The sequence below is a fragment of the Phytophthora cinnamomi genome (genome assembly GCF_018691715.1).
Source record: "Phytophthora cinnamomi strain GKB4 chromosome Unknown Contig111, whole genome shotgun sequence".
Taxonomy (NCBI): domain Eukaryota; phylum Oomycota; class Peronosporomycetes; order Peronosporales; family Peronosporaceae; genus Phytophthora; species Phytophthora cinnamomi.
Genome location: NW_027151044.1, coordinates 111,849 through 388,657, shown reverse-complemented (window position 1 = coordinate 388,657; position 276,809 = coordinate 111,849). Strand labels below are relative to the sequence as shown.

Here is a 276,809-nt window from a genome sequence, read left to right as displayed (position 1 = left end):
TGTTCACTACATTCCGGCTGGGTGCACAAGGAAACGCATAAGCTTCGGACGTGGAAATGATGGCACCGCTTAAGAAGAAAGTGAAGTCGAGATGCGCGGAAGCTGCGCGGCTGAACAGGCTTCCTGAAAACTCGGTCGAGCGTCGACGATACATGTTCGATCAAGCAATACGCGCACTTGCGGCAATTACACCTGATACGGTAAGGCACGGGTAAGGTCAACCTGGTACGAATTATAAGTGTGTGATCTGATTGGTTGAATATATGCCGATTTTGTTCAAGTCAAATTTTATACTAAGGGAATCTGCCACTTTAGTGCACTAGAAGCATATTAGTGCACTAATAGAAACGACCAATCACGCCAAAACCCTACGAGCTCTGGTATATTACTGGATGAAATATTTGAAACCGTAAAACCTGCCATTATGTATACAGCTCCTGTTGGCTAACTCTCGACCACCCGATTTGTCTCGTCTGCTTTTGCAGTTAGTACTAGTGGCATGAGCTTAACTATTTGACTATCACTACCAAATTGACCTCGCCCCGAGAATCATGACCAAGAAGCGCGGAGACTACACCAAAAGCAAGCTAAACTCTACCGCAAGCTAATTAAGTGGGTAGGCAAGCGCAAGAAAGACGAATCGATGGAGTCTCAGTGACGTGGCCCTCAACCACGCCTGACAGCTGAGGCAGAGCAACACCTTTGTGAGTGGATAATGGGGCGACAGCTTATCGGGAAGCCGGCCAAACGTGGGGAAATCATTGCCAAGGCCAGCACGATAGCTGAGATGACTACGGGCACTGGCGCTGGTAGCGGCTGGTACAGGCGCTTTATGAAGCGGCGCCGGCGTCGATTAAGCAAGCCGCTTGGCTTCACGTGAAGAAAACCGTCCAACAACAGCTTCTCGTCCTCCCACCACCACGCACGAAAGACAGGAAGCGGAAGACAGCGACAGTTGGTGGGCGATTGCTAACCCGTGAACTACTAGAGAACCTACAAGCAAAACCTCGAAAGGCACGGCAAAAAGGTTCCCGACTGACACCGGTTCATACGGAGGTTGAAAATGCTCCAGGCGCACCCGAGCAATCGCTGTTTGAAGTTTAGTCAAGAGATAAGACAGACAGGCAAATCAATGTTAGTTACTGTAAGTCAATTGCACACACAGATGAGCAGATAATCATACCTTTATAACAGTGCGGAGAATTAACGTGTCCGAGGGGACTCGAACCCGCGACAACCATGCTCCCCGTAGGGCCCTCATTAAGCCAGCGGCGTTAACCGACTGAGCTGTCAGCACTGTCGAAATGACAAATTATTTCCAAGATACATATCCTTTCAAAACTGATGTGTTTGCATTTTTATCGTGTATTATAGGTTACCTAACCACTGAACGAAAGAAACACTGTCCCAGTTTGAGAAATGCTGGTTTATACAAATACTAAGATAAAAAGGAGCACTAAACTGGCAATCAGCAGGAAATAGGCCATTCACTACAGTCCATCCAAACTACCCAATAAGAGCCTCTCCATACCAGAATTAATCTGTGAAAGAGAGTAAACAAACACCTGTCTGGGCATGCATATTGCACACTGAAACTCACAGTAGACTTTCGGCTATCGCGCCTTGACTGATGCCCTTTGAAAAGTGCACTAAATTGGCAAATTCCCTTAGTAGAGAAAATTTGACTTGTCGCTCTAAATGTAGAGAGTGGCTACATCTTTCAGATGGTGGGATCTTTCCGAATATGTTGGTACTAACGTTTAGTATTCGAAAAAATCCGTTAGAGTGTTTTCAACGTAGCTCACAGGCGATTACCAAATGCCTTGGACCGATTGCAATCCGCGTCGAGGAACGGGCTATGCAAATTTAGTCAAGATTTCACAGTGTACACTGTACTAAGTACATCTCTCGACATCATTGGCTTCGACAAAATGTTACATCCCACCATTCAAACAACGCGATAAGATCATTGTTCCCAATGATGTATTGATTAATATATAGTCATTCACGTCGTGATCAGACCAGGAAAGCGACAAACCGTCTCTCACGAGGTTACACCCTGCGTACGGGCGGTGTGGGTTCTGGTGCGTCGGTATCGTTCAATGACAATTTAACGTTCACGATGGCTGAAACCGTGTTGGCGCTGACGAGAGCTGCAACAACCAGGAGGAGAGTATAGCGGAGAAGCTGCATGGCTTATCTTGAAGGCGGCGGTGTCGTCGGAAGGGTAGACTTGAGCGCTTGGGTGCAAATTGTGGAATGAAGGCTTATGTCAATACTGCTTTCAGAGGATCGTCGTAAGGCGCCTGCCAGTGTTCAGGGACGGTTACGCTCAAACTGAATAATCACAAGGGACACAACCCCCTGGCTGGCTCATATAACGCAACCAGTGACAGCAAGTGGAGCGATTCCGCAACGTTTTGGACGAATCAAGTCGGACCAAACGTTAGTTGACGGTCGCCCCGTAAACTTCACCTTTGAAGCCGTCTCGTAAGCCGTCTCGTAAGCCGTCCCGTAAGTCGTCCCGTTATTACGTGTTGTAAATTACCACGTAATTATAAATTACATAAACAGTAATGTAAATGTATATAGCGCAATGCGTTACAACTACACACTACATCTTAAGGGCCGTTCTTAACGGAGCGGGTGTGCGGTAGGCTCGGTAGGCCGGGGTAGGCTGCGCACCGGCTCTGTGCAGCAATCGGGACTACCTCGAGGGAATTTTCGATCACGGATCGGTATGCTCCCTACGCCCTACACGAGGGGGGGGGGTGCGCTGTCCGTGGTAGGCTGCCCAGATTCAGACTCTCCATCCAAATGGAACGCCCTCGAGGGTTGCTGCGCACCATTGTCCAGCCCAGCGCGAGCTCCTCTGACTTGCTCTCGGGTCCCAGCGCTGACGACGTGTCTACCTCCGACACCCAGGACACGAGCATCGCATGCACCTTCCGTCCTCTCGCTCAAGCAGACGAGTTGTCTGGCTGTAGTGGCGGCAGTCATTCTCCCCGCATAGCGCAGTATGCGAGCAGCGAATCCACGCTCCCCCCACCAGCGCGACACGAGTATCACCAGGCAGAGGAGGAGAAGTGTGAAGATATCGTCGAAAGCAGTGAACGCGCTGATGCCCTGCTCGCTGGCCATGATTTTGTTCGCGCGTCGGCTTCCGCTGATGCTGCTTCTCTATACCCTGAACTCTCGCTGCAGCGACACACACGACAATGTCATTCATCTCTTCATCACTGGACGAACTGCTCAATTCCTCGTCGTCCGCATCGACTAGCTGAGGGAACATACGTAGTATCTGCCACAGGGGGTTCGGGGCGTTTTGCGAATGAGACAATTTCTCGGACACAGGTACAGTCTGGTACAGCGGCCTACCGCCCTACACTCCGTCATTCTTAACGACGACGCGCAGAGTGGTACTCTCTACGCCCCACCGCCCTCCCAGCCTACCGCTCCGTTAAGAACGGCCCTAAAGGGTTTGAGCTTACTTCCTGGTAAGAGCCAGTGGACGCCTACCAAAAAAATGGAAATCGCCCAACATATTGTACCGGCCAGTAAAGTTTGTACCGGGATTTGTAACATGAGCGGTTTCTGGGTCATAACTTTATCAATATTTGTCGACCGAAACCACTACCGCCCACAAAATGACCCCACGGTTCTTGTCGTTCTAGCATACTACATTTCATCGGAAACACGTTTGTCGAGCGATGTATAGTTCCCGGACAATATTGCCAGCAAATCCAGCCTTCAATGCATCACCAACAAAACGGTACCATAATTGAAGCTAGAAGATAAGTCTAAAAAGAAATAGCAACGCAGCATGAAACTACAGCGTTTCAGCTTCGTAATGAGCGCACGTAGGCTGAAGTTGGGCGAGTATTGGCACCAGGAGAGCTTCTAGCCTGCAAAGACTTCGCGTCGGAGTCTTGTTATCGATAGGAGCCGTTAACACTGTAAGATGTTATGTTCGAAACATGGGTACAGGATGGGGAACTACGAAATTAACAAAATAACCTGTGAGATGTTATACTGGGGATTTGAATTTGTCCTGATCTGTTAAAATAGTCAAACCTGACCATCGACGTCAACGTGATTGCCTGTCCCATGCATCCAGATGTTTTGCCGTATGATTCACGGATTGAGCCAATGGTGTGTTCGTATTTTGATCGATGATAGGCTAACCCTACTGGAGCCCTTTCCCCAAACTTTTGGCCAGCTGAGAGCGTTTTTTCTAGCGGCTATATCTCGATAACGACGCCGAATTCGTCAAATCTGAGCCCAAAACCGGAATCTACGGGCGAAAATTACCCTTATATCTAACTATCGTATATGGAAAGTCGCCATCTTCCATGTGTAAAATGACCTCTCTCTGCGATACAAACTTTATTGGCTGGTACAATAGATGCAGCAGATATGACAGGACATAACGAGACATAAACCTCGTGAGACGTAAAAATCGTCTCGATAAACAGCCCTATCCCTATGTTTATTTAGTGTAGCCATCTTAAAAGTTATTGTTGAAATTTGTATAGAATATGTAGACATCACTCTGCAGATGTCGCTGCCATATATCATCGACATAACTCATTTCGTGCGCACCAGCTTCAACCTCTCACTTTCGAAAAATCGCGGCCAAGTGACAAGTGCTCGGCAGCGCTGCGTGCAGCAACAAAGAAGACGTACGTAATATCTTGACTAGCGAGCAAGTCGAGTCTATTCTTTTCTAACGTGCACAGCAACCATGGTTCATCTCGTCCACTCCGCCGTGCACCGGAGCTCGCGCTGTATCGTGGACACGTCGAGCGGCGACGAGCACGTGTCGCCCAAATTGCAACGAGGAGGCGTCCAAGCGACGGCTAAGATCGCCAAGTCTTCTTCGCCCGCCAGCTCCACGGGGACCACGACGCCGCCGTGGATGTCGCCGCAGCACGGTCTTCGCGTGCCGAGGGAGATGTCGAATCCTCCGCCGACGAATCCTTCGAAGGCTGGTGCGGCAGCGCCCACGCTGACCATGACGGATCCTCTCCCGCCTGCAACCCCGCCGACCAGGTGGAACCCACGCAGTCCGACTACGTCGTCTCCCGTCCTGCTCGAAGACCCGCCTGCTTCACGCCCACGATCTCCGTCGCCGGTCCTGCCTGAAGCAGCGACTGCTCGACGTTCACGAACTCCGTCTCCACCATCTCGTCGGCCGCTTCGCGAGCGCCAGAGTTCGCGGAGGGAGCGTCGAGCGGTCGTCGCTCCATATCAACGTCGTCCTGGCCAGCATCAAGAGGCCACGTTGCCGACGGTGTCCCCCAATGCTGTCATGCGTGCAACCCGTGGGTCGCGTGTTCGTGTCAGGCTACGTGCTGCCCGACCTCATGCTCTTCACCGCCAGCAGCAAGGTCGCTTCGTTCCTGCGCGGTGGTCATTTGAGGTGGCGCACCTTCGCGAACAGTTTAACCCGACAGGGGTAATCTTTCCTGCGGTTCCTCATTTTGGTTGGTGAGACTGTGTGGACCCGTGCCGAGTTGGGCGCTGCCGCAACTCGCTGATGCAGCTATACTGCAATATTAATTGCTGCCCGTACGGCGGCAACTGTGGCAGCAGCCTGGTCGAGTCGTCGAAGGTCGCGTTGGCGAGGAACGCGGCGACCCGCGGATTGGCCGTGGTGGCGCAGGAGTTCATTGATGCGGGTGAGGTACTGGGTGAATACTTGGGAGAGATCGACCACATGAGCGTCTCTCACGCGACTCGGTCGCGCAACGAGGGCTACCGCCTGATCGTGACGCAACGCCCCGAGAGGCCCAGCCACCCAGTCCGCGTTGCCATCAACGCTCGGCAGATGGGTGGCTTGATGCGCTTCGTCAACCACTCGTGCGCGCCGGTGGCTCAGTTCCTGGAAGTGGCGAATGGACGCCGGACGACGTGTACGAGGTCGACGAGATCACCGTCGACTACGGGCCCGACCTTTGGTTCGTGTGTCGCTGTGGTCACCGCAATTGCCGCCATCGCGACATCCAAGATCAACAGGACCCGTAGGCGTGACGCGCACGTCGAGGACAGGTTGCAGTCATGAGAAAGATAGTGGGAGCTTTGCTGCATTGGTAAGCATGGAATTTGTATGCTGTATTCACGTTCATATGATCCTGCTGCTGAAGCTAACTGCGTTGAAGTTGCCTCGAGAGTTATTGCTTTGCCAGCTATGTTGACGTGTCAGCGGAGATTGCCGCTACGTTGGCGCCAAAATGAACAAGCCTCTGCAAACTCTATTCGAATCTACTGCAATTTGCGCGCGAACTCGGCCTGCAGGTTAGACCTCACGACCATCAGTTCCGAGGCGAAAACTTCAAGCTAGCTGAGTTGTGCTGGCCTCGTTCAAACCTCGCCCGACCGAGCGGATGCCAAGCTCTACTAACTTTCATTCTTGCTTTTACCAAGCCGTCACAGGTCACCTCCTCTGTAACGGGGTTACACGTACAAGTGGCTACAAGCCACTTGTGAATTTAACAGATGGGATATCTGTTAAAAGTTTTAGATACTTCCTCACCTTGGTGTAAGTCACACCAATGGATACATTGAAGTGGGCCACCACAATGAGTGGTCCACACCTACCCAAAGATCCTATTGGTAGAAAGCAGCATCTTTCTACCAATTAGAGACGTGCATATTAGCGGTGCTCTGACAGCCAGCCGCTGTCAATCCCTTTCATAGATGCTAAACGGTTTTTAGCAGATTTAGGAGGAAGATCAATTTACAAACAATACAGTTCTCATTTTACCTTAAACTAGCTACTTGGAGTCTTATCTGATTTAAATTATATTTGTGTATTCAAATATGATTCACCTAAGTAATTACGAAGTACTTACGCTTCCTCATACACGTTGCGCAACGTGTAAGCTAAAGTAGTGAGTCAAGTTAGACCCACTACACCTGGTAGCACTTTGTCGTCCGTCCAACGACCGACTGCTTGACGTTCGTACGAGGTGTACGAACGCGGAGCCGAGAACCCCATGAGCACGGAGGTGCCCATGGAGAGCTCCAACACGCCTGCAACGCATGTTGCACGCGCTGACTGCCCCCACCTGTCTGACCCAGAGTGGGAAGCCCTCCAACGACTGTCAACAGTCATTGGAGAAGCGGCGATAGCTACGATGCTGCGTACGCTATCGCCGACGGAGCAACATGGTGTTGCTCTGGGGTTCATCATGAAGGAGCAGCGTGATGCTGCTTCCTCAGTGACGCCGTCGTCAGGGACGACACCGCGTGCTCAACCATTAAAGTTGAGCGTAAGGAATTACGTGGGAAGAGAGGGCGAGCCTCTCCTCCGATGGCTTGTCGAGCTCGACACAGTCATAGCGGCTCGACGCATCGTCGACCCGCTGTCGAAGGTCGCGTTCGCCATGTCCTGCCTTGGCGGACGCGCAAGGAGTTGGGCGTATGGACGCCGACTCTCCGATCCTACGTGCTTCAGCACGTACGAAGTGCTCAAAGAGGAGCTCAAACAAGCGTTTGAGCCCCCGCAAAACGAGTTCCGGTCGAGGGCGGAGTTCCTCGACCTTCAGCAGGGTAAGCATGACGTCCATGCTTACGCGCAGCGCGCACGATATTTGGTATCAAGTATCGTGACTAACCCGATTGACGAGGCGACCAAGGTCGTCACGTTCATGAAGGGGCTTAGAGATGGGCCTGTGAAGACCTATCTCTTCCGAGAGTACCCGAGTACTCTCGAAGCTGCGATTACTCTTGCCATGCAAGAAGAGTTTAGCCTGCGGCAGGCTAAACTGCATGTGAATGTGCCGAGGCCGCAACCGCGCCCGGTAGTGAGGACGGGAGGTCCAGAACCAATGGACCTCTCGAACGCAACAACTGCTGGTTACCAGCAGCACGGAGGCAACGTGCGATGCTTCCGTTGCGGAAGGATCGGTCACTTTGCACGGGAGTGCACAGCTCCATGCCCCCTGGAAGTGGCCGTCGTGGCGATGCTAGGCATCGCCGCGGACCAACAAAAAACGCGAACATCCAGTAGGCGCGGGGCGCCCTACTGGTAATGCAGTCGCGCGTGCCGACATCGGGCACGCGACACTGAGGACTGCAGCCCCCAGTGAGATTATCTCTCGCTGCAAGAAACAAGATGACAGGCCGAACCTAGTCATCTTGAAGGTTTACTCGAGGAGAGCAAGTGACTCTCTTCGAGCTTTGGTAGATTCAGGCGCGTCGAGCACCTTTGTTCGACTACGAAGCCTGCCGAGACTTGACTTCGAGGAGGTAAATGTACCTCGAAGGCTTCTGGAGGTACGACTGGCAACAGGTGCCATCGTGAAGACCGAGAAGCGCGTCGTGAACGTGCGCTTCTCGTACAAACAATGAGTGTTTGTCGAACACTTTATCGTCCTGGACCTGGGCTATAAGTTCGACGTGGTAATGGGCATGCCGTGGCTTGCACGGCATGATCCGGTGATAGACTGGAAGAAGCGCACGCTCGTGCGCTTCGGCCGCGACAGCGGAACATAGAGCGATGTCCCTGTTACCACAGCGCACGCACCAGCAGGTGCGCGCGGCTCACCAGTCGAGACAGCGCTTAAAGCTGCTGTCCCGGAGCACCCAAGAAGTGCGCGAGGGCGCGCACAAGTGAAACCAACGTCGGCAATGCTGCCGACGTCAGAAGAAAAATATGTACTGGTTCCGGGAACCAATACCCACGTTCAAGCGTGTAAGGGACAGTCCCTGACCCGAAGAGGTCAGGTCGACAAGGACGCGTCGGCTCCGGGAGCCGACGCACCCTCGGTCATGAAGGGCTCCGCCAATGAATGGCGTCAAGGTGACGACGGCGTGTCAACTCCGGGAGCTGACGCTGCAAACAGTGCGGACGGTTGCAAACGTACCGCACTGACGCAATTTGCATGCTGTCGTGCAGCCGGGCTGCACGACGAAGCGCCATGCGGTCAAGCCGGGCTTGATACCGCGCGCCCGCGGACAGGGTCCGCCGGCGAACAACTGTCCACGGCCGGGCCTGGACCAGAAGAACAACTGTGCGGAGCCGGGCTCCGCACAACAAGAAGACGGCGCATGCAGAGAACGCTGCGCAAGTCTCGGTCCGGGACCGAGACGCAACAAGAACAGTCTGCTGGGCAGACTGAGGCGGTGACGCCGGATGTCGAGACGCTAAGCGTCTTGACGCACACCGATACTGGATTCCAGTATCGTGAGATGGAACTCGTTAGTCCTCCGACGACGGCGTCGGAGTTGACTTCGCTTCCAGCCATGAGCTGGAAGCGCTTCACGCGCGACTTGCACGATGGACGCATCGAGCAAGTCTGCGTTCTTTCGGACAGCGAAAGAACGGAGAGCGAGAACGAAGAGCTGAGGCAGCTCTTCATGGGAAGTACCACTGAGAGTGAAGACACTCTCAGTGCGAAGGCGAAGTGAGAGCGCTTCGAGGAACAAGGTTGGGACTCGCTGAAGTCGAGTCCCTATTACGAATTGTTGAGGGAGTACAAAGACGTACTCCCGGAAGAGATTCCTGCGGAGCTTCCGCAGGATAAGGGCATTCAGCACGAGATTGATCTCGTGCCGGGCACGAAGTACTGTGTCACGCGGCAGTGGCCACTGCCGCGAGAGCAAGTGAAAGCGATCGACGACTTCTTTGAAAGTCGTCGTAAAGCAGGACAAGTGCGGGAATCAAAGTCCCCGCACAGTGCTCCGACGTTCTGTGTCAAAAAGCCACAGGGCGGATGGCGCATCGTTCATGCGTATAACAAGCTGAACGATGCGACGGTACCGGCGCAGACGCCGATACCGCGAAAAGATGTTATCATCGATTCGATGGCCGGGAGCACCGTTTACAGTGCTCTCGACTTGCGAGATGGATTCTACCAAATCCTAATGCGTGAGAGGGATATCCCTCTCACGGCAGTGAGCACGCCAAGCGGCATGCTCTGGGAATGGCTAGTAATGCCACAGGGGCTTAAGAACGCCCCTGCTACTTTCAACAGGTGCGTAACGCACTTGTTGCGCTCGGTGCGCGATTTCGCACCGAGCTACTTCGATGATGTGTTCATCCACAGCCAGGCTGTGGACGGGAAGACCGACGTAGAGATGCACAGGGTGCATCTCCGGAAGCTACTTGAGCTTATGCGAAAACATAAGCTCTACGCGAACCTGAAGAAGTGCATTTTCGGGGCATGCGAGATACCCGTCCTCGGGTGTCTCGTAGGAAAGAATGGTGTTCGCCCTGACCCGGAAAAGGTCAGAGTGGTTAACGAATGGCCAACGCCTTCAAGTGTCAAGGAACTGAGGCAGTTCCTTGGCTTGGCCACGTACTTGTGCAAGCACGTGGAGGATTATGCGGGCAAGATCCGCCCGCTGTCACAGCTTCTCAAGAAGGAAGCTGTGTGGAATTGGACAACCGATTGCCAAAAGGCATTCGATGCAGTCAAGCAGGGCCTGACTGAGGCGCCGATCTTGGCAGTGGCTGACCAAGATCGCCCATTTCACGTAGTGTGCGACGCATCCGACTTCGCGATCGGATGCGCGTTGATGCAGCACGATCACGAGGGCCGTGATCGTGTCGTCTACTACCAATCGCGTCAGCTGAAGCCAACTGAGCGCAATTATCCGGTGCATGACGAGGAACTCCTTGCCATGAAATACGCACTCGCAAAGTTCCGAGTGTATTTGCTTGGGAGTAGACCATTTGTGGTCTACACCGATCATGCATCACTGCGCACCGCAGTGAAGTCCCACACATATCACAAAGAATGGCGAGATGGCTCTCATTCTTTGCGGAGTATAACTTCCGGGTCGAATACAAACCCGGAAGATTGAATGTAGTGGCCGACGCGTTATCACGTCGGGCGGACTACGCAGAAGCTGCTGACGTCAATGCAATTGACGTCATGCGATCGAGCAAACCCACATCGTCCCTGTTGGATGATGTGAAGGCCGCGTACGCGCACGACGCGGACGCGAAACTCTTGTTGGCCTATGGCACAGCGCCTTCTGACAAGTCCCGTCAGAAGCTGCCCAAGCACCTTCGAGCGCGTGCACACCGCTTTCGTGTGCACGACGGACTACTGCTTTACAATGCAGTCGACGACAACGCGGATCGCGTTGTCGTGCCAAATGACCATGACCTGCGACTCAGGATCATGTACGAATATCATGATGCCCCGACTGCGGGACATCTCGGACGTGAGAAGACATACGTCCTTCTCACGCGCGACTTCTACTGGCACCACCAGTACAAGTGGGTGCGCAAGTACACCCGTTCTTGCGAGGTATACCAACGCGTAAAGCCTGCGCCATTCGCGCAGGCTCCGTTACAATCACTACCGACCCCGTCGGAGTGTTGGAAGTCCATGTCTTTGGACTTCATCTTTGGTCTTCCCCCGGACAGCGGAGGGAATACCGGTGTTGTGGTCTTCGTCGACCGCTTCAGCAAGATGTACCATCTTGCTGCGGTGCCGGCAGAGGTGACCGCGAAGCAGACGGCCCGTCTGCTCGTCGACATGGTGTTCAAACACCATGGCATGACGTCCGACATCGTGTCGGACAGAGACCCGCGCTTCACAGCGCACCTGTAGCAAGAAGTGTTTACACTTCTTGGGAGCCAGCTTTCAATGTCGACTGCGGACCATCCGCAGACGGACGGCCAAACTGAGCGCGTGAATCGCGTGCTCGTCGATATGTTGAAGAGCTACGCTCACTCGTTCCAATACTGGAGCGAGTGCTTATCGATGGCAGAGTTTGCCATCAATAACTCAGTGCATGCCTCGACCGAGCATACACCGTTCTACGTGAATGCCATGCGGCATCCACGTCTACCGAGTTTACTCGGAGTGATGTCTCCCACTTTAAGTGGGGGAGGATCTACGACTGCAATACAGCAGCCGCAGAAAACCGCTGACACTTGCACAGTGCCAGCTGCAACAACGAACAAACCACATGAGTCTGCGCAGGGCGCAGACCCCCCCCAACAACAAGGACAAAGACCACGGGTCTGCGCAGGGCGCAGACACCGCAAAGAACCACGCAGAGGCCGGGCCTCTAGTGGAGAGTGAGCTGAATGACTTCAGCTCGGATGCAATCCATTTCATCACCAAAAGACAAGCCGTAATTCGGTTTGTCCAAGACGCAATAGCAGCTTCTGTTGACCAACACAAGCTGAACGCAGACAATGTGGGCAGAGGCAACACAAATGAATTCAAGGTTAGCTCATTGGTTTTGCTAGCTACGCAAAACCTGCCTAAACATGCAGTTTCGGATTTCGGAGCAAGCAAGCTTGCTCCGCGCTTCATCAGACCGTTCACTGTGTTGGCACGCCACGGCAACGCATACACGCTAGACATACCGTCTAGCATGCGCCTCCATCCGACCTTTTACGTCGGACGGCTGAAGCCATACCGGCAGCACGAGCCATCTAGCTCGGCTGACCCGAAGCCTCGGCAGGAGCCGAGGCAGAAGCGGAAGCCTTGGCCTCGGCGACGAGCAGCCTCTCCTCCAGCGCGTGGATGCGCTGGAGCAACCCCTTCATCTGCGTCCCCAATTCGGCCTGGATATTCGAGGCGGTCTGCGAGACCGCCGCGACTTGGGCCTTCTGGTTCGCCAGCTCCTGTTTCAGGGCGGCGAACTCAGCGCCCTGAAGACGCTCCACGGCGGTCACCCAGTCGTGGAGCGGCGCATACTGATCAGCCCGGGGCTGATCATACCCGGGGCGTGTTCCCACCCCCGCCACCGCCGATCCGTGACGCCCGCGGCTCAACCCGCTGGATTGTTGAGCGGATTGTTGACCATAGTATCCCGAAAACGAACCCTCAAGGGGCCCGCTTTCGTATTCGTTGGAGAGGATTTCCTCCCCATCAAGATACATGGGAGCCGCGGAACGTCTTGCTGGACGACGTTCCGGAAATGGTGAGGGCGTACGAGGAGCAGTACGCGCTGGCGCAGCGGAAGTAGTGCGAGCGGTGCGGTCATCACCAGCGCCCGAACCCTCATGTGCTAAGAACTTAGCACGGAGCTCTTTGAGACTCTCGGGCACACGGAACGACGTGTACCCGTTCAGGTCGCGGTCGCTCAAGCGGACCGCGCCTGGAAAGCACTTCGTGCACTGAAAGCCCTCGGGCACAGCGCACGGCACATTAGCCTCCTCCGCAGCAACGTGGAGGTGCTCCAACTTTCCACGCTTCGAGTACGTCTCGAAGCGATCACGCGCTTGCTTAATCCGATCACGGTAAGCATTCGGCTTCTTGTTGAAGTTCTCAACAAAAGCATTCCAACTTTGACAAAGTGCCTGCCAATCGGGCACTTTGCTGCGAGAAGACATCTTCTTGCTTTAAACCCATCGGAGCTCATGGAAGAGTCCGATGTAATAATCGCGCCTTTGATGCGTCTCCGCATCAAAGTGCAGCTCGGCAGCCACGGCGTCATCTTTGATGGCGCTGTATACGTATAGCGGCACCTCATTCGGAGGTACCGAGTTCCCATACCGATCCGAGATCTCGGACACGGACGGCATCCACGGATCGCGCGCTGCAGGCGCAGCGCGCGGAGAGCCTTGAGCTTTTGGATCACGCGCTGCAGTTGTAGCACGCGGAGAACTGAGAGCCCCAGGGAAGCGAGTGGGGTATCACTCTCAGTTCGGGAACGCTTCGAACTCGAAGCGTCCGATTCGTCCCCTTCGCGCGGGCGAATGTTCTTGGCATGAGGGTCGAGCGATTCGCTCGACACTGAGTCTTTGCGCTTTGAGGGCGAGTCCTCCTCGCCCTCCATATCTTCATCGTCGTCGTCTTCGACGACGACGTCGCCGTACTTCGCCTTCTGGCGTTCGGAGTAGTCGTCGATGTAGAGATGACTCCCCACCGACTTTGAAGTCTTCTTCTCTTGAGGCGCGCTCATCGTTGAATGAGAGCGGATTTCTTCTCCAAACGCGGAGAATTGACGAGTGATCAATCCCGAAGATTGACGTGCGGAGACCCCGCGCGTCTAACCTTAAGGGGGGGGGGGGGATGGTGTAACGGGGTTACACGTACAAGTGGCTACAAGCCACTTGTGAATTTAACAGATGGGATATCTGTTAAAAGTTTTAGATACTTCCTCACCTTGGTGTAAGTCACACCAATGGATACATTGAAGTGGGCCACCACAATGAGTGGTCCACACCTACCCAAAGATCCTATTGGTAGAAAGCAGCATCTTTCTACCAATTAGAGACGTGCATATTAGCGGTGCTCTGACAGCCAGCCGCTGTCAATCCCTTTCATAGATGCTAAACAGTTTTTAGCAGATTTAGGAGGAAGATCAATTTACAAACAATACAGTTCTCATTTTACCTTAAACTAGCTACTTGGAGTCTTATCTGATTTAAATTATATTTGTGTATTCAAATATGATTCACCTAAGTAATTACGAAGTACTTACGCTTCCTCATACACGTTGCGCAACGTGTAAGCTAAAGTAGTGAGTCAAGTTAGACCCACTACAGCCCGAGTGCGGCGGGACCGGCGGTCTCTGCTGCGTTCACAGCAACCGCCGACTCTGCTAGTGCGTCCCAACCAGCCTCGTCTGGACGTCCACAAGACAAGAAACCACCGACGGAGAAGCGCTACGCGACTTCCTCCAACAGGCCTGGAGGCATCAACTTGGCTGAGTTCAGCGATACCGTGGGACGCAAGCGTGCTGCGGACGAAGACGAAGAGCTGGCTGAGGCTAGCTATGCTAAACCAAAGCGCGTGAAGGCTATGAGGGCGACCGCAGAGCTCAAGAAGCGCTTGTCTGACCTGGAGAGCAGCTCCAGCAACATGGTGGGCACCATGTTCGAATTGCTGCTCATGTTGCGCGAGGAAAACGAGCGCAATGCGGAACTTCGCCGCGCTGACGAAGATCAGCGTCGTCGAGACGAGCTAGCGGCACGCGAGGCACGCTATCTAGCGGACAAGGTGGAGGCAGAAGAGCGATGCCGTCACGAGAAACAGGAGGCGGAGGAGCGGCGCCGTCAGGAGAAGCAGGAGGCGGAGCAGCGCGCCCGTCGTGACAAGGAAGACGCTCGTGTACGCACTCAAGAACCGTTGCTCATCATGGGAGCTCTAACAAAGAAAGAATGAGCTGTGAATGCTCTAGTGTGGTGAAGATAACAACACGGAAGATACAAAGAGGGAGGAAGTGTATTTAGTAGCGTAACATCTCAAACAGCCCTTAGTAATGACGATCACAGCAACACAGTCCATTTACATAGCTTCGAGTGCGAACCCTGTTCTGTAGTTCTGTATTGGTTAGTAGCTGTGCCGATGCATCCAGCGGTAGCGCTGCTGTACGAAAACTAAGGAAATCAACTACGAAACTTTGAATTCAACCATCTTTACACCAACGCAATCATAGAGCTTCAAATACGCCTTGCTTCGGCAACTCCATCACGCCCGCGAACGTGGTCTTGATCTCGGAGATGCCGACCGTGCGAACTCTGTAGTTCGCCATCCTGAATAGGTCGTTGAGGCGCATGCCTCGTAGGTCCGGGTCGTAGGGCAGCGACAGATTCAGGCGGCTGTAAACTTTCTGGACACTGCCCATTCCCCACTCGGCAGCCTGCCGAATGGAGGTGATCGCATTGTGCAGTGTGCGTGCGGCACTGCGAAGACAAGGCTCAATCCGTTCGATGTCTCCGTCCTTCAAGGGGGTCAGAATCCTCCCCGTCATGACCGTAGAACAAGGAAATGCAGAGTCAGACACTACATTCATGAGCTCATCGGGGCACAACTGGTCCGTCAGCTTGTTGCGGAACTCCAAGGACGTGCCCGAGTCGTCCCATGACCCCAGGCAGTTGTGCTTCGACCAAATGATGCAGCCGTTGGCCGCAAAACAAATCGTGCCGGTCACGAAGACCGAGTGCAGCCAGCCATTGTACATGACGTTTCGAAGGTCGGCGTTAAAGGGCTGCTGGACCTGTACAGTACCCACGTCACATCCATCTAAAGTTAGTAGATATAGACTAAAAGCAGCTAATATCATTCACATGTACAGTACACGCACGCGTAAGTTTTTACCGTCGATAAGTCCGAACGTGTAGGTCAGCAAAGACTCGCGTTTGTTGACCATGCGTGCAAGCTCCACCTGACGCGAGGGCGAGGGTCAAGAGATGCGTGCAGGTGCGTAACCAGTCAGCGCTAGCGACAGCGCTTCTTCGGCCTTGCGCAGCATTCATGATAGAGTGCTTGGCGGCACCCCGAACGTGATGCACAGCGAGCTCTGTTCCATAGAGCCCACGTAGAAACTTAGTACGAGCCCCAGCACTTGGTGTAGGTAGCGCAGCTTTGGGGGCCGACCTCGTGACGACGGGGGCGGGAGGTCGTAGAAGCTAGCGAACCTACCCAGCAACTGATGGGATGCACCCCTATATACATGTACATGGAGGAAGTGTTAGCGTAGGAATAGAGTCATAGATGCTAGTTGCAGCTTACCTGGTTAGACTCGTTGCATCCAGAAAATTCAGGTCAGAGCCGTGCTTGTAGAGAGTCATCCATGCGGACTCACACGGTGTATCGAGGCACCGAATAGTCACGTAGTGACGCGCGCGCATGGCGATGCGCCATTCCTCCTCCAGCATCAGCTGGTGGACGTCGCGTCGAGCTTCACACGCGCGCTCGTTGTGCGTCCTAAATGCCTCGCACAAGAGCAGGAGCATGCCGACATCTTCCTCGAACATCGCGCTCGCAGGAAGCTCGCAGGAGGGATCTCGAAGGGAAATGGCGACCTTCAAGCCAAACTTCAGGAAGAACTGGATAGATTTGGCTGTACAAGTGTCCCGTTCGAACTGTCCTATGTAGTGCAAACTGAAACGATATCTTTCTAATATGAGACCGTTTGAATCGACCAGAGATTGGTCGTTAAGATATTTGTGTTGGATGATTTCCCTATTTTTGGGAGGCGTCCAGTCATTCATGAATTCAAGAACCTTCACACCAAACTGATATCAACGCGTCCCGCTGTCTTTCACGCCAGATCGTGCTACCTTTCGTCGCGATCATGAGCTTCGTTAGCGCCAGTAACATTGCTCAGACCGCCAACAACCCTGCCACTACATGTACACTATCAGCGGGAGCCAGAAACATGTTGTCGAAGAAAGACTAACAGTTCCTGTCGGTACAATCTGGTATGCTGTTACTCGAGCGAGGAGGAAATACGAGAAATTCGTGGGCAATCGACATAAGGGAAAAAACGACAATTATATTTAGATATTTATTTAGCGAAATGCTAAAAATAGATATAAATAAATATATACCTAATGCAACATCAGAAAAACGTGAAATGAATTATTTTGGTAGGATATTGTAAAATTTGAATCGGTTGTCATGCAAAACGCAAAAAATGTGTAATGCAAGAAAATAAATAACGTGATGACAATCAATTGACACGACAAATAAATTACCAACACGACAAATAAAATATATGCTCAATAAATATATTTTCGGTTTCCCTGATTCTGGATGCGGCCTTGAGGTCAGGCAAGTGGTAACTCCTGTGATATAATGGACGAGTGTTATATACGCAGAAGGCCCTACTGCTTTCTATTGCGGACCGCAAGCCCAATAATGAATTTTGCCGGCAGGTCTAGAGCTACCCTTCAACCTTTAATACCTAAGTTTTTGTTTTGCAAAGTTTGGTTTATCTTGACACCACATAGTACCGAGGCAAAGTAGAATTACAGTAAGAGAGTAGTAATGCCACTATCCATAGGCGACCCAGGGCGATGCTCCGGGAGAGTACACAGGTCGTCGAAAGTGGAGTAAGTATGCATTATATTCGTGATCGAATGGTGAGCTGTATAGCAATCACCATTGTATGCAAGCTGGTGCATGTAAATCTAATTAGCAATTGGCGGTTTAATTAGAGCTCCATTCTTGTCTACAAGTCATGCGTAGCTGATCGACCGTCGTCTCTATTTGTTCGTGTACAGTCAAACCTGTTTATATGAGGCCCCGTTGGTGGCCATCTACAACAATGACTCATATAAAATGGACTCAGTTAAAAAAAATTATGTGGTGCACGTAAAGAAATCGCGCATAATTCGCTGCCGCTTTGCCTTCACCGTAGTCTCCCGAACCAAAGCGGTCACGGTCTGTAAAGATCTTCGTTCTCTATCAGTCTGCTCTCCGCATTGAAGCAGAAATGCAGACAGCTCCATGCAGTGTCTCAGAGCGATGGCAGGTTGAATTGTGTGTTCCTCCTCCTCCTCCTCCTCCTGCGAAACTGCATCACTTCCTGCTGCTTCGTCCACTATCACATCTGGCTCGTCCGCAGGCACGTCCTCGTCCACTGCCAGATACTCACTAGTGCTCACAGCGCCCTCCCACTTCGATAAAATCGCTGTCAACTCCTCCATCTCATTGCCGGATACCGCCTCAATGTAATTCGCGTCAGCGCGGACCCTTCCCAGCATCGTTCCACCCAAAATGCGAGTTTTAACCCAGCAATTTGTAATCGTCGTTGGCGTCACACCAGCCCAAGCATCTATAGAGAATTGGACAGCTTCAAGTACGTTGAGCTTGCGTGTAATGTTAGCTTCAAGCGCATCCAAACACCACCGCACAAAATACTTTCGGTACCGAGCCTTGAACGACCAGATGATACCTAAATAAAAAAAAATGTAAAAGAGTTGGTTAGTTTTGGCCTTACCACAATACTGATGAAATATTTACCTGCATCTAGCGGTTGGACAGCGGATGTCATGCTAGGAGGGAGAAAGTGGACGGTCACATGAGTCAGGTTTCGTATAATCTTGTGGCATGAAGCGTTGTCGACTAGAAGTAGGACTTTGCGATTGGATGCCGCCATTCTCATGTTGAAGTGGTGCAGCCATTCGTCAAAAATGACGGATGTCATCCAGGCGTTCTTGGAGGACTTGTACAGTATAGGTTTACCTTTAATTGCCGCTCCCTTTTTAAAGCACCTCGGGTTTTTGGCCGTACCAATGACAATTGGGTTGAGCTTGTCGGAACCAGTGGCGTTGCAGCAGATGGACAAAGTCAAACGTTGCTTTTCCTTTATCTTGCCCTTGCGGATAGTCGTTGCTAACGGTCGGTTAGGTGCCAGGCGATAGAAAAGCGCCGTTTCATCGAAGTTGAACACATCATCGGGTGCAAACTGTGCTACCAGCTCTTGTAGCTCTAGCCTGGCATCACGCACTGCATCACCTTCTGCAGCTCCACCTTCTCCGTGTAGCACATGGGAGCGGATACCATTGCGCTTCTTAAAGCTTTGGAGCCAGCCGTTGCTAAACCTGAGTTGCGTGGAATCGATGCCTAAGCGCTCCGCCAGCTCATGCGCCTTCAGCAGGAGCACGTCGTCCGCCGTTGCCGTTTTAGCTTCGTTCTGAAAGAAAAATTCCCTCAGTTCCCGCTCGAACTGTGGGAATTTCACTCGGCGCCGCTTGGTTGCACTCAGGTCGACGTGGCTGAAGTAGGAAGAAGGCAGGTTGTGCAGTCGGGCAAGTGTGGCACGGCTGACCCGGGCCTTGAACGTCGCGTAGATCCACTCAGCGAGCATGGTTGTTCATGCCAGGATTCTGCTTGAGCTTTAGGTGCACTTGGAGCTTTTGTTCTAGCGTCAGACAGGTGCGAGGAGACATTGCGAGGGAAGGGGGCTTGCGTTGGGCGTTGGGCGTTGAGCAGTGGGGGCTTTGAAGAGTGTGTGGTCGTGAACAGTGTGAATCAAATAAGCAGGTTAGACCTAATTTGGTCCTCCAAAATGTGACTCATATACCTTGTATACGTATAAACAGCGGTTATACAAAAACTAAGTAAAATATTTGGTAGCAACAAAGCTTGCATCAAATAAATGGCAAGGCTCAAATAGGGAGGATCATATAAACAGGTTTGACTGTACTAGCTTGTCATTCTTCTAGACTGATAATGCACTGATGCAGTGCACAAAACATGGAAAGCAGCAACAATTGCGATTCGACATGCATTAAAAAATCTATCCGCAAGTATTGCTCGAAAAATGCTAGACACCACCAATAGAAATAAAACATTTTAATTACAGCGAGCAAGGGTATTGCAATCAGGGATTGGTAGTAATATCGATTTCAACTCTAAAGTAATATTAATATTCCGGCATTTACTACCAATATAAATATTACTATGTTGGTACGTGGAAAATGTAATATTACTAAATGAGTTACTAATAGTAAAATCAAACTACTGAAAAAAACTTACCACGTACCGCTCGCATTTCCTCATTCGCTCAATTCTGATAAAGAACTAGCTGCCCCTGACCGCGCTCATTGCTCGTACGTGTGCGAAGATAGTTCATTACAAACGAACCTGTCCAAAAGACTTTCTTGAAAAGCTGGTGAGGAGCAACGCCCCCCAGCCAAACTCGAGCGAGCAGTGCTACTGTCGGAAAGGTCTGTTCACCAGTGTCAACGACAAACGTCGATGAACTGGCACAGACGCTCCGCGTTTCAGACTCGATTGCCACTAGGGAGAGCTATTGACAACTTACCAAGCACTGCCCTACGCTCTTCGGCATCGGTTTACTGGTTTTCGCAACCTCAGCCCAATCCACTCGATGGGCGAGCCATTTTTGTCCATCACCTCATCAGCTTGTGTGTGTAGGGTAGATTCTGCCAGCGTTTGCTCTATTTGTTCAGAAATCTCCCCCTTCCCCCCACGAAGAATTTTAAGCTCGGATTCTGAGGCGTCGAGAACTTCATCGTGATGAACAGGATGACCCCAGGTGCAACACGGCGCCGTTTCCATCACATCAAGCAAACAGCAATCGGCCTTGAGGCACCTCATCGGACCCGGCTGCGATCTACAGGGAGGAAAATGAAAGTGAGCGGGAGAATACGACAGAGCAGCTCGGCAACCACCCGATTGCCACCCATTGCGCGCGTATGTTAGTACTAACGACTATACTTGGAACGCTGCCGGCCTTAGACCGCAGCCCCATGGTCCCGCGGCTCCAGCCCATCATGCTTGATGCGCCGTCTTCCAGTGTCTTCGGTGCGGATCGAGTGTCGAGGTCGGGCGGGTGTGTGCGCCACACAACCCTCGTTAATTTTTACAGGCCCTGTAAAAAGAGGTCATGAAAGAACGCAGGGAATGTGTCCCTACAGGCCCTGATGAATTCGCATCATCATATATTGGAGGGTAAATTTTGGACCGGAAGAGAGCGATTCTGATAAAATCGGACCAAATCCCAAATTTATTTAGAAATGTGCCAGAAAAGGGTCACCCATCAGTCTGCTGGCAGTGCGATTTGCATACACTTCACAGTACTTCGAAGTATTTAGCAAATCAGGGATCATAAATATTAACAAACCACTATGCAACAAAAATCCTCGAGTGCACGTATTTGGTAGTCATCTATTTAACGAGCAATGTACAACCCCTAATTATATCCGATAGTATCCAAAACGACTACCCATTCTCAACAGAAATGGAGATAATTGTCTGGGGTCTACTTCGACCAACATCTATGTATTTTTTTTAAGCAACACAACAAACTTGGATACGATTTACAGCATGCCAGTAGCACCGCGCTACCCGCACGCATCACTATCTATGTCTTGAACACTGCCCTCCGACGCATCAGCTTTGAACGGACAGTTCACTCGCTCACTCCCTCGCTACCTTCGAATCAGTAGCGAGTGCTGCACAACGAAACCATTTACACCGTGTACAGAACACTACACGACTTAGAGCTGACCGACGCCAAAGTTCTGGCTGGTGGAGCCGAACTTCTTCGCGGACGTGGGCTTGTAGTAGCTGGCCACCTTCTTCGTGTTGGACAGCGCCGCCGACTCGCGGTAACCCGTCAGCGAACCGCAGTTGGACACCACGTTCTCCGCGCAGTTGCGTCCCAGCGTGGACTTGCACGCCGACTGCATGGACGAGGACGGCGCGATGATGGCGCCCACGGTCTCGGCGTCGTGCTTGTTCGGGATGGCCGTGTTCTCGAAGTAGGTGCCCTCCAGCAGCACGTTGCCGTTCTGGAGGACGTCGAACGAGAAGCCCGTGTTGTTGGCCCAGTAGTTGTTGACGGCGTGGACGACGGAGTTCTCGGCGACCTTTGGCGAGCGGCCCGACGTATTGTGCACGTAGTTGTTGACGAGAGTCACCTGCGTCTGCGTGCCCAGGAAGAGGAAGGTCCAGTAGTGGTTGCCGTCGCACGTGGCCGAGTACTGCGTCCGGCCGTCGAACTCGCAGTTGCTGATGGTCATGCTCTTGACGCTGGCTGAGCCGGTGGCGATCATCTGACGGCCGAGGTTGGAGATCTTGACGTGGTCGATCCAGATACGCTCCATGGGCGTCTTGCCGCCGTTGAGGCCCTGGATGTAGATGGCGTCGCCGCCCCAGATGAGGTGCGGGTTGAGCTGCGTGATGTGGATGTTCTGGATGATGATGTTGTTGCCGTTGAGCCACAGACCCTTGCCCTTGATCACTCCGCTCGTGCCGAGGCCGCGGAGGGTCTTGTTGCTCGAGACCACGAGCGGGTTTTTGGTGGCCGCGACGTCGTACGTGATCTTGACGGAGGTGCCTTGCACACAACCACCAGTGTTAGCAAAGCCACCGCTCTGCAGGATGACGTCCTGGCCCTTGTAGCCGTTGTTCTTGGCAAGGCAGTCGCGGTTGCTCTTGGGACGACAACCGGTCTCGGTGCGCGAGCCTTCCGAACCGCGGAAGTCGAAGGTCTTGGTGAGGACAATGACGCGCGGCTGCGAGTCCTTGAGGTAGTTCCTTAGGTCGTCGAGCGAGGCCGGGTACACGGGGGCGATGTTGCCGCCGCCGGTGGTGCCTGCAGCGAGGCCGGATGCCGAGCCGGTGGAGATAGAAGCCTTGGTCGTCGTGCCCTGCTTCGGGGACGATTGTTCGACCGAGTAATCGCTAGAACCGGCCTGTGAGCCTTGGACGGCGAAGGCAGCGACAGCGACGATGACGAGGCGGAGGATCTGCATGGCGATTGCTGGTCGCTGGAGGCGTGTGCAGTGCGAGGCCAAATCGACAATGACCAGCGAGTGGCATCCCTATCGTAGCAAGCGCGCCTGCCTCACGTGAGTTGGGGACGTGCGGATTGTGTGCGTGGATGGTGTGGACAATCAGAGAGCTTTCTGTCAACGGCGGGTCAACGACGCAGGAGTCCTGCATCAGGACCAAGTGGTTGCGGGGAAGTGTTACCCTATGTGGTCGTACCTGCTGGGATCGTTGCAATGTGTCAGCAAGCGTCCGAGCCCACCAGCTGAGTTAGACACCATATACCACCTTCACACACGGACAGTAAAGTTATCAGTTGACTTTTGGATTGAAGTGACGCATGCCTAGATGCCCCTTTAAAACTTGACGCTCAACTTCTGGGCCCAAGCCGTGCATCTGTAGTGACCGCGACGTGAACGTTCGAGTGACGGCAGCGCTTTAAACAGTTTTACAAAATCTCTGGTAGTAACTGGTAGTGAAAGGATTAAAAATGCTGTATGACACGTCTGCAACACAACACAGTACATGCATTTCCACGCACACTACGTGCGTCGGAATCGATCCGACCATAAATCGCGGTCCTCCATAACGCATACTGTACCACATTGCCTCCACACAGAGCGAGTCCAATCCTTAGCGACGTGGCGAGATGAAGAAGGTGTCATTCGAATGGCCCTCTCAAGCCCACCATACAAAAACCCATTGCAGCCGCAATACACCTGTGATCGTCGGCGCGAAACGATGACAGCAGAAAATTCACAAAACGCAAAATGCGATAGTCGCAGGATTCCGGCAGATTTGATGGCGTCGCAACTTGTTAATAGCTTTGACAGTGTATTCCATGCGAGATTTCACGCTTCATGTATACTTCCACACTCCCTGGGGCCCCATTTGCTTCGGGCGCCATAGCTCATTTGATGGTCACGGTACGGTGAAAGGATCCACAGCGCGTTCGCCTTGGACAAGTTGCAAATCCGTAAATTCGCATCTCGTCGCGTCGTGACACAGGTAGATGTACATAGGGTAATACATGTATTAAAATACAACCAGCCTTATTGTTGCAGCGAACCCGGCGGCTGGTACATGTAGGTAGAACGAGCTCCCTTCCCAGCGAGATCGTTCACCCGCACATTCGCCGTCCCAGAAACCAAATGGACAAAAAAATCCATCGCTGGGCCTGCTTTTCGTAGTTACATGTGCGCTGCACGCTGCTGAGCACTGTGTCCTAAATGAGCACGAGTTTTCGTTAAAGCTGCTTGGTGATCCTCCTACAGTACTGTACACGTTCAAGGCAGTGACGTTAATTTCCACACCTGGGATTGTCTGCGGTTGTTGCCAAGAAACCTTGGGCTCGTTCTGAAGCACTTCCAAGTAAGTTTTTGTTGTTGCTGCTGTTATTGCAGTCTGGTGGCTCATGTATAGGCTGTCCAGAGCACTTTCTCCAGGGGATTACAAAGGTCGTCAACAACAGTGAAAATAGTGAATTTAACTACAGAAAAGAAAAAAATGACAGGGAGTACTGTATAAATGCACAAGTGCTACGGAAAGAACACTCGTGAGTGGTCGGTTAGGCCATTACCATATCAGTTCAGAATTTGAACTACATAGTCTTGTCATATTAGTTAGTCTGAGCTTATTAAATAAGCTCATATTAACTAATGTTACAAGACCATTAAATAAGCTCAGATTAACTAATGTTACAAGACTAAATCTAGCAAATTAATCAGATACGTGTACAGCAAACAATTCGTAGCTTTTAGTGGAAATCCGAGAATTTACACAAGTACCCTATTTCGGAAAGCGAATAAAACTGAGATCTAATACCCAGTAAGGTACCCGGTTTCAGTGAGTTACAGTAAAGGCCCGGCCAAGAATACTGGTGTACCCTCAGTACACGTACACACCATGGGAAATCACCACTCGGCACAGTCTGTGTTAGATTATCTACCAGTAACACAGAGTTCGAGGATCACCGTAAAGGACACATCGGTCAGCAGCATGGATCGGATATGTACTGTAATTAACGTTAATTACAAAACACAGCTTCAGCGGTGGATCTCTGGTTTCTCGGACAGCAAGCGTAGGTCTTTGTGCAAGGCGAGCACTCTAGGTGACGAGGTTTGTTGAAGTGGGCTTTTTCCACCAGATCGCGAGGTTCGCTGCAACCATAAGGATCGTTGTACATCTATGTCACGATGGGAACGACAGATTTGCGGATTGTGCCGATTCGTCACAGATGCGCTGTCAAACCTTTCGAGTGAGCTGACTTACCTATTCAAATGCGCTTCAGCTCGTGAAGCAAACTGCTGAGCTGCGAGGCGGCGAGGAATGTGGAAGCGCTCACAGAGTACATGTCAGCATAAGCTCAACTGAAGTAATCTACAGGAAAACTATTAATTAGTCGTGACGCCATCAAATCTGCCGGAATCCTGCGACTATCGCATTTTGCGTTTTGTGAATTTTCTGCTGTCATCGTTTCGCGCCGACGATCACATGTGTATTGCGGCTGCAATGGGTTTTTGTATGGTGGGCTTGAGAGGGCCATTCGAATGGCACCTTCTTCATCTCGCCACGTCGCTAAGGATAGGACGCGCTCTGTGTGGAGGCAATGTGGTACAGTATGCGTTATGGAGGACCGCGATTTATGGTCGGATCGATTCCGACGCACGTAGTGTGCGTGGAAATGCATGTACTGTGTTGTGTTGCAGACGTGTCATACAGCATTTTTAATCCTTTCACTACCAGTTACTACCAGAGATTTTGTAAAACTGTTTAAAGCGCTGCCGTCACTCGAACGTTCACGTCGCGGTCACTACAGATGCACGGCTTGGGCCCAGAAGTTGAGCGTCAAGTTTTAAAGGGGCATCTAGGCATGCGTCACTTCAATCCAAAAGTCAACTGATAACTTTACTGTCCGTGTGTGAAGGTGGTATATGGTGTCTAACTCAGCTGGTGGGCTCGGACGCTTGCTGACACATTGCAACGATCCCAGCAGGTACGACCACATAGGGTAACACTTCCCCGCAACCACTTGGTCCTGATGCAGGACTCCTGCGTCGTTGACCCGCCGTTGACAGAAAGCTCTCTGATTGTCCACACCATCCACGCACACAATCTGCACGTCCCCAACTCACGTGAGGCAGGCGCGCTTGCTACGATAGGGATGCCACTCGCTGGTCATTGTCGATTTGGCCTCGCACTGCACACGCCTCCAGCGACCAGCAATAGCCATGCAGATCCTCCGCCTCGTCATCGTCGCCGTCGCTGCCTTCGCCGTCCAAGGTTCACAGGCCGGTTCTAGCGATTACTCGGTCGAACAATCGTCCCCGAAGCAGGGCACGACGACCAAGGCTTCTATCTCCACCGGCTCGGCATCCGGCCTCGCTGCAGGCACCACCGGCGGCGGCAACATCGCCCCCGTGTACCCGGCCTCGCTCGACGACCTGAGGAACTACCTCAAGGACTCGCAGCCGCGTGTCATCGTCCTCACCAAGACCTTCGACTTCCGCGGATCGGAAGGCTCGCGCACCGAGACCGGTTGTCGTCCCAAGAGCAATCGCGACTGCCTTGCCAAGAACAACGGCTACAAGGGCCAGGACGTCATCCTGCAGAGCGGTGGCTTTGCTAACACTGGTGGTTGTGTGCAAGGCACCTCCGTCAAGATCACGTACGACGTCGCGGCCACCAAAAACCCGCTCGTGGTCTCGAGCAACAAGACCCTCCGCGGCCTCGGCACGAGCGGAGTGATCAAGGGCAAGGGTCTGTGGCTCAACGGCAACAACATCATCATCCAGAACATCCACATCACGCAGCTGAACCCGCACCTCATCTGGGGCGGCGACGCCATCTACATCCAGGGCCTCAACGGCGGCAAGACGCCCATGGAGCGTATCTGGATCGACCACGTCAAGATCTCCAACCTCGGCCGTCAGATGATCGCCACCGGCTCAGCCAGCGTCAAGAGCATGACCATCAGCAACTGCGAGTTCGACGGCCGGACGCAGTACTCGGCCACGTGCGACGGCAACCACTACTGGACCTTCCTCTTCCTGGGCACGCAGACGCAGGTGACTCTCGTCAACAACTACGTGCACAACACGTCGGGCCGCTCGCCCAAGGTCGCCGAGAACTCCGTCGTTCACGCCGTCAACAACTACTGGGCCAACAACACGGGCTTCTCGTTCGATGTCCTCCAGAACGGCAACGTGCTGCTGGAGGGCACCTACTTCGAGAACACGGCCATCCCGAACAAGCACGACGCCGAGACCGTGGGTGCCATCATCGCGCCGTCCTCGTCCATGCAGTCGGCGTGCAAATCCACGCTGGGACGCAACTGCGTGGAGAACGTGGTGTCCAACTGCGGTTCGCTGACGGGTTACCGCGAGTCGGCGGCGCTGTCCAACACGAAGAAGGTGGCCAGCTACTACAAGCCCACGTCCGCGAAGAAGTTCGGCTCCACCAGCCAGAACTTCGGCGTCGGTCAGCTCTAAGTCGTGTAGTGCAGTGTTCTGTACACGGTGTAAATGGTTTCGTTGTGCAGCACTCGCTACTGACTCGAAGGTAGCGAGGGAGTGAGCGAGTGAACTGTCCGTTCAAAGCTGATGCGTCGGAGGGCAGTGTTCAAGACATAGATAGTGATGCGTGCGGGTAGCGCGGTGCTACTGGCATGCTGTAAATCGTATCCAAGTTTGTTGTGTTGCTTAAAAAAAATACATAGATGTTGGTCGAAGTAGACCCCAGACAATTATCTCCATTTCTGTTGAGAATGGGTAGTCGTTTTGGATACTATCGGATATAATTAGGGGTTGTGCATTGCTCGTTAAATAGATGACTACCAAATACATGCACTCGAGTATTTTTGTTGCATAGTGGTTTGTTAATATTTATGATCCCTGATTTGCTAAATACTTCGAAGTACTTCGAAGTGTATGCAAATCGCACTGCCAGCAGACTGATGGGTGACCCTTTTCTGGCACATTTCTAAATAAATTTGGGATTTGGTCCGATTTTATCAGAATCGCTCTCTTCCGGTCCAAAATTTACCCTCCAATATATGATGATGCGAATTCATCAGGGCCTATAGGGACACATTCCCTGCGTTCTTTCATGACCGCTTTTTACAGGGCCTGTAAAAATTAGCGAGGGTTGTGTGGAGCACACACCCGCCCGACCTCGACACTCGATCCGTTCCGAAGACACTGGAAGACGGCGCATCAAGCATGATGGGCTGGAGCCGCGTCGCCGCGCGGGGGCTGCGCGCCGCCTGGGCCGCCCCCGCCGCCGCGGCGCCTCGCGGGGCCATGTGGCTGCGCTCCAAGGCCGGCGGCGTGCAGCCTCCGCTCGCAGCGGCGGCAGCCAGGAGCGCCGCGATGCCGCTCGCGTCGCCTGGCTCTGCGTCGGGATCGGCTGCAGCGGCGCTCAAGAGCAAGCGCGGCCGCGTGGGGAAGCCTCGCTCGGGCGCGTACGTGCTGCTAGGGCGGTACCAGGTGGACCGGCTGCTGAGGCTCAAGGAGAGCAACGGTGGGGGCGCTGCAGCGTCGGCGGATGGTGCAATGGCGGAGGACTCACTGGGATCTTGTCGTGCTGCAGCTGTGAAGGCGGCCAAGAAGGCGGCGGAAGCGGAGGCAAAAGAGGCAGTCGCGGCCGCAGAGGCCGACGCCAACCACCGACTGCGTAACTCGCTGGTGAGGCGGCGTGATGACGAAGCGAAGCTGTTGCGGTGCTGCAGTGTTGACGTGTTTGTGTCTGTCGCGGTCTGGGGACGGTAGGTGCTGCGCTTCAGCAACGAGAACTCGTACCTGAACTGGGCGAGAAACGGCGTGTTGTCCTCGGCCGTCGGGGTGGCAATGTACGCGCAGGAGCACCATCGCGGAGCTCAGTTGAGCGGCGCGGGTGAGTCTGCCGCATATCGTCTTGCAAAGCGCAAATGACGGCTAATTGGGATGCTGACGTAAAGCCGTTTGGTGCATTGTGCAGGCCTGCTGCTCCTGGGCTTCGGATACATCGGCGTGGGCACGGCAAAGTATATTTATTACATTTTCCGCTTCCGCCACGTCATGGAGCTGTCCTGGGCAAGCGTCTTCGGAACGATTTCCCATGCGGCGTGGGGGCTGGCGATTTGGCTGACTGCTATCGCCTCCTTCCTGGTGCGTAGGCCCGTGATGTTGAAGTTCACTGGACAAAGGTCGGTGGACTTCCTGTTTAGGACTCCTGTTACTAATCTATTCGCTGTTCGTGCCAACAGGAGAGTGTGCCTCTTGAGCTGGATGCGATGCTGCTGACTGAGCCCATCGCTAGTTACCTGCCATTCCGGATTCGACAGGGTCTGATCGAGACGTACAGCCTCCACCTGGACGACCTCGAGCACCACATCGACGAGCAAGAGCGCGTGATGCGTGCAATTCGTGGCGACCGGGACCGCCCCGAGCTGGCTCGGATCGACGAGGGCGAGGAGCTGCCTCCTCAACTGGAAGCGCAGCTGATCGAACAGCACCTCCACTCAGCTCCAGGGCCAACCGTGGTTGGTTCCGTGCCTCCCTCGTCCTAAACCGTTTTCTTCCTTCCCTGTTCTGCACTGCGCTGCCATGCTGACTGTCCTGGCGCACCCGTAGACAGGTGTGGTGTGCTAAATTGAAACGCGGTGTCCATCTGACAAGATGCCTTCAAGTAGCCGGGCATCTCTACATACTGTTTCATGCTTTTGTTTTCATTTTCCACAATTGAGGTGCTGCGCCCCTGGTGCACCTAACTTCCGAGTCTCCGCTGCGCGCCGTCTTCCGTCGCTCTGTCTACGGCTTGAGCGCCTCCTCCAGCGGGATGTCGAAGTCCGGGTTGCGGCGCAGCGTCTTGCCGTCCCACGTGAGGTTGATGGGCTCGTAGGCGCTCTCGCCCTTGGCGGCCTCGATGATGGGCGCGGCCAGGAGGACGTCGCTCTCGGGCGACTTGGGCAGCGTGAGCCCGTGGTCCACGAGGCCCTTGAGCACGGCCAGGACCTCCTTGTCGCTCTTGCCGGGCACGGGTACCTTCTTCTCCACGCCCCAGTCGAACCGCGCGTACACAAACGGCTCCATCTCCTCCGCCTCGCGGTACACGAAGGGCGTGGTCGGGTTCAGCATCTTGAGCTCGCCGTAGTTCTTACGGAAGAACGAGCTGCACAGAGAGAGACACACACAACGACAACCACCGGAACGACGTCAGTCTCAAGTGCAGCGCGCAGGGCATTTAGAGCAAGGTGGCAGGCGGAAGGAGCACGGGACGCACCGCAGGCCCGCGCTGCTCTGCGAGGTGTCGCAGGCCACGAAGCGCAGCTCCTGGATGCTGCGGGAGATCTGCGCGCGCCAGCTCATGTCTGCGTCCTAAGTGTCGGTCTCGTCGCCGGAGTGTTCGGAGCCGCACAAATTCAGGTGATACGATGTACCAAACGGGTGGTACACTTGGTGCCTCCCATTTCGTACTTCCTTTTAAGTACGAAAGTACAGCGTTCAACAACACACAACATAACGGTGAGAAAACGTTATAATCACACGTTGGAATCTGACCAACACAACAAAAGCATCACACAAAAACACATTGCCGGTGCAACCACACGCCCATTCTGCCTCGCTGCTCGTCCACCTACCCCGCACCTAGCCCACATTCACGACGCAGGAGGCGTCCAGCTAGAGGTCCTCCGAAGGTGATCTGAATGTGACGGTATGGTGCGAGGATGACGGTGTGGCACACACTCCGGCGGCGTCGCAAGCCAGATCAACCCCCCTCCTGACCTGCAAGCGCACTCACCTCTCTCCGCGCGTCCAGAAGCAGCAGCAACCTCATGGCTCCACTCCGCGCCTCACAGCTCACCCCAGAGACGCTTCATGCTGGCGACGTACTCGCGTATTACTCAATGACTTTCGTCTGTGGAGATCCTCGTGGCTATAAGGAGGCCATCGTGCTGTGCATCGAAGGCACGGACGACGGGGAGCATCCAGTAAGTGTAGACACTGGTGAGATCATCGAGCTTACGATGATGGTTAAGCGGATCAAGGACCGCTTCGGAAATCCCGTCGGAGATGACGAAGGGCACTGGCGCAAGGTGCGAACGCTGACGTTGGTGCCGGGGCTCTTCAACGCCCCACAGCGCTCGAGCAAGTTCTGCAATTGGCTGCAGTCGGCAGTGCAGGAGGCAATTGCTGCAGCTGCTGATGCTGCACGTGACGAAACCAAGGCATTGGGCGCGATGACCGGGTTGACGCTACACAGTGCACGTCCAAACGCTTCGCCCGCGTCCAGCGTTGTAGGATCGCCCCGTATGCTAAGTCCCAGTGCCAACGCGGATACAGTGACGGATGATGAAGGCGAGAGAAACGAGGATTTGTCGTCAAGCCCCTCGGCAGGCGAACAAGTATCCACACAGGTGGTACAGTATGATACCGGTGCTGTGATAATGTCCAGCCCGGCGTTTGTCGACACTTCGACCCCGACGTCTAGCGAGCCAGTCCAGATGGCGACACAGCATGCCGGTGAAACCGAGGATATTCCTTCTACCGCCTGTGCAGAGCCCCAGAATGCTGGCGCGGGCATAAGCTTGCAGTTGTCGGAAGCCATCGAGTATGTAAAGACGATCCCTACGCGGTGGCAGCGAGCAAAAATCCGTCACCAGCCTACGAAACGACCTGCGGACTGGCACGTGCCGCGCTCGCGAAAGCGCCGCCACCAGAAGCGGTGCGCTATTACCAGAAGTGGCACACCAATTTACCATGCCTGGACTATCAAAGCAAAGCGTAGTAAGGAGTTCATGCAGATTTCCGGTATGAAACAGCGGCTTCGGGCTTTGCACCTGCGTCGACCTGAGTTCGTGGAGCCCAGCAGCGATGGATTTACGATTATGGCGGAGGTCAAGTGGCCTGCGTCGGTGAAATTCATTGAGAAGTCCGAAGTGCCTGCGGGAATAAAGTCTGCCGATATAGGCGACGGAGAAAAATGCCGATGTTCTGGTGACTGCTTTATTGACAGCTGTACCAACGCACAGCTGGCGATTCTCTGCACCTCCGATTGCTGCGGCTTGGGCGCTGCCTGCAGCAACGCGCCGCGAACGCTTTACTCATTGCGAACGCCTTCTGCATTGAGGATCTACGACACAGGTCGGGTGAGATTGGGTGTCTTCACTACGGCCTACCTCGAGGTCGGCGACGTGGTCGGGGAATACGCGGGCAGGCTATGTAAGTACGACGCGATTGTGGAGGGCCAACCTGCCCGAACAGTGAAAGAAAATAGCGGGTACACTGTGTTGTTACACGCAAGGTCAGTGAGAGGTAAGTACGTGTGTGTATAGGCGCTGGAATGCGGGTCTATCATGCGTTTCATGAGCCACGCATGCGACCCCAACGTGGAGTTCGTTGCGGTGCAGAACAGCACTACTGTAAAAGTCATGGCTAGGATGCTAAAGACCGTGAAGCCCGGGGCAAAGCTCACAGTGAATTACGGAGACCAAACATGGCTCACATGCGCGTGCGATGAGTGTTGGGTCGAGCAGGCGTAGAGCGGCAAGTAGTGGGCACGTCCAAGCGTTTAGCGTTACATGTAAGGCATCAGATCCACAACTAAAGTAAACGCTTAGCGCAAAAAATGAAATGCATTGGTGCCAATTCTCTCGCTTAACCGCGCTTGAACGTTCGAGCAGTGATGTATCTGAAGCGCTTTGACAAAATATAACACCCGTACGAGCGCTTCCTAAACTTCTGGGCGATTTTGAGTTAAACTCTCGCTTGCATTAGTCCCTACACACCTCCTGTATGTTAGATACATACCGGAATCATGTGAATTTGAGCTTGCCGAAGCCCTGGATAGTCAAAAGGTCAGTGCTGGTCCCACTAATAAGGGCCTTCCTCCTGGGTTACTCGAGTCGTTGCCACCACCTCCAGTCCCCCGTTTCCTCCTTTTCCGGCTCACAAGGATTTCTCGGCCAGCGCTATTGATATAATCCAGCAGGCGTGTTGCATAGAGTACGTGCACACACACTCCAAACGCGAAGCAGCAATTGCACCCACACCACTGACGTCCTACATCCACCTGCCATCCCCCCACGGCTGGCCTTCTACCTCCATCCGGGCGTAATTAGCCCCCATTTGAGCTGTCACCGCGATGTCTTCTTCCGAACGATTGTTCGGTGCAACTAAGAACCGCTTTGCTAGTGTCGAAACTACTCGAACCTGTCCAGCACCCTCAATACCCACAACAGCATCGTTCCACGTCTCCAGTAGGTTCTCCCGCATCATCTCAGACACACGGCGCGTGAGGGTTGGCGACGGAACGACGTCAAAGCGGAACGGCCGGTCGCTAGAGGACTTGTCCTCGCAGCAGTTGCTCAACCCTTGCAGTAGTGCCCCCATACGCAGTCGGCGCCGGAGGGCAGAGTCTCTCTTCAATACCACATTAAAGGTCTCGACCGGATTGTTAGTAGAGGCAAATCCACTCGGTGTAGAATAGATCTGCCACGCACTGTAACGTCCAAACAGCCACTGGGCACACATGTACTGTACAAACCCCGCCAAAACCGGTTGCTCCATCCACTTCCTTATGATGCCGTCACGCATGCGGAAAAAGTCGTTCTCGCTTCGCGCGAAGTGAAGATCATACATGTCGTGCACTATCCCAGCCGCTACAACCGAGGGAAATCCCTTAATAGCATTATGAACCTTCTGCATGACATGGAAAAAGCACGTCATGCATCGAAACTGAGGCGACCCCCCCCGAAGACAGCATTGAGCGCATTGTGCTGGGCCTGGTCGGCGTCGGCCATAGCGTAGTGAACAACCAATTCCCGACTTGTGATCCAAAAGTACAGACGCCGCAGCGCCATGAGTGCAGGCTGGACGACCGCTTGGGTCTCCTGGGAAACTATATACAGAGCCACCAGATGAAATCCACGCGAGCGATCCGACACGCCGACGACAAGCACTGGGTACTCGCGATAGTTTCGCTTGTAGGTTGCATCTACGTGTAAAATGAAACTTTCGGGGGGAAGCATCAGTCGTGTAACGAGCGCTTTCGTTGTGAGCCTAATTACGAAAGGCCGCTGATCCGAGCCATTGCCCACCACCGGCTTGCCGTCTTGGTCTAGATCCCATCCAAACGAAAAGGACTGCGTCATTGCCTCGCCTCCAGAAAACGCTCTCGCGTGAATCCATTTCCTCAGGTCGTCGACACGGTCGTTACGGCTAAGGGTCGTTCGGGTGTAGTGGTTCACGAAGTTCTGGACGGCGCCGAGTTCTGGAAGGTCCTGCAGCAGCATGCCAAACTTCTTCGACAGCCGGTTTCGAATGCGCATGGGCTTGAGGTGGTGATCGGCCAGCTCGCGGCAAAATGCCTTCTGTGTCGACGTCAACTTCTTCTTTTTAGGCGACGACACCGCTGTAGCATGATCTCTCGCAGTGTAGATCGAGACTAGCTCGTATTCTAGGCAGGACAGCGTCTTCCCCCGCCAGGAGCACGCCAGTGGACCCGAGGACAAGCACGCTTCGCAAGCCTGGGACGTGATCTCCTGGAGACGGTAGCGCATCTTGTGCGGCGGCTCGTCGTCGTTGCATATAGTGCATGCCATGGCGTTACTCTTCGTTATTTCGAATGACTTCAAGTCGCTCAGGACCTCCTCTGCGTCGGCAGCAGCGGCGCCGATCGCGACGTCCTGCCAGGGAATGCGCTTGGCATGGTCGCTCACTTTCACGGCGTTGAGGGAGAGCTTCGCGTCGCGTAGCGAGCTGCGACACCCTGATCTACAGCGCGCTGGTTGGCTGTAAATGGGCCACTGAGGCCTACCTCCGTCCTATTTGTGCGTCGCCTCAGAAAACGGCCAGCGCGCGCAGACCCTGCAATCTTTTTGGGTTGCCACCACAGCGTGTTGTGTCCACACACGTTTCGTGTGCTGACGCAGTTTTGTTGTTGGAAGGCGGCACTGTAGTGTGCAAGTCACTGGTTCTCCATAACGGTCTACCACAAAGAACATGTGATTTCACATAAACGCGATACCCTACACACTATTAATAATTTCGAGGAATTTCCATAAATCAGTGATTTTCACGGAGATGCACAGGAAAGGTTGTGAAAAGCCATCAACGTTCACTGATATCACTTGAATTAAGAGTGATACTTCTGCAAACATAATAAGTCATACTCGAAAATCAAAGTACTACTTTCGAAAGAGATTAGAAGACACGAGTGCTGTCGCGGAACATATTTTTATCGCATACAACCAAAGTTCGCTAGCTTCTACGTCTTATGGATTCAATAACTATACTTTAATAATAAGATCAACAGACCCGCTTTCTTATCTTCTATTGGACGCGTTCACAATTAATACCATTCTTCAATTTTCTGCCCTCTAGCATCAACCAGTCTAGATAACACCGACATGCGTACGACCAAGACCGTATGGAGGCGAGAGATTTCGGGAGGATGATTTTGACCTCTCGATGGCCGTGTCTATGGAGTTGCTGCGGTGTACAACAAACGGACCCAAGTCTGGACAACTATGGTGTCGCTTGCGACCGTCGGGATAACATTGGATCCGAGTATCATGCCGCCCAGAAGGCAATTGAGACCAGGTGCAAGGCATTTGCGCAAGTCATCGGCTTTCAGCTAAGGGTTGAGAGTTTTAGTAGCTAGCGCGACGGCGTCGAAAACGCCAAGTACGTGTGCAAGAAGCTTAATGGGCAGCAATTCTTCGACAAAGAGACAATCTGTGAGGACATTGTCTGCCCATTTTCAATTAATGTTTCAGGCACCGAGGGTTTCTGGAAAGTCACGCGAGTCAACTTCAGCCACAACCACATTAAGCACTCGGGTTTTTCGAGCCGTCCCGTAGCTGAAGGAACCACCCCTCGTTATCTGAAGGATAAGAAAAACACTACGCCCAGTTCTTTGGAGCTAACTCATCTGGTAGAATCTGAAATGCTCCCTCACTACTAAGGCAAGACCGACAAGGTGACAAGACCGGCAATTTTGGATTTTTTCGTTTCCAAGGGGTTTAAAGTGAGTCTCTCAGCGATTTCACGGATCGAACGCGTAGTCACAGAAGCCAAAGTGTCGAGCGACGTATCAGCTACCAGAATCTGGAGAGTTATCTGAAGTTAATGGCAGACAAAAACCCAGGGTCGTTGTGGAAGTTTGAAAAAGGTGGTGATGGGACATTTAAAAGACCCTGCTTTATTCCGCAACATTGGCATCCGTGTAGCTACAATGGCGAGGCGTCTATTTGGTGCAGATATGGTGACGTAGTTCTCAAGAATTTGGAAATGTGAGAATGAGGGATCCGGACCACGTCATAAAACCGCAGACTGAAGACTGACAGAGCTGGGTCCAGATCCAAGGGGTGACAGCAGATTATTACAAGGCGTGGATCTGGGCTATGGAAAACGCACAGAAGTACATGAAGTGTGTGGATATGATATTCAAGGACCTCTGAAGGTAACGCAGGGCATGGGAAGGCTAGATCCAAATGTCGGATGAATTTGGATCCAGGCCCATTCTGGATCCAGAATCAGATGGATCTGATCTGATTCCTGGATCAATCCTGGATCTGGAATCATGCGGTGGATTTACGACTGTGGCATGGCGGGGGTAAGCAAGGGACACGCAAGGAAGGTAGACAGGCCATGTAGAGTCAGAAGACAATGATGGGAAGATAGGATCCATAGGGATGATAGGACTTTGGGATTGGACCGAGCTTAACGGTAATCAGACCTGAATTTGCTTTGAACATCGCGAGGCCTCCCTCCCTCGCCTGGATCCGGGAACTACATTGGCACGGCACGGCGTAGAGAGGTTAGCGGTAGGAAAGCTAGCGTTTGTTATTAATTCTGGATAATATATTGGCCAGATCCAACCTCCTAGAAATCCATCCTAAGCCTAGATCCAAGATCCACCGGATTTATCTACTTGACCGGTGGATCCCTTCAGCTCTCGCAACCCAAGATCCCATCATAGGAGACGGCAAGTACGACAAAGGAAGACCTGCGAAGGCAAGGAAAGGCGCCACAACACACCCAAGGCAACCCTTCGGCCGGATCCAGACCCAGGCCGCCAGATCCAAGTGCACGGGTATTGGAACTGGAGAATATACCGCGAGCAGAGTGACGATTTCCGCACTGCTCCACCTGGATCACCGCGTCTCGCCAAGACATTCCTTCTCCACCGCTTGGACTCTTCGGAAGACACCAGAGCAGCTCAGATCCAGCCCTACCGACGGGTACACAAGGTGAGTAGTTCATCACAGATCACGGATCATCGGGGGACCCCCTCCGTTAGTCGGTGTCCGGTCGCTGTTGGGAAGTTGAATCTAGCGATCTCCCATATTTCGCGAATCCCGCTACATCACATAGACAGAGCTCACATCAAGGGCGAGGTGAACGACTATGGTGTTTATCTGGTCGCGACAGCCAGGGACTACAACAACTACATTCTCCTGTTTGCGTTTTCTCTTGTCCCTACGAAGGACTACGAGAACTGGAAGTGGCTACTGACTGTCGTGAAAGACGCCCTAGGTGATTTGGTGAGTCTTACCGTTCTTTCCGAAAAAGGTATCTTGTCCGCGGTTGCTGAGGTGGTTCTGAAGACTGGGCACCGGTTTTGCTTACGCCACATCAAGGAAACATCAACCGAAAGGGCATCTCTCTAACCGGAAAGGAACGTGGGTTGATCAACAATATGGCCCGCAGCGATTGTGAAAACGACAACAAAGTCTTCGCTACCGCGCCGTCGCTGACAAAACCCGCCGCTGTGGAATACCTGAAAGGGATCGATAAATCTCACTGGTGAAGTACAAGTACCAGGAAGCATTCAAGCTTCCAACCTACGACGAAACAACGTCCCACCTCGCAGAGCAAACAAACAGCTTGATTGGCAATGACTGCCGAAGTGCGAAACCGCTAGAGGTATTTGCGATGTTCTTCAGGAAGCTCAGTGAGTTAGTTTCGGAGCGGAGACAATTGGCTTCAACTTGACTGATCAAGAGGCCAGGCACAGACCTTGTTCCTCTTCTTGCGATCGAGCGGACAAAACTGCTAGCTGGAAGCACCCAGTGCACCGTGACACCCTGCCTAGAGGGCGCGTACAACGACAGGTTTCTCGGGCCAGTAACATTTTCAGGGTATATCCACCAATGGTTGACCTGCAGGGTAGTGAATGCACTTGCGGTGACTGAAGAGACAAAGATTGTCCGTGTGTTCACGCAGCAGCGTCAGCTATCAAGGAAGGGAAATCCCTCGACACAACTTATGACACTAAGAGGATGTCTATCAATCAGTTCACGGGGATGTACATGATGTCGTTTCGACCTTGGCCGACGGACGTGACCCCGGAGCAAGATCATGGTCTGCATCTCCCACCAATTCAGACAGTGCCACCAGAGCTAGGCAAACGAGGTCTCAAGCCCGGCCCAAAACCAAAGCACAAGCGCAGGAAGGCTAAGGGTGGAAGCTAAGGGCACATATGCGGTGACAAGAGCTGGACGAAAGCCCACTGAATCACTACAACTTGTTTACAGTTTGCATATCACCCATTTAGTAATCTGGGTTTTATACCGAAACAATAATATAACCCATTACTATTAATTAATTTATCCCATATTACTGTGGGTCTAAAACAGAATACTCATTTCCCGGCAGTTAATTGCAATGTTCGGCTGTTGGTGACAAGTTACGAGCGTTTTACTGTATACGTAGACCAGAAATCTGACCAAAAGAGGGCTCGGTAGAGCAATTCCTGTTTTAACCCTTTCAACCCCGTATTCTGTATTGTACAGAATAAGTAAAATTCCATTCTCTGTCTTGAATAATGCTTGGTGAGCTTTGCATCAAATCATACTAACCGCATATAAGAACTTGTACGGCAAACCAAACTGCGGTTAGGTGCTCCCAGACAACAATATATATATATATATATAAGCCTCGAGGTATTTTGGAAGTGCGCCGCCGCCACTAACAGCATGAGGCGAGCGCCGCAGGCAGCAGCCGCGGCGCGATCCGCAGAGGAGACAACACCGACAGCGGAGCGTCCGGCAGCGGCTTCCCCGGAGGAGACAGCCGCGAGACCAGCCGCAGGAGCGCCACAGGTGAGGGCATCAACAGAGGAGACAGCGCCGACGGAAGTGTCGACAGCAGCAGCAGCGTCGCTAGCGGCGTGGGCGCCGCGAGTGAGGGCTGCGACGGAGGAGCCGGCGCCGGTTGCAGCAGGACCAGCTGGAACAGCGTCGCCCGCGACTGAGACGTCACAGGCAATGGTGGCTACGCTGTCAGCTGCAGCGCGGCCGGCAGCAGCAGCGTCGCTCGCGACTTTGGCGTCGCACGCAAGAGTGGCGACGAAGGAGATGGCGTCGACTGCAGCAGGACCAGCTGGGGCAGCGCCGCCAGCGGCTTCGGCGCAGCAGTTGATCGCGGTAATGGAGGAGACAGCGCCGACTGCAGCGCAGCAAGTGGCACTGAAGTGACTTATGAAGACGCTGACCGATCAAACCAGTGCGATAGCAGCTGACCGAGAGGCAGAAACAGCAGCCGCTCCACCAACGAGAATGGCAAAATCATCGAGAATGGTAAAACGAAGAAAGGGGGAGTCGGTGGCGACAACTGCGCCTCTGTCAGTGGTGACACGATCGAGAAAACGCAGTGGTGAGGCGCGCAATGAGGCGACACGGGCGGGAAAGACTGTATGCAGACTAAAGACGGTGACGGTTGCAGCCGCGTCATAACCAGTTATAACGCGAGCGAGGAAGGCTAAGACTAGGGAGTCATCGACAGGTGCAAGCGCATCAGCACCAGCTATGACGAGAGCAAGGAAACCCGCACGCAGAGAGAAGGCGTCTTCAGTGTCAGACTTACCGACACGGGCAAGGCAGACAACACGCAAAAGGAATACGGCTTCGGAATCACTCCTTGTTGCAGATTCCGAAGAACAGCATGGATCAAACGAATCAATATGCAATGATGAGCTGGCCCCGTACGACCAGGATAGTTTCATGGACACGATGCGTGCTGTACCGATGTTGCATCCAGTGTCGGACGATGATATCAATCTAAGTGCTGAGGCCATCGATGTGGGCTATGGCTCAGAAGAGCAGCCAGGTAGTGATTCAGATGCCGAGACGGGAGAGTGGAGATATGTTGACGACGTTGACTCTACGGACAGCGAGGAAGATGATGAGAGTATAAGCGCTTTTGTCCCAGACGAAGACCTAAGAGCTATCGCCGATTCAGGGTGGGAGCTGTACGACTCGGAGCACTCAGGTATGTTTGTTGCAACATTCTCAGTTAAGACGTTTGGTGAACTCACTGTTTTTTATATATGTAACAGGGCAATTAGCAGTAGATGCTGCTGACGATTTTTACAGTGGGCCCTGGGGCCCAACACACTCTGCAGTCGCCTTTGCAGACTCACTACTCGGGTTATTTTTCTACTTTCTTCCCAAGCAAATGTGGTTATTGGTGGCTGATGAATCCAACCGATACCGTATGCAGAGTATTCCAGCGATGGCAGAGGAAAAACGAAGACGTATGCTGTGTGCGCAACAAAAAGATCCTAGTATTGCCGTTCCGACTTTGGAGACCATAACCGCTAAGCTGATGTGTCACAAGCGCTTCCCGCCTCATGAGTTTTGCCGTCTGATCGGTTTACTAATTAGTCGCACACTTTGCCCGATGCGCGATGGGGTCGCAAAGCATTGGTCATCCAACGAAGATGGCGCCCTTCCGCGTGGCACCTGGGGCCGTTATATGAAGCGCGCCCGGTACGAAGAGATCACACGCTTCATTCATTTCAACAACAACGAGAGCCTTAATGCGCTGCACGACAAGGCATGGAAAATTCGGCCCATTTTGCAGACTGTCGAGACAACGTTTCGCCGAGGATACCGTTTAGGTAAAGGTATTTCCTTTGACGAGGGCATGATGCCGAACAAGAGCCGCTTCAACCCTCTAAGAGTGTACAACAAAGAGAAACCCAACAAATGGGGGACAAAATTCTATATGGCGTGCTGTTCGCAGACAGCGTATTGAGCTCGGTAAGATATGATTATTTATATCTATATTCCACTACAATTTTGTCTGACGAAACTTTGTGTTGTCATGTAGGGTCGAAGTGTATTGCGGAAAAGAAAAGGTTGCCAAGAAAAACGCTGGACCTGTTGCTGTGGTGCGGAATATTACGAAGGTCCTACGAGGGCAGCCACCCAAACGTTTGATTGTCACGGACAACTTTTATTCCTCTGTTGCTCTCTCGTTGAAGTTGTTGTCCTTGGGCCATTATCACGTTGGAACAGTTCGAACGAACCGTCTTGGCTGGTGCAAATCTATTCAATATACGCAGAAAAAACGCCCCAAGACTATCCCGCGGGGCACATACCGAATCGCCCAAGCCAAGGAGCACCCAGAACTTATTGCGTTATCCTGGATGGACTCAAGGCCAGTAAATATGCTGGCCACAGGTTGCAGCACGGTGCAGACTACAGTATTACGAACGGAAAAAGATGGGAGCAGGTCTGCCGTGCGATGCCCCTCTATCGTTCCTGAGTACCTCCGTGGGATGGGAGGGGTGGATGTACGGGACCAGATCCGTCTCCAGCGATATTCGATCCAGAAGACTGTGGTGATGCGAAAGTATTACAAGCAACTTTTTCTTGGTTTGGTCGATATGGCAATTACGAATGGATTTATTGTTCATAAATTTGTTCAGCGACAGCGAGGAGAGAAAATTACAACCCATGCAAATTATATGAGGCTGCTTCATAAAGAACTTCTTGCGTTAGAGCCTGCGGATTTCGAGTCAAACATGCTCGGCGAGAATTTGCTTAGCCAGCCGTTGAGATCAGAATCACACATGATGACTCAAGTGACGGAGCGCTACCGAGTGAAAAACAAAACGAAAAAAAACGGCGTCAATATTCCTGCAAAGTGTGTTCTGCTATGAGCACAGGAAAGAGTTCTGAAACGACGTACGTGTGCATGGCTTGCGATGTTGCATTCGGTGGACGTGTTGCACTGTGCAATCTAGTTCGCCGTGTTGAAGATGGAAACAGTCTAACATGCTTTCAAATATGGCATAATTCGTGGGAAAATGGTACGCAAATTCCAAGTCAATATAAAAAAAATCGATTCAGACGGGATAAACGAAAGCATAGCCAAGTCGATTCATCCAGTGACAGCAACACCATGGGCTTGAGCACGTAGTTGATTGATGTATCCGCAATAGCACCAATGCTGCTGCGGGCGCTGATACATTGTACAAAACCCGCAATGACAACATGGGCACGGACGAGGCAACATTCATTAAGGTTTTGTGCTGAGCCCGGCGAAGACCATGCGCAACATCAACAGTGCGACGCTGAAGAGCGTCGGCCGTGACAGGTTGGTCGTGAGCGCTGGCCAGACGAGTGATGTGTCGAGCGCGGACGGCAACGTGGACGTATCGAGGGCTGCGTCGAACGTGGGCAACAATGTGGATGTGCCGACGAGCAGGAACGTGCTGGAGCGCGATGCGAACGGCGTGGGCGTCACGTCGGGCTGATTAGATTGACGAGCGCTCGTCGCTGGTGGGCACAAACATCGTCGTGAGCACTGGCAGCAGCAATAGCGGCAGCGGCGGGACCGCGGCGCTGAATGTGGGCATGGGCAACAGTAGTGCTGTCGGGTCCATCTCACTGCGGTCGGGCGAGACTCAAATAGCCTGCGCGACGACCGGAACTGTATGCGGTTTGATCTCGCTGAGCGGTGGCAACGGTGTGTAGGCCGGCCGTCGATCTCACTGTAGATCGTCGTGAGTGTATCTACGTCGGGCGGCGACATTTCGTTGACGACGCTGCAAGCACAAGCGGTGCGAATCGCGTGGGAGACAGAGTATCGGTGTGTCGATCTCTTTTTCGGTAGGCGCAGGAGACATGACGTCGGGCGGTAACGTCGTGCTGTCGGCAGCCGACTCCCGTTGATTTCATCGGCGTCGAGCAGGAGCTTCATCAGCGTGGTGAGCGGGAGCGGCAGCGAGCTTTAGCAGGTCGATTGCTGTACCGGTGGGTCTGTCGGTCGGTCTGGCGGTGTGAGCTTTAGCAGCGGCAGCGCGGCTGCGGGTGCTTCATGTAACTTGTTGCTGAGCAGTAGAGCAGAGGTGCCAGCGGCGGGTCCGTGGTGATGAGACTGGGGAGCGGCGACACGGAGACAATTTGTCGATCGCGGCCGCCCGCAGCTACGGCACAAAAGGACTTGCCGGCGGCCCAATCGAGCTGGTCGGTGGTATGGGCTGGGAAACCAGCCAGTCTATTAGCGTGGACAGCGGAGTAGGTGGTGATATTGCGACGTTGACAAGCGGCGACCTGTCGCTGTGGGGTGCGGCGTCTCACACGAGTGGGTCTCTGTCGCTACGAACATGTATGGGGTGGTGGGGCGGTACTGCCGCCTGATTGTGAAGACGCGCGCCGTGTACGTGCACATGTACCGGCAGGAGCGGCAGACACGCATCGAGAAGGTGGCGAGCAGTGAATACTGCCAACTGCGCGTGAGCGAAGCATCAGCGAGGCGATGACATTCTCTGTTGGCATTGATGCTACAGCGCATGATAGCCAGCGTATTTGCACGGGTGCGTCGACAGAGGAGGCCTCTTTGACGGCACTGTTGCTGTGCTATCTGGTGGTGCTACCGCATCCTGTACAAGCAGAGCTTGACGGTGTTCGTGTATGGGCGACTAACAGCGTGATGCCGAAGATACCGGCGAACCTGCTCGACAATGGGGAGGTGCGAATTCCGCATAGGTCTGAGAATGATGGAGGAGTGGGTCTATTGGTCGTGATGGCTGTCTCGAAAGCAAAGATCACTTTGCTGAAGAAGTCGTTCTGGGAGAAGTACGGTGACGACCTCGTGAAATCCTTGAAAGCTAATCTTAGCGCCTACCTCGCGAAGGTGATCGTGATCACCATGTGTGGTGATGAGGCAGTGGTCGACACGTCTATCCATACTAGCTCGGAGGCTGCTGCAGATGCTGATACAATGTACAAGGCCAGCGAAGGCATCCAGAGGGTGGTGAGTGGTGAATACTGCCGGCTGCTTATGGCGATTCTCGACGCGGCTGACGCGGAGCTCAGAGCGACATGAGAATCGCCATCGATGTCGTTGTCTGGATGCGACTGCGTCGGAGAGTGCAGCTATGCGCAGCTCGATCTCGAGAGTGGGTATCGGTAAGAGGATGCGGGCTCGAGTACACACGACGGAGGGTGAGTCTTGTTGTTCAGTGTTGGCGACGTTTGCTGCAAGCAGCAGCGAAGGAGACGCGACCGCCTGCGAGGCTATCGGTGCTGTTGCGTTGAGCAGCCTGTACGAGCGATGTATGCACGAGGGTCAGCATCAGCGAGAGGGGACGACGACACCAATTGTGGCACATGTATTAGTTTTGGACTGTCGAATCGTCCAGCTTTCACTTAGGGCCAAGGTCTTTTACATTGCTAAGCGAAACCTTTGAGTTCAAATGAAGGTCTGCATTTGCGAGTGAAGTTGATTGTACAGCGCCGCTAAGTGCAAGTTTGCATTGGTCTCGTCGACGAGTTCCGTCACGATTGCGGCGACCTCTTGGAGAGGGAACGCTTCGCTTTCCTCCCATCTAGATCGGCAGCATCGAAAGATGATGTTTGGCGCTTGCGCTTCCTGCTCTAAGCACAGAACGTTGTTAGAATTTATTTTACCATGAGTAATACAATAAATATACGAACGGGGTTTGCCTCTAAATATGCGTCAATTCTCGCGCGGAGGCGGGCGTTAGCCTCGCGCTGGAAATTCTGACGCAAGTCGATGGGATTTCCAGTCTCGGTGAAATCGAAGAGCGCGCCAGGAGCACGCTCCACCTGACGAGACACGTAGCTCTCTTGCCCGGCAATAAACAGGATCTCGTGAGCTCCATTTTCGCGCAGCGGGCGAATGGTCATGGCGCAGCCGTGCACCTTGTCGCCTTCGGGGGACGTGGTCACACGGTTTTCTCTGGAGCGTAGCTCCCCAGCAAGCCTGCGATGCATGTTAAGCAGCTCGGTCATGCGTGTGTCAAGATTCTGGATCAGGGCCATCTTCTCCTGGTGGTGCGTTGCAATCAAATCGGCAATCTGCTCGTCCTTGCGCTCGATAATCCTTGTGAGTCGCGTGGCCTCGCGGTGAGCGTCACGCAACTGGCGACGGAGGTCACGATTCTCAGCTTGCAAAACATCTACGATACTCATTATCGGTGAGGGGGGTGGGGGCAGGAAGGGAAGAAGCTGGAAACGGGATAGGTAGGTCTTGGAAGCACAAGCGAGAGTGAGAAGCTGTGGCTGGTGGAAGGATGAAGCCGAGAAAGGTGTCAGTTTGATCGTTTCTGAGAGGAATCGGATTGTTAGAGTTTTCTAAGTGCGTCCAGGATTTGATATAACCAATAAAATCGCCTAAAAACGAACAGCTGTCGTTGCTTTAGCCAATCTCCTTTAGCTAGTTTTCGCGTTTTTCTGATGGGTTTGCTGTGAATAATCGCACAGAATAGACGGTATCCTAGACATGAGTGATATCCTATTCTGTATGATACAGAATAAATAATGGGGTTGAAAGGGTTAATGAGCTCTGACCAGTTTTGCGCCTGCTACTCCATTAGTAGTTTTACGGTAGTATTATTGTTGAAAATATGAAATATTATCCAAATAACACTACAGCTACTAGTACTACAAATCTCCCGAGGTAGCGTAGGTCAATGATATTTGACCACTCAACGCGGGCTAGTTCCTTCGCGCGCTTGAGGTTGTCAACCCCAGTTACCCAGACGGATTTCGACCCACGGACAGTACCCATCATGTTCTCGTCCTCGCAACCGCTCTTGCTTTCCTCGTCCTTGGTCTCCTCATCTCCGCTCACCACCTCCGCTTCCCACCAGTCCGCCTGCTCCAATTCTCTCTTAATTGTGTAGACCTTGCTGGTTAGGCGGCTGGCAAGCCACCTTCGCTCTTTTGGAAGCGCCACGGCCTTCGGTCCACAGCCAGTCTTGAGCAAGAGGTGCTGCTTTAGTATTGTTGGCATGCTTAATTTGGTGTGGCAACGCCAACACGTTGTTGTCTTTCGGCTTTTAGGGCGGCCGAGCTGTTGTTTGCGTGGGTGTCGAAGTGCTGGTGCCATGAAGGATACCGAAGCGGAAATGGACGGTTTCGTAGAATGGCAGGCACTGACAGCCCGAGAGCGCACCGCAACCACCAGCTCCTAGTACGAATATGCGCCGAGTAGTACTAATACATTACTACCACTGAGTCAGTGTTTTGCAGTGTTAGAAATCAAATCGATTTGACAAACCTCAGTGATTTTCACTGATGTATGGAAATTCCTCTAATAATTTCGCACTAAGCCACACAAAATCAGTGGATGGCACACTTTGATATGTAAGAACACAACAAATGCTGATGGCTGCACACCAGTCAATTTATAGCGAATCTCGGTAGAGATTTATGGCTGGTTTCAACCAACCGGGATGGTATTCTGGTGCGGTATCATGCCCGACGTGGGGCAATCTCACTTCTCAATACTCAAAGCCCCCTCCCCTCCTCCTCCTCCATGTACCCCCCCCCCCCCCCCTACAGCTCCCTCGTCCCAAGATGTCCTCAAGCTGCACGTGGACGACGATCTGTAGCGACATGGCTCGTGAAGATTCCCAGCAGCTGATGGAGGACATGAAGCTCTTCATCATCGTGAAAAGCTAACCGTTTTCTTGCTTCGTGTGCGCCCTGACAAAGCCACATAAGACGCGCTACCAGCTGATGCGCTGCTCGTCGGAGCATGCAAGGCTGCCACGCCGTATGGCGCGTGTAGGTGGATGGGGAAGGGGACTGTCCAACGAGAGCCATCTCAAATATGGGTCATTTTTTTAAAATAATTTTTCAGCCATAAACAACACAGATGCAAATCACAGCACCGTTAGTGATGGAGGCCGTTAGCAATGCAAATCACTGCACCGTTGGTGGTGCAGGCGTTCCGTTAGTGATGCAAGTATTTCGTTAGTTATGCATGAAAACCGACTAAATGAACAGGAAGCACGACCATGGTGAACTCCGATTCATTAGTCTTCAATTGGTGTCCAGCCCAAGGCTGACTATGTTTCCTCCTGGTGGCTACGACGCACACCCGTTAGGCCTCTCTAAGACAACGTTTTCGTCACTGCTACAACAGGTCAAGAGATCAGAGTACCACAGCGTCTTCCGCGAGGTTGGTGGCAAGGCAGACGACCCTTTCAGGGGTCAAACGCGTTAGCTGTCCCTGTCCGCCAACTTGACTAAGCTGCGCGGCAGGCTCCAAGCAACAGCTCCCACTGTGGACGAATATTTCCTCCCTCACGCGTTTTCTTTCATGCGTCTACGTGCTGGAGGATCTGAACAGGCAGCTCACACGGACAACACGTCCGCTGATGTGAAAGCTGTACATGCGCTGTATCCGTGCAGCATACCAGGTAGTGCAGTGATCGCGTTGCAGCCGAATACCCACCTTAACGTGTATGTCGGGTGTTTCAAAGTGACTAGAGAAGAGTGGGCGCGATCGGTTCACGTCCCCGTGGGGCACGGTGTTATCTTTCGTGGTGACCTTATTCATGCTGGAGCTGCATGCACGAGGTCGAACTACAGGCAGCACTGCTACCTGCAGTTCGAGGGGGTTACATGGGTGCCAGATGTTGTGATGGGGGTTACTGTAGCCACCTTTTGGTGTAAATTCTGCGGCAAATCCGACGCGTCGTCGGTGCGGATGCGAAACTACCGCTTCTTTTGCCTTTCAAACCCTGATGGACCGCGTAACAGAGCGAACCGACAACGTATGCAACATACAAGAGGCTGGTACGTGTCGGAAAAACGTATCCAGTGAGAAGTAGTTTGAGAAGCCATAGAAATCACAAACATGCCTAAAATGCAGGCGGTAATACGATTAAGATTGGACACCTACTATTGGTTTTGGTATGCCTATTTTTTAAAGCAAGACTGACAATACTATCCATTACAAAAAGTGAAGCTGCAACTCTAACCTTATCTTTGTGATAGTAAATCTCAAAATGTGTACTTACCATCTTAAGTGTCTCAGTGAAAACATGCTTAAGCCAAATTGAAGTTACGTTGCAAGTTGTTAAAGTCGAAATAAAAAAGTATCTGTGTTATTATATGCATTCTACAATGAAATAGCAATGGTTCAACTGCGCCCAGAATATCCCCATGATCTTGGTGGGCGGTAGGTTTCTTCGTACGTTGATAGATCTCTGGTTGAGGGGGGCATCGTTCGAATTGGTGGCAGTATTACTACATCGTTAGCGCGTGCCGTTTGCTGTGTAAAGCTTGGGGGTGTGGCTGGGTGATTCTGATCTACTCTCTCACCAAAGATCGGGTCTCTTCTTGTGCTGTTGATGCCAGGCTTGGCTCGGTGTGAGACCTTTCGTTTTGCGTGCCGAGTAGGCACGCCGACAGGGGCGAGCACTCAGCTGAGCTCTGACTGGCCATTGTGACGATTTATCCACCAGTGCTTCGCAAACTGTTGCATGCGGTCGTTCGATTCTATGATTGTAGCAATGTCGTGTAGACAAGGTCGACCGTGTACAATCCTGAACGTCCCAGAGCATGTATCCCTAGGAAGCCGAGTGTAGACGATTTTGCATGCATCTTTCCACAATTTCTGGTCCTCCGTTACCGCTTAAACGGTGATTACTCGGACAACAGCAGCGCATTGGTTCGGCTGAAGTACTGCTGGAGTAATGTCTCCATTACGCTCTGAGATCAGTCGAGTGTCAGCTGCTGCAGCTTTCCACCAAGGCAACAGACCTTTGAAGACCGTGACTAGATCGCTTCGGCTGCTACGAATCCACGCCTTGCATTTAGCGTACGTACCCTCAATCAGGGACGTGTCGCGTACATCAAAGTATGCATACCGGCCCGTCCAAGCTCGAACAATTCTCTCTTTGAACTTCCACCAGTTAGTGTCAAGGTAAGATGCCAGATCAGCACTGTGTTTTTAAGGCACCGCACCGGGTCTCGAACTCTGACTCCGTACGTGAGTCAACAGTCTTGTGAAATGTCACCATGAAGGCGTCCGTTTCCCACGTAGTTACCTTTGTCTTGTCTCCAGTAATGAGGTCTACCATAGTCACTTGACCTAGATGTTTGCGAGCCATTACCTCCACGTTAGTGTTCATGGGCCAACGACATACCATCGCTGGCATTTCAGGTAACACCCTATCAACTGCATTCATGCACGCCTGATCGCAATCAGATAGCACCACACCGGGTAGCTCAATATCGTTTTCAATCAGAAACAATCGCAATATATTCAACGCCCACACGTAATTCTCCTCTTTTCGCCGGGCAACCAGCACTGCGCCACGGGAAGAACGGTATTAAAACCCGTCACAGCAATGATGTTGAAAAGTGAGACCTTGAATTTGTTTGTCTTGTATTCGCAATCCACGCCGAGAACATCATGGTTCCGACGAGACAAGATTGCCGTGCTTGGGTGAGCCCAAAAGAGATACCGCAGTTCTGGTGTCTTCGGGTTTGCTGCGTAGCGATAAAAGAAACCACGTTCGTAGAGGTCCGCAAAGGGCTTCCATTACTGTGTTGGTAGCCAACACGCGGCGACGAACCGCGTTCTTCGTATTTGCGATGCCCTTAAGAATGACGAACGAATCTGGGTCGGCCTGTTGAAGTGTGGCGCGAATACTCGCCACAGACACGCCACCAACCGCACCGATTCTTGAACTGACCGGGTAGTACCAGTACTCGTTTCTGCAACAACGGCGTGCCGACAATGACAGGAGTGGACTCGCGCGTCTTCAGAGGGCGTATGGTTATGCAAATTACTCCCATTCTGCGTGTGGACGATTTCCCACGGCCCTTCAGGGTCGCCCTTCGATACCGCTTGTAATACTAACTTCATCTTGCACCTCGTTCACTTGGAACCACGCATCAGTCGCACTCTATCGTTATCCAGAAGATGTCTGGGTGATCCCTTTCGGTCACAATTCAAGCCGCGCTTCCACACTGTTGCCTTCATTGCATCCGTGTAGAAAGCCCGACGCTTAGTCAGATTGTAACAGTGCGCTCGTGTCCAGCGGTGAACTGCTGCGAGAGCTTCGACCTCCGATGGAAACGTTTCTTCCGGAGGTGGTGGGATTACAAACGTCGCCGCGCAGGTGTCGTTGTTTGAAGCGTGCATGGCATTGCAAGATAGCATAGCTGTAGAGGTGATGGTGTGGGCCTGAACTTGAATTCACAAGTACGAGCTAATCAGTACTGAATCCTGCGGGCATGTGAACGGTCTAGAACGTTCACTTTCTTCTCAGCTATGCCGCCATGTGCCTGCGGTGTGGTGCATTTGCTTTTTTATGCGTAGTGCCGAGCAGGAGTATTGCAAGATGCTCGCTATGCCACCAACAAAGATCTTATCCATCAGCCACGTTGAAGTCTTTAAATTGTACAAAAACATATATGTTCATTTTATGAAAATGATCCTGGATTGAAATGACCCTCGTTAGACAGTCCCATGGTGAAGGTGATGACATGCCAAGAACCCAATCGTGTGAGGATAATGGAGATGGGTGTCCACGAGACTCTCCTACGAGACCCTCAAAAACCCAAGTTGATTCCTCCACTCAAAGAATACGGCCGTGAGTTGGCGACTCAAGGGTTGAAATCAGCACGAATTCGTATAAGTATGGTTCGGCGTTTCGACTTGTCTGAAACTGAATTGCCGACACTGAACGAAGTTCAATGCTTCACTGCCGCATTCACCAAGCATGGGAATGACGATTATGAAGACCTTTTGGATCAGAACGATGCGTTAGCGTATGGACCGGAAACCAACGACACGCAACCGTTTTCGTTTGGGTGACAACGTAATGCTCAAGGAAGGCCAGGTGTCAGAAACGTTTCTGACCAGAATTCGTTATTGGTGAGGCTGACGTCAAAGCGGCTACTGCAGAACGCCGCCCGCGCTCGTGTTTCACATGGACGCCGCCTTCAAGTTGAACCCGCTCTCATATCAAGTTGTTGTTTGCAGTGTAACGGACGGGCACCGTTCGTTCCACCTGGTTGCTCTATTCATCACCTCCCAGAGACTGGAGGAGCTGTATGTGATGGCCTTGTCGGCGCTTCGGAAAGTGTTTACGGCGGTTACTGTGAAGCAACTTCTGGTCAAATATGTCGTGGCGGATGCGAAAGCGGCTCAACAAAATGCTATTGATCAAGTCCTTGGCCTAGGTTTACCTGATGTGCTTCTACCGTGATGGCAAAGCTCTATGAGCGGGTCAAGGTGTTTCCCAGCGGTTGCGTGGGCGTGTAACAGCCGACATTTACGATCTTCAATTTGCTGCTGACCAAACTGCTTATGGTGAAGAGTGAGCGTGAAAGTGAGTTGGCTGATTTTCGGGTTTTCTTTAGGCGTGTGTGGGCAATGAGCGAGTTTCATCATTGGTAGTGCTTCCGTACCCCGAGTAGATATGCCACCACGAACAACCCAGTGGACGTCTAACCAAGCGCGATTACACTTTACGTACGAAACTCAAGATTGGAATGCTCGTCCTGCTGCTGGCAAATCGTTGCGGACACCAGTCGGTTACGCCAAGAAAGCTCAATGATGTTCCTGAGGTCACCCAGCAACTTAGGGTCCAGGTGGGTGAACGGCTTCCGGCAGCGAAACCTACTCGTCGACATTACTCCAAGTCGATCCAGTATCGAGTTGCTGCTCGTATCGCCGAACCCCAACCTTGTGCGTGTGCTGCAATGTGGTGGTGTTTGTGTGCATTTACATAAATTTGATCGCAGCCGAGAGACTACACCCGTATCGGCACAGTTGGACTCAGCCTATGCGCGAATGAAATTGGAAGTCCAACCGGAGAGCAAATGGGAGGTTGATGTGAGCAATTTGGTAAGAGGATGCAAGTACAACTTCAAGTTCGCACTCTGCATTCATGTGCTTTTTGTGCTTCGGCTCGAGAACTACACTGGCTTCGACGGCAAGCGCACACTTGTAAATCACTCAGTTCCCCCAAAGCACCGCCGTAGGAATGCAGGACATGTGCAAGCTCCCGCCGGTTGCCCACTTACTAATGGGCTCGCGCTGAATACTGAGTAAATATCGTTATGTACACAGTAAGATCCACTTTGTGAGTGAGATATGCCAGAAACTAAGTAATCACCACAAAAAAAACGTTTTGGCTGCAACGTCACAATTGTGCCTGTAATTCCAATAATATATATGCGACGAAGTTATCAAACCACCAGTAGCCTCCAAACAATGCATTCTATCGGTCACTACCCGATCTTCAAGATGACAAGCTACAACACTACTCACGACCCCCCCCCCCCCCTACTGGGTTCATCGCATTTTTCAAGTGGTGTGAAGAACACCTTCTGAGCCGTGGTTGGGGTCGTTTGGACCAAGCAGCAGGCCGGTACCTGAGGATGTAGGGCCACATCCAACGTGGCACCGGTCCAACAGTCGTTCAGGCAATCAAGCGCCTCCTTGACTCAGTACCTCAAGCTCGCATCGTCACGCCTCGGCCCATCGAGGCAGCTGGCCAAGGAGACGATGGCCAAGGAGACGATGCCGGTGAAGTAGAATGGGTGCTTCCGGCTGGGGTTGACCTGAGTGGTCGTCCAACCAACCAAATGCGGAGGATTTTAGCTGACTGTCGAATCAACGGGCGTGTCACGTTCCTAACGTCATGGAAACGACATGGGAACTGACGGCTAATCTGCCTTCCAGCAAGATAACCAGATATCGAAGGCACCAGCGTACCCTGGTTAATCGCCACTGCATTCAAGCAGAGGCTACGGAAAAATCTAAGACAAGAGAGATCGATTAAAGAGAAAGGGATCAATGCAAGCTTCATACTACATTTAATAATACAACTCTTTATTTCATCTGCGTCGTGATGCCAATCGTTTCATGAAATGCCAGCTAGTGTATGCATAAACGTGGGGACCGAATGCCATCAGCTGAAGCGGTACAAGGCCTAGACCCCTCAACTCGATCCGAACAAGCTTCCAAGCCTCACGCTAACCACACAGGGCAAGCCGAAGCCGCGCTGTTCTTGTCGTTCATGCTGCCCTTGTCATCCTTGCTGACAGCACCGTCAAGCCGGCGTGGGGGCCGTTGCACGCTGCGCAGTCGTCGATCTGTTGGGGGGGGGAGGTCTGTCGAGCCGGCGCGCCCTCGGTCGATGTTCGGGGTGTCTGATTGAGGCCGATTTCGAAATGGTCAGTGGTGGGCCGGCCGGCCGGCCGGGAGATGGATGGTCTGCCCCTTCCGCTGGCTCGGTCAAGCATCCCCACCTTATCTGTGTGGTAGACGTAGGTTGTGTGCTAACCTTGTCTGGCTATTTGTTTTTTTTCTATTTTGTACGCTTGTGGGAAATTTGCGAAGTGGGCAGATATAGCTCCTAACACCAGAATTTGGTACGCCGACATGTTTGCCTTGTTGACGTGGTGATGAGATACACAAGGTTTTTTTTGGAATCTTACAACCATGAAGTCAGGGCTGCACTGAAAACATGCTGGCATTATATGTATGTCTACGTTGCCGCTGACGCCTGCAAGGACTTCTAAACTCACTAATAGGTAGTAGTCACATAAAGGATGGGCTTAGTCCTACATACTGGGCGGGTCCTATTTTGTCAGTATACTAGACTCAGCGCCTATATAACCATGACGCCGTTTCCTCATAGATTGGCTCAGCCGCTTTAGATATTGGATAATAGTACATAAATCCGGTGATAATACATCAAACCCTACGCGGAAAATCGGTCAAATTGTTGCACTAAAAAGGCACTGAGCCCTTCGAATTTGGGATTGTTATTAGTGACCTCTTGGCAGCAAGAATTGGTCCTTCGGCGAAATGAGCCGGAGTCCAGCATTGATTTCGCTTGCACAATTTTGATACGACGCGTGGCCAATACAACGCACCTAGCAACCACAAATCGGCGCTGGCGATGGAGAACACGCTGCTTCCCAGCATTCAGAACAGCCAAGATATCGGAACGTACGTGGTTGTGGACATGGACGTTTCCGCAGCGTGGCTGGATATTTGCGTCATCCGTTTTTGGGTGTGTCGCTAAGGCTGACGCGAACTCCAATATCGAAGCTGTTGAATGGGGAGGTTAAGGTGTTAATATTTGTATTAGCAGTACGAGAGGAAAATGTTCAGATCGCTAGCTGCGATCTGGATAGTACAGGCAGAAAGCTGCCTGCCATCCATAGTGCGATGACGACAAGATGCCGAGGAACAAGCCGTCGAGAACGCAGTCCGAAGACGAGCTCACTCCCTCTTTTGCCTCCGGACCTAGAGTAGTAGGGATAGGTATAAGAGAATAAAGAGTAATATATTGTAGTGAGTTACCTACAGTGTGTTTTCTATTCATTTCAACATTTCAAGTATAATGAGCAAACCCCAAGTTGACAAGAGTTCGGTCGACCCGCAGCGGTTCAGCGGAAAGCCTCTGATCATGGAAGAGCAAGCTGGTCATCCATGATCATAGGCGCTGAGCGAGCAGCGTGTGCTGGAGGAGCTGCAGCACAAGCGTGCAAAGCCGCTGACGCGGTTCGAGTATTTGCTCAAGAGCCAGCCGGCAACGCCGCCGTGTCCTCCTGCAGAGGATAAAGACGCGACTTGGCAGCACGATTTGCACGGGACGCTGCTGGGTTAGCAGTCGTCGTGCGTCAAGCGACTGTTGTGCGGAACACTGCCGGGCGATTTCAAGGGAATACGAAGCGCATGGACGATGTGATTTGGCGGCTCGGTGAAAAACAGTACAGCGGCAGGCGTCGTCGGGCTGGTCCGGCAGTTCATGGAGATGGTGAACACCGATTTAAAGAGCGTGGGATAGCTCTTCCAATATCTCAACGGGGTGCGCAGTCAAGTCAACGTGAACGCGCACGAGGCTCTGCACAGCCACATGCTGACCTCCCAGCTTACGCTGGTGATATTCCTCGAGTAATTCCGAGGCACATGAGGGGCTCTTCGATCGAGCTGACCGAAGAAGGGTTGACGCTCGAAAAGGTGAGCGACAAGCGCAATGTCATCTTTGGCACCAAGAGCAAGAGCGAGATCTGGGCTCTGGCCAGCGGGAAGGCGGTCAATCATTTCAACGCGGCTCCTGCAAATCCGAAGGGGCTTGGCAAGCGCAAGGCCGTAGACGGGACGGTGCGATTTGCACTACAACATTGATGCAATGAAGTGCTACTACTGCGGTGGTGAGCACAACAAAATGAACAATGTTGGGCCACACAAGATGATCAACTGCCCCAGCGTGCACTTGACAAGGCAGCTGGCGTGCACCGCCGGAACATCTGGTCAAGGCCAAGCCGCCAGGTTCGCAACGAAGTCCACGAGTCAACGCCCAGGATGAGGGGAAACGGCAAGGGAAGGGAAGGGCCAAGGCCAAGGTGAGACGTGAAGTCTCACTGGATGAGTGCCTGGCTAAAGCCGTGGCGGTGGACGCGTGCAACGCTGAGCACGACGCGTCACCAACGACAGCTGATGGGTACACGAGCCCGCCTCCGAGCAACTTCGAAGTGCCCGTGACCCCGGGAAAGGGCACGCTGCCCTTAAGCGACGAAGACGAACCAATGGATACCGTCGTGAACGTAGTGAATGCTGACGCTGCGGGCAAGGCTCAAGTCGAGGTAAGCAACCGGACGTCGACGTGGACATAGAAGAGCAGCCAGGCAAGGACAGCAATTAAGAGACTGCTAAGACGACGAAGTCCTTCGCTGGCATGCTGACTGAGCTCGAGAAAAATATGCGAAGTTTGTATCCATGTCTGTTAGACGATGAAATGTATCTAACCACAAGTTCTTGGATACTTGACTCAGGGTGCGGACACGACCTAACCACAGAGACAACGCGGTTTGTGCGGAAAGAGCCCAACACCCAGTACATGTTTACATTCGCACAGGGCTCTAAGCATTCAAATACATATATTGGTACAATAAAATTGTATTTGCATGGTCCATGAGGAATTAGACCTTTTCTGTTCGAAAATATTGCTTTAGTACCGGACGTTACCTCGAACATTCTGAACGAGTTCTGGCCCAGGCGCAGTGTGATGGTGTATGGGACACCTCCCAACGTGAGCAAGCTACCCGTGTGAGGCTCTGTGTGGTTTGCGCATATCCCTGCCGTCCTATGAAAGGACAAGAAGCCGTCTGCTCGTGCCGTAAAGTGCGGGTTCCTCAGAATGGCGGAAGAAACGAAGGGTTATCAACTCTGGGACATGTACAACAACAAGAACATCCAATCACGAGACGTGTTGTTCGATACGACCAATGTAGCCACGCTGGTCCAACGAGCGTTCGGACAGACTGATGAGGACGTCCCAATTGAATCTGCCGCGCGAGAGTTACCCGCAGCAGAGGGAGCCGATTCACTTGCTACCGAGTCTATGAGAGCAGTGGGAGTTGTAGAACCTGTAGAAGGGTCTACTGGTGCAGTGGGAGCTGAAGAACCTGCGCAGGCCAGTAACCCAGCAGTGGGAGCTAAGAAACGCTTACGTGTGGGACTTGTGTATACGCCACCAAGGCGCGAGCCCCGCCTACATCGAGAGGCGAAGAAACCGAAGGGATACTCGGATTATCAGTGCTTCCAGGCAATGTTAGAGCACAACACGGCTCAAGACATTCTAGAGCACAGAGTTCCTACACCACAATCGCTCAAAGACGCGTTGAGTGGGCCTTATTGAGAGCAGTGGAAATAGGCTCTGGAACTTGAGTACGACTCCTTGATCGAGGATGGGACGTGGAGACTCGTACGACTGCCACCTGGGCATAAGGCTTTGCCATGCCATTGGGTACTAGTTGTAACGTATAACGCTGACGGGACTGTCGAGCGGTTCATAGCACCCCTCGTAACACAAGGCAACCAACCACCAAGCGTTTGGGGTATAATGTGACGAGGTATACGCACCAGCGGCACAATTCGAGTCACTGTGCCTAGTGCTGGCGATTGGAAAGATATTGGACAGTCATATCCATCAGATGGATGTCCATACGTCGTTTCGGAACGGCACGATGGGCGGAGAATAAAACATCTACATGAGGCAACCTCACGGATTTGCGATGCGAGGCCATGAGCACTTGGTCTGTGAACTTCAAAAGAGCATCTATAGCCTGAACCAAGCCCCGTGCATCTGGTATCGCGTTTTACATACCCTTTTGACGTCGATGGGTTTTGCACGCTGCCACAGAGAATTTTGCGTCTACGTGCAAAACGTAGGAGAAGAATGGATCATAGTCGTGTTATATGTCGATGATCTGACGGTCATGTCGCGAGATATGCGACTCATTAACAGGCTGAAAGCCGAATTGTCAAACCGGTTCAAAATGAAAGACCTGGGCGACATTCATTATATCCTCAAGATGGAGGTGCACCGCAATAGAAATCAGCGTGTGATGATGATCTCACAGCGCAAATATATTGCAGCGTTGATGACAACAGACAAACTGGGCAAATGCGCTCCAGTAATGACACCACAAGTTTCTGGCCTCGTACTCGAGCCCGAGACGAAGCTGAGCGCAGAGCAAATTGCTGCGCAGCCCTTTGACTACAGAGGTATTGTTGGCTCACTCTAATATTTGGTCAGTGGCACACGCCCGGAAATCGCCAACGCGTTAATGCAGTGACCGAATTTCTATCTTGCTACAACCGCTCGCATTGGGATGCAGCTAGGCGTTGAAAGGGACATCAACGTACGGTTTTTCTCTCGATAGTACAACGCGAGACGTGGCTTGGGAAGTGTGCACTGACGCGAGTTTCGCGTGTCAATCAAAAGAACGTATATCCGTAACTGGGTATGTGATCCGAATGACCAGAGCCAGTGTGTGATGATGCAGTAGAAAGCAGGGAGGCGTTTCACTCTCGACTGCTGAAGCTGAACTTATTGCGCTAAGTGAGGGAGCCAAGGAAAGTGGTTGTGGTATTTGCTGGGAGAAATGAGATTTCCTCAAAAGGTACAGTGCTGGTATGGTGCGACAGCAACTCTGCCATCAGCATTGTGAAACACCCCTGAAATCACAAAACAAATAAACACATTGAGATCCGCTGTTTACAAGGACTTTGTTCAACTAGGTCGCCTTAAGATAGCTTATTGCTCTGCAACAGAAATGACAGCGGATATTCTCACTAAAGCTCTACCCACGAAACCACTTCTGAAACTGAGAACCTAGGCGTTCGCGAACTCCAATATCAAAGTGTTGAATGGGGAGGCACGCAGCGCGCGCTCCGTTCGTAGAGCGGCAGAAGGCAACGCCTGTCTGTAAGTCGAGTAATTCAATAATGAACGAAAAACCTCGTTAAGGCGTAAATATTTATATTAGCAGTACGAAGGGACAATGTTGAGATCGCCAGCTGCAATCTGGATAATACCGACAGAGAGGTGTCTGCAATCCATAGTGCGATGACGGCAAGATGCAGAGGAGCGGTCGAGAACGCAGTCCGAAGACAAGCTCACTTCCGCTTTTGCCTCCAGGTACCGAACTCGGACTTAGAGTAGTAGGGATAGGAATAAGAGAAGAATGAGTAATATATTGTAGTGAGTTACCTATAGTGTGTTTTCTGTTCATTTCAACAGAAGCTCGTGTCATACACGACCTGTCGTTCCCTCGATGATCGCCCGTAAACGACGCGTTCGACCCGGCCGACCTACCTTCGATCTCCTTCGAACACGGTAGCGCGGTCTTGCGCCGCATCGAGTGGGTCAAGATGAGCAAGCCCAAACGTAAACGTGAAAATTAAGCGCAGCGACATCAAGTAACCCTTCAGAAACCTCTTTGATCACGTCGGTGAGTGAAATTCGCGGGTTGCTTCCGCGTCAGGGTGCGGTAGTCTCGAACTCCGTAAAGTTGCTCAACGTTTGGTCCACCTTGCAGTACGAGGGCCGTACGAACAACGAGCAGAAGCACACCCAATGGTCAACTACACCCAGGGCCCTAACCTCGATTGGGAAACATATACTCGAGCGGAGTCGACAATATCGCGAAAGTCCTGCTCCGGATTCGCGAGTTGCTTAATCTGCATGGTTTGCCACGCCTGTTTCTGCATCCGGTCAGCGTGACTGCCTCGCAATTCTCCATCGCCGCGCCCCGGGCTGGGGACACATGCCGTCATCGGCAAGGGCCAGGTTTGACGTGCTCTGGTTTGAGCACATCCTCGTTCATGGGCAGCTGCAGGACGTTCCGTCTCGGTACTTTGCTATCCCGACATACATGGATGCCAGCGACTCGGCCCAATGAGCAGTACACCCGGCCACACAATTCGATCAGAAGGAGTGCACAACGATCGCGCAGCGCTGTAGCAGTACTATTAGTTATTGATGCGGAATAGGCTTTTTGAGCACATTGCTTTCAAAACCAAAATGCAGAATAAAAATTCACGCAGTCAAGATTAATTCTAGAGGTAGTACGGGTTTCAGTAGTCCTAGGCATTCACGTTTATTCGAGGTTAACCTCCACTGGTCTAGAAGTCCTACGAACTGCGCCTTCCCCTGGGGCACATGGCCAGGGTAAGCTATAGGCACGCCATAACGTTTGTGTATTGGATACCGATACATGATGAAATATTCGTCTTAGGCTCCAACATCAACGCGAAAGCACAGCAAACAGTCGTGTTGGGGAACATGCGCGGCTGATATTAGTCTAAACCGTGCGAAACCCACGCCATGGGGCGTGTACCCCTCAGTAACATTGGCGGGTCCTCGGTCAGTATCGTCTTCAGGTTGAGACCCCGTCCATTCGCGTCGATTGGGCGACCGAAGCCTGTCGATTGTAGCGAGTGTACCGCTGAGACGCATCCGAGCACCATCGACCGTACAGCATGACCAGGGTGCTGTCGACGCCCGCTGATAAGAGCGCTGTCGCACCACTACATCGTAGCGAATGACATGAGCATTTTATTGAATCAGCACCTGTAGCTGCAGCAGCCTGACGCAGCACCTCGGTCAGGGCGTCAGCCGAAAGCCGTTTGACGCGCGACACAAAGTAGAGCGGGTTATCGTTGATAGATTCGACCGACGCAGCTAGGTTCCTAAGTACTAATGACACACGAACAGGGCATAGTGTGTCATGACCGAAGCGGCCTCACCGCGTTGTCGTACCGCATCCTGTCCGATCGCTCTTAGTTCCTAGAAAAGTGACGGCCACCATCGCTGCGAGACCATAGCTGCTGGTTTCGCACCCGTCCGCGCCGCGAACCTTGACATCCGCTACTAGCAGAGTACCATTGCGTCTAGTGCCTCTAACCGCCAATATCCAGCGCTCCTTAGCAAAACGAAAAAGCCCAACAACGGAGCACCACCAATGACGCAGTGGAGGGCGTTGCTAGGGATGAGGCCGTCATGGATCCGTTGGAGCATTGTGAGGGTGATCGAGGCGCGGGTACCTGGGGTTACGGAGACGCGCTGCATACCGGCCAGCTTGAGGATGTGGATGGGTGCGTACTGGGGATCACAGTCGATGTGGAGGCAAAGATACCAGCGGACGTCGCCAAACTTGGACTGAACGTCCGACCCAGTAATAAACGGCGAAGCGACCTAACCGTTTGTATTGGGTGTGTGGTCGGTTTGCTGGCGGCCAGACGTAGACACCGACCAGTGAGCAGAAGTTGCACCACTGCCCCCCCCCACAGACACAGACACCACGTGAGCGGTACTGTCGCCGTGACGACCAAGCAAGGGCCTGCTGCTGTAAGGTTACCATATGCGTGACCAAGACACGCCTAAATCTTGCCAGTGCTGCAGTTGCGCGCCGTCCCCCACGCGCGACCCCAAGCCAGTCTTGGGGTTGAGCGCACCCGGTAGATGAGCCGCCGACACCCGTAACTTCCAACGCGCCTCACCAGCGCCCAACACGCGATTCAGTTCATGGAACGGTTGGATCCGGCTCTGCAACGCGTTGCACCTCGAAATATCCGAGGTATCATCAATCCAGAAGCAGATGTGTGTCAGCGTATGCGGCTCCGATGCGACACATACCTCTCCTCTGCACCTTGCCGCAGAAAACCGCTATCTGATGTTGATGGAGAAGTTATACGGGATTGTTAGGGGCATCCGCTGGGTCCAGTTCTTTCTCTAAAAAAAACTTTATAGCGCCTAAAGAAACATTTATGTACCAGTATGGAAAATATCAATATTATTGTATCTTTTTCACTTAGATCATCATAGTGTGTCACTCACTGACAATATGTAATTCCCAATTGTAAAGCATAGTATCGACTTACTGCTGTTAACCGTGTATATCCTTTTCGGAACTGCGCAGATAGCAATAGACGCCATCATAGGAGTTGTGATAAGTATATACTGGTTTTGAACTCAAGCCGTTATACAAGTAGATCTAATACAAACCTCCTCAAATGTTAATGTCAGCAAGTCGCCACTACAGCAGTACTAGTAGAGACACTATATCCCGAGTGGTAATTATATGTTGAGGCTGTAAAGCAGACTCGGGAGTGTCCATGCGTATCAAACAATAATTGAAGTGAGCTCTGTGATTTCAAATGAAAAATAAACTAGTATTAAGTATTTTTAACCCCTCATTCACCGTGCTCTAGTGCTTTCGACGTAACGATACTTAACCAACGATTACGTTAAAAATGTAACGTATTCGTTTGAAAATCATACGTAAAGATACGTTTAACGCGACCCCGTAATCCTGAGTTCATCTGGATACTCTCCGTGTGCTCGCCAACCTCCCCTCCCCCACGAATCGAGAACCACCCAACACCTATCAAGATACCCCGGCGGTACAATATCACGTCATAGCTGCCTAGTGAAGCGCACGGCACTCCTGTCACAACGAACCCATTGGAGTCGTGGATAAAGGATCGAAGAACTAAGTATCCTATTCTGGCTTCACTCGCACGAAAGTGGCTAGGATATATTGGAACATCAGTGCCACCCGAGCTTGCTTTCTCGAAAAGTGGAAACGTGGTCACTACAAAACACTGTTCACTAGATCCAGAAACTGTTGCGACATTTGGTTTATCAGCGAAAATGATGAGGAGGCAGATAATAATTTATCTAGCGAGTATAGTGACAACAACAATGGAGATGATGCTTCGGTTCATAGCAAGTGTTGATAGTTATTGCGTATGAGTCTTGACGACGAAATGCTGTCAGACCAGCTTTGCAATCAATGAAAGAACAAGTTTATCTGGCCTTGCTGCTACTCTTCATTACGGCACCTCTATTGTATTAGTATCGGTGGTAGGATGCATGAGGGCAAGCTCGGTGACTCAAAGAACGATAATCTAGCTAGGGTGCGCCAAAATGCAGCTACGCATATAAATCATAGTCACACATCTGTATTGTACGCACAAACCACATGCACCTTTGAAGAGCAATCACGTAATTATCTGGCTGGAGGTCACAGCATTGGGCTTCTATCTTGAGCGGTGCGCGACGTCCACAGCGAGAGTGCCTAGACGGCATACACGCCAAGATCCACCGTGATGGACCTCCTCCATCGGCGGCTCACAGCATCCTGGTCGAGCACCGGACAAGCGCCGTCAGCATCGACGCAGCAGCCGCCGAAGACGATCAGCGAAGAGTCGTCTCTGCCTTCGATGACCGCATTGCCGAACGGCACGACGAGATTGCCCCAAGATAGCATGTTGTCGAACGTGAGCCTGTTCTGCACCATTTGGTCCGGCGCCTTGTCCAGGTAGGTAGGTTGGCCCTACCGCACCCCTATGTGGCCGCCGTCTCAACCTTCGCTGTTACGGATGTGTCCCGCCGAGCGTAGCAATGCTGCACAGATGTCACTGTAGTGGCCGATGTCGCCGGTTTAAAGTTCCTAAAGCGGCAGGTCGTACTCCACAAGCATGTAGTCGAACGTAGCGCATCGCTGGATGTAGTACATCTCGCTGGAAATCTTTCGGATCTGCAGGAGGCGGTGCAGTTGTTGCCAGACGGATGTCTGCTGGCGTTGGTGTTGCTGCTCAAACCGACGAGCGAGCGCTTGACAGCCTACGAGGTGACAGGAATTGTACGTAGCTGCCGGCTTACGGCTTCTCCGTGACAGGCCATCGCAATCTGCTCAATGCCCTCGTAAGTGACTTTATCATTACGACACCAGCTGCGACTCAGATGCCCGTTGCTCCGGCGCAATAGAGACTCGGCGTGAGAAATTCTCCCGAGCGGATCCGATCGACACCGTTCAGTGAAACAAACCCCAGATTTTTAACCAATGAATCCAGTTTCGTTATCGTACGTAACGTTTACGAAAAATATGATAGATAACGTTATGTTTTTCGTTGGCCAAATAACGGTAAACGTAAAAAGCACTACAGTACTCACAAGATTGTAGATACCGTAATGTCGGTGGTAAGTGTCACCCTTTGTTAATTGTTACCCGCGTTAATCGCCCAATCCGCAATCTGATTACCGCCAGCACACATTGCTGTATTAATTGTCACCCCTTATAAAACATAATTCATTCAACGTCACTCACGTCAACAACCCCCGCCTCCTCCGCCTCACCCTCAGCCTTCACAACTTCCTGCACGATGCGAATTCCAGTCCAGGGCAAGAGTAGAATGTCGACCACGTACAAGAACACCTCAGAGCCGTTAGAGTTCGAATTGACCGTCCTTGTTTACTACGACACGCACTGCTGTTGTATCCGCCTTTTGGTCTGAAATTGAACCACCTAGACGCGCTTATGCCACCAAAACATTGGTGGTGTTGCGGTGGAGACTGTACCGCTCCCGTATTGCCGCACTATCCGCCAGCCCCAAGGCGGTCATGCAGAAGCGGTATAGGGAGCTCGACTCTGTGAAGACACTCTCTGACGACGTCGAGCTCCGCACTCTTGAGTGACTCACTGCCGTAAGGCCAAATGGCGTGCCGGCATCAACAACAATCATGCTGCGGGAGGCGCTCAAGATCGCCCGCATAACGAGGTAACGCCAGACGCATTTGCAGCATCATCGACGTGGCCGGCCTCCTACCTTTTTCTCTACCGCCTGGCCCTCAGAGCGGTAACAGGGCAAGGTCAGTCTCCTCCTGTGAACACCGCTACGGTTTTGCCGCAACAGTGTGTCGCCGTATATTGAAGGAGGAAATTGTGAAAATCTACAATACAGACCAAACGGCCGAGCATTTCGAATACGTGCCTAAACATACAATTGACAAGCGAGGCTCTAAACTGTGTGGGTCAATTACGGTAGTAGAAACAAAGATAGGATGACCGCGATGCTAATGGCGGGTAATACGGGGCGCATCTACGACTCCTGGGTCATGTTGAAGATGCGTACATCTACTATAGTGGAGATGCGTGAAGTGGACACGCGATTAAGGCAAGGCTTTGGCCGTAAACACTGGCCAAGAATTCAGTAGATCCAGGACAAACATGGTGTGTGTCAACCGGAGGACGGTGGGTGAGGAAGGATGAAAGTTGTGAAGTGCTGTCGTTGAGGTGCTGGTTCAATTGCCATCATCTCACAGCTTTCCTCAAGGCGCCAGCTCGTCCGTTACATCTCACTCGCAACCTCCGGGGTCGCCACGAACTCAGCCGCCATGGTCGAAAGATCGACGCTGTTTTGCTTCTTACAGAACCAGCCCACCACCATACCATCTACGCATAACACGTCTCCGCTCACGGACTTGAGATCGGTACGGTCGGTCGCGTAATCAGCATCACTGTAGCACCTCGGCCGCGTGGGCTACCTCGGAGTCGACCTCCAGACGCAACTTGACATCGATCGTACCATTCAGATACGGCATGATCCTCTTGGCGTTCCGCCAATCTGATTCGCGAGGCGCGTGAGCACGTCGGGTCACACGATCTTCGGCTAATACAATGTCGGGTCTTGTGCACCGCGTAATCCACAATAAGCGCCCTACAAGTGACTGGAATTTTTGAATCGTGGGGCGGGACAGCGTGCCATTCGAACCACCCAGCAGTAAAGCGCTGTTGTCGCCATTGTCCTGATCATTTACGACTGGCGTTCCGACCGCATTTGCGTCAGCGAGTCCAAAACGTTTCAAGATCTCCAGGATCGCAAGGCGTTGATTCTACATGTAGCCATGCAGCTCATCGTACACGACGCCGGTGCCCAGAAACTTGGACACGTGCCCCAAGTCCACCACATTCGCGTCTTCGAAGAACTTGTCCACGTTGGTAACACTCGTGCCCGTCACGGGCAAGTCGTCCACGTACACACCCCCGACCGTGGGGTCCGAGCCGTTGCCTCTCTTGTACATGCTACAGTCAGTGTAGGATTGCACTAAGCCTAGCTTCGACAAAGTTTTTCGTATGTTCAGAGACCACAGGTGACCTGCCTGCTTCGGGACGTGCAAGCTTTTGCACAACCTCAGCGTCACCTCGCTTTCGTTCGCAAGTCCCAGATCGGCTAGCGTGTTTGTGTCCACCGTCATGACCTGTGGTACGTGCAGTAAGGTCTCCAAGTCCGACTCCTTCTCATCTCTCACGTACGTGTTGGGCACGTCGCCGTACCTCGCGGGTACGTTATACTTTTCGCGACAGCGCGAGCACAATCTGGGCAGACAGACCTTCCAGAGCAGCGCTGAATGTGTCCACGTAGTCTACATCGTACTCCCTCTCGTTGCCACAAGCAACAAGCCTGGCCTTGAACCTCTTCAGAGTACAATCTGCATGGTTCTTGGTTTTAACCATCCACTTCGAGTGCAGCGGCTTGTCGTGCTCCGGCTTCGCCACGAGCTCCCACGCGTCGTTAGCCTCCAACACACTAATCTCTTCGGTCATTGCTTTGCTCCATTCAGTAGCACGAGCACAGTTGAACTCTTCGCTGTAGTTCTTCGGGTCCTCCAACAAGCTCACTATGGCAACCGACACACGTTTCCGCCCCATGTTGTGCGTGCGCATCCGAGTAGGCTCTGCTGGCGGTTGGGGCACCAGTTCCTGGTGCTCAGCTTCCGCCCTACGAGCGCCTTCCCTTGTCTCAGTGCCTTCTTGGACTTTTGCTTTTTTTCTGCACGTTGACCTCGTCTTGGGTTGCTATCCGCTTCTTCCGGTAATCGACGTTCCTGTACTCGCCTCCCCCGTCCGCGCGCAAGACGTGCACTCTGCAATTGAACTGTCTCTAGAAGTACGCCAGGAAGCGCTCGTACGCCTTAGCGATCAGGTCTTTCCTCTTTGCCACGAACACCCTACAGTAGTTGGTGTGGTGATCCACGAAATTGATCAGGTACTTGTTGCCGTTGCGGTCCATGAGATTCATTGGTCTCTTGAGGTCGCTACAGACGACGCCACCAATCCTGTCGATTGCCCTTCGCGCACGTCAGGCAATTGATCTGGGTTCTGTCAGTCAACTCGATCCAAGACCCAGGTGCATCGGCCATCTTCCCGACCATGTCGAACATAAGGTGCCCGAGCTGCTCATGCAGCTCCATCAACATGCACTTCACTGGGGCGCACTCCAGGTTGGCCTTCTCTGCTTGCTCGAGCGCAGCATACACTCCGCTTCTCTTCCCGTCGCACAGGTCCATGTTTTCCGTGCTCCTCGCACTCACCGCGTTCACCGTGTTCATAAGCAGGACGTCATTTACCTTGAACACCTCGAACACACGCGCCCTATCCGCTACACTTACCAGCTACCGGCGGCTTCCCTTGTAGGCTAGTATAAAATCGATTTCCTCGAGCTTACACCAAGTTCTGCGCAAGTCGCTCACCGTAATACACATTGCTCATCACAACGTCGCGCTCACTACCATCGACCGCAGCACGACGCCCCATGCTGTCCTTCTTAGTCACCGATATGACCTGACCGTCACCTACTTTGCATGTCTCGCTGCAGTCAACAGGATCGATCAACAAACGGGTATCGTTCACCAGGTACCGACTAGCTCCGCGGTTGAACATCCACGAACCGCAGCTGCTATTTCCTACGGCAAGAGCGAATATTGTCTGTCCATCCTTCCTTCTTCAGATGGCCCGGTTGGTCGCAGGGTCAGCAGCGTCGCCCGCTGTCTTTGGTGTCCGCATCCTCTTCAGCAATCACGACCAGATTACCGCTGTCGCTGTTGCCAACATGACCACTGCTGCGATCACCACGAAAGTTTCTGCCGTGGTCGTTGCCTACATCTGCCTCAAGCGTGCTGCCAAATTCCGCCAGCTCCCACGCTTGTTTTATGTCGTCGACACGGTGCCGGTCAATTCTCGTTTGCATCGCCCTTTTGGTCTCCGGCGCGCCCGCTTGCAGATGTACTGCGAAACGAAGCGATCCAAACAATCCGCAGCGCTCGCTATTCCCAACACGTATCCGTCAGCCGTCTCCACCAACACCCGTAACCCGCCGCTGCTGCCCCCGTTCCTACCAGCAGCCTGGTGTTGGTGCGTCTATTCGCCCTCCAACAGGATGCTTTTATTGACCAACTCGAAAGGGTGGTGAAGCTGCATGAATACTTTACGCAGCCCCCCCCCCCCCCCCCCGAGTGATCCAGCCGACTCTTCACAGAGGCGTGAGTGCCCTCGCCAGTAGATGTTCTCAGGGACCCAAGGATTAAAGTGGCTGGCCCAACACTCCACATTGTTTTGGTTGTACGGCCACCACTCCATGTCGAGATAGTTGCGCATATTGTTCGACAGTTAACGAATTCCCGCACTGCTTGTGTTGAACTCCACCTCCATCTCAGACTTGATTGTTTTGTAGCTCTTAGCCATTAACGTCTCGGTCGCCAATGTGTTGTTGTTCGTCTTCTTAGTGATGACCGCCGAACTGTGCACGTCGACCTGGTCAATTTTCTTCTGAGCCTGTGCGAGCACATTGCGATTGATGTGCCACAAGCATAAGCTTCGCTGCCATCGGAAACACATTCTCCGTGGCGTTTGTGAAAATCAGTTCATGGTCGGTCAGGTCCACGCGGGGCATGGGGATCGTCATCAACCAACAAGTCCCGTAGCTCTGATAACGCCCAGATATAGTATGGTTCAGCTTCACCAGGGATCATCAATGGTAGCACTGCAGCCATCCCGGTGACTAAAAGGGGTGTATGGTATTTGTTTGTCTTGAAGGTGCAGTCAATGATAAACATGTCCATGAAGTTCCGCGTCAAGTTGGTAGTTTCCGGGTGAGCCATGAAGGCGGTTGGCAGAATCAACCCCGTAGATATAGTGAAAATTCTTAGACTTGAACAGCTCAACGAACGCTTGCACAATAGTACCCGGAGTAAAAATCTCTGAGCAAGCCGTTCCTTAGGTGTTGGTGAAGTCTTTCGGAAAATCAGTGAGTCCTCATCCTTCGCCAGCATCGAGGCGTATATCTGCGATAATTTCCGACTGTACGCGCATGAGATCCAACTGGGTCAACCCGACTGGATCCGTACACCGAGCGTATCGATGGCGCTGCGCAAAGTGAACTCTTGCCACGTTGCGACTCAGGAAACTTCCCGCAGTCACAGCCGACTTCCGAACGGGGATACGGTGAAATGGGATTAGTCGCCCTGGATTGAAACCCAGTGGCATGCTGTGTGGCATGTGGAGAGCGAATGTTTGTGTGGATATTTTGTGCTACCAGTGCCTGCAGTTAGTTTGGACTCACAGAATCGGAGATGTGCCCCTGGGGAGCTCTCATATTCTGCGTGGAACAACACATCCTGTCCGTCCGCCGGACCCGCAAAGTCTAAGTCGTGAAAGTGCACTCAGAGAACGTATCCTTACTGCTGCCTGCATTGGCCCCGTTCAAGACGCTGGGACAAGTCCGAATGATCTGCTTACACCACGACCACGACCACATGCACGAAGCACCCAGCTGACGCGGATTCATGGTTTACCAGACTGAATAGGGGCATCTCAAGCCGCGGTACACTGGACTACCAAGGACCGCACTGAATCGAGTCAAACTGAAGAATTCATTCAGAGATCCCGGGTGACCATGCCGGATGAGGTCAAGGGATGACCAATCTAGTACAAGCTACACATGACTATACGGTGGAGCCTGCCCCCAGCCTGGATGAGATCGAACCACACCGGTCGACACTGGATTAGCCGCACTTGGATGCCGGAAGTCAGTTCTGCAGCGAGGGATCGATGTACCCAGATACCATATCCTATGTATCCAAAATCACCAGCAATGCTGCAGCGTATCGGGGCTTATTGGTCAGACTCCGACCCGCTGCACTTTATAGTCTTCAAGGGTTACACGTGGTGGGCAATAGCAAACTGATTATCTCGCATCTCAAACTCAGACGTCCACCCAAGGCGCCCCACTTACGCGACATCTAAATGCAATGCCGCGCCTTAGCAGATCGTCTCCAGACAACCTCGTGGACGCATCACCGCTGCCAGTTTAACAAGATGGCCGACGCTCTGACCAACATGGCGATGGACACCAAGACGAGCACTCAAGTGTTAGAGGCAGACCTTGAGTGCCTGCCTTTAGCCTGGTCGAACGTAACTGAGTCCTTACAAGGGACATCGGTCACTGGCTGGCTGCTCATCCCGACCCGGACGACGACGCAGACGTCGCTGGCCGGTATACCAACTCTGGCGTGTCACCTCGACATGCATGTGCTAGTACCCGAAGATGTAGCTAGCAAGCTGGCAGAAGATATGTAGGCTTCTGCTAGACGGACATTGGCTAATTCGTTAGCGAGACTAAACGACAAATGTACCCAGATACCGCCGTCATCAAGTGATTGGTGATGCCGTCGACGCAAACGAGTCGAAACATACTCAACCTAAGATAAGCATGCTGAAAGAGCTCTCGAGTACTGGCCGGGAGCCAAAAGCGAAAGCCGTTCAAGGCCTCACTGGTCTCACAGGTGCCGGGTGGGTTGGACCCGCGATAACATCGATACGAAACGGGCACGAACTGGGGTATCGTACCCTGAAGTGACTGCTTTGGCTTCATTTTCCAATTGTCGCGTCCATTCCGGACGACCATTCCATATACCGTACTGTGGTGGTGGTGGTGGTTAGTGCTTGCATCTAGGACTGAATTGATTTACTGCTGTGTGGTAGGACTCTACTTTGTATTGTTTTATATTTCATTCACCTAGTGAGGGTGGTACGCGAACGCTGAGTGCGCATCTTTCGATTCTTGACTGGTGATAAACCCTTACTCAAGGGTCGAAAAGAACAAGTGGCGGCTGTATGTTGAATGACGTTTAGCTCGACATTGTATATACATGTGGTTGGTTGTTCTGAATTACGGGTCTGTCTGTGACTCCTACCGTTCAGTCGGGCATTGTTCCGTTAAGTGTGGTTTGGAGCAACTTGCATTCCTCTATATTCGATTGCGTATTTCTGACAACTTCTTGTGGCAAATACGGTCAGGCGAAGATAAACGCACCGACAGAAAGCACACGCCAATACTGGATCCTTGATCCAGTATTCCTGATCCCGTTCCAGCTCCAGCTCATTCAGTGTGCTGGTGACTGGATCGTGGTCACAGACACGGACGGTACTCGGTGTCTGAGAGGGTTCCCCAAATACGACACTCGTGCTGTACACCTGGACGGCAAAGGCGTACACCCGCTTCACCTCGCTCTGACTTCGAACGAGAGTCGGCAGTTGTGTGTATGACTACCATCACGCATGTATGCAATTCGCCATGGACCTGAAGGCTGGAACGAATAGATAGCGGCAATCTGGATGTGTATCTTGCTGTTGGTTGCCTTAGAACGCAACATTTTGCGCACCCGATCAACGTCAGTGAGCTTTCGTGTGTTCCTGGGTTGTCCAGCCCGATCGCAAGCGAATCCACGATCAACAATATTTCCATCCTCACTCTTCTTGGCACTACTAGAAAATGAATAAATAAATCGACAATGTTGGACCCGGTCCCGCCAAGTCTGCTTCAATTGTTGACCGTCATACTCTAAGCCAAGTAAGCAGTGCAGTGTCCTTGTTCTAATTTCAAACGAACTATCACAGAGTATATCATTAAAATTCTAATTTATACAATTAGGTACAAATGTTTAACCCCTTGAGCCCGGACGCCTGGACCTTACAAAATAAGTCCATTCCTTAACGTGGACCACAAACGTTAAGGAATTATTTGCTTGGATTTTGTATTGATCCTTACAAATATCAAGTCAAGAAGGGGTAGGTAATGTATCCACGCTTTCCCGCTAATGTGCAACGATCAATATAAACGATACTACTAGAAAGGACATTAACAGATCAAACTAGCATTTTGCATATGCTGTTTAGTAGAAGACCGCCCTCCGCCACTCGACTTCGTGACGCATTCCCATATTTTCTCGCTTGGCTCCTAAACCCCACGCTGCTCCCAAAAATGGCGTTTCAGGCACGCTGGCGCGAGCTGAAGAAGGCTGGCTGGACCTCCAAGCGACCCAGTGGGATTTCAGTTGACTCCACCTATCCCAAGCCTAGGAGAACTACCAAGGGTGTCAGCGGAGAAGACCTTTTCGAAGGCGAGGAAGCGCTCATGAAGTATCTGGACAAGACTGACCTGTGTAACACTGCGTGTTTGCATTTGGCGGTTACTCTCTACGGTGTACTGACACTATTGCGTGAACTTCTGAGCTTCAAGCGAAGAAGCAAGCGAGGCGCGACGGATCAGCAAACGCCGCGCGACGTCGAAACTATGCGATTCCTGCGAAAGCTGCCGTCGGGAGCCTGCGAGTTGAGGCACCCCTCGGTAGCCCGCCGCAACAGACCCCGCCATTTCCCCCCCGCTCCGCCATTGGTAAATGAGGCTACGCCAAGGTCAATCGCGCCTCACACCCCAGTAGCCCTACAAGCCACCTCCCCCCACGACACTACGTTTTCCCCCGGAAGTAACGATGGCCAATCCACAATAGCCCCGAAGGTATTATCTTCTATCATTATCCTGTATGGTTCAAGTTTACTTATCTCTAATGCTGTATCTGACATTCTATTGTGTACTAGATTCGTGTATCAGTCCACGGAACCTCGATCCAGATTTCAAGGATGCAGACGAGAACAGCAGTGAGTCGGGCGACTCCGGCGAAAACCACCAGTCCGAGAGCGTGGCGGAGCAGCCCGGTGTTGACGAAGAGTCGAAGCAAGACCCGCAAACCAATCGAGAATCTACTGAAGGTTGGACAAACTTGTATGTAAAGGTTATGAATAGTGCTAAGGTGTATCTACGGTTTATGCTGTACCCGAAGATTTGAATTAGGATGTGAATCACATAGCGGCCAGCGATGACCAAAACAAGTTTGCTGGCTTTGAATCGGACACTGAGAACGATGATGGAGACGATGAAGACCAGCCTGATGATAGCGTAGAAGCCGGCGCAGAGCAATTACCAGTTCCGCCTGAAATGAAATTTGATTGCGGATTGCTGTCATCACTTCGTGGAATGGAGAACATCGCGTCGAGCGCAGTACCCGACACATTTCTAAAGGAGATGGTCGTGAACGGCAGGTCAGAGTTGGCGACGCACACGCCGTACGACTACCTGCATGAGCCGTATGAGCCCCGATCGCCTGAGGAATGCGTAAAGACTACCCCAACCACTACAGCGGGGAGTCGGGACCAACGGCAAGAGCTCTCGCCGCTGCATCAAGTCCTTCTGGATCCTTTTTTTACTTCATACAGCCTCAGCTGTGGGAGGATATTGCTGCTGAGTCCAATGACTACTTCGAGGCGAGTATTGACGAGCGCGTAGAAGGTCAGCATACAAAGCAACTTGTACGAGAACTCAAGCACCCTGAGTTCAAGGCCAAGTCACGGGATGCTATCCACGAGGACGCGCTGAAGACATCACCTATCGAGGCGAGCGAACTGTGTGTATTCATAGGTCTATTGCTAGCACGGGCCATTGTTCCAAACAAGGAAAAGTTTGCGCATCATTGGAAGAGGAGGGATGAAGGTGCCATACCTCGTGGGTGTTTTGGACGTTTCATGGCGCGCGATCGGTTCATGCATATCTCCAGGAACCTACATTACAGCCCGAACGATGACCCAAAGGCCGCGACGGATCGCGCGTGGAAGTTGCGTCCCGTTATTGACGAACTACAAGACCGGTTTGCTGCTGGCTACACGCCACCTGCCATCATGGCGTTCGACGAGGCGATGTTGCCTTCGCGCTCAACATTCAACAGCATGCGCGCCTACATCAAAGATAATCCCCACACGTGAGTCACCACGTTGTTCATGTTGTGCTGCTCAACTACGGCCTATTGCATTCGGTGCGTGCCCGGCGTGTCGTCGGACAGGCCTGCTTTTTTATCCCTAAGTTTTCTTATCGTGTATGGTCCAATCTAACACATTATTATATTGTATGATACAAAAGGAGAGGGCAGGTCAGTCAAGCTCGACGGATCACAAGTCCGGTCCTGCCCCCGTAGCTCGCAATCTTCAGCGAGTTTTCGGTCCTTCCGCCCCACAAAGTGGGGATATGCGCCTCATCGTCACGGATAGATTCTATTCGTCAGTACCTTTGTCGATTACTGACAATGGGTTTCTACTCTATTAGTACGGTACGAACGGATCGCCAAGGACTGAGTACGAAGCTGATTCCTAAATGAAAAAGGGAGACAAGAAAAAGCCGCCAAAGATCCCCAAGAACAGACCAGCAAACATTGAACGGGGAACGTTCATCGTGGCTGAAGCCTTGCAGGTCCCAGCGATGAGAGGTTTGCGGTGGTGGGATACACGAACTGTGCATGTACTGAGTACTGGTGGCAGCGTCCGACCAGACCGCATTGTCCGACGCGATGCATTGACAGGAGAGCAACAAGAAGTGGCTTCCCCCCGCGTCGTCAAAGACTACCAGACGTACATGGGGAGCGGGGACGTCCACGACCAGTTACGCCTTCAACGGTAAGTGCTGATATCTTATATGTACAAGTTATTGAGTTTCTAATCGTGTATGATATGATAAATTTTACAACTACTCACTGCAGCTTTGCATCAAGTACAAGAAGTACTATTAGGGGCTATTCCTAGGCCTCGTTGACCTAGCGGTAATCAACGCATACATCATCTTCAATGCGGCTCGTGCAGCGGCAGGTCTCCCAAAGTTGACCCACGTGAAGTTTCTAAAAAAGCTTCATATCGAACTATGTCAACTTCGGGATGAAGACTGGGAGGCCATCTGCGCTAATGAGTCGTTTCAAGCGACACCGTCCAAAGACCCAATTCGAGCAGAAATCGTCGTACGAACCACACATCGCTACTAAATGACGAGTGGCGGCCTGGGAACAACAACCAAGGACGGAAGCTCCGAACAAGAGCATGCAAGATGTGCTCACTTCTCAAGGGCACTAGCAATGCCCGTGGTGGTGATTCGTCAACGTACTGGAGTACGTGCAAGCTACAAACTTCGTCGAAGAAACCTATGGCGAGCTGCGGTCTTGCTTCGACATCTTGCACAAGTGCTGGAGTAAGGGGCGCTGGCACCTACGCCGCAGCGAGGGGGGAAGCGGTTGATCCGCGCGCGGGCTCCGGCGCAGCACCAAGATGAAGACACTGGAGAAGAGAGTGGTGGGAGGGGCGGGCATGCAAGTGATGAGTCCACGACGACCGGTAGTCACCTGCCCAAGCGGGCCCGTTACGCACTCGACGCGACGACGGCCGATTGAAGTGCTAATTGAGATTTTCCATTTCTATTGAGTTTTAGTATAGCAAAATGTCCCACCTACCTTATCAGCAGCACATGTTCGTGGTGAGGCTATTATGCACTTCCTGCACACGGCTCTGTTCATCGTCGCAGCGCCTCTATCACTCCTTGGACTGGTTTTGTTCCACCACATAATTTGGTATGATCGCTAACATGTGCCAACTCATGAACCATACGAAACCCCACGATCGAATGTTAGGTTTAGCCAGCATTTATACACTATACAAGTTATGGAATTATGTTGAGCTTTGTATGAGAACCCTTCCCCGCACATACACGTTAGAGCGTCTAGGGCGAGGGACCAATGGGGTACGGTACTACCTCGGTCTCAAGGGGTTAATTTGTACAGAGATTTGATGTATCCAATATCCACCACGGTGCGCTATGCACCAGAGCAGGCTGCGTAATACGTAGCCTGCTCTGATCCCCTGGTCATATCGTTAGTAAAACATAATAAACTCTAGCAGCTCGAGTCCAAGTGGATCTTAATCTCAGGTCGACTTCGACCGACATCTATATTGAAACGCAACCATTACTTGAATACATCTATCAGCTGCAGGTAGCATCGGACTACGTGCATGCTTCTCTATATACACCTTGAAGACTGCCACCCACCGCCATCAGACATGGACAGGCAGTTGGCTACCTTCTCTCCTGTAGGTGGCTCACTTAGATCGTGCCCACGCCGAAGTTCTGGCTGGTGGAGCCGAACTTCTTCGCGGACGTGGGCTTGTGGTAGCTGGCCACCTTCTTCGCGTTGGACAGCGCCGCCGACTCACGGTTGCCCGTCAGCTCGCCGCAGCGCTGCAGCACGTTCTCGGCGCAGTTGCGTCCCAGCGCGGACTTGCACGTCGACTGCGTGGACGAAGACGGCACGATGATGGCGCCCACGGTCTCGCTGTCGTGCTTGTTCGGGACGGCCGTGGACTCGAAGTAGTTTCCCTCTAGCAGGACGTTGCCGTTCTCGACGACGTCGTACGAGAAGCCCGTGTTGTTGGCCCAGTAGTTGTTGACGGCGTGGACGACGGAGCTGCCGCCGACCTTAGGAGAGCGACCCGACGTGTTGTGCACGTAGTTGTTGACGAGGGTCACCTGCGTCTGCGTGCCCAGGAAGAGGAAGGTCCAGTAGTGGTTGCCGTCGCACGTGGCCGAGTACTGCGTCCGGCCGTCGAACTCGCAGTTGCTTATGGTCATGCTCTTGACACTGGCTGTGCCGGTGGCGACCATCTGGCGGCCGAGGTTGGAGATCTTGACGTGGTCGATCCAGATACGCTCCATGGCCGTCTTGCCGCTGTTGAGGCCCTGGATGTAGATGGCGTCGCCGCCCCAGATGAGGTGCGGGTTCAGTTGAGTGATGTGGATGTTCTGGATGATGATGTTGTTGCCGTTGAGCCACAGTCCCTTGCCCTTGATCACTCCGCTCGTACCGAGACCGCGGAGGGTCTTGTTGCTCGAGACCACGAGCGGGTTCTTGCTGCCCGCCAGATCGTACGTGATCTTGACCTGGGTGCCGTCCACGCAGCCACCCGTGTTGGCCATGCCGCCGCTCTGCAGGATGACGTCCTGGCCCTTGTAGCCGTTGTTCTTGGCGAGGCAGTCGCGGTTGCTCTTGGGGCGACAACCGGTCTCGGTCTTCGTGCCTTCCGAGCCGCGGAAGTCAAAGGTCTTGGTAAGGACGATGACACGCGGCTGCGAGTCCTTGAGGTAGTTCCTCAGGTCGTCGAGCGAGGCAGGGTACACGGGGGCGATGTTGCCGCCGCCGGTGGTGCCCGCAGCGAGGCCAGGTGCCGAGCCGGTGGAGATGGAACCCTTGGTCGTCGTGCCCTGCTTCGGGGACGATTGTTCGACCGAGTAATCGCTAGAACCGGCCTGTGAGCCTTGGACGGCGAAGGCAGCGACGGCGACGATGACGAGGCGGAGGATCTGCATGACGATTGCTGGGCGCTGGAGGCGTGTGCAGTGCGAGGCAAAATCGACAATGACCAGCAAGTGGCGCGCCTGACTCATGTGGGCCTGGAGCGACCGTTGTTCGCCGGCAGTGCGGCTGATAGAGCATGTCAGCGACTACTATCACAGACTGACGACGCAGGGATACCACCAAGTGGTTGACGGGAAGTGTTACTCTTACATGGCCATACCTGCTGGGATCGTGGCATACCCGATCTCAACGTGTCAGTAAAAGCGCGTGAGCTCGTTCAGCTGGGAAAATCTAAAGGCCACGTATATCAACCACTCGGACACCAAAACCTGCATTGAAACCGCTACAGCGCGCTGCTTGTTAATGTGACACATGTAGGAGACACCCCTTGAAAGCTTGACGCTCAAGTCCTCGGCTCAAGCCGTGCACCTGTAGTGACTGCAACGTGAAGTTGCTGCTACCCGCAGCTTACTGTTGATGTGGCTGGGGTGCTGACCGGTTATTCCAAATCGTGTGTCGAAAGGACCACAGCATCGACTCGGCGTAACGTACGCTGCGTTGCCTTCATGTAGAACAAGTCCTAGCGACGTGGCGAGATGCAGACGCAAGGAAGGTGGCGCTCGAGTGATAGTTGCCTCCCAGGCGTCCTGCAGATGGCGACGCGAAACGAAAGCAGGATAAAAAATCCACAAACGCAGAATGCAGTAGTCGCATGATTCCGTCGGATTTGACGGTTAATCTGTACTAATTAGTATTAATACAATTAGTCTTAGCACTGTACACGAATCTCCGGTATAATATCAGTTCTTCATGCTTCACGGACTATGGATATGCCCGCTGCTCCACTGCTATTAATATATTAAAATACAACGAACCACCACGCATCGAAAAGTTTTCCCTGCTGTTAGGGAAGATAAGTCAGCTCGCGTAAAGGTTTCAGCCGTTGACAAGCAGCCTACAAATCTGTCAATTCGCATCTTGCCGAATTGTTGTAGTAGACGTGCACAGCGAACCTTACGGTTGCAGCGAATCTCGCGAATGAGGCTCTTCAACAACAAGGTGCCACCCCTTCAACAAACCGCGCTAGCTAAAGCGTTGGTCCCGTGCAAAGATTTAGAATTGCCGTCCGAGAAAACAAATGAACGAACATTCACCACAGAACCCGCGTTGCAGAGGTGCATCTGTACCTCGTGTTGCGGACGGATGCGTCCTAGTAAGACAGCACGCTTCGCTGACGATTTCAGCACAGAGGAAGCAACTGCATGCACATCTACACTACTCCAAGTGACCGTTCGCCGGAACGGGTCAAAAGTACCTTTACGAGAACCGAAGACGACGGATGGGTCAAAGGTACCTTTGATCCATCCGTCGTCTTCGGTTCTCGTATTTCCGCTTTATTTTGCAACATTGTTATGATATCGGTAGATCATAGTGCTAAACACATGTTATCGTTACTCGTTGACCGGGGAGCGAGTTTGCATCGTGCGCACGCTTGTTAAGCTAATCTCGTAGATGTCCTCCAACGCTAGGTTGAGGCGAACTAGGTACCAAACTGCGCTTTTTCGGACCGACCTGTTCTGGCGAACGGTCACTTGGAGTAGTGTAGATGTGTATGCAGTTGCTTCCTCTGTGCTGAAATCGTCAGCGAAGCGTGCTGTCTTACTAGGACGCATCCGTCCGCACACGAGGTACAGATGCACCTCTGCAACGCGGGTTCTGTGGTGAATGTTCGTTCATTTGTTTTCTCGGACGGCAATTCTAAATCTTTGCACGGGACCAACGCTTTAGCTAGCGCGGTTTGTTGAAGGGGTGGCACCTTGTTGTTGAAGAGCCTCATTCGCGAGATTCGCTGCAACCATAAGGTTCGCTGTGCACGTCTACTACAACAATTCGGCAAGATGCGAATTGACAGATTTGTAGGCTGCTTGTCAACGGCTGAAACCTTTACGCGAGCTGACTTATCTTCCCTAACAGCAGGGAAAACTTTTCGATGCGTGGTGGTTCGTTGTATTTTAATATATTAATAGCAGTGGAGCAGCGGGCATATCCATAGTCCGTGAAGCATGAAGAACTGATATTATACCGGAGATTCGTGTACAGTGCTAAGACTAATTGTATTAATACTAATTAGTACAGATTAACCGTCAAATCCGACGGAATCATGCGACTACTGCATTCTGCGTTTGTGGATTTTTTATCCTGCTTTCGTTTCGCGTCGCCATCTGCAGGACGCCTGGGAGGCAACTATCACTCGAGCGCCACCTTCCTTGCGTCTGCATCTCGCCACGTCGCTAGGACTTGTTCTACATGAAGGCAACGCAGCGTACGTTACGCCGAGTCGATGCTGTGGTCCTTTCGACACACGATTTGGAATAACCGGTCAGCACCCCAGCCACATCAACAGTAAGCTGCGGGTAGCAGCAACTTCACGTTGCAGTCACTACAGGTGCACGGCTTGAGCCGAGGACTTGAGCGTCAAGCTTTCAAGGGGTGTCTCCTACATGTGTCACATTAACAAGCAGCGCGCTGTAGCGGTTTCAATGCAGGTTTTGGTGTCCGAGTGGTTGATATACGTGGCCTTTAGATTTTCCCAGCTGAACGAGCTCACGCGCTTTTACTGACACGTTGAGATCGGGTATGCCACGATCCCAGCAGGTATGGCCATGTAAGAGTAACACTTCCCGTCAACCACTTGGTGGTATCCCTGCGTCGTCAGTCTGTGATAGTAGTCGCTGACATGCTCTATCAGCCGCACTGCCGGCGAACAACGGTCGCTCCAGGCCCACATGAGTCAGGCGCGCCACTTGCTGGTCATTGTCGATTTTGCCTCGCACTGCACACGCCTCCAGCGCCCAGCAATCGTCATGCAGATCCTCCGCCTCGTCATCGTCGCCGTCGCTGCCTTCGCCGTCCAAGGCTCACAGGCCGGTTCTAGCGATTACTCGGTCGAACAATCGTCCCCGAAGCAGGGCACGACGACCAAGGGTTCCATCTCCACCGGCTCGGCACCTGGCCTCGCTGCGGGCACCACCGGCGGCGGCAACATCGCCCCGTGTACCCTGCCTCGCTCGACGACCTGAGGAACTACCTCAAGGACTCGCAGCCGCGTGTCATCGTCCTTACCAAGACCTTTGACTTCCGCGGCTCGGAAGGCACGAAGACCGAGACCGGTTGTCGCCCCAAGAGCAACCGCGACTGCCTCGCCAAGAACAACGGCTACAAGGGCCAGGACGTCATCCTGCAGAGCGGCGGCATGGCCAACACGGGTGGCTGCGTGGACGGCACCCAGGTCAAGATCACGTACGATCTGGCGGGCAGCAAGAACCCGCTCGTGGTCTCGAGCAACAAGACCCTCCGCGGTCTCGGTACGAGCGGAGTGATCAAGGGCAAGGGACTGTGGCTCAACGGCAACAACATCATCATCCAGAACATCCACATCACTCAACTGAACCCGCACCTCATCTGGGGCGGCGACGCCATCTACATCCAGGGCCTCAACAGCGGCAAGACGGCCATGGAGCGTATCTGGATCGACCACGTCAAGATCTCCAACCTCGGCCGCCAGATGGTCGCCACCGGCACAGCCAGTGTCAAGAGCATGACCATAAGCAACTGCGAGTTCGACGGCCGGACGCAGTACTCGGCCACGTGCGACGGCAACCACTACTGGACCTTCCTCTTCCTGGGCACGCAGACGCAGGTGACCCTCGTCAACAACTACGTGCACAACACGTCGGGTCGCTCTCCTAAGGTCGGCGGCAGCTCCGTCGTCCACGCCGTCAACAACTACTGGGCCAACAACACGGGCTTCTCGTACGACGTCGTCGAGAACGGCAACGTCCTGCTAGAGGGAAACTACTTCGAGTCCACGGCCGTCCCGAACAAGCACGACAGCGAGACCGTGGGCGCCATCATCGTGCCGTCTTCGTCCACGCAGTCGACGTGCAAGTCCGCGCTGGGACGCAACTGCGCCGAGAACGTGCTGCAGCGCTGCGGCGAGCTGACGGGCAACCGTGAGTCGGCGGCGCTGTCCAACGCGAAGAAGGTGGCCAGCTACCACAAGCCCACGTCCGCGAAGAAGTTCGGCTCCACCAGCCAGAACTTCGGCGTGGGCACGATCTAAGTGAGCCACCTACAGGAGAGAAGGTAGCCAACTGCCTGTCCATGTCTGATGGCGGTGGGTGGCAGTCTTCAAGGTGTATATAGAGAAGCATGCACGTAGTCCGATGCTACCTGCAGCTGATAGATGTATTCAAGTAATGGTTGCGTTTCAATATAGATGTCGGTCGAAGTCGACCTGAGATTAAGATCCACTTGGACTCGAGCTGCTAGAGTTTATTATGTTTTACTAACGATATGACCAGGGGATCAGAGCAGGCTACGTATTACGCAGCCTGCTCTGGTGCATAGCGCACCGTGGTGGATATTGGATACATCAAATCTCTGTACAAATTAAACATTTGTACCTAATTGTATAGTTTAGAAATTTTAATGATATTCTATGTAATATTTCGTTTGAAATTAGAACAAAACATTGGACTGCTATTGGTCTAGGGTATGACAAAGTCAACAATTGCATTAGTGCCTACGCAGACCATCGAGAACTCATGTTAATCAAACAAAAGGTAATATTGTGGTTATATCTTGAATAGAATCATTGATATGAGTTATTGTAACATACCCTAAAGATTTGTATTTTTGAAAAGAGATATACGACAAATGCTGACATTACCCAAGGGGAGACGGTATCGACCGAAAGTCCGGTAGGAACCGTTGCTCCGTACTCTCAAACTGCCGACAAGCAGACGCCGACTAACGAAGCAGATGTGGCTACCCAGACTGAAGTTGGTGCCGACGCAGACTCGAATGATGTCACTCAGACGACCTTTCAGTCAACAGAGGCCCGCTCGATTAGCAAGTGCAAGGTCCGCCAGCGCCACTAAAGTTTGGTAACGTAGAAGCGGTCTAGTGCTCTTTCACCAGAAGGGAGTGGAGAGTATATTTGATGTAAAGCGAGTGGCACTGCGTCACGCTGTCGCAGTAGATTGATAAAATTAAGTTTCTCGCACTTTAGTGCTGTAGTTAAACTTTAGATGCCCCACTGGCTACGGGAAAATAACTTTGGTAAATAATGATGCCACTGATACTGCATGCAGCCTACTGGGGGTGCTGTCGGGCGTGGTGGAATCGTTGAGGCGATGTATGGCGGGTGTGGCTCATCAGACACACCTGTGAGCGGCGGCGTATCAGCAAAACAGGACAAGTGTTTGTGAAGAAATGGGTATGGATTTTTATCGCCTCACCATTACTTTACAGTCGTTGCAGTCCGGGTCGTGAGTGGGTGCCGGAGGAAATGTAGTATATGTATGCGGTATCCAAAAGAACTCATCAATTCGGGAGCGGCCCTGAACACCAGTGTTGGTAAATTACCGATGCCGGGATGAGGGTGGCATATCACATCATGGTACTTGCTGAAATCTCATGGCGCGAAATACACGGGGAACGATGTTGCGGTAGTGGAGACGCACCTGGAGATGATATCCAGGTAAATCAGCGGAGCCGTAATGACAAATACGGAAGATGCCGCTGTTCTCGTATCAGCGCTCGTCGGGCAGACGATGACTCTCGTTGCAGGCAGCAGGAATGAAGAGGAGAAGGAGAAGCAGAAGTATGCTCTGACAGACCTACAATTTGATAACGAGCTGGCCGATCCTTTGTGTGAGGGGTGGTTCCGGAAGTATTTGAGATGTTCTCGCCGTTCGTTTCTTGAGATCTGTCGTTTCCTTCGGGTCCGTCATCAGTTGTGATGGCGCACGCAGAGCGGCTCACTTCGTACTCTTTCTCAGCGCACACGATGGGAATTGTGCCTCCTGAACAGGGCTAGCTTGAGTCAGACCCACGAACAGTGAATGGTCACTTCAAATTCCTCACAACCATGAGGGCCACGCAACTGCACGTGCAGCAGCAATGCTGGCGGGCTGATGGAGGTTCTTGCGCAGGAAACCTGAGAGTGGTGCAAGGTCTATGCTGTAAAACCGCATTGTTGTCAGCTCGGCACCTTTCTTCCGTTTTTGTAACGTCTTACATGTACCGTATAACATGTAATTACAGTACAGTACATGCATCGACGCTCGGCTCTGAATTTGTGCTGTTCTTACACATGGATTCTGCTTCAAATCGGTCGTGAGGGTTCGACTAGCGCAAAAGGAGTGTTAATGTTACTATTTTCCGTCGTCCGACTTCTCTACTGAGAATACGATGTGTGGAGCGAATGAAAACTGGGATTTGCGTGCAGTCTAGAAGCAGCAAAATGGCGATTAACACTTATTTTTGGTCTCAGACCCACCGCAGTTGCGGAGAAAAACACAAACGCGTACAATACCCACGCAAAAACATAAAGATTCTTCACGAACACTTGTCCTGCTTTGCTGATACGCCGCCGCTCACAGGTGTGTCTGATGAGCCACACCCGCCATACATCGCCTCAACGATTCCACCACGCCCGACAGCACCCCCAGTAGGCTGCATGCAGTATCAGTGGCATCATTATTTACCAAAGTTATTTTCCCGTAGCCAGTGGGGCATCTAAAGTTTAACTACAGCACTAAAGTGCGAGAAACTTAATTTTATCAATCTACTGCGACAGCGTGACGCAGTGCCACTCGCTTTACATCAAATATACTCTCCACTCCCTTCTGGTGAAAGAGCACTAGACCGCTTCTACGTTACCAAACTTTAGTGGCGCTGGCGGACCTTGCACTTGCTAATCGAGCGGGCCTCTGTTGACTGAAAGGTCGTCTGAGTGACATCATTCGAGTCTGCGTCGGCACCAACTTCAGTCTGGGTAGCCACATCTGCTTCGTTAGTCGGCGTCTCCTTGTCGGCAGTTTGAGAGTACGGAGCAACGGTTCCTACCGGACTTTCGGTCGATACCGTCTCCCCTTGGGTAATGTCAGCATTTGTAGTATCACCCTTTTCCACGGCAGGGGCGCTATCGCTAGTTGCCGCTGAGCCAGTTGACGTGCTCTGAGCAGTGGTGCTAGTCAGCTCGCCGACACCAAAGTTGCCGCTCGCTTCCTTGAGCTGAGCTGCCTCCTTTACCACATAACTGCCGATGTCTTTTGAATACTTTGTAAGTTCCCCCAACGCCGCCCGTGCCGAATATCCTGTCAGTTTGCCACTGTCAGTGAGGACGTTAAGCTTGCAGGCACGACCGATGGCTGTTTTGCAGAAACTCTCTCGCGCAGGAACAAAAAAGTTTCCTCTGGGGTCGTCCAGGTTCGGTGACTTGACAGAAGCGAAGTAGTTGCCCTCCGCCAATACATACCCACCCGTTGCCACATCAAACGCGTGACCAGAGTTTTCGAAGAAGTAGTTGTTGGCGGCATGCACGACGGATGTCTCGCCGTTGTGGCCTCCGATCTTGGGCGATCGACCCGACGTGTGGTGGATGTAGTTCCCAATCAGGCTTAGCTCGGTCTTCTTGCCCAAGATCAAGAATCCCCAGTAGTGGTGGCCATCGCACGAAGCCGAAAACTTGGTGTTGCCGTCGAAGTCGGAGTTACTGATGGTGACGCCCGTGGCGCCCGAGAAGTTGATGACAACCATCTGACGCCCGATACTGGACACCTTCACGTGGTCGATCCAAATGCCCTTGGTGCGACGTCGCCCTCACCACGAATGGTGATGGCGTCGCCGCCCCACACGAGGTGCGGGTTCAAGTTGGTGATGTGGATATTCTGCACGATAACGTTGCTGCCAGTGATGAGGAGTCCCTTGCCGTTGAGGACACCCTTGGTGCCTTCGCCCACCAACGTCTTGTCACTAGCGACCGTCAGAGGCTCCTTGGCCGCGTTGTCGTACGTCACGTCCACCGAGATGCCGCCGCTGTCGCACCCACCCGTCTGCTTCATGTTGTTGTCGCCGTCCATCAGAATCGCATCCTGTCCCTTGAAGCCGTTGTTCTTGGCGAGGCACTGCTGGTTGTTCGTCGGCCGGCAGCCGCCCTCTGTGGTGGAGCCTTCGGTGTTCACGAACTTAAACTCCTGGTCAAGGACGATGACGCGGGGCTCAGCGTCGCTGAGGTAGGTGGTGAGCTCCTTGATGGAAGTGGGGTAGACTGGTTTCGCGTTTCCGCCTCCCGTGGTACCCGCGGCAAATCCCTGGGCTCCCCCCGCGTTTGCGTTACCGGTGGTGGGCGTTGACGGGGTTAAAGGCTGGGATTTACTTGGTTTAGTAGTTGCAGCTGGCGTCTTAGTCACAGGCACGTTGGTTGGAATTGGTGTAGCCGTGGTAGCGGGCGTTTGTGTTGCTGGTGTTGTTGTCGCCTTTGGTGAGGCAGGAGCCTTGGTAGCTGGCGACATTGTTACCTTGGGAGACTTGGTTTGCTGGTCTTGCTTGGGACTAGGAATGTCAGTTTCCTGAGAAGCAGATGCGTCTGAGCTGGGCGCTGTTGCACCACTAGAGTCACTTGTTTGTGCAACACCGCCACCCAGTTCACCAACGCCGAAGTTCCCGCTAGCCTCAGAAAACTTCACAGCAGCGGCCACCTTGTAACCACTGATCATCTTCTTGACGTCGCCTAACTGGCTGCCAACCTTGTCCTGCGAACACCCTGAGAGCTTTCCGCTGTCAGTGAGAACATTTAAAACGCAGTCACGCCCGATAGTAGCTTTGCAATCTCCAGCTGCGGTAGGAACCAAAAAGTTTCCTCTGGGGTCGTCCAGGTTCGGTGACTTGACAGAAGCGAAGTAGTTGCCCTCCGCCAATACATACCCACCCGTTGCCACATCAAACGCGTGACCAGAGTTTTCGAAGAAGTAGTTGTTGGCGGCATGCACGACGGAAGTCTCGCCGTTGTGGCCTCCGATCTTGGGCGATCGACCCGACGTGTGGTGGATGTAGTTCCCAATCAGGCTTAGCTCGGTCTTCTTGCCCAAGATCAAGAATCCCCAGTAGTGGTGGCCATCGCACGAAGCCGAAAACTTGGTGTTGCCGTCGAAGTCGGAGTTACTGATGGTGACGCCCGTGGCGCCCGAGAAGTTGATGACAACCATCTGACGCCCGATACTGGACACCTTCACGTGGTCGATCCAAATGCCCTTGGGTGCGACGTCGCCCTCACCACGAATGGTGATGGCGTCGCCGCCCCACACGAGGTGCGGGTTCAAGTTGGTGATGTGGATATTCTGCACGATAACGTTGCTGCCAGTGATGAGGAGTCCCTTGCCGTTGAGGACACCCTTGGTGCCTTCGCCCACCAACGTCTTGTCACTAGCGACCGTCAGAGGCTCCTTGGCCGCGTTGTCGTACGTCACGTCCACCGAGATGCCGCCGCTGTCGCACCCACCCGTCTGCTTCATGTTGTTGTCGCCGTCCATCAGAATCGCATCCTGTCCCTTGAAGCCGTTGTTCTTGGCGAGGCACTGCTGGTTGTTCGTCGGCCGGCAGCCGCCCTCTGTGGTGGAGCCTTCGGTGTTCACGAACTTAAACTCCTGGTCAAGGACGATGACGCGGGGCTCAGCGTCGCTGAGGTAGGTGGTGAGCTCCTTGATGGAAGTGGGGTAGACTGGTTTCGCGTTTCCGCCTCCCGTGGTACCCGCGGCAAATCCCTGGGCTCCCCCGCGTTTGCGTTACCGGTGGTGGGCGTTGACGGGGTTAAAGGCTGGGATTTACTTGGTTTAGTAGTTGCAGCTGGCGTCTTAGTCACAGGCACGTTGGTTGGAATTGGTGTAGCCGTGGTAGCGGGCGTTTGTGTTGCTGGTGTTGTTGTCGCCTTTGGTGAGGCAGGAGCCTTGGTAGCTGGCGACATTGTTACCTTGGGAGACTTGGTTTGCTGGTCTTGCTTGGGACTAGGAATGTCAGTTTCCTGAGAAGCAGATGCGTCTGAGCTGGGCGCTGTTGCACCACTAGAGTCACTTGTTTGTGCAACACCGCCACCCAGTTCACCAACGCCGAAGTTCCCGCTAGCCTCAGAAAACTTCACAGCAGCGGCCACCTTGTAACCACTGATCATCTTCTTGACGTCGCCTAACTGGCTGCCAACCTTGTCCTGCGAACACCCTGAGAGCTTTCCGCTGTCAGTGAGAACATTTAAAACGCAGTCACGCCCGATAGTAGCTTTGCAATCTCCAGCTGCGGTAGGAACCAAAAGTTTCCTCTGGGGTCGTCCAGGTTCGGTGACTTGACAGAAGCGAAGTAGTTGCCCTCCGCCAATACATACCCACCCGTTGCCACATCAAACGCGTGACCAGAGTTTTCGAAGAAGTAGTTGTTGGCGGCATGCACGACGGAAGTCTCGCCGTTGTGGCCTCCGATCTTGGGCGATCGACCCGACGTGTGGTGGATGTAGTTCCCAATCAGGCTTAGCTCGGTCTTCTTGCCCAAGATCAAGAATCCCCAGTAGTGGTGGCCATCGCACGAAGCCGAAAACTTGGTGTTGCCGTCGAAGTCGGAGTTACTGATGGTGACGCCCGTGGCGCCCGAGAAGTTGATGACAACCATCTGACGCCCGATACTGGACACCTTCACGTGGTCGATCCAAATGCCCTTGGTGCGACGTCGCCCTCACCACGAATGGTGATGGCGTCGCCGCCCCACACGAGGTGCGGGTTCAAGTTGGTGATGTGGATATTCTGCACGATAACGTTGCTGCCAGTGATGAGGAGTCCCTTGCCGTTGAGGACACCCTTGGTGCCTTCGCCCACCAACGTCTTGTCACTAGCGACCGTCAGAGGCTCCTTGGCCGCGTTGTCGTACGTCACGTCCACCGAGATGCCGCCGCTGTCGCACCCACCCGTCTGCTTCATGTTGGTGTCGCCGTCCATCAGAATCGCATCCTGTCCCTTGAAGCCGTTGTTCTTGGCGAGGCACTGCTGGTTGTTCGTCGGCCGGCAGCCGCCCTCTGTGGTGGAGCCTTCGGTGTTCACGAACTTAAACTCCTGGTCAAGGACGATGACGCGGGGCTCAGCGTCGCTGAGGTAGGTGGTGAGCTCCTTGATGGAAGTGGGGTAGACTGGTTTCGCGTTTCCGCCTCCCGTGGTACCCACGGCAAATCCAGGCGCTGTGCCAGTAGAAATTGAAGCCGCACCAGCGAGTCCGTGGTGGGCTAGCACAACGGCAAGCACTGCGCCTAGTAGTCGCCGAACCATCGTTCCCGTGTGGCTGCTTTCGTTGGCGTCCTCCCGTCGAGGCGGTGAGCGGGGCCAACGTGAGAGCAAAGTACGCAAATTCGAGAGTGCTTTAGTCCTGGCCGCGGTCGGGTGATCGACGGCTACGCGCGTTACAAATCCTCTCTATTAGAAATGCAGCATTTCTCACCGATTTGTTGTTCGTACGTGCAGTTGGGCCCAAGTTGGGCCTCAAGTTGAGGCCCAACGTTGAGGCCCTCAACGTTTTGCGTTGCTGTGGTTTTAGTCAGGCCGTATGGTCCATCCTGAAGATATTGTACATAATGTGGACTGCTACTGCCTCCTTGTTGCTGAATCCTGCCGAAGGAACCCTCACTTGCTGAGGAGGGCGCCACGACGGCCATCGACGATAGAATGCAGAAGTACATGCACACCATTTCGCACCGGTGTCGGCGTCATTTGACTGCAGACTGTACCTACAAGGGAGGTGACGATGAATCGACATTGCTCACGGGAATCCACATCATGGCACCTGCACACAGCTGCTGGCAATCGCGAGATCTGCTCCGTTCGTGAGCCGTGCAACATGTCGTCGGTACGATGCTTTGATGCTTGGGAGTTCATGCAGCGTGAAGCTTGGAGGGCCTCGGCATATTTTTGGCATGTCGTTTACCACCTGAGCACTGCAAACTATTTGCAGCTCCGCAGGTAGCGGTGGCATGCTGCTGCAAGCACTCCCACTCAGTATTCGATCTCGTGCAGCGTACATACCTCGAACTTCTCCATGTCGGCGTTCTTCGGGCTCACGCTCCTCGGCTCGCAAAGCCCCTTCGACACTGTGAAGGAGACTCCCATCCACGCCTTCCAGCCGCGCGACTTCCAAGACGCCTTCATGCAGGCCTACCGACCCGGTTTCTCGCTGTATTCCGAAAGCGACGAAGAGGCCCAGGCAGCCAACGCGGAGCTCGACACCGCCACCATCACGCTCGCACAACTGCCGGTCATGCTGCGTTACCTCTACAAATGCCCGAAAGGCGTCGACAACGTGCCAGCCACCGCGCGGGCGCTCGTCGAGCAAGCCTTCCGCCTGCAGCACGGCGCCGACGCGTCTCAGTCGCTCGACCTGCAAACGTTTCTCGCTCAGATGGACGAGCTGTGCCGTCACTCGCAGTCCATGGAGTGCGCCGCAGCGCACTCGTCGTACCTGAAGGATGACGCGTCCACACGCGAGTTTGTGTCCAACCTCGACTTCCGCGCGAAGCTGGTCAAGCACACCCGCATGGACAAGGACCCGCGCCAGAAAGCGTTGGCCCCCATGACCGACGCCATGACGCTCGGCTGGAACCCTCCCACCATGGCCACCAAGCGGAAGCCCACCAAGAGCTGCGAGGAGACCCGCTACGCCTGCGCCATGGTCAAGGCCGGCGTCTACTACTACTAACGTTAGTCAGGCCCTCACTCCCACCACGTGCGTTAACTTTTAACGATATATAAGAGGCCACCCCAGCTAAAGTCTCTCGTGTGCTGCTTCCGTCTCCTGCTCCTGTTGTTGCTGCTGTGTTGGCGCGCGTCCTCTCTGAGCTTCCTGGATGAATCCGTGTCGGCGCAGGAACGACTGCCGCCACGTCCACGAGGCCTTGAAGCAGCCGGGCAGCAGCTTGTCCTCGGCGGCCGCCAGCACCGCCCGCGCCGTGAGCCGCTTGGCCGACACGGCGCGGCCTGCCGCCTGCTCCTCTCTCATCCAGGCGACGATGCGCCGCTCGGCGTCGGCCGAGAGCGTGGCGCCCATGCCGGCCCGGCGGTCGTTGGCCTTGCGGCCGCCTCCGGCCTCGCAGATGGCCACGATCTTGCCGCGCTCGCGCCGCCAGCGCATGACCAGCTGCTTCTTGGCTCGCAGCTCGGCCGGTGCCACGTCGGGGAAAAAGCGCGCCACCGTCTCGTCCAGGCTGTTGTGCGCCTCGTAGTGCGCCACGATCTCCAGCTTGCGCACGTAGCTGAAGGACGTGCGCCGCTGTGTGGGGCGCGCGGGCTCCGCGGCCGCCGCCTCGGGCTGAACGCGGACCACACGCGGTCGGCCAGGCATGCTGGGCGTTGTCGCGTTTCGTGCGCGGTCGCAGTATACTCAATCCAAGTCATCGTTGCAGTAGGGTGTGACAAGCTTAGGACAGCAACGGCGACGATTCAATGGTTTCACTGCTTTCGTGAACCTACTACGACACTATCGACGCGCTGGTGATCGGCCCTTCGCTCAATCGGTCGAGCTGTCCGAGGCCGCTCCTTGCGTCACGTGGCCCCACTCGAGGGCCGAACTTCCTTCGGCGGAGTTGTCCGCGAATGGCGCAACGGTGCCCAACGGCATGTCGGTTGCGGCGGGGGTGTTGGCAGATGGCGTGTCTGGCTGGCCCTGCTTCGGGGTATCCGTAGCTTGAGTGGCCGAAGGCGACCCACTACTGCTCGACGCTGCTGTCGTCGGGGTCGAGCCACTGCTTCCAAGCTCCCCCACGCCAAAGTTTCCGGCCGCTGCCGATAGTTTCGACGCAGTAGACACCTTCGTACCGCCGATCTGCTTCTTGTACGTCCCAAGCTGCGTTTTCGCCGCATCCTCCGAGTTACTCGCGAACGTGCCGCTGTCGGCAAGCACATTCATCTCGCAAGTACGACCGATAGTCGCCTGTCAGTCTCCAGCTGATGCGGGGATGAAGATGTTGCCTTCCGGGTCAGGTTGGTTTGGCGTCTTGACCGAGTCGAAGCTGTTACCTTCGGCCAGGACGTATCCTCCGGTGGCCACGTCAAAGGCGTGGCCGGTGTTGTCGTAAAAGTAGTTGTTTGCAGCGTGCACGATGGAGGTGTCCCCCGCAGTGCCTCCGATTTTGGGCGAGCGGCCTGAAGTCATGTGCACGAAGTTATTCAGGAGACTCATCTCGGTCTTCTTGCCCAAGATCAAGATGCCCCAGTAGTGACGGCCATCGCACGACGACGAATACTTGGTGTTGCCGTCGAAGTCCGAGTTACTGATCGTGACACCGGAGGCACCGCTGAAGTGGGTGACGACCATCTGACGACCGATGCTCGACACCTTAACGTGATCGATCCAAATGCCTGTCGGCACATCGTCGCCATCGCCGCTAATGGAGATCGCATCTCCGCCCCAGACGAGGTGCGGGTTCAAGTTGGTGATGTGAATGTTCTGTACTATAACGTTGTTGCCCTTGATGATGATACCCTTGCCGTTGAGGACGCCCTTGGTACCTTCGCCAATGAGCGTCTTATCGCTGCCGATCGGAAGTGGCGTGATGGCAGCTTTGTCGTAGGTCACGTCCATGACAGTACCATCGCATTTGCTGAAATCCGTCTGAATCGTATCTTGTCCCTGGAAACCGTTCTTCTTGGCAAGACAGTTGATGTTGTTCTTGCCGCGGCATCCCTTCTCCGTCGTAGATCCCTCCGAATTGATGAAGCTGAACTCCTCCTTCAGCACAATAACGCGGGGCTCTTTGTCACTCAGATACGTTGCGAGCTCCTTGACGTCTTTTGGATACACCGGTGCGGCATTGCCTCCACCGGTGGTGCCCACTGCAAACCCTGTGGGGACGCCCACAACACTAGAATCGGAGCTAGTAGTTGATGTGCTAGCCTGTTTCTGGCCTTGCGAGCCCGCAGTAGACGAAGTGGCTGATGAGGGGCCTGTGTCGCAGATTCATTTGATGGTGACTGGGTAGACGTCGGAGGAGAGTTTGTCGAAGGCGTGGAAGGTGTTTTCGTGCTACTAGGTGCTTCCGTCGCACTTGATCCCTGTGCTACCGGGGCGTCCGTAGCCGTAGGAGTCTGGGTGGACTCTGTAGCCGCCGAACTGTGCGATGTCGGAGCCTCTGCTTCAGCAGACGTTTCTGTAGAAGAAGACCCCGTTGTGGCAGGAGCACTTGTAGCAGAAGGAACCTGAGCCGCAGCTGAACTGTCAGTGCTCGCCGGCGCCACATTGCTAGAGCCACTCGATTGCGTGACGCTGTCGGTGCCGACCAAGTCACCGACGCCAAAATTCCCGGTCGCAACAGAGAGCTTCGACGCAGCAGCCGTCTTGAAGCCACCAATCTGGGTCTTGTAGGTACCAATCTGCGTCTTGGCAGTATCTCCGGAGTTACTGGTGAACGTTCCGCTATCAGTGAGCACATTCAATTCACAGTCACGGCCGATCGTTGCCTTGCAGTCTCCTGCTGAAGCAGGGACGAAAATGTTACCTTCCGGGTCTGGCTGATTTGGCGTTTTGACCGAGTCGAAGTAGTTGCCCTCCGCCAGGACGTATCCGCGCTGAGACACATCAAAGGCGTGGCCGGTATTGTCGGAGAAGTAGTTGTTGACAGCGTGCACAGCGATGACATTGTCGTCGGAGCCTCCGATTTTCGGTGCCCGGCCTGACATCGTGTGGATGTAATTTCCAACGAGGGTTACTTCGGTTTTAGCTCCTGTGAGAATGAATCCCCAGTAGTGGTGGCCATCGCACGAGGAGGAGTACTTGGTTTTGCCGTCAAAGTCGGAGCTGCTGATCGTGGCGCCTTGAGCGCCGGAGAAGTTGACCACAACCATCTGTCGTCCAACACTGGTGACTTTGACGTGGTCGATCCAAATGCCAGTGGGGATAACGCCATCGTCTCCACTGATTCCAATGGCGTCACCTCCCCAGACGAGATGCGGGTTCAAGTTGGTGATGTGAATGTTCTGCACGATGACGTTGTTGCCCTTAATCTCAATGCCCTTGCCAGTGAGCACACCGCTGGTGCCGTCACCGACCAGCGTCTTGTTGCTGGCAACCTTAAGCGGGGTTTTGGCTGCCTTATCGTAGGTCACTTTTACCTTCGTGCCATCGCAGATAGCGAAGGTCGGTTGAATCGTGTCCTGCCCCTGGAAACCATTGTTCTTAGCGAGGCAGTCGGCGGCGTTTTTCGATCGGCACCCGTCCTCCGTGGTAGCCGCTTCGGAGTCGATGAAGTTGAACTCCTGCTTGAGGACAATTACGCGTGGTTCCTCGTCGCTGAGGTACGACGCGAGCTCCTTGATGTCTGTCGGGTACACGGGTTCGGCATCACCGCCACCGGTGGTGCCTGCCGCGAAGCCAACTGGAGACCCACTGACGATGGAGGCAGCAAAGGCTGTGTTCTGCAGCAGTGCTGTTGCAGCGATCACGCCGAGGAGCACGCCTGTCCGACCCGTAAAGCTCAGCATCTCGCTGATACTGTACTCGCAAAGCTAATGCGAAAAAGTATTGCTGTGGGGATGCAAGCAAAAGCGGGAATGATGCGAACTGGCCAGATGATTGCTGGGCGGGAAGTTTCTTTCGAGACGGACACGATTCCCCCGCACGAACGCTTTACATGGACGGCTATTTACGACGACATCCACACCTATGTGGATCGAATCAGCCTGTGAGTGAGGGAGCTAGCCCCAGCCACGATGCGAAAGCTGCTGAGCCTTCACTGTCCAACTATTCGTATTCGTTCTCCCCGGTCGAACGTTTGTGACCTCTCCGCTATCTGCCAGTCAAGAATGCGGGGCGGGCCGACTGCTGATGAATCAGAGGAGCTTGGGCTTCACACAGAATCAGCGAGACGCATGAGGTAAGAATGAGTGATGTGGGTAACGTTTTATTTGGCGAAGGACACTAATATCGTTTTATTCTACCTTATGCTGAACGGAAAGGTATACAAAGCTGACAAGGCAGCAGCGCGTACCGATGTGTCAACCAATGACACGGCTGTCATTGTCATGGTGTCGATGCGCCACATCCTTAACTATATTTCAGTACAGCTTCGTCTATGTACACCTGCGGGGATGCTGCATATTTTCAGTCTTCATAAGTACAAGTCCGGCATATTAGGCTGGGGGTAGTACATGTACGATGTTGAGAGAGTGCTTCCCGCAGACGATCCTAGTTCAACAAATGAGACCCTCCTGCAGAGCGGTTTTCTTCGTGTTGCCGGTCCTAGCTCCCTGCAGAATTTTTCAATGGATAACGTTTCACGGATGACACCACACCCCAGTATTGCAAGCTGTGTATTGATAGGTAGTCTCTCTAAGAACTGGGCACGCCTTGGGGCTTTTGCAAAATGAGAACATCCGGAAAATGCCCAATCGATATCAAACTTTCACCTCACACTCTTACGGTTTCATTAAGCATCTTCGCACAACAAAATTCTCCCAAACATGTTTCGTTCGTCGTCATATCGCTTTCCACATAAACTATGTTGACGTTTTCCAAACTATTACATTGTACACACTCAAATTATTTTTAGATCGAACTTCATCATGCAATGACGTTCAATTTGAAGTCGGCATGTGATGTTGCTGCTGCTGCGTGAAGGCTACAGTAGTTGTCGTGCGAGGATGCAACCGTCATGATATGTCGTTATAGTGCCAAATAAGGCATATTTGTCAATTTGACTGCAATAATGTTTTTTCGGATTTAATGAGATTTGGCTTTTCTCCCAAAATCGGCTCGTTTTGGACTGATCAAATCGGACCAAATCCCAAATATGGTAAGAAATACGCCAGAAAAGAACCATCCATCAGAGTGGGAGCCAATCAAAAATCTGGCAGAGGGGACCCAAATTTTATTCCCGTGCTTTCTAGGACTGGAATAAATGCTGCGGGAACGAACGGAACGCCGAGTTTTCTACTATCCTACACGGTACTACAGTAGCTAACTCTACGTGGTAGTACAGTACGTAGAACTTGTAGGTAACCTGCCTTAGCGGTCAAATCTGCTTCAAGTACCTATGCTCAAGCTACAAACGTACGTTGATTTTAGCTCAATTTACTATAGAAGATGCACTTTGCGCTCTACGACCAAGACTCTACTCTACGTAAGAAGCAATCCGACCATTCATTTTTTACTCACAACATCATGTCAAAAGAAATACAGTCTTTCTGGGTTTGTAGAAGCTCACAACATGGCGCTGTACGTCTCTACAACCAACGCTCACATTGTCCTTGTCTGTCTGGGCAGTTCAAGAGGTAGAATTCTTTCTCGCCGAAGCGCTTCACAGTTTGTGATTCCCATCCGTCTGCACGACAGGTTGTGCTGTGTTCGATTGGGCGACACTGTTTGCTGACTGTGCGGTGCTTGACTGAGAAACGCTGTTACCCAGATTGCCAACACCGAAGTTTCCGGTCGCTATCGAGAATTGGGCAGCCGGTGTGACCTTATACTGATTGATCACTGTCTTGACATCAGCAAGCTTCGAGGCCACACTGCCTTCCGATTGCCCCTTCAGAGTACCGCTGTTAACGAGAACGTTCAGCTTGCAGTCGCGACCGATGCTCGCTTTGCAGTCACTGCCCACCGTCGGAACCAGGAAGTTTCCGCTTGGATCGTCGATGTTCGGCATCTTCACGGAGGCGAAGTAGTTGCCCTCGGCTACCGCGTACCCTCCCGTTGCCACGTCAAACGCGTGACCAGAGTTATCGTAGAAGTAGTTGTTGGCAGCGTGCACGACCGAAGTCTCGCCGTCGTGGCCCCCAATCTTCGGCGATCGGCCGGATGTATGGTGGATGTAGTTGTGCAGCAAGCTCAACTCGGTCTTCTTGCCTAAGAGCAAGAAGCCCCAGTAGTGGCGACCATCGCACGAAGACGAGTACTTGGTTCTGCCGTCGAAGTCCGAGTTGCTGATGGTGACTCCAGTGGCTCCCGAAAAGTCAATGACAATCATTTGGCGACCGACGCTTGAGATCTTCACGTGATCGATCCAAACACCCTTGGGAGGAGCACCATACGTGCTTCGAATGGTGATGGCGTCGCCACCCCACACGAACTGAGGGTTCAAGTTGGTGATGTGAATGTTCTGAATAATGACATTGCTACCTGTGATGAAGAGTCCCTTGCCGTTCAGGATGCCCTTGGTGCCTTCGCCCACGAGAGTCTTGTTGCTGCCAACGTTGAGAGGAGTGATAGCCGCCTTGTCGTAGGTCACGTCGATCATAGAACCGTCGCAGGTGGTGAAGGTTGGTTGGATTGTATCCTGTCCTAGAAATCCATTCTTCTTGGCGATACAGTCAAGGTTGTTCTTCGAGCGACAACCTTTCTCTGTCTTGGATCCCTCGGTGTTAACGAAGCGGAACTCTTGCTTGAGGACGACCACGCGGGGTACGTCGTCACTGAGCGCCGATGTCAATTCAGAGATGGTAGTTGGGTAAACTGGTTTAGCATCGCCTCCGCCCGTTGTGCCGACCGCAAAACCTGGAGCGGTTCCTCTAACGATGGAGGCTTCGCAGGTGAAACAGCTTGCGAGAGCAAGAACCAAACTTAGAAGAACGGTTCGTCGTGGCGTATAAGGCATGTTGCGTCGACTTGGCGGTAGAAATTGACCGAAGATAAGCTTGAGAGGGAGCAGGAAAATTTGCTAGTGACTTGCTGATTGAACAGAGTCAAAGCCTCAATTCGAGGTAAATTGCTCTGGTGAACAACGTATTCGTGCAAAGGCTCGCGACCTTATCTCAAATCTAACGGGTGACAGCGCAGAAGGTTCGTGAACGTGCTGTGAGTTCATACATTTCTTGGTTTGTACTAGTATTAGAATACTGAACTGTAGGTCAGGTCGGATGCATGGACACTTGCCCACCTGGAACAGCAGACGTATGCAGTGATTATTCTGTGTTTACATGGTACAGCACAAAAAGATTTTTCTGCAGGTGAGGCTCTATACTACAGAGTCTATAATTTTCATTATACATGTATCTAAAACAGCCCACTGCAACTCTAAACCAAACACATGATAGCTAAAACGAAGAGATTGGGCAGCATGATCTCTCTGCTGGTTGCTCATTACCAGACGTTGCAGCTGCTTATCTATTTCACGCCTACTGTACAGTACAAATACAGTAGCGTCGATGTACAGAGGGTCCGTAGTTAGAGAACCGTAACCAAATCGTAACCATAGCTACGGCTGCTATTTCCTTTCTGTGGCTGTACAGTAGGCGACTTGTCGTACAATAGTCATAGTATCGAGGCAGCTGGCTGGGGGCCGTGCCATCATCATCGTCACCACAACTAGGTCTGTGACAAACTCGCGAACCTTGCAATGCCAGTAGACAATTGCAAGACCAACAGAAGCCGACATGAAGCGGCGATTTACAAGTATTTCTCCGCTGAAGCGCAACGACATTGCTAAGTGGGTCGAAGACATAGAAGGCAGACTGCACCGAGCACATCACACTCTCCATGAATAGAGAACAGCACTTTCGTGCATCCGCCGGGACATTGGCGGACTGCGTAGCCCTAGGCTGAGTATATAGGTTGTTAGCGTTCAAACCCGGCAAGTAACGCAACAACCCGCCCACAGGCATGGTGACGTCACCATTTCCCATTAAATTACAGGTGGCTCCGAGCGCAAGTACATTGCCCGTAGAGATCGTTTAGTCCAGATCTCCACGCAGGACTCTCTACTTCTGCTGTCTGTGGCAGTGAGCGGTTGCGAGGAGCGTAGCCGTAGCAACCCCACGCGGGGTGCTCGCGAAGCTGGGCCGCGCGGTATTTGCGTAGGCGGGCCCAGCGACGAGCATTCCAGCGAACGGGGCTGTTTTCGTAATGGGGGGTCTGGGGGACCCCCAGTGGGGGTACAACCCCGAACAGCCTCGTGTGGGTGGCCAAGACATCTATGTTGCACTAGATTAAAAAAAAAAGCATAGCATCGAACCCGATGAGTACAGCACACTACAGTATTATACGCGTTGACAGACAGTTGGAACAGATACACCTTTCTACACATGAGAGATGATATCTCAGAGATCGTGCAATACAATACTATCGAGCAGGCAGCAACAACCTACCCGAGTGCTGGGCTCCGCCTCGGAATGGGATCCGCTTTACACTTATGCGATTGGTGACGTGGGTCACTGGATGGGGCAGAACACTCATGAGAACTTCGGGGTTCATACCTTCCCATCTGAACATCGGAAGGAGGCTCTGGCAGAGCGAGTCGGTGGTAGGAGACACCGGTCGGATAGGGCATAAATGTCGTTAGCCAAATACGTTAAGTGACAACAATGTACCGCACTGATAAACGAAAACGAAAACGAAGAGATCGTGCAATGAAATATTATAAAACAAAAAAAATGCTGTGGGCTGATCAAAATGAGGACGCTGGCCTGCAGTGGAGCATGTGAAGCGGCTGGCGACTACCCGAGTCACCAAAATAACCCAGGGCTCGCAAATCCTATTAAAAGGCATAATTAGATATTCAGATGAAATTATGTGGGTCGCCTCATTCGGTACTACCGTAGTCCGTAAATCACGGCGGTCATGTAACGTCGTAAAAAGTCCAATACATAAGCGTAAAAAGTATCGTTAAAAGTTTTTCGATGCTGAATTTTCTTGTCGCTTTCATCAGAGAGATGGAGAAACGTGTGGCACCCCTATCAGATAGGAAGCACCTCCGTGTTGGCGTCGAGAAATCTTTTACGATACTTTTTACGCTTATGTATTGGACTTTTTACGACGTTACATGATCGCCGTGATTTACGGTACTACCTATTGTAGTAGTAGTTCATACTTATAAGTAAAACCAGTACATACAGTAGTGGTGCTCGTCAGTGATGGCCAAAAATGTACGGGAGGGCATTGTAAAGAGGACTGTGAGTAGCAATATGTATTGGAATATCCATTAGGTTTGCAATAAGAACTGCAATGCTGGTCATGCTCGCAATATTAACTGCAATACTGCGAACATAACTATTGCGTTGTTACCGCTCACGATGAAGCTGCCTTCCTTGCCTGTGCTACAAGGTCGGCATTCCAAAGATGACGGTTATGCTTGAGAAAGAGCAGCTTCTCGAAAATTTTCCGGGGTCAATCGCTTCCGAGTCGATCTTAACACGTGTTTGGCATTGCTAAAAAGACGTTCAGCCGATGCCGACGTCCCGGTAATAAAACGAAGGTCGGCATACTCCTCGCTCGGTGTCATCCGCTGTCGCTTGCGTTCACGTAATTGACTGGCATAGGTTCGCTTGTCATCACTTTTAGTTGAACTACGCTGTGTCGCCGACGCTGTTGAGGCCGAAGGCAGCAAAAAGCAGGCAACCTGGTCTTTTTCTTCGACCGCGAGACTAGCCTTCTCCCCGTTGATGATCTTGACCACCGCGGACTCGAAGAGCGGGCTGTGCGCAATAGCTGCATCAGCAGCGAGATAATCCTTGAGCTCAGGATAATCTTCCGTCATCAGACCAAAAGTCTCGTGGACAGCACCAATATGCTGGCCCTTTTTCTGCAGGCTGGTCATAATGCTTGTTGGTATTGTGCGCCGCGAGTGTAGACAGGACTGATGGTATTGTGTACCGCCAGTGTAGACAGGACGATCCCAGCGAAGACTCATCCGGAGACGGGAAGGACCCAGCGAAGACTCATCCGGAGATGACTCCTCGGTGAACGAGTTGACGGTGGGCACGGCACGTGCATAGGCGTGATGTGGTTGGATAGACCGAAGAGTGACACTGAGTCCTCGGTAGGGTAAACAACATGATGAGAGGCATCAAGGAGCACAAGGGGAACAACAGGAAGAGGAGGACAGTAAGGTAGATTTGGGCTTAACGATAAATTTCACTTCGGCATTTGCCCTCATAACCAAAAAGAACAGGTTAACAGCCGCACAATCTCAAGCCCACGACGACGGACATGATGATGTCCAGCATGAAGGCCGAAGTCATCCTGGGAAGCGACAACTACATCCACTGGGAGTTCGCTATGCGGATGGGGCTGGCGAGGAAGGGGCTGTTGGCGCACGTGCAAGTGGTGAAGGACCCGAGTGAGGTCACCGAGGCCTGGTTGCTCATCGACATGAAGGCGCTCGGACTCATCGCCCAAGGGGTGGCGGTGGAGCACCACACGAAGATTCGGTCGGCTACCTCGGCCATTCAAGCATGGAATACTCTGGGAGAGTTTTACAACTGGACGACGATGCATAACCGCGTAGCGATGACTCGTCGCCTCCATGAGTTCAAGATGGAGGAAGGCTCGACGATGGCGAAGCATCTGGACAAGTTCGACGAGCTCATCGTGGGCCTGCAAACGCTGGACATGCCGCTGGACGATGGCCGACAACTCGTTATTTTGATGAGCAGTCTGCCTGCTGAGTACGAGTTGATCTCATCGATCGTCGAGAACTCTAAGGACGTGACGCTCATCGAGTTCAAGGAGAAGTTGCTCAAGGAGTACGAGCGAAAGGAGAAGAAGGAGTCTTCGGAGCGTGCGCTGAAGACTACTTCGTTCGAAGGCAAGGGTAAGAACCAAAGGTTCGACAAGGGTTCGACCGGAAGAGCAATGGCGGACGAAAGCTCGGCAGGTTCGAGGGCAAGTGCTTCAACTGCGACAAATTCGGTCACATGAAGCGGGACTGCCCGGAGCAAGGCAATGGTGATACCAACGAAGACTCAATCTTCGCTGTTGGTGAGGATCGGTCGGCAGGGTGGCTGATCGATAGTGGTGCGACGGCGCACATGACGCCACACCGCGACGACTTGTTCGAGTACGCGGACATGTCGGCGGACATGTTTGTGACAATCGCGGATGGAAAGAAAATTCGCGTGGCTGGGGCGGGGTCAGTAGGCTTGACGGGCATTGACGGCAAGCGAATCCGAATGGTGGAGGTACTCCACATACCCGGCCTCGACCGACGACTGCTCTCGGTCGGAAAGTTGGCTGAGCGCGACATGAGCGTGGAGCTCCAGCGCAAGTCGTGTGTCATTTGGAACAAGTCGACGGCGATCGCTTCGGGGAAGAAGATCGGCAAGGCGTACGTGCTGGACGGCCAGCAGGACACGGCGTACTACACGGAGTACTCGGGGGTCGAAAGCGGGTGGGATCTTTGGCACGCTCGCATGGAACACCTCAACGACGACTCGTTGGCGAAGACTCGGCGAGCCACGACTGGGCTGCCGATGACCCAGAAAACGGTTAAGACCCTATGCGGCGGATGCATGATGGGCAAGCAGACGGTCGCGCACTTCCCATCGCGATCGTTGACGAAAACGACACGTCCGCTAGAGCTCGTTCATACGGACGTGATGGGCCCCATGAAGACGAAGTCTAAGAGCGGGGCCAGGTATGTGCTTACCGTTGTGGATGACTACTCGCGGCACGTCGTGGTGTACTTCTTGACTAAGAAGAGCGAGGTCGCGGTTAAGTCCAAGTTGTTCACGAAGCTGTACCAGAATCAGTGGGGAGAGCGCATCAAGTGTCTGCGCTCGGACAATGGCAGCGAGTTCGTCAACAAGTCGATGGACGCGATCTGCCGGCAGAACGGGATCATGTACCAGAAGACCGTCCCGTGTAGCCCTCAGCAGAATGGAGTGGCAGAGCGGATGAATCGAACGATCATGGAGAAGGCTCGGAGCATGCTGCATTACAAAGGGGTGACCACGTTGTGGTGGACAGAGGCAGTCAGCACGGCAGTGTACTTAACCAACCGGTCGACCAACAGTATGCACCCAACGAAGACTCCGTACGAGTTGTCGTTCAAGGCGAAACCTAGGCTGGACCACTTACGTGTGTTTGGATCGATCGGGTATGCACACATTGGCAAGGCCAAGCGCACGAAGTTGGAAGCGAAGAGCTTCAAGTGCATGTTCCTGGGGTACGCCGAAGACTCGAAGGGTTAGCGAGTGTACGACTTGGAGTCAAATAAGGTGAAGGTGACCAGATCGGTGAAACTCGACGAACGAGAAGTAAATGGCATCTACGACACGGCGTCCACCGAAGACTCGGTGACCGTCCAAGTGGAAAGGATGCTGCATTACCGGAACCTGCGCAGCAACCTACGACTGACAACCCATTGGAGTCAGTGGGAGAAACCTCCGAAGACTCGGAAATGCGAGAGGCGGAGTTGAACAAGTCATCGGTACAGGATCTGACGAACTTCCAAAGGGTGGGGAACCCAGCGATGACTGAGGAAATGGTGTTCCACCCAGAACCGGAACGAATCCGGCGTATACGTGAATCTGCGATTCTTGGGGATGGATTAGCAGGTGCCAAAGACTCGAGGATGCACAGCAGCGAAGACTCGGACAACGACGATCACTTCTGGCCTCCATCGCCTAAGCGACCGAGGTATGACGAGGATAACCTACTTGCAGAAGCTGTGTTGGCGTACGCTGCAGATGTCGGTGAGGCGGACGACGCGCCAAGCGCGTATCAACAGGCGATGCGTAGCAACGAGTCTTTGGAGTGGATTAAGGCGATGAACGCGGAGCTAAAAACACACGCCGACAATGGGTCCTGGACGATGGTGCAAATGACAGCGAATGCTCGGCCGATCGGATGTCGATGGGTGTTCGCGAAGAAGCGCAACGAGCACGACCAAGTAATCAGGTACAAGGCTCGCCTGGTGGCGAAAGGGTTCAAGCAGAAGTTTGGCGTAGACTTCTTCGAGACATACTCGCCAGTGGCCAACATGAACTCAATCCGAGTTATGTTGTCGGTGGTGGTGACGAAGGCGTACGTGGCCGAGCAGTTGGATGCGGACACTGCGTTCCTCAACAGCGGACTCACGGAGCGCGTGTACATGGAGGTGCCCTACGGCGTCGCGAACGCGAGGAACATGATGTGCAGACTCGAGAAGGCGATCAACGGTCTGAAGCAAGCAGTGTATGCTTGGCACAAGACTATCCACCGAGTTTTCGTGAACATCGGATTTCGGAGTTGCGGGGCCGACCAGTGTGTCAACGTCAAGGGCATGGATGACAAGTACGTGTACATCTGCCTGTACGTGGGCGACATGATCATTGCGGCCAAGACGACTGCCGAGATCCAGGAGGTCAAGGTGGCGCTCAAGAACTCGTTCAAGATGAAGGAGTTGGGCGAGGCCAAGTTCATTCTTGGTATGGAGATCAACCACGACTACATGGCCAAAACGCTCATGATAAAGCAGACGCGTTACATTGACGACGTGGTGAAGCGGCTCAACCAACAGGATGCCAAGGTGGTGGTGAACACGTGCGAGTCGGGTCTGAAGCTGTAACGGGGTTACACGCACAAGTGGCTGCAAGCCACTTGTGAATTTAACAGATAGGTTATCTGTTAAAAGTTTTGGATACTTCCTCACCTTGGTGTAAGACACACCAATGGATACATTGAAGTGGACCACCACAATGAGTGGTCCACACATACCCAAAGATCCTATTGGTAGAAAGCAGCATCTTTCTACCAATCAGAGACATGCATATTAGCGGGGCTCTGACAGCCAGCCGCTGCCAACCCTTTCATAGATGATAAACAGTTTTTAGCAGATTTTAGAGGAAGATCAATTTACAAGCAATACAGTTCTCATTTTACCTTAAACTACCTACTTGGAGTCTTGTCTAAGTTAACTTATATTTGTGTATTCAAATATAATTAACCTAAGTAATTACTAAGTACTTACGCTTCCTCATACACGTTGCGCAACGTGTAAGCTAAAGTAGTGAGTCAAGTTAGACCCACTACACCTGGTAGCACTTTGTAGTCCGTCCAACGACCGACTGCTTGACGTTCGTACGCGGTGTACGAACGCGGAGCCGAGAACCACATGAGCACGGAGGTGCCCATGGAGAGCTCCAACACGCCTGCAACGCATGTTGCACGCGCTGACTGCCCCCACCTGTCTGACCCAGAATGGGAGGCCCTCCAACGACTGTCAACAGTCATTGGAGAGGCGGCGATAGCCACGATGCTGCGTACGCTATCGCCGACGGAGCAACATGGTGTTGCTCTGGGGTTCATCATGAAGGAGCAGCGTGATGCTGCTTCCTCAGTGACGGCGTCGTCAGGGACGACACCGCGTGCTCAACCATTAAAGTTGAGCGTAAGCAATTACGTGGGAAGAGAGGGCGAGCCTCTCCTCCGATGGCTTGTCGAACTCGACACAGCCATAGCGCTCGATGTATCGTCGACCCGTTGTCAAAGGTTGCGTTCGCCATGTCATGTCTTGGTGGACGCGCAAGGAGTTGGGCGTATGGGCGCCGACTCTCCGATCCTACGTGCTTCAGCACGTACGAAGTATTCAAAGAGGAGCTCAAACAAGCGTTTGAGCCCCCGCAAAACGAGTTCCGGTCGAGGGCGGAGTTCCTCGACCTTCAGCAGGGCAAGCATGACGTCCATGCTTACGCGCAGCGCGCACGATATTTGGTATCAAATATCGTGACTAACCCGATTGACGAGGCGACCAAGGTTGTCACGTTGATGAAGGGGCTTAGAGATGGGCCTGTGAAGACCTATCTCTTCCGAGAGTACCCGAGTACTCTCGAAGCTGCGATTACTCTTGCCATGCAAGAAGCGTTTAGCCTGCGGCAGGCTAAACTGCATGTGAACGTGCCGAGGCCGCAACCACGCCCGGTAACGAGTACGGGAGGCCCGGAGCCAATGGACCTCTCGAATGCAACAACCGCTGGTTACCAGCAGCAGGGAGGTAACGTGCGATGCTTCCGTTGCGGAAGGATCGGTCACTTTGCACGGGAGTGCACAGCTCCCATGCCCCCTGTAGGTGGCCGTCGTGGCGATGCTAGGCATCGCCGCGGACCAACAAAAAACGCGAACATCCAGTAGGCGCGGGGCGCCCTACTGGTAATGCAGTCGCGCGTGCCGACATCGGGCACGCGACACTGAGGACTGCAGCCCCCAGTGAGACCAGCTCTCACTGCAAGAAACAAGATGACAGGCCGAACCTAGTCATCTTGAAGGTTTACTCGAAGAGAGCGAGTGACTCTCTTCGAGCTTTGGTAGATTCAGGCGCGTCGAACAACTTTGTTCGACTACGAAGCCTGTCGAGACTTGACTTCGAGGAAGTAAATGTACCTCGAAGTCTTCTGGAAGTACGACTGGCAACAGGTGCCATCGTGAAGACCGAGAAGCGCGTCGTGAACGTGCGCTTCTCGTACAAACAACGAGTGTTTGTCGAACACTTTATCGTCCTGGACCTGGACGATAAGTTCGACGTGGTAATGGGCATGCCGTGGCTTGCACGGCATGATCCGGTGATAGACTGGAAGAAGCGCACGCTCGTGCGCTTCGGACGCGACAGCGGAACAGAGAGCGATGGCCCTGTTACCGCAGCGCACGCACCAACAGGTGCGCGCGGCTCACCAGTCGAGACAGCGCTTAACGCTGCTGTCCCGGAGTGCCCAAGGAGTGCGCGAGGTCGCGCACAAGTGAAACCCACGTCGGCAATGCTGCCGACGTCGGAAGAAAAAGATGTGTTGGTTCCGGGAACCAACACCCACGTTCAAGCGTGTAAGGGACAGTCCCTGACCCGAACCGGTCAGGTCGACAACGACGCGTCGGCTCCGGGAGCCGACGCATCCTCGGTCATGAGGGGCTCCGCCAATGAATGGCGTCGAGGTGACGAAGGCGTGTCAACTCCGGGAGTTGACGCTGCAAACAGTGCGGACGGTTGCAAACGTACCGCACTGACGCAATTTGCATGCTGTCGTGCAGCCGGGCTGCACGACGAAGCGCCATGTGACCAAGCTGGGCTTGATATCGCGCGCCGGCAGACAGGGTCTGCCGGCGAACAACTGTCCACGGCCGGGCCTGGACAAGAAGAACAACTGTGTGGAGCCGGGCTCCGCACAACAAGAAGACGGCGCAAGCGGAAAACGCTGCGCAAGTCTCGGTCCGGGACCGAGACGCATCAAGAGCAGTCTGCTCGGCAGACTGCGGCGGTGACGCCGAATGTCGAGACGCTAAGCGTCTTGACGCGCACCGATACTGGATTCCAGTATCGTGAGATGGAACTCGCTAGTCCTCCGACGATGGCGTCGGAGTTGACTTCGCTTCCAGCCATGAGCTAGAAGCGCTTCACGCGCGACTTGCACGATGGACGCATCGAGCAAGTCTGTGTTCTTTCGGACAGCGAAAGAACGGAGAGCGAGAGCGAAGAGCTGAGGCAGCTCTTCATGGGAAGTACCACTGAGAGTGAAGACACTCTCAGTGCGAAGACGAAGCGAGAGCGCTTCGAGGAACAAGGTTGGGACTCGCTGAAGTCGAGTCCCTATTACGAATTATTGAGGGAGTACAAAGACGTACTCCCGGAAGAGATTCCTGCGGAGCTTCCGCAGGATAAGGGCATTCAGCACGAGATTGATCTCGTGCCGGGCACGAAGTACTGTGTCACGCGGCAGTGGCCACTGCCGCGAGAGCAAGTAAAAGCGATCGACGACTTCTTTGAAAGTCGTCGTAAAGCAGGACAAGTGCGGGAATCAAAGTCCCCGCACAGTGCTCCGACGTTCTGTGTCAAAAAGCCACAGGTCGGATGGCGCATCGTTCATGCCTACAACAAGCTGAACGATGCGACGGTACCGGCGCAGACGCCGATACCGCGAAAAGATGTTATCATCGATTCGATGGCCGGGAGCACCGTTTACAGTGCTCTCGACTTGCGAGATGGATTTTATCAAATCCTAATGCGTGAGAGCGATATCCCTCTCACGGCAGTGAGCACGCCAAGCGGCATGCTCTGGGAATGACTAGTAATGCCACAGGGGCTTAAGAACGCCCCTGCGACTTTCAACAGGTGCGTGACGCACTTGTTGCGCTCGGTGCGCGACTTCGCACCGAGCTACTTCGATGATGTGATCATCCACAGCCGGGCTGTGGACGGGAAGACCGACGTAGAGATGCACAGGGTGCATCTCCGGAAGCTACTTGAGCTTATGCGAAAGCATAAGCTCTACGCGAACCTGAAGAAGTGTATCTTCGGGGCGAGCGAGATACCCGTCCTCGGGTGTCTCGTAGGGAAGAATGGTGTTCGCCCTGACCCGGAAAAGGTCAGAGTGATCAATGAATGGCCAACGCCTTCAAGTGTCAAGGAACTGAGGCAGTTCCTTGGCTTGGCCACGTACTTGTGCAAGTACGTGGAGGAATATGCGGGCAAGATCCGCCCGCTGTCACAGCTTCTTAAGAAAGAAGCTGTGTGGAATTGGACACCCGATTGCTAAAAGGCATTCGATGCAGTCAAGCGGGGCTTGACTGAGGCGCCGATCTTCGCAGTGGTTGACCAAGATCGCCCATTTCACGTAGTGTGTGACGCATCCGAGTTCGCGATCGGATGCGCGTTAATGCAGCACGATCACGAGGGCCGTGATCGTGTCGTCTACTACCAATCGCGTCAGCTGAAGCCAGCTGAGCGCAACTACCCGGTGCATGACAAGGAACTCCTTGCCATGAAATATGCACTCGCAAAGTTCCGAGTGTATTTGCTTGGGAGTAGACCATTTGTGGTCTACACCGACCATGCTTCACTGCGCACCGCAGTGAAGTCGCCACATTACTCACAAAGAATGGCGAGATGGCTCTCATTCTTTGCGGAGTATAACTTCCGGGTCGAATACAAACCCGGAAGATTGAATGTAGTGGCCGACGCGTTATCACGTCGGCCGGACTACGCAGAAGCTGCTGACGTCAATGCCATTGACGCCATGCGATCGAGCAAACCCACATCGTCTCTGTTGGACGATGTGAAGGCCGCGTACGCGCACGACGCGGACGCGAAGCTCTTGCTGGCCTATGGCACAGCGCCTTCTGACAAGTCCCGTCAGAAGCTGCCCAAGCACCTTCGAGCGCGTGCACACCGCTTTCGTGTGCACGACGGACTACTGCTTTACAATGCAGTCGACGACAACGCGGATCGCGTTGTCGTGCCGAATGACCATGACCTGCGACTCAGGATCATGTACGAGTATCACGATGCCCCGACTGCGGGACATCTCGGACGTGAGAAGACTTACGTCCTTCTCACGCGCGACTTCTACTGGCACCACCAGTATAAGTGGGTGCGCAAGTACATCCGTGCTTGCGAGGTATGTCAACGCGTAAAGCCTGCGCCATTCGGGCAGGCTCCTTTACAATCACTACCGACTCCGTCGGAGAGTTGGAAGTCCATGTCTTTGGACTTCATCTTTGGTCTTCCCCCGGATAGCGGAGGGAACACCGGCGTTGTGGTCTTCGTAGACCGCTTCAGCAAGATGGTACATCTTGCTGCGGTGCCAGCAGAGGTGACCGCGAAGCAGACGGCCCGTCTGCTCGTCGTCATGGTGTTCAAACACCATGGCATGCCGTCCGACATCGTGTCGGACATAGACCCGCGCTTCACAGCGCACCTGTGGCAAGAAGTGTTTACACTTCTTGGGAGCCAGCTTTCCATGTCGACTGCGGATCATCCGCAGACGGACGGTCAAACCGAGCGCGTGAATCGCGTGCTCGTCGATATGTTGAAGAGCTACGCTCACTCGTTCCAATACTGGAGCGAGTGCTTATCGATGGCAGAGTTTGCCATCAATAACTCAGTGCATGCCTCGACCGGGCATACACCGTTCTACGTGAATGCCATGCGGCATCCACGTCTACCGAGTTTACTCAGAGTGATGGCTCCCACTTTAAGTGGGGGAGGATCTACGACTGCAATACAGCAGCCGCAGAAAACCGCTGACACTTGCACAGTGTCAGCTGCAACAATGGACAAACCACATGAGTCTGCGCAGGGCGCCCCGACCACGGGTCTGCGCAGGGCGCAGACACCGCAAAGAACCACGCAGAGGCCGGGCCTCTAGCGGAGAGCGAGCTGAATGACTTCAGCTCGGATGCAATCAGTTTCATCACCAAAAGACAAGCCGTGATTCGGTTTGTCCAAGACATAATAGCAGCTTCTGTTGATCAACAGAAGCTGAACGCAGACAATGCGGGCAGAGGCAACACAAATGAATTTAAAGTTGGTTCATTAGTTTTGTTAGCTACACAAAACCTGCCTAGATATGCAGTTTCGGGTTTCGGAGCAAGCAAGCTTGCTCCGCGCTTCATCGGGCCGTTCACTGTGTTGGCACGGCACGGCGACGCATACACGCTAGACATACCGTCTAGCATGCGCCTCCATCCGACCTTTTACGTCGGACGGCTGAAGCCATACCTGCAGCACGAGCCATCTAGCTCGGCTGACCCGAAGCCTCGGCAGGAGCCGAGGCAGAAGCGGAGGACTTGGCCTCGGCAACGAGCAACCTCTCCTCCAGCGCGCGGACGCGCTGGAGCAACCCCTTTATCTGGGTCCCCAGCTCGACCTGGATATTCGAGGCGGTCTGCGAGACCGCCGCGACTTGGGCCTTCTGGTTCGCCAGCTCCTGTTTTAGGGCGGCGAACTCAGCGCCCTGCAGACGCTCCACGGCGGTCACCCGGTCGTGGAGAGGCGCATACTGATCAGCCCGGGGCTGATCATACCCGGGGCGTGTTCCCACCCCCGCCACCGCCGATCCGTGACGCCCGCAGCTCAACCCGCTGGATTGTTGAGCGGATTGTTGACCATAGTATCCCGGAAACGAACCCTCAAGGGGATCGTTTTCGTATTCGTTGGAGAGGATTTCCTCCCCATCGAGATACATGGGAGCCGCGGAACGTCTTGCTGGAGGACGTTCCGGAAATGGTGAGGGCGTACGAGGAGTAGTACGCGCTGGCACAGCGGAAGTAATACGAGCGCTGCGATCATCGCCAGCGCCCGAACCCTCACGTGCTAAGAACTTAGCACGGAGCTCTTTGAGACTCTCGGGCACACGGAACGACGTGTACCCGTTCAGGTCGCGGTCGCTCAAGCGGACCGCGCCTGGAAAGCACTTCGTGCACTGAAAGCCCTCGGGCACAGCGCACGGCACATTTGCCTCCTCAGCAGCAACATGAAGTTGCTCCAGCTTTCCACGCTTCGAGTACGTCTCGAAGCGATCACGCGCTTGCTTAATCCGATCACGGTAAGCACTCGGCCTCTTGTTGAAGTTTTCAACAAAGGCGTTCCAACTTTGACAAAGTGCCTGCCACTCGGGCACTTTGCTGCGAGAAGACGTCTTCTTGCTTTGAAACCATCGGAGCTCATGAAAGAGTCCGATGTAGTAATCGCGCCTTTGATGCGTTTCCGCATCAAAGTGCAGCTCGGCAGCCACAGCGTCATCTTTGATGGCGCTACATACGTACAGCGGCACCTCATTCGGAGGCACCGAGTTCCCATACGCGGACGGCATCCACGGATCGCGCGCTGCGCCTGCAGCGCGCGGGGAGCCTTGCGCTTTGAAATCATGCTCTGCAGCAGCAGTGCGCGGAGTACTGAGAGCCCCAGCGGAAGAGAGTGGGGTATCACTCTCAGTACGCGAACGCTTCGAACTCGAAGCGTCCGATTCGTCCCCTTCACGCGGGCGAACGTTCTTGGCGTGAGGGTCGAGCGATTCGCTCGACACTGAGTCTTTACGCTTTGAGGGCGAGTCCTCCTCGCCCTCCATGTCTTCATCGTCGTCGTCGAAGTCGACGACGTCGCCGTACTTCGCCTTCTGGCGTTCGAAGTAGTCGTCGATGGAGAGATGACTCCCCACCGACTTTGCGGACTTCTTCTGAGGCGCGCTCATCGTTGAATGAGCGCGGATTTCTTCTCCAAACGCGGAGAATTGACGAATGGTCAATTCCGAAGATTGACGTGCGGAGACCCCGCGCGTCTAACCTTAAGGGGGGGATGGTGTAACGGGGTTACACGCACAAGTGGCTGCAAGCCACTTGTGAATTTAACAGATAGGTTATCTGTTAAAAGTTTTGGATACTTCCTCACCTTGGTGTATGACACACCAATGGATACATTGAAGTGGACCACCACAATGAGTGGTCCACACATACCCAAAGATCCTATTGGTAGAAAGCAGCATCTTTCTACCAATCAGAGACATGCATATTAGCGGGGCTCTGACAGCCAGCCGCTGCCAACCCTTTCATAGATGATAAACAGTTTTTAGCAGATTTTAGAGGAAGATCAATTTACAAACAATACAGTTCTCATTTTACCTAATCTAAGTCACTTGGAATCCTTTCTTACTTAACTTATATTTGTGTATTCAAATATAATTAACCTAAGTAATTATTAAGTACTTACGCTTTCTCATACACGTTGCGCAACGTGTAAGCAAAAGTAGTGAGTCAAGTTAGACCCACTACAGAAGCTGACGAAGACTCAGTCACCGACGACTCACGCCGAACGTGAGACAATGCAAGTAAAGCCATACCGAGCACTCATTGGATGTCTGTTGTACATCACAACGTGCATTCGCCCGGATGTGGCATACATAGTCACGCAGGTGTCAAGATTCTTGGAGAATCCTGGGCAACAGCATTGGAAGGCTGCGGTCCGAGTGCTCCGGTACTGAAGAGCACCCGAGACGTCGGCATCGTCTACAACGGCAATGAAGAGAAGATCGTGGTCGAGGCGTACACGGACGCGGATTGGGGCAGCAATCTGGATGACCGCCGCTCGGTGTCCGGAACGATGGTGCTGATCAGTGGGGCGCCGGTGGTCTTCAAGTCGAAGCACCAGCGCACGGTGGCGCTAAGATCGGCGGAAGCCGAGTACATGGCACTCGGACTGTGCACCCAGGAGGTGCTGTGGGCCCGAGTCATGCTGAAGGACCTGGGCCACGAGCAAGTGGGAGCTACGCGAGTGTGGGAGGATAACCAAGGTGCCATCGCGTTGGCAAGTAACGCAGGCTACAACGCTCGGACTAAGCATGTGGACATCAAGCACCACTTCGTCCGTGAGATCGTGGCGCGGGGAGTCATCGCGGTCGACTACGTGCCGACAAGGATCAGCTCGCCGACATGTTAACGAACGCTGTGGGAACCAAGCGCCTGCAGCGCCTGTTAACGAAGGCTGTGGGAACCAAGCGCCTGCAGTACCTGTTCGAGGCGAGTCGAGTCATCGCCAAGGCTGCTCGACACTAGCGGCGAGTGGGAGTGTTGGTATTGTGCGCCGCGAGTGTAGACAGGACTGGTGGTATTGTGTACCGCCAGTGTAGACAGGACGGACCCAGCGAAGACTCATCCGGAGATGACTCCGCGGTGAACGAGTTGACGGTGGGCATGGCACGTGCATAGGCGTGATGTGGTTGGATAGACCGAAGAGTGACACTGAGTCCTCGGTAGGGTAAACAACATGATGAGAGGCATCAAGGAGCACAAGGGGAACAACAGGAAGAGGAGGACAGTAAGGTAGATTTGGGCTTAACGATAAATTTCACTTCGGCATTTGCCCTATTCTACACAAGCAACCAAAACAACAATGCTTCTGAAATCACTGAGGGACGGCACAATCGTTTTAAGGCGTTCCGAGTCAGCACGACGAACCGAGTCAATATCGTCCAGTTGTCTGGCCTGTCCTTCAAGTCACAAAACGCGTTCAAGCATTTTGTGCGTCGACGACCACCAGGACACATTGCGCCTGATTGGAGTCGGCGACGTCAGCTCGCGGAGCGCCCCGGCAGCTTTCAGATTTCGCAGCTGCGAAACAACTTTGTCGACCCTGGTAATCGTCTTCTCTACTGCTGGCCGTCGAGCGAGGTAGGCTTTTACAACCAGGTTCACCCGCATCCAATCAGAGGAACCCCCATTAAGTCAGCGAGTGCCTTGTTAGTCGAGCAGTTGTCGCCAATGATGACAGCCGGAGACTTGATTGTCGTGTAGGAACACGCGCTAAATTATATATTGGCACACTTTCCCCACCAACAACACCCACCAAGTCACCGAAGACTCAATGGGCTTGTTAGGGTTAGAACCTGAAGGACCAGGAACTTTCCCTTGCACCGGGTTGGTGTACCGAGCTTCCGCTAGTCGACCGACGGAAGACTCAGCGTCACTAGCCACGAGCAAACGCTAGCACGCTCTCACACACAAAATATACCTCGCATGCCCTCAGAGGAAGGGTCCCGGCCTGTTACGGCGTGATACGAGGGTGCTGGAGCTAAACTCCGGCGGGAAGAAATAAATGGAGTGCGCTCTCTTTCCTCCAGTTCCTGGCGACGACTCGCCCTAACCAATACACCGGCCACTATTCTCTCGGCCCTGCCAGGGATGAACACACGCTACACTAGTAGATGTGCCCACCGACAGTCATAATCCTACCTACCAGGTTTACCTTGAGCTGCAGGTCGTTCACTGCAGGCACCGGTGTCGCCCTTGCGTGGTTGGGAGGAAAGGCTGTTCTGTTATTGTTGCCCGAAGGCTTATCTTGTCTTCTCTTAAGTTTCCTATCGATCAATACAAATATCAAGTATAAACGCGCCCGTTTTGGGACCGCCAGTTGTAACTCAAGACTCTTTGGCGCTTTCTCTGCGACGTGGTGGCGTTACCGACGACTCAAACGGCCGCTGAAACGCCACCGACGACTGTGGGCAGGCGCCGATGACTCGTAAGTTCGGATCTTGCCAGTAGGTTCGCACCGTACTTAGCGAGCTGCAACCGTCCACGCTTGACTTGGGACCGTCGACGAGTCATCGTCACCGACCAATTTAGGCCAATCAGCGACCGGGGCGTTTGGTCCAATGACTGGCGATGGGTTGTGACTTGCCAGTTGGCGCCGGCGCCTCGAGTCCTCTTCGCCCCTTGTCTCGGCTTTGGGTTTTGGCTTCGGCTTCGTTTCCCGATATCACATGATCGTCTTGCCGATACCCAGTACAGACTCTAGCAGAGCGTAGTGCTCCTCCGCCGTGTACGACTTCTCGTTTAACGGAGGGGAACAGCCCAGCAACACCTCGTAGTACACTCCGTTCTCCATGAACGTGGCGATAACCGCGATGTAGTGTGTAATCACATCGGTCCACCCATCAAACATGATGCCGAAGAAGAAAGGCAATTTGTTGACAATTTGGTTTTCGACCAAGGGGACCAAATGCGTGATGTACAACATGAGGGTGTTGCTGCAAATTGGGTCGAGCTGATACATCGAGCGTGTTAACACATTATCCACCTCCGAGAGTGGCATGTCGCGCATAACAACCCACTCAATCCATCGAAACGAAGAGAGCTCTTGGCTCGAGACGAACTTCTCCCTCTCAAAACCGAACGGGTTTCCTTGATCCTTTTCTGCTTGAACAAACTTGTCCATGTAGTCGGCCCCGATACAACTGATGAGGTGCTTCCGGACGTTAGAGTACCCAGTTTTCCAAGCCTGCTTGGGCTTTGCTGGGCACTTGCGGCACTGGTACGTGACGGATCCGTCGGCCACGGTTACGTCGAAGAAAAACAGCACTTCAGTAGGAATGCAGGACGTGGTGATGGCGGTCTTGCTGAGGGTCATGGTGGACGACGTGCGCGTAGTTGCGGTAGTGGAGGAGTGGTCGGAGGTTTGCAAAAGCAGAATAAAGGCCGAAGACTGTCGGGTTGCCCCGAAACGCTAGTAATTTCGCTCGCTGCTTGCCACCCAACGCCATTTTGTACTATTGACGGTTAGGAGTCGGGCTAACTTGGAGCTCACTTGCTTCTGAAGCACTCAAGGTGTAACCGGTTAGGTATAGGCGCCAGTAAGAACCGCAATGCTGCAGTGCACAGCAATATGTATTGCAATTTCCGGCAAGCTTGCAATATGGTATTGCAAGTAGTATTGGTAATGCCAATACCCGCAATATATTTTTGTCCATCACAGGTGCTCGTAACACTAACTTTTGGCGCGTATTCTCTGGATTTTATCCCGAGTTGTTGGGGCGAGGTGTAAATCACAATATAAACACATAGGCCTGAATCACTTATAAGGTGGTAAAAGAAAATTGTATCTGCACGAACCTGTTAGGTTTTATACCGGTGCGGATATTTAGTATATTATCCAGATGCGTGTCACTTGAGTCTTTTGCAGCTTAGAAACAGAACTTACTTCACAAACATATAAAATAGAGCTTCTCCGTGCTTTAGCACGGCTTAGTCCACAACTACTGCAAACCTCTCGCAGGGGTGGTATTTGCGCTAGGCGAACCCAACGACCTATATATAATACATGTATTGCCTCGAAGTGGAGATTGTTTTTTTTTACTTTTACCGCAGCGCAACATTTAATAAAATACAGAAGTCAACGAGAACATCCATTCGAATTCTTTTACGTCATCTCTACAGGAATGCAGACTCTCTCTGTGTAACCCACGCATTAATCTCTTTCGACAAGCCACTTGTTCTCATCTTGGCACTCTCCCAGAGATTCGTTGGAGGATTATAGCTTGTGATTCCCGTCCGTCTGCACGACTGATTCTGTCGGGCTTGGCTGACTCGGACTTGTCTGTGAAGTTGACTGACTCGAACTTGTCTGCGCACTTGACTGGGCAGTGTTGTTGCCATTCTTGCCGTCTGACTGTTTTGGACTCGACTGAGCAGTGTTGTTGCCCTGCTTGCCGTCTGACTGCTTTGTACTCGACTGAGTGGCGCTGTTGCCCAGACCGCCGACTCCGAAATTCCCAGTCCCCACTGAAAACTTGATAGCCGATGCCACCTTGAACTGATTGATCAGCGTCTTGACGTTAACTAGCTGCGAGGCCACTTTACCTTGCGAGGTGCCCTTCAATGAGCCGCTGTTAGCGAGAACGTTCAGCTTGCAGTCGCGACCGATGCTCGCCTTGCAGTCACTGGCCACCATAGGAACCAGGAAATTGCCCTTTGGATCATTGGCGGTTGGCAGTTTTACTGAATCAAAGTAGTTGCCCTCGGCCAAAGCGTATCCTCCCGTAGAAACGTCAAATGCGTGACCAGAGTTATCGTAGAAGTAGTTGTTGGCGGCGTAGACGACAGTAGTCTCACCGTTGTGACCACCGACCTTGGGCGATCGACCCGATGTGTGGTGAATGTAGTTTCCAATCAAGCTCAGCTCGGTCCTCTTGCCCAAGAGCAAGAAGCCCCAATAGTGGCGGCCATCGCACGAGGTCGAGTATTTGGTTCTGCCGTCGAAATCTGAGTTACTGATCGTAAGGCCTGTAACGCCTGAAAAGTTAATGACAATCATTTGGCGCCCGATGCTTGAGATTTTCACGTGGTCGATCCAAATCCCCTTCGGCGCATTCTTGCCATCGCCACGGATGGTGATGGCATCGCCACCCCACACGAGGTGAGGGTTCAAGTTGGTGATGTGGATGTTCTGGATAATCACGTTGCTGCCGGTGATCATGAGTCCCTTGCCGTTGAGGACACCCTTGGTGCCTTCGCCCACCAGCGTCTTGTTGCTGCCAACGGTGAGAGGAGTGAGAGCCGCGTTGTCATAGGCCACGTTAATCACAGTTCCGTCGCACGAGGTGAAGCTCGGTTGAATCGAATCTTGCCCCAGAAACCCGTTCTTCTTGGCGAGACAGTCAATATTGTTCTGTCGGCGGCAACCTTTCTCTTTCTTGGACCCCTCGGTGTTGACGAAGTTGAATCCTTTCTTGAGGACGATAACGCGGGGTTCGTTGCCACTGAGAGCCGAGACGAGTTCAGAGATGGTATTTGGAACAATTGGGTTGGCGTTGCCTCCGCCTGATGTGCCGACCGCAAAACCTGGTGCAGTGCCTTTGACGACGGAGGCGTCGCACATGAAGCAGCTTGCAAGAGCAAAAGCCAAGCTTAGAAGCACGGTTAGTCGTCGTCGGTCATGCAACATGCTGTGTCAACTTGTCGACAGGCAAAGAAATTGTGCTTGATAGGAAGTGGGGGAAATTGCAAGTGACTTGATAGCGTTTGTTGGTATGAACAGCTCGAAGGACAACCACTGCCAAGACTGTACTGTATTCAAATCTCGCGTTCTGGTAAACTAACAACCGTGCGTTTCTCTTCGCACACGACTGGAGTCACTTGCATATCAAAGCTAACCAACAGAAGGCGTCCTGAATACCTGGTGTTTTGAAAAATCTAGTACCTACGCATTAATACTCCGAAGTAACTACATCACTGTAGTACATGTAACTGTACTAATCTTTTCTAGCGTGCCGTTATTGACGAAGTGAGAAAGATGTCGGCCTTGACGTCGGTGACCTAAGCGATGTAAACAGAATAATCAGCGGTAGCTGTAGTACTGTAGCTACAGTACCTTTGATTGTAGCTACTTCCTTGCTTCCAGCCTGAAAAATACTTAGTATAAGTATACACTATCGCCACGCATGTATGTACAGCACAGCTCTATAGTCGCCTGCTGTCACTGAGGTTTTCATATGATGCTTTGCGCCTGGCCGTCAACAAGGATTGTGGTTGATAGAGCACACATCCATTCTATTTTTTTTTTTACCAACAACAGCATGAAGTGAACTCTCAAGTGAACTCTCAACTTCGTCAGTGGAGTTCCACCCTCACCACAAACGTTGGTACACTTGGAAGGGCTTTCAAAATCCATAGGATATACAACACATATACACCACCAAGTCGACCATAGTTGATCTAGTTCGTTTGAGCCACTCCTTGCATCATATCTCCCCACTGAGCAGTTGATTCGGCAGCTCCCGAGTCCTCCGTGTAAGGGGAAACAGTACCCAGAGGCATATCCGTCGAAGAAGCCTCATTCGCCGTTGATGGCGACTCCATAGGCGGTGCCTCAGCCCAGCTACTGGACACTGCCTGAGCCTGTTCGGGCGTGTCCGATGTTGGCGGCAATTCAGTCGATGTTTGAGAGATTCCAAAGGATCCTTCAGTGGAGCCGCTGGGAACCTGCGTGTTAGTCGATGTGGAGTCCTGCGTCGTCGACGTCGAGCCTGTAGAGAACGAATCCATCGATGTCGGTTCCGAAGATGTAGCTGAGGACTCTTTAGATGGAACCATCGTTTCTTGGGTTGGTTTTTGAGCGGCATTGGCAGATCCCACGTCACTCGAGGTGCTGGTCTGTATCACACTGCTGCTTTCCAGCTGACCAACACCAAAATTACTGCTTGCGACCGACAGCTGAGCAGCGTCAGTAGCTGCGTAGCCGCCGATTGGCTTCGAGTACTTGCTGATCTCCGCTAGAGCCGTTCTCGCCGAGTTTGAAGTCAGTGCACCGCTCTCCTTGAGCACATTCAGCTTGCAGGCGCGGTGGATTGAAGTTTTGCAGTCGCTCTCTCTGGCAGGCACGAAGAAGTTCCCTTCCGCATCTTCCAGATTCGGCGTCTTGACCGAAGAGAAGTAATTCCCCTCTGCTAAAACGTACGCACCGGCAGCAACGTCAAACGCGTGGCCCGTATTGTCGTCGAAGTAGTTGTTGGCTGCGTGCACAGCCACATTTTGGCCCTCGGTACCTCCAATCTTTGGTGAACGGCCAGACGTCTGATGAATGTAGTTCCCAAGCAGGCTGATCTGCGTGGTTTTGCCGTACAGCAGGAAGCCCCAGTAGTGATGGCCATCGCACGAGGCTGAGAATTCGGTTTTGCCGTCGAAATCCGAATTACTGATGGTAAGTCCCGTAGCTCCAGAGAAATGAACCACCACCATCTGACGACCGATGCTTGATATTTTCACGTGGTCGATCCATATGCCCTTCGGAGCTTCGCCATTGCCACCGATAGAAATGGCGTCGCCACCCCACACCAAGTGCGGGTTCAAGTTGGTGATGTGGATGTTCTGGATAATCACGTTGCTGCCTTCGATGAGAAGGCCCTTGCCGTTGAGGACGCCCTTCGTGCCTTCGCCCACCAGCGTCTTATCACTTGCCACGGTCAGCGGCTTCTTGGGGGCGTTGTCGTACGTCACCTGGATGGAAATCCCTCCGCTGTCACATCCTCCCGTTTGCTTCATGCTCGTGTCGCCGTCCATAAGGATGACATCCTGCCCTTGGAAGCCATTGTGCCTAGCGAGGCACTGCTGGTTGTTTGTCGGACGACATCCAGCACTCGTGCTGTTGCCTTCCGTTCCAACGAAATTGAACTCCTGTTTGAGAACAATGACGCGAGCTTGCTTGTCGCTGAGGTATTTTGCCAGCTCATCGATGGTGGCCGGGTAAACAGGCTCCGTGTTACCACCTCCAGTGGTGCCCGCAGCGAATCCTTGCGCTGATCCAGCAAATGGCACAGTGGTTCCGGAGGTTGAACTCGCCGTTGAGGACTGGACTGGGGCATCAGGGTTTGATGGAATTTCCGTAGGGGTCCCCGTAGAAGCAAAATCATTCGTTTGTGACGGAGATTGCGTTGAAGGCGCCTCGGTAGCTGACGGTAGTTCAGCCTGAGACTGAGAACCTCTCATGCTAGTTACAGTCGGAGCTGTGGTTTCTGGAGTGTCTTGCGTAGTACTTGGAGCATCCGATTGCTGAATAGCATCAGATCCACCCGTGCTTGTGGGAGGAGCGCCACCAGAACTGCTCGACGGCGTGGCAGAATTACCTGAGCCGCTTGACTGTGAAACGGTGCCACCTGATCCGCTAGATTGAGTGACTGAATCGTCTGACCCACTCGACTGTGCTGCATTGTTGGTTCCAAGGTCTCCGACACCGAAGTTACTTGTTGCTGCCGAAAACTTCGTGGCGGCCTTCACCTCGTATCCACCAACTTCCTTCTGGTACGTTTTGATCTGGGCCCCCACCGCGTCTTCCGAGTACCCAGCAAGCTTGCCACTGTCTGTGAGCACGTTGACTTCGCAGTCACGCCCAATGCTAGCCTTGCAGTCGCCGCCAGCAGTTGGAACGAAGAAACTTCCTTCGGTCTCCTCCATGTTGGGCATCTTAACCGAGGAAAAGTAGTTGCCCTCCGCCAACACGTACGCGTTCTGCCGGACATCAAACGCGTGGCCCGTGTTATCTTCGAAGTGGTTGTTAGCCGCATGAACGATGGCATTCATATCGGACTCACCTCCGATCTTTGGCGAGCGGCCTGATGTCGAGTGGATGTAGTTTCCAAGTAAGCTTAATTGTGTCGTCGAACCATAGATGAGGAAGCCCCAGTAGTGATGACCGTCACACGAAGTCGAGTACTTTGTCTTGCCATCAAAGTCCGAGTTACTGATCGTGAGTCCCGCAGCCCCACCATAGTGAACAACGATCATTTGCCGCCCCACACTCGAAATCTTCACGTGGTCGATCCACACGTTCTTAATACTTTCTTTACTGCTGCTCGCGCCCATCGAAATGGCGTCACCGCCCCATACAAGGTGCGGATTGAGGTTCGTGATGTGGATGTTTTGAATGATCACATTGCTGCCGATGATCAACAGTCCTTTGCCGTTCAGCACCCCCTTCGTGCCTTCACCGACGAGAGTTTTGTCGCTTACTACTGTCAAAGGTGTCTTAGCAGCGTTGTCATAGGTCACTTGAACGGAAATGCCACCACTGTCGCAGCCACCAGTGTTCTGCATACTGGTGTCGCCGTCCTGGAGAATCACGTCTTGACCCAGAAATCCGCTCTTCTTGGCTAGACATTCCTGGTTATTCGTCGGTCTGCAGCCGTTTGCTGTGGTCTTGCCTTCGGTGCCGACGAACGTGAACTCCTGCTTCAGGACGATGACGCGGGCTTGCTCATCGCTTAGGTATTTCGACAGTTCATCGATGGTGGTCGGGTAAACAGGATTGGCGGTGCCGCCCCCCGTAGTGCCAGCCGCGAACCCCACTGGGGAACCGGTTGCACCTGGTCCGGCTTCGGCGAAGCTGCCGTGCGCTAGTAAGGTGGCGAGCAGTGCACCAAGCAATACTGGCACCATACTTGCGGGTGTGTTAGCCAGCTAATTGTCGTTGACGTGGCTGTGGACTTGAGAGAGAATTCAAGAATGAAAGTCTGCGGGTTGTGACGATACAATGCGCCTACCGTAGCAATTGTTGGGGGTCAAGCCCCATAGAAAAGTTCTTGCTGTTCGACGACGATACAAGCTTCCGACCCCGACAAAATGCGACAGCAGAGCACCCACAACTTCATCGTTGCACTTTGTCATAGATACGAACTTGGTGATCTCGGGATGTTGTCGTGTAGCGAAACGCACGGCGTCCGGCTCAGAGGATCCTGGGTCGGAACTGATGGTAGACGCACGCACGTAAAACATTATCAAGACAGTGTTTATCACCTTAGTGTTGGAACGACGGTGATAAATCTCTTGAAACGACTCCGCGCAACGCAGAACTTGGGCCGTTTGACACATATTCAGCGGTTGGAGCTTGTACGTTGCCACAACGATTGCACAGCAAAATTCATGTAGGGGACGTCCTTCCTCACCCGCGGCTGTGAGTCTGCCATCCTATGCAGCCATCGTGTAGCGGCACGCTTCTGAGATTAAACAAATGCCGCTATTCCACCGAATTTATCAACATTTTTAATCACCAAGTTTTCTTTCTTCAGCTACCCGGCATGCACCAGGGACATACACTAGACTAATAGATCAGCGTGTTATTTTATAGATTAGCAGGCAAAAGTTGCCTGAGTTTGTGCGCTCGTTCCGCCTCCACCGGAGCTGCGTCGCGTTTGATATTGTCCTTTGTCCAACGAAGCTACCGAACGATTTTGTTTTCAAGTCGGCGGGCTGCGCGATGCCTTCAGCAGTCGCTGCGTCTTCGTCACGGCCATGACGGCTCCCACACCAGCACGGAATTTGTTGCGAGCTGTCAAACGCCGCACCTCCTTCATGTTCTTACCCACCGAAAGCACTGGCGCGTCGTCATCGGCCTCCTTGATGTCGTTGAACCACGGGTGGTTCAGCACTTCTTGCGCCGACAGACGCTTGGACGGCTGTACCACGAGCATCTTGCAGATCAGGTCCTTGGCCTGCTGCGAGACGCCGTCGAAATACGGCGCCACGAACTCGAAGTCGCCATTGAGAATCTACACAGCCCAAAAACTAGTTAGCTCCAACTTACCAAACAGTGCTTCGCAACCGGCAAAGGCTCACCTTTCGCATCTCCTCCACTTGGTTTTCGTCGTAGAACGGCGGGAAACCGCATAGCAAGATGTAGGCGATGACGCCGAGGCTCCAGATATCGCACTTGCTGTCGTACGGCAGCTTGCGCACGATCTCGGGCGCGTAGTAGCCCGGGGTTCCGCACATCGTAGACATGTTGGTCTCCTCAGTCACGAGCTTGGCAAAGCCGAAGTCAGCGATCTTGATGACCGCGTTCTCCTTTTCGTCCGCGTAGAGCAGGTTTTCGGGCTTCAGGTCGCGGTGGGTCACGCCCTCCGAGTGGCAGTAGCGCAGCACCTTGGCCACGACTTTGACCACCTTCTTGGCCTCGGCCTCCGTGTAGTACTCCTTGGCGATGATGCGGTCGAAGAGCTCGCCTCCTTCGGCGTACTCCATGACCAGGAAGCACATTGGACCATCGCCGTCGTACACGTCGACGAGCTTGATGATGTTGGGGTGGCTCAGGTCCTTGAGGATCTCGATCTCCTGCACCAAGTTGCTGCGGTCCTTGGGGTTGAGCGCCGCCTTGTTGATACACTTGACGGCGAAGCGCTCGCCCGTCGCGCGGTTGGTGCACTCCTTCACGACCGAGAAGTTGCCCTCGCCAATGACGCGTCCGATGCGGTACTTCCCATTGAAACCTGCAGGGACTTGGTCCGCCATGTCGTTGCTCGAAGCTGCCAGAAATTGCACTGAGGAGAGACCGAGTGCGACGGACCGAGGCTTGCCCACTACCGCCAAGAGGCCGAGGAGTTCGCGAGGTCTGAGCCCCTAAGGCGAGGATGGATAACGGCTCGCGGCTGGCCCCTAAGAATACCTGTTCGCTATAAACAAGCAGATCCCCGTAAAAACGGATGCCATGAGTCCCCGATTGACAAAGTGCAACTTCAACACGTTCATGTATGTACATGTGTAGCCATGTCTCCTATTTGATTGATAACGAAATGAACCTCTCACTACGCTCTGTATCATCTACCCTGCTGCTCGGCGGCCCTAAAAACAAACAAAACCACTGGCCTCTTGTGTCTGTGCATCGGCGACGGGCCCTGAGTCTCTTAGTCGATGGCCTGGAACGTCAGCACGACCGGTTTGGGCACGTTGCGCAGGTGCATCGTGGACCGCTCGAAGCCCAGTTGACGGACGTCCTTGTCGCCGATCTTGATCAGGATGTCGCCCACAGCCACGCGCCGCAGACCGGCGCACGTGCTCTTGCCCGTGCGCTTGGTGATGAGCACCACGGCGCCCTGCTTCGACTGCGCCTCGCGCACCGTGAAGCCGAACGGTCCGTCCGTCCACTGGATCTGGTAGTACGCGTTCGTATCGATCTCGAAGAACTCCTCCTCCTCCATCTGCGGCGCGGGCTGGTACGACTGCTGGAACGACGACTGCTGATAGAGCTGTTGCTGCGGCTGCTGTGGTGTCTGGTTGAATGATTGCTGCTGCTGCAGTGGCGACGGCTGATACGGTGAGTGTTGCTGCTGCTGCGGCGGCGGCGGCGGCGCTTGTTGATAAGATTGCTGCTGAGGCTGCGACTGATAACCGTTGTCTCCGTAGCCCTGGTTTGCCGTAGTCTGGCCGAACGACAGATCCTCCGTTGCCGGCACTTGGTGTTGCTGCGTCTGGTACTTGCTAGAGTGCTGGTGGCGTGACATCGTAAACGAGCTGTTGCTGCGCGCGCTTCGGTAGCCGAGCAGGCTGGGGGCGGCCTCGCTCTCGCTAGCAGCCGAGTAGCTTCGTCCCGACGCCGGTGCAGGCGGCGCACCGCCAATACTCGCAGAGCGCACGGGGGACGGCGCTCGCGGCGGCTGCGACGTGGGGCCCACGCTCATTGCCGCCATCTGCGCAATCGGCAGCGACGTGCTCTCCACGAGCTTGGGCGGCGTGCCGGCCTTGTTCCTGTTGGCGAGGGGCCGGCGGAAGCGGATGACCGCCGGCTTGGGCACGTTCATAATGTACTGCATGGTCTCGTGGAAGCCGTGCTCCTTGGCCGAGCGGTTGTTGACGAGGACGATCTCGTCGTTCTCCTGCACCTGCGCGAGCTGCTTGGACGTGCCCTTGCCCGTGAAGGACCGCACGTAGGGCAGGCCGTCGGGCGACGTGCCGACCACGAGGCCGAGCGAGCCGTACTCCCAGAGGAAGTCGTACTCGCCGTCGCCCAGCTCGGGCAGCTCCATCTGCAGCTCGTCGGCCAGCGGCCGGCGGAAGCGCAGCGTGATGGGCTTGGGCAGCTCCTTGATGATGCCGATGATGGCCGAGATGGAGTGGTCGCTCGTGGGCGTCTGGTTCACGTACACGAGCTCGTCGCCCACGCTCACGTCGCGCTCGAGCGCGGGGCTGTCGGCCTTGCCCGTGAAGCGCTTGACGAGCGGCAGCTTGCTCTTCGGGTCGGTCGTCAGCACGATGCCCAGCGGGCCCGACTCCCACAGGTACGTGTACTCGTTGGGGGCCAGGCCGGGCAGGTCCTTGGCTTCGGCGCCGTAGGGCGACAGCTGCAGCGTCAGCCGCACGGGCTTCTGCACGGAGCGCAGCAGCTTGGTGGCGCTGGCCGCGCCCAGGTGGTACACCTTCTCGTCGCCGATGGCGATCAGCATGTCGCCGGCCACCACGTCCTGCAGGCCGCCTCTGGACGCGCCGCTGGCCGTGCGCCGCGCCAGACACAGCACCGTGCCTCGGTCCGACTGCACGGGCGTCACGGTGAAGCCGAAGGCCGCGCCGTCCGCCCACTCCACCACGTACATCTTGCGCTCGTCCAGCCGCACGTCCACGCCCGTTTGCGCGGTCTGCAGCGCGTTGGCGTCGGCCATGCTAGCTGCCTGCCGTGCCTACTACCTGCCTACCTGTCTGTGGGCTGTGGGCCTCTGTCTCGATAGTGAAACGAAGAGTCCTGCGTGACGAGGGGTGGGAACAAAACGGCGACGGAGACCTGCGCGACTTGATGTTGATGTTCCGCACTTCCGACTGAGGGATCTATGGGACGAGCACTGCGAGAATGGATAGTTTGGGTATGGAGCGCACCGAGGGTGATTTCGTATAACGTACACGATGCAGCAGCCCTTCTTCGTGTGTCACGGGCGCCATGTGGACGACGCCGCGACGCAGCCATGCTGGCCACGACCACTTCAAGCAATAGGCGCTCGCGTTGGCGCGGCGCTGGCGGCCCGCGGCCACCGAAAGGTAAAGTCTCCGGAAGGCGGCACCCTTCTCTGCTTCGTCGTCAGTTCGCATCGGACGGGCAGCAGCAAAGGCGTCGCGCGTCGGAGCGCTGCAGCTCGGATGCGACAGCCACTTACCATTGCATTGCGCTGGGCGCTGCGGTGCCAGCTGACCAAGACACGGAAGGTCGATTTCTTAGGAACCGAGGTTTCGCTAGTACAGTACTGTACGGCAAATTGCCGGCGGCAAAGCGTCCAGGCTGACGTGGTCTCTGATGCACAGGAGCTCGTCTCGCCGACTTGCAGCTCTCTGCTGCACGACACTTGTGAGTGGTGAATCACCACTGGTGATTGCTTTCACGCGTGAGGTGACATCTAAACATTGGTGCATTCTCGCTTGACGTTGGAGCGCACGAGCGCTTTGGCAAGTGCGTCGAAAGCGATTCATGTACTCAAGTGCGTGGGACCAACGTACGTGTAGCGAAAAGCGGAACAGCAGCAAATTCCAAGGCTTTCTCACCGCCTCAGCTTGTTGTCCTAAATCCGAGTCATAATTCGCCGTCTCCAGCCCCTAATAGCACCCTCTCCATCCACATACAAACTCCAAGTACGCAATAACACCCCAACCGCTCACTACCCAACACTACCCGACTTGACCTCATGGCGTCGCCCGTGCTCGCGTGGCTCGTGGTGCTGGGCGCCGTGGTGCTGACGCTGGAGATCCAGCGCCGCCTGCTGCTGGCGCGTGTGCTGGGCGCGCTCGCGATGCTGCTGGCCTGGGGGCTGCTGCTGTCGGCGCAGCTGCAGCTCAAGGCCGCGTGCTGCGCCGTGGTGTACCACGGGCTGGCCGAGGGGCTGCGCCAGTGGCAGCGCAGCTTCCCGTGCGTCGTCGAGCGGCGCAAGGACCGCAAGGTGGTGCTCTGGCTGCTCTTCTGGGCGCGCGTCTTCATCTGGGGCGCCACGCTGGGCGGCGTGGCGGCCTTCGCGGCGCTCACGAGGGGCCAGACGTCGCCCAGCTGCGCGCGCGAGGCGGCCGCGCTGGCGCTGTACTACGAGCTGGTGGAGGTGCTGGTCATGCTCTACTTCGCGGACGAGGAGCTGCCCTACGTGTGGCACCGGCGCCTGGTCCACTGGCTGGCCGCGCTGCTCGTGGGCTTCCTCGAGAGCGTCGGCTGGCTGGACGCCCTGCTGCGCGGGCCCTGGCTCGCGGGCATGTCGCCGCTGGCGCTCGTGGGCGTGCTGCTCATGGTCATGTGGCTGTCCATCGAGATCCCGTGGGACCGCATCGCTGACGCGAGCAGTCCGAGTTTGGTGGAGGAGGAGGCGGCGTACGACAAAGAGCAGGAGCAGCAGCAGAGAGAGGACGAGACCTTCAGCAACAACAGGACGAGCCACCGACCGGGGCTGTTCGTGGACACCAGCAGAGAGCAGAGCTTCTACTTCGGGGCGTGATGCGGTGCTGTTCGTGGCCAAAAATTCCTGGAGACCCTGAAGAACGAGAAGCGGCCGCATGACTCGGGGACGGACGCTCGAGCTCACGTGCGGATCGATAACTTTAGTATTTATTCACTTTGATCCCAGACTTGAGGCTTACGCGTTCGCTTGTTATTTGCTACGGGCTGAGGTGGACGCAGAACTGCACCGGGCTTTCGCGGGTCGGGCGCTGAGCGGTGGGAGGCGGATGGTGTCCGGGAAGATGTCGTCGGTGGCCTCCAGGTTGGTCGCTGCCGTGGGCGCTGTGGCGATGCGTCGAAGTCTGCTGGGTGAAATCGACAGGGCTTCGAGACCGTTTCCGGTTTTCAGGTCTAGCAGCCGTGGCAGTCGTCGGGACTCCGCGGGCGTCCCGCGTGTTGCAGACGTAATTGGCATCAGGATGCTTGTTGCTGCCGAGCTCGGGAATGGAACGTTTGAGTCCTGGTTGGTGGTGGAGGGTGGGATCGGCCTTTTCATCGGCTCCAGCGGCTTCAACCTGCATGAATTCAAGAAGTTGGAAGCGCGGTGAGCAACTATGACACAAACCGCCGGGTCAACGGACACGTTTACCTAGGAGTCCGAGGAAGTCGGAGTTTAGCAGGAGATGCTGTGTCAGGAGAACCTACAGCGTTCCCTCGAGCGTACTGAAGTGCTGGCGGGTGTGGTGTTCTCTTGTTATCGTCGCGCGGCGACAACGGCTTCAAGTTCACCGCCTTCAATCTACCAGGGCTCTCCATGTGCGATTGCGTTGATGAGTCTTCGTGTGGTTCTGGTTCCGGAGCCAAATCTTTTCCAATACCCGAAGTTGATCTCTTCGGTGTTGACGGTAATGAATGCGAACTTCGCTGGTTGCATTCTGCTGTGGTAGTGGTGGGTTTGCCTTCGCCAAGCCGCTTCACTCGGTGCTTCGAACTTCTCACTTTCATTTTGCTCGAGGTTTCAGTGGCGTTTCGAACAAACGGATGAGCAAGAAGCTGCGAGACTGTTGCACGGTGCTCTGGGTTTCGTTGCAGGCAGAGCTTCAGGAACGAGGCGGTCTAGCCATACCGAAGGTGCAACAGCTCCGTTAGACCTCAGTTTGCCCGCTAAACACCACGCATGTAATCAACGTACCTCTTCAGAAACGTCGGCAGGAATTGTTGGAGTGTTCTCGCTAGACACGATTTGATACATGGCGGTGAGCGGATTGCTGTACTGCTGCCACGGTGAGTGACCAGTGATCATTTCCAACACAGCGCAGCCTAGACTCCACACGTCTGCACGAAACCATCGTTCGTGATCGCCACCGTCCTCCATATTCTGCTGCCGGATTACTTCGGGCGCCATCCAGTGAGGGGTTCCCTTTAGACCCCCAACGAGCGAAGCACAGCCGACGACTTTGAAAGTGCCGAAGTCGCCCAACTTGACGTCTGCACGAGAGCCATCCTCCTCACTGCCATTCGGAGCAGTGAGCAGAATGTTCGCGCACTTAATATCACGGTGTGCGATTCCATTCTGGTGCAAATATTGCAAGGCCTCGCATAACTGCCGAGTGTACCGCTTGACCAGCACCAAAGGTAGAGCGCCAGAACGAGACAAACGTGAACTAAGCGACCCACCAGCCGCATACTCCATGTATATCCGCAGCTCGCTCTGCTTTTTCTCGGTAGCTTGTAAATAGCGCACCAAGTGTCGGTGTCTCAATCGCTTCATGGTCTTGACCTCTCTTTTCACCGCCTCCACCGCAGGAGGAGGCAACTCCCGTGTCCAAATGACCTTCACAGCCACCTCTCGCCCAGTCTTCGTTTCCTCGCATCGGTAGATGGAGCCCTGGGCCCTGCACCACACAACCACGCTTCAACAAACCTTCCTCAATTCGAAAACTCTATTGAACCGACGTACCCCTGGCCGATCTTCTCCTTGCGCACCCACTTCTTCTTCTTCTTGGCGTCAGAGCTGATGTCTCCCGCGCTCGTACTCGAGGAGCTGTTGGCGCTGGGCGTGGGCGACGCGGCCCCAGAAGCCCAGCTGTTGCAGCTGCTACTACCTGGTGAGTGCTCAGGTGACGGCGGGAACATAAGTGAGTATTCATCCTGCGGGAAGTCAAGCGCCAACTCTCCAGGACGACTGCAGCCCAACGGCACGGCCGGCGAGCTGCACCCAGCGGCGTCTTTCATGTTGACTGATGCGCTCTGGGCGGGAGACGAGCGACGTACTAACACGCAGCAGTGGCGGCAGCAACGCGAACGCGTAGAATGTCGTCGAATCCCAAACACAGCCGCTAAATATACCGTTCGCCATCTTCCCATGCGGCGATTGCTGCGACCTTGTTGCAGTTGCACCTCCTAAATAGCTCGTCTACAGGATGACGACCACCGAGATGACCACCGTGGACCAGATGACTCACCCATTGGACCAAATTATAACCCATTTTCATCCAATCCGAGAGCCGCGATGCTAAGCCTCAGGTTTTGTGGTCCTCATTGGCAGAGCGGAGCAGCGACCATGGCCAAGGTACTGCGCGGAATAGGCTCGTATCGGCAGCGTGTGCGCGCGATGAGGAGGAGTCGGGGGCCGACACCGCTATAGCAGCATGATCTACAGCGTCTGGTCTCCCCAATGGCGCCTCTTCTAGCGCAATGCATGACGAATCCGCCGAGTTATGACCCGCCAAATGTAGCGGTGCAGTTGTCGGGGTGCTGACCCACTGCTAATTCGTACGCAGGGAAAAGCCAAGAACGTGGTGATCAAGATGCTGAGTGCGGCTGGCACTGGGTGCGTCCTGTTCTCGGGATTATTGCGGTGCTAGCCATATAAGTTCCATCTTCTGACTCGGCGTGGATGTCTCGTTCTCTTCTGTGCTGCAGCTTCTTCTACACGACGACCAAGAACCCGCGCAATGTCACGAGGAAGCTCTCGCTCCGCAAGGTATTACTAATAATTCGTGGATTTGGGTGCGGCGACGTGGGTTTATTGACGTGCTCGCTGTTGTCGTCTTGCTGCAGTACGACCCGATTGTCCGGCAGCACGTGATTTTTAACGAGACCAAGATCAAGAAGGGATAAGTGCAACGGCTGTCGTCCTGTGCGTCTCGGGTAGATTTATCAGCGCACTGGGGGAAATCGCACGCGTGTCCATTACGGTCGCTGTTTTAGAGATGAGACCTGGTGGCGGGTCGCTTAACGGCAATATGCATCCTCGCTTGTGACACTGACGTGCATTGCAATCGTGTTGGTCTACAAAAGTCGCCGGCCTTTGATCATAAATGTATGGCTGACATCTGACGCCACGACGGCGTCGGTGCCGTCGACAACGGGCGGCCCTACTCGGTCGGGGGCGTCCACAATGATCAGGTCGGAGGGCGCTGCCGGCTCAGGCTTCTCGCGGAAGAACTCGTGCTGGAGCGCCTTGTCCACGGAGATCCGCTTCTTCGGGTTCAGCTGCAGTAATTGCGCCAACAGGTCCACGCCGGCCTCCGACAGCATCGAGAACTGCTCCGCCAGCGGCGTCGGGTTCGTGTCCTTGAATCTTAAGAAAAACGGCAGCTCGCTCGCTTCGTCCCAGCCGTTTTCGGCGGGGGATCCCAACGCAGCGAAGATCTTGCTGAGCTGGTCGATGTCCGAGGACCCGTCGGCCAGCGGGCGGCGCAGCAGCATCTCGGCGAAGATGCAGCCGACGGACCACACGTCCACCTCGAAGCCGTACCGCTCTTCCCCGAAGAAGATCTCGGGCGCGCGGTAGGCCCTGGTCACCACCTGCACGGAACGCTTGGGCTTCTTCTCGTCGCCCGCGTCCTTGCCGTCCTCCACCAGCGTGGCCATGCCGAAGTCCGTGATCTTGGCCACGTGCTGCGTCTTGGACAGCAGCAGGTTGTTGGGCTTGAGGTCGCGGTGCAGCACGCCGCGCGAGTGCAGCTCCTGCACGCCCAGCAGCAGCATCCGCAGGTACGCCTTGACCTGCGCCACGTCCAGCGAGGGCGCGCTCTCCGTGGCGCCGATCAGCGTCTCCAGGTCGCTGTCCATGTACTCGAGCACCAGGAAGAGCTTGTCGTTGCGCTCCACCGCCTCCAGCAGCTGCACCACGTGCGCGGCGCCGCGGCACTTGGCCAGCACGGCGGCCTCATGGCGACCGGCCTGCAGCGGGCCCAGCACCTTCTTGATGGCCACGCGCGCGCGCGAGTCGGCGTGGTACCCGAGATACACGGTGCCGTAGGTGCCGCGCCCGATCTCTGCGTGCTTCTCGTACGCGCCCAGCCGCTTGGGCGCGTCGCTGCCCATCCGGCGCTTCATCGGCCGCTCCACTTTATTGTCGGCTGCGGCTTTTGGCCAATGAGCGCGCGTCTGGGACGAGGAATGAGCGACGACGACGGGTTTCTAAGCTTGGGCCGGAGCCAGTTGAGCCAGAAGCAGGTGTGTGTGCGCCCGTTTGGTGGCGGCCGGCGGGCCTTTGCGTCTGAGTATGGCCCGAGCGAGCGACGCGAGAGGAGGGAAAGAGAGCGCGCGCGCTCGGCTCTTTGGGGTTTCTGCCATTCTCGTTCGCCTGGCCGCCCGCCCGCACATCGCATCGAAGCCGCTGACCGGCAGACGCCCACACACACAGCGAAGCCCGAGAGGATGCAGCCGACGAAGACGACGACGACCCCCGCCAAGTGCGTGCGCTGGTCCACCGTGACCGTGTACGAGTTCGGCGTGGCGCTGGGCGGCAGCGCCGTGCCCCGCCGCGGCGGCCCGTCCATCGGCCTGGCGCGCACGCCGCAGCAGGTCTGGAGCGCCTCGCTGGACAAGGTGCGGCGCTGCGGGGACCTGGCGCTCGCGCGGCCCGGCGCCTCCGCGGAGGACCAAGCCGAAGCGGAGGACGCCGAGCTGAAGAGGAGAGAGGTGGACGCAGACGCCCGCAAGGAGCAGCGCAAGCGCCGCGTGCAGCGCGCACGCCGGGTGCGCTGGCTCAAGCCGCTGGAGCGCATCACGATGCTGACCAAGGCCGGCTGCAGCGAGGAGCGCATCTACCGCATGATGATGGAGAGCTCCGACATCGCCATGTCCAGGAGGCTCTGCGTCTCGATGCAGCGCCAAGTGGCCGCGTGAAGAGCCCTCGAGGCGGGAAGAGGGGCCGGGAGCAGAGCAGAACAGACCAGCTCAGCGTTGGAAGTGTTACCACGTCCGGCCGCGAGGACTAAGGTGACTGACGCGAAGCCTCCTGCCTGTTGCTGCAGCGCGCTCCCAATAGACCAGAAGCGAGTAGAGTATGACAATGAACGACTATTTACTGTGTACGAAGGTGTGCAGCCCTGCCATGCTGGCAACCAGCGCCGTGCCATGCATGATAGGACTCGACGGATCCAACCTTCTCGATTCAAGCTATCGTGTCGGCCTCTGGAGTTGCAGTTCGATACCTCGTGATTCGTCATTCGAGTGAAGCGTGAAAACCACCGCAGGAACACACTGCCGGGGCAAGTCAAGGCTGACGTGCAAACCGAGCTAGCTGCTCTAGAGCTCCTTCATTACGATCTAATAAATTAAACTTGTTGATACCATCTCCAATTCCTCTTCTGCAACTTGTCCTTGGACTCGTGTTGTAGGCTACATATTGCCCCCTGGGTCGACTGCACGCAACTCAAATCGCGAGCGAGGCCGCGCGCAGACACAGCCGCCGCGACTGGGCGATGCTGGAGGACTCCATGAGCATGCGGTAGATGCGCTCCTCGCTGTAGCCCGCCTTCTGCAGCATCGTCACGCGCTCCAGCGGCTTGAGCCAGCGCACGCGCCTGCGATGTTTTCGAGCGGCAGTTGTCCTGGGCCCCTGCACCTCCGGCGTCGAGTCCCCGTCCGCCAGCTCGCTCTGCGCCGCGTCCACCGACGTCCTCCACACACACCGTGGTGTTTTGGCTAGCCCCACGGCCGGCCCGCCGCGGCGAGGCACGGCGCTGCCGCCGATGCCCACGCCAAACTCGTACACCGTCACGGTGGACCAGCGCACGCTCTTGCTCATGATCGTCTGCGTCTGCCGGGAAGCGGGGAATGAACGGCCGGTGGCAGGAGGCGCTTGCGGCTCGGCGGCTCCATGCAGTCAGCGGCCGGCCAGGCAGCCAGCCAGCCGCGCAAGCGAGCGAGCGGCCCGCGCCGTCCGTGCCCCACCCGCCACTCGCTCGCCAGTCTACCTCGCCGCCATGAGGTGGATCTGGTGGATCTGCTCCGCTGCGCCGTCCCCTTACAAACACCAAGTGACTCGTCCGCCAGAGCCTTCAAGGTCGGTCCGCCCGCCAGCGGACGTATCGCGTAATCCGAATTCTGAATACCAGTGCAGAGCCGCGGCGTCCAGGCTCGAGCCTCGAGGTCAAAAGGCAGCAGCTTGCTTCTGAGCAAGATGTGCGAAGCGCTCCTGCCTGCAGCGAATGAAGCAATGAACTCGAGGTTACATGGGATTGATAGCGGGGCTACGTAAGATCAGCAGCGAGGAGGAGCTGCCTCCGCGACATCGCTGCGGGTCGCCGACTTGCCGACTTGCCAGCTCATCCCGTGAGATCACATCTGCAGCGTGATGCCGGTTCCCCAGCTGGCGTCGTGCTCGAAAGCGAGGCGAGGCGGGCCGCTATCGGCACTGTCCGGCCGGCTGGTGTCAAATGCCTCGGTGGTGCATAGAGGCGCGGGGCCGCGCTCGCTTGCTGGCCTGCCGCAGGAAACCAAGCGGAGCCCGCACACTGCAGGGCTTAGCGGTAGATCAAGCTCCAACTACCTCTCTGCGTTGGTCGCGAAGGCGGCAGCGTGCATCGCGTTGAGCGGAGCCCAATGCTCGGCCATAGATCGTCAAATTTTGGCGCTTCACCCTCACTTTACAGACGTACAAGTCGCTAAAAAGGACGAAATGCCGTCCACTCCCTGAGTATAGCGACTCGCGAGCCGAAATTAGAACCCTCCCCTACTTCAAGCCCGGCGAAATGAAAACGCGACTTACGCGAAGCGTCTTTGAGCGCCGTCGCCGTTGCTAGAAGATCTACCCTACAAGGCAAACGCCTGCACTGCAAGTACAAGCTCGTTATTCTTGGCTCAACCGAGGAGAGGCAGCAAATGCGTGGCCGACGAACTGAATGAGACGAATAAGGTCCTGGTGGCGACTGGATACTGAGAGTGTCCGGTGGCAGCGACGCTGGGCTGGGTGGCTGGCTGCATGGGCCGCTTGACTTCAAGCGTGTCGCACTGGCGAGGTGGCAATGGTCATGGCATAGACACTAACTCGATGGGGGTAATGGTTCATGCATATATTGGTAGCGATATCCTATAACGTAATAAAGATCAAATAACTTAAGCTCTACGATCAGCGCCACCATGGGGACGGACGTTGGCTGCCCTTCGACCGGGCGCGCTGTATGTGCAAAACGAAACACGGACACCCATGCCGTCTCACTTGTAGTCGCAGGGAGCACTGGGTTGGCTTGCGTCGGCTGCTTGGCTTACACGTAGTTGACCGGGATCATGCGCGGTCGGTCCAGGACCGCAGAGGAGCACGGGCGGGGAGACTCCACCGTACGCTGCTTTTTGGCCGCTTTCCGCTCGGCGATATCCTCGACAAGCGTTCTCCGGCGCGAGCAATTGATGATGTTGGCCTCGCGCGAGAAGCGCAGGATCATGCCCTCGCTCACGCCCGCGCCCTGCAGCAGCCGCACGCGCTCCTCGGGCGTGAAGCGGTGCACGCCCTCGACGCACTCGGCCATCTGCCCCACCTTGGTGGTCCAGGTGAACTCGGGCTTGTCGCTCAGGCCGATGGAGGGGCCGCCCTTGCCGGGCACCGAGCTGCCGCCCAGCCCCACGCCGAACTCGTGGACGGTGATGGTGGACCAGCGCAGACGCTTCTTCGTCTTCTTGGGGGACGCCTCGCAGTCGCTCGCGACGGAAGAGCTGCGCTGGCGCTTCTTGCGTCGCTCGGGTGAGGCAGGCGCAGGGACGACCGTGGTGGTGGTAGTGGACCCACCAGTGGAGGAGCTCTTGGGGGTCTGGAGCTGCTGCTGCTGCTGCTGCTGCTGCGCGGAGACGTCGTCCCCTGCGCAGGCGTCTGATGCGTCCTTGGGGGCCATGGCTCACGGTGGGAGGCAATGTAGCGAGGTGAAGTGGTGCAGGGGTGGTGAGCTGCGTTGTGCTGTACAGCTCGCTTTGTGGTCGGTCCGCGCTTCGGGTTGTGCTGCGCCGCTGGCTGTTTTGACTCTGGTTTGTTTTGGGATGTGACCCCCGCAGTATCTGGTGCAGTGGACGAGCGGGCCCGTCTGACGCGCGCAGTGACAGCAGTCGTCCACTGAGCGGACGGCCCCCTACCCGCCACCGACCGAGGTTACACAGCCACTACCCGCACCACCAACCCGCGCAAAGTGGGACTTCGACTGGCACTCACTGCTGCAGTGGCTTGCGAGCCAAGAGCGCGCTGGGCCCCGCGCGCCACCAGCACGACGCATTCAGGCTCTATGGAGAAAGACCGTGTATATGCTTGTGCATTGGGCGTTGCTACCTACTTGTAGAGCGGTGATGCAGGCGGCGCGAATAGCGTTGATGAGCATGCCCAGTTCCTCAGATGGGTACACTGTACCGGTTCAAGTTCGCTGGTCGCTCGTTTCTTTGTGGAGCCAGAGCTGCTTGGCGCAAGTCAGCGCGCAGTGCGCTGCAGACTTGCTGTTGTACTTGCTGCTGCCGCCGGTGGGCATCCAGGCAGAGGGATGGAATGGCAAGTGCCCTTCCTCATTGTCGCCGCCTCCGGGCTTGGAGCACGTGGTTGCCGCTGGGCTCATACACGTCCACTGGATTGACTGGCAATCGACCCCGAACTGTCTTTTCGAGGTCCGATCGTAAGATCGGCGACAGCAGCAGCAGCAGCAGCAGCAGCGATGCTCGCCACGCACGACGCTCGCCTTTCGGGCGGTTAATTACACACCGCTTGGCCCTCGCCAATATATCGTCCGCCATGCTGAACGCTGCACCGCAACGTACACTGGAACCGCGTTACTGCGCTTGTGCATCGTCTTAGTCAGGGCAGTTCATCGATGGCTGCGCACACGCGCAACCGCCCGCAGCAGATACTTTCACTTTGCAGCGAGCCAGCGCGATCAGGAGCGGCACGCGTGCGAGGCTAAAACGTTTTCCAACACCCGACAAACTGCCGTCGCACGTCGTGCTGCGGTTGTCTGTCATCGACTCGAATGAAATGCTGGTAAATGCTACCCACATGATGTGGTTGTCGATCGTAAAAGTATCCAACCTTCAATTCTTACCATTGACACCATAAAATGCACAATGTAGACTAGTCTACTGGCCGCGCGCTCTAAGTGCACCAAGTTTGTATGCAGCAATCCTACGCGGGGCCGAGCAGTGAAGCGTTCAAATCCTCCTTGCGGAGACCGACGGGGCGGTCTTTCAACTTCACGTACCACTTGAAGTAGATCAGAGGCATCGTGACGACTAGGATGGCTGCAAGCATGAGGCTCTGTGTCCACGCCTTGGTCACCACGCTCACTGCGAGGATGTACAGCGCCAATTGCGCGATGACGATTAGACCCGTGCACGCCTGGTCGGTATGATTCTCTGAGTCGATCTCGGAGATGACCTCTTGTGTGAAGCAAATGTGCTTGATCTTGTGCCAGGCACCCGGCGGCCGAGCGAAGCGGTAAAATCGCCGGAGTACCTTATCCGGTTCAGGTCGTGTCAGGAGGCAAACGATAATCGAGATGGCCCCAGATATCGACGACGTGATCGCGAAAGCCCGGAATTCTTCCAGCAACGGCGCAAAGCTGTACACATCGAAGTAGCACCTCCACATATAAGTGACCAAATCTCACAAGTGTCACCCTCAAACAATAACGTACATGAATATGGCAATGGCCGCGATATATCCCGATCCGATTCCAAGCAAGCAGCTGTACGCGTTGAAGCGCGACCAGTACCAGGAAAAGAAGAATGGCCAAATGAGCCCGCCAGCCATAGCGATGGTCATGAAGCCCCAAATGCGATTTATCGTGCTCACGTCTAGCGAAAGGAACAGGCCAGCAAGCATCACAAACGCGGACGATAGCCGCGCGTGCCACAGCAGTTGCCGCTCGGACGCCTTTGGGTTAATGAGCGACTGGTAGATATCCACTGTCCAGTACGACGACGAGCTGTTAATGGTTGTATCAAACGTAGTTAGCGCTGCGGCTAGCAGTGATGCCAACACGAACCCCTTAGCACCGACGGGCAACACCTTGTTAATCACAATCGGCACCACACGCTCCGGATCAACAACCACACCGACATGCTGGATGGAGTAGTGGATACCCATCACAGCAATGCCACCGCTGAAGGCCCAGCGCAAACTCAGGAGCACCATAGCCAAAAATGTCTGCGACCGCACTTCACGCTCCGACTTAGTCGCGAGCACAGTTTGAAGTCCAGAACCACCGGGCCCCGACGCCGACCGCATAATTTGCAACAATGAGTATGAGGCTAGGATGAGCCCAAACGAGTTGTACATGGAGTAGGACGCCTCGTCGGGCAAGCCCAGTGAGCTTGGAGGCACAGCAGAAATCCAGGCAGATCGCGTGGTGTTCACCTCAATGTAATCCGGTTCATCCCGCACCGATTTTAGCGGTAAGAACACCGAGAACTGGTCTGGGAGCTGCACCATAAAACCCATAATCGCGACAATAACGAACGATGTGAAAATGAACAGGCTCTGGTACACGTCGGTATACACGACGGTGGAGTAGCCTGACGCGATAGTGTACAGCATCGCTACCGCCATTAGCAACGCCGCCGCCCAGAACTCCGACGGCAACCCACCCCATTCTGGCAGCTTGACAAACTCTGTGAAGAATTTCCCTGTTGCCACCGCACAACACACATTTTTCCCGAATGAATATTCACATCAGCTCAATATGAAATCATGACCTAGGGTTGTAGAGCTTCCTACCTCCACCCACAGCAAAGTAAGTAGTGGCGAGAACTCCACTCGTCAATGACGTGACAGCGATTGTAGTTCGTAGCAGTACCGCGTCCAGGCGACTCCCGAACCGGAATTTGATCCTTTACATGAAGAGCCACAAAAAAGTCAAGACAGTACCCTCGTCTTTCTACCATCGACTTCTCATGCAACGCACCACTCCCCCCTCGTCTTGACCGGGCATCGACGCGACAGCTTGCCTGTGTAGGCTAGCTGGAAGGCCAGGAACAGGCACAACCCGCCGCGGATCTCGATGTACATGCCCTTGACGCCCAGCGCGTAAACCAGTGCCGTGTTGATCATGGTGCCGGATATGTCGATGTACGAGCTCACGTCGGCCACCGCTAGCGCGTACCAGGGGATACGACGTCCCCCGAGGTAATATTCCTCCAGGACGTGGTCGTTCTTGGCTGGCTTGTGGTTGTGGGAAGCGTCGAGGCGTGTGGGGTCCCGCGCTCCGGCGTCCTTTAGTGCCTGGTGGTGCAGACGCGTCACTCGAAGTCGTTCGCGCGCGCGCTGCTCCTTAAAGGTGAAGAACAGCCCCACGACCAGCACGGAGGCCAGGTAGGCGACGCAGAGCGCCAGGTCCAGCGTGCCGAGCTCCACCACCACGGGGGCCGTGGCGGCTCCCCAGATCTCCATTGGTGCGATGAATCAGGGGATACACGACGTAACCGGGTTACACCGTTTGGTTACAGATGGCGTTGTGAATTGATTGCCGCAAATGAATGATTACGCGAGCGGAATGCTTAGTCCGAGTGGGGCCTTGAAGTTGTGCTTGAAGTTGGAGGGCACGTTTTTTTAATTCAGTTTTTGCTTCCGAGCGCATAACTGTCTGGGCAATTGCATGAATGAGTAAGCGCTACGTGACTTGTCTTCACGCGGACGGTGCTCGATCAAGGTGGTGCAGATCGACTTTTTTCTCCAATCGTTGACGAAAGAACAGTTACGGCCCCGTTGGTGTTCCCGACGCCTATAGCATTTGCAGAATAGGTAGCTGAGCATGGCGGAGCTCTTCACGCTAGGGGTCACTCCGCGACATACATGTACCTTCGTGAGTATGTGTGTACTAGGTCTCACGGTTGATCTCCCAAAACGCCGGGTTCAAAGCATTAACGGGTCGTCATTCAGGATCATATAGCCTGCGAACCCGATAAGAGCTGCATCCACCATAGCGACTGTTGTCCCATATGCCTGTTCATCGGGATTCATTCGGGGAAAGGTTTCCCCAGATACTCGCTGCTTCCATGAAATTAGACCAGCCGGTTATAAGCATGACTGACAGAAGTCGGCCCCGTACACCGATTCGATGTCGCTATGGCGTGCAGAAGGTCGGGGTCCTGATCAAGCCGCATGTGTTAAAAAAACACCCGCGCTCAAACGCATGCGAAAGTTGCTGTAAATTGGATACGCTCAACAATTTGGAGCGTACCCCCTGGGGGTACGTAGGGGGTACGCCTACAAAACCCTGTGACGTGTGCAATCCTAGCGTTTGTAAGTGGACGGCAAGTCGCTCAAGATGAGATGCGGAACAAAGACGACGACGAGAAGCCCGGCACGCAGGAATTTTGTGCGAGCCAATGCGCGGTTGGCTGCACAAGCGAGTCGCAGCGCGCTCGCCTTCCTTCTCTGCCGTTGCTGCACCGAGGTGCTGGCGCCTGCACCTCGAAGCAGTAGTGATCCACTTCCTAAGCTACATGTAGACGGACGTTAAACTCTGCAATAAATCGTAAGCGGCGACTAAGCCGGTGTGGTGAGGTGTGGCCAAGGTGACTGCGCCCATCGCAAGCAAGAGCAACCGCCGTGTGGGCAGAACTCGAGGAAACGTTTGAAGTCGTTTCGGAGCGCAGGATAGAGCGCGAGGAAGTGAAGAGCATGTCTGCACTCGCCAGCGCCACCGACGTCAAAGAGAGCAACGTAGCTCCGGCAGTTCTTGCAGCCCACGTGCATTGCATTGAGGCCGACCAGTCTGTCTCGCCTCTGACCCCCCATCCAGTGCTGCGAAAATGCTTTGCAATGCTTCAAGTGTGGTCCACACCGCGTACGTCACCGTAGCGGGTCATCGTCCGCCGACAGCGACGGCGTTGGCGGCGCTACGAGCAGGCGAAAGTTCCTGGTCGCGTCTGCTTCGTTCAGCGCGGGCGAACGGAGACCAATCGGGCGATGCATCGTGCCGTTGCACCTGCACGCACCCCGCTGCTGCTGCTTGTGTCTGCAGCGTCCGGGTGGTTAAACTCAGGATCCGAGCGACGAGACAAGCGCCTGGGGATTGGAAGGGCTGGGGCTGCAAACGCCTTCTGCTACCGCTAGCCACGACCGCCTCTGGAAGGCCACCGGTCGAGTTGCATGGGGTTCAGCGAGTTAGTACTGCAGACAGACTCTGCCCTGATCTCTCTTCTGCAGTCCTCCAGCTCCGAAGTGTGCTTTTTTGATTCCTCCGCAGCAGCCTTTGCCTTCTGCACGGGCGACTGCAGCAACATTGTCCATCGCTCGCCAATGGAAAAGAGAACCGCTCTTCTTCAATCTGCTAGCGTACTAGTAGTTGCACTAGGCCCATGGCTGCAACAACGCTCGGTAATTATAGTGATAGCACATTGAGTAGCTAAGTGCAACCACCAACATGGTACGCCGATCACCTTGTCGACGGAGACACAGCAACGGATAAGCTCAGCGAGTTTGTTGCATTAATGAATAAAAATGTGGCGGCGCACGTGCGCCTCGGTGCTTGTGCACTTCGTTCGTACACGGGGAACTGCTCGGACAACTGGGAACGTACTCACTGCCCCCGTCGTCGAACCCTGGTTGCTCGACTTCCTCTCTCGTTATTAGCTAGTGTGTCTCTGCTGATAGTGCTGTGGCCGTCGTAGAATCTCGGTTCGTGTACATTTCATCTCGAATAACTTACAGCCCGCCGGGGACGTCAAAATATCCTGCAGCGAGGGCGGGCAGGGAAGGGTGGATGGAGGTAGGCGAGACAGAACGCGAGAAGTTCTGCTCGCTGCCCGCGCAGCTACACGTAGTTGACCGGGATCATGCGTGGTCGCCGCAAATAGATGGCGCACGGGCGCTCCAGCATGCCGGCCTGCGTCGCGCTGCGTTTGCGTTGCACCTCCCCCTCCTCCTCGGCATCTTCCTCCTCCTCTCCGGCCTCGTCCAGCTCGCTGTCGTCCCAGCTCATCTTCGACCGGCGGCGAGAGCCCAGGATGATGTTGGTCTCCCGTGCGTGGCGCGTGATGATGCCGTCCGGGATGCCGGCGGCCTGCAGCAGCCGGGTGCGCTGGTTGGGCGAGAAGCGGTGCACGCCCTCTACGCACTCGGCCATCTCGCCCACGCGAGTCGTCCACGTGAACTCGGGCGTATCCGCGAGACCGATGGACGGGCCGCCCTTGTTGGACACGGCGCTGCCGCCCAGCCCGACGCCGAACTCGTGCACGGTGATGGTGGACCACCTCACGCTCTTTTTGGGTTTCGAGGACTCGCTGCTGCTGGTGGTGGTGATGCAGTCGCTGTCGTTGCTGCCGCTGCTGCGCTCCTCCTCTTCGGTAGTAGACTCCTTGGCCATGGTGAGGTCGATGCAGCGCGGTGCGATGCTGGGTGCACCGGCACCGGTACGGTGGTCAAGTGGTGCAGCGGGGTGTTGTTGGTGGTGCTGCTGCTGGCAGGGGCTGCCAGCTCGAGACGCGCAGCTGGGAGATCGCATTGCTCGCGGCCTAGAGCTGCTGCGACTGTCGGTGGGTGCGAGACACTTGCGCTGCTGCTGCTGCTGGCGGAATGGCGGAGTGAAGCGACTGTCGTTGGGTTTGCGTAGATGTGGACCGCCCGGCCTCCACGAAAGGCTCTCTCTCACACTCCCTCCGCTACTCGTCCGCTCGAGCCGGGACTCGCGTCCGCCGTCGCGCGAGGTTTTAGCGGACGCGGCGAGGTTTTATCGAAAGGTCGCGGCGCCGCCGCGCAGTTGTCACGGTGGACGAATTTCAGCGATCAGCCGGTACGGTGTACCGCCGCCGCGTGACTGTCGCAGAGACGCCGCGAATCAAAGCGCGCGGCCAGCAGCCGAGGCGGGCCGATGGAGCTGCTCGCTGTAGCCTTCGCGACGGGCGCGCAGCTACCCCTGAGGCTGACAAAACAGTCCTCCGACTACGAACAGGCAGGTAGGCAGGCGCCACGCTCGCTCGCTCGCCGCGCGTGACTTGACGGCTGGAACCAGCTGCTGATACATGTGCGACTTGAGCCGCTTGTTAGTCAGCGAAACCTGCCATCCTCGATGCGTAACTGTTGGCACCTGCCTGCCAGAACTGATCATCCGCCCATTGGCTACAGCCGCTAGCGCCACCGGACACAGCGAGAGACGGAGCGTGCGATGACGCGCTGGACGCCTTGCGATTGATGTTGCCGCGCTCGGGTTGGCGCGGCACAACGCAGGCCCGTTGGTGCTTCTGCTGCGGCTGAGCCCGTGCGGGGCGCAGACTAGTATGTGTAGCCCTCGGTCTTCTGCCCTGTGGTCGCGGCCGCCGCCGCCGCATCCCCACGCATCTGCTCTGGCCTCGCTCAGGGTCAACTGAACGGGTCACATCGTTCAACTCGAGCCGAAAAAGTACCACCGCGAGCTAAATCGGCGCGAATTGTCTTATTCGTTGTTATGCGCCGCCGCATCAAATCCCGCAGGTGCGTCCACCGGGCGGATGGCTCGCTGCACCGAACAGCGCGACCACGTGATGGCCCGCGCTATCAGATTTGCGCGACGATTGCTCGAAGTGAGACTGCGTCACCCGCGGAGTGATCGTCGTCGAGGTTTCCGCTCCGAATAGAGCGCCCTCTCATTCCGCATTTTGCGGGCTCGCGAGTGCACCATGCCGACGCAGCGCTACATCGCGCTGCAGATGCTGCAGGACCGCGCGCGCTGGGAGGTCCGGGGGCCTCGCACGCGTCGCGCCTCCACGGCCGAGCTGCGGCGCCGCAGCTCCATCGACTCGGTTCCTGTCGCGTTCTACAGCGCGCGCGCAGCGAGCACCCACCGCCCAGCAGGGAAGCTGGTGGAGAGCACCAGCGACTTCTCGCTGCTCGTGGCCTATGTGGAGGCTCACGGCTTGGATAACGACGATGCTCCGTCTCAAGAGAGGACAAGCGACGCGCTGGAGGCAGTGGAAGGCGCCACGAAGCGAGTTGCGGCCACTAAATCGCTGCCTGAGGACGAGGAAGTTGAAGAGGAGGAGGTGCAGACGGTGTTGACGCTGGAGGAGGAGGAGCTGCTGCTGGATTACCATGACGACGAACGCGAGAAGCTCCTGCAGGACAGGTGGCAGCTCTCGAAGGAAGTCATGTTCGTAGTGTCCGCCTTCCTCGTGCTCTTCGCGTCGGGAGGGCTCATCTTAGGGTGCGTATCATAGCGCGCTTTGGCCACGTTTTGTAGGCGCGGTGGCTGACTGTTGAGTGCACTGCCTGTAGCTTCGGCCCCGTGTACTCCATGCTCGTGAGGGAGAACCAGTGGGCCGAGCTGTGCTCTGAAGAGGAGCGACAGGAGGCAGGGAGCGCCGTGTTGTGCGCAGCGCAGGAAGTGCGGCTACAGTACGTCTTCTCGACGGGTTTCCTGTGCCTCAGCGCGGCCAACGCGTTTTTCGGCGTGTTCCTGGATATGGTGGGGCCCCGCGTGACGATCATGTTGGGGCTCACGCTGTCCGCGCTGGGGAACTTCGCACTGGCATTTGGCGATTCGCACACTGGGGATGGCGCGTGGATTATCGTAGGATACTCACTGGTGGGGGCGGGCGGAACTGGCGCGTACTTGGCGGCGTTCCAGATACTGCAGCTCTATGAGGTGCAAGGGGTCGTCTGCAGCACGCTGTCGAGCTTGTTTAATTGCTCAGGGTATGTGTACATGCTGCTGGGGCTACATGGAGTTACACGAGCAGTATTCTTCCGTGCATACGGGTAAGGCTGAGATGCTACTGCTGTCCTATTGCGTACGGTGACGGTTGTGACAGCACGGTGTCGTGTTGGTTTTGCTTTTGGTAGGGTTTTGGTCAGCGCTTGCGCCTTCGTGTGCTTCTTGCTCTTCCCGACCAACAACATCACACGGCCACGCGATTTTCTCGCCATCCCTCTCTGCCGGTTTGAGATGCCTCGGATTAATGTAAGGTGTACTAGCCACTAGCGCTAGCTGTGATTGCGATTAGTTTGTATAACGCAATTGATCTGTGGGTTTCTTGTCTAGGCACCAATTGGTCTCGTGGACGGCATGCGTGAGGAGCTCAAGCGACAAGACTTGTGGTTTTTCGCGCTCCTGTTCGGATGGGTGTCGCTCATTTTTGCCTTTGCTGGCGGGGCGATTCCGAGCTTGCTGACTAAACTTGCTGGAGACGATACTCACGCCGCATCACTCTTCACAGATATCCTGTATCCCATTCTTGTGAACGGCACCTTTGGCTATTCTCCTATTGTCGGCTACGTTATCGATCACTATGGCTTCAAAGTGATCTTTGTGGCCTGTATCGCTCTCGTGCAGATTTTCATTGCGCTCTTGTTGATACCTTCCCTCCGTGTACAACTCGTCATGTTCTTCGTGTATGCAATGGCACAGACGTGTCTGTACGCACTACAATTTGCCTATATCAGTAAGTAATTTTTGTCGTTGGCTCTATGATGACCTTGCAGCTAACCTTTGTTCTGTTGCAGTTATGTGCTTCCCTGCAGAGCTGTACGGAACGCTGCAGGCATTTCTCGCTACGGTCTCGTTCTCCTTCGGATTGTTAAACTACGTGATCAATCCGTGGACGCAGATATACTTTGACGGTAGCTACACGGTGGCGCTATTGTTTTTGGGGCTGCCTACAATTCTGTTCTATGGATTCATCCACGTGGTCCAAGGGTGCGAACACCACACTGTGTCGCACAAGACGAGGGCGGAGTCCGCTGCAAGGGATTCGCTCACTGAGGAGAATACCAGACTTCTATAGACAACCTATCTCTGCGGGTTCCGGTAAATGTGTTACTACAGTGTATTCCTACTAGTCTTCGTCAAAGTCCTCACTGTACTCTACGGGTCGCACGCTAACCTGTTCTTCATCTGAATATGCGGGAGACGACAACGCATTCGATGATCCTGACTGAAGAAGGAAGTCATTGTCATCATCGCTGTACGCAATGTCATCGGAATCGTTGCTGCTGTCATGATGAGCGGGTATTTGCACTGTGGAGGGGGCTGTTTCGATTTTTCCTTGTTCATCCGAGCTTATCGCTGCCTGTGGTATTGGTTCTTCTTCCACCGGAAAGAGCTTATCCACGAATGCCAGGAACTCGGACCTACTCCAGCAGCCATCGCCATCGACGTCAAAGGCAATCAACAGTACTCGAGCCTCGTACTCTGTTAATATTACGCCGAACACAGCAAAACCCGACAAGAGCTCTCGCACAGCAAGACTACCGTTGCCATCAGCGTCAAAGCGCGTGTACAAATTTGCAGCAAAAATTGTGCGACTGGAAGCTCGGAAGCGATCCATCTGCCAGCTTTTGGTAACGAGGCGAAGGATCTCCTCGAGGTCTCGAGGCGGGAACGCCCACACGCAAAACTCACCCGTCGTGATCCAGCCACTACGGTCTTTATCCAGATTCTCCGCAACTCGGTCAACCACATGCAGCGAAACTGATCGAGCACCACCCAGTTTTGCGCGTAGTGCGGTTTTGAACTCCGCCACTCGAATTTTTATCTGTATCGGCTCGCCGGGTCGGTTCATTGCAGCTTGAATAGCTCCTGGAAGCGCATTGAACCAACGCACCACTTGCTCAGGGTCATTGTTTTCTGATTCCTTCAGGGCTTTACGCAGGGCTTCGATCACCACAGGATCATCTCCGTCACATTCACCCTCGTACTGAGCAAAGGTTAACCACTCCGGAAGTGTGACCACACCGTTGGCGTTCATGTCCAAGAGAGCCATCATTTCTTTTGCCACCAAAGCCGCTAGAGGTTGTGATGATGTTGACAGAGCACTTAACTCTATCAACACTTCTTCACCGACAACGGGGGTAAGATCTTGATTTTCGAGGAACATTTGCAGCTCTTCTTGGTTGATTTTGCCGCTGTTGTTGGTGTCGATTTGGTAAAATAGTACCGTTAGGTTGGCCGTCTTGGTGTCAAGTGTCATCAGCGAGGTATCTCCTCCAGACGCAAGCTTTCCCATAAGTAGCCTCAGAGCCTTTGCCTTCTTAGTTGCAAGCTGCAATGCAGTCTGTGATGCTGATGAGTATACCGGGTCTGCCCCAGAACCTGCATTGAGTGAAGCTTTGGAGCGTACTCGCAACCAAACCAGCAGCTCTTCGAACGAGATGGAGCGATCGCCGTCACGATCCAGCCTAACAACCAGACGAGCAACCTGAGTAGGTGTGACACCAAGACGAAGCCGATTGAAGACGCGCACAAAATCGCGAATGCTGCACAATTGTTGGCCCTTCCGTTTGTACGCATCTCCAAACACGAGACGCACTGCATCTTCAATGCTCTCAGTCTGGGTCTGGGCCTGGCTCACAAGAATCATTATCGCTTCTCTGAGTCGATGTCCTAGAAGCCCAAGTTCGTCTTCGGCGGAAGACGAAGCTGAGTGTGCGAGCACAAAAGAGATGAACTCGGCGACCCCCACAGTACCATGTTCACGATCTCCTACAAACAACTCGCGCAGAAGTGAAACGTTGTCGTCGCTCAGACGGAGATTGAAGCATGACATGCAAGCGACCAGCTCACCCACGTCGAGTTCCCCATTCCTGTCCGCGTCGAACTCAGCGAATATTTGGGCCAAGGCATCTCGGAACGCGCGGTAATCGGATGAAGGTCTCCCTAGCGCCGCCATGAACGTCATTGCCGACTCGTAAATTGCCTCTCTGAATGCACGGATGCTCATGATCAATGCTTCTTCGCCCGTATCTTGGTCTTTGTGCGTTTCTGGAGAATCATCAGCTGTCATTCCAGAAGCAGCCACGAATGGTTTGCTTTCAAAATCACTAGTATTGACAAGGCTTGTGTCGTGGGGTGGTTTGGTGTCGATCGATTCAGTCTCCGTCGGAATCAACTCGAAGCCTTGTATGAACTGTTCAAACGTTACGAGAAGTGGCTTGGAGGGTGCTCCACACTTTCTGTGGATCAAGGTGATCAAGCTGAAAACAAGGAGGAGTGAGTTGATCATCGGTTAGTCCATCCAGCTCCAGTTTTACATAGGGAAGATAACCATACTTACGCTCGAGTGATCTTGCGATCGAGTCGCACCCCAAAACTTCTTGCGCCAAGTCTCAACTCAGCGCGATCGAGAACGTCGTCTTTTCGGAGATCGATTTCAGAGAAGAGGTCGTGGTAATCCGTCCCCCTTGTTCTGTGTGCGATCACGAACACCCGATGCAACTTGCGCCATGTCGTCACGAGGGCATCAACCACCTGCTTTGAGGGCGACGCAGATGGCGAAGGGATATCATCTTCAATGGCATTTTCAGGATCGTTGCTCTGAATGGACTCTGGAGGCGACATGGCGCGTGATGTAGCTTCTTCGCACTGCTGCTGCTCCAAGCCGGCCAGCCATTGCCTCAGCTCCTTCTCGCTTTGTGCCATGAGCAGCATTTCTATCTCCTCCCTTCGTCTCTCAAGCCGACGTGGATACTGCTTCAAGTGGACGAATCGTTTCCATGCGGCTTGAACAAGTGTAGCTGCTCGAGTTTCAGTTGCATAACGTTTTGCTCGCAAAACACCTTTGATGCTGCGAAAGAACGTCTGGATCCGTCGTGCCGCACGGTGCTTTCGGTTTTCGGTGAACTTTGAGATGAGAGCCTCGTAGTCATCACGTTGTTGGCGTTCCATTACTCGCTGGAGTAGCCGCTGTTTTTCCTCCTCAATACGTTGAGCTTTCGATACCTCTTTTTCCAGGCGACGCTCGCGTTCGCGTTCTTCCCACGTCTTGAGAAATACAGGCTTCTTTGGAGACAGAGAAGGTGTCGGAGATACTGCTGGGCTGTCTAGTGGTTCAGGGGACCCGGATGGATGAATCTGTGCCACGTTCGTGTCTCCATTCTTCTCCAACACTCGCTGGTATGTCGAGATGAGTAGGTCTAATTCATCGTGTTCCTTCTGCAACCGTTTTCGCTGTGCTTTCTGCACCCCATAGCGTTCATAGTGGAAAGGAATGTCAGCAAAATGTAGTATACGTACCGAAGACCTACGTACCAGTGATCTGTTTGTTCTCATCAATCGTGATCGTGTGTCGTCCAAGACGCAATAATCATCACTGTATCCTTCGAGGCGTTGAGACAACGTTTCAACACAGTGATCAAGATACTGCGCTGAGAACTGGCACGCCTTGAATGCCGCAAGGTGGTCATCGTCAATCTGTAGACCTTCATCTTTATCCAGTTCGCGCTCAATATCACCGTACAATATGAACTCGCGAAAATTCGCCAGACGTTCAATATCCGACTACACTCACAAGCATGTTAGAACAAAACAGCTTGCAAGTTTCATTGTACGCTCACTTACATGAAAGAAGAGGTGGCGGATGCTCGTGGATGCAATGAGCGACCACTCTATTGAGAGAAATGGTTGCGTGAATGCAAACGTTGGGTCGGTAAGAGTGGTGGTGGTATTCTCGTCGATGTCCTCATCGCATTCAGAGGCGTCATCGTCTTTATCATTTTTCGCGTCGCCACGCTTCTTCGTGTTGTGTGTCTTTCGCCACCGACGGCGTTGGATCTCCTCGCGAATGCGAAGTACGTTCGGGTCAGACGTGAAGGTGCATTCCACCTGGAGACTGAAGTGTGGCGCCAAACCGTTCGCCTCCGAAGATTGCAGCGGGAACCACAACGCGCCGGTTGTCATCGAGTGTTGGGCGGTGGCATCACCTGTCTTAGCCTCGCTGCATTGCTGCTGAAGGCGATGCAGGGACATTGATGCCTTACCGAGAAACACGTCGAAGCCGTTGTCAAAGCAATTCCACAACTGGAGCTCGACCCAGTCCACCACAGTATGGAGGTTGAACACCTCTCCCCTCCCTTCCGACTGCGGTGAAGTCCAAGTTGCCGTGTATTTCCCGTTGCGTTCTCTCCGTCGTCTGCAGACTATCTCGTCTGCAGCATCTCTGTTTCCCACCAAAATGGCCCGGGATTTCTCCTCTCCGTTCACTCGTACCTTGGGATCATTGTAGAGTAGGCGGACGAACGGTTGTAGATGAGAAGAAGCGAGGCCCGTGGCTGCCAACGCACTCACTTGAGTAGCTGTCCAGCCTTGCATTCCACTTGATGTGTTCTTGTTCACACAGCGGTGGCCGTCTGCATCGCCAAGATCCGCTGCCAGATCCGCCGTCATGAAAGGGTCGAAACGCCTATTGCGTCCGTTCCAAGAACTAACTGAACTAGCCGCCGACAAGTGCCGAGGTCGGTGAAACGAACCATTTGCAATGGAGAAAGCGCAGGGGCTGCGCCAGCCATCGCCGCCGATGTCACGCGAGGACGGACAGGCCATGAAGCAAGGGGCGCGAAAGCAGGTCAACCGTGTAGCGATGCCACCTCGGGGGGCTTTCAGCGCCCAAATGCTGCGACCGCCAAGTACGCCGACGTTGTTGACGGATAGTCCACTTGATTATTCACTACGATCTGAAGACGACAAGGAGTTCGCCAGTGAAGTGTACGACTATGGATTTATAACATCTCGTCGGGGGTCGAACGAAGGGAACCAAGCGTTATCCCCACCACCGCCGCCTCCACCACCATCTCATCACCCAAGTAGTAGCGTTCGCCGACCGATATTGGCTAGGAATGCTGCAGTATCGACTCCCCGGTCTCCATCCGTCAAAAATGTAGCAGGTATCGTGAAGTCAAACCAGGCGATTCCAGGAACTCAGTTGGTGAAGCCAAATAATAATGGCCCACCGGGAATTCAAAGCACGGATAAACCTACTCCAAGCGTGCACCCTATCGACATTTTGTCCAAGAAGCTGCGCCAGCAGGCAATGGAGCTGACTCACGTGTATGAAGAACTCGAGAAACAGAATTTGCGGGTCGATGAATACAAACAACAAATTTGTGATCAAAAGCGGCAGTTAGAGCAGCTCCGTGTACAGCGAAGGAAGTCAATTGACAACAGCTCGAAGACATTGACAAATTCACGAGAGCAACAGAAACGTGCTGCTCAAATGATGGTCGGAACACCGTCCACGGGTGCATCGCTAGGGCAAAAGCGGGGAGAGCTCGAGCGGAAGATCAAAGAGGCCGAACGTGAAAGGAAAAAGTATGAACTCGCTGCGAAGCGTATTGAGAAGGCGTTGGTGGAGTTGCAAGTGTTTCAAAATGATAGAATGGAAAAGCTACTCCCACTCGACGGATTCGAGAACCAGAGAGAAGACGCTACTGCAGCACCAGGTGATCTTGAGGCGGTTATGAACGAGCAGCGAGCATACATCCGCGTCCTTGAAGAGGCAGTGCATCTCAAAGCAACGGATTTCGAAGTCACTGGACACGAGGAGCTGCTTATTGTGCTAGCTGAGCTGCGGCATACCATCTACGAACAGGAAAAAGATGTAGATCAGAAGAATAGCACGGTCGCGACGATCCAGGAGCAGCTTGAACAGGAAAAGCAGCATCACCTCGAGACGAAGACTCTACTTGTTGGTGTTCAGAAACAACAAGAAGAGATGACTCGACGCTTTCAAGAACAGGAGTCTGCGTTGCATGCGCAGATTGACGAAGCCCAAGGGGAGATAAAGCAAAGGGACAAATATCTCAGTCGGCTTGAAGGCGCATCAACAGATGCACAACGCGCAGAGGAAGCGTTGCAGAGTCATCTAACTGCTGCTATGAAGACCAAAAATCTGACGGACTCCAAGCTTGAAGATGCCATGCGAAACATCAATGCACTTCAAGAGCAATTGGGTTTAGTGACAACGAAATTTGAGGAAGCAAAGCGTCAGGCTAGGAGTTTGCAAGAGGACTGCACGAAGAAGCAGGCTCATCTCGATGAGCTGAATGCGCTCCAAGAAGAACTGCTTGCGTCGGTGGACAAGTACGTGAACAAGGTGAAGAAGTCGCGCGACAAAGTGGAGCGACTGGAAGCAGAGCTGCAATCGAGTAAGGAGAAACAGGCGTTGACAAAGACTCAAGCGGAGGATGCCTCACGTTCATCGAGCGAGCAGTTAACAGCCTTAAGTTCAAAGATCTGCGAAGCGGAGCGTCGTGAGCAACAGGTACAAACTCAATTTACCGCTCTACAGCAAGAGAAAAACCGCTTGGAGAGTACCCTCGCTGAAGTGCAGCAAAGTATGCTAAGCCAAGCTCAGGAGATTATCGAGCAACAGCAAGAGCTCGCAACAAAGGAAAAGGAATGTAACCAAATCAAGGAAGCTGTTGCAGAGTTGGAGGCTGCTTTGTCGACGGCGCTACGGATGATGCTGAGCAATTCAGCGGAGAGACTAACTGCGTGCGAAGCACAAAATGCAGTTGAAATTGACAAAAGCAGCATAGGCTCGGACGAGTATTCATTTCTACTGGATCAATCTGTGCTCCGAGACTTCCGAGTATGTTGTCAAGCGCTGAACACTCTCAGCACGGATAATGGTCAGTCACAATGCACCTCGTTGTGTCCCTCCTTTCCTGAGATGATTGCTCGAATATCGGCAATTGGGGAACGAGTCCAAACGGAAGTAAGTCGAGCGCTCGCTTCATGGTCACGGGAACGCATCAATCTGGTGGAAGCTTGTGCGATGCTGGACTCGACTGCACAAATGTGCCAAGACGAAATGGAAAAACGCCACGAAGAAATATGCCAATGCCGGCAGCAATTGACAGAGGTGCGATAAGAAAGACTACGCAAATATCGTTATGTACGCGTACTAACATGACTTTGACCGTATGTGTAGTGTACCTTGGAAGTCGAAGCATATGCAATGCAGGTAGACACTCTGGACGAGCAACTCCGTCGTGCCGAGGCCGAATGCGAAGCTTTCCACGCACTAGAACAACACGCCGCTAATCAAGAAAAGGTTCTCGAAGCGAAAGAGACATTGATACGAGAATTATCGACTGAGCACGACCGCCTAGTAGCGGTTGAAAACGCCTACTCCGTTCAACACGCAACGAATACGCGACTTACTCAACAGCTTGAAGATCAGCGAGAGGCGATGAATGAACAACGAAATTATTCAGAAGAGTTAGAACACGCACTCGAAAATGCAGCCACCTTCGCTGAGCAGCAGAACGGATGCAACCAGCAGGTTTGTGCGAAGACACTTCACCCTATTGTTCCTCTTCTTGCAGTATTTGACTCGTATTCGTTATCCTCTTTCAGCTAACCGGGAAGCTTGCAGCGATGGAAAGTTCCAGCCGAGAGCAAACAGACCACCTGAAATCGCTGGAGTTGCAGACTTCAACCTTTTCCAGTCGGTTCCTTGGCCTGGTCAAGCAGTACATCACTTTCTTGCGACCCACAGCAGCAACCGACCGCAGTCTTCAGGACCACCTCAACCAGCTCGACGCGGAGATTCAGAATGGTGACACTCTGCGCCTCCTTCGGCTGTTCCCCGCGCTGATAGAAAAGTACGTCTCAACCTGCAGCGGAAGCTCCGTGCACAGTCCAGTCGGTAAGAGATGCACCACCTCAATCTCTAGCGGCTACAAGAAGCTCCAGTACACAGGCGGTTGGTCCGCCGAGAAGCCCCGTCGACTCCACCAGCAGGCTGACATGGATACACCCACGTGGCAAGCCCCACCCCACTCCAAGTCACTGCCACCGTCGCCGCCTCCACCACTGGAAGTTGCAGCGCCCAAAACCCCTCGGCTCTCGCTTGCAGCGGAGAAAGAGGAGGCGCAACTGGCCGAGCAGCTCGAGCTCATCCGAGGCGCGTTCCAGAGCTACAAGGCTGATGTGGGGACCACCGACAGGTAGATAACGACAGCAACATGGGGGCCACCTACCTACATGTACTACATGTACACCCTACAGGTTTGTATTGCAAGAGTAACGCCTATTATCTACGCAAAGCGTTGGGTTCTACACTGTTGCTGGGCTGTTGCTACTCATGGATGGGGATTTGGTGGCGAGGGAAGGCTCCGCCTGCACGCTGACTGCCCCGATCTGCAATAAGATGACGATATTGCTCTGGTGTGTTCCTCTGTGGTGGTGACGAGAGGTGGAGGGCTCCGGATCTCCCAGCGCGCGCGGTCCTGCAGCATCTGCAGCGCGATGTAGCGCTGCGTCGGCATGGTGCACTCGCGAGCCCGCAAAATGCGGAATGAGAGGGCGCTCTATTCGGAGCGGAAACCTCGACGACGATCACTCCGCTGGCGACGCAGTCTCACTTCGAGCAATCGTCGCGCAAATCTGATAGCGCGGGCCATCACGTGGTCGCGCTGTTCGGTGCAGCGAGCCGTCCGCCCGGTGGACGCACCTGCGGGATTTGATGCGGCGGCGCATAACAACGAATAAGACAATTCGCGCCGATTTAGCTCGCGGTGGTACTTTTTCGGCTCGAGTTGAACGATGTGACCCGTTCAGTTGACCCTGAGCGAGGCCAGAGCAGATGCGTGGGGATACGGCGGCGGCGGCCGCGACCACAGGGTAGAAGACCGAGGGCAGAAGCACAACCCGAGCGCAGCAACATCAATCGCAAGGCGTCCAGCGCGTCATCGCACGCTCCGTCTCTCGCTGTGTCCGGTGGCGCTAGCGGCTGTAGCCAATAGACCTCGAGGTCAGAAGCTGCCTACCCTGCACGGTAGGGCCTAGTTGCCCAAGCACAAGCTTTGTTCCCTTTTCCGCCTGCTACTGATCGAGAGTACCATTACGATGACACGAGCTCAGCTACTCCATTTATTCCACTACGGCTAGCACAATACGAAAGATTCCGAGTTGGACGATCGGATTCTGATTAAATGGGCAGATCGTGATTTTCGTGCAGTGAAAGTGACGGTAGAACTTGGTACGCGGTACCCAAGCGCCTGGAAGTTGTCCAAAATGGCGTGGTCCACGTCTTCATCTTCGTCACTATCAGGCAATAATGGACCGAAGTGATGACGCGCGCGCTTGCTCGCGCGTAAACTCTCCAGCTCCTGGAGCTGTAAGAAACCCCGACGAGCAATGTGCCTCTCTTCCGAGGCTTCCTCGGGACGAAGAGAGCTCGAAGTCGGGCCAGATCGGGCTGAAGAAAGCGAGGATCGGGTGCTGGGAGTGGTGCGAGCCATGATGATCGGTAGCGAGATGGGATTTTGAAGAATGACATGCAGCGACTGAGTGAAAAGCAGAGAGAATTCGCGCGATTCGTGCACGCACGAAGGAGCCGACCAAGTGAACGACTGATCATATCTTCTCAGCTCTTTCAATATCAATCCCTTGGTCAGCTCTCGGCCGAGAGATGAATACCCTAACATGTCGCACCTTCGTTTTCCCTTATTGCACAGCTCACCGCGTAGTTGTCAAATTCTGATTTGGAGGTCTAATGGGCGGATGATCAGTTCTGGCAGGCAGGTGCCAACAGTTACGCATCGAGGATGGCAGGTTTCGCTGACTAACAAGCGGCTCAAGTCGCACATGTATCAGCAGCTGGTTCCAGCCGTCAAGTCACGCGCAGCGAGCGAGCTAGCGAGCGTGGCGCCTGCCTACCTGCCTGTTCGTAGTCGGAGGACTGTTTTGTCAGCCTCAGGGGTAGCTGCGCGCCCGTCGCGAAGGCTACAGCGAGCAGCTCCATCGGCCCGCCTCGGCTGCTGGCCGCGCGCTTTGATTCGCGGCGTCTCTGCGACAGTCACGCGGCGGCGGTACACCGTACCGGCTGATCGCTGAAATTCGTCCACCGTGACAACTGCGCGGCGGCGCCGCGACCTTTCGATAAAACCTCGCCGCGTCCGCTAAAACCTCGCGCGACGGCGGACGCGAGTCCCGGCTCGAGCGGACGAGTAGCGGAGGGAGTGTGAGAGAGAGCCTTTCGTGGAGGCCGGGCGGTCCACATCTACGCAAACCCAACGACAGTCGCTTCACTCCGCCATTCCGCCAGCAGCAGCAGCAGCGCAAGTGTCTCGCACCCACCGACAGTCGCAGCAGCTCTAGGCCGCGAGCAATGCGATCTCCCAGCTGCGCGTCTCGAGCTGGCAGCCCCTGCCAGCAGCAGCACCACCAACACCCCGCTGCACCACTTGACCACCGTACCGGTGCCGGTGCACCCAGCGTCGCACCGCGCTGCATCGACCTCACCATGGCCGAGGAGTCCACCACCGAAGAGGAGGAGCGCAGCAGCGGCAGCAACGACAGCGACTGCATCACCAGCAGCAGCAGCGAGTCCTCGAAACCCAAGAAGAGCGTGAGGTGGTCCACCATCACCGTGCACGAGTTCGGCGTCGGGCTGGGCGGCAGCGCCGTGTCCAACAAGGGCGGCCCGTCCATCGGCCTCGCGGATACGCCCGAGTTCACGTGGACGACCCGCGTGGGCGAGATGGCCGAGTGCGTGGAGGGCGTGCACCGCTTCTCGCCCAACCAGCGCATCCGGTTGCTGCAGGCCGCCGGCATCCCGGACGGCATCATCACGCGCCACGCACGGGAGACCAACATCATCCTGGGCTCTCGCCGCCGGTCGAAGATGAGCTGGGACGACAGCGAGCTGGACGAGGCCGGAGAGGAGGAGGAAAATGCCGAGGAGGAGGAGGGGGAGGTGCAACGCAAACGCAGCGCGACGCAGGCCGGCATGCTGGAGCGCCCGTGCGCCGTCTATTTGCGGCGACCACGCATGATCCCGGTCAACTACGTGTAGCTGCGCGGGCAGCGAGCAGAACTTCTCGCGTTCTGTCTCGCCTACCTCCATCCACCCTTCCCTGCCCGCCCTCGCTGCAGGATATTTTGGCGTCCCCGGCGACGGGCTGTAAGTTATTCGAGATGAAATGTACACGAACCGAGATTCTACGGGCTACAGCACTGCCAGTAGAGACACACTAGCTAATAACGAGAGGAACTCGAGCAACCAGGGTACGACGACGGGGGGCAGTGAGTGCGTTCCCAGTTGTCCGAGCAGCTCCCCGTGTACGAACGAAGTGCACAAGCACCGAGGCCACGCGCGCCGCCACATTTTTTATTCATTAATGCAACAAACTCGCTGAGCTTATCCGTTGCTGTGTTTCCGTCGACAAGGTGATCGGCGTGCCATGTTGGTGGTTGCACTTAGCTACTCAATGTGCTATCACTATAATTACCGAGCGTTGTTGCAGCCATGGGCCTAGTGCAACTACTAGTACGCTAGCAGATTGAAGAAGAGCGGTTCTCTTTTCCATTGGCGAGCGATGGACAATGTTGCTGCAGTCGCCCGTGCAGAAGGCAAAGGCTGCTGCGGAGGAATCAAGAAAAGCACACTTCGGAGCTGAAGGACTGCAGAAGAGAGATCAGGGCAGAGTCTGTCTGCAGTACTAACTCGCTGAACCCCATGCAACTCGACCGGTGGCCTTCCAGAGGCGGTCGTGGCTATAATAGCGGTAGCGGTCTACCGAGGAAGTCGCTTGCAGCCCCAGCCCTTCCGATCCCCAGGCGCTTGCCTCGCCGCTCGGATCCTGAGTTTAACCACCCGGACGCTGCAGACACATGCAGCAGCAGCGGGGTGCGTGCAGGTGCAACGGCACGATGCATCGCCCGATTGGTCTCCGTTCGCCCGCGCTGAACGAAGCAGACGCGACCAGGAACTTTCGCCTGCTCGTAGCGCCGCCATTGCCGTCGCTGTCGGCGGACGATGACACGCTACGGTGACGTACGCGGTGTGGACCACACTTGAAGCATTGCAAAGCATTTTCGCAGCACTGGATGGGGGCGGTCAGAGGTGAGACAGACTGGTCGGATGCACGCCGGAGCTACGTTGCTCCTTTTGACGGCGGCCGCGCTGGCGAGTGCAGACATGCTCTTCACTTCCTCGCGCTTTATCCTGCGCTCCGAAACGACTTCAAACGTTTCCTCGAGTTCTGCCCACACGACGGTTGCTCTTGCTTGCGATGAGCGCAGTCACCTTGGCCACACCTCACCACGCCGGCTTAGTCGCCGCTTACTATTGCATAGTTTAACGTCCGTCTACATGTAGCTTAGCCAGTGGATCACTACTGCTTCGAGGTGCAGGCGCCGGCACGTCGGTGCAACAACGGCAGAGGAGGAAGGCGAGCGCTGCGACTCCCAACCGCGCATTGGCTCGCGCAAAATTCCTGCGTGCCGGGCTTCTCGTCGTCGTCTTTGCTCCGCATCTCATCTTGAGCGACTTGCCGTCCACTTACAAACGCTAGGATTGCACACGTCGCAGGGTCTTGTAGTTGTTCGCGAGCGTACCCGCTACGTACCCCCAGGGGGTACGCTCCAAATTGTTGCACGTATCCAATTTACAGCAACTTTCGCACGCGATTGAACGCGGGTGTTTTTCCAACACATGCCACTTGATCGCGGTCCCGAACTGCTGCACACCTCGGTTTCTTCGAGTCGCTGTGCGGGGCCGACTTCAACAACAGCCAGCCATAGTCATGCTAAGAACCGGCTGGCCCAATCACATGGAAGCAGCGAGTTTCTGCGTTTCTGGGGAAAGTATCGCGACGAGTAGGCGAATGTGAAGCAGTCGATGGAGAGGATAATCCACTTTGGGCTAGATTGCTACCCGCCTGACTCGCCTGTCCGAATTGACGACCCGTTGATCAACTAATGTTTGAGCCCGAAAACAGGATGAATGCTATCAATCATGAAACCTGTAGAACGGACCTCCAATGATATTCACGCTAAGTTGCTATACCTATTGATGAATGGTGAATCGATATCCTCACTACAGCTTTGTCGAGGTTAGCTAGATCTGCACTTGAAGTCAAACCAGAACTTCAAGGTCTACTCTGTGGGACACCGATACCGTAATCAAGTGTTCACACGTCACATGCGGTTGTCAATTTTCAGATTCGAGGCATAACCACTAAATACGTATCGCGTCCGTCTATCATACACCATGCAACCGTCAAATGTTACAGTACTGCTTGCATCAGGGAGCGTTATTCCTGCTGGTGCACTTTACCCGTGTGCAGCCCTATCGGATACTTACGATTGACAACCGCATCATCTGGGTCAGAAGCGTTTACCAGCATTTCATTCGAGTCGATGACAGACAACCACAGCACGATGTGCGACGACAATTTGTCGGGTGTCGGAAATTGGCCTCGCACGCGCGCCGCTCCTGGTCGCGCTGGCTCGCTGCAAAGTGAAAGTATCTGCTGCGGACGGTTGCGCGTGTGCGCAGTCATCGCGGGCCCCACAAGCGGAGGAACTGCCCCGACTAAGACGACGCACAAGAGCAGTAACGTGGTTCCAGTGTACGTTGCGGTGCAGCGTTCAGCATGGCGGACGATATATTGGCGAGGGCCAAGCGGTGTGTAATTAACCGCCCGAAAGGCGAGCGTCGTGCGTGGCGAGCATCGCTGCTGCTGCTGCTGCTGTCGCCGATCTTACGATCGGACCTCGAAAAGACAGTTCGGGGTCGATTGCCAGTCAACCCAGTGGACGTGTATGAGCCCAGCGGCAACCACGTGCTCCAAGCCCGGAGGCGGCGACAATGAGGAAGGGCACTTGCCATTCCATCCCTCTGCCTGGATGCCCACCGGCGGCAGCAGCAAGTACAACAGCAAGTCTGCAGCGCACTGCGCGCTGACTTGCGCCAAGCAGCTCTGGCTCCACAAAGAAACGAGCGACCAGCGAACTTGAACCGGTACAGTGTACCCATCTGAGGAACTGGGCATGCTCATCAACGCTATTAGCGCGCCGCCTGCATCACCGCTCTACAAGTAGGTAGCAACGCCCAATGCACAAGCATATACACAGTCTTTCTCCATAGAGCCTGAATGCGTCGTGCTGGTGGCGCGCAGGGCCCAGCGCGCTCTTGGCTTGCAAGCCACTGCAGCAGTGAGTGCCAGTCGAAGTCCCACTTTGCGCGGGTTGGTGGTGCGGGTAGTGGCTGTGTAACCTCGGTCGGTGGCGGGTAGGGTGCCGTCCGCTCAGTGGACGACTGCTGTCACTGCGCGCGTCAGACGGGCCCGCTCGTCCACTGCACCAGATACTGCGGGGGTCACATCCCAAAACAAACCAGAGTCAAAACAGCCAGCGGCGCAGCACAACCCGAAGCGCGGACCGACCACGAAGCGAGCTGTACAGCACAGTGCAGCTCACCACCCCAGCACCACTTCACCTCGCTACATTGCCTCCCACCGCGAGCCATGGCCCCCAAGGACGCATCAGACGCCTGCGCAGGGGACGACGTCTCCGCGCAGCAGCAGCAGCAGCAGCAGCTCCAGACCCCCAAGAGCTCCTCCACTGGTGGGTCCACTACCACCACCACGGTCGCCCCTGCGCCTGCCTCACCCGAGCGACGCAAGAAGCGCCAGCGCAGCTCGTCCGTCGCGAGCGACTGCGAGGCGTCCCCCAAGAAGACGAAGAAGCGTCTGCGCTGGTCCACCATCACCGTCCACGAGTTCGGCGTGGGGTTGGGCGGGAGCTCGGTGCCCGGCAAGGGCGGCCCCTCCATCGGCCTGAGCGACAAGCCCGAGTTCACCTGGACCACCAAGGTGGGGCAGATGGCCGAGTGCGTCGAGGGCGTGCACCGCTTCACGCCCGAGGAGCGCGTGCGGCTGCTGCAGGGCGCGGGCGTGAGCGAGGGTATGATCCTGCGCTTCTCGCGCGAGGCCAACATCATCAACTGCTCGCGCCGGAGAACGCTTGTCGAGGATATCGCCGAGCGGAAAGCGGCCAAGAAGCAGCGTACGGTGGAGTCTCCCCGCCCGTGCTCCTCTGCGGTCCTGGACCGACCGCGCATGATCCCGGTCAACTACGTGTAAGCCAAGCAGCCGACGCAAGCCAACCCAGTGCTCCCTGCGACTACAAGTGAGACGGCATGGGTGTCCGTGTTTCGTTTTGCACATACAGCGCGCCCGGTCGAAGGGCAGCCAACGTCCGTCCCCGCGGTGGCGCTGATCGTAGAGCTTAAGTTATTTGATCTTTATTACGTTATAGGATATCGCTACCAATATATGCATGAACCATTCTCCCCATCGAGTTAGTGTCTATGCCATGACCATTGCCACCTCGCCAGTGCGACACGCTTGAAGTCAAGCGGCCCATGCAGCCAGCCACCCAGCCCAGCGTCGCTGCCACCGGACACTCTCAGTATCCAGTCGCCACCAGGACCTTATTCGCCTCATTCAGTTCGTCGGCCACGCATTTGCTGCCTCTTCTCGGTTGAGCCAAGAATACCGAGCTTGTACTTGCAGTGCAGGCGTTTGCCTTGTAGGGTAGATCGTCTAGCAGCGGCGACGGCGCTCAAAGACGCTTCGCGAAAGTCGCATTTTAGTATGGCCCGCCGCGTTTTCATTTCGCCGGGCTTGAAGTAGGGAAGGGTTCTAATTTCGGCTCGCGAGTCGCTATACTCAGGGAGTGGACGGCATTTCGTCCTTTTTAGAGACTTGTACGTCTGTAAAGTGAGGGTGAAGCGCCAAATTTTGACGATCTGCAGTCGAGCATTGCAGGGCTCCGCTCAACGCGACGCACGCTGCCGCCTTCGCGACCTACGTAGAGAGAGATAGCTGGAGCTTGATCTACCGCTAAGCTCTACAGTGTGCGGACTCCGCTTGGTTTCCTGCGGCAGGCCAGCAAGCGAGCGCGGCCCCGCGCCTCTATGCACCACCAAGGCATTTGACACCAGCCGGCCGGACAGTGCCGATAGCGGCCCGCCTCGCCTCGCTTTCGAGCACGACGCCAGCTGGGGAACCTGCAGATGTGATCTCACGGGATGAGCTGGCAAGTCGGCAAGTCGGCGACCCGCAGCGATGTCGCGGAGGCAGCTCCTCCTCGCTGCTGATCTTACGTAGCCCCGCTATCAATCCCATGTAACCTCGAGTTCATTGCTTCATTCGCTGCAGGCAGGAGCGCTTCGCACATCTTGCTCAGCAGCAAGCTGCTGCCTTTTGACCTCGAGGCTCGAGCCTGGACCCGCGGCTCTGCACCGGTATTCAGAATTCAGATTACGCGATACGTCCGCTGGCGGGCGGACCGACCTTGAAGGCTCTGGCGGACGAGTCACTTGGTGTTTGTAAGGGGACGGCGCAGCGGAGCAGATCCACCAGATCCACCTCATGGCGGCGAGGTAGACTGGCGAGCGAGTGGCGGGTGGGGCACGGACGGCGCGGGCCGCTCGCTCGCTTGCGCGGCTGGCTGCCTGGCCGGCCGGCCGCTGACTGCATGGAGCCGCCGAGCCGCAAGCGCCTCCTGCCACCGGCCGCCCATTCCCCGCTTCCCGGCAGACGCAGACGAGCATGAGCAAGAGCGTGCGCTGGTCCACCGTGACGGTGTACGAGTTCGGCGTGGGCATCGGCGGCAGCGCCGTGCCTCGCCGCGGCGGGCCGGCCGTGGGGCTGGCCAAAACACCACGGTGTGTGTGGAGGACGTCGGTGGACGCGGCGCAGAGCGAGCTGGCGGACGGGGACTCGACACCGGAGGTGCAGGGGCACAGGACAACTGCCGCTCGAAAACATCGCAGGCGCGTGCGCTGGCTCAAGCCGCTGGAGCGCGTGACGATGCTGCAGAAGGCGGGCTACAGCGAGGAGCGCATCTACCGCATGCTCATGGAGTCGTCCAGCATCGCCCAGTCGCGGCGGCTGTGTCTGTGCGCCACCTCGCTCGCGATTTGAGTTGCGTGCAGTCGACCCAGGGGGCAATATGTAGCCTACAACACGAGTCCAAGGACAAGTTGCAGAAGAGGAATTGGAGATGGTATCAGCAAGTTTAATTTATTAGATCGTAATGAAGGAGCTCTAGAGCAGCTAGTTCGGTTTGCACGTCAGCCTTGACTTGCCCCGGCAGTGTGTTCCTGCGGTGGTTTTCACGCTTCACTCGAATGACGAATCACGAGGTATCGAACTGCAACTCCAGAGGCCGACACGATAGCTTGAATCGAGAAGGTTGGATCCGTCGAGTCCTATCATGCATGACACGGCGCTGGTTGCAAGCATGGCAGGGCTGCACACCTTCGTACACAGTAAATAGTCGTTCATTGTCATACTCTACTCGCTTCTGGTCTATTGGGAGCGCGCTTCGGCAACAGGCAGGAGGCTTCGCGTCAGTCACCTTAGTCCTCGCGGCCGGACGTGGTAACACTTCCAACGCTGAGCTGGTCTGTTCTGCTCTGCTCCCGGCCTCTCTTCCCGCCTCGAAGGCTCTTCACGCGGCCACTTGGCGCTGCATCGAGACGCAGAGCCTCCTGGACATGGCGATGTCGGAGCTCTCCATCATCATGCGGTAGATGCGCTCCTCGCTGCAGCCGGCCTTGGTCAGCATCGTGATGCGCTCCAGCGGCTTGAGCCAGCGCACCCGGCGTGCGCGCTGCACGCGGCGCTTGCGCTGCTCCTTGCGGGCGTCTGCGTCCACCTCTCTCCTCTTCAGCTCGGCGTCCTCCGCTTCGGCTTGGTCCTCCGCGGAGGCGCCGGGCCGCGCGAGCGCCAGGTCCCCGCAGCGCCGCACCTTGTCCAGCGAGGCGCTCCAGACCTGCTGCGGCGTGCGCGCCAGGCCGATGGACGGGCCGCCGCGGCGGGGCACGGCGCTGCCGCCCAGCGCCACGCCGAACTCGTACACGGTCACGGTGGACCAGCGCACGCACTTGGCGGGGGTCGTCGTCGTCTTCGTCGGCTGCATCCTCTCGGGCTTCGCTGTGTGTGTGGGCGTCTGCCGGTCAGCGGCTTCGATGCGATGTGCGGGCGGGCGGCCAGGCGAACGAGAATGGCAGAAACCCCAAAGAGCCGAGCGCGCGCGCTCTCTTTCCCTCCTCTCGCGTCGCTCGCTCGGGCCATACTCAGACGCAAAGGCCCGCCGGCCGTCACCAAACGGGCGCCACCTGCCCCTGCCCCCGTTCAACTGGCTCCGCCAGCGCCAACCCGCAGATAATAATTACCGTCGTTGCACGCGACGCGCCGAAAGCAGAATCGTGAGTCCCCGTTTTAGTGAGCGAGCACTGGGCAGATCGCACTGAATATTGATTGTTTAGAGGATATTGTCTTTTACAGGGTATACAGGTCGAAATAAAGGCCTCTTCAATTTCTTGACATGAATTATAGAAGGGAATTGGTTGTGCGTAGTTTTCGCTCTGGAACGCAGCATATGCGATCGTGGTGCCACAACAAGCTGCCAGTGCTTCGCATGGCGCGCGTCCGGCCGGCCGACGCCGCTGATTGCCACGCACGACACCGAGCTGACCTAAACGCCGTGGAGGGCGGTGCTGAGGAAGACCGGGGTGCAAGAGCGAGCACAATGCGGGCATCTTATCTACTTGCCCGCATGGCTCGGCCTGCGCGCTCACGATCTGCTGAACGTAATGCAAGTTGTCCCAGCTTGGAGGCGCGTGCAAAGCATTTTGCCGAGCGCGACCCACGACGGGGGGATTGAGGGCGAGCGAGCACACGAAGGAGCGAGCGTCCGTGCATGCCATAGCCCTTACAGTAGAGGTGACGATAGTGTGTGCGGAGACCATGCTCGGGGGCCGACAACACTCAAGAACTTCGTGGCAGCAACGTGCCACTAGCAACCTGCCTTGAGGTTGTACAGTGTTGGACGGACTGTTTGCTCCTGTGGCACATTAGCTGCGGTCGTGGAGCCAACACTGTGAGTGGAAATCAAATCAAATACGTGTATTGAAAGAAAGCTGCCGTCCACATTCAACTACCAGAAGGACTTGTTCAGCACGAGACCTCGTGGAGCTATTATAGTAGCGTCGCCTACTCGAAATAAAACACGTGTCGAAGGGGGCTCGACGAACTCAACGGAGAGTTTTTGCCACTCACGGAAGAGAAACTCTCCTGGCTGGCAAAGGCTGCGCTGATCAGTGTCGTGACGAGGGGCTGTAAATTGTAGTCGGGAGAGGAATAGGCACAATAGTGTGGTAGATATCTGCCATGGTGTTCTTCGCCAGCGCAGAGCATCCAGCACTGGGAAGCTTCCTAACGTACTGGGTTCTTGTAGTACCCAATGTGTCGCGGCACTCAGGGCCGTTCTTAACAGAGCAGTAGGCTGGTTGGGCGGTGCCACCGCCGGTGGGGCGTAGGGCGTACCACTCTGCGCGCCGTCGTTAAGAATGGCGGTGTGTGCGGCGGTATTGTGCCCGAGAAATTGTCTCATTTACAAAACGCCCCAGAACCTCCCCCCTGGTAGAGCTACGACAATACTATATGGTCTCAGCTACTCGATTCGGACGACGAGGAATGGAGCAGTTCGTCCAGTGGTGAAGAGATGGATGACATTGCCGTGTGTGTCGCTGCGGCGGCGCAGGCGCTTGCCATTAGAGAAGATTATTTCTGTGGGCAGCGGATCATTTGGAGCGACCACGTAGCCGTTCTTACGGCGGGCGAGGCTCGTTTGAGAGGAATTATTAGAGCAAACGGTTTTCACTTCAACTTCGTCACACGTCACATATTTCGTGTACGATACACAACAGGTATTTTCCGCAATGAAGAGCTGGCTCCGTGCTGGAGCCTATAGTGTGGAATCCACAGTGGATGGGGCCACGGCTTCGGCTTTGGTGCGGCGTTTGGGGGCCACAGACAGTCCTCAAGCCAGGCTGTGGGCTCGCGTTCATTTGGCTTCAAGCGCGATGCTTACAATCTTCGTTAGCGCCGACCGGATGCCCCTGCTCGATGGATACGTACCTATAACAGCGACTGCATGCTGCTGCGGCAGCATAACGGAGGCAGCATTGCTGCCTCCTGCACAGCGCCAATAACTACATGGCCGATTGCATTCGATTGCATCGCGAACTCAGTGCATATAGCGTCCATATTGCCGGCCATGGGCCATGCCAGTCAAAAAGCTGCAACGCGGTGCTGCAGCTGCGTGACCCGTTTCACCCAGCGAAACTGCCCCTCCCGTTCGTTGCACCCATCTCCGCCTAAGTGCGACGATCCAACTCAGGTTTTTCGCGCCCCATCCACTCGCCTCCATTCGCGCATTTGCCTGGCAGAAGCTCGCCACAGTCGCCGCGATGACGAGCGCCTACATGCTCAAGAACCTGCTGGCCGTCGCGCTGCTGCAGCTCTGCGCCGTGGCCGTCGTGGGCAGCGGCAGCAGCAGCAGCAGCTCCAGCTCCAGCTTTAGCAGCTCCGGCTCCTTCTCGGACGTGGACGACAGCTCCAGCTCCCTGGAGGGCGTGACGCAGCTGCTGAGCTCCGCAGAGCACGTCAAGGTCGGGCCGGCCTTGCTGGCCGCCATCGCCGTGCTGGGCGGCGGCGTCGTGTGCCTGGCTGGCTACCGGCTGTTCCGCCCCACGGTCTTCTGCTGCGCCTTCATGATCGGCGGGCTCTTCGTGGCGGGCATCGTCGAGACGGCCTTCGCCAGCATGAGCTGGATGCCCACGGCCTCGTGGATCGCCTTCGCCGTGGGCGGCGTCATCGCCGGCGTCGTGGTGCTCATGCTCTACAGCGCCAGCATCTTCCTGGCGGGCGCGGCGGGCGGCGTCATGCTCGCCTTCTCCATCAACACGTCCGTGGGCACCAAGATCTACCCGGAGAACCCGGACGTGATCCTCGTGGTGTTGGCTGTGCTGCTGGGCATCTGCGGCGGCCTGCTGGCGCTCAAGCTCGAGAAGCCCGTGCTCATCACGACCACAGCTATCGTGGGCGCCACCGTCTGCGTCTGGGGCGTCGGCTACTTCGCCGGCGACTACCCGAACGGCGCCGACCTCAAGAAGTTCCGCTCGCGCAACGCGCAGGGCGACTGGGTCTACACCATCCCGGACGCCTGGTGGGGCTACCTGGCGGGCATGGTCGTGCTCGTCGTCCTGGGCATGAGCGTGCAGATCAAGAAGACGGCGCGCGGCTACGACCACGGCGGCAAGACCGAGAGCCACGCCGTGCCCAAGCAGAAGGGCAATGCCGCCGTGTAGGCAGGCAAAACAGCCAATCTCGTAATTGGTGTTCTGCGAGGAGGACACAAGGCAAAGCTGGATATGTATTCGTGGGCGGTAATATAAACGTATGCATCCTGGCCTGCTGGGCTTCAACGCAGACTGTGACGATATGTATCTACCGCGAGCATAATCTCGCTGGGTGAGCACCGCGCGGGTGTGTCTCCGGCGCTTGCTTATCCTCCTGGTGGCCACCGGAAGACACCGGAAGAGCACGAGAGTAGGTAGCAGATCCCTGGATTTTCTCTTTCGACATGCATGAAAGCGGTACCGCCGTTGGACATGTGAAAAATGACCGAGACATGTATGCCGTGTGTATGTCGGGGAAGCTGAACTTTGCAGGGAGCTCACTCTGCAATCTCCTGTCTGGAGCTCACGCCGCTATCGACACCGATCCATCAAGTCGGTCTCCAATACATCAACTTCTTCTCCCATGACCGCAGCAGCTAAAGCTCCGCTGCTGCTGGCAGCCCTGCTGTGTCTGCAGCTCGTGTCCGCCGTCTCGGACGACGACACCACCGCGACGGTGAAGACCATCTTCGACTCGAGCGATGGCATGGACATCAACGGCGTCGTGCTGGCCATCGGCGCGCTGCTGGTCGGCGCTCTGCTGGTCGTAGCGGGGTACCGCCTGTGGCAGACCACCGTGTACGCCTTGGGCTTCCTGGGCGGCGGCGTGGTTATCGCCGTCATCTTCGAGAAGGTCTTCAAGGACGAGACGTGGGTGCTCACGGCTTCGTGGATTGCCTTCGTGGTGGGCGGCATCGTCGTCGGCTACATCTGCGTATACCTCTTTTGGGCTGGCATCTTCATGGGCGGTGCTGTGGCCGGCGCAGCGCTCGCCATCCTCATCAACACGTCGTTCGGCTACAAGCTGGCCCCGTCTCACCCGGCCACGGTGCTCATCGTGCTGGTCGCCGTGTTCGCCGTCGTGGGCGGCGCCGTAGCGCTCTGGCTGCAGAAGCCGGCGCTGGTGGCTAGCACGAGCTTGGTCGGCGCGTTCCTGCTCTTCTGGGGCATCGGCTACTTTGCCGGGAACTACCCGACCTTCAACGACCTGGAGCGCTTCCGCGTCTACAACTCGAGCGGCGACCTCGTGTACTCGATCCCCGGGGCGTGGTGGGGCTACCTCATTGGCACTTTGGTGGTGTTCGGCCTCTCCGCGGTGCTTCAGTTCCGCTTCACGGGCAAGGACATCGAGTACCACACGCTCGATCGACGCGGCTCCGAGGACGTGCTGCCTCGCCACGGCGACATGACGCCGGCCAGAGTGCAGTACGCCAACATGGGCACGCCCGCAATACAGACGCAGTACCCTCAGCAGCAACCTGAGCCAGAGTACCAGCCTCAGCAGCAGCCCTTTCGGCAGCAGCGATATTACCCAACGTCGAACCAGGTGCAATGGGATGACCTGCAGGACCAGCAGCCTACGCGCCAGAACGCAAGCGAGAGCACGAACCAGCCGCAGAGCTACGCGGACACGTCCGTGGTCCAGCCGCAGTACCAACAGCGCGAGCACGACTACCAAATCTCGGATATCGTCCCCTCCACGGCGCGACCGGAGTATCACATCGACCCCTCCACACCTCCAGCAGCACCGAGCGCGCCGTACCAGCCATACCAGGGCAGCCTGCGCAACGCTTCCGCAGCATCGCACGTCGTGTAGTTAACTAAAAAACTAATTGAAACCTACAAGTGTATTGCATTTCGGTCCACGTGAGTGCGACGGTCATCGGATACCTTCCGCCATGTTGAAGTTGTTCCGCCGCGACCGCGATGTCTTAAGCTAAGCAGGTTCACAGATCATTGCCCAGCACCCAGCAAACTCTCTCATTGAGCGCCGCGCGCGCGACGCGATCGACGTGGCGGCGGGCAGATACTCTGCGCCGGTCGTTACTTGCTGAAGGGCTGTCGCGAACCCGATGGCCGACATGAGTCGGCGCGAAGAGTTCCCTGCAGCCTCCTGCACTTCGTCATTCCGGTATCCGCCGCGGCCGCGCAACAGCTCCTAACCAAGATGACCCGCGCCAATGTCGTGGCGCCTGCTGCCGCCTGGTCCGCCCCAACTGAGACCACCAAGCTGCTCGACCCCGACGTGAAGCTCCAGAAGGAACAGTCTCAACCCGGCAGATACGCGAGTTTCGTCGCGCTCTTCGGTATGATACAAACCAGACCAACCTCAACACCATAGTCGATGCTGCGTGAGGCCCACTCACTCACTCATGAGGTGCTTGTGTCCACCAGCTCTCATCTGGTCCTGGGTCCTGCAAGCCGAAGCTTCGCAGTCTCTTCAGGCAACGTCAAGTCTTGGCCTCCTTGAGCGGAGCTGGAATCTGACACCACTGTCCTTGCCATGCAGGTTTTCTTCAACAAACCCTTCTTCCTCGCATGCTTCAACCACGCGGCATCGGTGAGTGGGGTTCTTGCATTGCTTGCGGAGTCGTGAGTGACGTCTCACGTGACATCATCCGTCGTCTTCAGGTTGTGTTGCTTCCTCTCGTCTTCGCGTACTACAAGAGGTACGGGAGTCCGGAGGACCGCTACGCCGGCTACGACATCGTCGGTGTGCTAAATCGTCACTCCGTCATCCCGTTGCCCAAACTCGCGCGGATTTCGGCCGCGTTGAGTTTTCTGTACCTGGTCTCGGACTTCTTCTGGTATGGCGCGCTGGGAGATGTTAGCGTGGCTGCGGGGGTCGCGATCTCGAATGCGTCGCCACTCTTCGTGTACTGCTTGTCCGTGTGCTTGCTGAATGAGCACCTCAATTTCAACAAGATCTTCGGCGTGTTCACGGCTTTCGCGGGGGTTACACTTGTCGTCATGTTCCAAGACGGCAGCGACTTCGGCGCCATTCAAACCACGACCATCATCGCCGGGATTTCGATGATCATCTCGTCGGCTCTGTATGCAGGGTACCAGGTTGCGATGCGACTGGCAATCGGCGACGACATCACTGACACCTCCACGCTGCTGACAATGGCGGGTCTGTGTGGCTTGTTCACCTTTCCACCGTGGATTCTGGGCACCTTCATCTTGTTGGAGAGCCCATTCTCGTGGCTGCACGAGTCACTTGCGTTCCCTGGTACTGTTGAAGGGGTGTTCCTGTTGGCCATCAGCGGCCTCCTCACGGTCGTGTTCTGTGCCTTCCTGCCACTTGCAATCTGCTGGACATCACCCTTGGAAACCAGCGTGGGCTGCATGCTAACGATTCCTCTATCTGGTCTCATGGATACCTTCATGCACCACACAGTTTTCTCGTGGGAATGCATCGTCGGCTCAGTCCTAGTGATGGGAGGCTTCGCTATCCTTGAGTGCAACACGAAGAAGAAATCGACCTCACCGCAACAGGGTGACATCCCTAACGCCTCTGCCTGGGCATAAGTAGACGACGACCACGAGAAAAAATAAATCAAATAAGCCGGAGTTATGAGTTATATAGCGTGATACCCTGCCACGAAAGCTACATGTAGTGTTCTGAAGGCTTTCTGTTAGCAACCCAGTCAAGCAAGAACTCGATGCAAGTGGTTTTGCACTTTTTAAAGAGGATTATTGATCGCAGTTGAATCTACCGCAGTTGGCAGAGACGTGTCATCTACTCGATCGCGCTGTCCACTGTTAGCACATCCGACACAACTTTGGGGGACTGGTGACTTATTGTGGCTGTCGATCAAAGGAAGGAGATTTCTTGCTTGAAGAGCCAGGTTCCAGATGGGGTGATTTCAGGGTAGTCAACTTGTAGTTTGCCACCAAGTTATCAGGGTACACTGAAGAAAAGCAGCCGCTTTTATAGAATACGATTGCGTGTTTGGGAGTTCCAGCTGCCACTACCCTGGGAGGTATCCGATACTACCGGGTCCAAATGGAGCTGTATTTTACTATCCACCTATCGACGAACATCCAGTGAAACACGTTGTTCCCTGCCCGTTGCCTGCCAATTACACTACTACACTCACTCAACATCTACGGGAGGGGGCTCTCAAACGCATCTAGTTGTCGTCGTCGTCCTTCTTCTTGTTGTCACTGTCTTTCTTCTTGTCGCCACTGTCGTCTTGCTTGGCGTTGTCACCGTCGTCTTGCTTCGTGTTCTCATCATCGCTTTGCTCGTTGTTGTTGCCGTCGCTCTCCTTCTTGCTGCTACCATCGTTCGTCGTCTTCTTCTTCTCGCTGTTGCTGCTAGCATCAGTCTGTTCCGCGTTGTTGTTGTCGTCTTCCTGCTTCGGACTGTCGGTGATGGGAGCGCTCGTTTGGGCCGTCTCCGAGGTGTCCTGCTGTGTGCTCCCACGGAGCGAACTCGACGTAGAGGCACCGGTCTGCTCGTCCCCGGACGACTGCTGCTCCGTCGAGCCGCTAGACGCTGTGTTTCCCGTTTCCGTGGACTGGGACACGTGTCCGTCGATGTGGACGTCACTCTCCGAGTACTGGCACAGAGGAGGGGACGGACCGTCGCCCAGCATGGAAGGCTCGCCGTTGGCGTTGCCCTGTGACCACTGGCAGATCTTCACCTTGTCGCCGCTCGACTTGACCCAGATGTTGCTCAGCGTGGCCTGGTCGTTCCAGTTCTTGTTGACCGTCACGATGGCGTTGCCGGGTTCACGACGTAGACGTTGGAGACGGAGACCTTGCGGCCCTCGCCGCCGCACGTGCCGCACGAGCGGTAGAGCTTGCTGACGTCCTCGCCGTAGAAGCCGTCGATCTTGACGGTGCCGAGACCGTTGTGCTGGATGACATTGTCGTCGGCCGAGCGCGCGCCACCGCCCGTGACCGTGGTGACGCTGGAGACGGTGCCGCCCTTGACGCTCAGCGCGTCCTCGCACACGTCGTCCCACCAGACGTTCTCGATGGTGCAGTCGTGCTGGTCGCAGTGGACGCCCTCCATTTGGTTTTTGCCGATTATGACATTCTTGAGGGTGGCGCCGGGCTCGAGCTTGAAGACAACCGACTGCCACCCGCTCTCCTTTTGCCCACCACACAAGGACACCAAATCCTCATCCTATGCACACAACTCGCAAGGCCGATTTGTCAGTACTTTGAGCTGGCGGTTGCCTCAGTTGTTTGCCAAGGTAACAAGTCGGCTGCAGTACCTTGACTGCAAGTTCTCAAGTGCTCAGCAATTAGCTGAAAGCGCTGTACACAAGTCTTTTTTTTTGCTCTCCATCGTCAGCAAAAAAAACTGTTTCACAATTTTGGGAGGATATGTAGCGCACACAATATATGTGACGTGTGGCGAAGTTGAAGTGCTCTTTTGCGCTACCAGGCAGGGGTAGCGACACAGGGCAGTAACTAATACCTTTACTACACTACCTGGCCTTCTCTCAATCAATAAGCGCACGTACGCGCTTCCGACCACATTCCGCAAGCTGCTCGCAGCTTTCCACTTGACCTCTCAGGCGGATGGCGAGTCGGTCTAGGCCTCTCCCCTCTCTTGCTTGCTTGCGTCCTCGCGCTGTAGATTGGGCTTCGGGCTCATAATATGAGCCCGAAGCCATATATTATAAAAGGGCGACCCCCTTCCTGGCAGCATAACCGACTGGGTAGGTGTCGAGGTTCTTGACGCTTGAGCTTTCCTTCGTTCATAGGTGTCCTTGCTTCCGTGGTCTGTCTTTCACCACGCAGATTTTCTTTCATCTCTCTTCGGATCGTTCGGTCAGCCAGCGTCGACTCAGGAAACAGCCAGTCGCTTGCTGCGACTCGGGGGTAGTTTGCTACCCTGCACCTTCGCCAATCCAGAATAGCCGGTGTTGTTCCAATAGGCGTTGCTCGGATTGCTCCGCCGAGGGCTCATCGTTCGGTACCACATGCTCTTCTACGAAGACGGGCACAAACCACAACGTTAATAAACCGCCACTGCGCACCCTCGCTTGCCGGAACTCCCCTCGTCAGGTGCCCCGGACACGCGGGACAGTCGGACCTCGGTACACATGCAGGTGATCGCGTACCTCCGTAGACGCTTAGGCGATCGGACAGGCTAGACGAGCGTGACGAGTAATGCGGACTTTGGCAAGGCTGTACAGCACGCTGACCTGTAGCAGGGGCGTCTTCCGGAGAAATCATGCGCCAGTTGTCGTCATCCGAACGCCCAGCGCTCGAGTTGCTGGATCTGGAGCTTCTCGGCTGGTCAGGGCGTACGTAGAGGCCTTCCGCTCGACTTGGCATCGCCGTCACTCCAGGACAATAGCAGTCGTCGTCACATCCATGCTCGTAGTGGGGTAATTCATCCTGACACTGGCGTGTCGCCATCGTAATCGAGTAGCCCGTGCTCTGAGGGATGGCCGTCGGGGTGCACGCACTCCCCCTGCGCTCGTCCTCCAAAGCCACTCCAAGGGCGCTCGCGTGTAGCGGCGGCGGTCCATGGGCACTACATCTGGACATCCTAGGAGCTACGCGCGCCATGCTGGGCACCAGGTACTTGGTGCGCTCCTTGAGGCGGTGCAGGTCCTTCAGGATCCCGCACATGGCGGACCTGAGCTCGTCCATCTCCTCGTGGAGCCGCTCCGTCTCGTTGTCCTGCACCTCGCGGATGCGGCTCATCTGCTGCGCCACCAGCTCCTCCAGGCGGCGGCGGAAGGCCTGGTTCTGCTGCTCCAGGCTCTGCTGCAGCTGCAGCATCTCGGCGTGCAGCTCGTCCAGCGCCGCCTCGACGCGGTCGGTGGTCGGCGCTGCGTCTTTGTCTCCCTGTGTCACCTGCGCGCTGTACGCGCGCACCTCGCGCTTGAGCTGCTGCAGCTGCCGCCTGCCGTCCGCGTGCTCTTCGTGCTCCTGCTCGCGCTGGGGCTGCGGCGGGGCGGCGCCGTCCGCCAGCGCGGCGAGTGCGGCCACGAGGCGGCTCATCTGCTGCGCGCACTCGCGCCGACAGCTCTGCAGCTGCAGCGCCGAGCGCGCGCGCCCGCGCCGCAGCGCGTCCACCTGCGCAGAGCAGCGCTGCAGCTGCGCCAGCGACTGCTGCAGCAGCGCCGCGTCGCGCTGGGCGCGCGCCTGGTGCTCGCGCTGCAGCGCCGCCAGCTCCGCGGCCACGGCGTTGAGCGCGCCCAGCCCCAGCAGCAGCTGCTGCGTGTCGGCCTCGCGCAGCGCCGAGCGCCGCCGCAGCGCCGCCACGCGCGCCTGCAGCTGCGCGTTCGAGGCCGCGACGGCCGCGATCTCGCTCGCCACGTCCTCCTGCTGCGTCTGCTGCTCGCCCACGCGCGGCCGCTTGTTGGTGTCGTGCTGCTTGAGCCCGCGCAGCGCGCTGGCGGCCTCGCGCGCGCTCACGGACGCGGCCATGGCGGGGGCGGAGGCTGGGGCCATGCGCTTGAAGAAGAACTGCCACTGGAGGGACGCAGGCTGGATGGTAGGTGTATAGATTTGTGCAGGTGGAGATCGGAAAGTTTATGCGTAGTGCCGACTCTCACTACGCACAAACTTGTATATCTGCGGGAGTAACGTATTAGGTTTTGGCGTATATCAAGTCTCGGATCCGAGCCAGTTGCTATTGCGTAATTTCGAGCGCAAGATCTGGTTCGACGGGATATCGATTCTTGCAATAGTTGGCACCGCCAGCCATAACGGGCGCAACTCAAGACGGCGATGGTGCGCAGGAAGAGGAAGGGCGTGGTGAAGGAGGCGCAGGCGGAGGGCGCGGCGGCCCCGCGCGGCGTGCAGCTGCGGCTTGTGCTGGAGGACGTGCCGGCGGACGCGGCGCTGCCGGCGGCGCTGGGCGGCGGCCGCCTGGCGCAGTGGTACGCGGCGCTGTGCGACGCGCACGGCAGTCTGTACGCGCAACTCAAGCGGCTGCAGCTCTTCCGCGCGCAGTGCAAGGCGCTACAGGGCGGCGGCGGCGGCGCGGACGAGCTGCAGCTGCAGGCGGCGGTCTGGCGGCTGGTGTTCCGCCTGAGCGTGGCGCCGCGCGCGCAGCCGCTGCGCAAGAACCTGGTGCTGATCCTGGACGTGCTGGCGCGCGACGCGCTGCGCGCGCTGGCGGCCGAGGAGCTGCGCGCGTTCCTGGCGCAGCTCTGGGCGGACGCGGCGACTGCGCGCGCGCCCGACGCGCGCGTGCAGCTGCTGGACCGCATGCTGCACGTGGTGGAGACGCCGTTCCTGGCGCGCGCGCTCGTCGAGAACCCCGTCGAGGGCGGCGCGCGCAGCGGAGACGCGCGCCACTTGCTGCAGTTCGTGGCCTGCTGCGCCGAGCAGCTGCAGGCGCTGGGCGCGCCCATCGCCGCGTACCACGCGGCCCGCCAGCAGCAGCAGCAGCAGGAGGAGGAGGAGGAGGAACAGGAGGCCGCGGCCGCCTCCACGAACGTGCTGCTGCTGGCGTCGGAGCGCTGCGGCCACGCGCTCAAGAGCGTGATCGTGCTGGCCACGATGAAGGAGGCGCTGGACCGGCGCCTGCTGCAGTGCCGCGGAGACGCCCTGCAGCAGCTCACGGAGGCCTTCCTCCGCGTCCTCGGGCACTGCGTGCTGCTGCTGCAGACCGACGTGGTGCACAAGGACCTGCTGACCCAGGCGGGCCTGGCGTACTGCCTGGTGCTGCGTCTGCTGCTGCAGCTCTCGGTCCGCGGCTCGGGACGTTCCTCCTCCTCCGCCGTGGCGACCAAGCTGCTGCTGCAGGCGGCGTACCCGGAGCTGAAGGTTGTCGGCGTGCACGAGTGTGACGATGCACAGGTTCGAGAACACATTGAGAAGGACGTGGAGAGCTTCGGCGACCTGTCGAGGCTCGCGGTGTGTCGCGGCTTGTTGAACAGCCTCGCCAACGAGGAGCTCGCCCTCCCCGCCGAGAGCCTTGGACTGGATGACGAGAACAGGACCGAACAAAGCGCGCTGGACGCGATCTTTACGGGTGTCCAGCAGTTTTGCGACCAGGAGGCGTACAACACGCGCTTGTTTGCGTTCCAGGTGCTCGAGGCGTTCCTTCGCCGCGCAGTGATGATCCTGCAGAAGCAGAAGAAGGAACCTGCCTCTAACGGCGAAGATCCCCCTGCTGTGTTGGCCGTGGACACGCTGACGAACCTGACGACCGCGGTGCTGCTGAACTGGGAGCACCCGTCAAAGAAGGTGAACCAGTTCATGGCTGCTGTGTTTGCGCACATCGTGAACTACTTCGTGCTGTCCGGTGGCTTCCAGGAGTGGAGCGATGCGATCTTGCCGCGGTTGGTCGAACTACCGCCAACGAGTCGAGCCAAGTACGGGTCCTTGACGCTTTTGGTCGCTGAAGCTGGCGCTAAGCCTGTGCTTCAGGCAAGCCCGGCTCTCTTGTCGTCGTTGCTGTCGGCGGTTGGTCAGAAGGACTACGCTGCACCGGCAGCAGCTAACTTGTTCGCGCAGATTCTCGATGATCTCAGCCAGGGAGGTGACAAGAAGAGCGGTAAGAAGATCAGTTCGAAGCCCGATGACGAGTCCATTACTGCGTGGCGCCTCCTTTGGCTCCCGGATGTGGTTGGAGTTCTTCTCTCTCGCGATGCGAATCTGCGTTCGCGTGTGGCCATGTATGTGGTTCCTCTTCTTTTGAAAAAGGACCCTGATTGCGTGCCCGTGTTGATCAAGCGTCTTCACGAGGAGGCTACAAAAGAGCAGATCGATGGCGAAGCAACTGATATTGCACTTTGGGCAGAGCTCGAGGTGCTCAAGTTCGCACGCAAGAAAATGGCACCCGAGAAGCTGGTGGGTGTGTCGATGAGCGAAATTGAACGCGGTCTTCGTCACGCCAAGCTGGAAACTCGTGGCACTGCTTTTGATGCGTTGTGTGCGTCGCTGAAGTCGACCAGCATGCCCACCAACGACGAACTACGGTTAGTGAAGTACTACTTAGTGGTGAATGGAAAGGAGATTGGACCCGCTGGTCGAATGAATACCCTGATCGGACTCAAGACCATACTGATTCGCATCAAGGAGACACTTCGCCTCGCCAGCAAGAATCAGTCAAAGCCAAACTCTACCGCCTCGGTTCGTGATGATTATGCTGCTGCAGTAGCATTTAAACAGTGGGTAGAGCTGTTTGTTGTCACCTCGGTATACCCTGGCGCACTTCCACAGCGTTTGACTCTGGGTCTGGAGGTTCTCCTCCTGTACGTCCAGTTGTTCGGCTTTGGAAATGACCAAGCCCACGCCGGCAAACCCCCACGAAGCCTTTTGCTCACTGGCCAAATGGTGACGACTCTGCTGAACATGCTCATTAGCGCGTGGGACTCGATTCGGTCTCTGACGTTCACAATTTTAGACTTGTACCCCGACGAGCTGCCGGGCTACTCGACGCGTGAAGAACTTCGTACGCTTGTTGATTGGGCAGTGGGACTTTGCGGTAGCCCTCGCCAGCGCGAAAGTGATGCCGGCGCGATGTTCATCCGCCTGCTGTTCCAGAAGTGCAGCGGATCTATTCAACGTTTTGGCTTGACGTTCCTGCGCGATTCTGGTGATGCAATTGATGCTAGCAAGAAAAACCCAAATGTGGCATTCGTGCTGCAGCTGACTCGAGTGATCTTGTCGCGCGTTGAAGCTTTAAGCCCAGCTGAGATTAGGCGAGGCGAGTCTCCGCTTGTGCATGGCTTTTTGCTGTCGTTGCACTACGTGCTAGAGAATGTAGCCTTTGATGAGCTCTCCGACGGCGAAGCCGCAGAATGGCCGCATGCTATGACGCAGATTTTCACGGCTATTCATCAATCGATGCGTGCGTCTCTTGCTGTGGTTGGCGATGCTACTTCCGGTGCCGGTGATGAGGAACTATCGGCTTCGTTTGCTGGTGTGGTGGGTGAGGTGAGTGCTGTGGCTAAAACGTCGAACTCGGCTCTTCGTGTAGACTGTCGCGGCCATTTGATCGTTGAGAATGGAGACGGCGGTCTTGATGGAGAGGAGGATGATGGTAACGCGGAGCAACGTGCTGTGGTTGGCAGCTGGCTCGCAGCTCGAGAGTGCGGAGCCATCCTCGAATTGCTCATGCGCCGTGTCCCGCTCCCGAGCTCTAATCCAGCTCCTGGCAGTGTTTCTTACTTCACCGTTGAGATGGCGCAGCGCGGCGGCGAGACCTTGCTGAACTCATTATTCGAGCTGAAGCACAAGGGCGCGGTAGCTACAGCCTACCAAGCGTTTGAGGGTATCTGCCGCGCATTCCTTGCTCATGGTGAACAAAATGCTGTGCTTGGTGGCCTGCCAGCGCGTTGGGCTGATCGCTTGCTGGAGCGCTTGGAGAGGTCAGAACAGCACTTCATTTTGCGCCGTAGCTCAGGTTTCGCGTTTAGTTTTGTGGCCATCCTTCGTGCAGAGCCTCGTAATTCTGCTGCTGTAATTCTGCCTAAGGTGATGTCGACGTTGCTGCGCCTTGCGGGTGAGGACACCGACGCTGCGGAGAAGCGCGACACGCACCAGGAACACCATTCGCTTTGGCGCGCACGTGTGCACGCACTGAACATTCTGAAGCTGATTTGCCAAGACGGAGTGCTGGCAGAGGATGTAGCTCGCTACGTTGTGGATATGTTCGAGCTTGCTGTACGTGGTTTCGACTGTGGATCATGGGCTGTACGCAACTCATCAATGATGCTTTTCGCAGCGGCTACTCAGCGTGCGATCGGAGACAAGCGCATTGCTGACGGCGGAACTCGTCAGCAGGTATCCAGCGACGATGTGTTCTCGCGCTTCCAGCAGCTGCGTGGCTTCCTTGCTCGTGAGCTGTCTAGATTGTTAGCAAGCGACAGTAAGCCTAGTGGTGCGCTGGGTGGGGCTGCTCCTCCTGGGCTCTACCCGTTGCTATTGTTCTTGAGCCGCCTTCGGCCTGGCGACGAAGATGACCAGCGTATAGCAGATGCATCTGCCTCGCCTTGCGAGGATGGAAACGGGTTGGCCAGCTTTGTTCCGCTCGTCATGAAGTGCGCTTCGCAGCCGACCATGGCCATCCGTCACATGGCGGCGAAGGTCGTGGCTTCCATCGTCGACGATGCCGATGCTGCCATTGTTTTATCTATGCTCTGTGAAAGGCTTCCCCAGGGTATTCGAAGCAACAAGGACTCTAAGGGTGTGTCGCACAACTACGTCCACGGTGTCCTTGCTCAGATTCGCTACCTCACTACCAAGTTCTTGTTTGTTAGAGAAGTTCAGAGGAAATCCACACCCATCTCGAAGGATGCACAGGCTGAGGTTTTTGAAATCGTGGTGACTAAGCTGCTTCCATCTACAATGTGGCTGTGGGCTGGCGAGAATGGTAGGTCGATTAATCCTGCCATTCGTGCAGAACTCGTGGCGACTGTGGATGTGGTACTGCGATATTACACGGAAGACACTACAGCGGCACTCTCGACACTGAAGTCGGACTCGACGAAGGAGGCATTTGTTCAAATTGTTGAAAAGATTCAAGCTGATGTCGAACAGCAGCTGTTGCAGCGATGTGACTCGGATCGGGATGCTGCGGTGCTGCTGTCCACACGACCGGGCTTTTACGTGCTGGATCGTGCATTGGTGTCCATTTGGTTTAGCTTGTGGACTATGCCTGCCAGTGGCCAGCAGCTTCATGTCCTCGTACATAAGATGCTGGTATGCAACGTGCTTCAAATCCGCAAGAAGGCGATCAAGAAGTTTACAAACAAGTTGGTTGTTGCAGATTTGACACCCGACGTTGTCGCCCAACTGCAAACCGTTTTGATCGACCAGTTCCTGGTGGAGACTCACCCGAAGGTGCGAGCTCGGCAACTTCAGCTACTTGTCCGTTGCCAGATTCGTCAACCCATTGCTGACGCTCAGCCTCAAAAAGAACAGCTACAAACTCAACTGGCAACCACTTTGAATATCTCGGCCGATACTCAGGTACTGGCACCAACGTTGGAGTTGCTGGCCCTCTTGGCATACTACAAGAGTGTGTCTGCTGCCACTGCGCTGTACCAGGTCTTGGGCCAAGAAATCGAGCAACGCTCTGATGAAAACCAACCCCTGATTCTTCGCGAAGCCGCTGCTTCGGCACTTCACCACAGCGGCATTCTTCTCCTGCACACGAAGAAAGGCTCGGTTGCTTCGAGTGCCGATCTTGCACTGACGGGTTGGATGAGCGCGCTGCGTCTTCTTCAAGACGACGACGTGTGTGTGAGAGCTGTTGCGCGGCACGCTGTTCAGGAGGCACTTGCTAAGACTGAAGATCGTATCGTTGCGTCCACGCATGGCTCGCTGTCAGACGCAACGGTGCTACCACTCGCGGTGGAGTATATTGTTGCTTCTTTCGCGCGTACTGGGCGCGGCGCTACATCTCTATCGAAGGTGCTCTTTGATCTCGTAGATGCACCCAGTGCTCTTGCGGCCTACGCTGGTGCCGCGGGCACCAAGGCCCAAGACTGGGACGATTTGTACCGTCGCATCTTCGAGTCCGAGAGTAGCAACTACTTCGCCGAGCGCGACGTGCTTGCGCAGAACGTCGTGTTCTCGCTGCTAGCGCGTCCTGTCGAAGACGGCGAGTCGACTCGTCTTCTGCGCCAGCAAGTTCTGACTGCAGTGGCAAGCGCACTCACTACTCTGAACCAGGAAGCTCGGCGTGAGGAGGGTAGTCGGTGGTTGGGAGGCATCACCTACTACTCGGACGTGTTTGCCCCTCTGTTCGGCCTCCTTGCGGCCGGCGTGGCCGTCCTGACCTCGACCTCGTCCCCTCCCACGGCTGAGCTGCAGTCTCTGGTTTCCCAAGTTCGCGAGCTCGCCCAGGACGCGTACAGCACCCACAACAACGACGACGCCACACACCCGCTTGTGCTGCGTGCACTCGAGTTACTCGCGAACAAGGACCAAGACGCATCGAAGCATGCCGGTGCCGAGTCTGTGGCGGAGCTGCTTTACTTGACTCCGCACTGGACAGCTCTGGGTGATTCGAGAGACTAGGAGAGGCAGGTACTTTGGTTCGTATAGATATCAGATGGACAAGAGGCAATAGATTGAAGCTGATTCAGGCACCATAATCCGACGAGAACCGCAATCATCTCGGGCACCACAATCAAACCCGCACGCTAATCATCTTCGAAGGCCTTCAGCTGGAGTTCAACCATTCTCGTTCTTGCCTTCTCAAGTGCATCTCACTACAAGTCTCTTCGTCCTCTGCAATGTCGCTCAAGGGAAAGATCGTTGTCATCACCGGCGCGTCGATGGGCATCGGAGCTGCGACTGCCCGCCGCTTCGCCCGAGAGGGAGCGAGCATGGCGTTGCTCGCGCGCTCCAAGGAAAAGTTAGTACTACTCGCGGAGGAGCTGCAGGGTGTGCCGGGCTGCGGGCACGTGGTGGTCTACGCTGTCGACGTGAAAGACAACGACGCTCTGGCAACTGCCATGGTCGCCACCGTCAAGGAGCTCGGCGGAGCCGTGGACATCCTGATCAACAACGCCGGCCTTGCGCTTGGCGCACCCGCGTGCTTCCAAGATCAGTCGATCGCCGACATCACGACCATGGTGGAGACGAACATGAGCGGCGTGCTGTTCGCCGCCCATGCGTGTCTGAACCAGGGCTGTATGGTCGCTCAGAAGCGGGGTGTAATCGTCAACGTCACGTCGGTGACGGCTCTGGAGGCGCCTTCGTTCCCCGGTGAGGCTGTATACCACATGGCCAAGGCGGCGCAGGAAGGCTTCTCGAATGCTCTGCGCAACGAGCTATGCGGCACCAACATCAAGGTGGTGGTGGTGCGTCCTGGCGTCGTGGCGACCAACTTCCACGAGCAGCGTGTCGGTTTCGACCACCAGAAGTACTCGCAGTTCATGGAGGGCTACGAGCCGCTGGTGTCCGACGATGTAGCTGATGCCATTTCGTGGGTCTTGGAGAAGCCGGAGCGCGTGATGGTGAAGGCCCTCGATGTTGTGCCTACCGCACAGCGCAGTCTGAGCGTGTTTGACCGCGAGTGGAACGCACGCAATGCTAAGTAGAAATAGGTACTACTTAGGTTTGCTGGCCTGTAAGGGATGCTAAACGAGCATACGAATGATTCCTGCTTCTTCGTAATGAGTTGGAACATGTACACGACTTAGGCCATTGTGAGTAAGGACTGCGAATTGGAGACCCACATAGACCTTGATGACTTGAGCTGCTTCACACCCGTCGTGCCGGTCAGTGCATCCAGCGTTTCGTTGAGTTCATGTCTGGTCGTGCGGTCAACGCTTCAACTTGCTGGATACGGCAGCTTCACGCGATCTGGTCAAAGGTGTCTTTGGGACGGCGAGGCAATTACATCGCGTTACTGCGAGGCAACGTTGTACGGGGGGATGGGGACATCGTCTACAGTCTCCGCAATGCTGGACCGCGGTGGTACTCCCGAAATCCAGTCGAAGCAATGTCCGGACGAAAGCAATTGACTGGACCAACAGAATTCTATATGCACAATCCGGTGGCACCGTGTGAGGACCTCGCTTCGTTTGCAACACGATCGCGTACCTCGAAGAAGTGGAGTCGTCTGGCGAACTGCTGGGCCAACATCGACGATACTCACATGCAGCACGTCTTCAACTACCTCCTCGCGTATTATACAGGCAGCGCCTGTCAGGAACTACGAGGCTAGCAGAAACTGCAGCTTAGCTTGGACACGGTTCCTACAATTATAAGCTAACTAGCCGAGCGCCGCCGCTTCGCGGCGGTGGGTGTGGGTTTGGCCACAGTAGTGTGGGCCGCCCGCCTCCGCTTCGCTCCGGCGGGCTGGTTGGTTTGCTTATACAACGCTTGACGTTGGGGTATGGGTATGCCCGCCTCCGCTTCGCTCCGGCGGGCGATGGTTTCGTCAAAGGGATGCATTGCTAATGTGAAACGCACTTCCAAAAAAGACATGTATTTATGTAATTATGAAGTGTGTACTGCTGAATGCCTACTCCGCCTAAGCATCTTCGAATATCTGCCTGTACACAATGTTGTCAGTGTATGCACCGTCGTCTTCCTCCAGCTCCGGATACTCGATCAAAGCCTTGAACTTGGACCTGGATGTAACTCTCGACAGCGCCACGTAGAGCTGTCCGTGGGAGAAGCAGGGTGTCGCCAGATACAAACCTAGGTTCTGGACGGTTTGGCCTTGGGCTTTGTTGATGGTCATGGCGAAAGCTGGTACAACTGGAAACTGCTTGCGTCGCAAGCGGAAGGGGAACTCGCGCGCGTCCCCATCGCTGACGAAGACGATCCTTGGAATTAGAACGTTTTGGCCTATGCGCTCGCCAGTCATGATGGTAGCATGAATAACGTGGGGCTTGAGCTGGACAACCCGTAGTCGCGTTCCGTTGCAGAGGCCCAAGTCGGGGTTCAGGTTTCTCATCATCATAATTGGGGCGCCTTCCTTCAATGTAAGTTTGTGTGGAGGAATACCGTTGATAGTCACCGAATGCAACACCTCCGGCTCGAAGAAGTTTCCTTCGTTGTCGTCATCCACTGAATCCACCGATAGATACTCGCGGGCCTCCCGGAGAGTCGTTCAGAGACAGCTTGGTTGATGCGGTGCACCACGGCGTTGGTAGTCGTCAAGATGGTCCTGTTGGCGAAGTACTCGTCCGTAGCAACCTCGGGATCGTTGATGTCGGCGTACATCTTATCAATAATGTTCTTCAAACCCCGTGGAACAGCTCCAGGTGTGATTTCTTCGTCTTCAATGTCGTCTCCTTCTTCGTAGATGTTGTCGATCAGCATATCGCGCGGAATCTTCACAAAGTCCCTGCCCAGGGACCTGTTGACCTCGTGTCTACCCTCTCCCACTTGTAGGAGAAACTCCGAGAAAGCTGCGAGCTCTGCGGCGGTGCTTTCGTTACTTGCCGATTGTACACGCATGTTTTCCGTGAGATGCAGCTGCTTGAAGTGTCGCCATAGCGTAGATGACTTCAGACACGCGCCGATGGTCTCCGCTGGTGTGCCGCGCACTACCACCGGCAAAATCTGGCGGAAGTCACCGGAAAGTACAAATACTTTCCTCCAAAAGGCTCCTGGTCGTTACCCATGATGTCACGCAAAGACCTGTCCACCGCTTCGAAGGCGTGCCTGTGAGTCATTGGAGCTTCGTCCCAGATAACCAAACTGGCTCGCTCGATCAACATCTTGAGGCGCGATTGTTTGTAAATCGCACACGTCGACTTGTCGTTCAGCTTGAGAGGTATCTTGAACGTCGAATGCGCTGTGCGCCCACCCATGAGCAACAGCGAAGCAATTCCACTCGAAGCCACAGCAATCGCGATCTTCCCGGACAGTCGCACCTTCGCCAGGATATGCCGCAGCAGAGTTGACTTTCCTGTACCTCCCGGGCCGTCAATAAAGAACAGCTTGTTGCCTTGAACTGGTGCTTCGGCCGCCTGGATGATTTCGTCGTAAATAGCTCGTTGGCCGTCGTTCAGCTGGCTTTCTTGGTCCACAATGGCTTGAAGGGTAGAGTGCTGGTACCCCTCCAGTTCGCGTCGAATGAGGTTGTTCCGCAGCAGCGAATCCAGCACCAGCCGCGGGTAGTCATCCAGCTGAGGGAGGTCAAAGTCCGCCACTACGTAGCCATTGATTTGGAGCAGGTCGTTAAGGTCCTTGAGTGTGTGGAACCTGATCATGTCTTCCTTCTCCTGTCCTTCCAAGCCCCGGTATGTGTGCGCGAAGTCTTCAGAAAGAACGTCGTAGAATCGATTCCACAGTACGCGAACCTCCGAAACTTGAGAATAAACAATGATCGTCGCGAAGAGCTGGCGGAGTTGGTACGGCATCTTGAAGGCAGCGGCTTCTTCCATACACGCAATCCATTCTGCGTCGTCTTCAAGGTAGCCCAGTTTGAGTGCGGCCTGGCGGTACGACGCATACGTAACACCATCCACTGTCCGAAGCTTGGCAAAGGACTGAGGTCCCTGCGGTGACACAGCAGTACACGCATGTAGAACCTCTCCATGTCCCGAGGGGTCACATGAACCATCCGCCCAAGCGCCGCTTGGTATTGTTTGCGACGAACCCATCTCTTTGCCTTGTCATCCCATCGGAATAGCTTCGGAATGTCTTGGTACACCATGGTCTTTGCAACTTGGTTCTCCGGGGCCTCACTCGCGCACAGTTCGAAGAAGCGGGTCAACATCGAGTGGCGACCACGCGTGAGAACTCGATCCGGGTTGTCGCTCGAACGGAAGGTCACAAATTGCTCGTTCTCCAGGTGGATCGTCAGCTGTACGATGGAGTGCGTCTTGCCTTGAACGGAGAAGTCGAGAAGCCGCATACATGCCTCTATCGGAGATATATACCTTGCGTTCAGGTACCGAAGAATCTCGTTGGGATCCATCCTTGCACCGTTCGACTCCCCGCCAACCGTTTCCACAGTTATTACAGCCTTGTCGGACCCCTTGTAGACGTACTTGTACAGATATTTGACCGCCGTGAGGGCCGTACAAACCTCCACGTTGATATGGCAGTTGTACTTCTGCGAAAGGTAGGGATTGTACGGGACCACCCATTGGTTAATGGTGGCGTTGTCGTACTCCCTTCCCTTGAACTTGAGTACTCCCGGTGGCCGGCGGCGACGTCTGCAGACAGGAAACCCGTTCACGTTTCCTTGGGTAACCTCTACCAACGGCTTCGGGTATCCCTTCGTGCACTTTCCGTCCTTCATGCAGGGGCTGGAGGGTTCGCCGCGCCACATGGACCATGCATCATGCAAGTGAGGATGGTCTCGTACAGCTGGGGTTGATCTCGGCGTCCGGGAGCTCCGAAGAGCACAACTTGTCGATGATTTGTCTTGTACGCGGCTTGTCTTCGTCTGCGAGAATAATCAGAATGTGCGTGTGGGAGGCCCCTCTTCTGGAACTCCACCACGTAGATCCTCGCCAGAACACGTCCCAGTACGCCTTCATCCAAGTCTTTCAGCATCGCCGCCAATTTCTGCTGCCAAACGCGGGCTACAATGTCCGGGCGGTCTTGTGCGCTTTGGTTTGGCTCCGGTATCTTTCCTGGATCTCGTCCCACGTAGGGTTGCACGTCATAGTAACGAAGACGTCCGGTTTCCCGTACTCCCGCACGATAGCCATGGAATCTTGGTAAGACTTGTACATGGCCCGCGGACTCCCCGAATGCGTAGCTGGTAGAACGATGCGCTTGCCGATTTGGTCCAGGAAGTGTCCCGAGCGACGCTGCGGTTCATCGGGGTGCTGGAGCGCCCCAGTTTCGCGGTTGTACTCCGTCAATAGGGCTTCGCCCTCGCGCAGAACCGCCGTGTTTTCACTTAGAAGCGCGTCTCGAACCCCGCTGTACTGATCGGCGCGAAGTTCAGCTTGATGGGATGCCACCCAACGCAGTTGCTCTTGCTCGCACTTGGCTCGTTGATCTACGCAGTACTGCTGGAATAATCGCCCACCTTGGTGCAGTACCGACTCGTCACCGACTTTCTGGAATAACCGGTAGGCTACATGCTCTCGGAGGGACATTTCACGCTTCTTTCTGCGCACCACGTTGTTCGCATACACGTCTGTGTAGGTCCAACCCAGTTCTCCATGCGGAAGAAGTAGTGGGTACTGCAACGGGTCATACACAGAGTGCGTCTCGAAGAGCCGAAGCAGCGAGTGATCTTTAGTACGCAGAAGGATGTCGCGCGGGCTGTCCAAGTTGCCATCCTCGATAAGAGTCGCCCCAACTTCCGAGACCGTTGGTAGGTTGTGGGTTCGTGGGTTTGACCTCTTCTCGTGCAGCCGGAACACCATATCAACCACCTCCTTTCCGCCGCCTGGTCGGCGCGCAGCTTCTCCGCGAAGTTGAGATATTGTTGCGCGAACGGATTGCACTCCTCCATCATCTGCTCCATCTCCAGCAGCGTCCCGGCGTGGAGGTCAGCGAAAATACCTCGGCGACGCTCCGCTCGCTGTTGCATGTCTGGATCGACGATGTAGATCTGGGCAAACTTGGGGGCATGGGCTCGTTTGTGAACGTATCGATACGCGGAAGTAGAGAGCCCAAGTAGTGCCCCATGGCTCCTTGAATACGATACGTGTATACACCACGTTGTCCAGCAACGCTCTCGTCTTGGTTCACGTCCCTGAAGTTGGACCGGTTGCTACAGGAAGCCCCAATCGACGTGAAGGCAAAACTTGGTTGTAGGCACGAATGCGGCGCCGAAACTCGGCATCCGTGTACAACTGGTGCAGTCGCGGAGGCGCAGCTCGTAGTGAAGGTAGCTGCACCGCTCCCTCCAAACAACAGCCTTTTTTGGACTCTGCAGGCCATTTCCACGCGTTGCAATGAGGGCAGATCGTAGTTGGAGGCAGTCTGTGGCGCCCATTAACGATGTTGTCGCCGCTGAGCATGGAGACTCTGAAATCCTCCTGGTTTGCGAGTGCATGACCTCTGCGAAGAGTGCTGCGCCGTATACGCTCCTGTTGTCGTCGTTCCTCTCACCTCCTCCTCTTGAGCGTCTCGAACCGTGGCTTGATACTCCCGAAGAGCCACTCGCTCTGCTTCCGCTTCTTCTTGCGTCAGATTAGCCCGACGTTCTTCCTGGCGAACGCGTTCGCGTTCCTGGCGTTCTTCACGTTCATCTGGCGTTTCTTGCTGGCGTTGTTGGGCGTGTTGTAGACGATCGGTCTCCTGCATGATCTCCCGTTGTTGCTCGGTTTGGTTAGCTCTTCTAGCGGCCTGTAGTAAACGGCTTTGCTCGCGCGCTGTGCTTCGTTCGGCCTCTGTTAATAGAGCCCTACGTGTCCTTTGGCGTTCTGCATCTCTACGTCTTTGACGCTCGCGTTGGGATCCCGTCATGTTCGCCCTTCTAATTCGGGCTCTCTCTGTCTCGCGCGCGGCGTCGTTCTGTTTGAGACGCCGTCATTGCAGCGCGCCTCCTACGCGCTGCCTCCGCCGGGGTCGAGCCAGGAACTTGCTCCGTTGTGCTGACATCAGTTGCTACAACTGTAGAATCAACAGGCGCCGCTGCCTGGACCGGAGGTTCTTCTCTGCGGATTGGTGGAGGCCCAACAGACGTGTTTCCGGCCGCAACATGACTCTCGACAGCCGTGACAGTAGCGGCCGTGTCTGTCACGATAAGCGATTGAAATTCCTTGTTTAAGTTGTATCGTTTAGCCCTCCGACGCGCTTGGCGGCGCCTTTTAGCGGCAGGCTCCTCTGGAGCAGCCGGGGTTGCGTTGATACGCTCGTTGTCCCGCAAGGCCTGCTCGATCTCCTCGCGCGTCCATTTCCTTTTCGTTCGAGCCATTCTGGGCTGCGTACACGCAACAGAGTCACATGACGCGTTAGACATAAAGTCTAAGAACACCGTCGCCATTTCCAGGGTCCTATACACGCGCCCCGCCGCGGACACAGAAGCGCAAATAGGTGCGTCCACCTAAAGCGCCGGTCCCATACACGACCACTGGCCCGGAGATGAGGCAGGTCACCCGGCTTCGCCGAGATCTGCCCCATTTACCCCGGATTGGTATGAGATTTCCCACGCCGCTGGCGGGCGGACGTGGGCACCTCAGGGTCGCGGCTCCCAAGAGCGGTCGCTGCGGCAAGGGCACGCGCAATCCTACGTCGGCGGCGGGTGCCAGCTGCAGTCTTTCTTATCATCTTAAAATGGGTATTGCTACCCACTTTAGAGAAAGTAACGGTCAGTATAGTGGAGAGCTGCAGTACCCAAATGCCATTCTCCAAGGTAATTAAACCCGGGATGCAAGCAAGAGAGCAATGTTGCAGATTCGGGACGGCCTGCCTGGCATCTGTGCGCCAACGGGGGAGTCTCGACTACATGGCCGTGTCGTGGAACCCACTGCAACTCCCCGTGGCCCCACCGGAGTAGGCACCAGGCCGCCCTTAATCCCACACTATAATACCTCGACTGCCCTGAAGGTACCAGTTATCCCAACAGGCGGAACTCCCGAAACCGACACTTCTATTACAGTTAGGAAACTATGTAGCTAAGCGTACCTTAGTCCCTGTGCGGCGCTCGCGTCCTGTGGGGCTCGCTGCAGCGCCCGACGTCCGAGCGCTTCCTCGCTCCGCCGCGCGCGGAATTCAAAAAAGGAAATGTGAGCGCTGAGGCAAAATCGGCCAATCACAGCGCGTTATAATTATCACGCATGGCTATGTTGTAATATCGGGCAAACATAAGCCAGTCCGGAAGATGGTGAGATGCCATAGGGCAGGTTACTAATGCGCTAATGCAGGGCGGTAGGACAATGCGCTACGGCAGGCTGATGCCCCAAGGGCGGAACACGACGAACTTACAGACAAACTTACAGGATACTCGGTTAGTTGTGGTAGATCCTTGTACACACTCGAGTTAGATTAAGGCGAAACTCAGTCCACGTCCTGCATCGCGTCATCGAGGATCGATCCCCGCGACACGCTGCAGACGGCGACTGTCTGCATAGAAACACATCGCTGCAAATCCCGGTAGTCAGATTTTTCTCCGAAGCCAGCAACGACCATGACTGGTGCTGTCACTGACAGCCTAAATAGCGTCCAGTTGGATTTCTTCGCCTGGTGTTCCGGACCAGAACACCAAGCGGAGAGCTTGAGGCTCGAGTCGCGCTTCCCACCTGTAGTTCCGGCAACTCGAGCCGCGTTGAAGTGCCCAACACACCTGCTACACCGTGCCCCTGCGCTCGACCTGGTCTCAGATGACTTGACGTGTTGCATCGGACGACCGTAGCCTCAGATGACAACCATCATCAGTGATCCGTACAGATAATCCCTCCATTACGTCACAAACCTGTTGACTAGCATGGTAGCGTGAACGTCAAATACATGCAGTACCACGAAAAGTGCAGCCCATTCACGCGCATACCTCCCCTATCTCATGGATACGCTTCCGATGGTCCGACTTGTTTCTGAACGTCCCGCACATCCCGTATCAATCATTACAGTCGTACATGTAGTCGCAGACTGTTGAATTCCACGCCACGCCGGACTCGCCGCACCATCAGAATCGCGGCCGGCGTTTACGGTCGCGTCTGCATCGTAAGTGTCTCCAGCTCCGCACCAGTCTCTCCGTTCGGGGACAGACACTCACTCTCCAATTCACCTTGGCCCACCCACCCCACCGTACCTACCAACACGAAGTTATGGTGTCCGTCGTCAACTGCATCGTCGCCGCTTCGGTGGCCGTCGCCTCCTTCGCAATCCCCAGCGCGGCCACGCTCGACGTGAACCAGTTGGCGGAAGGAACGTACTTCAAGCCCTCGGGCCGCTTCGTGTCGGGCGTCGTGGGCGCCACGACCCCGTTCCGCCGCTCGCCGTGCCCCGCGCTCAACACGCTGGCCAACCACGGGTACCTGCCGCGCAACGGCCAGAACGTGACCAAGGCCGTGCTGGGCCCCGCCGTCATGTCGGTCTACAACCTGGGAGAGGACGCCACGGCCACACTATTGGCGCTCGTGCCCGACACCTTCTCGCTCGACTACCTGTCCACGCACAACGTGATCGAGCACGACGCGTCGCTCGTCCACAACGACGAGTACTTCGGCGGCGACCCGGCCGCGGTGAACCTCACGCTGGCCGAGCAGCTGCTCGAGCGCGGCCAGACCAGCGGCGTGCTGGGCGTCACGGAGCTCGGTGCCGCGCGCAAGGCCCGCCTCGCGGACAGCCTGGCCATCGACCCGAACGTGACGTTCGGCTCCACGCAACAGACGCTGGCGTTCCTGGAGGCATCCATTCTGCTGCTGGGCTTCGGCTCCAAGACCAACGAGAGCGTGTCGGTGGACACCGCGCGCTCCTTTCTTGTGGACGAGAAGATCCCGGACGGATGGGTCCGCGCGTCGAGCGCCATCAGCTCCGCCGAGGCGCGCGCTACCGCTGCCAAGATCGCCGCGGCCTCCGCTTAAGCGTATGAGAGACCGAGCAAGATTCACGGATCTGTAGACAGTAGCTAACACCATCTAACTGAAATCGACTAACCATTACAAAAGAGTGAAGCATTTGCCTACGTCGCCTTTCGACACAGAGGACAACTCGGTACACCATGACCACTGTGGAAGCTGCAGCCAAGTGTGGCCGCAGTGGCGCACTTCCTCGCTGTCGATCCGAACGGGGACCAGCAGATGGAGCAAACGTTATCCTTGCGCACAACAACCGAGCGGGTTGCTATGGGCACCTTCGCTGCGACGAACTCGCTTTGTCTTGGCGACAATGAAGAGATTGCACACTCGGCACTCTCGTCCGCATCGAAGCGGTGATAGTCCTGCCCCCTAGCGTGCTTCCACGGCGAGCTGAGGAACAGCCGTCTCGCGACCGGACACCTTCGAACTTCCACACGCACGTGTAAAACCCACAGGTGAGAGGTTTCACGGGGTGATTGCACTCTGGGTAATAGATACCGTCATTCTCCACGAGGTTGAATATCTTAAGCGGTTTGGGGTGGATGACCTCTCGCATTCTATCGGGTTAGATATTAATCGGGTCGTTTGCGGGTCGGGTAAACCCGCTGGGCGGGTATGAATATAGCCTGACCTGACCCGTAAAGTACTCGTAAATTACCGTGCATAATAATATTATATTATAATGCGATGAGGTACTTAGTAGCTACTCGACACGCCAAAAGCAGCTTCAAAAGTGGTACTGGGATCAATTATCGTCCTAGTGGCTACTTGACACGTCAACAATCGCTACAACCGAAGTATGAAATCGAATTACTGCAGTATCACTAAGTTTAGCCACTTCTGAACAATCGACTTGGCGTCGGTTTATTCGTGACCAAAAGAATACCCGAAGTGCCCCAAAGGCCCAAAACTTTAGCCTGGGAAATAATTAGCCCTTTCGTGAACAGAGCTTATTGACTAGAATCTCTATAGTATACAAAACTAGCACAATCCCCCTTCATAAACTGTGGTACTTCCTCTCGATGGTGTCTTTTCTACATAGTGGTACGGGGATGGTGACCCCCCCCCCCCCCCCCCCTTCATACACCACGGTACTCTCTGGAATTAAAATCTTAAATATTTTCATTGGCTGATAATGGCAGACACTCGATCATAATTGAAAGTGAACCACAGTGGTTGACTAGAGTTACAATGCTATGATCGCGTAACACCTCCCGATCCTCGAAAGATATCACGTAACTTACGCGTCCCACTCCCACTAACTTTAAACACGAGCGCGGGTACTCATCGATACTGTCCCGGGACAGGTGCTGAAGATTTCGCGCCATTATCGAATGGGATGATAATGGCGCAAATTAATCAATGCCGGCGACTCGCCTTAAGGCCCTTTGAAAGGCGCCACTGTTGTCCGCGTGGCCTTGGGGGATACCCAAGTTGAGCGAACAGGTGCTAACTGCGGACTGAGAGGCTTTACGTAGCTACTGGTACGAGCATTGTCCTCGAGCACATACCAACACTATGGTGGCAACCACATCTCGAATCCTTTCAACTCCACGTTGCCGTTATCTCAATTTTACTATATAAATTGGCATGCGCATTTCACTAGGATACGTTTTTGAAATTGGAATGTGCATTTCACTTGGTTTCGTTATTGAGATATGTATGTGTATTTCACTTGATTTATCGTAGACATTTTTATTATAGAAATTGTGAACTAGGTGTCAAATCGACGGACGCAATGGCTTCCTCCCACTTGGCTGTATTCCTCGCATTCCAATGTATTCGGCGACAGAAGAGACCAAGCAGCTATGGTTGGTTACATTGCGCAGTGCATCGCAGTCCAGCGATCGGGAGAAGACCCCAGCGGGGCATGCTTGAGGAAGCATTCAAACAGTCGTAGAAAGGGGAGACGTAGGGCAGCTAGGCAGAGTCACGGAATCAAGCAAACGAACACGAGGACGATCAGAGGGAAGGTCTAGGGTGGGGACGAATATGTGCTGTTGGTGAAGGTGAAGACATTCGCAGTGATGAAGGCATGGGGATGCTTGTACCGTACAAGATTTTCGGTAGATATTGTAGATTCAGTAGGCACTCGCGTCGACAGATAGTGTACACTTAGTAGACACCACAGCAGTAGTAATCGCTTCATAAAATATAGGATATACCGTTGATACTACAGCGGCGGCGGCAGCAGCAGATAATATGGACTCCATAGACGCTACGGTGGCAGCAGTCGTCTGTATTCGCAGCATCTGCCTGTTCAATTCGAGGGCCTGGAGTACTATCGGATTGTAGTGTAGCCCCTGGAACCCGCTGTAAGAGCGTGGCGTGCGAGTGTTGTGCAACAAGTGCTCGTAGTTGTCTTGTTACGTCTGAAAGTCGGTCTCGTGGTCTTCGAGCATTGTAGTGGGTCTAACTTGACTCACTACTTTAGCTTACACGTTGCGCAACGTGTATGAGGAAGCGTAAGTACTTAGTATTTACTTAGGTTAATTATATTTGAATACACAAATATAAGTTAACTTAGACAAGACTCCAAGTAGCTAGTTTAAGGTAAAACGAGAACTGTATTGTTTGTAAATTGATCTTCCTCTAAAATCTGCTAAAAACTGTTTATCATCTATGAAAGGGTTGGCAGCGGCTGGCTGTCAGAGCCCCGCTAATATGCATGTCTCTGATTGGTAGAAAGATGCTGCTTTCTACCAATAGGATCTTTGGGTAGGTGTGGACCACTCACTGTGGTGGTCCACTTCAATGTATCCATCGGTGTGTCTTACACCAATGTGAGGAAGTATCCAAAACGTTTAACAGATAACCTATCTGTTAAATTCACAAGTGGCTTGCAGCCACTTGTACGTGTAACCCCGTTACACCATCCCCCCCTTAAGGTTAGACGCGCGGGGTCCCCGCACGTCAATCTTCGGAATTGACCATTCGTCAATTCTCCGCGTTTGGAGAAGAAATCCGCGCTCATTCAACGATGAGCGCGCCTCAGAAGAAGTCCACAAAGTCGGTGGGGAGTCATCTCTCCATCGACGACTACTTCGAACGCGAGAAGGCGAAGTACGGCGACGTCGTCGACTTCGACGACGACGATGAAGATATGGAGGGCGAGGAGGACTCGCCCTCAAAGCGTAAAGACTCAGTGTCGAGCGAATCGCTCGACCCTCACGCCAAGAACGTTCGCCCGCGTGAAGGGGACGAATCGGACGCTTCGAGTTCGAAGCGTTCGCGTACTGAGAGCGATACCCCACTCGCTTCCGCTGGGGCTCTCAGTACTCCGCGCGCTGCAGCTGCAGCGCGTGATTTCAAAGCTCAAGGCTCTCCGCGCGCTGCGCTTGCAGCTCGCGATCCATGGATGCCGTCCGCGTCCGAGATCGCGGACCGGTTTGGGAACTCGGTACCTCCCAATGAGGTGCCGCTGTACGTATGCAGCGCCATCAAAGATGACGCTGTGGCTGCCGAGTTGCACTTTGATGCGGAAACGCATCAAAGGCGCGAATTCTACACCGGATTCCTCCATGAGCTCCGATGGTTTCAAAGCAAGAAGACCTCTTCTCGCAGCAAAGTGCCCGAATGGCAGGCACTTTGTCAAAGTTGGAACGCCTTTGTTGAAAACTTCAACAAGAGGCCGAGTGCTTACCGTGATCGGATTAAGCAAGCGCGTGATCGCTTCGAGACGTACTCGAAGCGTGGAAAGCTGGAGCAACTTCATGTTGCTGCTGAGGAGGCAAATGTGCCGTGCGCTGTGCCCGAGGGATTTCAGTGCACGAAGTGCTTCCCAGGCGCGGTCTGCTTGAGTGACCTCGACCTGAACGGGTACACGTCGTTCCGTGTGCCCGAGAGTCTCAAAGAGCTCCGTGCTAAGTTCTTAGCACGTGAGGGTTCGGGCGCTAGCGATGATCGTAGCGCTCGTGTTACTTCCGCTGCACCAGCGCGTACTGCTCCTCGTACGCCCTCACCATTTCCGGAACGTCCTCCAGCAAGACGTTCCGCGGCTCCCATGTATCTCGATGGGGAGGAAATCCTCTCCAACGAATACGAAAACGAGCCCCTTGAGGGTTCGTTTTCGGGATGCTATGGTCAACAATCCGCTCAACAATCCAGCGGGTTGAGCCGCGGGCGTCACGGATCGGCGGTGGCGGGGGTGGGAACACGCCCCGGGTATGATCAGCCCCGGGCTGATCAATATGCGCCTCTCCACGACCGGGTGACCGTCGTGGAGCGTCTGCAGGGCGCTGAGTTCGCCGCCCTGAAACAGGAGCTGGCGAACCAGAAGGCCCAAGTCGCGGCGGTCTCGCAGACCGCCTCGAATATCCAGGTCGAGTTGGGGACCCAGATGAAGGGGTTGCTCCAGCGCGTCCGCGCGCTGGAGGAGAGGTTGCTCGTCGCCGAGGCCAAGTCCTCCGCTTCTGCCGAGGCTTCGGGTCAGCCGAGCTAGATGGCTCGTGCTGCAGGTATGGCTTCAGCCGCCCGACGTAAAAGGTCGGATGGAGGCGCATGCTAGACGGTATGTCTAGCGTGTATGCGTTGCCGTGCCGTGCCAACACAGTAAACGGCCCGATGAAGCGCGGAGCAAGCTTGCTTGCTCCGAAATCCGAAACTGCATGTCTAGGCAGGTTTTGTGTAGCTAACAAAACTAATGAACCAACTTTAAATTCATTTTTGTTGCCTCTGCCCGCATTGTCTGCGTTCAGCTTCTGTTGATCAACAGAAGCTGCTATTGTGTCTTGGACAAACCGAATCACGGCTTGTCTTTTGGTGATGAAACTGATTGCATCCGAGCTGAAGTCATTCAGCTCGCTCTCCGCTAGAGGCCCGGCCTCTGCGTGGTTCTTTGCGGTGTCTGCGCCCTGCGCAGACCCGTGGTCGTTGGCCTTGTTGTTGGGGGAGTCTGCGCCCTGCGCAGACCCGTGGTCGTTGGCCTTGTTGTTGGGGGAGTCTGCGCCCTGCGCAGACTCATGTGGTTTGTCCATTGTTGCAGCTGACACTGTGCAAGTGTCAGCGGTTTTCTGCGGCTGCTGTATTGCAGTCGTAGATCCTCCCCCACTTAAAGTGGGAGCCATCACTCCGAGTAAACTCGGTAGGCGTGGATGCCGCATGGCATTCACGTAGAACGGTGTATGCCCGGTCGAGGCATGCACTGGGTTATTGATGGCAAACTCTGCCATCGATAAGCACTCGCTCCAGTATTGGAACGAGTGAGCGTAGCTCTTCAACATATCGACGAGCACGCGATTCACGCGCTCGGTTTGACCGTCCGTCTGCGGATGATCCGCAGTCGACATGGAAAGCTGGCTCCCAAGAAGTGTAAACACTTCTTGCCACAGGTGCGCTGTGAAGCGCGGGTCTCTGTCCGACACGATGTCGGACGGCATGCCATGGTGTTTGAACACCATGTCGACGAGCAGACGGGCCGTCTGCTTCGCGGTCACCTCTGCTGGCACCGCAGCAAGATGTACCATCTTGCTGAAGCGGTCTACAAAGACCACAACACCGGTGTTCCCTCCGCTATCCGGGGGAAGGCCAAAGATGAAGTCCAAAGACATGGACTTCCAACACTCCGACGGAGTCGGTAGTGATTGCAGTGGAGCCTGCGCGAATGGCGCAGGCTTTACGCGTTGACATACCTCGCAAGCACGGATGTACTTGCGCACCCACTTATACTGGTGGTGCCAGTAGAAGTCGCGCGTGAGAAGGACGTAAGTCTTCTCACGTCCGAGATGTCCCGCAGTCGGGGCATCATGATACTCGTACATGATCCTGAGTCGCAGGTCATGGTCATTTGGCACGACAACGCGATCCGCGTTGTCGTCGACTGCATTGTAAAGCAGTAGTCCGTCGTGCACACGAACGCGGTGTGCACGCGCTCGAAGGTGCTTGGGCAGCTTCTGACGAGCCTTGTCAGAAGGCGCTGTGCCATAGGCCAGCAAGAGCTTCGCGTCCGCGTCGTGCGCGTACGCGGCCTTCACATCATCCAACAGAGATGATGTGGGTTTGCTCGATCGCATGGCGTCAATGGCATTGACGTCAACAGCTTCTGCATAGTCCGGCCGACGTGATAACGCGTCGGCCACCACGTTCAATCTTCCGGGTTTGTATTCGACCCGGAAGTTATACTCCACAAAGAATGAGAGCCATCTCGCCATTCTTTGTGAAATGTGTGGCGACTTCACTGCGGTACGCAGTGAAGCATGGTCGGTGTAGACCACAAATGGTCTACTCCCAAGCAAATACACTCGGAACTTTGCGAGTGCATACTTCATGGCAAGGAGTTCCTTGTCATGCACCGGATAGTTGCGCTCAGCTGGCTTCAGCTGACGCGATTGGTAGTAGACGACACGATCACGGCCCTCGTGATCGTGCTGCATCAACGCGCATCCGATTGCAAAGTCGGATGCGTCACATACGACGTGAAATGGACGATCTTGGTCGGCTACTGCCAAGATCGGTGCCTCAGTCAAGCCCCGCTTGACTGCATCGAATGCCTTTTGGCAATCGGGTGTCCAATTCCACACAGCTTCTTTCTTAAGAAGCTGTGACAGCGGGCGGATCTTGCCCGCATAGTCCTCCACGTACTTGCACAAGTACGTGGCCAAGCCAAGGAACGGCCTCAGTTCCTTGACACTTGAAGGCGTTGGCCATTAATTTATCACTCTGACCTTTTCCAGGTCAGGGCGAACACCATTCTTCCCTACGAGACACCCGAGGACGGGTATCTCGCTCGCCCCGAAGATACACTTCTTCAGGTTCGCGTAGAGCTTATGTGTTCTCATAAGCTCAAGTAGCTTCCGGAGATGCACCCTGTGCATCTCTACGTCGGTCTTCCCGTCCACAGCCCGGCTGTGGATGAATACATCATCGAAGTAGCTCGGTGCGAAGTCGCGCACCGAGCGCAACAAGTGCGTCACGCACCTGTTGAAAGTCGCAGGGGCATTCTTAAGCCCCTGTGGCATTACTAGCCATTCCCAGAGCATGCCGCTTGGCGTGCTCACTGCCGTGAGAGGGATATCGCTCTCACGCATTAGGATTTGATAAAATCCGTCTCGCAAGTCGAGAGCACTGTAAACGGTGCTCCCGGCCATCGAATCGATGATAACATCTTTTCGCGGTATCGGCGTCTGCGCCGGTACCGTCGCATCGTTCAGCTTGTTGTAGGCATGAACGATGCGCCATCCGCCCTGTGGCTTTTTGACACAGAACGTCGGGGCACTGTGCGGGGACTTCGATTCCCGCACTTGCCCTGCTTTATGACGACTTTCAAAGAAGTCGTCGATCGCTTTTACTTGCTCTCGCGGCAGTGGCCACTGCCGCGTGACACAGTACTTCGTGCCCGGCACGAGATCAATCTCGTGCTGAATGCCCTTATCCTGCGGAAGCTCCGCAGGAATGTCTTCCGGGAGTACGTCTTTGTACTCCCTCAACAATTCGTAATAGGGACTCGACTTCAGCGAGTCCCGACCTTGTTCCTCGAAGCGCTCTCGCTTCGTCTTCGCACTGAGAGTGTCTTCACTCTCAGTGGTACTTCCCATGAAGAGCTGCCTCAGCTCTTCGCTCTCGCTCGCCGTTCTTTCACTGTCCGAAAGAACGCAGACTTGCTCGATGCGTCCATCGTGCAAGTCGCGCGTGAAGCGCTTCCAGCTCATGGCTGGAAGCGAAGTCAACTCCGACGCCGTCGTCGGAGGACTAGCGAGTTCCATGTCACGATACTGGAATCCAGTATCGGTGCGCGTCAAGACGCTTAGCGTCTTGACATTCGGCGTCACCGCCGCAGTCTGCCCAGCAGACTGCTCTTGTTGCGTCTCGGTCCCGGACCGAGACTTGTGCAGCGTTTTCCGCTTGCGCCGTCTTCTTGTTGTGCGGAGCCCGGCTCCGCACAGTTGTTCTTCTGGTTCAGGCCCGGCCGTGGACAGTTGTTCGCCGGCGGACCCTGTCCGGGGGCGCGCGGTATCAAGCCCGGCTTGACCGCATTTTCCTTCGTGCAGCCCGGCTGCACGGTAATGTGTCCCTTCGCCGGCAGACCCTGTCTGCGGGCGCGCGATATCAAGCCCGGCTTGATCGCATGGCGCTTCGTCGTGCAGCCGGGCTGCACGACAGCATGCAAATTGCGTCAGTGCGGTACGTTTGCAACCGTCCGCACTGTTTGCAGCGTCAACTCCCGGAGTTGACACGCCTTCGTCACCTCGACGCCATTCATTGGCGGAGCCCCTCATGACCGAGGGTGCGTCGGCTCCCGGAGCCGACGCGTCGTTGTCGACCTGACCGCTTCGGGTCAGGGACTGTCCCTTACACGCTTGAACGTGGGTGTTGGTTCCCGGAACCAACACATCTTTTTCTTCCGACGTCGGCAGCATTGCCGACGTGGGTCTCACTTGTGCGCGCCCTCGCGCACTTCTTGGGCACTCCGGGACAGCAACATAAAGCGCTGTCTCGACTGGTGAGCCGCGCGCACCTGCTGGTGCGCGCGCTGCGGTAACAGGGCCATCGCTCTCTGTTCCTCTGTCGCGTCCGAAGCGCACGAGCGTGCGCTTCTTCCAGTCTATCACCGGATCATGCCGTGCAAGCCACGGCATGCCCATTACTACGTCGAACTTATCGTCCAGGTCCAGGACGATAAAGTGTTCGACAAACACTCGTTGTTTGTACGAGAAGCGCACGTTCACGACGCGCTTCTCGGTCTTCACGATGGCACCTGTTGCCAGTCGTACCTCCAGAAGACTTCGAGGTACATTTACTTCCTCGAAGTCAAGTCTCGACAGGCTTCGTAGTCGAACAAAGTTGTTCGACGCGCCTGAATCTACCAAAGCTCGAAGAGAGTCACTCGCTCTCTTCGAGTAAACCTTCAAGATGACTAGGTTCGGCCTGTCATCTTGTTTCTTGCAGTGAGATCTGGTCTCACTGGGGGCTGCAGTCCTCAGTGTCGCGTGCCCGATGTCGGCACGCGCGACTGCATTACCAGTAGGGCGCCCCGCGCCTACTGGATGTTCGCGTTTTTTGTTGGTCCGCGGCGATGCCTAACATCGCCACGACGGCCACCTCCAGGGGGCATGGGAGCTGTGCACTCCCGTGCAAAGTGACCGATCCTTCCGCAACGGAAGCATCGCACGTTACCTCCCTGCTGCTGGTAACCAGCAGTTGTTGCATTCGAGAGGTCCATTGGTTCTGGACCTCCCGGCCTCGCTACCGGGCGCGGTTGCGGCCTCGGCACGTTCACATGCAGTTTAGCCTGCCGCAGGCTAAACTCTTCTTGCATTGCGAGAGTAATCGCAGCTTCGAGAGTACTCGGGTACTCTCGGAAGAGATAGGTCTTCACAGGCCCATCTCTAAGCCCCTTCATGAACGTGACGACCTTGGTCGCCTCGTCAATCGGGTTAGTCACGATATTTGATACCAAATATCGTGCGCGCTGCGCGTAAGCATGGACGTCATGCTTACCCTGCTGAAGGTCGAGGAACTCCGCCCTCGACCGGAACTCGTTTTGCGGGGGCTCAAACGCTTGTTTGAGCTCCTCTTTGAACACTTCGTACGTGCTGAAGCACGTAGGATCGGAGAGTCGGCGTCCATACGCCCAACTCCTTGCGCGTCCGCCAAGGCAGGACATGGCGAACGCGACCTTCGACAGCGGGTCGACGATGCGTCGAGCCGCTATGGCTGTGTCGAGTTCGACGAGCCATCGGAGGAGAGGCTCGCCCTCTCTTCCCACGTAATTGCTTACGCTCAACTTTAATGGTTGAGCACGCGGTGTCGTCCCTGACGACGCCGTCACTGAGGAAGCAGCGTCACGCTGCTCCTTCATGATGAATCCTAGAGCATCACCATGTTGCTCCGTCGGCGATAGCGTACGCAGCATCGTTGCTATCGCCGCTTCTCCAATGACTGTTGATAGTCGTTGGAGGGCTTCCCACTCTGGGCCAGACAGGTGGGGGCAGTCAGCGCGTGCAACATGTGTTGCAGGCGTATTGGAGCTCTCCATGGGCACCTCCGTGCTCATGTGGTTCTTGGCTCCGCGTTCGTACACCTCGTACGAACGTCAAGCGGTCGGTCGTACCAACAAGTGCTACCAGTTGTAGTGGGTCTAACTTGACTCACTACTTCAGCTTACACGTTGCGCAACGTGTATGAGGAAGCGTAAGTACTTAGTAATTACTTAGGTTAATTATATTTGAATACACAAATATAAGTTAACTTAGACAAGACTCCAAGTAGCTAGTTTAAGGTAAAACGAGAACTGTATTGTTTGTAAATTGATCTTCCTCCTAAATCTGCTAAAAACTGTTTATCATCTATGAAAGGGTTGGCAGCGGCTGGCTGTCAGAGCCCCGCTAATATGCATGTCTCTGATTGGTAGAAAGATGCTGCTTTCTACCAATAGGATCTTTGGGTAGGTGTGGACCACTCACTGTGGTGGTCCACTTCAATGTATCCATCGGTGTGCCTTACACCAATGTGAGGAAGTATCCAAAACGTTTAACAGATAACCTATCTGTTAAATTCACAAGTGGCTGCAAGCCACTTGTACGTGTAACCCCGTTACACTTCACGCTAGTATTCTCAGTTTAAGACGTCGACCTTGCCAAAATGCGTGAAAGGTACCAGCCTGGTCGATTTAGGCGTGTGCGGTCGCTACTACACTGTATTCGTGATTCTCCTAAATTTGTATGCGCCGCTCGTTGTTTTTGAATCAATCTTCTGAATTATATTCTGCGTTCGGCGCATACAAGTTTGAGTATTGTTGAAGTGCACCGCTAACACGGTTCGGATCGCGGAAAAAGGTTCGCCTTAAACCATCTTAGAACGCTCCCTATTGGATCATCATGGGAAGGTCGGCTTGGTTGGTTTGAGGGAGCAGGAAACGGCGTTTGCACAAGCCCACACGAAAGGACAACAAGAAGGACAAGTGGGGGGGAGGGGGTAGAGTTGAGAAGGACGAGTAGGACAACTTTGGTAACTTTAATCAATTCACTTCGGCACTTGCACCAACATAACAAGCGGTCCTCAGTAGGTTAACAGCCGCAAGGACGTTCACCGCAAGAACGATCGCTGCAAGAACGCTCCGCTCAAGACATGACGACCAAGCGCGCCGAAGTCCTCCTGGGCAATGGGAACTACTTCCACTGGGAGTATAACATGCGCATGACGCTCGCCCGGAATGGGCTGCTCGCGGATGTGGAGGTTGTCAAGGCGGAGAACGAGATCACGGAGGCGTGGCTCACTAACGATGCCAAGGCGCTGGGCATCATCGCGCACGGTGCGGAGATCCAGCACCAGACGAAGATCCGTTCCGCGACGCGTGCCATGCAGGCATGGAACACTTTACGCGAGTACTACAACCGTACCACGCTGCACAACCGTGTCGTGATGACGCGGAAGCTGCACGAGTTCAAGATGGAAGCTGGAACAGTTATGGCTAAGCATCTGGACGCTTTCGACGAGTTGATCGTCGGTATACAGGATGAGAGAGCTAATCGATGAAGCGCGGCAGCTGGTGGTGCTGCTGAGCAGCCTTCCGTCGGAGAACGAGCTGATCGCGTTCATCCTGGAGAACGTCAAGGATGTCACGCTGAATGAAGTGAAGGAGAAGCTGTTGAAGGAATACGAACGGCTCGGGAAGAAGGATTCAACCACGGAGAAATCGTTCCGAGCCAACGGGGAACACCGGATGGTTCAAGGGCGGCCGAGGCAACGGTCGAAAGGGGAACGGACCGAGGAAGAACGGTGGTTTCAAGGACAAGTGCTTTCAGTGCGACCAGGTGGGCCACAAGAAACGGGACTGCGAGGGCAATAACGGCGGAGCTCCGAACGACGAAGTGTTCACCGTGGGTGAAGAACGGTTCACCGGGTGGTTGATCGATAGCGGGGCGTCATCGCACATGACCCCGCACCGTGAAGACCCATTCGATTTTGAAGGAACGGAAACGGGCGATCGCGGACGGAAAGAAACTGCGGGTCGTCGGAAGAAGAACGGTCAAGCTGACCGGAATGGACGGTAGACCCATCAAGATGATGGACGTGTTGTACATACCGGGACTCGACAGACGGTTGTTGTCGGTGGGGAAGCTTGCGGAACGCGGTCTGAGCGCGGAGTTTCAGCGTTCCTCGTATGTTATCTGGGGGAAGGCCAGCACAGTCGCGTTGGACAACAAGGTGGGCAAGGCGTACGTGCTCGACTGCGAGCAAGAATCGGCACGGCTCGTGGAGTACGCCGGAGCTGACAGTCAGTGGGAGCTTTGGCACGCTCACATGGGACACCCCGGGGAGAACGCTATGGCTGAGACTCAGCGTGCTACGAGCGGTTTGCCAACCGTGGGGCGTAGTGTCAAGATTTTGTGCGGTGGATGCATGAAGGGGAAGCTGATGATGAAACCGTTCCCGTCACGGTCGAAGACGAAGACATCGCGTGTGTTGGAGCTAGTTCACACGGATGTGATGGGGCCGATGAGAACGGTCTCCAAGGGAGGTGCGAAGTACGTGTTGACGTTTGTGGATGACTACTCGAGGTATGTCGTAGCGTACATCATGAAGAAAAGAGCGAGGTGGCCAGTAAGCTGATTGAGTGCAAGGCGTTCTACGAGAACCAGTGGGGAGAACGCTTGAAGTGCCTGCGCTCAGACAATGGAACGGAGATTGTGAACAAGACGGTCACGGAGTTGCGCCGTTGGAACGGCATCATGCACCAGCGAACGGTGCCCTACAGCCCGCAACAGAACGGTGTTGCGGAACGCATGAACCGGGCGGTCTTGGAGAAGGCACGTAGCATGCTGCACTACAAGGGCGTATCGACAGAATGGTGGGCAGAAGCAGTGAGCACGGCGGTGTACCTGATTAACCGTTCTACCAACACGGAACGCTCGGATATGACGCCGTACGAGGTCGTCTTCAAGGTGAAGCCACAATTAGAACACTTGCGTGTGTTTGGGTCGCCAGGGTACGCTCACATCGACGACGCTGAGAGGACGAAGCTCGAGCCCAAGAGCTTCAGGTGTGTGTTCCTCGGGTATGCGGAGAACGCTAAGGGATATCGTGTGTATGACATGGATGCCTCCAAGGTCAAGGTATCGCGGTCGGTGAAGCTGGGCGAGCGCGAGGTGGGCGGACTATATGCTACGCACTCGCTGCAGCATGGTGAAGTTATCATGTGACCAAGGACGGTGATGCACCAACCGTCCCAGTGGAGACGGATCGCCAACCCGTCGAAGATGAACCGGTGGAAGCGGTTGAAGAGCCCGTCCAAGACGTCGAGGTGGACGAGGCTGAGTCGGAGGAGGAGGTACTGCGGCTGCCACCGCCAGAACGTCCGGCTACAGTTTTGGAGTTAACTGCGTACCGTCCTCCACCGCAAGCGTTCCTGGACGATCGCTTGGTATTTCACCCCGAGCCGGTACGGGCTACGAGATCGCAGGAGCCGGTGTTTCTATTGGGGAACGGTGATGACGAGGCACGGAAGTCGGAAGATAGCGACGGATCGCCATCTCCGAAACGACCGAGGATCGATGAGGACGGTCTCATCGCGGAAGCAGTCATGGCGTATGCGGCAAGGATTACGGAAGCAACGGATGTGCCAGAAACATATGTATAGGCAATTGCTAGTGCTAAAGCCGCTGCCTGGAGAGATTCGATGGACGCTGAGTTGCTCTCTCATGAACGGAACGGAACTTGGACGCTAGTACCACGTGGAACGGATAAGTGTACAATCGGGAGTTGGTGGGTATTCGCGAAGAAGCGTGACGAGAACGGTCGCGTGATTCGGTACAAGGCACGGTTGGTCGCGAAGGGGTTCAGGCTGAAGTACGTTATTGACTTCTTCGAGACGTACTCCCCGGTCGTGAATATGAACTTGATTCGAGTCGTTTTGGCTGTATGCGTGGCAGATGGTTACGTGATGGAACAGTTGGACGCGGATACATCGTTCCTGAACAGTGACCTGACGGACCTTGTGTACATGGAGATACCACTTGGAATTGGCAACAGTGATGACAACATATGCGTGCTGAACAATGCTATCTACAGTTTGAAGCAAGCGGCAAGCGCGTGGAATAAGACCTTTCATCGTGTGTTCTTGAAGAACGGTTTCAAGAGCTGTGGCGCGGATCAGTGTGGCTACGTCAAGCGTTCCAAGTACGGTTACGTCTACGTGCGTTTGTACGTTGACGACATGATAATCGCTGCGAAGACGAGCAATGAGATCCGTGAAGTGAAGGATGCGCTGAAGAACGCATTTAAGATGAAGGAGCTGGGTACGGCGAAGTTCATCTTGGGTATGGACATTGATCCCGACAAGACTGTCGGAACGCTCATGATTAAGCAAACCAGGTCGTTGTGGAACGCTTCGGTCAGCAGAACGCTAAGCCTGAGGACAACCCATGCCTGTCAGGAACGAAGCTGACGAAGACACAGTCGCCTGGAACGGTCAAGGAGCGAGCTGAGATGCGGTCGCGACCTTACTGTTCCCTCATCGGGTATCTGCTGTACGTCATGACATGCACCAGACCGGACAGCGCTTATGTGGTGACGCAGCTGTCATGGTTCCCGGAGAACCCCAGTCGACAGCATTGTAGAGCTGCTATTCGCGTGCTACGCTACTTGAAGCCATCGCGGGAGCACGGTATTATGTACCAACGCGGTGATGGTAACGTCACGGTTGAAGCGTTCGCGGGCGCCGATTGGGGAAGCAACGTTGGTGACAGGCGTTCCGTGTCGGGCGTCATGGTAAGGATCGGGAACGGTCCGGTAGTGTTCAAGTCCAAGTTCCAGAGAACGGTTGCGCTCAGCTCTGCGAAAGCTGAGTACATGGCCCTGATCAAGAGGTGCTCTGGACGCGTGTGATGCTGAAGGACATGGGCAAGGAGCAAGTGGATGCGACGCATATGTGGGAAGACAATCAAGGAGCGATTGCATTGACGAAGAACGCTGGGTACCATGCTAGAATGAAGCATCTGGATATTCGACACCACTTATCCGCGAGAACGTGGAACGCGGAACGGCCAAGGTGGACTACATCGGCGCGAAGCATCAGCTGGCCGATATGTTGACGAAGGCACTCGAGACGACGATGCTCAAGTACTTGCGGATCAAGGTGAATGCCACCGTGCAGTAGCGGTGAGTGGGAGTGTTGAAGTGCACCGCTAGCACGGTTCGGATCGCGGAAAAAGGTTCGCCTTAAACCATCTTAGAACGCTCCCTATTGGATCATCATGGGATGGTCGGCTTGGTTGGTTCAAGGGAGCAGGAAACGGCGTTTGCACAAGCCCACACGAAAGGACAACAAGAAGGACAAGTGGGGGTAGAGTTGAAAAGGACGAGTAGGACAACTTTGGTAACTTTATCAACTCACTTTGGCATTTGCCACCAACATAACAAGCGTTCCTCAATAAATATCCGGTTGAGTGGAGCTGCTGTTATTTCTGGAGTAATCCGAAAGGCACCGGAATTTGTCTGCGTATGGCGCAGAAAAATAGTACCGTAAAAGTCGAAAATTTTGACTACAGGATATCATCGCTGCGAGTGGCATGTTATGCGGTCCTTAAGCTGTGCAATGGCATTTGTATTTCCAAAAAGTGCGTTCTGACGAAGAGGAGGGTTTGAATGAAATGTTCGCGATAGAAAATCATAGTGATAAAAAAGTGATGCCAGCAAAAACACTTCAGTGCGTAACAATCGTGTCGCTAGAGAAGGAAAACATAGCAAAATTGCATTTTGAATAGTACCATCGAGCTTGGAAAAGAATGGGGGTAGCATAGCGAAGCCGGTTTCTTCAAATGGTAACCCGGCAACGTGTCGACCCACAATCACATCGCCGGCAGCTTCATACCGAATGTATCTATCCTGAACGCCTCGAAGAGTCCACCCAGCTCTTATATATTTTGCCGCTGCGGAAGGCCCCCGTTTGAACGAGAAGAGACATATGTGGCAGAACCTTTATGGGCCGAGTGTGTACCAATATCTATGTAGCAGCATACCGTATAGGAAATGTCACATCCAGCAAAATGGCATATCCGACAAAGTAAATTGGCCAATCAAATTCAAGCATTCGTTTCCTCTATTTTTATTGTCATATCTGACACAAATTGATGGGCAACGAAGTGCGGCAATTTGACTAGACGCGGATATTATGGCATCTATTAAGCTTGCATTGCGCTCACTTCCAAATGGCCAACGGTAGACAGAAGCACACGGAAAAAGGCGGTGGAAAGCCTAGATCCTACAAGCGCTCCGTGCCAACGCACCCGTTTCGACTGGATGTTGTGCTGTACTTTGAAGACCCCAGTATCGAGGAAACGCTGGGCACGTTCTACAAGGATCAAGCTGGCGCACAGCTTGATACAAAGCGCACTAGCGTTTACCTGTGGCGCAAGTAGAAGGCAAGCCTCGCGGAACTCTGTCAGTCGACAGGGACAGCAAGGCACCGTAAGGTTCGTCACCGAGGTACAACCACCACCCTGCCTCGAGATACCGAAGTGCACTTAGTCAAATGGATTAATACTTACCGCACTCTCGGTCTCCCTGTCTCAAATCTAATGCTCCACCGGTAAGCGCTCGCTGTTGCCCGCGATATTTGCATTCCTACACGGATCTTTGCTGCTTCGAGAGGGTGGGCGAAGTCATTCCTGCATATACATCATTTGGCTCTCCGGGCACGAAAACGACAAGGCCAGATACAGCCAGAAGACGCAAGCAAGGTACTGATGGAGTTCAATGCAAAATTGAAGCAGCGAATGGCCGAGTCGACGCCGCCCACAACGCAGACCAGACCCCGGTGTTCTTCGATTACCTACCCAAATCCACGATCACCAAGAAGGGCGCTCACACAGCAGGTTTGGCCGGTGGTGCAGGGTTCCCTGATCATGAGAGAAATAACAACCGTCAACTCCAACTTTAGTGCTGGAAGACTGAGCGTTCACTGGATAGCCATGGATTCTACACGGACGAATGACGTGATCACTTGATAGCCAAAAGGGAAGAAGCACTGGGACTCGAAGAACTTGGGAAGTAGAGAGTTGGGACCGAGATTGTAGGAGAAAACTTGTGCTTGACGTCGACGATTCCAAAATGAAATGGGGACATGCAACGAGGCCTCGCATTCGGACCAACCTGGAGAGCTCTCCCGTGAAACGATCTTCTCTACCAGAGACACGGAATAAGGCCACGGAGACTACTTCAACATATAGGATACAATTTGATCTGTGTACTGCAATATATTGAGCCTGGTATTGGTATTGCTACAATATTGAGTGTGTATAGCTTGCCTCGCCGACAACCCATCTTCAATATATATTGGGAGATCCCTGTGTAACACGAGCTCGGCATTCCCATGTTGCAGCATAGACAGACAGAGGTGTCGACGCACCGAAAAAGTCGGTGGTTCTTTTCCCTCGGTTAATTTCACGCCACTATTGTGGTTGTGGTTGCGGCGAGCAACAATCCGCTGCAATCCCTTAAAAGATACAGTCAAGTCATCGGCGAACTCCACACTCATTAGACGTCCATAGGCACGGTATAAGTGAAATAGTCTGGAGCGCATAGCTCCAGTTACAATGGAAATGTACTACCGTCTTCTTACCTATAGCATTACTCTTGATGGCCTCAACTGGGCTGGCGAGGTCACAACGATTATTTAACGTGCTTCTGGTTGTAGTGGTGGGCTTTGCGTTTTTGTCTCTTCATAGTCTCCACAGCACTACAGATTCATTTCAAATAGGTACGAGCAGAACAAACGCAGACAAGTTCTTGCTACATATGAATGGTGATCTTCAAGCGCAATCAAGCGAAATTCTCATGAGCAAGTCTAGTTACAATTAACCAGTCAGTGAAGGATGCGAAGAGCCCTCCGAGTTTAAATCTAAACCGGAATAGGAGCCAAGGGGGGCGCATAGAAAGGCTCTCGTTCTCGTACTTTAGTGAGGGGCTCCTTTATATCAGGGGTTGCCCGAACTGGGCTCCCCGAACCGTGGGCTCTTGGAAGGCTTGCATCTCTCTGTGCTGGAAACTGATAAAATCAAGCTAATAATAATAAGCAGTGTCGCATCCTCAGCTCATTTATTATCATTCCAGTCAACGCTTTCGCCGATTTTCTTTTCTTGGCCGTGAGCTGGACAAAGGTTTGTCCAAATCACCGTCCACAGTAGTAGGCGTGATTATCAACATATTAATTCTCGTATCATCAACGTAAAATGGGGGCCGAGTAAAAACAAATGTAAACTCAAGCTGCGAGCACTTTTTGCGAGGTCCATGCGTTACCGGGTGCAGATGACATTTATTGGAGTCATCACTGTGTTTGCTGGTGGCTACTTTCTATCGACCAGTGTTGTAATCACTTTGAAAAGCAACGCAACCCTGGGTGTTTAGCGTGCTTTTGTTGCTAAACTCGGCCAGATAGCTGGCGGCATCAGGTCATACATTCTTGAAATACCTCGAGGTCTCAGGACTGAGATGTTTCGCGTCTTGAGTCTGTAGCTATTTGTAGCTGGGCTGGGCGAGTACCGTCAACACGCTTCGACAGGGAAGTCCGACTCATTCTCCAAGTTTCATTCCCCCAGTCAACTCGATTCTCAAGTGCGTAGCCCCTCGCTGCGATGTTATCCAGGGTGAAGCTGCTTCTGGTGATGGCGCTGATGGTGCTCGTAGTGGTAAACCCGTCTGTGCTCGGCCAAGACGACGGCGACACCGGTGACACTGGCGACACTGGCGACGTGACCGACACGACGGATACTACGGACGCTACGGACACTACGGACGACACCAACACGGACACCAACACGGACACCAACACGGACACCAACACGGACACCAACACGGACACCAACACGGACACCAACACGGACACCAATACCGACACCAATACGGACAACAACGACAACCCGAATGATGGGACGGGCACCAACACGGACACCAATACAGACACAAACACGGACACGACTACTGACAACAACGACGACCCAAATGGCGGGACGGACACGACTGATGATGGCACGGGTGGCACCGACACAACTGATACCACTGATACCACCGACACAACTGATGGCACCGATACCACCGACACAACTGATACCACCGACACAACAGGCACCACGGATACGACCGATACGACCTACACCTATGATGGCACTACCTACACTTATGGAACCGACGTGACCTACACTGATGGCACTGACACGACCACCGACACCACTGATACGACCGACACCACCGTTACCGTCGATACGACGTACACGACATTCACCACGGACACGCAGGAGGCGCAAGGCTGCTGCCCTTACAAAGCTTGCAAGGCGTTGAAGCTGACCCAATCGAACAACAAGACAATTCCGGCGCCAACGTGCAAAACCGCGTCGCAGTACGCATACGTGACTCGACTTACTGTGGGCCAGGCGACCAAAACCGACGCAGTGTCGTTCAGTTACCAGACATCTTCCCAGCAGACTTCCGATAGTGCCGAGTGCTCGGTGAGCGACCAAACCTGCTCGACTGGCGAAGTCACCTGCGGAAAGGACAGCAACCAAGGCACCAGTGTGACGATCACCTGCAACAGCGCGACGTGCAACCTCAGGTACTTGATTTCGTGGACCTGCTCCTCAGTCGCAAATACGACATCGGTGTCGGTGTCGGCGCAAGGTACATCAGAAGCAGCGCAGGTCATGTCGAGTGTTTTTGGTCTAATGGTTGCGGCTATCGCGCTGGCGTGCCAGCTTTAAGCAGCGAAAGTGACAACTACCGAGAGTTTGGACTGATCTTTAAGAGTATCGCAGACGCATGCGATGATCTAGACATTTTCTTAAACAAAATTTCTCTCTTTTTTATTTTCTGCCTTAAAACATCACAAGCTCATTGGTTTCGCGAGAGAGTCGTGCAAAGGTAAAATGCAGAAGAGCACGACGGAACCTATGACTCGCGAAACACCGAGTTCAAGGCTACGCTTGCTAAAAAGAAAGCCCGGCAAATTTCGCTCGTTTCGATGGCAGCCGCGGGCAGGTCTAATTGGGCGATCTTGGTGAAGCCGACATCCGAGCCGACATCCGGACTCAACGAGAGCTGAAGTACCTTCAGCATCTTGCTCAGCGAAAAAGGCGGCGTCTGTTTGATATGCTGGTCACCGTTTGGTCCGACCTCGAGGAAATGCTTTGGCACGGCGGGGTGTGGTCACTGTTCCTCAGCATGTACATAGAGTGGTAGTCAGAATAGCGAACTGGCTGTGGGATGCGCTCATTGTGTCGAAACGCGACCTATGCGCCAATTGTTTTGCATTTACTTTCGCACCGTTTGACTGCACAAATGATAACCTTTATTAAATCAAACCAATTTAATGTATATAATGACGGCGTTTGTGATATGAATCAGATCACGATGTGATAGAGAGTTCTGATTGGTCAGATCTGATACGGTTGAAGTGTACTAGCTATCCATGCCTTACACTCCTGCGAACTGACATCACCCACTATTATAATTGCCAATCAGAACTGGTATCCGTACCCCAACCCTTAGATATATTACGATATATGGCGAACACAACTGTAAAATGTGCACTTAAATGCGAGATTTATAGAGATCGCGTCACCAAAACTCACCACAAGTACGTTTTGTATTAGTTACGACACGTACGTGGCCTTTGTGTTCCCTTTATACCATCCCGAAGCATCGCCTATGCCCGTTACTTATCATTAAATTTCTATAGTGAACCTGAGACATTTGGCGGATGTGCATTACTTTCCTTTTTGCGAGCCATGGGAACGTCGTACACTTTCCAAGACGACCTAGAGCTCGTCCAGCTTGTCCGTGCCTACGTCGATGGTCAAGAATCTCATGGAGAAATATCGCTAACAGCTTGCGACGCACCGGTCACACTGCAGCCACCTTTCAGTCTCGCCTTCGAGTCCTGCTGCAAACCTGGGGCAGCGATATTTCGTGCTTTCCTCCAAGCTTGCTCATGCTTGTAACGGGGTTACACGTACAAGTGGCTGCAAGCCACTTGTGAATTTAACAGATAGGTTATCTGTTAAACGTTTTGGATACTTCCTCACATTGGTGTAAGGCACACCGATGGATACATTGAAGTGGACCACCACAGTGAGTGGTCCACACCTACCCAAAGATCCTATTGGTAGAAAGCAGCATCTTTCTACCAATCAGAGACATGCATATTAGCGGGGCTCTGACAGCCAGCCGCTGCCAACCCTTTCATAGATGATAAACAGTTTTTAGCAGATTTTAGAGGAAGATCAATTTACAAACAATACAGTTCTCGTTTTACCTTAAACTAGCTACTTGGAGTCTTGTCTAAGTTAACTTATATTTGTGTATTCAAATATAATTAACCTAAGTAATTACTAAGTACTTACGCTTCCTCATACACGTTGCGCAACGTGTAAGCTAAAGTAGTGAGTCAAGTTAGACCCACTACACCTGGTAGCACTTTGTAGTCCGTCCAACGACCGACTGCTTGACGTTCGTACGCGGTGTACGAACGCGGAGCCGAGAACCACATGAGCACGGAGGTGCCCATGGAGAGCTCCAACACGCCTGCAACGCATGTTGCACGCGCTGACTGCCCCCACCAGTCTGACCCAGAGTGGGAGGCCCTCCAACGACTGTCAACAGTCATTGGAGAAGCGGCGATAGCTACAATGCTGCGTACGCTATCGCCGACGGAGCAATATGGTGTTGCTCTGGGGTTCATCATGAAGGAGCAGCGTGACGCTGCTTCCTCAGTGACGGCGTCGTCAGGGACGACACCGCGTGCTCAACCATTAAAGTTGAGCGTAAGCAATTACGTGGGAAGAGAGGGCGAGCCTCTCCTCCGATGGCTCGTCGAACTCGACACAGCCATAGCGGCTCGACGCATCGTCGACCCGCTGTCGAAGGTCGCGTTCACCATGTCCTGCCTTGGCGGACGCGCAAGGAGTTGGGCGTATGGACGCCGACTCTCCGATCCTACGTGCTTCAGCACGTACGAAGTGTTCAAAGAGGAGCTCAAACAAGCGTTTGAGCCCCCGCAAAACGAGTTCCGGTCGAGGGCGGAGTTCCTCGACCTTCAGCAGGGTAAGCATGACGTCCATGCTTACGCGCAGCGTGCACGGTACTTGGTCTCGAACATCGTGACCAACCCGATAGACGAGGCGACTAAAGTCGTCACGTTCATGAAGGGGCTTAGAGATGGGCCTGTGAAGACCTATCTCTTCCGAGAGTACCCGAGTACTCTCGAAGCTGCGATTACTCTCGCAATGCAAGAAGAGTTTAGCCTGCGGCAGGCTAAACTGCATGTGAACGTGCCGAGGCCGCAACCGCGCCCGGTAGCGAGGCCGGGAGGTCCAGAACCAATGGACCTCTCGAATGCAACAACTGCTGGTTACCAGCAGCAGGGAGGTAACGTGCGATGCTTCCGTTGCGGAAGGATCGGTCACTTTGCACGGGAGTGCACAGCTCCCATGCCCCCTGGAGGTGGCCGTCGTGGCGATGTTAGGCATCGCCGCGGACCAACAAAAACCGCGAACATCCAGTAGGCGCGGGGCGCCCTACTGGTAATGCAGTCGCGCGTGCCGACATCGGGCACGCGACACTGAGGACTGCAGCCCCCCAGTGAGACCAGATCTCACTGCAAGAAACAAGATGACAGGCCGAACCTAGTCATCTTGAAGGTTTACTCGAAGAGAGCGAGTGACTCTCTTCGAGCTTTGGTAGATTCAGGCGCGTCGAACAACTTTGTTCGACTACGAAGCCTGTCGAGACTTGACTTCGAGGAAGTAAATGTACCTCGAAGTCTTCTGGAGGTACGACTGGCAACAGGTGCCATCATGAAGACCGAGAAGCGCGTCGTGAACGTGCGCTTCTCGTACAAACAACGAGTGTTTGTCGAACACTTTATCGTCCTGGACCTGGACGATAAGTTCGACGTAGTAATGGGCATGCCGTGGCTTGCACGGCATGATCCGGTGATAGACTGGAAGAAGCGCACGCTCGTGCGCTTCGGACGCGACAGCGGAACAGAGAGCGATGGCCCTGTTACCGCAGCGCGCGCACCAGCAGGTGCGCGCGGCTCACCAGTCGAGACAGCGCTTTATGCTGCTGTCCCGGAGTGCCCAAGAAGTGCGCGAGGGCGCGCACAAGTGAGACCCACGTCGGCAATGCCGCCGACGTCGGAAGAAAAAGATGTGTTGGTTCCGGGAACCAACACCCACGTTCAAGCATGTAAGGGACAGTCTCTGACCCGAAGCGGTCAGGTCGACAACGATGCGTCGGCTCCGGGAGCCGACGCACCCTCGGTCATGAGGGGCTCCGCCAATGAATGGCGTCGAGGTGACGAAGGCGTGTCAACTCCGGGAGTTGACGCTGCAAACAGTGCGGACGGTTGCAAACGTACCGCACTGACGCAATTTGCATGCTGTCGTGCAGCCGGGCTGCACGACGAAGCGCCATGCGATCAAGCCGGGCTTGATATCGCGCGCCCGCAGACAGGGTCTGCCGGCGAACAACTGTCCACGGCCGGGCCTGGACCAGAAGAACAACTGTGCAGAGCCGGCTCCGCACAACAAGAAGACGGCGCAAGCGGAAAACGCTGTGCAAGTCTCGGTCCGGGACCGAGACGCAACAAGAGCAGTCTGCTGGGCAGACTGGGGCGGAAACGCCGGATGTCGAGACGCTAAGCGTCTTGACGCGCACCGATACTGGATTCCAGTATCGTGACATGGAACTCGCTAGTCCTCCGACGACGGCGTCGGAGTTGACTTCGCTTCCAGCCATGAGCTGGAAGCGCTTCACGCGCGACTTGCACGATGGACGCATCGAACAAGTCTGCGTTCTTTCGGACAGTGAAAGAACGGCGAGCGAGAGCGAAGAGCTGAGGCAGCTCTTCATGGGAAGTACCACTGAGAGTGAAGACACTCTCAGTGCGAAGACGAAGCGAGAGCGCTTCGAGGAACAAGGTCGGGACTCGCTGAAGTCGAGTCCCTATTACGAATTGTTGAGGGAGTACAAAGACGTACTCCCGGAAGACATTCCTGCGGAGCTTCCGCAGGATAAGGGCATTCAGCACGAAGTACTGTGTCACGCGGCAGTGGCCACTGCCGCGAGAGCAAGTAAAAGCAATCGACGACTTCTTTGAAAGTCGTCGCAAAGCTGGACAAGTGCGGGAATCGAAGTCCCCGCACAGTGCCCCGACGTTCTGTGTCAAAAAGCCACAGGGCGGATGGCGCATCGTTCATGCCTACAACAAGCTGAACGATGCGACGGTACTGGCGCAGACACCGATACCGCGAAAAGATGTTATCATCGATTCGATGGCCGGGAGCACCGTTTACAGTGCTCTCGACTTGCGAGACGGATTTTATCAAATCCTAATGCGTGAGAGCGATATCCCTCTCACGGCAGTGAGCACGCCAAGCGGCATGCTCTGGGAATGGCTAGTAATGCCACAGGGGCTTAAGAATGCCCCTGCGACTTTCAACAGGTGCGTGACGCACTTGTTGCGCTCGGTGCGCGACTTCGCACCGAGCTACTTCGATGATGTATTCATCCACAGCCGGGCTGTGGACGGGAAGACCGACGTAGAGATGCACAGGGTGCATCTCCGGAAGCTACTTGAGCTTATGAGAACACATAAGCTCTACGCGAACCTGAAGAAGTGTATCTTCGGGGCGAGCGAGATACCCGTCCTCGGGTGTCTCGTAGGGAAGAATGGTGTTCGCCCTGACCTGGAAAAGGTCAGAGTGATCAATGAATGGCCAACGCCTTCAAGTGTCAAGGAACTGAGGCAGTTCCTTGGCTTGGCCACGTACTTGTGCAAGTACGTGGAGGATTATGCGGGCAAGATCCGCCCGCTGTCACAACTTCTTAAGAAAGAAGCTGTGTGGAATTGGACACCCGATTGCCAAAAGGCATTCGATGCAGTCAAGCGGGGCTTGACTGAGGCGCCGATCTTGGCAGTGGCTGACCAAGATCGCCCATTTCACGTAGTGTGTGACGCATCCGATTTCGCGATCGGATGCGCGTTGATGCAGCACGATCACGAGGGCCGTGATCGTGTCGTCTACTACCAATCGCGTCAGCTGAAGCCAGCTGAGCGCAACTATCCGGTGCATGACAAGGAACTCCTTGCCATGAAGTATGCACTCGCAAAGTTCCGAGTGTACTTGCTTGGGAGTAGACCATTTGTGGTCTACACCGACCATGCTTCACTGCGTACCGCAGTGAAGTCGCCATACATTTCACAAAGAATGGCGAGATGGCTCTCATTCTTTGCGGAGTATAACTTCCGGGTCGAATACAAACCCGGAAGATTGAACGTGGTGGCCGACGCGTTATCACGTCGGCCGGACTATGCAGAAGCTGTTGACGTCAATGCCATTGACGCCATGCGATCGAGCAAACCCACATCATCTCTGTTGGATGATGTGAAGGCCGCGTACGCGCACGACGCGGACGCGAAACTCTTGCTGGCCTATGGCACAGCGCCTTCTGACCAGTCCCGTCAGAAGCTGCCCAAGCACCTTCGAGCGCGTGCACACCGCGTTCGTGTGCACGACGGACTACTGCCTTACAATGCAGTCGACGACAACGCGGATCGTGTTGTCGTGCCAAATGACCATGACCTGCGACTCAGGATCATGTACGAGTATCATGATGCCCCGACTGCGGGACATCTCGGACGTGAGAAGACTTACGTCCTTCTCACGCGCGACTTCTACTGGCACCACCAGTATAAGTGGGTGCGCAAGTACATCCGTGCTTGCGAGGTATGTCAACGCGTAAAGCCTGCGCCATTCGCGCAGGCTCCACTGCAATCACTACCGACTCCGTCGGAGTGTTGGAAGTCCATGTCTTTGGACTTCATCTTTGGTCTTCCCCCGGATAGCGGAGGGAACACCGGTGTTGTGGTCTTTGTAGACCGCTTCAGCAAGATGGTACATCTTGCTGCGGTGCCAGCAGAGGTGACCGCGAAGCAGACGGCCCGTCTGCTCGTCGACATGGTGTTCAAACACCATGGCATGCCGTCCGACATCGTGTCGGACAGAGACCCGCGCTTCACAGCGCACCTGTGGCAAGAAGTGTTTACACTTCTTGGGAGCCAGCTTTCCATGTCGACTGCGGATCATCCGCAGACGGACGGTCAAACCGAGCGCGTGAATCGCGTGCTCGTCGATATGTTGAAGAGCTACGCTCACTCGTTCCAATACTGGAGCGAGTGCTTATCGATGGCAGAGTTTGCCATCAATAACCCAGTGCATGCCTCGACCGGGCATGCACCGTTCTACGTGAATGCCATGCGGCATCCACGCCTACCGAGTTTACTCGGAGTGATGGCTCCCACTTTAAGTGGGGGAGGATCTACGACTGCAATACAGCAGCCGCAGAAAACCGCTGACACTTGCACAGTGTCAGCTGCAACAATGGACAAACCACATGAGTCTGCGCAGGGCGCAGACTCCCCCAACAACAAGGCCAACGACCACGGGTCTGCGCAGGGCGCAGAGGCCGGGCCTCTAGCGGAGAGCGAGCTGAATGACTTCAGCTCGGATGCATTCAACTTCCTTACCAAAAGACAAGCCGTGATTCGGTTTGTCTTAGATGCAATAGCAGCTTCTGTTGATCAACAGAAGCTGAACGCAGACAATGCGGGCAGAGGCAACACAAATGAATTTAAAGTTGGTTCATTAGTTTTGTTAGCTACACAAAACCTGCCTAGACATGCAGTTTCGGATTTCGGAACAAGCAAGCTTGCTCCGCGCTTCATCGGGCCGTTTACTGTGTTGGCACGGCACGGCAACGCATACACGCTAGACATACCGTCTAGCATGCGCCTCCATCCGACCTTTTACGTCGGGCGGCTGAAGCCATACCTGCAGCACGAGCCATCTAGCTCGGCTGACCCGAAGCCTCGGCAGAAGCGGAGGACTTGGCCTCGGCGACGAGCAACCTCTCCTCCAGCGCGCGGACGCGCTGGAGCAACCCCTTCATCTGGGTCCCCAACTCGACCTGGATATTCGAGGCGGTCTGCGAGACCGCCGCGACTTGGGCCTTCTGGTTCGCCAGCTCCTGTTTCAGGGCGGCGAACTCAGCGCCCTGCAGACGCTCCACGACGGTCACCCGGTCGTGGAGAGGCGCATACTGATCAGCCCGGGGCTGATCATACCCGGGCGTGTTCCCACCCCGCCACCGCCGATCCGTGACGCCCGCGGCTCAACCCGCTGGATTGTTGAGCGGATTGTTGACCATAGCATCCCGAAAACGAACCCTCAAGGGGCTCGTTTTCGTATTCGTTGGAGAGGATTTCCTCCCCATCGAGATACATGGGAGCCGCGGAACGTCTTGCTGGAGGACGTTCCGGAAATGGTGAGGGCGTACGAGGAGCAGTACGCGCTGGTGCAGCGGAAGTAACACGAGCGCTACGATCATCGCTAGCGCCCGAACCCTCACGTGCTAAGAACTTAGCACGGAGCTCTTTGAGACTCTCGGGCACACGGAACGACGTGTACCCGTTCAGGTCGAGGTCACTCAAGCAGACCGCGCCTGGGAAGCACTTCGTGCACTGAAATCCCTCGGGCACAGCGCACGGCACATTTGCCTCCTCAGCAGCAACATGAAGTTGCTCCAGCTTTCCACGCTTCGAGTACGTCTCGAAGCGATCACGCGCTTGCTTAATCCGACCACGGTAAGCACTCGGCCTCTTGTTGAAGTTCTCAACAAAGGCATTCCAGCTTTGACAAAGTGCCTGCCATTCGGGCACTTTGCTGCGAGAAGAGGTCTTCTTGCTTTGAAACCATCGGAGCTCATGAAAGAGTCCGATGTAGTAATCGCGCCTTTGATGCGTTTCCACGTTAAAGTGCAGCTCGACAGCCACAGCGTCATCTTTGATGGCGCTGCATACGTACAGCGGCACCTCATTCGGAGGTACCGAGTTCCCAAACCGGTCCGCGATCTCGGACGCGGACGGCATCCATGGATCGCGAGCTGCAAGCGCAGCGCGCGGAGAGCCTTGAGCTTTGAAATCACGCGCTGCAGCTGCAGCGCGCGGAGTACTGAGAGCCCCAGCGGAAGCGAGTGGGTATCGCTCTCAGTACGCGAACGCTTCGAACTCGAAGCGTCCGATTCGTCCCCTTCACGCGGGCGAACGTTCTTGGCGTGAGGGTCGAGCGATTCGCTCGACACTGAGTCTTTACGCTTTGAGGGCGAGTTCTCCTCGCCCTCCATATCTTCATCATCGTCGTCGAAGTCGACGACGTCGCCGTACTTCGCCTTCTCGCGTTCGAAGTAGTCGTCGATGGAGAGATGACTCCCCACCGACTTCGAGGTCTTCTTCTGTGGCGCGCTCATCGTTGAATGAGCGCGGGTTTCTTCTCCAAACGCGGAGAATTGACGAATGGTCAATTCCAAAAGATTGACGTGCGGGGACCCCGCGCGTCTAACCTTAAGGGGGGGATGGTGTAACGGGGTTACACGTACAAGTGGCTGCAAGCCACTTGTGAATTTAACAGATAGGTTATCTGTTAAACGTTTTGGATACTTCCTCACATTGGTGTAAGGCACACCGATGGATACATTGAAGTGGACCACCACAGTGAGTGGTCCACACCTACCCAAAGATCCTATTGGTAGAAAGCAGCATCTTTCTACCAATCAGAGACATGCATATTAGCGGGGCTCTGACAGCCAGCCGCTGCCAACCCTTTCATAGATGATAAACAGTTTTTAGCAGATTTTAGAGGAAGATCAATTTACAAACAATACAGTTCTCGTTTTACCTTAAACTAGCTACTTGGAGTCTTGTCTAAGTTAACTTATATTTGTGTATTCAAGTATAATTAACCTAAGTAATTACTAAGTACTTACGCTTCCTCATACACGTTGCGCAACGTGTAAGCTGAAGTAGTGAGTCAAGTTAGACCCACTACATGAAGGGTGGGATTAGCTCTGACCTGTGCTAATGTTAAAGCTCAGACTAGAGGCAAGTTAGCAGTCCCTAGAGGACAATAAAGTCCGAAAGCAGCGAATCACCCAGCCATTCGGGTTCAATCTTCTGAATTATATTCTGCGTTAGGCGCATACAAGTTCGAGTATTGTTGAAGTGCACCGCTAGCACGGTTCGGATCGCGGAAAAAGGTTCGCCTTAAACCATCTTAGAACGCTCCCTATTGGATCATCATGGGATGGTCGGCTTGGTTGGTTCAAGGGAGCAGGAAACGGCGTTTGCACAAGCCCACACGAAAGGACAACAAGAAGGACAAGTGGGGGGGAGGGGGTAGAGTTGAGAAGGACGAGTAGGACAACTTTGGTAACTTTAATCAATTCACTTCGGCACTTGCACCAACATAACAAGCGGTCCTCAGTAGGTTAACAGCCGCAAGGACGTTCACCGCAAGAACGATCGCTGCAAGAACGCTCCGCTCAAGACATGACGACCAAGCGCGCCGAAGTCCTCCTGGGCAATGGGAACTACTTCCACTGGGAGTATAACATGCGCATGACGCTCGCCCGGAATGGGCTGCTCGCGGATGTGGAGGTTGTCAAGGCGGAGAACGAGATCACGGAGGCGTGGCTCACTAACGATGCCAAGGCGCTGGGCATCATCGCGCACGGTGCGGAGATCCAGCACCAGACGAAGATCCGTTCCGCGACGCGTGCCATGCAGGCATGGAACACTTTACGCGAGTACTACAACCGTACCACGCTGCACAACCGTGTCGTGATGACGCGGAAGCTGCACGAGTTCAAGATGGAAGCTGGAACAGTTATGGCTAAGCATCTGGACGCTTTCGACGAGTTGATCGTCGGTATGCAGGATGAGAGAGCTAATCGATGAAGCGCGGCAGCTGGTGGTGCTGCTGAGCAGCCTTCCGTCGGAGAACGAGCTGATCGCGTTCATCCTGGAGAACGTCAAGGATGTCACGCTGAATGAAGTGAAGGAGAAGCTGTTGAAGGAATACGAACGGCTCGGGAAGAAGGATTCAACCACGGAGAAATCGTTCCGAGCCAACGGGGAACACCGGATGGTTCAAGGGCGGCCGAGGCAACGGTCGAAAGGAGAACGGTCCGAGGAAGAACGGTGGTTTCAAGGACAAGTGCTTTCAGTGCGACCAGGTGGGCCACATGAAACGGGACTGCGAGGGCAATAACGGCGGAGCTCCGAACGACGAAGTGTTCACTGTGGGTGAAGAACGGTTCACCGGGTGGTTGATCGATAGCGGGGCGTCATCGCACATGACCCCGCACCGTGAAGACCCATTCGATTTTGAAGGAACGGAAACGGGCGATCGCGGACGGAAAGAAACTGCGGGTCGTCGGAAGAAGAACGGTCAAGCTGACCGGAATGGACGGTAGACCCATCAAGATGATGGACGTGTTGTACATACCGGGACTCGACAGACGGTTGTTGTCGGTGGGGAAGCTTGCGGAACGCGGTCTGAGCGCGGAGTTTCAGCGTTCCTCGTATATTATCTGGGGGAAGGCCAGCACAGTCGCGTTGGACAACAAGGTGGGCAAGGCGTACGTGCTCGACTGCGAGCAAGAATCGGCACGGCTCGTGGAGTACGCCGGAGCTGACAGTCAGTGGGAGCTTTGGCACGCTCACATGGGACACCCCGGGGAGAACGCTATGGCTGAGACTCAGCGTGCTACGAGCGGTTTGCCAACCGTGGGGCGTAGTGTCAAGATTTTGTGCGGTGGATGCATGAAGGGGAAGCTGATGATGAAACCGTTCCCGTCACGGTCGAAGACGAAGACATCGCGTGTGTTGGAGCTAGTTCACACGGATGTGATGGGGCCGATGAGAACGGTCTCCAAGGGAGGTGCGAAGTACGTGTTGACGTTTGTGGATGACTACTCGAGGTATGTCGTAGCGTACATCATGAAGAAAAGAGCGAGGTGGCCAGTAAGCTGATTGAGTGCAAGGCGTTCTACGAGAACCAGTGGGGAGAACGCTTGAAGTGCCTGCGCTCAGACAATGGAACGGAGATTGTGAACAAGACGGTCACGGAGTTGCGCCGTTGGAACGGCATCATGCACCAGCGAATGGTGCCCTACAGCCCGCAACAGAACGGTGTTGCGGAACGCATGAACCGGGCGGTCTTGGAGAAGGCACGTAGCATGCTGCACTACAAGGGCGTATCGACAGAATGGTGGGCAGAAGCAGTGAGCACGGCGGTGTACCTGATTAACCGTTCTACCAACACGGAACGCTCGGATATGACGCCGTACGAGGTCGTCTTCAAGGTGAAGCCACAATTAGAACACTTGCGTGTGTTTGGGTCGCCAGGGTACGCTCACATCGACGACGCTGAGAGGACGAAGCTCGAGCCCAAGAGCTTCAGGTGTGTGTTCCTCGGGTATGCGGAGAACGCTAAGGGATATCGTGTGTATGACATGGATGCCTCCAAGGTCAAGGTATCGCGGTCGGTGAAGCTGAGCGAGCGCGAGGTGGGCGGACTATATGCTACGCACTCGCTGCAGCATGGTGAAGTTATCATGTGACCAAGGACGGTGATGCACCAACCGTCCCAGTGGAGACGGATCGCCAACCCGTCGAAGATGAACCGGTGGAAGCGGTTGAAGAGCCCGTCCAAGACGTCGAGGTGGACGAGGCTGAGTCGGAGGAGGAGGTACTGCGGCTGCCACCGCCAGAACGTCCGGCTACAGTTTTGGAGTTAACTGCGTACCGTCCTCCACCGCAAGCGTTCCTGGACGATCGCTTGGTATTTCACCCCGAGCCGGTACGGGCTACGAGATCGCAGGAGCCGGTGTTTCTATTGGGGAACGGTGATGACGAGGCACGGAAGTCGGAAGATAGCGACGGATCGCCATCTCCGAAACGACCGAGGATCGATGAGGACGGTCTCATCGCGGAAGCAGTCATGGCGTATGCGGCAAGGATTACGGAAGCAACGGATGTGCCAGAAACATATGTATAGGCAATTGCTAGTGCTAAAGCCGCTGCCTGGAGAGATTCGATGGACGCTGAGTTGCTCTCTCATGAACGGAACGGAACTTGGACGCTAGTACCACGTGGAACGGATAAGTGTACAATCGGGAGTTGGTGGGTATTCGCGAAGAAGCGTGACGAGAACGGTCGCGTGATTCGGTACAAGGCACGGTTGGTCGCGAAGGGGTTCAGGCTGAAGTACGTTATTGACTTCTTCGAGACGTACTCCCCGGTCGTGAATATGAACTTGATTCGAGTCGTTTTGGCTGTATGCGTGGCAGATGGTTACGTGATGGAACAGTTGGACGCGGATACATCGTTCCTGAACAGTGACCTGACGGACCTTGTGTACATGGAGATACCACTTGGAATTGGCAACAGTGATGACAACATATGCGTGCTGAACAATGCTATCTACAGTTTGAAGCAAGCGGCAAGCGCGTGGAATAAGACCTTTCATCGTGTGTTCTTGAAGAACGGTTTCAAGAGCTGTGGCGCGGATCAGTGTGGCTACGTCAAGCGTTCCAAGTACGGTTACGTCTACGTGCGTTTGTACGTTGACGACATGATAATCGCTGCGAAGACGAGCAATGAGATCCGTGAAGTGAAGGATGCGCTGAAGAACGCATTTAAGATGAAGGAGCTGGGTACGGCGAAGTTCATCTTGGGTATGGACATTGATCCCGACAAGACTGTCGGAACGCTCATGATTAAGCAAACCAGGTCGTTGTGGAACGCTTCGGTCAGCAGAACGCTAAGCCTGAGGACAACCCATGCCTGTCAGGAACGAAGCTGACGAAGACACAGTCGCCTGGAACGGTCAAGGAGCGAGCTGAGATGCGGTCGCGACCTTACTGTTCCCTCATCGGGTATCTGCTGTACGTCATGACATGCACCAGACCGGACAGCGCTTATGTGGTGACGCAGCTGTCATGGTTCCCGGAGAACCCCAGTCGACAGCATTGTAGAGCTGCTATTCGCGTGCTACGCTACTTGAAGCCATCGCGGGAGCACGGTATTATGTACCAACGCGGTGATGGTAACGTCACGGTTGAAGCGTTCGCGGGCGCCGATTGGGGAAGCAACGTTGGTGACAGGCGTTCCGTGTCGGGCGTCATGGTAAGGATCGGGAACGGTCCGGTAGTGTTCAAGTCCAAGTTCCAGAGAACGGTTGCGCTCAGCTCTGCGAAAGCTGAGTACATGGCCCTGATCAAGAGGTGCTCTGGACGCGTGTGATGCTGAAGGACATGGGCAAGGAGCAAGTGGATGCGACGCATATGTGGGAAGACAATCAAGGAGCGATTGCATTGACGAAGAACGCTGGGTACCATGCTAGAATGAAGCATCTGGATATTCGACACCACTTATCCGCGAGAACGTGGAACGCGGAACGGCCAAGGTGGACTACATCGGCGCGAAGCATCAGCTGGCCGATATGTTGACGAAGGCACTCGAGACGTCGATGCTTAAGTACTTGCGGATCAAGGCGAATGCCACCGTGCAGTAGCGGTGAGTGGGAGTGTTGAAGTGCACCGCTAGCACGGTTCGGATCGCGGAAAACGATTCACCCTGAACCGCCCTAGAACGCTCCCTATTGGATGATCATGGGATGGTCGGCTTGGTTGGTTCAAGGGAGCAGGAAGCGGCGTTTGCACAAGCCCACACGAAAGGACAACAAGAAGGACAAGTGGGGGTAGAGTTGAGAAGGACGAGTAGGACAACTTTGGTAACTTTAATCAACTCACTTTGGCATTTGCCACCAACATAACAAGCGTTCCTCAATAAATATCCGGTTGAGTGGAGCTGCTGTTATTTCTGGAGTAATCCGAAAGGCACCGGAATTTGTCTGCGTATGGCGCAGAAAAATAGTACCGTAAAAGTCGAAAATTTTGACTACAGGATATCATCGCTGCGAGTGGCATGTTATGCGGTCCTTAAGCTGTGCAATGGCATTTGTATTTCCAAAAAGTGCGTTCTGACGAAGAGGAGGGTTTGAATGAAATGTTCGCGATAGAAAATCATAGTGATAAAAAAGTGATGCCAGCAAAAACACTTCAGTGCGTAACAATCGTGTCGCTAGAGAAGGAAAACATAGCAAAATTGCATTTTGAATAGTACCATCGAGCTTGGAAAAGAATGGGGGTAGCATAGCGAAGCCGGTTTCTTCAAATGGTAACCCGGCAACGTGTCGACCCACAATCACATCGCCGGCAGCTTCATACCGAATGTATCTATCCTGAACGCCTCGAAGAGTCCACCCAGCTCTTATATATTTTGCCGCTGCGGAAGGCCCCCGTTTGAACGAGAAGAGACATATGTGGCAGAACCTTTATGGGCCGAGTGTGTACCAATATCTATGTAGCAGCATACCGTATAGGAAATGTCACATCCAGCAAAATGGCATATCCGACAAAGTAAATTGGCCAATCAAATTCAAGCATTCGTTTCCTCTATTTTTATTGTCATATCTGACACAAATTGATGGGCAACGAAGTGCGGCAATTTGACTAGACGCGGATATTATGGCATCTATTAAGCTTGCATTGCGCTCACTTCCAAATGGCCAACGGTAGACAGAAGCACACGGAAAAAGGCGGTGGAAAGCCTAGATCCTACAAGCGCTCCGTGCCAACGCACCCGTTTCGACTGGATGTTGTGCTGTACTTTGAAGACCCCAGTATCGAGGAAACGCTGGGCACGTTCTACAAGGATCAAGCTGGCGCACAGCTTGATACAAAGCGCACTAGCGTTTACCTGTGGCGCAAGTAGAAGGCAAGCCTCGCGGAACTCTGTCAGTCGACAGGGACAGCAAGGCACCGTAAGGTTCGTCACCGAGGTACAACCACCACCCTGCCTCGAGATACCGAAGTGCACTTAGTCAAATGGATTAATACTTACCGCACTCTCGGTCTCCCTGTCTCAAATCTAATGCTCCACCGGTAAGCGCTCGCTGTTGCCCGCGATATTTGCATTCCTACACGGATCTTTGCTGCTTCGAGAGGGTGGGCGAAGTCATTCCTGCATATACATCATTTGGCTCTCCGGGCACGAAAACGACAAGGCCAGATACAGCCAGAAGACGCAAGCAAGGTACTGATGGAGTTCAATGCAAAATTGAAGCAGCGAATGGCCGAGTCGACGCCGCCCACAACGCAGACCAGACCCCGGTGTTCTTCGATTACCTACCCAAATCCACGATCACCAAGAAGGGCGCTCACACAGCAGGTTTGGCCGGTGGTGCAGGGTTCCCTGATCATGAGAGAAATAACAACCGTCAACTCCAACTTTAGTGCTGGAAGACTGAGCGTTCACTGGATAGCCATGGATTCTACACGGACGAATGACGTGATCACTTGATAGCCAAAAGGGAAGAAGCACTGGGACTCGAAGAACTTGGGAAGTAGAGAGTTGGGACCGAGATTGTAGGAGAAAACTTGTGCTTGACGTCGACGATTCCAAAATGAAATGGGGACATGCAACGAGGCCTCGCATTCGGACCAACCTGGAGAGCTCTCCCGTGAAACGATCTTCTCTACCAGAGACACGGAATAAGGCCACGGAGACTACTTCAACATATAGGATACAATTTGATCTGTGTACTGCAATATATTGAGCCTGGTATTGGTATTGCTACAATATTGAGTGTGTATAGCTTGCCTCGCCGACAACCCATCTTCAATATATATTGGGAGATCCCTGTGTAACACGAGCTCGGCATTCCCATGTTGCAGCATAGACAGACAGAGGTGTCGACGCACCGAAAAAGTCGGTGGTTCTTTTCCCTCGGTTAATTTCACGCCACTATTGTGGTTGTGGTTGCGGCGAGCAACAATCCGCTGCAATCCCTTAAAAGATACAGTCAAGTCATCGGCGAACTCCACACTCATTAGACGTCCATAGGCACGGTATAAGTGAAATAGTCTGGAGCGCATAGCTCCAGTTACAATGGAAATGTACTACCGTCTTCTTACCTATAGCATTACTCTTGATGGCCTCAACTGGGCTGGCGAGGTCACAACGATTATTTAACGTGCTTCTGGTTGTAGTGGTGGGCTTTGCGTTTTTGTCTCTTCATAGTCTCCACAGCACTACAGATTCATTTCAAATAGGTACGAGCAGAACAAACGCAGACAAGTTCTTGCTACATATGAATGGTGATCTTCAAGCGCAATCAAGCGAAATTCTCATGAGCAAGTCTAGTTACAATTAACCAGTCAGTGAAGGATGCGAAGAGCCCTCCGAGTTTAAATCTAAACCGGAATAGGGAGCCAAGGGGGGCGCATAGAAAGGCTCTCGTTCTCGTACTTTAGTGAGGGGCTCCTTTATATCAGGGGTTGCCCGAACTGGGCTCCCCGAACCGTGGGCTCTTGGAAGGCTTGCATCTCTCTGTGCTGGAAACTGATAAAATCAAGCTAATAATAATAAGCAGTGTCGCATCCTCAGCTCATTTATTATCATTCCAGTCAACGCTTTCGCCGATTTTCTTTTCTTGGCCGTGAGCTGGACAAAGGTTTGTCCAAATCACCGTCCACAGTAGTAGGCGTGATTATCAACATATTAATTCTCGTATCATCAACGTAAAATGGGGGCCGAGTAAAAACAAATGTAAACTCAAGCTGCGAGCACTTTTTGCGAGGTCCATGCGTTACCGGGTGCAGATGACATTTATTGGAGTCATCACTGTGTTTGCTGGTGGCTACTTTCTATCGACCAGTGTTGTAATCACTTTGAAAAGCAACGCAACCCTGGGTGTTTAGCGTGCTTTTGTTGCTAAACTCGGCCAGATAGCTGGCGGCATCAGGTCATACATTCTTGAAATACCTCGAGGTCTCAGGACTGAGATGTTTCGCGTCTTGAGTCTGTAGCTATTTGTAGCTGGGCTGGGCGAGTACCGTCAACACGCTTCGACAGGGAAGTCCGACTCATTCTCCAAGTTTCATTCCCCCAGTCAACTCGATTCTCAAGTGCGTAGCCCCTCGCTGCGATGTTATCCAGGGTGAAGCTGCTTCTGGTGATGGCGCTGATGGTGCTCGTAGTGGTAAACCCGTCTGTGCTCGGCCAAGACGACGGCGACACCGGTGACACTGGCGACACTGGCGACGTGACCGACACGACGGATACTACGGACACTACGGACACTACGGACGACACCAACACGGACACCAACACGGACACCAACACGGACACCAACACGGACACCAACACGGACACCAACACGGACACCAACACGGACACCAATACCGACACCAATACGGACAACAACGACAACCCGAATGATGGGACGGGCACCAACACGGACACCAATACAGACACAAACACGGACACGACTACTGACAACAACGACGACCCAAATGGCGGGACGGACACGACTGATGATGGCACGGGTGGCACCGACACAACTGATACCACTGATACCACCGACACAACTGATGGCACCGATACCACCGACACAACTGATACCACCGACACAACAGGCACCACGGATACGACCGATACGACCTACACCTATGATGGCACTACCTACACTTATGGAACCGACGTGACCTACACTGATGGCACTGACACGACCACCGACACCACTGATACGACCGACACCACCGTTACCGTCGATACGACGTACACGACATTCACCACGGACACGCAGGAGGCGCAAGGCTGCTGCCCTTACAAAGCTTGCAAGGCGTTGAAGCTGACCCAATCGAACAACAAGACAATTCCGGCGCCAACGTGCAAAACCGCGTCGCAGTACGCATACGTGACTCGACTTACTGTGGGCCAGGCGACCAAAACCGACGCAGTGTCGTTCAGTTACCAGACATCTTCCCAGCAGACTTCCGATAGTGCCGAGTGCTCGGTGAGCGACCAAACCTGCTCGACTGGCGAAGTCACCTGCGGAAAGGACAGCAACCAAGGCACCAGTGTGACGATCACCTGCAACAGCGCGACGTGCAACCTCAGGTACTTGATTTCGTGGACCTGCTCCTCAGTCGCAAATACGACATCGGTGTCGGTGTCGGCGCAAGGTACATCAGAAGCAGCGCAGGTCATGTCGAGTGTTTTTGGTCTAATGGTTGCGGCTATCGCGCTGGCGTGCCAGCTTTAAGCAGCGAAAGTGACAACTACCGAGAGTTTGGACTGATCTTTAAGAGTATCGCAGACGCATGCGATGATCTAGACATTTTCTTAAACAAAATTTCTCTCTTTTTATTTTCTGCCTTAAAACATCACAAGCTCATTGGTTTCGCGAGAGAGTCGTGCAAAGGTAAAATGCAGAAGAGCACGACGGAACCTATGACTCGCGAAACACCGAGTTCAAGGCTACGCTTGCTAAAAAAGAAAGCCCGGCAAATTTCGCTCGTTTCGATGGCAGCCGCGGGCAGGTCTAATTGGGCGATCTTGGTGAAGCCGACATCCGAGCCGACATCCGGACTCAACGAGAGCTGAAGTACCTTCAGCATCTTGCTCAGCGAAAAAAGGCGGCGTCTGTTTGATATGCTGGTCACCGTTTGGTCCGACCTCGAGGAAATGCTTTGGCACGGCGGGGTGTGGTCACTGTTCCTCAGCATGTACATAGAGTGGTAGTCAGAATAGCGAACTGGCTGTGGGATGCGCTCATTGTGTCGAAACGCGACCTATGCGCCAATTGTTTTGCATTTACTTTCGCACCGTTTGACTGCACAAATGATAACCTTTATTAAATCAAACCAATTTAATGTATATAATGACGGCGTTTGTGATATGAATCAGATCACGATGTGATAGAGAGTTCTGATTGGTCAGATCTGATACGGTTGAAGTGTACTAGCTATCCATGCCTTACACTCCTGCGAACTGACATCACCCACTATTATAATTGCCAATCAGAACTGGTATCCGTACCCCAACCCTTAGATATATTACGATATATGGCGAACACAACTGTAAAATGTGCACTTAAATGCGAGATTTATAGAGATCGCGTCACCAAAACTCACCACAAGTACGTTTTGTATTAGTTACGACACGTACGTGGCCTTTGTGTTCCCTTTATACCATCCCGAAGCATCGCCTATGCCCGTTACTTATCATTAAATTTCTATAGTGAACCTGAGACATTTGGCGGATGTGCATTACTTTCCTTTTTGCGAGCCATGGGAACGTCGTACACTTTCCAAGACGACCTAGAGCTCGTCCAGCTTGTCCGTGCCTACGTCGATGGTCAAGAATCTCATGGACAAATATCGCTAACAGCTTGCGACGCACCGGCCACACTGCAGCCACCTTTCAGTCTCGCCTTCGAGTCCTGATGCAAACCTGGGGCAGCGATATTTCATGCTTTCCTCCAAGCTTGCTCATGCTCGAAGACCACGAGACCGACTTTCAGACGTAACAAGACAACTACGAGCACTTGTTGCACAACACTCGCACGCCACGCTCTTACAGCGGGTTCCAGGGGCTACACTACAATCCGATAGTACACCAGGCCCTCGAATTGAACAGGCAGATGCTGCGAATACAGACGACTGCTGCCACCGTAGCGTCTATGGAGTCCATATTATCTGCTGCTGCCGCCGCCGCTGTAGTATCAACGGTATATCCTATATTTTATGAAGCGATTACTACTGCTGTGGTGTCTACTAAGTGTACACTATCTGTCGACGCGAGTGCCTACTGAATCTACAATATCTACCGAAAATCTTGTACGGTACAAGCATCTCCATGCCTTCATCACTGCGAATGTCTTCACCTTCACCAACAGCACATATTCGTCCCCACCCTAGACCTTCCCTCTGATCGTCCTCGTGTTCGTTTGCTTGATTCCGTGACTCTGCCTAGCTGCCCTACGTCTCCCCCTTTCTACGACTGTTTGAATGCTTCCTCAAGCATGCCCCGCTGGGGTCTTCTCCCGATCGCTGGACTGCGATGCACTGCGCAATGTAACCAACCATAGCTGCTTGGTCTCTTCTGTCGCCGAATACATTGGAATGCGAGGAATACAGCCAAGTGGGTGGAAGCCATTGCGTCCGTCGATTTGACACCTAGTTCACAATTTCTATAATAAAAATGTCTACGATAAATCAAGTGAAATACACATACATATCTCAATAACGAAACCAAGTGAAATGCACATTCCAATTTCAAAAACGTATCCTAGTGAAATGCGCATGCCAATTTATATAGTAAAATTGAGATAACGGCAACGTGGAGTTGAAAGGATTCGAGATGTGGTTGCCACCATAGTGTTGGTATGTGCTCGAGGACAATGCTCGTACCAGTAGCTACGTAAAGCCTCTCAGTCCGCAGTTAGCACCTGTTCGCTCAACTTGGGTATCCCCCAAGGCCACGCGGACAACAGTGGCGCCTTTCAAAGGGCCTTAAGGCGAGTCGCCGGCATTGATTAATTTGCGCCATTATCATCCCCTTCGATAATGGCGCGAAATCTTCAGCACCTGTCCCGGGACAGTATCGATGAGTACCCGCGCTCGTGTTTAAAGTTAGTGGGAGTGGGACGCGTAAGTTACGTGATATCTTTCGAGGATCGGGAGGTGTTACGCGATCATAGCATTGTAACTCTAGTCAACCACTGTGGTTCACTTTCAATTATGATCGAGTGTCTGCCATTATCAGCCAATGAAAATATTTAAGATTTTAATTCCAGAGAGTACCGTGGTGTATGAAGGGGGGGGGGGGTCACCATCCCCGTACCACTATGTAGAAAAGACACCATCGAGAGGAAGTACCACAGTTTATGAAGGGGGATTGTGCTAGTTTTGTATACTATAGAGATTCTAGTCAATAAGCTCTGTTCACGAAAGGGCTAATTATTTCCCAGGCTAAAGTTTTGGGCCTTTGGGGCACTTCGGGTATTCTTTTGGTCACGAATAAACCGACGCCAAGTCGATTGTTCAGAAGTGGCTAAACTTAGTGATACTGCAGTAATTCGTTTTCATACTTCGGTTGTAGCGATTGTTGACGTGTCAAGTAGCCACTAGGACGATAATTGATCCCAGTACCACTTTTGAAGCTGCTTTTGGCGTGTCGAGTAGCTACTAAGTACCTCATCGCATTATAATATAATATTATTATGCACGGTACCACTTTTGAAGCTGCTTTTGGCGTGTCGAGTAGCTACTAAGTACCTCATCGCATTATAATACAGTGCGCGCCGAAATTATAGCATCACTCGAACAAACCATGTTTTCAACCAATGGTTGCGCTTTTGGCGTCAAACAGCTGCACGTGATTCGTCTAAACTCGATAGGAAACATATGCAGAAAACAGAATTGGAAAAGCGACTACAGTTTTTTTGCAATGGACGAAAACCGACTGTGGGTCGGGTCAAAATTATAGCCGCACTTGGTAAGCTCTTGGTAAGATTGGTAGCAAACTAGTGGAAAGCTGTTACCAAGGTAACAAATGAGCTGAATCGATTAAATAGATAGAATAACTTCTACTACGGCGCCCGGAGAATTAAGAAAAGCTTGGGATCGCCGGTAACATGCCGTACACCTCGAGCGAGAAAGAGCGAGGTGCCGAAACGCATCACTACGACTATGCTGCTGAAAATAATGCCGGTAGTTATTAGAGATGATTGCAAATATAATAACATATATTACAGCAAAAACCGAACAACATTTTGTATTCAGTTTGTGGCAAGTTAGCTCGACCTAAGTGGTGTGAACCTCTAAATGCCAAATCGGCCGGCCATCCAAGACAAAACTAGCTGGATACCGGGTATCGTTCACCGTCAGTTTGCGATCGTGACGCTAATTGTGTACTCTCATCTCGAGTAAGCTTCCTGTACTTGAACTAACGAACCCTAATAAACGGTACCGAGCTATTTGTCCACCTGAGAATAAGTAATCGGCTTAGTCTCTTAATATTTGGCCAAATAGAAGTGCGAATTCGTACCTCTCATCAATTCTGCACCACGAGATAACCGGCCCAGAGGCATTGGAGAAATTTCTGTATTCTATTGCATCCCGACATGGAATCAGCATAGATTTCGCGCAGGCACAATCACAAGACCAGTCAGTCGTGTCGAGGTGAAATGTACGGTGATGGCCGGAATTTGAACAAGTCCAGATTGCAATTCATCCACCACATACGAGTACTGGTTTGCTTTTCAAATTTCTAGTGAATACTGAGACTCTACTTGCTCTGCGACGTAATGAGTTGTGAAATGGATCCGGACGAGAGGGAAATAACACCAGTCTCTCTTGCATCAGTCTCGTCGACTGATGACACGTTATCTGGATCAGCTGATGCAAATCAGGCGATCGCAACAGCTGTCCGCTCGTTATCATCAGTCGACGTAAGCGAAACAACACGATTCCTCACCGTGTTGTCCACGTCAGACTTAATAACGTTTTGGCCTTGTTCGAGAAGGTAATCGTAAATTTTGGATCTCTTTGAGCCAACAGCTAACATTCCCGCAACGTAGGCCTCTACGTGAGCGTTTGGCAATCCTAGAAAAGAAGGAAGCGCTGCAAAATTATCTGCGGTAGCATCGTGGTTGTGCACAAAATTTCCGTGAACGATACGGAGTTGCCATGTACCCTTCCTCTTGCATGCTTGATCCACGGAACGGAAGGGGCATGCAGTAAGACGTACATGCTGACGGTGACGTTCAAAATGGTCGATCTGTCCAGCCGCGTGTACAAATGTAAACACGCTGGTACGGATCGATAGAATCTGGAATTAGATCCACTTCGCAACGTTGATACTTCTGAGTAACTACAATCATATTGTTGCGCTTCACTTGACTCATCGTTTCTTATGGGTAGGTTGTGATATTTCCGTTGTTGATAACGTTGTACGTACGATAGTCATACTTCTCAACTCTCATGCCATTCCCGGGGAGGGTCAATGTAACGGGGTTACACACACAAGTGACAACAGTCACTTGTGCACGATAACGGTCACAAGTGACAACTGTCACTTGTGCATGACATTTGTCACTTATGGTTTAACAGATAAATATCTGTTAAAGGTTTTAGATACTTCCTCACATTGGTGTAAGATACACCAATGGATACATTGAAGTGGGCCACCACAATTAGTGGTCCACACATACCCAAAGATCCTATTGGTAGAAAGCAGCATCTTTCTACCAATCAGAGACATGCATATTAGCGGGGCTCTGACAGCCAGCCGCTGCCAACCCTTTCATAGATGATAAACAGTTTTTAGCAGATTTTAGAGGAAGATCAATTCACAAACAATACAGTTCTCATTTTACCTTAAACTACCTACTTGGTGTTTTATTTGATTTATATTATACTTGTGGACTCAAGTATAATTAATTCAAATTATTAATAAACTCCTACGCTTCCTCATACACGTAGCGCGACGTGTAAGCTAAAGTAGTGAGCCAAAGTAGGCCCACTACACCTGGTAGCACTTTGTAGTCCGTCCAACGACCGACTACTTGACGTTCGTACGAGGTGTACGAACGCGGAGCCGAGAACCACATGAGCACGGAGGTGCCCATGGAGAGCTCCAATACGCCTGCAACGCATGCTGCATGCGCTGACTGCCCCCACCTGTCTGACCCAGAGTGGGAGGCCCTCCAACGACTGTCAACAGTCATTGGGGAGGCGGCGATAGCCACAATGTTGCGTACGCTATCGCCGACAGAGCAACATGGTGTTGCTCTGGGATTCATCATGAAGGAGCAGCGCGATGCTGCTTCCTCAACAACGGCGTCGTCGGGGACGACACCGCGTGCTCAATCATTAAAATTGAGCGTGAGCAATTATGTAGGAAGAGAGGGCGAGCCTCTCCTCCGATGGCTCGTCGAACTCGACACAGCCATTGCGGCTCGACGTATCGTCGACCCGTTGTCAAAGGTTGCGTTCGCCATGTCATGTCTTGGCGGACGAGCGAGGAGTTGGGCGTACGGACGCCGACTCTCCGATCCTACGTGCTTTAGCACGTACGAGATATTCAAAGAGGAGCTCAGACAAGCGTTTGAGCCCCCGCAAAATGAGTTCCGGTCGAGGGCGGAATTCCTCGACCTGCAGCAGGGTAAGCATGACGTCCATGCTTACGCGCAGCGTGCACGGTACTTGGTCTCGAACATCGTGACCAACCCGATAGACGAGGCGACTAAAGTCGTCACGTTCATGAAGGGACTGAGAGATGGGCCTGTGAAGACCTATCTCTTCCGAGAGTACCCGAGTACTCTCGAAGCTGCGATTACTCTCGCAATGCAAGAAGAGTTTAGCCTGCGGCAGGCTAAACTGCATGCGAGCGTGCCGAGGTCGCAACCGCGCCCGGTAGTGAGCACGGGAGGTCCGGAACCAATGGACCTCTCGAATGCAACAACTGCTGGTTACCAGCAGCAGGGAGGTAACGTGCGATGCTTCCGTTGCGGAAGGATCGGTCACTTTGCACGGGAGTACACGGCTCCCATGCCCCCTGGAGGTGGCCGTCGTGGCGATGTTAGGCATCGCCGCGGACCAACAAAAAACGCGAACATCCAGTAGGCGCGGGGCGCCCTACTGGTAATGCAGTCGCGCGTGCCGACATCGGGCACGCGACACTGAGGACTGCAGCCCCCAGTGAGACCAGATCTCACTGCAAGAAACAAGATGACAGGCCGAACCTAGTCATCTTGAAGGTTTACTCGAAGAGAGCGAGTGACTCTCTTCGAGCTTTGGTGGATTCAGGCGCGTCGAACAACTTTGTTCGACTACGAAGCTCTGCCGAGACTTGACTTCGAGGAGGTAGATACACCTCGAAGTCTTCTGGAGGTACGACTGGCAACAGGTGCCATCGTGAAGACCGAGAAGCGCGTCGTGAACGTGCGCTTCTCGTACAAACAACGAGTGTTTGTCGAACACTTTATCGTCCTGGACCTGGACGATAAATTCGACGTAGTAATGGGCATGCCGTGGCTTGCACGGCATGATCCGGTGATAGACTGGAAGAAGCGCACGCTCGTGCGCTTCGGCCGCGACAGCGGAACAGAGAGCGATGGCCCTGTTACCGCAGCGCGCGCACCAGCAGGTGCGCGCGGCTCACCAGTCGAGACAGCGCTTTATGCTGCTGTCCCGGAGTGCGCGGGGGCGCGCACAAGTGAGACCCACGTCGGCAATGCCGCCGACGTCGGAAGAAAAAAGATGTGTTGGTTCCGGGAACCAACACCCACGTTCAAGCGTGTAAGGGACAGTCCCTGACCCGAAGCGGTCAGGTCGACAACGACGCGTCGGCTCCGGGAGCCGACGCACCCTCGGTCATGAGGGGCTCCGCCAATGAATGGCGTCGAGGTGACGAAGGCGTGTCAACTCCGGGAGTTGACGCTGCAAACAGTGCGGACGGTTGCAAACATACCGCACTGACGCAATTTGCATGCTGTCGTGCAGCCGGGCTGCACGACGAAGCGCCATGCGATCAAGCCGGGCTTGATATCGCGCGCCCGCAGACAGGGTCTGCCGGCGAACAACTGTCCACGGCCGGGCCTGGACCAGAAGAACAACTGTGCGGAGCCGGGATCCGCACAACAAGAAGACGGCGCAAGCGGAAAACGCTGCGCACGTCTCAGTCCGGGACCGAGACGCAACAAGAGCAGTCTGCTGGGCAGACTGCGGCGGTGACGCCGAATGTCAAGACGCTAAGCGTCTTGACGCGCACCGATACTGGATTCCAGTATCGTGACATGGAACTCGCTAGTCCTCCGACGACGGCGTCGGAGTTGACTTCGCTTCCAGCCATGAGCTGGAAGCGCTTCACGCGAGACTTGCACGATGGACGCATCGAGCAAGTCTGCGTTCTTTCGGACAGTGAAAGAACGGCGAGCGAGAGCGAAGAGCTGAGGCAGCTCTTCATGGGAAGTACCACTGAGAGTGAAGACACTCTCAGTGCGAAGACGAAGCGAGAGCGCTTCGAGAAACAAGGTTGGGACTCGCTGAAGTCGAGTCCCTATTACGAATTGTTGAGGGAGTACAAAGACGTACTCCCGGAAGACATTCCTGCGGAGCTTCCGCAGGATAAGGGCATTCAGCACGAGATTGATCTCGTGCCGGGCACGAAGTACTGTGTCACGCGGCAGTGGCCACTGCCGCGAGAGCAAGCAAAAGCAATCGACGACTTCTTTGAAAGTCGTCGCAAAGCTGGACAAGTGCGGGAATCGAAGTCCCCGCACAGTGCTCCGACGTTCTGTGTCAAGAAACCACAGGGCGGATGGCGCATCGTTCATGCCTACAACAAGCTGAACGATGCGACGGTACTGGCGCAGACACCGATACCGCGAAAAGATGTTATCATCGATTCGATGGCCGGGAGCACCGTTTACAGTGCTCTCGACTTGCGAGACGGATTTTATCAAATCCTAATGCGTGAGAGCGATATCCCTCTCACGGCAGTGAGCACGCCAAGCGGTATGCTCTGGGAATGGCTAGTAATGCCACAGGGGCTTAAGAACACCCCTGCGACTTTCAACAGGTGCGTGACGCACTTGTTGCGCTCGGTGCGCGACTTCGCACCGAGCTACTTCGATGATGTATTCATCCACAGCCGGGCTGTGGACGGGACGACTGACGTAGAGATGCACACGGTGCATCTCCGGAAGCTACTTGAGCTTATGCAAAAGCATAAGATCTACGCGAACCTGAAGAAGTGTATCTTCGGGGCAAGCGAGATACCCGTCCTCGGGTGTCTCGTAGGGAAAAACGGTGTTCGCCCTGACCCGGAAAAGGTCAGAGTAGTTAAAGAATGGCCAACGCCTTCAAGTGTCAAGAAACTGAGGCAGTTCCTTGGCTTGGCCACGTACTTGTGCAAGTACGTGGAGGATTACGCGGGCAAGATCCGCCCGCTGTCACAGCTTCTTAAGAAAGAAGCTGTGTGGAATTGGACACCCGATTGCCAAAAGGCATTCGATGCAGTCAAGCGGAGCTTGACTGAGGCACCGATCTTGGCAGTGGCTGACCAAGATCGTCCATTTAACGTGTTTGTGACGCATCCGACTTCGCGATCGGATGTGCGTTGATGCAGCACGATCACGAGGGCCGTGATCGTGTCGTCTACTACCAATCGCGTCAGCTGAAGCCAGCTGAGCGCAACTATCCGGTGCATGACAAGGAACACCTTGCCATGAAGTATGCACTCGCAAAGTTCCGAGTGTACTTGCTTGGGAGTAGACCATTTGTGGTCTACACCGACCATGCATCACTGCGCACCGCAGTGAAGTCGCCACACATTTCACAAAGAATGGCGAGATGGCTCTCATTCTTTGCGGAGTATAACTTCCGGGTCGAATACAAACCCGGAATATTGAACGTGGTGGCCGACGCGTTATCACGTCGGCCGGACTATGCATAAGCTGTTGACGTCAATGCCATTGACGCCATGCGATCGAGCAAACCCACATCATCTCTGTTGGATGATGTGAAGGCCGCGTACGCGCACGACGCGGACGCGAAACTCTTGCTGGCCTATGGCGCAGCGCCTTCTGACAAGTCCCGTCAGAAGCTGCCCAAGCACCTTCGAGCGCGTGCACACCGCTTTCGTGTGCACGACGGACTGCTACTCTACAACGCAGTCGACGACAATGCGGATCGCGTTGTCGTGCCAAATGACCATGACCTGCGACTCAGGATCATGTACGAGTATCACGATGCCCCGACTGCGGGACATCTCGGACGTGAGAAGACTTACGTCCTTCTCACGCGCGACTTCTACTGGCACCACCAGTATAAGTGGGTGCGCAAGTACATCCGTGCTTGCGAGGTATGTCAACGCGTAAAGCCTGCGCCATTCGCGCAGGCTCCACTGCAATCACTACCGACTCCGTCGGAGTGTTGGAAGTCCATGTCATTGGACTTCATCTTTGGTCTTCCCCCGGACAGCGGAGGGAATACCGGTGTTGTGGTCTTCGTCGACCGCTTCAGCAAGATGGTACATCTTGCTGCGGTGCCAGCAGAGGTGACCGCGAAGCAGACGGCCCGTCTGCTCGTCGACATGGTGTTCAAACACCATGGCATGCCGTCCGACATCGTGTCGGACAGAGACCCGCGCTTCACAGCGCACTTGTGGCAAGAAGTGTTTACACTTCTTGGGAGCCAGCTTTCCATGTCGACTGCGGATCATCCGCAGACGGACGGTCAAACCGAGCGCGTGAATCGCGTGCTCGTCGACATTTTGAAGAGCTACGCTCACTCGTTCCAAAACTGGAGCGAGTGTTTGTCGATGGCGGAATTCGCCATCAACAACTCGGTGCATGCCTCGACCGGGCATACACCGTTTTGTGTGAATGCCATGCGGCATCCCCGTCTGCCGAGTTTACTCGGAGTGGTGTCTCCCACTTTAAGTGGGGGAGGATCTACTACTGCAACACAGCAGTCGCAAAAAGCCGCTGACACTTGCACAGTGTCAGCCGCGACAACAAGGACCAAGACAACCAGGTCTGCGCGGGGCGCAGACCTTGGCAGGACGAACCAACGGTCAGCGCAGTGCGCTGACCCCCAGAACAAGGAAAACGAGTCTGTGCAGAGCACAGACTCTACAAGGAGCAAGGACCACGGGTCTGCGCAGGGCGCAGACACCGCGAAGAACCACGCCGAGGCCGGGCCTCTTGCGGAGAGCGAGCTGAACGAGTTCAGCTCGGATGCGATTGACTTTATCAATAAAAGAGAAGCCGTAATTCGGTTTGTCCAGGACACGATTGTAGCTTCTGCGAATAAGCAGAAGCTGAACGCCGATAATATTGGCAGGGGCAACACAAATGAATTCAACGTGAATTCATTGGTTTTGTTATCTACTCAAAACCTGCCCAAACATGCCGTTTCGGATTTCGGAGCAAGCAAGCTTGCTCCGCGCTTCATCGGGCCATTCACGGTGATGGCACGCCACGGTAACGCATACACGCTAGACATACCGTCTAGCATGCGGCTCCACCCGACATTTTATGTCGGGCGGTTAAAGCCATACCTCCATCACGAGCCAAGTGGCTCGTCTGACCCGAAGAGACAGACTCGGCAGGGGAAACCCTCCTCTCCAGCGCGTAGTCGCGCTGGAGCAGTTAATACGGTCGGGCTGTAGGCCCGACCGGCACGTTCAGGGCGGTCTGGGAGATCGCCACAGCCGGGACACGAAGGTACAGAGCGGCAACCACCGCGCTCTGAAGGTACTCCACGACCGTCACCTGGTCGTGGAGCAACGCGAGATGAAGGTCAACACGGCGTTGACCATCGGGGCGTGTTTCCACCACCTCCGCCACCGCTGCGAGACGCACGCGGAGAAATTCGCTGGATCGTCCAGCGAATTGTTGATCATAGGAAAACAATCCGAGGTCCGGATTGTTTTCGCATTCGTTGGAGAGGTTTCCCTTCCCAACACGACACGTGGGAACCACGGAACGTCCTTATGGAAGACGTTCCGGACATGGTGAAGGAGTACGAAACCCAACACGCACTACCAGCAAGAAGGTAGTGCGAGCGCTGTAGTAATCTACAACGCCTGACGACTCGCGTGCTAGATAATTAGCACGGAGATCATTGAAGCTCTCAGGTATACATATAGTATACCTGTTGTGGTCGCGGTTGCTAATATGCACCGCCACCTGGACGGACAGTGCGCACGGCGCACGGACACCAGCCTCCACCGCAACAGCGTGGAGTTGCTAATACTTGCCACTTCGAGAAGGACTCGAAGTGCTTTGGCGCTTGCTTACCCGATCACGGTAAGCAACAGAAACTCGCTTAGAGATGTCGATGCATAGACGCGGTCGACATCGAAGAATCGTACACAGACACTGTGTTGTCTGTCCCCGTGGTAGCGGCGCACCTCGCGCTACCGCGCATTGTACACAGTAACAGAGAGTTTACACTCTGTTGCAATGGTGGTCTTCAGCTTGATCGTGCTCATTGCGGATGAGCACGGAAACCCCAGCACAAACAATTGACAAGCAGTCAATATTAATTGACGTGTCGAGACCGACACGTCTAAGCTTAACGGGGGGATGGTGTAACGGGGTTACACACACAAGTGACAACAGTCACTTGTGCACGATAACGGTCACAAGTGACAACTGTCACTTGTGCATGACATTTGTCACTTATGGTTTAACAGATAAATATCTGTTAAAGGTTTTAGATACTTCCTCACATTGGTGTAAGATACACCAATGGATACATTGAAGTGGGCCACCACAATTAGTGGTCCACACATACCCAAAGATCCTATTGGTAGAAAGCAGCATCTTTCTACCAATCAGAGACATGCATATTAGCGGGGCTCTGACAGCCAGCCGCTGCCAACCCTTTCATAGATGATAAACAGTTTTTAGCAGATTTTAGAGGAAGATCAATTCACAAACAATACAGTTCTCATTTTACCTTAAACTACCTACTTGGTGTTTTATTTGATTTATATTATACTTGTGGACTCAAGTATAATTAATTCAAATTATTAATAAACTCCTACGCTTCCTCATACACGTAGCGCGACGTGTAAGCTAAAGTAGTGAGCCAAAGTAGGCCCACTACAGTCAACGACAGCGTTGGTTTTGTAGACAACACGAACAGAGTGGATGTTAAATGAAAATGGGGCTAAAACCAGGGCCGAACAAACAACAGGTGGGTCCGTTTCCGTGGGCAGGACGTGACTCCTGCAGCCTTCTCCCGATTGCAGACAACGACTCGCATTTTCCGCAACCTTGTCTTCTGTAAAGTTGACGTCGCGCTCACCCGCGTCTTCGTGATATTCACACGGAATCGACAGACCTCCGATATTCATTTGTTATCACCGACTATTGCAGAGCACACAGCTTTAGTCCTCGAAGTAACACAACGATGCGGCCGACGACGTACGTGAAGCGCAGGTCTAACCGGCGACGCGGTCACGTGGTTTCTTATGAGTAGCACAGCGCTGGACATACTTTGCCTATTCCGCACGCTTATTGTTTTGCGGTATTTTAAATATATTCGGTCCAGTATAATCCTGGACAATGCAAGTATAGGTCGGGATAATCCTGGACGGTTAGGGCTAAAATAATCATGGCCTCCAACAGTTCCGTTTTAACCACCGCATCGCCTCTGTCCTAAGCGAAGTTTTGTCCTAAGCGAATTTTTATTTTAGCCAATGAAAACAATGCATTGACACCGCATGTCTGTAGTTAAAATTCCATATTGACCAGCTAATTATAGGCTGCCACCAGCCATTGGTCTCAGTGTTCAAAGTGCTATGGGTAGACCACGCACCACAGGAAACTGCAAAACGCCAAAGCGCTACACCCGCATTGCAGTCGACTATACGCACAAGCGCCGCCTTCTCGAATACCTGGCTGCTGGCTAATCTGTAAACGAAGCTATTCCACACTTCTACCCAAATTGCAGCGTCCGATACTGTGCGGAAACAGAAGCAGATTTCAAAATGGAAAAAGCAACAGGGTCACATTGTAGCGGTCTGTGATGAAGGAAAGGGTCACCTCAAGAATCTACGCTACAGTGGACAGGGCACCGTCCTCTCTAGTGACGCTGAAGGTGATATTGTGCTGTGGATCAACTATATGCGTAAGGATGGCTGTCCTGTTTCGTGCCAGATGCTTAAGTACAAGGCGCTGGAAGTTGCAGCCGACAAAGGACTTTCCCTCGCAATTTTCAAGGCGTCTCATTCATGGTGCTGTCGGTTCATGCGCAGACACAAGCTGTCTATTCGAGCACCGCAATTTTATGCGGATGGACGCGGGTTCAATTGATTGGTCCAAAATACCAATAATTATTCTAACTTTTACTTTTTATCATTTAATTCTGAGACTTGGCAACAGATGTGCCGTAAACTGTATACATTGCAGTTCGCTTAGGACAGGGGCGATGCGGTGTTTACTTTTTCCTATCGTAGGGATGAAAGATTACATCAAATTTGGAACCGGCTGGGGTCGCCAAAACAACCCTAGGATCGCAAATCCTACTAACATGCATGAATATTGGGATGGCGTTGCATAGGTACCGGGTGAACGCCACCTCAGATAAAATAATTAAACATGACTGCCAAAACCAGTCACGACTCCCAATAGAGTTTTTAACCCTACAGGGTGTAGCTGGGTAAATACATTGTTACGCATAAATAAAGTAGATTGCGAATGAAACCCAGAGAAGATGTCAGTGCTACTTATTTGATCGCCAGCGAGCTAGCCGACATCGAGAAGGACGAAGAATTTAACAATGCTTTACAGTTTGTATTGACGCAATGGAGATCCATTTGACAACAGAGGTGTCTCTTACCACGAGGGTCAGACCCCATTCCAGGGGCAACATGCGATAGGGACAATTCCTCAGAAATTTTCTTTAAAACTCAAAGCAACCAAGCCGACATGATGTTTTGAGACAGTTCATGTGATGGCAATGAAATTGTGCGCGAAGTTTTATCAACAAAACCAGTGGACCGCCACAACAATTCTGGAATGGATGTTGGTTTTGAAGAAGCAGCCTCCCGAGAGCAGCCTACCACTGGACCGGAAGTTCCATGTAGAACGGATACTAATATCCAAATTGCTATTCCCTCCCGACGTTGGGATGCGTTCATGGCTGTGCCCTCCTCAATGCATCATGAAATTGAAATCACATTCAACGGAAACACCAGTAAGATCGGAGCACCAAAAATAAAGAAGACCCATGCGGTTAAAAAACACGTCGGGTGTGGTTTGCTGCTTCTCTGTTGGCGAGGGAACAAATAGGTAAATCGAGTTTGAAAGGTCTACTTCAGTCTTTGGACGAAGCAAAACCAGGAATCTCTGAACGGCAACGTCAACCTGCGGGTATTATTGTCAAGTTTGGAGCAGAAGCCAACCGGAAGTCCCCGTTCAAAACCTGAAACCCAGTCCACAATATTGGCGCGTTCTACTTACTCCCTGTGAATTGTTACGAGCGTGTTTGGATCCCCCCCCCCTCTCAAACAGCGCTGCGAACGCACTGTCGTTGATAAAGAGGATGCCAACGAATTTTTGTCAACTACCGAATCTCAGCGTACTATTACTGAAGTCGTAGTGATTAAAAGAGTTGGTATGTTTTCTCGACAACAGATTGAGATATTCCAAAGGGTCGATAACCTCAAAACTGTCGTTGAGCAAGGAATGGATTTGTACCAGTGATTACGAGAGAAAATAATCCCGTCAATTCCAGCGACCTACCCCGATGCAGTCAACAAAGTCGCCGATAGAGTGATGAACACGTATCCGTACTGCGGGATCGACGGATTAGATAAGGTTTCTGGATACGTATTTGCTATGCTGTATCGCGCAGGACCACCGCTGCACCTGATTGACACCTGTATCCACGCCTTGTGCGATCGTTTTTGTCATGATATTTTGTCTGCACGATGTATGGGATTTCAAATTGCAACGACAAAAGGCAAACGCAAAATGAAATGTCAGGTGATGTCGAATGAACTTCTTGAGCGTATTGGCGGTCAAACTGCTGAGGTGGGGATAAAACCCATTTTCGTGCCAATTAACTTCGGCAAAGCTCTCTTGTGTAGTATTTTGTTGAAACGCATCGCATAGCAAATTATATATTGATATGTTCCTCTCAATCACAAGCGAGATATGACCGCGATCATAGGTCTCGCGTTGAGTCTAAAAACCAAGGTTTTGCACTCATTTTCAGGCATATACAAAAAGGCATACGCCGACTCTACCCTAAATAGCTTATGCAAGGCGTTGTGACGCAATAGGATTGGACATTGATCGGGTACATACTAAACCCATGGTACAATGAAAGCACTGCGTGTTGAAGAAGTGTCTGTGATCGATGTAGGCACTAAAGCACTAGTCGAAACCCGACTTGTTCGTTTGCAGGGGCTATAATCTGTTCGAGGACATGTCGGTATCATCATCGTCCAGTAGTCTGGTTAACTATGACATCTACATGTTGGATAATCTTAAGGTGATTTATTCGTAGCGAAGTACACGGAATGAAACCTAGAAGCTTGATAAGTGTTTTCAGAGGGCCGAGCTGGATCTTCCAACAGTATAATGTGACGTTTGATGCGCACGACAATGGGCGCTTGCTGTTTATTTGCAAACCCCAGGATGCTTGCACGAAGTGGTTTGACGTCGTCGAAATACGAATTGATATTGTGCGAATGAGGCTTGGTAGTCAAGTAAGTAGTTGGAAGGAAATCCGAAAGTGAGCTCGATTTACGTTATTGTCTTTGCCAGCAAGCAGTCCCTTCTGTATGCAATATTTCCTGGTACATGAGGCTTGCAGATGTGGTCCAAACGATCTAGGCTGCAGTCAAAACGAAGTTGCCAGTCATAGAACTGGTCCAAACAGTCACGGCTGCGGCCCAAACGGTTGACTAAACACATTCAAATCATAGGCATCCAAATTGAAGTTGTCGTCCAATCACATTCCAGTATCAGAGGTAGTCCAGCCAATCAGGTTGCGAGATCCTCCCATCTTCAACCACAGAACACCGGTGGCACGTGCCAGCACGCACAGGCCGTCTGCCTCGCGGTAGGGATTCAGTCGATGAGACAGCGAAGGGCAACCTCAACCATACGCATGTCGGCTTTCGTTAGACAACCCTTGATATTTCGCCCATCGAGATGAGTGCTCGCGCTCGAGGTGCTGGCGGTAATATTCTCGACGAAACGAGTTTTGAAGTACTTTGTGTTCGTAGTTGGCTGGCTTACGTTTGGCGCCAACATTTTCTTTTCTTTTTTCGTAAAAACAATACGACCGTAAGTAATACAACACTGGTATACTACTGAGATCACTACACCATCGGTCCGACGAAACGAGTTTTGAAGTTTCGTTAGTATCGTTCGTTTTGCCACGCATTGCACGTGCCATTACAGCAACATCTACTGACCGCACGTTTGGCGCCAACATTTTCTTTTCTTTAGGGCTTCTACCAAATATACGATAAGGCGCGTTTGCCTTATTTAGCGAGAAATGCCCCTTTTTGTAAATACCTGCTCATTTCGCATCGTGACTGACAATAATCGGCTTCAATTCGATGCATTTAGTTGCGGCGTCTACGTTTGCTGGATGTTCATCAAACGAAGCCTCTTTAAAGCATCTCAAACGATGGATATGTCAGAGCATAATAAACGACGTTTTGAATGTTCTACTACGTGCTTACAGGCCAGCTGATGAAACATCGAAGCCACTTAGTGCGAAAAAAAGTAACAGTTAAGTTAGGGCGTCATCACCGACACTACGGCGTGGTAATACACTGTCCATGTTGTATTGTCTTTGTAAACCACCCATTGAACATCCACCTCATCGCTGGAGATAGAACGCTGCACTTATACAGATTACTGCTCGCACAGTATGCATACAGCAACATCTGCACACTGCTCTCCTTACGTCCGTGTCTAGGCACCGCTTCTGTAAGACCGGCGACAAGCATATTCAAGAGCTCCGGAATCTCTTGTTGGTTAGAGGTGCGTCAGCGATCACATCGTGTTGATATTCCGCTTTGTAAGGTTAGATACATGCATTGTCCCACACCCACTTAATGATTATTTTACTGTCAATGTTAAGTCAGCGCAATATATGTTTCACGATACCACAATATGTTAACCACGCTTGAGTTAAACAGCTTGAATTACGCCCAAGTCCAAGCCGCTTGAATCTTACCAATCTTTCTACGTCCTCGACGTATCTTCCCCATGTGCTTCAACAACATGCAGATGTTTTTATAATCCTGGTCGAATCCTGGTTGAAGTAGGATTAAAATCCTGGCCTCTAACACCCGCCTAGTTAAAAAAAGACACGATACAAGATTACCTTTAACAGTACCAACTTCGGTATGCGTTAGTTGGCCGGGTTCTTCGCGGTGCTTCTTGGCGGGGGCTTCGTAGTCTACTCGTCTTTTTGGGTTTATTGTGGGAAGTACATGTAGCTGGTGTTGATTTGTCTGAAGCAAGGCGCTTGCTACGCATGTCTACTTGAGTGTTCAAGGATCTGTGTCATTGGAGACAAAAGCGATAATCACATTTACGACAGCAGCAGTTCTAGAAGGACTTTCCGCGCTGACCCGGAATGGGGGGAGGGATGAAAAGTTGCCAGACTTGACGATTGGACCCCTGAGTGTACGAACATATTGAGCAGTAGAAATTGCCAAAACGTGCGGGAGATGAGACGGTGCTTGACATGGGTGAAGTCGCTAGTCATTAAATACTGTTTGCAAGTCCCTAAAATACTACCCGAGCGCTTATCAACATTCAATTTGCCATGACAGCGTCTGTAATGATGGCAAATGGTGGCTGTCCAATTTGCGTTGTTACCCATTCCAATGGTGTTATGAGTCACCTTAGCCACAGTGTGGCTAAAAACTTAATGAAGTTACCGAATTCAGACGCCGCTGTCGCCGGTGCCTACCCCCCCCCCCACAGCAATCCGGTTGCACGTCGGCTGGTCGGAGTGGCCGGATAGATAGAGTAGTGCGTCCGCCTAGGTAGCCTGGTGGACACCATGGTGGCGATCGAAGTGCGAGGCAGTCACGCGACACTAACCAGACATTTACTGACCGTCGAACAAGCCGTCCCTTGGATAGGGACGGTGGGGAGGACACGTTATCGGCGACCCACGCTCCGGGAAAGCCAGTGGGCTGTGTCCCGCAGGTAGCCCGAATTCCTCTAACTAATGTTGCTGGCTCCGGAGCTTGAGTCCGAGTGCGCGATGGTGAACTACGTCGCACTCACGGCCAAGGCATATTATCGCACTCGTACCACAGCCCCGCGGTCTTTCCCCACGGTCCCCACCACCCTACGTGTTTCGCCCTCTTAAATACGCCGGTCGTGCTGCTCTCAGTCTTACCTCAGCCTCGCACCCGCGTTCGGCACCAATCTCCTCTGTATTTAGTCTTAACTGCTCTGCAACCGGGAACAATTGCAACTGAGGGAAGAGCGGCCTCACCGCACGATCGTTGCCCTCGCCAACGAAGCCCACCCCGCCGCCTATAGTACCTACGAGAGGGTCCTTCCTATCCTATCTGCTCCCGCTGCTGCTCCTCACCACTCTCGGAGCTCCTCAGCCACACACTGTCGCCTTGCCCTTCTGCATACTCCATGACCATCACTCCTTGCCGTGTCACCCCGCCTTCGATCGCCATTACCACCGTCTTCGGGCACCTTGAACGTGCGAAGCCCTTCAAGATACGTCCATGGTATGTGCCACGAGCCGCTGGCTCTCCTCCGCCACCTTCCCGCTGGAATAGGTGCGGCGTGTTGACGGCTGTCCGCAAGGACGCGTGGTCTGTACACACAACACATGGCGTTGAGCACGGAGGTGCACCCGAAACTTGACAAGGGCGCACTTCATTGCGAGTAGCTCCTTGTCGTGAACGGGGTAGTTCTGTTCGGCAGCACTAAGCTGCCTTGACTGGAATGAGATGACCCGTTCGTGGCCATTATCGTAGGCCTGTACGAGCGCCCAGCCAATGGCGAAGTCTGATGCATCACACGAGACGCTGAAGGGCTTCGTCTCGTCCGGCAGGGACAGCACTGGGGCGCGTTGTAAGCTCGCTTTGATGTCGTCAAAGGTATCCTGGTGGTGACGCTCCCAGCACCAGTCGGCATCCTTCTTCAGTAGATCCGACAATGGCCGTGCCAGACCGGCATAGCCAGAACTTTTGCAAGTAGCTGGTGAGGCCCAACCACTTGTCTAGGTCTTTCTGTGACCGGGGTGGTGGCCAAGCTGCAATGGCTTCCAGCGACATTCCGCTCACGGCTGTAAGCACGCCGAGCGGTATGCTCAGGGAATGGCTGGTAATGCCATAGGAGCTTTCGAATGCCCAGTAATCTCTAATCGCTTGGTCACACAACTGTTCCGACCTTTGCGTGCGTTCCCACATACGTGCTTTGACAACATCTACGTCGACGGCCGTGCTGAGGCACGCCAGGTGGCCATGGAGGTGCATCGCCAGCTCCTCCGACGTGTGTTTGAAGTCATGCGGGCGAATTAGCTGTACACCAACATCGGCAAGTGCGAATTCGCAGCTGAGGAGATTAAGGTCCTTGGCTACTTCGTCAGTCGCGCTGGGGTCCGTGCAGACCGGAGAAGCTACGGCTGCACTTGGTAGCACTTGTAGTCAATCCCTCACCTGAGTCTGTTCGATTGTACCACTGTGAGGATCGAGCAAGCTGCGCTCGCGAACCTGGCCCCAGGCCAACAGGAGGCGCTTAAAAATCTGGTGACCTGTTGGGCTCGGAGGGCGTAGCGTAACTTGCCTCACAAAGCCCGGACGCGATTAACGCTCTGGAGGCGTTCTCAAGTTATGAGAATGCACTGCTGGAGCACATCCAGCAAAGGAAGAGCGCAACGGCACCTACGATGGTGTCGTCCGCGCCGCAGAGCGGGTCTCGTTGACCCAAACCACTCATGTTGAGTGTCAAGACGTTCGAAGGTCTAGAGGGAGAAAATATCCTGCTCTGGATTCATGAGGTCGAGCTGGCCATGGGCTCCATCCTGCTTCAGTCGGAGTACCAGCGCGTAGCGCTCGCCATCGTCAAGCTCAGGTGTGAGCACGTGAGTGGGCGCTTATAAGAGGATCCTTCACGACATCGGATGAGCTTAAGCGCCAGCGCTCGCGTGTGTTCTCGCTGCCGAACCTCGCGTACCGCGTACGCTCCAAGTTCTTGGCCACCCACCAAAGCAAGACAGATTTGGTGGACTACGTCCAGGAGCTGCGCACGCTCATTGGGGGTATGTTCGCTGAGCCTCTGCCGGAGTCTGTCGCCGTCACGGTGTGTATGGATGGTCTTCGGATCGGAGTGGATCGCACGAAAGTTTTCCGCAGCCGCCCTACCTCATTTGAGGAAGCCGTTGTCGTGGCTTTGAATGCAGAGTACGGCTTCAAGTCGGCTCGCATGGGCTGGCGCGTGTCACAGCCGAGCATGTCTGCTGGCCCCGAGCCCATGGACCTCAGCTACGCTGAAGAAGCTGAGCTTCGAGCTGCTGGGCAGCGCCGCAATATTCACTTGTGAAAGAACCGATCACTTGAGGGCAGGTTGTCCGCTGCGCAAGCCGCAATCTGATCGCCCGAGCCGAAGCACCGCTTCGGACCGGACACCTGGTTCGTCGCGGGAAAACGGCGGCTCCCAGTAGGTGCGGGGCGGTCTGCTGGGTAGAACTAAATTCTGTTGAGCCTCAGCAAAGTGGATGTCATCAGGGCTTAGCACCGGAGAGAGCCGTACTCTCTAACACGAAAAAGAGAAGGAAGCCGGGCTTGCTGGTCGTCCAGCGACCGCGAAGGGATTTAAGAAGCCGTGGACGATCCTGATGGATTCGGGGGCGTCTGTCAATTACGTCAGGCGCTCCGCGGTTGATGGAAGTCAGCTGTACGCTGAGGCGCTGCAAGCGCGTAGGCGTGACATAGTCACTGTCCGTCTAGCGATGGGCACTCGTGTCACGGTGTCCAAGGTCTCCATGGATTTGGGCGTGAAGTTCCTTGACTTTGACAGCTCGGAACGCTGTTTAGTCATGGACTTGGGTTCAAGGTATGACCTCATCCTTGGTGTGGCGTGGCTGGAATGCCATGAGCCATGGATCGACTGGAGGGCAATGACGTTGGGTGCTACGCGCTTTTCTGCTGGTGGAGCTTTGGCGAGTCATGAACCCACCTCTGCTAGGACGTCGAAGCACTTTTGGCTCGAGAACTGAGCCGAGTCGGTGATTGATATCGGAGTTTCCGGGTTGATGGACACAGAGTGTGTCAGGAAGGAATGTTCCGAGCGTGGCTCGGACGCTGTGCGTGGAGCGGCACGATTTTCGCTGAGCGGTGATAGCCTAGAGGGTGAGACACTGCTGCGTGCTAGTGAAGGCACGATCGACGTGACGTTGAGGAGCCGTGGGCGATGCCCGGCTGACGAAAGTGGAGCAGCACTAAATCCGCTGAGCGGGAGCGTGCCCGAGGGTGGCGCCTCGCTGTGTGCCACCTACAGCGCGGTCGGCATGACGCCGAATACTGTGGAGTGGCACATATTCCACTTTGGTGGAGGTTGTCGATCGAACAGCTCTTCGCTGGGTGTCGGTCGAGACACCGGAGTTCTTCTAGAGTTGAATGAGGTTACAACACCTGGTGCCGGTATGGGCGCGAAGCCGAAGGTCTATTTGAGGCGGAACACGTCTGCGAAGAGGAGGCAGAAGCGCCGTGCGCTGGCTGCGAGGCGCAAGGCGCACGGCGTCGGAACTCGCACGAGTCGAGAGTGGTGTGACGAGCGGCATTGCTCCACACGAGAGCGAGCAGCTCTACACTCTTGTGAATGGGGTGGTGGTCGACGTCGACGGGAACATCAGTCTCGATGCCCTGCCTGTGCTTGAGGCTCGCACGAGATGTCCTTGGCCGAGTTTGGCGAGGCCTTGAAGGCTGGCGAGTTGGCCGACGTGGTTATGATACGGCCTGAAGAAGAATTAAACTCGTCCTCGTTTCTTGATGAAACCGCCCTCGAGGACACCAAGAAGGCGCCGAATCCGCGTAGCGGGTCCGCGATCCTGAAGGACCCTTCTGACCCCTTCTACCCGATGATAATGGGGTACCAAGATGTGGTCGCCAAGGACCTCTGCCTCCGGATCGTGGTGTGCGTCACGAGATTGATCTTGTTCCCGGACGAAACGAAATACAGCGTGACGAGGCATTGGCGTTTACCCAAGGAGCAATGTGACGTCATTGACGCATTCTTCCTTGCGAAGCACGAGGCAGGCATAGTGCGCGAGAGCAAGTCCCCGCACTCGATGCCCACCTTCTGTGTACGTAAGCCGAACGGAAAGTTGCGTCTGGTTCAGGCTTAAAGCAAGCTGAACAGCGCAGCGATGCCAGCGCAGACACCGATCCCGCGGAAGGACGTATTGCTAACCAGCATGACCGGGTACTCATTGTACTGTGCACTGGATCTGATGGATGCGTACTACCAGATCCTTATGCCAGAACTTGCACAGAGGAAGGTTTAACGACTCCGAGAGTCCAGCAGGGTCCAATTCGATGACCCGCTCAGAACAAGTCACAGCGACTTCTTTGCAAAAGCAAACTGGATTGACTTCTTCTACTGCGGCTTCGCCGCCTAAGGTGCAAGTATCTGCACTTCACTATCAGCTATAACTAGCTCTAGTTCATCCCTAATGGTTGGCCAGCAGCCGTACTTCATCCAGCGGTGACACTGGTGCAAGCTACACCAAAAGGGTAACCCCTCGTGTAACCCCGTTACAGATTGGCTAGTCAGCGTACAGGCCCATACTATCTGCCGAGTGAATGCACATACCCCACTCACCGTTGCTGCCAACGCTTACACGACGATACCCAGCTCCGTAGCCTGCTTTCTCAACAAGGCTTAGTGTTTAGTTGTGTCCTTTACCAACTTCTTCAACATTACCGATTTTGGAGTGATTTTCACGAAAAAAGTCTTTGAAAGAGAAGCCCTATCTCTTCATTGATAACATATTCACTCTTCTCAACTCGACGAAGCAGCCGTTCGCCCTTCGCGTGGTGTGATCCCGCAAAACTCAAGGCCTCACTCTTGACCTGAGTGATAGTATCCCTGGTCAAAGTCTAGGAGCCCCACTGGCATGGAGGGTGTATCCCTGGTCAAAGTCTGGGAGCCCCACTGGCATGGAGGGTGGCCGCGGCGAGGACGAATGTGAAACGCATACTTGACGTCGGTTCTTGGGTAGCTAGCGGAAACGCGGAAAGGTTGTTCGCGTGTGGGGTTTGCCAGTGGGGGTCAGAGCAAAACGTGGCATGAGATTCTCGGTGTGGTCCCTTTGTGAGGTTTGACCAGGGCGAGTACGACGCACTTGTCTGCTGGCATACTGTAGTGCGTCCACGCTCGGAGGCGGCGGCAGGCCTAGGTGAGATCGAAGAGAAGTTTCTATTCCCTGGCGTAACTCGAACTGACTGCTAAACGCGTGGCTCTGCTGGGCCACAGATCTACGATACTGCGAGTTCAGGGTAAATCAGGATGGCAGCGGTCCTGTAATGGTTCAATCCACTACACATACGGTTTTTCGGAAAGCGTACATGTTCATGCTCGCAAATGTATGAACGAGTCATGGTTCGAAGTCAGTTGAGAGATCAGGTTCTTCAATAGGCTTTGAATAAGTAAGCAGGTCATCAGAGATTACTAGAGTGCTGTCGCCATCTGATGCTGGAGCTTGCTTATGCGCAGTATAGTGTAGATTACGAAGACCAGCTGTCAGATGATATACATGAATGTTGCAGTAATTCATTAGCTTGGTCAAATCACTGCCACTGCGACCTTGTAGCCCGGGTTGTTACAGTTCACTTTCCAATTATTCGCCCACCTGCAAAGCTGAGCATGAACCTGTTCCCATTTGTTTTCGCCGTTGTTGCCGCCGCTTCGTTCACCTCTGCGGGCAAGATTGGCCACGACAAGGTGCAGCCCTTTGTGCAGCCCGCACCTGTTACCACCTCCGAGAAGGCCGCCATCAAATTCAAGCCGAGTCTCGAAGTCCTCAAGGGGTGTCATCCGTACCCTGCTGTCAATGCTGCCGGCGAGACGAGCGGGGGGCTAGAAGGAACTGGGAAACCCGACGGAAAATGCAAGGGATCAGGGCTTGGCTCGCAAGTGTACGGTCGCGCTGGATGGTACAAGGACAGATGGGCCATCATGTACGCGTGGTATTTCCCCAAGGACCAAGGCTTCTGGTCATGGATCGGGGGTGGTCGCCGACATAATTGGGTCCACGTCATATTGTGGATCGACAACCCCGAATTGAACAACCCCAAGATGCTCGCCGTCTCACTGTGGGATTTGGACGGTGTCGTCACGTTTGCGAGCGGAGCACCAGGCTTAGATTCGTGCATCGCCGGCTCGACTCCAATGATCTCATACCAACCGTACGACTTTGGCGAGCCTTCGTATCACACACTGCGGATGATCACGAACAAGGGCGAGTTCCAGGATCTCATTATGTGGGAACAGTTGACAGAGGAAGCGCGCCGCGCTCTAACCGAAGCCAACATTGGTGCGGTGCCGTTCATCGATACCCTCTTCAAAAGAAACCTCGAGGCTGCTCTGGCGAAGCTTTAGCTTAATCGTACAGGATGTGGTGGTTCGCTAGGCTCCGAGTTGACCAGATGGTAAAACAGTGGGTTCTATTCAAGAAAGGTGCTTCAGAATCTACGAGTTCAATAAATTTCATTATCCCGCGGCAAACCCGCCCCACTACCATTCCTAAGGCTCATATTTTTCGTTGCCTTAAGTGCCAACCCTATCATACAGAGAGAGAGACCAGGGATACTGCGGCGGCGACCGGAGGCGTCGGTATGAAGAACATGACGACGGAAAACAAGAATATGGGACGGTTTGCAATGAGTCGACTCAGCCGGGTCGAGCGAATACGGTCTGACCCAACAAGAAACTTGAATTTTGTAAGAATGCACCGTCGACTTGACCCAACAAAAAGCGTTCTATTGTCGTGTGTGCGAATATTTGCGTTCCGGAGAAGCTTGGGAACCCAGCACAAAGCAGTACGCCGCATTTAGTTTTGATTTACTACCAAAACTCCTGTGCCTACTTTATTCAGGTTTAGAAAGCAGCGCTTTAGAAGAAAAAAAAACAATAGGGAAGGAATACAAACTGCCACCGGTGTCAACTGTCGCGTTGGCATCGTACGATTAAAAAAATAGCGAAACTCTTTCCACTACATCCTTCGTGCATGGCAGCAAATGGTGGTTCATTGTGGTTAGGGGTCAAGGGCATGAGATTCCTTGCTGAGAGAGCAACGTGCCGAATGGCTGGCCCTAAGGGATGGTGGGAGGATTAAAATTCTGAGTCACTGACGTCGATATGCAGTGGCTACCGCACGACTTGGCCGTGGCGATCAAGACGATGGACGCCCGAGCAGGAAACACAAATAGCCTTCTTCTGGTCGTACCTCCCTGCACGCGGATATACCAGCATTCCAAAGCTTTACCACCACGGCATTGGAGACTGCATCGGGCTTTACAGCCTTCACGCCGCCGCCGGTACCAACGTACGCTTCGAGATGTCACGCTGCGGCGATCAGCTACAGGTTCTGTTGGAGGGCATGCAGACGAAGCAGCAATGGTAAAATATGACTAACTTCCATTTGAATACAATACGTTATGTACTACTTTACGTATGAATATGCAGGTGCACAGGCTTCCTGAACGAAGATGCCTACATGACATACACCAACCGCATCGAGAATGCAACCACCGTTGACTGCGTCTCCGTGGGTTAGTGTCACATGACGATTGTTGCTGCGCTAACTAATTGCAATTCCTGTTCAACAGATTTTAAGGACACGCTGGAGTACCTGACGGATACTCAGCACAGACTCCATAGAATCTACCATTGATACTAGTTTGGCAGCGGCACATGATGCCCGCCGAATTCGGCGTGAGTTACGTCGGATGAAAAAAAAAAAAAAACATTTCCATGCAACTGGAGCTCCCAGTCAAAATCCGTGTTCTTCACTCGGCTACGGGGCGAAGCACATTTTCCACTCGAAGTCGTTTTCTCGGGATCGAGTTGTCGACCTCCAGATGAGGCTGCTGAACGTTGAGCAGAGACTGGAAGCAGCCGAGGAACCCCTAGCAGCGCAGGGCCAGAAAGAAACCACGAACTTGAGCGCTTCCTCCAAATGTGCGCGCTGGCAGGACGACGCAGGAAAAAATTAAATGGAAGGAGATCAAGGAAGGCGCCTGCGCACTCTCAGCGCAAGGCCACGGAATCCGTTTCCTTGTTGCAAGAACCTACATTTTATGCGCCAAGGTGTACTTGGCGCCGCAGCAGAGTGGAGGTCATATAACCGTCTTTAGAAGCCTCGAGTGGACCGCGTGCCGCTGCACGCATTTCGATGGTTTAAATGGCTCCGTTCGACGTTGACGATGAGTTGAAAGGCCAAGTCACGCACGCACCGCACAACGTCGAGGTCGTAGTGACTGCCGCGATAAGTGGAGATTAAGTACAGGGCAAGGGGATCGATGTGCACAACAGGACGCAAGTTAAGACCAAGCAGCAACTTGCATTTGGTGTTTTGCGTTGCTTTTTGAGATTAACGGAATTGCATCTTGCTTTCTATCGAGACAATTTCGCTTCTAGCGCTTGAATATGCCTCCTGTTCAATTTTAACCCGCATCATAAAACCGGGCACGAAATCTACGCTAGTACATTTGCATCTTCTGGTTGTTTGATATGATCTGGCTGTAGCGGAGCATTCTTAGCGCTGCAATGCTCCAGAATGCCAAAGCCTCCCATCACGAGAGCTGACCCAGCTATGCCTTCCCATGAAAAAGAAGTGTTGTGAACTACAGTGTCCACAACTCCTGATAATGGGATCGTCAGCATGCATCCAACGCTCGTCTCCAGCGGCGACGTCCAGCACAATGACAGCGGGAGAAAGGTGCAAAAAACTACCGCCATCAAACCGCTTACCAGCATCAACAACAGTCCGTGCGTGCTGTCGGGCAGGCCCAACGGCTCGTACACGGCCTCAATGGGACTGTAAGCCAGCAGAAAGCTGCCGGTTAACCAGAGCGGGATTGTAAAAAGTCCGCACAACCCCGTCATCGTTAGCAGCGTCGCTGTATCCGTGATGCCATCGCCCACCGTTAATTTAATCGCAACTTCGTAGCCTCCGTACAGTGCCGCCGACAGCACAACCAACAGCCCGGCCACCACGCCCGTGCTAGCCATCTCGCCGAGGTCGCTGCCGTTCTGGAACATGACGATCATCGTGACCCCCACAAAGGACGTGAAGACGCCGCACATCTTGCCAAGCGACAGTCGCTCGTGCAGGAAGCAGATGGAGAAACAGTACACGAATAGTGGCGAGCAGTTGAAGATGGCGGTTCCTGCTGCCACACTCACGTTGGCCAGCGCCGCATACCAAAAGTAGTCCGTCACGCAGTAAAACGCGCTCAGAAATGCCGCGAGTCTCCACAACCTAGTCAATGGGATCACTGAGTGGCGTTCCAGCACCCCAACAAAGTCCAACGGAGCGAGTCGATCATGTTCCCCACCCCGAATCCAGAAGTACCCGACTAACAGCGGGAGCAGAACAACCTGCAACAACAAGAACAACCCCCGCCATCACGAAAGTCAGCAGCGGCCCCAGCACTCGCCCCAATTGGAGGAAATCGTACCGGTGCCGTGTGGTTGAAGCACACGATGAAGAAGGGCTTGTTGAACGCAACCGCTGCCTACAATAGCACAAACATGGCCACTAGCTCGAGTCAACCAACTGATAGACATTTGAAGAGATGCAAAGGAGCTGCTTCCGGACCTGCAGGCCTTGAGAAGCTTCGGCTTGCAGCACCCACGACCAGATGAGAGCTGTAAATGTGCATTGAAGCAAAGGGACAGAGGTTCGTTAGTGGTTTCGTGTGCCAATGTGTCAATAGTTGCTGTTTCCCACCTCCGAGAGCGACGAGGCCTGCGTGTTTGGGCAAGTTCTGTCTACTTTTTGCGCAGGTTTCGTCCGGTGGCGAGAGCAGCTTGGTGAGCTCGTGCGGGGGGAGTTCGGTCACCCGCGTCATGGCGATCGATACTTTCGGCGACTTGCGCAGCAGAGTGCAGATGGACAACTGACGGTTGAAGCGCGACGAACGATAAGAGGGAGTGGCGCTGGATGTCGCGCGAAGGTCGCGTCTAGAACCCTCCAATTATCATATCTGTACTTGTATGATTGCATTCTTAATACAAAATTAAGAAACTAAAGCCTGTATGAATTGATTGAATCTGTAGATGATTTGGCGAAAAAATTTTAGGGATGGGGGAGAGAGACTGCGTGTTGCGAGAAGACTGCGTGTTGCGAGAAGACGGCGTCGAGTTTTTGCGTGTTTACAGCAAAGGCGACGGGCACGGGTGATTTATATGAGTGAGCCGCCATCGATAGATAGTGACAGTATTGTTGGCCATCCAACGCTTGAATGGCATGAGCGGGAACAGCACGGTCTCCACTGTTTGTCTCAACACCGTTGGAGGTTGTGCAACGTGAACAGATCAACTGGCAGATCATTGCACGTCAAAGAGAAGGCCGTTGGAGATACAGCTACCAATCCTCACGCACGGCAAACATGTTGGCTTCCGTACTGTGGCGAGATGCCCACGAGCGAGGCTTCAGAGGTGTGTTGGAGGTGCACGCGTCCGAGATGCTGAGCCAGCGCTTCCAAGATGCCTGAGTGCGAGATCTTGTGCATATCCTCAACAGGAAGATCCAAGGTGCAGCCGAGAATGAGGAGGGCCAACGTCGAGTGGAGTCCCTGTTGGTGTATAATATATGGCACTAGCGTGGAGAAGAACCGGCTTCTCGAGGGGCATTATTTCGGATCTGCCTGGGAGCAGTCCGCGTCTTGTGGCGACGATGAGATCATTTCCAATGTTACATGCATGCATGCGAATGCTGGTTTAAACTTTAACGGGTAGGGTGTTATTCATTACGTGTGCGTCGAGTGATACTGTCGCAGCTTTTGAGTTGAGGTTGCAAGAGCTCGAAGACGTTCTTGTTGACGTGAAACGACATGTTTTTTGCTCACGAACGGCTTCAAGATGAGAGCACATTCGCTTCGTACGGAATTCACAATCAAAGCACAGTCTACATGGCATTGAAGTCGAGCGGGGGCTTTACACCTGCGAGGATTTTTGCTGATGTGGCAAATAGCTCGCTATTGGTGAAGAGAGAGTTTCAGGCTGAATCTCCTGACTGGTCGGTGGGGGAGGAAGGGCTGAATATCGAAGGTCGCTGCGAGAATCGATCTTTCGAGGCATATCGCCATATGATTGTCTTCCCGAAAGATTTTCAGTCGTTCAATATCGTCCTGGAGGGGCGATTTCCCTGTCCTATGTGTCATTCAGAGGTGAAGCCTCTCGCGTGTGGGTTCTTCAACTGCGTGTGGAAGTTCGAGGGCATCCGATCGGGAGATAGATAGATTTACAATCATCTCTCCGTGGCAGGAAGCAACTTTGTGAAATGGGACACACTCTTGATTGTAGCGAAGTCTCAAGCTTAGGCAAAAGCAACAAACCTGGTTGGGGCGACTTGCAATACCTTGCATGGGTGGAGATAGTTTGTGCACAAAATCTTAGACGAAATGTGACTCGAAGGGTTTCATCGCCTCCTCTTCGTGAGATTCCTGCTTCCGCCGGGCTAGCTTGACAATTGATCCAAGTGGTACAAGGATCACTCCGCTGAGGATAGAACTGATTTTCATTACTACTATTTAATACATACTAAATATTTTCTTGAAGATTCAACCGTTTAATCGATAGCCATCAAGATTTTTCCATAACGAACTCCAAATCGTTACTGCAGGGTGCGCTCAAGGCAATCGTTTAGCATGTCAATTCTTGTGTTTGGAGAGGGGAAAATGAACTGGGACTGAAGGGCGTGATTGAAGTCCGCCCCTCGTCCCTTCCGCGGGGACTTTGTGGCGCACGAGTCAGCGGTATCATCTGGATTCTCAACATGGACTTCCTAGCGCTGGAGAAGAGTGATGGAGTTGCGTGGTAAGTCGATTGTACGGTGGCCGTTTAAACCCGTACCCACTTCTGAAACTTAAGGCTAATCTAACAGGAATCAGCCCGAGGCTCATTTCCAACACTGTCGCGTTTGGGGCAAATGATTGGCATGTCATTCTGCCATCCTTGAGGGCGTGGCGTGGCAGGTTAACTGCGGCAAGGAAATTCTTGAATGAGCAGGGCTGGAGCCTGCTAAGCCGAAGCTCCTTACGCACTCTACTTTTCTAAAGAATTGACTCATCAGCAGTTTGTGGCCTAGGTACTGCCGATAGGAAAGCTAAAGCGAAGGCCGAGCTGAAGTTGGCGTCGATAAACGGGACCGGGGTCTTGTCTCCAATGTCTGCATTGCTCAGTACATTTCGCTTCTTTGGTCAACTGCTCCCACATGACGAGGTCTTGGAGTTCGTTAGTGCCGCTCTTCGCAGTCGACTCCAGCGTGTGATATGAATGCTCGGGAAGTACGGCTTGTAGGCACGCCTGGGGGTTTGTCATGTTGATATACTCAGAGAACGCTGGGGTTTAAATATTTACCCAAAGCATTCTAATGACTCGTTCTGCAAAATTTTGTATCCTCCATACCAGCCCCAACTCGACACTGCGAGAATCTTCGGGTTGTCTACCGTGGGGTTGTCGAGCCACATAATGGCGCTAACCCCTTTATGTCGTTGGCCTTTGGGGGAGAAGTGATGAGAACCTTGGTCCTTGGGAATGTACAGGACGGATCAAAAATCCTTGTACCACTCGGCTCGGCCGTACACTTGACAGCCCAGACTCGACCCTTTGCAGTCCCCTCAGTTTCCCAACTCGTTTCAACCACCCACAGCGGCGTTGGCAACTGGATACGGGTGGCATCCTTTGACGATTTGGAGAGTGGACTTGAATTTGATGGCGGCCTTCTAGGAGGTAGTGACCGGCGTGGGCTGCGCAAACGACTGTACTTGTCGTGGCCAATCTTGCCAGCGTCCACACAGGTGAACGCAGCGATGGTGGCAGGATAGAGAAGATGTTCTTACTCAGGTTTCCGGGGAGGCGACGAATACGAAACTGAGCTGTCTTCCGAGTCGCAAATTTCGACGACTACCGGCTAAGAGAGTCGGCATTTCTTAATCTCGGTAAGAATTATCATGGTTACTACATTGAAGTAGCAGTGTATTCCAACAGATCCACAGTAGTGTCTCTGTCGTCGATCATCGCTACGTAATGAGGTACCTAGGCACCTGGGCGATCTAACGCGGCACTACACAACAAACGTTCGCAAGAAGTTCTATATTCTTTTCTAGAACTTTTTAGTACTTACACAGGAAAGAGTCAACAAAGTCACCGCAGGTATGTCCGGGGCGACACGCGAAATGCAGCCTTGATTCATACACCAAGGGTGTATCTCGCATTGAATCCATTCCACTTCGTTTTTCACACTAGCAAACCCGAACTCTCGATCGGCTCTTGATGGTGTGGAACTTCAGGTGGACCATTGCAGTACTCCAAGATTCCAAATCCTCCCATCACCAAGGCAGAACCAACAATGCACTGCCATGAAAATGACGTGTTGTGCATCAAGGTGTCAATAACCCCGGAGAGCGGGATCGTCAGCATCACGCCCACACTCGTCTCCAACGGCGAGGTCCAGCACAGCGACAGCGGCAGGAAAATATTAAACACAACAGCCATCACACCGCTGAGGAGCAACAAGAACACTCCGTCTCCTGTCACTGGGAACCCCAAAGGCTCTTGCAGCGACGCAAAAGGACTGTAAGCCAGTGCAAAACTCCCTACAAGCCACAGTGGAATCGTGAAGAGTCCGCACAGCCCTGTCAACGTCAGCAGCGTCGCCGTGTCCGTGATGTCTTCCCCCACCGCGAGTCTCAGCGCGACCTCGTAGCCGCCGTACAGTGCCGCCGATACCACAACCAGCAGTCCAGCAACGAGGCTGGTGCCTGCAATCTCGCTGACGTCGCCCCCGTTCTGGAACATGACGACCATCGTGACCCCCACGAAGGACGTGAACACGCCGCAGATCTTGCCGAACGACGGCCGCTCGTGCAGGAAGCAGACGGAGAAGCAGTACACGAACAGTGGCGAGCAGTTGAAGATGGCAGTGCCCGCCGTGACGCTCACGTTGGCCAGCGCCGCGTACCAGAAGTAGTCCGCGAAGAGGTAGAACACACTCAGGCAGGCGGAGATCCAGCACAGCTTGTCAAACGGGATCACCGAGTGGCGCTTGAGGACGGCTACTGCGTCCTCCGGCGCCCCCGCCACCCAGTAGTACCCCACCACCAACGGTAGAACGACCGCCGTCATGGTGTGGTTGAAGCACACAATGAAGAAGGGCTTGTCGAACTGCACCACCTCCTGCAGAGCCTGGGATGCCTCGGACTGCAGCACCCACGACCACACCAGCGCTGCAGCAATACGCAAAAAAAGAAAGTATCAGCCGATGAGGAGTTCATTGCGGTATACTAGTTGTGGCTGACGACTTTCGAACCGCAGAGCGCGACGAGTCCGACGTGCTTCGTGCGCGTCAATTGCTTGGCCTCAGCACTGGACTGGAGCAATTTGGAGCGTTCGTCCATCGCTGGAGGCTTTGCACTTGCCGGAGCGATTGGATGTAGTCCGTTGGTCTGCGTCATGGCCTGTTCGGGTAGCTGAGACCGCAGGACGTGCGGCTGGCGAAGCCAATTGCGTTCTGAAGAGCTACGTCCTCATCCCAGAGGATGATGGGCACGGTGACTTGATGTTTGTAAGTGTGGGCGGACTGCAAAGCTCAAAAGTGTTTGTGCATCGGGGCAATGACTTCGAACAGTATTAGAACACACATACCGTATCGAACTTGTTGATTCCGACAATATGTCAACTCTTGACTTGTGTCGAGATTCTGTGACCAAACCGTCATAACACGTTGTGATTGGATAAAACTAGGTATTTTCAAAGATCACTTGCAGAGCTCAGCACACAGGCGCCGACAAGCTCAACAACGGTAAGAGGAATTTCATCAACGCCTTTATGACCACCTAGCACTAGCTACACTGTTGCTTCTTGCGCTTTATGTGACGAAAAGGGACTGAGCGTGCATCTGGATTGGCGTCGTGAATAGCCTCCTGGATACGACGCAGCGTGGTAACAGCTCGCTTGAGACCCTGTGTTTCGGGTGGGCAGATGGCTTCAGCGCCACGTTTGCCACCCCTAGGTGATAAAGACGATCCACCTCCTCCTGGCTTGAAGGACGATGGATAGCTACCCCACTTCGGTTTCCACGTCATTCTAATGTAGCGCACGAGCACCGACCGCTCCAAAGACATTTTCAAGTTTGAGGCGGCAAAATCGGAGGCATGCAGAGTTCGAAACGGAGGGAAATCGGCAGCTGGATTACCTAGCCACCACAATCGCCACACGCCCAGCGGAAACTTGAAGTCATTGGCCATACGGTGGAATCGGCCGTCAGAGGGCCAGTAATAGGTAGTGCTGCTTGAGTGTTGGGGCGAAGCCTCTTCACGGTCAGAGTCTTGAGAGCGCACAATCCAGCTTCCCCCCAGTAGTGCACGAACTGTAGAATGAAGCGTGTCACGAGTAATAATTTCATGACCGACAAGTTGGTATTTCAGTAGCTTACCAAACTCATCCAACAGCACATCAAGCAGCTGATGTAGAGCGGTGCAAGTTTCGGCATACTGCTGAAAGAGCCCGATGTGAGGAGAAATGCCGGTCTGCGGCATCCATGAACTACCCTCAGTAAGAAGATAACCTCGTAGCCTTGCCAATACCTCCTGATACGTAGGACGACCGCAGGCATAAAAAACAGAAAGGTTAATGCTGCCGTCCGCCTCCACGAAATTGTTAGGGGGCTATGTGTCTCGTGAATCTAAGCAAGGATCACTCTGATGTAGCGGCGGTATGCTTCCATTGTATTGAGAGCGGTACAAGCGCTACGCACTTGTTCTGCGTTCATCGCACCAGGCGACGGGGTGGTAAATCTTGCCAGGACTACGCGCTCGCCTCCGGTGCGCTCGGGGAGCGGAAGGCTCGCGTTGGGGCTTGACATGCGCGCAGGTTGAGCTGGAGGGAGGCTGGCATCTTGGGTCCGGGGGAATTGTTGGAGTGAAAATACACAACTCACGAGCCTCCTGGGGAAATTTTAAACCAATCAAATGCATACAAAGATGTAACAAATTCAGGTTACCTTTCCGCAACAAAAGCGTTGACAGGAATGCGCCCTGTCTCGTGGACAGAAAGTAGCGGCCGTCAAAATCGCATTGATGGAAACAGTAAGGCATTTTGGTTACGCAGACACAGATTCTGCTATAGTGGTGTTACTAGAGTTGGAGAATGCATTTTGACCAATGACGTTTATTAATAATCAAATATAACTGCCCATTTAAGGTGTTGATTCCGACAAAATTTCAGAACCAACGATTTCCGCGTGAACCGGAGCGCGCACACCTACCGGCCTGCCTGCATTAGATTAGAGTTGATTTGACAAGATCCGTCAGGGGCGAAAGGCGCTTAATGGCCGCTCCTAACCATGTCATGCCATGCCGTGGCACGAAATAACTCACGTGATTGGCCACGATTTTTCAGGGTTAGGGGCGAAATGCCATCGACGGCTAAAGGTCAGTGCCACCCAAAGTGACTTTGCCATGCTGCCATCTCCGTAATTTACACCCAATCTTCGTCAGCTACACTGCAGATGGAGGCAAGGTCGGCTGTACTTCTCGGGTTCTTATTGCTCGTCCTTACGCTCGTGGTCCTCCCTGACACGCGCCGACGGTGCCGTAAGCGTGAACGCATTGACTGGGAGAGCCACGCGCAGCTACTAGAGGACGAAGGCGAGTTCCAGAAATGCTACAAGATGTCCCGCCAGTCGTTCATGACTCTAGCCGCTAAGCTAGAGCCGTATCTGCGTGTAGACGAGCAGTAATCTCCAAATCGGACTGGCATCGAGCCGATAACGCACATCAATAAGCTGCACATGCTATTGCGGTGGCTGAGCGGCGGCTCCTACCACGACATTCGTTCAAAAGATGGGGTCAGCGTATCGGCATTTTATGACTGCATCCATGAGATTGTTCAAACCATTATCACACATCAAGACTTGCAACTACAATTTCCTACGACGGTTGCGGCGCAACGTCATGCTGCAAGTGAATTCAAGAAGCTGAGCCGTTCTAACATTATGAAAGGTTGTGTCGGTGCTGTACATGGATGGTTGTGTCCAATCAAGGTGCCAAAGAAGAATGAAGTCACGAGGGTGCGCTCTTTCTTTTCTGGACATTATCAGAGATATGGAGTAAATGGACAAGCCTGTTGTGATCGCCTAAATCGTTTTACTACTATAACTTGTTCGAGTCCTGGAGGAACAGGAGATGCAGCGGCATATTGGAAGTGGAAATTATCTGCTGGCGGCAACGCGTACACAAACAGTAACAAGCTGTTGACATCGTTCCCCCGGCCGCGAATCGCTACGGCATATCATGACAGCTTTAATTTTTACCTCAGCCAACTTCGCATCCGTATTGAAATGGCATTCGGATTGCTTGTTTGTAAATGGCGCGTGTTCAATGCACCATTGGAGATTGCATTCCGGCGGGTCCCACGCACAATACTAGCCGCATGAATTTTGCACAACTGGTGCATTAACAGACGCCTGCTTGAAAATTCGAGTTATCGTGTTGAGGAGGATGAAGACTTGGTCGACGGATTAGTAGCAGTGTCCGTAGCCGATGAACCACCGCCGGATTTGTCCGCAGTTTCACAAGATAGCTCTCGTTATCGGCACTTGTACAACTCCTCCGATTTAACAGCTGATACCAACACGTACAACTCGTCGTAGTGAATTCGCGACGCTATCGTCGGTGTTCTAGAACGTGATGCAGTACTACGACCCCAACGCGATCGGTTTAGACGTTCAACAGAAGATCGCGATGTATAACTGCCAGATTATTTTATTAAAGTTAAAATAAAAAGCGCCCCCCACCCCTGCTAAAAAAAACTTATATTGATGGTGGTGTGTCCTCTTACGTCCGTTTCGTGGAATCTGAGTTGAGTGTAAGCGTTTGTCGCTTATTCAAGAGCCGCTAGGCGGCTTTCGTAATATTGTAAGCGCTGCTAGTAGAGTGCAAGACTATTAGCCAGCGCAACATCCGTTTGTCCCTCTAGTTCCGCTTTGCGTTGTCGCTCTATGACTTGATCCATGAGGTGGTGTAGCTTACCAATTCGATCGATCAGTACATCTTCATTTTCCGGTCGCGCAGCAGGAACATTCTCTGCAGGCGTGGCAACAGGAGCTCACCCACCAACGACGATATCCGCCAAACGATTGATAGTTTTTAGGATGCCGTCTTGCCATTTGGGAGTCCTACCGGTTGTCGTGGTGTAACTGGAAATTCTGCAGATTGAGGGAATCTACTTCGTCTTCTTGACGCATTCCACCCCGAACATAATCTTTCAGCTCTGGCTTGATGGCCAGACACGCTTTGAGATATAGGCCGTCCAAGTTACCCTCGCAAAAATTGAAATACTCCGCGGAGTTTTGTCCTGATACGAATAATTTGAGACACGCCTTGCCGTACTTGCTCACTCACCTTTTTCCTCATGTCCTACAGACGTGCAGCATCGTGCATCACGATGTGGGATGGATCAACGTCGTTGAAACGCGGATTGTCAACTATGAAGAGACCATTGTAGTCTGTCTTGTTGCTGCAGAAGTGAACGGTTATCTCCTTCCGAAGCCGCGTCCTGTAGCTCACCTCACCAGCATCCATCTCAGCACGGGTTGCAGCGTCGTCCGACGAAGCAATTTGAGATGCAAAATAATCCGAGAAAATAATGTTGAGCAGCCAGATGCATCAGTCTTCGGTTTTCCGGAGACTTGGCTCGATCATGTACTCGTCGTCCACCGTCGACTGCTCTGCCATGCGAGCCGCATCATGGGCCCTCAGCTGTTTAATCTGCTCTAGCTTAGGCGTTGCCCTAGCAAGCCGTAGCCTTCTCTCTGTGCACTCCTTACGGAGCTGCACCACAGTCCAGGTATCGTAGTCGTTGCATGTTGGGGCTGCTACTTTGCCAGGGTTCTTCACGGTCCAATTTGTTACAGGAACCGGATTTACAGGACGCGCAACTACCGGTGCTGGAGCAGCAGCAACCTCATCACCGCGGTGTTCATCGCGATCGTCGAGCACAGCGTCAATAGCGTCGAGGAGCTCTGCATTTGAACGTAGACAAGCCCCGTTGGCAGTGCTCGAAGGCGCCGGGGTCGGAACCACAGAAGCCAGCTTTGCAATCTCTGCAACGGTGGGTGTTGCCTCATTGCTTATCGACGGAGTATACGTGAGTGATGCTGTCAACGACCATGTAGCAGGATCGAGCGACAGAGCAGCTGTAAACGACGCAGACGCAACCTTAACCCGCTTCGTAGGGCTGATTCGCAAGGAGATGGAGCCGTTGAGCCGCTTGTTGTTCCTGGACATAATGTTTCCTCTGCAAGAATGAAAATGGCCAGATGTTTCCTTTCGCGTGTCACCAGATATATTATCACTTGGTACTTGGTGGCAAATTTTATTCCTAACAACAAAATGCCATCCGTGCCACCACGACGTGACGAATGTGCCATGGCATGGCATGGCGTGGCATGGTTAGGAGCGGCTCTATGGGGACGGGTCTTCGCAAACTGCACGAGCACAAGAACACTTAGGTGACCTACGATTTCGCCTCGCTGTCATCAACTCCTACGAAAGCGTCGGTATGCAAGATATGCTCGACTTGTTCTTCCCGGAGCCAGAGGGGCGGGGGCTACACCAAGCGCAAGAGCGTCTATATCTGCGTCAAGAAGAAGGGCAAGATCATTGCCAGGTGTGAAACTGTGGCGGGAGCCTCGAGTTGTGACTTCCGTCAGTTCGGGATCGGCACATCGCTGAGCGCAGACGCCGAGCAAGATCTCGTGCGATGGGCGAATGTCTACCACGTCGAAGGCGCCCCGGTTTCGTCGACGTTGCTGCGGGTGCGCGCGCTGCGATTTGCCCGGGAGAGTGGTGAACCTCGTGACTTCTTGGAGGATTCGACGTCACAGCTCATTTTGTACCAAACATATTGCCTAGGAAGTATTATAGGTTGACATGAAATTTGATAGGGTCTTTTGTACCCCTACCCTACTCAAACATCAATGTCGGAATCAACAAGTTCTATACGGTACGAATATAGTACAGTGCTCAAGTGTAGTACTCTTCAATCGATATAGTACAGCAATTTTATCAGTGACTCCAGCATTACAAACTCATACTACTACTGAAGTAGTAACCACAGTACCGTAAACCACGGATTCATCGCAACACTCGTAAAAAGTTCCCACCCTTTATAATTTGTTGGCAAATTATGAGTTTTTTCGTCGTAAAAACTAAACGTGATCAGTCATTGCATAATTTGCGGGTTTGAAGAAATGTTTAGCCTTTTCCATACAAATATTAAGATAAAGACATTGTGTCACCCCAGCATATCTCATCTCTGCATCGTTTTTGCCAAAAACTGACAGTTTTTACGTGTTTCGTTGAGGCCGTGCGTTGCGGTGAACCCGTGGTTTACGGTAGTATCAGGACGTGAAGATTTCACCGGGATAGGAAGAAATGTTAGTAGTATCGCAGCTAAAATAGGATTATATACATGGACGTCAAGTCAAAACGATCCCTTTCGGCTCCTAATCAGTACATTATCCATCAAGGTGGTATGAACACGGGATTGCACTGGCACTCCAAGCAGGGTTCGATAGTAGTGAGAATTTTGGCTCTGGTGTTGGTGTTGATATTTTGCTTCGAGCTACTGTCACTGATACTGATATTATCACTCGGGCGAAAGGGATGCTTATATCTGTGATAATTTTAGTGATATAATACTCATATTATGGTAAACCGTCCATAGAGGCGAGTAGACCATTCACCCAGCGCTGCGTTCATGGCCATCATGGAGAAAACCCGCAGTAGGCTGCACTAGAAATGAGCGCAGCCCAGGTTACTCTTGACTGACACGGCGGAGATGGGCACGACACCATGCACTAGAAATCACACAGCCATTCGCGGAAGACTCTGAGTTGAGAAAAACGGACATGCTCAGTGGAGGTTAATAGTTACCACGCAGCACAACCCAATACGTTATCGTTGACGCGCCTGACTCTAGATAGCAGCACCAAAATGTGCGATTGACAGCTAATTGTATTGAGCGCGATATCTGTCAAAACCAATTACTCACCATCCCCTCGCTTCTTCTTCTTTTCTAGTGGGCCAACTTCGGCTCACTACTGCAACTTACACGTTGCGCTACGTGTATGAGGGAGCGTTGGGTTTAGTAACAATTTGAATTAGTTATACTTGAGTCCACAGCCGTGCAACATACGTTGCAGGGGTATTGGAGCTCTCCATGGGCACCTCCACGCTCATGTGGTTCTCGGCTCTGCGTTCGTACACCTTGTGCGAATGTCAAGCCGTCGGTAGTTGGACGGTCTACAAAGTGCTACCAGGGTAGTAGACCTACTTTGGTTCACTAATTTGCTTATACGTCGCGTTACGTGTATGAGGAAGCGGTAGTTTAGTTTTAATTTGAAATAATTATACTTGGATCTAATAGTATAATTTAAATCAAGTAAAGACACCAAGTAGGTAGAGGAAGGTATAATGAGAATTGTATTGTTTCTAAATTGATCTTCCTCCTAAATGTAATATCGTATCTAAATTGGATTGGCAGGGACTGCCTGGCAGAGCCCCGTCATTATGCGCGTCACTGATTGGTAGAAATATGATGCTTTCTACCAATAGGATATTTGGGTATATGTGGACCATTCACTGTGGTGGGTGGCTACGTCTTTGTTCTCCCGGAACAAGTCGGTGGTGTCCCAGAATACCCGTGCTACGGGCTAGTCGACTCCATCGCAGACGATTTCACTACCATCACGACCACTTCGTCGGACGAACCAGCAACGTTCACGATTTCCACCGCGGAGGCGAAGTCGGTCGTAGTGAGTACGTCGAAGCGACGCCCACCCAGTCACGCGGACTTCTTCGTCAGGCGGTTTGGACCAAGTCTGTTGGTTCGGCCAAATGGTGGGGTCCACCGGACGGCGTGCCCAGATCCAACTATGTGACCGCTTAGTCTTGGTGTAGTTGTCCCGACTCACTCCCGTCGCACCAGTAGTAGCGCTCCTTCTCCGCGATGTGCCACTTCTTGCTGCGGTCCACTTCAATGTAGCCATTGGTGTAACTTACACATAGGTGAGAAAGTATCCAATACTTTTAACAGATATTTTGTCTGTTAGAACCACAAGTGGTTCGAAGTATTTTGTGCGTGTAACCCCGCAATCCCCCTTTTAACGTTAGACACACGGGGTCACCGCACGTCAATCTTAGAATTGACCATTCGTCAATTCTCCACGTTGGGAGAAGAATACTCCGCACTCATACAACGATGAGCGCGCCGAAAGAAACGACTTCGAAAGCGATAGAGAGAAAGATCTCTATCGACCAGTGTTACGAGCGTGAGAAGATGAAGTACGGCGACGTCGACGACGAAGACATCGAGGACGAAAAATGTAACGGGGTTAGACACACAAGTGACAATTGTTACTTGTGCATGGCAACGGTCATAAGTGACAACAGTCACTTGTGAATGACGACTATCACACGTGAAAACTGTCACTTGTGCGTGACAATAGCCACTTGTGGTTCTAACAGATAGGTGTCTATTAGAAGTTTGGATACTTCCTCACCTTGGTGTTACTCACACCAATGGCTACATTGAAGTGGGCTACCACAATGAGTGGTCCACACATGCCCAAAGATCCTATTGGTAGAAAGCAGCATCTTACTACCAATCAGAGACGTGCATATTAGCGGAGCTCTGACAGCCAACCACTGTCAACCCGTTTCATAGATTATAAAACAGTTTTAGTAGATTTAGGTGAAAGATCAATTTAGAAACAATACAGTTCTCATTTTACCCTAATTAAGCTACTTGGTGTCTTTATTTGATTTATATTATACTTGTGTACTCAAGTATAGTTAACCCAAATTATTAATACCTCCTACGCTTCTTCATACACATAGCGCGACGTGCAACCTAAAGTAGTGAGCCATAGAAGGCCCACTACAAAACGATTCGTCCTCTACGCGCAAGGACTATGTGTCGAGCGACTCGCTCGACCCCCACACTAGGAACATCCGCCAACATGAGGGGGACGAATCGGACGCTTTGAGCTCGAAGCGTTCGCGAACTGAGAGCGATAACCCACTCGCTTCTGCTTGGGCTCTCAGTTCCCCGCGCGCTGCAGGTGCAGCGCGCCACCCACTGACGCCGTACGCGTCCGAAATTACGGACCGGTATCACGTTCGGTGCCTCCGAATGTGTGCAGTGCCATCAAAGATGACGTCGTGGCAGTCAATTTGCACTTTGATCCGTCTTTGAATCAAAGGCGAGACTGTTATATCGGACTCTTCCGTGAGCTCCGACGGTTCCAAAGCAAGAAGACGACTTCTCGCAGCAAAGTGCCCGAGTTGCAGGCAGCTTTTCAAAGTTGGAATGCTTTGTTGAGAATTTCAACAAGAAGTCGGATGCTTACCGTGAACGGATTATCAAGCGCATTATCGCTTCGTGACGTACTCGAAGCGTGATAAGTTGGAGCAGCCTCACGCTGCTGCGGATGAGGCTGGGGTGCCGTGTACCGTGCCCGAGGGCTTTCAGTGCACGAAGTGCTTCCCAGGCGCGGTCCGCTTGAGCGACCGTGACTTGAACGGGTACACGTCGTTCCGTGTGCCCGAGAGTCTCAAAGAGCTCCGTGCTTAGTTCTTAGCACGTGAGGGTTCGGGCGCTGGCGACGATCACAGCGCTCGTATTACTTCTGCTGCACCAGCGCGTACTGCTCCTCGTACGCCCTCACCATTTTCGAACGTTTACCACCAAGACGTTCTGCGGCTTCCATGTATCTCGATGGGAGGAAATCCTCTTCAACGAATACAAAAATTGAGGGTTCGTTCTCGGGATACTAAGGGCAACAATTCGCTCAAGAATCCAGCTGGTTGAGCCGCGGGCATCTCGGATCGGCGGTGGCGGGGGTGTGGCGATGTGTGGGTAAATTCCCAGCTTCCAGATCGAACCTTGAGCAAACGTAGACCGCCGAACGTCGGATTAGAGAACAGAAGGCTCAGAGTCTTGGGATCTCAGCTGATAGACCTCAGCGGAAACCAACAACGACCCGCTGAGACTCCCCAGCTCCGATCCTTGGTCAGGCACGGCGTGTGCACCTCTCTTGCGATCCCCTTGGCAGTTCTTCCTACGGCTACGCTTTGGGCCTAGACGTCAGCCAGCCACAACAACCTTGTTCCCACTTCAGATGCCTCTAGCACTCTCCAAACGAAACCTGCTCCCCACTCAACAGGTCTCAGCTCGCACGTGTCTAACCCAATCTGCACCGGGTTTTCTCCAATACAAAACACGACACTCCACACGTAACTTGTCCCCCTCTTCCGAGATCTTGGACCTGGGCTGCGTAGCTTTTCACTTCATCGGGCGGCTCCAGATGAGAGCCGCTCACAGGTCTTCACTCGCCCCTCAGACCTAGAGTGGCCCTGAGAAAATTGGCTCGGTTTGAGCCTGTTTCCGTAGTCTCGGTTCTCGCTCTACACCCAGAGACGCCCGCGCACCACGCTAAAATATGAGCAAAATCCAGCAGCCACACCGAAGACTTGAGCCGATCTCAGCTCCGCACAGTCGCTCCACCGAAACCTCAGGAGAGTCACTTACTCCCTGAAAATAGGAAATACGTGTCGGTAATGTCGTCGAGAACACGTAATAATATAGAATAGCTGATTAAGTTCCACTTGCGTCCTTCGGGGCAAATTCGATTCTGATTCAATTATTACAGATACAAACAGAGACCTATCAAGTGCGGGCGCACAGCGCCGTTCGGAGAGCACCCACAAAAGGTGCTAAGACCATCCTGAGAGCTGCCGGTGCGCCTAAGGCGTTCGGCGCTTCAACCTGAGTTTTAGCCAATAAAGGGTTGAGCTCAGCAAAATCCAGCGTGGTCAGACATGGGTTCAGCAAAGCTTCAATGATGAGTAGATGATCCCCGGTGACTCATTGGCCGAAAGTGTGTCGTAATCTGCGTACAGCCGACCCCATCCCAGCTGATATATGAGTCCGTCATCATTGATGACGCGACCCTCCAGCAGCGCGCATTCACTGTGTACCCATCGGCAACTCTGAGACCCCATAGTCTCAGGCGAGATTCCAACTGTGTCCTCCCGTGTCTGCATCATCTGAGACCCGGGGGCGTCAATTCTTCCAGCTGAGACTTCGAGACTTCAGCGCCAAAGCCGACCGACTCTTAGCCAAGCCACAACGAGTTCAGTCGAGACCAAGTTGGCTCAGCTTATCGCACATCCAGTCATCGACTAGTGTCTACCCGGGACATCTGAACTCAGCGCAGCTCCGCGGGGTGACCGAAACCCAAACTTCGCGAGAATTAAGCCAATCCATACTCAACACAAGTTATTGTGGCTTCAGAGTCACAGCAGTCTCAGCGGAGTGGCTGAGAGTCCCAGCTGCGACCTGAGGCTTTGGTCGAGAGTGTATCCATGCCTACCGAACCAGTTCTGGTTGAAGCGACGGTTCATTGGAGCCAGATGCCCCCTCCCATCCACTAAGGGTCGTCCGTGGGACGTAACGTACGTTGGCGACAGACTATTGGTGGGTTCGCCAGAACGATCCGAGCGAGCCTCGTCACAGGGGTGGGAACACGCCCCGGGTATGATCAACCCCGGGCAGATCGATTCACGCCTCTCCATGATCGGATAACCGCGGTGGAGCGTCTGCAGGGCGCTGAGTTCGCGGCCATGAAGCAGGAGCTGGCGAACCAGAAGGACCAGGCCGCGGCGGTCTCGCAGACCGCCTCGAAAATCCATCTCGAGCTGTGGACCCGGGTGAAGGAGCTGCTCCGACGCCTCCGTGCGCTGGAGGAAAGGTTGGTCGATGCAGAACTGTTGCTTCCGCTTCTGCCTCGAATGCTGGCGAGCCTTTCGGTCAGCCGAACTAGGTGGTTCATGGTGCACGTACGGCTTCAGCCGCCCGACGTAAAAGGTCGGATGGAGGCGCATGATAGTCGGTATGTCTAGCGTGTATGCGTTGCCGGGCCGTGTCAACACTGTGAACGGCCCGATGAAGCGCGGAGCAACCTTACTTGCTCCAAAATCCGAAGCTGCATGTTTAGACAGGTTTTGAGTAACTAGCAAACCCAATGAACTAACTTTAAATTAATTTGGGTTGCCCCTGCACACGTTGTCTACGTTCAGCTTCTGTTGATCAACAGAAGCTGCTATTGTGTCTTGGGCAAACCGACTTACGGCTTGTCTGCGACTGATAAAATAGATCGCATCCGAGCTGAAGTCATTAAACTTGCTTTCCGCTAGAGGCCCAGCCTCTGCGCAGACCCGTGGTCTTTGTCGTTGCTGTTGGGGGAGTCTGCACCCTGCGCAGACTCATGTGGTTGGTTCATTGTTGCAGCCGGCAATGTGCAAGTGTCAGCGGTTTTCCGCGGCAGCTGTATTGCAGTCGTAGATCCTCCCCCACGTAAAGTGGGCGCCATCACTCCGAGTAAACTCGGTAGACGTGGATGCCGCATGGCATTCACATAAAACGGTGTATGCCCGGTCGAGGCATGCACCGAGTTGTTTATGGCGAATTCCGCCATCGACAAACACTGGCTCCAGTATTGGAACGAGTGAGCGTAGCTCTTCAGAATGTCGACGAGCACGCGGTTCACGCGCTCGGTTTGGCTGTCCGTCTGCGGACGGTCGGCAATCGACATTGAAAGCTGGCTCCCAAGAAGTGTAAACACTTCTTGCCACAGGTGCGCTGTGAAGCGCGGGTCTCTGTCCGACACAATGTCGGTCGGCATACCATGGTGTTTGAACACCATGTCAACGAGCAGACGGGCCGTCTGCTTTGCATCACTTCTGCCGGCACCGCAGCAAGATGTAACATCTTGCTGAAGCGGTCTACGAAGGCCACAACACCGGTATTCCCTCCGCTATCCGGGGGAAGATCAAAGATGAAGTCCAAAGACATGGACTTCCAACACTCCGACGGAGTCGGTAGTGATTGCAACGGAGCCTGCGCAAACGGCGCAGGCTTTACGGGTTGGCACACCTCGCAAGCACGGACGTACTTGCGCACCCACTTGTACTGGTGGTGCCAGTAGAAGCCACGCGTGAGAAGGACGTATGTCTTCTCACGTCCGAGATGTCCCGCAGACGGGACATCATGATACTCGTACATGATCCTGAGTCGCAGGTCATGGTCATTTGGCACGCCAACGCGATCCGCGTTGTCGTCGACTGCATTGTAAAGCAGTAGTCCGTCGTGCACACGAAAGCGGTGTGTACGCGCTCGAAGGTGCTTGGGCAGCTTCTGACGGGACTTGCCAGAAGGCGCTCTGCCATAGGCCAGCAAGAGTTTCGTGTCCGCGTCGTGCTTGTACGCGGCTTTCACGTCGTCCAACAGAGACGACGTGGGTGTGCTCGTTCGCATGGCGTCAATGGCATTGACGTCAGCAGCTTCTGCATAACCCGGCCGACGTGATAACGCGTCGGCCACCACATTCAATCTTCCGGGTTTGTATTCGACCCGGAAGTTATATTCTGCAAAGAATGGAGCCATCTTGCCATTCTTTGTGATATGTGTGGCGACTTCACTGCAGTGCGCAGTGATGCATGGTCGGTGTAGACCACAAATGGTCTACTTCCAAGCAAATACACTCGGAACTTTGCGAGTGCGTACTTCATGGCAAGGAGTTCCTTGTCATGCACCGGATAGTTGCGCTCAGCTGCTTTCAGCTGACGCGATTGGTAGTAGAGGACATGATCACGGCCCTCGTGATCGTGCTGCATCAACGCACATCCGATCGCGAAGTCGGATGCGTCACAAACACGTTAAATGGACGATCTTGGTCAGCCACTGCCAAGATCGGCGCCTCAGTCAAGCTCCGCTTGACTGCATCGAATGCCTTTTGGCAATCGGGTGTCCAATTCCACACAGCTTCCTTCTTAAGAAGCTGTGACAGCGGGCGGATCTTGCCCGCGTAATCCTCCACGTACTTGCACAAGTACGTGGCCAAGCCAAGGAACTGCCTCAGTTCCTTGACACTTGAAGGCGTTGGCCATTCTTTAACTACTCTGACCTTTTCCGGGTCAGGGCGAACACCGTTTTTCCCTACGAGACACCCGAGGACGGGTATCTCGCTTGCCCCGAAGATACACTTCTTCAGGTTGGCGTAGAGCTTATGCTTTTGCATAAGCTCAAGTAGCTTCCGGAGATGCACCGTGTGCATCTCTACGTCAGTCTTCCCGTCCACAGCTCGGCTGTGGATGAACACATCATCGAAGTAGCTCGGTGCGAAGTCGCGCACTGAGCGCAAAAAGTGCGTCACGCACCTGTTGAAAGTCGCAGGGGGCGTTCTTAAGCCCCTGTGGCATTATTAGCCACTCCCATAGCATGCCGCTTGACGTGCTCACTGCCGTGAGAGGGATATCGCTCTCACGCATTAGGATTTGATAAAATCCATCTCGCAAGTTGAGAGCACTGTAAACGGTGCTCCCGGCCATCGAATCGATGATAACATCTTTTCGCGGTATCGGCGTCTGCGCCAGTACCGTCGCATCGTTCAGCTTGTTGTAAGCATGAACGATACGCCATCCGCCCTGTGGCTTTTTGACACAGAACGTCGGAGCACTGTGCGGGGACTTCGATTCCCGCACCGCGAAGCGGCGGCGATTGGCTAGTCCTAACTTACTAAAAGGAGCAACCTGATGTCCGTCCGTAACGCATTCGTGTAATGCGAATCCGGACTTTTGATTGGCCATGGCTGCCAAGGGCAGCGAAGGCGGCCCTGATTGGACAAAACAGCTTTTGTGGTGTATTTTAATGTGTGGTGCACCAACATATTATGTGGTACACCAACAGTTTTGGCACACACCAAACACACGAAAAGCATATTTTGGCGTCATTTTCAAAGTTGAAAGGGACGGTGGGAAGACACCATACTTTTATTTTATTTTTTCTTAATAGTATAGTTGTGTCACTTGGCCTGAACCATTAACGATACAGTAAAGTGCCTCGATAAGGAGCACACAACAATTTATACTCCATCCGCCTCTGATTATACTCATATGGACTGTTTTAGTAATAAATTCATACTTCACGAATCACTTAGCCTCCTTCACAATAAGCCAGTACATTCTAAGTTGTCGAGACATCCTTTAATAGGGGTTGTCAACGCCCGCAGCAGCAACTATATTATTGTACCAAAATGGGTAATGACCAATCGCGAGCAGAGAGGTGTGACCACTCCATTTTTGATCTGGGCAGCAGCAGATCAAGATTTCAGATGCCATGACCGACAGAGGGGCTGCGAGAGCTGCGTGCAGCTTTAGTCATTGTGCCAGGGGACTCTTTCGGATTGCTTGCGCTGAGGCCCTGCGCTCCGACCTTAGAATCGTGTTGCAGCAAAGCTTGCTGCACGCAATCGGTGTCCAATGACACGAGTATGGAGAGACAGACCTTATGAATGCTCTGCTCGAAACTGCTGACATCACAAGGGCCGAGTCTTCAGCGGTGGTTCTCCACGCGGCGACATGTCTTCAGCTTGCACGTGGTCATTGCGGCCCTGCTAGATCTTTGAACTGCTCTAAAAAAGTTGCTGTTGCATCTCGGGACTTTTCGTTCCGTTAGCGGATTTTTTCTGGCCAATCACAGCCCCGGAAAAATCCGACATGCTGAATAAAAAAAAACTGAGCTGGTGCTGCGGACATTGACAATCCCTAACGCTAAATATACCCTTATGTTTTCGTATTTATCTAGCGTTCCTTTACTGAACTCCCAGATACCTAACATATACTATAGAAACGGGAGTGTAGCTGTTTGGATCATTGCGGCTATGAATGTTTAATGCGTCTACCGATGTTGCCACAAGAACTCTATTTACATAATGGTACCGACTGGTACACGACTACCAATCTTGATGCGGTGGGGTGGTGGCTAACCCGCAACCATAAGGTCACTGGTTCGATTCCCATTGAGGATACCGTAAACCAGTTCACCGCAACGCACGGCCTCAATGCAACACGTAAAACCTGTCCGGTTTTCGGCAAAAACGATGCAGAGATCAGATATATAGGGATCACACAACATCTTGATCTTACTAATTCTATAGAAAAGGCTAAGCATGTCTTCAATCCGCGCAAATTATGCGATGACTGGTCACTGTTAGTTTTTACGCTGTGTTGGTTTGGTACTTGTGTGGAAGAGGGCAAATACCGAAGTGAGATTTATCGTTAAGCCTAAATCTACGTTACTGGCCTCCTCTTCCTGTTGTCCCCCTTGTGCTCCTTGATGCCTCTCATCATGTTGTTTACCCTACCGAGGACTCAGTGCCAGTCTTCGGTCTATCCAACCACATCACGGCTAGGCACGTGCCGTGCCCACCGTCAACTCGTTCACCGCGGAGCCATATCCAGACGAGTCTTCGCTGGGTCCGTCCCGTCTCCGGATGAGTCATCGCTGGGTCCGTCTTGTCTACACTCGCGGCGCACAATACCAACACTCCCACTCGCCGCTAGTGTTGAGCAGCCTTGGCGATGACTCGACTCGCCTCGAGCAGGTACTGCAGGCGCTTGGTTCCCACAGCCTTCGTTAACATGTCGGCGAGCTGATCCTTCGTCGGCACGTAGTCGATCGCGATGACTCCCCGCGCCACGTTCTCACGGACGAAGTGGTGCTTGATGTCCACATGCTTGGTTCGAGCGTTGTAGCCTGCGTTACTTGCCAACGCGATGGCACCTTGGTTATCCTCCCACACTCGCGTAGCTCCCACTTGCTCGTGGCCCAGGTCCTTCAGCATGGCTCGGGCCCACAGCACCTCCTGGGTGCACAGTCCGAGTGCCATGTACTCGGCCACTGCCGAGCTTAGCGCCACCGTGCGCTGGTACTTCGACTTGAAGACCACCGGCGCCCCGCTGATCATCACCATCGTTCCGAACACCGAGCGGCGGTCGTCCAAATTGCTGCCCCAGTCCGCGTTCGTGTACGCCTCGTCCACGATCTTCTCCTCGTTGCCGTTGTAGATGATGCCGACGTCTCGGGTGCTCTTCAGGTACCGGAGCACGCGGACCGCAGCCTTCAAATGCTGCTGCCCAGGATTCTCCAAGAATCTTGACAACTGTGTGACTATGTATGCCACATCCGGGCGAGTGCACGTTGGGATGTACAACAGACATCCGATGAGTGCTCGGTATGGTTTTACCTGCATTGTCTCACGTTCGGCGTGAGTCGTCGGTGACTGAGTCTTCGTCAGCTTCAGGACCGACTCGCACAGGTTCACCACCACCTTGGCGACACGTCGTCAATGTAACGCGTCTGCTTTATCATGAGCGTCTTGGCCATCTAGTCGTGGTTGATCTCCATGCCAAGGATGAACTTGGCCTCACCAAACTCCTTCATCTTGAACGAGTTCTTGAGCGCCACCTTAATCGCCTGGATCTCGGCAGTCGTCTTGGCCGCAATGATCATGTCGTCCACGTACAGGCAGATGTACAAGTACTTGTCATCCTTGCCCTCGACGTCGACGCACTGGTCGGCACCGCAACTCCGAAATCCGATGTTCACGAAGACTCGGTGGATAGTCTTGTGCCAAGCATACGCTGCTTGCTTCAGACCGTAGATCGCCTTCTCGAGTCTGCACATCATGTTCCTCGCGTTCGCGACGCCATGGGCACCTCCACGTACACGCGCTGTCCGCTGTTGAGGAACGCAGTGTCCGCATCCAACGGCTCGGCCACGCCTTCGCCACCACCACCAACAACATAACTCGGATTGAGTTCATGTTGGCCACTGGCGAGTATGTCTCGAAGAAGTCTACGCCAAACTTCTGTTTAAACTATTTCGCTACCAGGCGAGCCTTGTATCTGATTACTTGGCCGTGCTCGTTGCGCTTTTTCGCGAACACCCATTGACATCCGATCGGTCGAGCATTCGCTGGCCTTTGCACCATCGTCCAGGACCCATTGTCGGCGTGTGCATTTAGCTCCGCGTTCATCGCCTTGATCCATTCCGAAGACTCGTTGCTACGCATCGCCTGTTGATACGT

General features: G+C 54.0%; 55 protein-coding genes across 58 annotated transcripts; 22 read left to right on the top strand and 33 right to left on the bottom strand.

The window, feature by feature from the left end:
- Positions 1 to 18,010: 18,010 nt before the first annotated feature.
- On the bottom strand, positions 18,011 to 19,521 carry IUM83_15760 (uncharacterized protein; the record flags this gene model as incomplete). Its single annotated transcript, XM_067940599.1, has 2 exons — positions 18,011 to 18,606; positions 18,945 to 19,521. 2 exons carry the CDS (start codon positions 19,519 to 19,521, stop codon positions 18,011 to 18,013), a joined length of 1,173 nt encoding a protein of 390 aa, XP_067782038.1.
- Positions 19,522 to 21,679: 2,158 nt separating this feature from the next.
- On the bottom strand, positions 21,680 to 22,939 carry IUM83_15759 (pectate lyase; the record flags this gene model as incomplete). The annotated part of the gene is made up of 1 exon (XM_067940598.1): positions 21,680 to 22,939. One exon carries the CDS (start codon positions 22,937 to 22,939, stop codon positions 21,680 to 21,682), a length of 1,260 nt encoding a protein of 419 aa, XP_067782113.1.
- A 3,246-nt stretch (positions 22,940 to 26,185) lies between these two features.
- IUM83_15758 (pectate lyase) lies at positions 26,186 to 27,445 on the top strand (the record flags this gene model as incomplete). The annotated part of the gene is made up of 1 exon (XM_067940597.1): positions 26,186 to 27,445. One exon carries the CDS (start codon positions 26,186 to 26,188, stop codon positions 27,443 to 27,445), a length of 1,260 nt encoding a protein of 419 aa, XP_067782112.1.
- Positions 27,446 to 28,255: 810 nt separating this feature from the next.
- IUM83_15757 (uncharacterized protein) lies at positions 28,256 to 29,502 on the top strand (the record flags this gene model as incomplete). The annotated part of the gene is made up of 5 exons (XM_067940596.1): positions 28,256 to 28,475; positions 28,545 to 28,639; positions 28,724 to 28,847; positions 28,932 to 29,101; positions 29,200 to 29,502. 5 exons carry the CDS (start codon positions 28,256 to 28,258, stop codon positions 29,500 to 29,502), a joined length of 912 nt encoding a protein of 303 aa, XP_067782134.1.
- Positions 29,503 to 29,743: 241 nt separating this feature from the next.
- IUM83_15756 (nadh dehydrogenase) lies at positions 29,744 to 30,301 on the bottom strand (the record flags this gene model as incomplete). The annotated part of the gene is made up of 2 exons (XM_067940595.1): positions 29,744 to 30,104; positions 30,216 to 30,301. The coding sequence occupies 2 exons, from the start codon at positions 30,299 to 30,301 to the stop codon at positions 29,744 to 29,746; spliced, it is 447 nt and encodes a 148-aa protein (XP_067782060.1).
- Positions 30,302 to 33,657: 3,356 nt separating this feature from the next.
- IUM83_15755 (Intraflagellar Transport Protein 52) lies at positions 33,658 to 34,536 on the bottom strand (the record flags this gene model as incomplete). Its single annotated transcript, XM_067940594.1, has 1 exon — positions 33,658 to 34,536. One exon carries the CDS (start codon positions 34,534 to 34,536, stop codon positions 33,658 to 33,660), a length of 879 nt encoding a protein of 292 aa, XP_067782059.1.
- A 20,398-nt stretch (positions 34,537 to 54,934) lies between these two features.
- Positions 54,935 to 55,641, top strand: IUM83_15754 (uncharacterized protein; the record flags this gene model as incomplete). The annotated part of the gene is made up of 2 exons (XM_067940593.1): positions 54,935 to 55,129; positions 55,285 to 55,641. The coding sequence occupies 2 exons, from the start codon at positions 54,935 to 54,937 to the stop codon at positions 55,639 to 55,641; spliced, it is 552 nt and encodes a 183-aa protein (XP_067782058.1).
- A 6,753-nt stretch (positions 55,642 to 62,394) lies between these two features.
- IUM83_15753 (uncharacterized protein) lies at positions 62,395 to 62,616 on the bottom strand (the record flags this gene model as incomplete). The annotated part of the gene is made up of 1 exon (XM_067940592.1): positions 62,395 to 62,616. One exon carries the CDS (start codon positions 62,614 to 62,616, stop codon positions 62,395 to 62,397), a length of 222 nt encoding a protein of 73 aa, XP_067782052.1.
- Positions 62,617 to 64,991: 2,375 nt separating this feature from the next.
- On the bottom strand, positions 64,992 to 65,823 carry IUM83_15752 (putative pol polyprotein; the record flags this gene model as incomplete). Its single annotated transcript, XM_067940591.1, has 2 exons — positions 64,992 to 65,475; positions 65,534 to 65,823. The coding sequence occupies 2 exons, from the start codon at positions 65,821 to 65,823 to the stop codon at positions 64,992 to 64,994; spliced, it is 774 nt and encodes a 257-aa protein (XP_067782111.1).
- Positions 65,824 to 66,040: 217 nt separating this feature from the next.
- On the bottom strand, positions 66,041 to 66,693 carry IUM83_15751 (Mitochondrial Carrier (MC) Family; the record flags this gene model as incomplete). Its single annotated transcript, XM_067940590.1, has 3 exons — positions 66,041 to 66,215; positions 66,283 to 66,531; positions 66,605 to 66,693. 3 exons carry the CDS (start codon positions 66,691 to 66,693, stop codon positions 66,041 to 66,043), a joined length of 513 nt encoding a protein of 170 aa, XP_067782115.1.
- An 8,491-nt stretch (positions 66,694 to 75,184) lies between these two features.
- On the bottom strand, positions 75,185 to 76,444 carry IUM83_15750 (Pectate lyase; the record flags this gene model as incomplete). Its single annotated transcript, XM_067940589.1, has 1 exon — positions 75,185 to 76,444. The coding sequence occupies one exon, from the start codon at positions 76,442 to 76,444 to the stop codon at positions 75,185 to 75,187; it is 1,260 nt and encodes a 419-aa protein (XP_067782061.1).
- Positions 76,445 to 79,509: 3,065 nt separating this feature from the next.
- On the top strand, positions 79,510 to 80,556 carry IUM83_15749 (Pectate lyase; the record flags this gene model as incomplete). Its single annotated transcript, XM_067940588.1, has 1 exon — positions 79,510 to 80,556. One exon carries the CDS (start codon positions 79,510 to 79,512, stop codon positions 80,554 to 80,556), a length of 1,047 nt encoding a protein of 348 aa, XP_067782030.1.
- Positions 80,557 to 83,168: 2,612 nt separating this feature from the next.
- Positions 83,169 to 84,041, bottom strand: IUM83_15748 (pectate lyase; the record flags this gene model as incomplete). The annotated part of the gene is made up of 1 exon (XM_067940587.1): positions 83,169 to 84,041. The coding sequence occupies one exon, from the start codon at positions 84,039 to 84,041 to the stop codon at positions 83,169 to 83,171; it is 873 nt and encodes a 290-aa protein (XP_067782031.1).
- A 23-nt stretch (positions 84,042 to 84,064) lies between these two features.
- On the bottom strand, positions 84,065 to 86,936 carry IUM83_15747 (pectin lyase F; the record flags this gene model as incomplete). Its single annotated transcript, XM_067940586.1, has 3 exons — positions 84,065 to 86,001; positions 86,109 to 86,509; positions 86,581 to 86,936. 3 exons carry the CDS (start codon positions 86,934 to 86,936, stop codon positions 84,065 to 84,067), a joined length of 2,694 nt encoding a protein of 897 aa, XP_067782129.1.
- A 23-nt stretch (positions 86,937 to 86,959) lies between these two features.
- Positions 86,960 to 87,583, bottom strand: IUM83_15746 (Pectate lyase; the record flags this gene model as incomplete). The annotated part of the gene is made up of 1 exon (XM_067940585.1): positions 86,960 to 87,583. The coding sequence occupies one exon, from the start codon at positions 87,581 to 87,583 to the stop codon at positions 86,960 to 86,962; it is 624 nt and encodes a 207-aa protein (XP_067782043.1).
- Positions 87,584 to 88,346: 763 nt separating this feature from the next.
- On the top strand, positions 88,347 to 89,003 carry IUM83_15745 (uncharacterized protein; the record flags this gene model as incomplete). The annotated part of the gene is made up of 1 exon (XM_067940584.1): positions 88,347 to 89,003. One exon carries the CDS (start codon positions 88,347 to 88,349, stop codon positions 89,001 to 89,003), a length of 657 nt encoding a protein of 218 aa, XP_067782130.1.
- Positions 89,004 to 89,069: 66 nt separating this feature from the next.
- Positions 89,070 to 89,645, bottom strand: IUM83_15744 (Endoribonuclease L-PSP; the record flags this gene model as incomplete). Its single annotated transcript, XM_067940583.1, has 1 exon — positions 89,070 to 89,645. One exon carries the CDS (start codon positions 89,643 to 89,645, stop codon positions 89,070 to 89,072), a length of 576 nt encoding a protein of 191 aa, XP_067782044.1.
- Positions 89,646 to 89,810: 165 nt separating this feature from the next.
- Positions 89,811 to 90,209, bottom strand: IUM83_15743 (pectate lyase/amb allergen; the record flags this gene model as incomplete). The annotated part of the gene is made up of 1 exon (XM_067940582.1): positions 89,811 to 90,209. The coding sequence occupies one exon, from the start codon at positions 90,207 to 90,209 to the stop codon at positions 89,811 to 89,813; it is 399 nt and encodes a 132-aa protein (XP_067782027.1).
- Positions 90,210 to 90,236: 27 nt separating this feature from the next.
- Positions 90,237 to 92,779, bottom strand: IUM83_15742 (pectate lyase/amb allergen; the record flags this gene model as incomplete). Of its 2 annotated transcripts, none has more annotated exons than XM_067940580.1 (2): positions 90,237 to 91,246; positions 91,348 to 92,779. In XM_067940580.1, 2 exons carry the CDS (start codon positions 92,777 to 92,779, stop codon positions 90,237 to 90,239), a joined length of 2,442 nt encoding a protein of 813 aa, XP_067782029.1. The 2 variants fall into 2 exon arrangements, with proteins under 2 accessions (XP_067782029.1, XP_067782028.1); XM_067940581.1 differs by having other exon boundaries at positions 91,348 to 91,978.
- Positions 92,780 to 94,593: 1,814 nt separating this feature from the next.
- Positions 94,594 to 95,532, bottom strand: IUM83_15741 (pectate lyase; the record flags this gene model as incomplete). Its single annotated transcript, XM_067940579.1, has 1 exon — positions 94,594 to 95,532. One exon carries the CDS (start codon positions 95,530 to 95,532, stop codon positions 94,594 to 94,596), a length of 939 nt encoding a protein of 312 aa, XP_067782133.1.
- A 17,469-nt stretch (positions 95,533 to 113,001) lies between these two features.
- IUM83_15740 (uncharacterized protein) lies at positions 113,002 to 113,652 on the bottom strand (the record flags this gene model as incomplete). Its single annotated transcript, XM_067940578.1, has 1 exon — positions 113,002 to 113,652. The coding sequence occupies one exon, from the start codon at positions 113,650 to 113,652 to the stop codon at positions 113,002 to 113,004; it is 651 nt and encodes a 216-aa protein (XP_067782045.1).
- A 900-nt stretch (positions 113,653 to 114,552) lies between these two features.
- Positions 114,553 to 115,899, bottom strand: IUM83_15739 (Pectate lyase; the record flags this gene model as incomplete). Its single annotated transcript, XM_067940577.1, has 1 exon — positions 114,553 to 115,899. The coding sequence occupies one exon, from the start codon at positions 115,897 to 115,899 to the stop codon at positions 114,553 to 114,555; it is 1,347 nt and encodes a 448-aa protein (XP_067782023.1).
- Positions 115,900 to 116,735: 836 nt separating this feature from the next.
- IUM83_15738 (pectin lyase F) lies at positions 116,736 to 119,951 on the bottom strand (the record flags this gene model as incomplete). 2 transcript variants are annotated; one of them, XM_067940576.1, is made up of 2 exons in its annotated part: positions 116,736 to 118,315; positions 118,760 to 119,951. In XM_067940576.1, 2 exons carry the CDS (start codon positions 119,949 to 119,951, stop codon positions 116,736 to 116,738), a joined length of 2,772 nt encoding a protein of 923 aa, XP_067782106.1. The 2 variants fall into 2 exon arrangements, with proteins under 2 accessions (XP_067782106.1, XP_067782107.1); XM_067940575.1 differs by having other exon boundaries at positions 116,736 to 119,951.
- Positions 119,952 to 120,748: 797 nt separating this feature from the next.
- Positions 120,749 to 121,799, bottom strand: IUM83_15737 (CAMK/CAMK1 protein kinase; the record flags this gene model as incomplete). Its single annotated transcript, XM_067940574.1, has 2 exons — positions 120,749 to 121,060; positions 121,128 to 121,799. 2 exons carry the CDS (start codon positions 121,797 to 121,799, stop codon positions 120,749 to 120,751), a joined length of 984 nt encoding a protein of 327 aa, XP_067782103.1.
- Positions 121,800 to 122,191: 392 nt separating this feature from the next.
- IUM83_15736 (PDZ domain) lies at positions 122,192 to 123,940 on the bottom strand (the record flags this gene model as incomplete). The annotated part of the gene is made up of 2 exons (XM_067940573.1): positions 122,192 to 122,617; positions 122,741 to 123,940. 2 exons carry the CDS (start codon positions 123,938 to 123,940, stop codon positions 122,192 to 122,194), a joined length of 1,626 nt encoding a protein of 541 aa, XP_067782022.1.
- A 1,008-nt stretch (positions 123,941 to 124,948) lies between these two features.
- IUM83_15735 (uncharacterized protein) lies at positions 124,949 to 125,740 on the top strand (the record flags this gene model as incomplete). Its single annotated transcript, XM_067940572.1, has 1 exon — positions 124,949 to 125,740. The coding sequence occupies one exon, from the start codon at positions 124,949 to 124,951 to the stop codon at positions 125,738 to 125,740; it is 792 nt and encodes a 263-aa protein (XP_067782105.1).
- Positions 125,741 to 126,252: 512 nt separating this feature from the next.
- Positions 126,253 to 127,917, bottom strand: IUM83_15734 (STE/STE11 protein kinase; the record flags this gene model as incomplete). Its single annotated transcript, XM_067940571.1, has 5 exons — positions 126,253 to 126,257; positions 126,332 to 126,368; positions 126,682 to 126,798; positions 126,875 to 127,577; positions 127,643 to 127,917. The coding sequence occupies 5 exons, from the start codon at positions 127,915 to 127,917 to the stop codon at positions 126,253 to 126,255; spliced, it is 1,137 nt and encodes a 378-aa protein (XP_067782104.1).
- Positions 127,918 to 128,976: 1,059 nt separating this feature from the next.
- Positions 128,977 to 130,029, bottom strand: IUM83_15733 (CMGC/CDK protein kinase; the record flags this gene model as incomplete). Its single annotated transcript, XM_067940570.1, has 1 exon — positions 128,977 to 130,029. The coding sequence occupies one exon, from the start codon at positions 130,027 to 130,029 to the stop codon at positions 128,977 to 128,979; it is 1,053 nt and encodes a 350-aa protein (XP_067782100.1).
- Positions 130,030 to 130,602: 573 nt separating this feature from the next.
- IUM83_15732 (uncharacterized protein) lies at positions 130,603 to 130,824 on the top strand (the record flags this gene model as incomplete). The annotated part of the gene is made up of 1 exon (XM_067940569.1): positions 130,603 to 130,824. The coding sequence occupies one exon, from the start codon at positions 130,603 to 130,605 to the stop codon at positions 130,822 to 130,824; it is 222 nt and encodes a 73-aa protein (XP_067782099.1).
- A 529-nt stretch (positions 130,825 to 131,353) lies between these two features.
- IUM83_15731 (uncharacterized protein) lies at positions 131,354 to 131,728 on the bottom strand (the record flags this gene model as incomplete). The annotated part of the gene is made up of 1 exon (XM_067940568.1): positions 131,354 to 131,728. The coding sequence occupies one exon, from the start codon at positions 131,726 to 131,728 to the stop codon at positions 131,354 to 131,356; it is 375 nt and encodes a 124-aa protein (XP_067782102.1).
- A 1,459-nt stretch (positions 131,729 to 133,187) lies between these two features.
- IUM83_15730 (GTPase-activating protein GYP5) lies at positions 133,188 to 133,808 on the bottom strand (the record flags this gene model as incomplete). The annotated part of the gene is made up of 1 exon (XM_067940567.1): positions 133,188 to 133,808. One exon carries the CDS (start codon positions 133,806 to 133,808, stop codon positions 133,188 to 133,190), a length of 621 nt encoding a protein of 206 aa, XP_067782101.1.
- A 1,262-nt stretch (positions 133,809 to 135,070) lies between these two features.
- On the bottom strand, positions 135,071 to 137,335 carry IUM83_15729 (sodium:solute symporter; the record flags this gene model as incomplete). The annotated part of the gene is made up of 4 exons (XM_067940566.1): positions 135,071 to 135,506; positions 135,660 to 136,572; positions 136,664 to 136,776; positions 136,851 to 137,335. 4 exons carry the CDS (start codon positions 137,333 to 137,335, stop codon positions 135,071 to 135,073), a joined length of 1,947 nt encoding a protein of 648 aa, XP_067782024.1.
- Positions 137,336 to 139,703: 2,368 nt separating this feature from the next.
- IUM83_15728 (uncharacterized protein) lies at positions 139,704 to 140,255 on the bottom strand (the record flags this gene model as incomplete). The annotated part of the gene is made up of 1 exon (XM_067940565.1): positions 139,704 to 140,255. The coding sequence occupies one exon, from the start codon at positions 140,253 to 140,255 to the stop codon at positions 139,704 to 139,706; it is 552 nt and encodes a 183-aa protein (XP_067782053.1).
- Positions 140,256 to 141,543: 1,288 nt separating this feature from the next.
- IUM83_15727 (uncharacterized protein) lies at positions 141,544 to 143,646 on the top strand (the record flags this gene model as incomplete). The annotated part of the gene is made up of 5 exons (XM_067940564.1): positions 141,544 to 142,067; positions 142,139 to 142,621; positions 142,706 to 142,823; positions 142,905 to 143,304; positions 143,366 to 143,646. The coding sequence occupies 5 exons, from the start codon at positions 141,544 to 141,546 to the stop codon at positions 143,644 to 143,646; spliced, it is 1,806 nt and encodes a 601-aa protein (XP_067782025.1).
- Positions 143,647 to 143,697: 51 nt separating this feature from the next.
- Positions 143,698 to 147,605, bottom strand: IUM83_15726 (EF-hand domain pair; the record flags this gene model as incomplete). Its single annotated transcript, XM_067940563.1, has 4 exons — positions 143,698 to 145,834; positions 145,915 to 146,816; positions 146,889 to 147,137; positions 147,198 to 147,605. 4 exons carry the CDS (start codon positions 147,603 to 147,605, stop codon positions 143,698 to 143,700), a joined length of 3,696 nt encoding a protein of 1,231 aa, XP_067782026.1.
- Positions 147,606 to 148,848: 1,243 nt separating this feature from the next.
- Positions 148,849 to 151,592, top strand: IUM83_15725 (Myosin heavy chain; the record flags this gene model as incomplete). The annotated part of the gene is made up of 4 exons (XM_067940562.1): positions 148,849 to 150,265; positions 150,404 to 150,498; positions 150,568 to 150,921; positions 150,996 to 151,592. 4 exons carry the CDS (start codon positions 148,849 to 148,851, stop codon positions 151,590 to 151,592), a joined length of 2,463 nt encoding a protein of 820 aa, XP_067782062.1.
- Positions 151,593 to 153,888: 2,296 nt separating this feature from the next.
- On the top strand, positions 153,889 to 154,440 carry IUM83_15724 (uncharacterized protein; the record flags this gene model as incomplete). Of its 2 annotated transcripts, none has more annotated exons than XM_067940561.1 (1): positions 153,889 to 154,440. In XM_067940561.1, the coding sequence occupies one exon, from the start codon at positions 153,889 to 153,891 to the stop codon at positions 154,438 to 154,440; it is 552 nt and encodes a 183-aa protein (XP_067782055.1). The 2 variants fall into 2 exon arrangements, with proteins under 2 accessions (XP_067782055.1, XP_067782054.1); XM_067940560.1 differs by having other exon boundaries at positions 154,126 to 154,440.
- Positions 154,441 to 157,897: 3,457 nt separating this feature from the next.
- Positions 157,898 to 158,515, top strand: IUM83_15723 (GTPase-activating protein GYP5; the record flags this gene model as incomplete). Its single annotated transcript, XM_067940559.1, has 1 exon — positions 157,898 to 158,515. The coding sequence occupies one exon, from the start codon at positions 157,898 to 157,900 to the stop codon at positions 158,513 to 158,515; it is 618 nt and encodes a 205-aa protein (XP_067782008.1).
- A 1,473-nt stretch (positions 158,516 to 159,988) lies between these two features.
- On the top strand, positions 159,989 to 160,363 carry IUM83_15722 (uncharacterized protein; the record flags this gene model as incomplete). Its single annotated transcript, XM_067940558.1, has 1 exon — positions 159,989 to 160,363. One exon carries the CDS (start codon positions 159,989 to 159,991, stop codon positions 160,361 to 160,363), a length of 375 nt encoding a protein of 124 aa, XP_067782009.1.
- A 529-nt stretch (positions 160,364 to 160,892) lies between these two features.
- On the bottom strand, positions 160,893 to 161,363 carry IUM83_15721 (uncharacterized protein; the record flags this gene model as incomplete). Its single annotated transcript, XM_067940557.1, has 1 exon — positions 160,893 to 161,363. The coding sequence occupies one exon, from the start codon at positions 161,361 to 161,363 to the stop codon at positions 160,893 to 160,895; it is 471 nt and encodes a 156-aa protein (XP_067782056.1).
- A 2,335-nt stretch (positions 161,364 to 163,698) lies between these two features.
- Positions 163,699 to 164,598, top strand: IUM83_15720 (uncharacterized protein; the record flags this gene model as incomplete). Its single annotated transcript, XM_067940556.1, has 1 exon — positions 163,699 to 164,598. One exon carries the CDS (start codon positions 163,699 to 163,701, stop codon positions 164,596 to 164,598), a length of 900 nt encoding a protein of 299 aa, XP_067782057.1.
- A 387-nt stretch (positions 164,599 to 164,985) lies between these two features.
- IUM83_15719 (uncharacterized protein) lies at positions 164,986 to 166,285 on the top strand (the record flags this gene model as incomplete). The annotated part of the gene is made up of 2 exons (XM_067940555.1): positions 164,986 to 165,021; positions 165,107 to 166,285. The coding sequence occupies 2 exons, from the start codon at positions 164,986 to 164,988 to the stop codon at positions 166,283 to 166,285; spliced, it is 1,215 nt and encodes a 404-aa protein (XP_067782090.1).
- Positions 166,286 to 166,636: 351 nt separating this feature from the next.
- IUM83_15718 (Solute carrier family 35 member F5) lies at positions 166,637 to 168,000 on the top strand (the record flags this gene model as incomplete). The annotated part of the gene is made up of 4 exons (XM_067940554.1): positions 166,637 to 166,775; positions 166,864 to 166,913; positions 166,979 to 167,029; positions 167,101 to 168,000. 4 exons carry the CDS (start codon positions 166,637 to 166,639, stop codon positions 167,998 to 168,000), a joined length of 1,140 nt encoding a protein of 379 aa, XP_067782089.1.
- Positions 168,001 to 168,605: 605 nt separating this feature from the next.
- On the bottom strand, positions 168,606 to 169,495 carry IUM83_15717 (Pectate lyase; the record flags this gene model as incomplete). The annotated part of the gene is made up of 2 exons (XM_067940553.1): positions 168,606 to 169,163; positions 169,238 to 169,495. The coding sequence occupies 2 exons, from the start codon at positions 169,493 to 169,495 to the stop codon at positions 168,606 to 168,608; spliced, it is 816 nt and encodes a 271-aa protein (XP_067782131.1).
- Positions 169,496 to 170,321: 826 nt separating this feature from the next.
- On the bottom strand, positions 170,322 to 171,876 carry IUM83_15716 (GPI ethanolamine phosphate transferase 1; the record flags this gene model as incomplete). The annotated part of the gene is made up of 2 exons (XM_067940552.1): positions 170,322 to 170,422; positions 170,556 to 171,876. The coding sequence occupies 2 exons, from the start codon at positions 171,874 to 171,876 to the stop codon at positions 170,322 to 170,324; spliced, it is 1,422 nt and encodes a 473-aa protein (XP_067782148.1).
- Positions 171,877 to 172,179: 303 nt separating this feature from the next.
- IUM83_15715 (Cell cycle-associated protein) lies at positions 172,180 to 178,431 on the top strand (the record flags this gene model as incomplete). The annotated part of the gene is made up of 4 exons (XM_067940551.1): positions 172,180 to 176,070; positions 176,132 to 176,190; positions 176,259 to 177,249; positions 177,379 to 178,431. 4 exons carry the CDS (start codon positions 172,180 to 172,182, stop codon positions 178,429 to 178,431), a joined length of 5,994 nt encoding a protein of 1,997 aa, XP_067782093.1.
- Positions 178,432 to 178,649: 218 nt separating this feature from the next.
- Positions 178,650 to 179,459, top strand: IUM83_15714 (NADP-dependent L-serine/L-allo-threonine dehydrogenase ydfG; the record flags this gene model as incomplete). Its single annotated transcript, XM_067940550.1, has 1 exon — positions 178,650 to 179,459. One exon carries the CDS (start codon positions 178,650 to 178,652, stop codon positions 179,457 to 179,459), a length of 810 nt encoding a protein of 269 aa, XP_067782092.1.
- Positions 179,460 to 187,559: 8,100 nt separating this feature from the next.
- IUM83_15713 (chloroperoxidase) lies at positions 187,560 to 188,318 on the top strand (the record flags this gene model as incomplete). The annotated part of the gene is made up of 1 exon (XM_067940549.1): positions 187,560 to 188,318. One exon carries the CDS (start codon positions 187,560 to 187,562, stop codon positions 188,316 to 188,318), a length of 759 nt encoding a protein of 252 aa, XP_067782147.1.
- An 18,563-nt stretch (positions 188,319 to 206,881) lies between these two features.
- IUM83_15712 (uncharacterized protein) lies at positions 206,882 to 208,000 on the top strand (the record flags this gene model as incomplete). Its single annotated transcript, XM_067940548.1, has 1 exon — positions 206,882 to 208,000. The coding sequence occupies one exon, from the start codon at positions 206,882 to 206,884 to the stop codon at positions 207,998 to 208,000; it is 1,119 nt and encodes a 372-aa protein (XP_067782146.1).
- A 17,193-nt stretch (positions 208,001 to 225,193) lies between these two features.
- Positions 225,194 to 226,312, top strand: IUM83_15711 (uncharacterized protein; the record flags this gene model as incomplete). Its single annotated transcript, XM_067940547.1, has 1 exon — positions 225,194 to 226,312. One exon carries the CDS (start codon positions 225,194 to 225,196, stop codon positions 226,310 to 226,312), a length of 1,119 nt encoding a protein of 372 aa, XP_067782145.1.
- A 20,209-nt stretch (positions 226,313 to 246,521) lies between these two features.
- IUM83_15710 (Retrotransposon gag domain) lies at positions 246,522 to 247,126 on the top strand (the record flags this gene model as incomplete). The annotated part of the gene is made up of 2 exons (XM_067940546.1): positions 246,522 to 246,668; positions 246,719 to 247,126. The coding sequence occupies 2 exons, from the start codon at positions 246,522 to 246,524 to the stop codon at positions 247,124 to 247,126; spliced, it is 555 nt and encodes a 184-aa protein (XP_067782091.1).
- A 3,324-nt stretch (positions 247,127 to 250,450) lies between these two features.
- Positions 250,451 to 251,185, top strand: IUM83_15709 (necrosis inducing-like protein NPP1 type; the record flags this gene model as incomplete). The annotated part of the gene is made up of 1 exon (XM_067940545.1): positions 250,451 to 251,185. One exon carries the CDS (start codon positions 250,451 to 250,453, stop codon positions 251,183 to 251,185), a length of 735 nt encoding a protein of 244 aa, XP_067782012.1.
- A 2,246-nt stretch (positions 251,186 to 253,431) lies between these two features.
- On the bottom strand, positions 253,432 to 254,661 carry IUM83_15708 (putative vacuolar membrane protein; the record flags this gene model as incomplete). The annotated part of the gene is made up of 5 exons (XM_067940544.1): positions 253,432 to 253,449; positions 253,559 to 254,188; positions 254,269 to 254,325; positions 254,409 to 254,458; positions 254,541 to 254,661. 5 exons carry the CDS (start codon positions 254,659 to 254,661, stop codon positions 253,432 to 253,434), a joined length of 876 nt encoding a protein of 291 aa, XP_067782013.1.
- A 3,391-nt stretch (positions 254,662 to 258,052) lies between these two features.
- On the bottom strand, positions 258,053 to 259,269 carry IUM83_15707 (putative vacuolar membrane protein; the record flags this gene model as incomplete). Its single annotated transcript, XM_067940543.1, has 2 exons — positions 258,053 to 259,041; positions 259,125 to 259,269. 2 exons carry the CDS (start codon positions 259,267 to 259,269, stop codon positions 258,053 to 258,055), a joined length of 1,134 nt encoding a protein of 377 aa, XP_067782017.1.
- A 387-nt stretch (positions 259,270 to 259,656) lies between these two features.
- On the bottom strand, positions 259,657 to 260,678 carry IUM83_15706 (uncharacterized protein; the record flags this gene model as incomplete). Its single annotated transcript, XM_067940542.1, has 3 exons — positions 259,657 to 260,183; positions 260,250 to 260,403; positions 260,571 to 260,678. The coding sequence occupies 3 exons, from the start codon at positions 260,676 to 260,678 to the stop codon at positions 259,657 to 259,659; spliced, it is 789 nt and encodes a 262-aa protein (XP_067782018.1).
- Between the last annotated feature and the right edge of the window lie 16,131 nt (positions 260,679 to 276,809).